This window comes from Camellia sinensis, chromosome 4 (genome assembly GCF_055761805.1).
Source record: "Camellia sinensis isolate YWXY chromosome 4, ASM5576180v1, whole genome shotgun sequence".
Lineage (NCBI taxonomy): Eukaryota > Viridiplantae > Streptophyta > Magnoliopsida > Ericales > Theaceae > Camellia > Camellia sinensis.
This window is the reverse complement of record NC_138964.1, coordinates 189,255,547-189,543,904: the sequence shown is the minus strand read 5'-3', so window position 1 is coordinate 189,543,904 and position 288,358 is coordinate 189,255,547. Positions and strand designations below refer to the sequence as shown.

Genomic DNA, 288,358 nt, shown 5'->3' with positions numbered 1-288,358 from the left:
TTCTTCTTCTTCACCGCCGTGGGAGGTGGCGGAGGCGGTGGAGGGAAGAGGTCGGCGTCGGAGCCTCCTGAAACCGACGAGTTGAAGATTTTCCGGCGAGGTGTGGCCTCGTCGTGGACTTTGGCGATGACGTGCCACTTGTCTTCTTTTTGCCACTTGAATTGGGGTGGTGATTCGGTGAGGTCGTCGTCGGAGGGGTACTGTGCGCCGGATTTGGAGAGGAAGCCACAACCGACGGATGTGAAGGCGGAGGACACGTGGCGCTTGAAGGAGGAGGAGCGGTGGGGTTTGGAAGGGGGTGGGGTCGCCGGAGGGAAGTCAACGTGGTGGAGGGTGGGGGACAGTCGGAGGAATGAAGGGACAGGATCTTCTGGGAGGGTGGAGGGGTCTTTGGAGCGGCAGGATTGGAAGGATGGGATTACTCGGGAGATCCTAAGCTTGAAACGTTTCGCCATCTTTTCTCTCTCTCTCTCAAAAAGTGTGAACTTTGTGTCTGAGAAAAGTCTGGTTCATATATAGACAGTGGGTCGTTTGAGAGGTGAGTTGGATTTTTGGCTCTTTAGTTTTTATTTTTATTATTTTAATTTAGAGTTAAAAAATTTGATTTGGGAAGAATTTTTGATTTTTTTGATTTTTTAATTTTTTTGTGAAAGAAAGAATATAAGGATTATGGGTTGGTTATGATATTTTATCTTATTGAACTAAAAAATCTATTTTATTTTTTGTTACTAAAATAGCCAAAAAAAGTCATAACTTTTGCTTCCCAAACGAAGCCGTGTAGCAAATTAAGGGAAATTACATTTTATTTTTAGTAGCGCTATATATACCAATTAGTGTTAGAGAAAAGTTAGGTATCATGAAAATTTTTTCATAAAAATGATCATGAATGATTTATGATTTTTGAATTACGTTGATTAGTGTGTGGTGCTTTATTTGTAAGTGTAATCAAAGAGTCACAAAGCTTTCATGAAAGATTTTTCATGATACCTAGCATTGCTGTTAATGTTATGATATTATTATTGACTATATTTATTGTACAAGTTAAAAATATCCAAAACTATATGAATGATGTAATATCATCTGTTAATACACTAATATATACATTAATTGATACATATAACATTATTCTTTTATTTTATCATCTTCGTTTATAATTTTTTTTTCGCTTTCATCCTTTATATTTTAAATTGCTCTAATTTATTTTGAAAGTCAATTTCTATTAAAAATTAGATAAAATTTTTTTTATTAATAGTCACGTGGCATAAAAATATTTTATTATATATAACTCACACCTTTGACACAAATTCAAACTTCAATATGGCAGTGTTTGGCAAGATTTGGTTTTGGGTTTTTTTTTTAAAATTTTTTCCATTAAAAGACAGTTCCAAACAAAATATCACATCTAACTCCATAATCATTTCATTTTTTCTCTCATAAACATCACATTCAACCACAAAAAAAAAACCCAACTATATCTTTCCAAACACCAAAAAAATTTTATCCAATAATATCTTACAACTGAAAAAACCTACATAAAAACCCACTTCCTAAACACCCACATAATATATTTTTAATTTTATATAACAATTATTTTGACATTTTTGTCTAATTTTGAAAAAAAAATTTAAGAGTAAATTGAATTAAAAAAAAAAACTTGAAATATGAATGGTTAAAGTTAAAAAATAAATTAAAGGCTAAAATAAGAAAGTGATTAAACATAAAGGAGACAAAATGTGACAAAATGTAATTTACCTCAAATTAAAATAATTTAAGGGCCAGCTACAATTACCATTTTAATGTTTCTAATAATTGTTGACATTCCTTGAAAATTTTAAAATTACACTAACCTCCCTAAATTATCCGACATTATGCAGATTCCCCCAAAACATTTTATCAACCCTTGTTTTACACTTTAGTCACAGGAATAATAGAAAATGGTACAAGTCCTAAATTTTTTATTAAATAAATAACTAAATATTAGTGAGATTCATAAAAACTTAAACTCTATATTTATATAAAATATTTAATTATTTATTTAATAGAAAAATTAATATCCCTAACCTTACCAAGAACAGTTGTGGAGCTTGTGTGGCTCCGTTTAGGAAGATGAATTTGGAGTTTTTTTTACTATTTTAATCACAAAAAACGAAAACATTACAATTAATTTATAATTATTACATTTTTTTTAAAAAAAATTAAAAAATCAAAAAAATTCTTCACAAATCGAACTTTTTAACTCAAACTGAAATAATCAAAAAAAAATTAAAAAATCAAAAAACTAACTCACTCCCCCAAAGAAGCCTCTAAGGGTGTGTTTGATTGGACGGACTGGAAAAGGGGGGATTAGAATCCATCGGACTTGAGTCCTGGGACTGTGAATCCCCCGGACTATTTGGTCGGATTGGATATGTATCCTGTGTTTGTTTTTTCATGGGATTAGATGTCTGGATAGGACTGTTTTCAGTGAATCCAACGTTTGGTTGGACGGACTGGATAGGATAAATAAACAAAAGACTATTTTACCCTTTTCAATTGTTTACTAAGTAATAGCAATATTAAACATATCTTTAATATTTTAATTATTTTTAATTAAATAAATTCGTTTTTTTTAAATTAAATAAATAAATAAATAAAATATCAATAAAATTTGTTTTAAATCATTACTGTATAACAAATCATTATTTTTTTTACATGCAAAACTTTACTGTGTTTGTTTATTTACACAATTAAACATTAAACATACTAATGGTTAAATTTTGTTTAAAGATATTTAAACATACTAATATTGATAAAAAAAATTTGACTGGTACAGATTATTTTTATTTTTAAATTAAACATACTAATGGTTAAATGTTTAAATTTTTATTTAAACAATTAAAATTGAAATTATTTTGATGTACAGATTATGTTTAAACAATTAACAATTAACAATTAAATAAATGTTGATGTACAGATTATGTTTAAACAATTAACAAATGTTGATGTAATTAACAATTAATAAATGTAGATGTAATCAAATGTTGACGTATTAAAACATAATTTAATAGATGTTAAATAAATATACATGTTGATGTACAGATGTTGAAATAATTTAATAAACATGTTGATGTACAAATGTTTAAATGTTTAAATAAAACATAATTTAAATAAATGAAATTATTTATTGTTGAAATTAAACATTTAATTGTTTAAATAAAACATCTATTAAAACATCTATTAAATTTAAATAATGAAATTAAATAAAACATAAACAAAATTTTAAAATAAAACATCAATAAAATATCTATAAAAAAATTATTTTAAAAAATTAAATAAATAAAACATTAATAAAAAGTTAAATAAAATTATTTTATTTTTAAATTGAGACATTTAAATTTTATTAAATTTTATTAAATATAATACATAATTAAATAGTAGAGGGTCAAAATTGTCATTTTCGCATCTAATCCAAACAGTGATTAGTCCCCCAAAACAATCCCACCCCCCCAGGATAGGATAGTCCCCCATATGGGGGACATGGAGTCCGGCCGGACATGGAATCCGCCGGACTAAAAAAAAATCAAACAACGGATAAGGAACACTATTTGGATTACAATCCAAATAGTGGATAGTCCACCCCTTATCCCGCGAATCAAACACGCCCTAAGTGCTGTAGGAGCGTCATCTGTGTTTCTCTCAAATGACTCTCTCTCTCTTCATTAATGAATTAGGATTATTTTATCATGGAAACCTGAATGACAGAAGGAGCCGCCTCCCAAGAGAATTTCTAAAAATAAGAGACACACACTAGACAAGACAATGTATCTCTCTCCCTCAGTATATTTATATGTATATAGTTGTATTCTTTGCCAGCCAGCCCTACCAAATATTTTTCGTAGATTTCCTTTTCATGGTTACCAAAATTATCCACTCCACCATTCATTCTTACATATGGAGCTTCCATTGTTTCTTACCAAAAAAAATATATGCATGTCATTGTTTGTATTATTTGCTGATTACCTAACAGGTCATAACTACAATCTTCGCATGGCTGTGAAGCAAAAATATTTCATATGCATTGAGTATATGACAGGTTGGATGACATTAGGACTTCTTGTCACAAGTAGTGCTCAAATTTACACTTTGTTATCAATTCATACACTATGAACTGTTAGAAAAAAAAGACTTTTATTATTTATAAGTGGACTATTTTGTGTAAGTAGTGTTGAGATTCGAATACAAAATTTATTGTTTACTTGGTGCTAATTTATTTAAAAATTTAAATTACTAGAGAAAGTGATATTTTATTATTTGTAATCTCAACAGCGAAGAACTCATTGGATTGATTCTAATTTATTCACTTGAATTAGTTGATTATCAACAACATTAGATCCTCTGCTTCATGTATTTACACATACTCGATTTGATTTTTAGCAAATTTTTTTAAAAAAAAATCAAAGAAAAAAAAAAACCAGACTGTGATTATGAGTGGTAAGATAGATGAATGAACATGTTCATCAACACATCACTCGAGGTATGCAGTTTCACCCTCTTTTCTAAATTTTGAAAAAAGATTTGTGCTATGACCTCTAGCCCAAATGAGATTGCTTTCAAGACTTTCACGAGAATGGTTGAAATGAAAGTTCAGGTGTGTAGATTGAGATTTGTAAAGCTGATAAGGTACTGAATGAAAGATCCCTTCTCCTTATATTAGGTTAGGTTGAATTAGAGATAATATTAATTACAATTTGTACTTCTAAAAAAAGGTACATTTTTAAGAACTAATTATTTCTTTTAACTCATGAATAGAAGTTAGAAAGGCTCAAGCTTACTTCAAAAAAAAAAAAAAAAATGAAAAAGAAAGAAAGCTCTTTCAATTCAAATTGAGAAAACTGTTGATTAACATTAAATTTTAGTGATACACTTGTTAAAAATTGTAAAATCACACAATTTTGTTAAAAAGACACTTCGCACATGTTGAAAAAGTAAAATTCCAAAGGATGATGTGTGTTCATTTCACAAAGCATGTATATATACACATATTGGTTAAAGGTAATGCCATTTTGCCGATCCCAAAGTTTATTTTATAATTTTGGAAATACTATAAAATTTACAGTCCCTTCTATTGGATAAATAGCTAGCTCCAGCTACCCCTGTGAGAAAGGACGCAATAAAATTGAACAATGGTAAATTACAGTAGCTTATTTTCACATTTTAAAAAAAAAAGATAGTAAATCTTATAAGTTTAACATAATTATATGATATTTTTTAAAATTTTAATTCACATAATATTAAAAATTTCTTTTTTATCAGTCATTTGAATCTAAAAATGATGTCATCTTTTATATATTTAAATGTATGTTGTACATTGTTCATTTTTGTTTTTTTACACTATTTGCATTAGTTTTAATCTCTTTAAACTTTTTTTTTCTTTTTTTATCATCAATTTTTTTTTTTTTATCGATGGAACTCAACACGATAACATATTCCTTAAGTACAGTCTCTTTAGACTTAAAGGGAGGTTTATGTCAAAATTGTAAAACTTGTTATATTTTTTCAAATCTCAATTTTATTTTTTATTTTTGATATATTAGGGGAGATAATTGAGTCAAATTTGTAATCTCCTATTGAAGTATACAACCTGAATACTTGACTAACCCCAATGGTTGAAATTTATAAATATTCTTTGGTATTTATTTTGTTCTAGATATTAATTATGAAACAAGTTGTACATAAATGTTTTCAAAAGCAGAAATAATATACAAATAGCATTTTTACAAATAACTAAAATGTAAAATGATGTGACCTTGATACTCCTTTCATTTCAAAACCAAGGAATAAGCTAAATATACACTCCAAATCACCCTATAAACCACACTATGTTATTTATTTATTTATTTATTTTTAGTTATTTATTTTTGGCTAAAGTTAGCTAGTTAGTTGTTAGGAAGTTGAAACTCACACTCATATATCTTCCTATGAGTGAAACCCAAGACCTCCTCTTAATAGAAACTTGGTGGCCAAAGGATTAGCCAACTAGGCTAGAATTCCATGGTTTAAACCACACTATGTTAAGATTTGAAATTCTTGTCGAAAGTAACCTGTTGAAGAGGTTAATTTTACTTGTGTTTGTAGCATTATTGCAAGCATAAATGTTTTTTTATTATGACTCTCAGTTTCAATACTATACTTGATGCTATCACATCATTTTGAATGATTTTTTTTATTTGTGTACCATTTTTCATTACTCATTCAATTATCTGTACCACTATAACCATTTTACATAGGTATGAAGATTCATAACCTTTTAGTTTTTGAGTTAGATCAAATTAGTCGGTAACATGTTTAAAATATTTTTATTTTTTTAATTTTATAAAAATTGGTATTTAATGTATAACTATGTAGTGCTTTGTTGGGCTTTAGTTTTTTTTATCTACCCACCAACAATTTGATACCTTCTCAAAGACATAGTGAAGATATGTTACAATTTGCTCTACTTGGGAGGTCAAAAAGAGAAGGAAAAAAACTTTTGCCTCCACCATGTTAGCATCATATCACATTGCAACACTTCCAAAGCATGCAATGAAAGGAGCCTATAGCTTTGCTTGGGGATACAACTTTTAGTGTCTATTGGAAAAAAAGAAATAAAGAACGAAAGGTCAGCCACCTTTTTAAAACACAAGGTGGGGATCCAAGGGAACAAAATCATATATGCATGCAATAAGCTCTCTTAATCTTCTCTCTCTTCTTTTAGGGGGCACTAAAGTTAAAGCTCCATTTTTTACACACAAATGTCCTAGTCAATTCCAGTCTCTGAGATTACTCATCCTCTATTCCATTATTATTATTGTTATTAAAATTAATATTATTTTCTTTTTGGTAGGAGGGGATGAGTTGAGTGTAGAAAATTTTTATACTTAATCTTAAGATGAGGAGTTGAGTTTTTATTACGATAAATTAAGATTTTAGAGATAAAATTATTTTTTATGAACAAAATATTTTAGTTATTAAAATTGTCAATGTTGTATTTTTGCGAAGAAATTAGACATATTTAATGATGAATTACTATCCTTCTGTGACCAAAATTTTTGTTTAAAAAATAAATCTTTTGAAACCAAATTATTTTTGTCTCTGAGCATGTATTTATATTAGTGATATTTTTAAAATTCTGTCACTAAAAGTTCTTATTTTGACTTTTCAAGATAATCTTTAAGCAACTATAATCGCGATGACACAAATTGGTCCCCTAATATTTTTGTAACAAAATTTTTAATTTTAAATATTAATAAATTTGATTTCTAAAACTCTTATATATTATAGTATTTGGGCTCCATTTAGTATGATATGTGAGAAAGTTAAATGATATGACTATGGTGTCGGGAGGTGGGGATATGTATCTTATTTATTTATTTATTTAGTTTGTAATTAAAGGATAATTTAGATACAAAATTTCTACAAAGTGCAGTTTTATTTTTCCCCAAAAGGCACCAGGGATAACTTCTTCTACTTTTCTTCATGTTTTTCTCACAATTTCTCTCATCTTTTTAATCATCCGAACAAATAGTAAGGAATCACTGTCTCATCTTTTTAATCACTGTCGCTACACCGGTAACCATTGCTCCATTCACATCATTTCACTTGAACTTTTTAATTTCAACTACTTCATATTTGAGAAAAATTAAAAAAGAATATCTATCAATCGCAATCATTTTCAGTGTGGTCCACATCACATCAATTTTAAATTTGGATCATATACCTCATTTTCAAGATAAATTTCTCGCAAAAATTTATGGTCGCTAGCATTTTTATTTTATTTTTTTATTTTTTTTGAAATTTGAACTACCTCTAGCTGGAAGCTATGTTTGGGAACTAGGCCCAATTGTCAAATCCAAAATGGGCTTGTTGTCGTCTATAGGCCCAATTGTAGGTTGACCCAGGTATTGGAGAACAGAATTACAGGCCGGCCCATCTTCACATAATTGCCCATAGGGGAGCAGGCCCAGTAGCCCGATGGTAGAGCCCAAGTAGTTATTATTATTATTTTTTTTTACAATCATTCAAAGGAGTAGGGAAAGAGAAAGTTGTAACATGTTAGGTTCGAATTAAAACATCAGATAATAAAACTGAAATACTTATAGATTAAAAATGGGGTTTAAAAAAAAAAGAAGTACAAATAATTTCGAAAATAGTTTACCAAATGAGTTTATTATGTTATTTTATTTTTTATGTTTTAGAATATAAATAAGTTATCAAAAATGAAAACAAATGTGGAGCCAAAAAAATAGAAACTAACCACACAAATTGAGATATAAATTTTTTCCTAAGGCAATTGTTTTGCTAGCATTTTAAGTTATCTTTTGTTTTAAAATGTAGATTTTTTGGATGGTTAGTCAAATTAATTTGTTCTACTTATTTTAATTTATTTATCAAATTAATAGTTGTAATTAAATTAGTTCTACCCGTCCAAATCTTTCAATCTGTCATTTTAAATTTGAACTTGTTTATGGGTTTTCAAATGCATCTCTTTTTTTTCTTTTCTTTTTTTTTAGATGGAATCAAATGCATATCTTACATTGTTAAAATCTAAGGACATGGTTTTTACATTTAGCACGAAATTAATTATGAGATGATATCACTAAGTTTTCATTGAATTTTCAAATTAAACAAAATTTTAATTAAATTTTGGATACTTAATTTTGAAAGAGCACCAAATAATTTTGAAAAAATTACCAATAAGGACAATTTTTTCTCTTCAAATTACCATAAAATCCTATTTTTATGATATCTTTCAAATGAATTCAAAACTCCAGACTTAGCATATATTGTTTCAATTTTACCCTTCTACAAAAACAAATTGCAACAAATAAAAATATATCATGGACACTCTTTAACAAAACACATGAGCACTCCCCAACATTTAAAATTTATTTTCGTTAAAATCAATATCTCATTATTGCTACCAATGTCGATATTTTTGTTGATGTTAAGGGTTGTTTGCAATTTAAATCGAAAGGTAAAACTAACTTTTCATTAAAATAATTTAGTGATGGCCAATAAAAATGTAACTGATACAATTTCTAAATGTCAAGAGTCTCTATGATAAAATGTTAGAGTTGCTTGTATATTTTTATTTAATTTATGGAGTGTTTGTGATTCTTACTATATATATATATATATATATAAATAAATAAAATCCAGAACCACTTATCAACACCTATCCATCATCCTTCATAGAACAATTGAAATTTGTACTCACTTTGAAGGCTAAAATTGAAATGTGTTAATTTCAATGTATAGAGAAATAGAATAATGTATAAAGAAAGAGAGAGAATGTAAATTGTGTATATATTGATGTATTGAATTTGTATATAGTGTTTTGGTAAGTTGGTAAAAAGTTAATTTTTTGACTTTTTTAACTTATTTTGTCTTTTTGTAGATAAGTTATGTTAGAGGTGATCTGACCTAAAATTGATAAAAAACTGAAATTGGTTTTTTACCAGCTTTCCAAAAGAGCACCAAATGTTCAGTTGAGCGCTCTCCTTTATAGAGAAGAGGGAGAACAAAAGGAACGTTACAAACCGAAAGTAGCCAAAAGGCTTCAGGAAAGAAACGTTATGATTAAAGGAATCACTATCCTATTACTATTATAATACTAACATATCATCAACTAACATATTATCTAACATCTATATAATAAGGGAGAAAGGTTTTTGAAAATATGTTAAAATGTACAAGAGATACATTTCATTTGAACGGTTGGGATGATTCCTAATCAATATCTAAGGGTCCAGATTAAATTTTTTCCCGCCCAAACACTCTCTACCCTCTCTCTCGCCCACGTCTGCCAAACACGTCTCTTGAACTCAATCTCTGCACGTTCTCTCTCACGTTGGTGGATCTCTCTCAATGTGTTGTAGTACAGAGAAAAAAAGAGATGAGTGTTGTTGTGTTCACACACACTCTCTTTCTCTCTCATCTCTCTCTAGGGTTCTTTCTCTCGATGTCGCCAAACCTGCCCTAATGTCGCCGTCGCACTACCGTTACCAGAACCACCGTCTCCTTCACAACCACATCAACCATGCCCCTCTTCTGCAGCAGCGTCATAGTCCGCATCTACCGCTCTCTTTCGTGTTCACCACTCGATGGTGCCATTGTTTCAGTGCCGTCGCTTCTAGATCTAGATCCACCACTCCTCTGTCGATGATTTCACCACAAACACTCTCAGCCGATGATTTCACCACTGCCGTCTCAGAGAATCTTCTGCCGAACAGACAATCTTCTGCAGGCTCTTCGCTACGTTGCTCCCTTCGCTACCGACGATGCTCTCGCAAGGTAAGATTGAGTCTTATCACTCGATTTCTGCCTCTCCCCTTCTCTCTCTATTTTTATTTTTTACTAATTTCCCATGCTACAATTTGGCTTGCTACAGTTCAAACCCCACTGTCGTCTTCAAGAACAGAGGTATTTTAACCTATTTTGTTGATTGGTGTGACGTGGGTTTGATCTCTTAATTGCTTTCTTAATTCCACTATTGTTACTGGGTTTATCATATTGCTTTCTTAATTTTTTTTCCCTTCTCTCTCTGTTCTTCTCCTTTATTTCATGAATACATACATTTTTTGGATTTTTATTTGTTATTTTTTTCCCTTCTCTTTCTGTTCTTCTTCTTCATTTCATTAATACATATGCAATTTGGGGTTTGATTTCCTGTTTTTATTAGAATTCGGTGGCCAATACAAACTTACAGGTTAACTCAGAGGATATCGCTGAAGATACTAATTCGGTGGCCATGATTGTTGTGTTGTTTACTTTCTTATTTTACCATTGGTAGCTTTATGTTAACATTTACACTTTACAGTTGATATTGCTGAAGCTACTAAACATATTGAAGAATAATTATTTTGTGAAGCTTCCAATCTTACCTTATACTGCATTTATCCTTAACTAAAAAACCAAGTAATCATAATTTAGCATTCACAAATGCAATGCAACCAAATTATTATTAAAGATAATCCAGTTTCCTAATCCTGGTATTCTTTTTGGATTGCTCAACAGAGCGGAGTTCACCATGCCCTTAACCCAGATCCATACAGAGGAGTCTTTGGCTCAGACGGGGAGAAGTATGCAAGAGATGTTAAAGATCTCATTCCTTTGGAACTTCAGGGCATGTAGCTAGTTTTATTTCTGAAGCCATACAAGTAAGCATCGTCTATGTAAATTTGTTTTTATTGTTTCTTTTTGTGTCTATATTGATTAGGGTAATGATGTACACACAAGGTTTAACACAAGAAAAATTATGCAAAATGATGTGTCGCATTTATATCCCTACATTGATAGTCAAATGTCCATCACTATGGTTCATAATTGCAAGAGTGTCATTGCCACATTATTTTTGTCTTAAATTCTCTACGTGCGAGAATATCATTTTCCTATTAATACAACATTTTCCGAGTTACTGTCTAATTTGAACTACTCTCTAAAATGGCAGGGAGTGGGTGGAATTATTGAATTGGCCCCAGGTTACTTCCCTGTTGTATACAGTAGTATTAAGAAAGCATGAGGGCTTTGTATTGCCGATGAGGTTCAATCTGGGTTTGTTCACACTAGGAGCCATTTTTAGGGATTTGAGACTCAAGGCGTTGTGCCTGACATAGTGACAATGGCAAAGGTAAATCTATATAATATGGCAGGATGATTAGGTTAAGATCAATCCTTTCAAATGTACCAAACACTTGATTCCCGCCCGAATACTCTTCTCTCTCTCTCTCTCTCTCTCTCTCTCTCTCTCTCTCCTTGATTTTAAACTTTCTTCCTCAGATTGTCACACAAACCTTCTCCATCTCTCTCTCTTTAGCTCCATTTTACTCCCAACTCTTTAGTTTCAGTTTTGGAGAGTTTTGATTTCTATTGAATATATTGTTTACAATTAAAAATTTACTGTTGATCTCCATCTTCGGAAAATGATGTTGTAACGCCGAGGCTGAAGAGCTCGCCAGAGTAGTGGCGGCGGAAGAGGAAGGAGATGGAGAAAGGAGAAAGGGAGGAACCCTCTATAAAACCGATAATGGAGATTTTTCTCTCTCCTCATATTAGTCCAGCACCACCTCCTAATAGCTCTTGAATCAATTTTTTTAAAAAAAATTTATTTTTATCTACAACATTCGAAAAACAACAAAAGCAAGGAAGGGTTAGTCTTCTTTGGTAGTGGAAAAGCTATAAAGAAAATAGGTTTTTGTTGCACATTGCTGTGTCATGATTCGAGAGAGAGAAAGGTGGAAATATGACTTGCCTTTTTAAGATCTCTCAATTTTTTTAATTTATTTTTTGAATTCGATTTCTCGGCCAAATATGGCTTTTCTTGGATTGTTCTTTTTGGGTGTAAAAGAATAGAGCACTGGAGGGTAGTAGGCAAGGCTTTTTTCTTATAATTGCATAACAATATTTCTCTTATATGTTTTTTATTTATTTATTTTTATTTGACTATTTTATTGGTGAAGTAAAATAGATGACTGTTTTTTTTTTTTTTTTTTGTGAATATTATAAATTTTATATGTTTATTTCTTAATTTGTATTAAGGATAGGCAGGGTTGTTATTTTTATTTGAGAGTTCAGTGTAGATATTCTCATTATAAACATACATTTTGTTTGGTGATACACACTATAAATATTTGTAATCCTTTCATAATTACAATATTAGGTAATTATGGATGAAACATAATTTAATCATTTGAGTTTAAAATGAATAAAATTTAATAATTTAATCAATTGAGTTTAATAACAATATTAGGTGATTACGGATGGAACATAATTTAATCAATTGAGATTAAAGTACATAATATTTTAGATGGACTTAAGATAATTCCCACCACTTATATAATTAAAAAGGACCACATAATTTAATAAGACTTACCTGCATAAATCTAAATTATAACGTTATAAGTTTTAATATCCAAAATTTAACATAAAAAATTTGCTATAAATTAAACCGAACCATTCGTAAGAATTCTTTATTTTGTTTTATTTTATTTTATTTTTTTGGCCTTTATAGATTTGGCCTCTTCTTCTTGGGGTAGCAAAGCGTGTTTTGAGGGGAGAGAGAGTGAGTAAGTATGTGTTTTAAAATTTGAAATTGAAAAAGTGAGGTTAGCGAGAAAGGATGGATGGATGGGTGGGGGTAAAGAGTTTTTTTTTTTGTTTTGTTTGGCCTGCTGTGGCTTTTGGGCACAAAGTGTGTTTTGTTGTTCATCACTACCACCGCCACTGCCACCGTCGCCTCACTTTCTTGGGAACAAATTATGTTTTTGTTTTTATTTTTGTTAGTATTTATTTTATACAAAATATAAAAAAAAAATTAAAATGTATTATTTACTATAATTTGAGTTCAAATACTCAAAATATATAAAAACACATAAATCATGCAAAATTATAAATTTTGAAGAATCCTTGACTGCTACTAAATGATTAATTGCTAATGAATAGAGTTTATTGATTCTAAGTGAACTAAAACCTTAATTTCACTTAATTTTGAAGAATCTTTGACTGCTACTAAATGTTTGATTGCTAATGAATAGACTTTATTGATTCTTATATTCTTATTTTTTGAATCCACAAGTGTCTCTCTCTATCTAAAACCAAAAATGACTTTGACTGGAAACTTCCATAACTTCTATAATAGATTGGGGTCAATAGTATAATGATTTCTTAATGGTGGTTATCACTTGGCTGGTGATATTTTTGAGTTTGTTTCATGGTTTCTCATGGTTGTTCTGATTCAAAAAATAGTATAATGATTCTGTTTTTGATAGATTGGGGTAAATAGTAATGTTTTGATTGGGGTAAATGATTGTTTTGATTCAAAAAGTGGTAATGTTTTTTTATTTTTTTGATTTTTTTTTATCCAGTTAAATTTTCAATCTTAGAGCATTCTTTGTTTTTTTAGAAAATTTGTGTTAGAATGTTTGGTGCCGCTTTTGCCAATAACTTATGAGATTTTGCTTAATTCTATTGTATGTGTATTTTTTAATTTTGTTTTGTTGGGAAAGAGTTGTTCGATGTTCTGATTGTTCTCTCACCTTCCCTGACGAGGTCGATCTCTCTCTGTCTCTCTGTCTCTGTCTCTCTTTCTCTCTCTCTCTCTCTCTCACATGCAACCAAACCTGAGGTTTCAAGGTTTGATTGTTTATCTGGGTTTAAACTAGGTTTATTGTACACAGATTGAGGAAGAAGATAGATTATAACATATACATTCATCCAAATTCCAACATATTTAACAACTTTTGTCATTAAAAATAAAGAGAAAAATTTGAGAGAAGTTAACCTTTGAGTTTTGGATGAGGCACAATCTCCAAATAATCATTAAAGAGAAAAAAATAAAATAAAAATAAATTTGGCCAACTAAGTGAAGGATGATGATTTAGAATGAGCATTTTTTGATAAACTATTTTGGTTCGAGAATGATTAAGTTGCTAAACTTCGATATAGTTTTTGGTCTTATAGGTGATGAGAACGCTAATGTTTTTGGATAGAAACATTTGAACAATAATAGATTATGGTGCTGCTGCTGTTTGAGGAAGCTGTTAAAGGAACTCATTGTTGTCGATATGTAAGCATTGAAGCCCTATTTTGTTCATAGTCTATTACTTTCATTCGATGTGTAAGCTAATAGTGGTGTTGCAATAATCATGACTTTGGTCTTGAAGAATAGCAATATGAATTTTTATGTGTACTATTTTGGGCTACTGAGGCACCAAATGTTGATCTGTGTCTCTTCTCTACAGAAACTCTTTCCAATATTTCTTCTTCTATTCAGTAAGGCACTAAATGTTGGCAATGGACCATATTTTCTTATTATTTTATTTTCTTAATCCATTAGAAATTATAGCAGTGTGCTTGCAGCTAGATATTGATAGTGGCATGCAACAAAGGGCACCGATTTATGCTATGAATTAAAGTACTTTTTATTGATTTTATTATTATTATTATTATTATTATTATTATTATTATTTCCATTTTAGGTTTGATGTTATGGTTATATCTTGAGAAGTACTTTATTATATAGATTTGGGCTGCCATTCTCTCTCTCTCTCAATCTGGGTTTATTTCCTATTCTTCAACTGGTTTTCCACTTGGGGTTTCAATATGTTTCTGCCTTTTCCCTTCTCTCTCTGTTTTTTTCAGCTCTAATGGTTGTGTTTGTTTCCCTAGCATTAAGCAATTGTGGTGCTGCCACTGTTGGGAAAATTGTAAAACACATGCTGCTGTTGGGAAAATTATGGTGTTGTTGCTGTTGGGAAAGAATCGAATTGTTTGAGGGATTTAACCCATGTTAACTAGGTAATTTGATTTCTCTTTCTCTCCCTTTCTCTCTATCTCTATTTCTTTTTGGCTCTCCTTTCTGGAATAGCTATGCTCACATTTTCTGCCAAAAAAAAAAAGAAAGAGTATGACGAGTAATTGAGTAAAAAAAGAAGAGTAATTGAGTAATTGTATGTGAAATCTGACTTCTTCCATGATTTTTTTTTTTCTTTTGAAGTGTTGGTGCTGTGAAATGTTCTATTTCGGGGTTGGAATTGGATTGTTTTACTATGAAGCTTTTGGGTGGGGCTGTTGGCAAAATTGAGGGTTTAGTTGAAGTGCTGGTAAATTAGTGTTGCTAAAGTGCTAAATTTGGAGTTTATTTGGGTTACTAATAAATTGGTGTTTCATTTGAGTTTCATAGAATTTTGTTTCTTCCTGTGAATTCACTCCCTACTCTTTCAAAGGAAAAATAAATTGTGCTGTGTTGTGTGACTCTTTTGGGTGTCTGTCCACTTCAGATTTCTTTTGCTGTGTTTCTTTACATGTTTGTACCAACTGTTTTTTTTTTCTTTTTTAATATTATAAAACTTACAGCTTTCTTGCTATTTTGAGGTTATAAAAATATATAAGCCTTTGGTTGGATTGCAAAGGGTGAGAAAAGAATGGAAATGACACAACACATCACATTGGTTTACTGCATGTAAAGACATTACTGTCATGGATATAAACTGTAAGCTATGAGATTGAGGCCCTTGATCACCCATTTTGATTTATTTTAATTCATTTTGAACCATAATGCATCTTGTAGGTAGTCTGCAGTTTATGGAAAATTTTACTTTCCTGTATGATCCAAAGGTTTAGTCATGAAATTCTTGGGGTTTGTTTAGAATTTCTTGGGTTGTGTCTGTTTGTTTTGCCTCTCCCCTTCTCTCTCTGTTTGATTGCTAACTATTAAACCTATTTTGCTATCAGTTTCTTTATTTTCATTTTGGTTGTTTTAGGATCCGTTTGAGAGTGGAATGAACAAGAGCCTAATTTCCTCATGCTACGAACAATTAATCAAGCTGTCATGTGTTTGAATGTTTTTGTTGTTTTATTTTATTTAAATTTTGTTCTTCACAAATTTCACAAATTTCAATTACATTTTGATCCTAACATTATTTACAATGTTGCTTCAGTTGCCTTCATTATTGCTTATAAAATGTTGTTGTCAGGTGTATTTTATTGCTTTAGAATTGCCAATTACATTATTGCTTTACTTGCCTTCTCACCCTCTGTTTCTTTCCAGTCCGACAAAGGCAATGGAAACTAAATCTATTCTAATTAGCTTCCTTTGCTATTTTTTGAATAGAACTCTCTGGTGATCGTTCTTGAATATATGTGTGAGTCTATAAAGTTGGATCAAATTGAGTTTTCTCAATTGTGTAGTTGTATAAATTATAATTATAATTTGATCCTAACATTATTTATACCGTGCCATCAGGCACTGGCATACGCTAGTATTATAATATGATACATATTATAATGTTATACATTTAACAAAATAAATACATATTGAGTTTTAAAAATTTTATTTTTCCATGTTTTGTTAATTTTAATGCTTTTTTTTTTTCTTCATATTTTAGTCATTTTAAAAAAAATTTAAATACTCATATAATATAAATAGGAAGAATTACATATTAGTGAAGTGATGGTTTGGAAAAATATTTACAAAAAAGTGATAAAACATTGTAAATATTAATAATTAAAGTTATAAATATTTTCACTTTTTGTAATAATTTTTCAAAATTACTAATTTCTCCATCTAAATATATTTAAAAATAAAATATTTATAAAAAATATTTTAAAAATTCAATAAATACACAAAAAACTGATGCGCTAATTTTTTTAAAATCTCAAAAGTAAAAAGTAATTAAAATATTAAAAATTTTAAAATACAAATTAAAATTTTGAAAACTATTTTAAAAAAGTTCAAAATCAAACAAAATGATTATTATGAAATTTTAAACTAATTTGAGTGAAGTTATAAAAAAATAAATTTACCACATCATACAGAGACATCATCAATACCATCAAAGAATTTTAGAAAATTTATACTCCAAAATTAAAATAAAATAAAACTCTAGCTAAAAAGTAACAGAAAATTCACTTTCCTTCCCCCCCAAACAGCAAAAGCTCTCTCTCCCTGTCACCATTAAGATCAAATTCATCATCCAAATCCGAGTTGCAGACACTGAAGACACCTTAAAGACAATTAAAAATTACCAGACGCATTTATATTTCTCTTTCTCTCTCTTTCTGTGCGTGTTTGATAATCGAGAAATGAAGGATGATGATGCCCTACCAATATCAACACCGACTGCACATACACATACACATACACACACGCATACACAGAAAGAGACCTCCGATTCGAGTCCATTCGGTAAAGGCCGGTACAAATTCTGGGCACTATCCGCCATCTTGCTTCTGGCTTTCTGGTCCATGCTCACCGGCACTGTCTCCCTCCGGTGGTCCGCCGGCAATCTCAACCGCTTCTCCGATGACTTCGACATTCCCATCCACGACGATCTCGACGTTCTCGTAATTCCTATTCTCTCTCTCTCTCTATATATATATATGTGTGTGTGTGTGTGTGTGAAACGCATGTAATTGAGAAATGAAGAAGATAGAATGGTTGAAATTTTGAGAATCTGAATCAAAATTTTCACATATAGGCAATTTTCAAAATGTCTTGTGCATTTTCGAAATAGCAGAATATGTGACATCTATGTCAAGTCTGGTTGGCTTTATAGATAGTATAGAAGTATAGATATGTGTACATAGAAGCTGCATTTGCAAACGCGATGATTGTGCAAATACATGTAATTGAGGAATGAAAAAGATGAGAATAGTTGAAATTTTGAGGATTTGAATCAGTTTTTTCACGTAGGCAATTTTCAAACTGTCATGAGCATTTTCAAAATAGCAATTTTTGTGACATATGCACTAAGTTTGGTGTTGGACTTATTTAATAGAACAGATAGTATAGATATGTGTATACAATGATGTAGTTGTGAGTGAAGTGGATCTTGTTTGAACGGTGTGAGACAGGAAATGGAGGAGAGAGAGAAGGTTGTTAAGCACATGTGGGATGTGTATACAAACAGCCGAAGGATCAGATTGCCTCGATTTTGGCAGGAAGCGTTCGAGGCTGCCTACGAGGACTTGATGAGCGATGCCCCTGGCGTTCGAGAGGCTGCGATCTCCGACATCGCTAAGATGTCTTTGCGGTCCATTGATTTTGAGCTATCTCTACTCCAATCATTGGTTGGTATCTCTAACTTGCTGCTTTACAGCAATTTTTTTTGAATTAGTTGTTATTTCACAACTTGTAGTTTAAATTTTGATTGATTTTAAATATCTACAATCTGCGTAGTTCTGTTCTCAGCTTTTGTAATGTGTATTAATATGAATTTGATAGGTTGAGAAATAATCAATTTTGGTAAGAAGTTGGAGCATGCAGATATGACGCACATCTAACTTGTAAGGAACATCAGTGAAAGCTATAAAATTAGGGCATATTATGGCCATGATAAAATAATTTAAAACAACTTAATGTTGAGGAAGTTCAAGAATGTTGTTGAAGCCGTAAATTAGGCTGCTAGCAGGTTGTGGCTGCTCATATAAGAATGTGAAATTCTGATGTGGAAAAATTAGGTTGTACAAGATTTCTACATACTTGAGAAATGATAACAAAGAAATGGATTGACTAGCCCAGTGGGGTGAAATATTGGGGAATAGAGTTGATGGGAAGAAGGCTTTTTATAGTCTGCAGCTTCAAAAGATCTTTGTTTGCTTTCCTGCCTAGGCTGTTTAGAGCCAAAATATGTATTCTTATCTAGCAAAAATATATGCACACACATTTGCAGCTAGTTTCACAAGCCTGATGGACTGTTCAAGACACTGATTAATAGGCTGATTGCAATCGGTTTAGACTTCTCTTTGATACTACTTTATTCACAATAGTAAACTTTAGTTGAGTTTTAAGACTTCAAAATTGTTTGAATGCCAATTCTATGTATTCAGATATGTATGCATGTCTTGTACTGGTATTTTCTTTTTTGATTTATTTTGATTTTTATCATTGTTCAATATGCTCTCATTTATCAAATTTGTTTTCAAATATTCTAAGACTATATTTGTTTGCAATATAGGATTAGAGGGGATAAGTAATGCTAATACCTTTTGATAATGGATCGAATTATATATAGCATGGGACTATTTTTTTTTTTTTTGATTGAATTACTTGTACCATGTTTGATTAGTTGGTTATGGCGATGATGGGTTAAGATGGAAACAATTTGAGTGTCTGAGTTTGGTCTGGATTATCATTTTTTCCTGCATCAAATGTGGCATAATGTGGGAGTGGGACCCCCAGGATTGATCCCTATTCCTACGGTCTATGAAGCACGGACACCTCTCTGAGGGCTCCATACCAGTGTCGGACACGCAGAGGACACACGTCTGACATGCAACAGAGAGTGTCCCTTTTTTTTTTTTAATTTTTTCACATCTGGACACGTTCCGGACACCTTATAGACACTTTCGGGACACGTCGGGGGTAATTTCACAATTTACAAAAAAATTTTGGGGTCGATTTGTAAATAAGTAAAAACATATCAGCCCTAATCTACTTCGATTAGAACAGAAACAGCATAGAAAGGGTGAGAAAGAGAGGACCTGATTGATTCGTCGTTCGTCTTCTCTTCTCGTCGGTCGTCGCTCCTCGTCGGTCGTCTCTCGCCCTTCGTCGTTAAGGTACACGCTGCTATTCTTCTTCGATTTTCATTCTTCATTCTTCATCTTCTTCGGTCTTCATTCTTCTTCGTCTCTCGTCGGTCGTCAGTCGCTATGGTGTTTCAGCCCTCTCTTTGACTGTCGATATATCTTCCGTTCTATTATATATTTTATACTAATAATATATATACATAAATATATATTTATATACTAATAATAATAGTGTATATATATTATATATTAGATATATATTTGAACAAAAATCTTTTTTTTTCTTCTTTTCCTTTTTTCTATTTTTTGGATATTATTATTTGTTTAAATAAATTATTTTTATTTGTAAGAAAATTTTAATTTGTGAATAATATTTGATATTAAAATAAATAAATAATATTTATATTTTTTAATTTTACATATAATAAAAAAATAAAATTATATATACTGAACGTGTCCCCAGCGTGTCGTGTCTCTTATTTTTTGAAAATTTGCGTATCCCCGTGTCTGTGTCGTGTCCTGTGACCGTGTCCGTGTCCGTGTCCGTGCATCATAGCCCACGGTCATTTTTCCAAACAAACAGGGCCTAAGGCTATGATTTAGGGTACTATTGGAAATTAAACTTATTTTCTCCAACTTTTGTTTTTTCCTTCTAGGGACCTTTTTGGATACTATTTTCAAGTTTAGAGATGCAGCTCACAAGGTAGTAGTTGTTTTATTTAGAAATGCCATGCTATCATTTTTCCCAATTTAAAGGAAAGCATGCTAACACTCACCATGGTTGCATCACTATTTTGCGGTGCTGAAGGGGGAAAAAATCTTATTTCTTATTAGAAACTGCCTTTTCATTGGTACAAACAGCTTTAAAAGTGTTGAAATTTTCTTACCCATTAATGATTAAACCATGGTACTTCACTTCACTTTCAAGACTTGGGTCAATTTAATTTGTTTGTATGCTTATTCTAATTCCTTCAGCCGTAGTAGCTCTGATGATGTGTTATGAGAAAATGCTGACATTTGTTTGTTTGATATGGCTTGTGTTAAAATCCACCTACTCTCCACCTACTTGACCCACTTAAACCTACTCCACTAAACCTAACCCACTACACCACTACCACCTCACCTACTCCACTAAACCTAACCCACTACACCACTACCACCTCCACTTCACCTACTCCTTACCTACTACACACTCACCCTCTTCTATATATAGGAATCATAAATCATTGTAATAGATATCAATATAAATCAATCAATAATACAATTCTCTATTTCTCTTTATACATTAAATTTCTACATGGTATCAGAGCAAGGTTAAGCACTTAGTATTTTTCGTTTCACCGGCGTGCGGCAACCTCGCCTTGGCCGCCCGCCGGACCTCAACCTATTCCGCTTATTTTCTACACATACCTTCCCATCACTGCCTAAATCCTCTCTCTTGAGGCCAATGTGAATTCCTCTTCTTCATAATCTGCACTAACTGTGGCATCTTTTCCTGGGGCAAACTCTGCAACCCAACACTCAATCTATGCTTCTCCTCCATGCTCATTTGCCTCTTGTTAGGATCTTTCGCCTTCGGCTTTGGTTTGGGCTTCGCCACAGCCTTGAGCTTCACTGCAGCTTTCAGCTTCACGGCAGCCTTCGGTTTCACAACAGCTTTTGGCTTCGCAGCTGGCTTGGCCTTTGCCGCTGGCTTGGGCTTCACAGCGGCTTTAGCTTTTGGCGCAGCAGCTTTTGTCTTAGCCGGAGCCTTCTTTTCCTTTTTCGCTTTTACAGCCTTCGGCTTTGCAGCAGCCTTCGGCTTTGCTTCCCTCTGGTGGCTCCCCAGGTTCCACCTGAGCTGCATGATTCATTTATAACTGCAATTGATAAGGGAAGTATTAGAACAATGCCCAATAGAAGTATGCCAGCTGCTCCTTACCCTACTCCTGGAGCACTATTAATAGGTGATGCTTTCAACATGCGTCATCCTTTAACTGGTGGAGGAATGACTGGAGCCCTGTATAAGGTGTTTTGTGCATCTCCTGATCAAGCAAGGAAGGAAATGCGTGAAGCATGTTTTGATTATTTGAGTCTTGGAGGTGTGTGTTCAACAGGACCAGTGGCTTTACTCTCTGGTCTAAATCCTAGCCCATTGAGCTTGATACTCCATTTCTTTGCTATAGCCATATATGGTGTTGGCCGTCTCTTGCTACCATTTCCTTCCCCTAAGCGCCTGTGGATAGCAGCTAGATTATTTTTGGGTGCATCGGCTATCATTTTTCCCCTCTTTCTCTCACATGGGCTTGTCCCCTCTCTCTCCTCCGTTTGATTTCAAAATCCATTATTTTCATTTATTTTCTCCAAACCACTTTCCTTATTTCCCCCATCTTTCATTTTGATTTCAAATATATTTTTATTATTTCTTTCTTTATTTTTCTTTCACATTATTTTTTAATCTTTTTCAAATTACATTCATACCATATAGCTTTGCACACCAAACCATCTTTTATTCATCTCAGGGATCAACCCCGATCACAATTTTAACAAAAAAAAAAAAAAAAAAAAAAAAAAAAAAAAAAAAAAAACAACCACAACAACACAAACCACAACACCACAAGATTTGTTTTCTTTTCTGCAGACGGCCACCCACCGACCTCACTTTTTCGCCTATTCCGCCGGTCTTTTCTTCTTGCCTCCGTCCTGGGCGGCCCTTGACGGTGTTGCCTCCGTGTTTCCCACTCCACTGGGCACGATCACTCCACCCTGCTCCTCCACTACAGCATATGGCGGACCTCCAAATCGGAACATAACGGTGGCCTTCCGCTTCAGCTCCTTATTTTCCGCCTTTAGCACACTTATCTCTGCTCGCGCATCCTTATACATGCGTTGGAGCAGAGCCAGTTGGGCGTTTAACTGCTGCACCTCATTTGTCCTACTCTGCAGCCGGTGCGACAAGTTTGTGACCGCAGTCATAGTTTCAACACAGGACTTCAATGTATACTGATTAGCTTCAATATCCGTTTGCACTGCCATTTTTTGCTCCACCGACCGCATCGGAAAGTTCAACGGAGCAAAACCAGAGGTGTTTGGTTGAGGTTCACAGGCCACCGCACCAGTTATCTCTCTCGTTGACTTGTTGAGGTCGGGAAAGAGAGTGAGCAGACCACGGGAAGAAGAGGCTATGTTCTGGGTAGCTGAACGGGAAGAAGAAGCCATGTTTTTGGGTTGCTGAGTGTTTCAGAGAAGGGTTGGTTACAGAATGTTACAGAGAACGAAGAGGTTTCAACTGGTTTGTTATGCTTCTAAGCCTCAGACTTCGTTTTGGTTTATAAAGACAGAGACGACGAGGCCGACACGCGCTCTGTCAATCACGTGCATCGCCGCGTGTCAGGCGCCCCTTTTGATGGCTCGACACTTTCTGTCGGGCACGTCTTTTGATGAAGTGGGTGCGCCTTTTGATGGCACGCCTTTTGATGGATTGGGCACGCCTTTTGATGGCACGCCTTTTGAAAGATTGGGCACACCTTTTGAGGGTGCGACTTTTTAAGGGTCCGACAAGACTCTGTAAACTGTCCCGACATTGATTCCAGTTAGTTTCTACAAGGGTCCGACAAGACTCTGTAAACTGTCCCGACATTGATTCCGGTTAGCTCCTTTATGGGTCCGACAAGACTCTGTAAACTGTCCCGACATTGATTCCGGTTAGTTTCTACAAGGGTCCAGCAAGACTCCGTAAACTGTCACCACAACTGTCACAACATTGTCTGCTACAACGGTCCGACATGACCCCATAAACTGTCTTCTACATCGGTCTGACACCGCCATCCAGTGTCCTCTACACCGTTATGACACCGCCATCCAGTGTCCTCTACACCGTTATGACACCACCATACAGTGTCCTCTACAACGTTATGACACCCCCATACAGTGTCCTCTACAACGTTATGGCACCACCATCCAGTGTCTTCACCAATGGTCTGACACGACCATACAGTGTCTCCTATCCTTTTTTATTTTTATGTATTTTCTTGTTTTGTTACTCTCTCCAAACTCAAGTTGGTTAGTTCCTATCCCCCTTGAGTTTGCGGGGGGCTGTTAAAATCTACCTACTCTCCACCTACTTCACCCACTTAAACCTACTCCACTAAACCTAACCCACTACACCACTACCACCTCACCTACTCCACTAAACCTAACCCACTACACCACTACCACCTCCACTTCACCTACTCCTTACCTACTACACACTCACCCTCTTCTATATATAGGAATCATAAATCATTGTAATAGATATCAATATAAATCAATCAATAATACAATTCTCTATTTCTCTTTATACATTAAATTTCTACAGCTTGTGTCAGTATAATTTGCTTAACTTTATGGATAGTTTTGGATCGCTAAATTCAAACATAACAAACTAAGATATAGAAAGAGTGGATTTTTTAAAAGAGAACAAATTTAAACAAACGGTTAATTACACAGATGTTCCTTAATGTTTCTGACAATTATAGGAACCTCTACTATAGTTTCTGAAATTACACTGCCCTCCCTTGTCAGAGTTGTCAGGTGATAGAGTTTAACAATAAATGCGCAATTACCTTTTTATCACTTTATGAAAACAAATTCTCATCCCTATGTTTATGACCGAACATACACAAACTAAATTCCATATTATTTTATTCTTATAACCAAACATACCAATTTCAATTTATTTTTTTAAAGTACATCCTTAAAGAAGTAAATCTAAGAAATTTTAATTAGGTGGTAATGTTTGCTTTTCTTGTGGGGAGGAGCCATGTCTTGGTCCTGAATAATTAATTGCTCCAGTGGTGATCAAAACTCTCCATTTTTGCAATCCAATCTTTTATTGAAAATTGTTCGCTGATTATGATATATTTGTAAACTCCAATGAAGAACTTAATAACTCTACCCAATTGGTATGGTTTTCTTTTCATCATTTTGTTTTGGATTTTTTTTTTTGTTTTCTGATTTTTCTTCCCCATACAAATGATGAAGATATTGGAAACACTCAACTCAACAAGCCTTTGTCTCGCAATTTTAGGGGTTGGCTGCACGAATCCATTTCATCCAATTGGTTTTATTCATTGTAAACACAGTTGTTATAAAATAATGGTAATTTTCTAAGTGGACTCAAAAGTTTTGAAGCTCAGAAAATATTTAAAAAATGTTGTACAGAAAATGAGTTTTTTGCAATAAATTTTAGCAAAAACATTTTCAGAAAAACTTCCACCTGTGTTATTTTAATTTTCTGTTCATGAGAATGGAAAACAGTTTCCCAAAATGATAACAAAGATTTTTGTAACATACCATCTAATTAATTTTTAGTTGTTTAATTGCATCCGGGGACCCATCAAGAGGGGGATGTTGTCCGAATGTATGCCTGAAGCCTGCAATGGCCTACTGGCTGGCATGCACTAGCAATTGTATTACGGTTAATGGGATCCAACCCTAGTGAAAGAACCAATCAGGGAGGTGGGTAAAAATACTCAGGATTGGCTGTGGGATAATACTATGTACTTCAGTATCTTCTAACTTAAAGTCTGCTTCATTGTGTGCTCAGTTTTCTGAACCTTCTTCTAGAACTTGATTGATGACATTATGGGACATGAAATATTATTCTGTGGGCTGTGGCCATCATAAATGAGACACTCATCTGCTTATTTGCAAAAAATGATCACTTATACTCAAATAGCTTGAAGGTCTGTACTGTACTCGTTAGCCGTAATTTGAAACTTTTGAAACGTATGCTTCCCATGATGCATGTTAGGCACTAGACTTCTCCAGGGTTAAACTATTGTCCCAAAAATGTGTTTTTTCCTTTTGAACGCTCCCAAAAATGTGTTTGTCTCTCACTTTTTGGCAGCAGTGGACAAATTGTAGCTTGTCCTTCACAGGGAACAGAAGGTTGGTTAGAATTGTCTCAGGGGTAGTTGGTAGCCTTCTCTCTTTGATTTTCCCTTAATTAGGAACATTTACTCTATCTAGCAGATTTTCCAGGGCAGCCTTACCCTTTGCATACGTGTTGCGAACATATAGTACATAGATTGCATTCATTCCTCTAGCAAGAAAGAAACTGTTTAGGCATTAATAGTCTCCATTATGCAAGAAGAAATTAGTTAAAATTAGAGAACTGGATGTTGTGTGGGGATGAATTCTGCAGTAATAGAATTGGAGCTCTGTGAGTGACCAAAGTGATCTAGGAACCGTGACCTGGAAGCCAGAGAACACCATAAGTGCTACCTGGGCGGAATTTGACTGGAGAAGCCCTTCTGATGCTAAAGCCATGAATCCAGGAAGAGGTATAGAGAGCAAAGCGATGCAGTGAATTAGGGTTCAGAGAGTTTCAACGTATCTTCCAAAGAAGACGAAGTTTACCTTTTATAGTGCTCCTCTATTGCTTTCCGAGATGCACATAGGATAACTGCCTCGTGTGTCCCCTGCTCAGGTCATCAACGTGCCTAGAGTAGAGGGACCACAATTCTGTTAGCTTCCATGATGGCAATCTGTTTTCCCATGAGACTCCAGATTCTTTCTGATCTAACCTCATCCAATATCTTAGAGCTTCTAGCGACATGTACTTCTCCATGGGTAAACCACCTCCAGTCTACGTGGGCACTCTGATTTATGCCTCCTGAATCCAACTATGCTTGCAAGTATTATCGCTCCTAAGGGAGCAAGGTCCAAGTTGGGTCACCCAAGCATGATCAACTCGGCACATGAATGGTTTAGCCAGTTGGAGATTGCCCTGGCCCTTGCTAGACCACGCAGCCCTGTTTCTGCTCGGCCTAGGTCCACTGAGAGATCTGACCCCCCAAACAGGTGCTTGACCCAATCTATCTTCGCATGGTCAGTTTGACCCTCCTTAGACATAGTGTTCTCTTCTGGTAGTTTTCAAGTTCCAAAAAAAAAATATGTAGTTTCGAAACTGCATCTTTAAAGATGGATACAGCTAAAAAAGAAAAGAATCTATATATTTTTTTTATAGAATCAGGAGGGGTTGTTAATGTGAGACGATGCAGTTCCTTATAACTACTGTATCTCTTTTTCCGGGATACACAATCAAATAACCTATTGAAAGGATCATCTAGCCTGGCATTTGGAAATTCTGGTCCTGTGACTTATTCTTGGTTATTTCTGCTTTCCATTTATATCTCTAGTTGCTATGTTTCTGGTTGGTGCGTTCTCTTGCATACAGCAAAATTAGTGTAAAATTTGCAGATTGCTCTTTTTATTTTTCATGGTTGATTTGTTTTGTGATGATTATATATACAGAAATTCCAAGTGAGATTTGTATGATTATCGGCTTGTGTTTTTTGTACCTTGTCAGCGCACACACGAACTAAGTTTGAAGCAAGGAGTGAGAGGCCACAAGGGGGCGCTTTCAGGTGGGAGTTGGCTATGACTCGGTGAAGTTAAGGATGCAAGCCTACAAGTTTCCATTTTTCCGTACTCGCTTCATCTCATCAAGTTGCTGACATGCGGCCCAAAGATGTACTTTTTGAGCAAAGAAATTTGTGTTTCATACAGGAACCAAGATGTATTTATTCGATTTTTTTTTTTTTTGGGGGGGGGGGGGGGAACCCTGCTAAGTGGGTGGGAAAGTGAAACAACCTTCTGAGTTAATGAATTCAAGTAAAAAAATTAAAATTTTAGATCAATTTTTAATTTTTTTTTACAAGAATGTCTTTCTACATGAATGTTGGGGGGATGTATAAAGGTCATTTGAACATTTATATTCCTTGCAGTAAAGCATATTTATTTTCTGTTTCTTTCTTAATTGAACTAATTAATTACGACAATGGTAAAGACATATGAGTAATGTTAGAGATTCCAAATGTTTTATCTAATATCTCACATGAATATGTGATTTATATAGAACTCACATGATATGAGTCTCACATCTATATAAGATATTTGATAAAACATTTAAGATTTCTAATATTTTTTATAGACACACTATGAGGTTGTTTGAGATGTCTTAAATAAGTGTACTTTTTGTCTTTTTGGATTAAAAAGTTGAGGAAAAAAATGAATATTTGGGTTAATTTTTTGACTTTTTATAAAAAAAAATGTGTATTAAAAAATTGTATAAATTAATATGAAGGAAAAGTTTTGACAATGTAGGCTGTACGGTGGCAGCAAGTTTGCCGAGTGGTGTGATAGGAAATTGTTGTCTCTTTTTTGGACAACCATTTGGATGGTGCTCTTTGGCCAGTAGAGGTCCACCACGGGTCCCGTTTTGCTAATCGGAACCGTTCAATGTGTGGGTCCCGTTTTGCTAATCGGAACCGTTCAATGTGTATAACTCGTCGAGTATTATACGTTTGTTAAAAATCACGTTGATCGGATATCTATAACTATCTGATCGGATTAGTTTTTTTATCAACTGTTAACTATAATGCCATTCATTTTTTACACAAAACTGATTTGATCATATAGTTACTGATATTCAATCAACATGATTTTTAACAAACATATAGTACTAGACGAGTTCTACATATTAATCGGTTCGGATTATCAAAATTAGACCTGTGGTGGGTTCCCATAGGCCCAACATTACCATTCAACTTAGTAAATATATATATGTAATTTTATTTTTTTTTGGGTTCCTTTCACAGTACAAATCAGCATCAATTCAGTACCTTTCACTTACAAGTTGGTTTGTATTAAAAGATTATGTATATTAATTTTTTTATATTTTTAATTTGTGAATAATAATGATTTTTTAATTTTTTAATTTTTTTTTGGGTAAGTTTTTGACTTTCTGAATTTTCCATAACAACCCAAACCAGGCCTATGAATCATCGTAAAGAATAGCAGGCTCACTGATGGGAGGGTTTAATGCACATCACAAGGTAGGTGTGGGACCGACCTCACTTGTGCAAGATAGTCATTTACGTGGTGAAAGTTGCGGTGTTATTAGCGTTTTACATGGTTACTTTGTGACCTCTGCCGAACAATTAAAACCTAACATTTGATAAATCTCCGTATGAAACATTTTTTAATAAATGATAATAATCACTATGAATAATACATATATTCTCAGAAAAATGCTAGAGGTTCCAAATTTTTTACCAAACAAATGACTAAATGTTACAAAATTGTGGACCCCACACCTATGTGAGACATTTGGTCATTTGTTTGGTAGAAAATTTGATGTCCCTAGCATTACTCATATTCTCAACATGTCAAACTTATTCAATTCAATAGTTTCTTATCTTATTACTTTTGCAATCAAATCATCCTTCTTGAATTTTGAAAAGAAAATTGAAACTCACAACTCTCCAAATACCGTGACCGATCTATCCACATAAATATCAAATTAAGTGTTACAAGTTTGCCTAAAATACGTGTCCTACTTGTGACTCACATGACTAGGTGTAATTTTTTTTTGATCTATATATAGTGCTATATCTCATCCTTTTCTTAGTGTATCTTTAACCATTGTTGTTATAATGTCTTAGAGCATCTTCAACCATTGTTGTTATAATGTCATTGTTATTACTATAATTTGACAATAAATAGCATTATTTTGTCAAATTATAACAATGGTACTCCGTTATTAGGCAACGCAAGTTCAATACAACTGAAATCACTTGTCGAAACACCTTCAACAACCCCAGTTTTTATATCGTCCACCTCCATTAACCTGAACATTAAAAATAAAAATACATCAAATTACAATTCTAAACAGTTTTAAAGTACATTTGACTCTTTAAAGTAATTTTGCATTCCTTTCCACTAACAGTAGCAGCCACTAAATATATGGCACCTTTTTGAATGCTTCCAACATTTCCCAACAGCGTATCTTTGTAGTCCGTCCAAACATCAACTGGGAAGAACCGGTCTACAACTTCTATCCCGTGACGAACGTACTCTTTGTCCTTGCCACCAACGAGCTTGAATCTCATTTTCTTTAGCATCCGAAAACGGTCAGACTGGTCAGGATCAACAATCCAGGTCTCAGGATTACCCTCGCCAACTCCAATAAATATCTTGTCAGGTGTAGGGACGGAGTCTGACGGACTATTATCACTGATGACAAAAAACAACACGTGGTGGACCACAGCTTCGTCCTTAGCATCCTGTCCTAATTGAACATTACCAATGAATTTGATACCCTTAACCACGATCTTGTCTGATTGACGGTCAGATCTCTTATTACCCAACTCAATACCATTAAGTAATCTCGCCACGCCTTTATTATCAAACTTAACGTCCCTTAATTGTTCATCGTATACCTGTAATTTCCTTACTCCCCTCTTAGTCTTCTTAATAAATCGGGGAATATTCTGAATGTACCATCTGCGAACATACTGGGTCTTAAAAGGTGCACGACTACGGTAACTACGCCTATATCCACTGGCCGCCGGTGTCCTTGACCTCCGGTACGCAAAGGGGGTCCGGTAATGGCTGCTTCCTATTCCTTCCATTTTTTATAAATAACTCCAAATCTTTTATACGAACACTTCTAAGGATTTGTTACCTCTGCTAACCCTTCTGTTCAGACACCTTAGCTTTGATATTTTTGCCCTCTGATCTTCGTACACCGGAACAAACTTCACCGGAGCTCTCTGCCGGCTCTCTTCCCACAGTCCTAGTTGCCACGTCAAAAAGCGATCTACACACATTTGAGTGAACTGCCCGTAATTCTCAGGATACTCTTCTAAGGAGTACAACATTGTATACCAAATAAATCGACAAAAATGGCAGAAAGAAAAGGAGGGACGAAACAAGGTACCAGAAAATCACCTCAGTGTAATAACTCTCCAACTGCAAAAGCATATCTCTCATATCTCTTTCTACCGACAAATATCTGAGGCTGGACCCAGATATATAGACAATTGTAAATACAGAGATTCGGAATTTAAAATTTGAATTCCCGCCCATTACTGTTCATTCACGCGGAATTCTGTGCACCTTTGCTTTATCTCCAAGCAAAACCACCACGATCGTGACACGTGGGTGGACAGGATCCGGCCACGTCTACTCACACCACTCACACCAAATAGTGATTACTATTTGGTGTGAGTACGGATTTAATCTCCACCTTACACGTCACCATCCGTACGTCCATCGACGGATGAAATTGCCTATCGGGTATAATTTCAACAGGGGGGCGCTTGTAATATTATATATAGCGCCCCCCCCAGCTGGTGTGACCTCCCCCTATATAAACCACCTCGACTAACAACATTCACACCGGTGTAAGTTAAGTGTTAATCACTAAATAAGCTAAATAATGCCTCGCCAAGTCTCTTTCCGTTTTTATGCCAAGAATGTCTTCCTCACCTACCCACAATGCCCATGCCCAAAAGAATAACTCTTAGAACTCCTCCAATCTCTCCTCTAACTAGCCTGTCAGCCATACTACATACTTGTCGCAAGGGAGCTCCATGAAGATGGAAACCCACACCTTCATGCCATGGTCCAATGCACGAAGAAGATCCAAACCTCCAACCCGAGATTTTTCGATCTCACTGGAACCAATGGGAGGATCTACCATCCAAATATAGAAAAACTCCACTCGCCAACAGCAAGTCGACAGTATATACAGAAAGGGGGCGACTTCGTCGAATGGGGAGAATTTTCATCTAAGGGGAGAAGTCCTTCGAAAAACAGAGACGAACTCTGGAAGGGAATACTTGGCGAAGCAGAAACGGAGGAACAATTTTTTGCTCTTTGTAAAGAAAGATGTCCCACCGATTACGTCACAAAATACCCCCAATTAAAAATATTTTCCAGGGATTATTACAAAAGAGAGAGGCCCCCCATATACTAGCCCTTTTAATTCATTTCATTTTTTAAATGAAAAAGTAAAAAAATGGGCAGAAAATAATATTTTGTTTGTAAGTCGAAATTGCGTTCAGTACGAGTTATGTCAAAATTGCTGTCTCTCCGTTTGGAGGGAAGACGATTTCCTTAGATTAGGGATACACAAAAATAATATAAACAATTTATATACTGACGAAGAACTCTCCTCCTCCTCTGATAACAGGAACCAGAGCAGAGGCCCATCCGCCCAATCTCCCTCTACCTCGAAGGACCCTCAAGAACAGGCAAAACCGCCTGGGCCAGAAGCCTTGGACGACACAATTACTTCTCCGGCAGAATAAGCTTCAAGGACTACGACCAAGACACCGTCTACAACGTCATAGACGACATCAAATACTCGACAGTCCCTACCGAATTAATGAAGAATTTAGTAGGCTGCCAGAGAGATTTCCATGTATTTGTTAAGTTCCAACCAGATCTCACTATTAGAGGAGGAATTCCTTGTATTTTATTAACAAATGGGGACAGTAGTTGGTTAGATGCAATGTCCCCATTAATGAGAGAATGGTTTGATGTTAATGTAACCACTGTTATGATTAATGAAAAATTTTATTAATTTTTTTATGAAACCACTCAAAGTTTTATTTACTTACTACATTTCCCTTATCATCCACTATTACATCTTGAGTCACATCACTATTTTTTACACTGACGATTACATTTCGTAAAACATTAGAAAATTCTGCTGCATCCATAACAATTGATCCTCTACGATCAACTTCCTCTTTGCTAACACCAACCTCTAAAATCGACGGACCAGGATCAACATCACTAGATTCATCACCACCTCTGCGTACATCAATCTCTGACAAACTCAGACGACCTCTGCAAATATAAAAAATGAAAAAAAAATTGAAAAATTAGAAAAAAAAATAAATATAATTCATCCCACCAAAAAATATATCACTACATATTTAATAAATTATATATTGCAAAAATAATATTACATTCTATTGTAAAAAAATACTGAAAAATAAAAAATAAAAATAAAATTTCATTACAAAATAAAAATAACCGTTTTTTTACTTCCAAATTAAAATAAAGTTGTTGGCTCATGTTACACATTCCCAAACAGTACCACCACCGTTGGATTATATACATCCAACGGTTGAGATGAAACTTGATCAACATATCTCTCATTCCAAGACACTACCATTAGTCCATCACTCTCTCTCTTCTCTCTCTATATTCCTCATTCTAATCATCAAATCATATCTCATTTCAAGACACTACCATCAAACCCTATCTCACTTCTCTCTATCTTCGAATTGGGGGTTGGTGTTTGGGGTTTCGGAGAGGCGATTAGGGATGAGAGAGGGACCGATTGAGGATCGATTGGAGATGAGAGAGGAGTCTGTATCGAAGTCCATGGTTATGCCAATGGAGAGAGAGAGAGAGAGATACCATCAGTCCATCACTCTCTCTCTTCTCTCTCTATATTCCTCATTCTGATCATCAACTATAGATCAATTCACAACTACAGTCCAGCAGTCCATTTATATTCCTCATTCCTCATTTTGATCATCAGGTACCTTTTCTTCACTTTTCTTGTTCAAGAGTGGTTTTGAAGATTCACAATTACAGATCAATTTATTGACTATTGTTGATTTTGTTGAGATTTATCGATTTGTTTGATAGTGATTTATTGATTGTTGTTGATTTTGTTGATTCTAAAAAATAAAAAAGAAGAAGCTAATTTTGGGTAAATTAAAAAAACATTATTGAACAATAATTTGGTGAATTCTGATAAAAAAAATGGTGAAACAATTTCTGAGAGGGAGGGAGGAAGAGAGGGAGACAATTGGTTTTGACTGAGTTAGTACAAATGGCAGTTGCAAAGTTTGACACAAGCTTTGACATTTTTCAAATTTGACAACTGCCATATTCAACTATTGGAATATCATTTTTCAACAAAACTGCTATATTATAGCAATGACAGCTCCAATGGCAAACATTGAAGATGCTCTTAATAGGTTTTGACATGTATAAGCTCATAAAGGCCATGAATCACCTATGGCCCATCACTTGAAGCCCAGTGCATAACCCAGCTGACGAGGTCTAGGACAGCTAGAGTCCAACATGGCATAAAGAGCCAATGACATTCAAACACACGGCAAGAGAAGAACGAACCACATCAGCAGACAAAGATCTGCAAAGTTATTGCCACTACACATCACCATTAATGCAGCCCATCACAGCATTTATTACGACAACACCTCTCTGCCGAAACAGGACCCCCTTACCCTGAGCAAGGTAAGCTACAGTATAGGCTTTCGGCAAGGAGAGCAGGTCGGAAGGGACAGCGAAATGATTGCCAAAGGATATAAGCGAACGTTGTAGACAAAAAAAAGGTTAAGCTTTTCTATCCCTAACCTCTCCCTCTACACATTACTTCTCTTCTTAACTTGCTCGTCGGAGAGTTCACTGGGGGACTACCCCGTTCCCCGTTGAACTTGCCTGCAGGTTATCCGGTGGGCTTGATCATTTGGACGCGGGCTTAAGGAGCTTGGACCTACCCGATCCATTCACTGAGACGAACAGCATTAACAGTTGGCGCCATCTATGGGAACGCTTTACTCCTCGCGCCAGTTGTGTTCACTGTCGCCGGAGGCCCCATTCCAACAACCTTTCTCTCCTACCCGTCAAAGTGCATGGTCACGACTAGATCCATGGCTTCTCACAATAATGCTGTCAACCATCAAGTCGACCCCCCCAATCCAAACAACCCACCACAGTACTTTATCGAGCTTACCAACAGCATCAACCGCATGGTCGAGCAAAACCAGGCCTTGATAAATGCTTTACTCCAAAGGAACCTTCCGATTCCTCCTCCATCACCTCCAGATATTCCCCCTAACCAAGAAAGAACCCCGAACCATACTGCTCCACAACTCCATCCACCCAACCTGGAAGGTTTGCAACCTCCTCACCCACACATAAATCCACCACCACCACCCCCACACCCGTCGGTCGTAGCACCAGCCCCTAAAGGGGAGGCCAGCAGCGTCCAACCTCTATTGACTGACCGTGGGGACCACGTTCCACTCTAGGACGCTGAGCTCCGAGCAATGATGCTCCAACTCCAAGGGGTCATGCAGAACATTCAGCATAAACCCTCTACCACGGCAAATTCACCATTTATTGCCTCCATCCGGGACAAACCTTTGCCCGCCAAGTTCAAGATGTCCACCATTGACTCCTTTGACAGTACGACAGACCCAGTTGACCATCTGGAGACCTACCGTACCCTCATGATCCTCCATGCCTTCCTTGACGAGATCATGTGTCGGGCTTTCCCCATGACACTGAAGAGGTCAGCCCGACTGTGGTTCAGTCAGTTACCAGCGGACTCTGTCCCCACTTTCCAGCATCTCAGCGACTCCTTCCTCAGCCATTTCATTGGAGCCCAGCGCCAACGCCGCCCTGCAACCCAACTCCTCAACATCCGTCAGACCAAGAGGGAGTCGCTACGTAGCTTCGTTACCCGCTTCAACACCGAAGCCCTACAAGTAGCGGAGAATGACGATAAGGTCATCCTTACAGCTTTCATGGCTGGGCTGCGATCGTCCGATTTCCTCTTCTCCCTCTCCAAAAACCCCCCGACCTCCATGGCAGCCCTATTATCCAAAGCCCATAAATATATGAATGCTGAAAATTCACTAGCCGCTCGCCAAGATCCAATATCCAAAAACCCGCCCCCTAGAGAAAAGAGAAAAGACTCGGAACCCAAAAACACCCAATATAACAGCCAAACGCCCCAATACCCCGACCGACCTCCTCGCACTGACCGGTCGGCACCGGCCCGACCTCCCGATCGGTTCGAGTGGTACACGCCCCTCAATTCTCCCATGGGACAAGTCCTCCACCAAATCTAACGGGATTACCCCCTCAAATGGCCCCTGCCTTCACGGACCCCTTCCAACCGGAAAGACCAGTCCAAATATTGTCGCTTCCACCAGGACCACAGCCACAACACTGATGACTACATCAACCTCAAGGATCAGGTCGAGACCCTCATTCGTCAAGGGCGTCTCAGTTGGTTCATGGACACCCGCCCACAACAGAGGCAAAGAACCGATCCCCTCAGGAACAACCGCCGACGTACCCCACCTCGGCAGCCAGCCCAACCTGACCAAGGCCATGACCGCCTCCCACAACAGCCTCGGTCCCCAAGTAATCCCCCTCCGCCAGTTGGTGAAATCCGAGTCATTTCTGGTGGCCTTGCTTGTGGCGGACCTTCCCGCTCCGCTCAGAAGGCAGAGCTTAGGAAAATAAGGCAAGGCTCGGACAAAGCAGTGGACACGATAGACCGACCTTCCAAGCAGCCCAAGCAGTGGACAGAGCCCATCACCTTCACGGACGCCGATTGTACAGGCATCCGTTATTCTCATGATGACCCCCTCGTCATTTCTGCTCTTCTCTCCAACTATAAGGTCAGACGGGTTCTCATCGACAATGGCAGTTCGTCAGACATCATATTCCTTAGTTGCTTCCGCCAACTCAAAATTGAGGAGGAAAGCCTGTTCCCTCTCCAAACCCCCTTCGTCGGTTTCACTGGTGACCGGGTGACCTCCATCGACTCCATCAACGTCCCCATCACTATTGGCGAATACCCACGGCAGACTACCAAGTTACTCACTTTCCTTGTGGTCGACTGTCCCTCTGCCTACAACATCATCCTCGGTCGCACCGCCCTCAACGCTTTCCAAGCTATCACTTCAACCTACCACCTCGCCATAAAGTTTCCCACCGACCAGGGGGTCGGGACAGTACGGGGAGAGCAGACCATCGCCAGGGAATGTTATGTCGCCTCACTCAAGGAAGTCAAGCTGAAGGAGGCCATGATCATTGAAGGACTTGATGCCCGAGATGAAGACGAGCTGGTCAGAGGCGAACTAGTGGAGGAGCTCGTTGAGATTCCCATCGATCCCACCAACCCAATGAAAACTGCTAAGATCGGCAGCCAGCTATCCCCCCAAGCTAAGGCCGACCTTACTGCCCTTCTGACTGAGCACAATGATGTATTTGCCTGGACTCATTCAGATATGCCAGGCATCAACCCTTCTTTCATAACTCATCGCCTCAGCATTGAACCTCATTTCCGACCTTACTGCCAGAAGCAGCGCATCTTTCATCCGAAGCGCAATATCCTTATAGCCACAGAGGTCGACAAACTCCTTGAGGCCCAATTCATCAAAAATGTCGACTACCCTAAATGGTTGTCAAACGTGGTCCTCGTCCGCAAGAACAATGGCAAATGGCAACTCTGTGTCGATTACTCTGACTGAACCGAGCTTGCCCCAAAGACAGCTATCCTCTGCCCCGCATAGATCTGTTGGTCGACGCCACGGCCGGTCATCAAATGCTCAGCTTCATGGATGCTTTCTCTGGCTACAACCAAATCCTGATGCACCCGTCCGATCGGGAACATACATCCTTCATCACCGACTGAGGTACCTACCATTACCGAGTAACGCCATTCGGATTGAAGAACGCTAGGGCCACCTACCAACGTTTGGTCAATGCCGTCTTCCATCACCAAATAGGTCGGAATATAAAAGTATACGTTGACAACATGCTAGTCAAGAGCAAACTCTCCACTGACCATCTGACCGACCTGCGGGAGACCTTCGCTACCCTACGCAAATACCGAATGAAGCTCAACCCAAAGAAGTGCACCTTCGACGTAGGATCTGGGAAGTTCCTGGGTTTTATGGTCAGTCAGCGGGGCATTGAAGCTAACCCTGAAAAGATCAAGGCCTTGGTTGAGATGCAGTCACCCAGGACGGTCAAGGAGGTTCAAAGGCTCACTGGCCGAGTTGCAGTCCTCAACCGTTTCATTTCCCGCGCAACAGATAAGTGCCTACCGTTCTTCAAAGTTCTTCGGCAAACTTTTGAATGGACAACTGAATCTGAAGAGGCTTTTCAGCAGTTAAAGCAGTGCATGGCCAATCCACCCCTCCTTTCACAAGCGATTACGGGCGAGTCCCTCTTCCTCTATTTAGTCGTCTCAAGCACCGCCGTCAGTGCAGCTCTTATCAGGGAAGACGACCCTGTCCAACGGCCGGTCTACTACATCAGCCGGGCTCTCAGGGGAGCTGAGCAGAATTACCCCCTGTTAGAAAAATTATCCTTGGCTTTGGTCACTGCCTCCAGACGACTTCGTCCTTACTTCCAAGCCCATTCCATAGTGGTCCTCACCGACCAACCCTTGAAGAAGGTCATGCAGCAACCAGAACTTTCCGGCAGACTTATGCAGTGGTCTGTGGAACTCAGCCAGTTGGACATCTCTTACCGGCCTCGAACAACAATTAAGGGACAGACTATCACCAACTTCATCTTGGAATTCACTAATCCTACCCCAACCACTGCCTCTCCACCCCTTCCAGCTCCCATCGAGCCAGAAGACCCTCACTCTTGGACTCTTAACGTCGACGGCTCATCCCGCAGGCAAGGTAGTGGGGCTGGCCTCATTCTCACTAGCCCTGAGGGTTGTTATTTCAAATGTGCGCTCCGTTTCTTATTTGAGGCCAGTAACAACGAGGCCGAATATAAGGCACTGATAGCAGGCCTTCGCCTAGCCAGGGACATTGGTGTCAGCCACATCCGAGTGCTCAGCGACTCTCAGCTCATAGTTGGACAGATCACGGGCGAATTCGACGCCAAAGAGGGCACAATGCGGACTTACAAGGATCTTGCACTTCCCCTAGTTCGCCTCTTCAACACCTTCCACATCAAGAACATTCCTCGGGCGGAGAACTCTAAGGCAGATGAGATGGCCCAGCTGGCTTCCGCAGACCAGTCCGCCCTAAGTAATGGTGTCCGCCTCGAATACCTATCCCACCCCGTCATTTCCCCCGACTAGTATGAAGTACAATTCCTCCAAAATGAGCCCATCCCTTGGGCGTCGGACATCTTTCGATTTCTGACAGCGGGGGAACTTCCAGATGACCACCAGCAAGCCGCCAAAGTCAGGGCACGATCGTCCAATTACATCCTTGTCGACGGCATCATGTACAAACGTGGTTTCTCACGCCCCTATCTGCGGTGCCTCAATCCGACTCAAGCAACTTATGTGATGCAAGAAATTCATGAGGGAATCTGCGGCAATCACTCGGGCGGCAAGTCTCTAGCCCACAAGATACTCCGTACTGGTTATTTCTGGTCCACTCTTAATCGCGATGCGACCGATTTCATGCTCAAATGTGATAAGTGTCAACATTTTGCCAACATCCCCTACAGAGTTGATCACACTTTGCAGCCCTTATCCGTTCACCAAATGGGGGATCGACTTGGTTGGTCCATTCCCTACTGGCCGAGGCCAGACCAAGTTCGCAATCGTCGCCATTGATTACTTCACCAAGTGGGTAGAGGCAGAACCCCTTGCCACCATCACCTAGCGGAACACAACCAAGTTCATCTGGCAGCCGATCGTTTACAGGTTTGGCATTTCTCAGGCCATCATCTCCGACAACAGTAAACAATTTGACAACGCCAAGTACAGGAAGTTCTGTGCCGACCTCCAGATTCAACCTTGTTTCTCATCCCCTGGCCATCCCCAGGCCAATGGCCAAGTTGAGGTCACCAACTGCTCTCTCCTGAAGATCATCAAAACTAAGCTAGAAGCTGCTAAGGGACTTTGGGCTGAGGAGCTACCGAATGTACTCTGGGCTTATCGAACTACAGTTCGGACTCCCACTGGGGAAACCCCTTTCCGCTTAACATACGGCGCTGAGGCGGTTATCCTAGTAGAAGTCGGTTTGCCTACTCCTAGGGTTTCACATCCGGATCCAGCACTAACCGAAGAACTCCGTCGGGCTGACCTCGACCTAATTGAAGAACTCAGAGAGACCACCGCTGTCCGCATGGCCTCATACCAACAGAAAATGAGAACACACTACAACCGCAAGGTCCGACCGAGGGAGTTCACTGTAGGGGATCTTGTCTTGAGAGAAGCAACTCTTGCTACCAAAAATCCGACTGAGGGTAAATTGGCAGCCAAGTGGGAGGGACCTTACATTGTGAAAGCTTGACCCCGACCAGGCACTTACCGACTACAGGACATGGAAGGTCGAGACCTCCTCCACCCATGGAACGCCGAACACCTTAAACGTTACTTTCAATAAGCTCCTATTTTTGTATTGCTCAGTTATAGTATTTTCTTTTCGGGAAATTCACACATTCTTGATATTCCCCCACGCAATGTAACTTCTTGATTATATATCTCAGTTATCTATATGTTGTCTCAGTAACATTCTTATTTGCAGCATTAAAAGCCTAAGCCAGACTGAGCACTAAAAGCCTCTGCCAGACAGAGCACTTAAAGCCTCAACCAGACTAAGCACTAAAAGCCTATGCCAGACTGAGCACTAAAAGCCTATGCCAGACAGAGCACTAAAAGCCTCAGCCAGACAGAGCACTTAAAGCCTCAGCCAAACTGAGAACTTAAAGCCTCATCCAGATTGAGCATGAGCCGCCTCGGGCAGTCCGACCGTTAACACCCTCTGCCGGACCGAGCGTTAAAAGCTCTATCTAGACTGAGCGTGAAGCACTCGTCCAGACCTAACATGTAGGGCTCGGTCAAAACCATCCATGCAAAACTTCATACTTGTGGAATTAACTAACACACTTAGTCACAATTCCAGGTCCAAGTCTTCACACCACTCTTTGCTTAGTCAAATTCCAAAGACGTTCTTATTATTTTATTACATTCAACTTTCTCAGGCCCATCATTTTATTACATTTCAAATTTCACTCTGCATTGTGGAGTTCTTAAATTTCACTATCATTTTATTACATTTAACTTTCTCAGGCCTATCATTTTATTACATTTTAAATTTCACTCTGCATTGTGGAATCCTTAACTTCACCTTGCATTGAGTCCTTATTACAAGCTTCAATTTCACTCTTATTAACAAGGAGTTCTACACACACTTCGCCCACGCCTCATTTATCTAAGATCCACAAGCATAAATAATCAAATAACAAACACAACTAAAATTTTATTCGTTCACAGCTTTGTACAAAAGTTCATTACAGCAATTCATGTACAAAAGTTCATTACAGCAATTCAAAAAACAAAACAAAAAAAAACAAAACAAAACAACAAAGTATCTTTTTCTCTTTCCTCCCCAGTTACTCCTCCTCACTAGAGAGGAGGTCTTTTTCTTCAATGCCCTCATCCAGGGGGGTTTGGGCCACATCGTCTTCGCCAATCGTTACACTACTAAGGTCTAAGTCTGGGAACAGCTCTTCAGCTCTACGTTTGAACATCTTCCAGCCACTGTCCCAGTACTCAGCCATTTCGTGCTTATAAAAGTCTGACTACTGGAAGCTCTCAATAACTTCTGCTTCAGTTCTGCCTCCAGCGGTTGTCCTCGATGGGCTAGCCCCCCCAGATTCTTGTCCAGCCAGGCTACTCGCAACCGCGGCATCAACCGCCGTCTGAAATTCGATAGACCCTTTGAACTGCTCCACTGCTGCGACGCACAGATCGGGATAAGCCACCCTTTCAGAGGCTGCCTTTGCCCTTTCTTCGTCCAGCTCTTTCTGCAGGGCCGCCCTTTCCGACGCCGCCTTTGCCTTCTCCGCCTCCAGTTCCTTCTTCGGGCTCTCCTTTTTCGCCGTCGCCTGAACTCTCTCTGCTTCTAACTCCCTCTGAAGCCTCCCTTTCTCCTCTACTGCCTTGGCGCGCTCGCCCTCCAGTTCCCTTTGGTGATCGCCCACTTTGCTATCAGCCTCATCTTTTTGCCTCACCAGCTCTTCATTACTACTCATAGCCTCTTCATGTCGCTCGACCGCGACGGTGCAGGCTCTTTGGGCCTCGTCCAACTTCTTCTGCTTGCCAGCAAGTTGGAACTCGAGCGACACAACCTGGCGGTGTGTGTCCTCCAGCTCCGCCTTAATCGCTGGCAGCTCAGTGTGGGCACTCTCCTAACTTGCACTCTTCTTCTTTAACTTTGCAAGCTGAGCCTTGGCCTCATCTGCCTTGAGTTTGGCAGCCCCCGCCTTCCTCAGCAAGGCCCCTGCTAAGGTGGTTACCTCCATTTGAACGGAGTATAACCCCCTTAGCAGTTCAGCCTCGTTGAATCTGGAGACCGAGCGCAGGACTGCCTCTTCTACAATCCCTATGAGACGGTCTGCCCCTGCCCTGGCTGGGCCTTCTTCTCCCTCCAGCCGCCCCACCACCGCACGAGCATGGTAGATCGCCGTGGTCGCACCGATTCCTCCTTCTTGAGGTACAGGCCCTCCCTAGGGCTGTTCCTCTCTCCTTGGCCCAGGGCCAGCAGCCTCGTCCTCCACTTGCCTTTCGGGGGCGGCCTTTGCGACCCCGACAGCAATCGCTGCCACCACTGGCACCACCTCCATGCCCTCTGAGGCAACATCCACCACTTCTGGGCCATCTACCTTTCTTGGGACCCCTTCCACTTCTCCCCCTTCAGACCCCTCGGCCGTACTGGTTTCCTTCACACTCGTCTCCCTCCTCATCTTCTGGGCAAGCACTTTCTCACTCCGACTCACTCTCTTTTTCTTCTTCTCCACGCCCAACGCCTCCATCTCCTTCAAGGACCTCTCCTTCAAAGGGTCTGTTAGGGCGGCCGCGGCACAAAATCGCCCCAGTTTTTCTGTCCCAAGGGTTTGGGGCGAGGTTGAATCCTCTCCTTCGCAACCGGTTTTGGTGGTCGGTCGGCCTGGGACTCTTTGAATTGTTGGGCTTTAGCAAGAATGGCCTGATCCTCCGCCTCCTGAACCCTTCTCCTCGCCTCCAACTCCGCTCGGTCGAGGTCCCCACTACTTGGCTTTGGCCCCAACCCCACCTCAAACAATGCCGACGGCTGAACGAGCTCGTCCCATTTGGCCTTTTCTCTCTCCCTTTACTCCTTCACCCTCTTCACCCTCCCCTCTGCAGCTGCCCCTAGTTTCAGCTCCACAGACCTGATGGTTACTTTTCAAATGATGCGCGCTCCAAGCCCCCCATTGGCAGATACGTAGAACCATCGCAGTCGCCACCCCTTGATCGACAACGGCAGACCCGCCACCAACCCCTTCCCCACTGCTGCCTGCAGAGTGACCCACGTCTCCTGCTGCCCCGAAGCCTTATAACACGTAAAGAATTCATCTACCGTCATGGCCTCCCCTCCATTTGCCTTCGGCCACGCACTTGCGCAGGCCAGCAGGATCTTCCATGCGTCGGGCATTAGTTGCCCCGGTGCTACCTCCAAACGGTTAAGCACATCCACCACCACTTGCAGCAGTGGTAACCTCAGTCCACCTTTCAGAGCTTCCTCATAAAGGGAAAACTCTCCTGGCCTGGCGTCAGACGGTCTTTCCGTTGATGTCGACAGAAATAACTCCACTTCCCCAGGGATCTGGTATTTTTCGCGGATAGCCTCCAACTCCGCCGCAGTAATCGTGGATTTGTCAGCCTTTGTGTGCCAATGATCTGGTTCAGCTTGGCTGATTGGCTTTGGAGCTGCTATAATGGTGGAACCGTGGGATCGTACCACCGACTCCCCCACCCTCTCTGTCCTATACTGCGCCGCTAGCTCCACAGCATCATCATCTCCAAGCGGGTCCACCCTGACAATCGCATTCCCTTCTTGGGCCATTTTTGTGGTTTGTTTGCGAATCACTTCAGCGGCTGGAACAAGGAAATCGAAAAAGTGTTGCAGAGGTGTATTGTGAGCAACAAAGGAATCCACACTTGGAATATTTTGATTTTTCGTAAACAGGTAGGTGAATCGAATAATGCCAAAAGCCCACGGTTTGCCCGTATTCCAAGGATCCCAATTAATTTCCGCCAGTTTGAAAACTTTTCAAAATCATCCGCCAAAACTGTCTCCTCAACACCCATAATGACTTACCGTTTCATTTCTGATCCAACGCCTAATCTCCCCCCTACGGGATGTTGCCACGTGTACGTTCACGATCCACTGTCCCCTCCCCTTACCCTGTCTTTTCCACTTCAACTCACCACGTGACCCGCCGCATCTCGAGCCCTATGCCCCTCCACCTCACCCTTCACGGTCGGCCCTCCTCGCGGTCGACCCTCCCACTTGGCCAACACCGCGGTCGGCCCTCCCCGTGATCAGCCCTCCCACTCGGCCAAATGCCGCGGTTGGCCCACATCGCGGTCGGCTCTCCCAGTCAGCCCACATCGCGGTCAGCCCTCCTCGTGGTCAGCCCTCCCGCTCGGCCAAACACCGCGGCCGCCCCTCCTCGTGGTCAGCCCTCCCACTCGGCCAACATCGCAGTCGGCCCGCTCGTGGTCAGCCCTCCCACTCGGCCAACACCGCGGTCAGCCCTTCTCGTGGTTAGCCCTCCCACTCGGCCAAACGCCGCGGTCGGCCCACATCGCGGTCGCCCCTTCCAGTCGGCCCACATCGCGGTCGCCCCTTCTCGTGGTCAGCCCTCCCGCTCGGCCAAACGCCGCGGTCGCCCCTCCTCGTGGTTAGCGCTCCCACTCGGCCAATATCGCGGTCGGCCCGCCTCGTGGTCAATCCTTCCACTTGGCCAACACCGCGGTCGGCCCTCCTCATGGTCAGCCCTCCCGCTCGGCCTAACGCCGCGGTCGTCCCTCCTCGTAGTCAGCCCTCCCACTCGACCAACACCGAGGTTGGCCCTCCCGCTCGCCCAACCACCGCGGTCGGTCCCCCCCCTCGATCACTCCTTCCGGTCGACCTCCATCCTGCCAATCCCTAACACACTCATCTATGTCACTAATATTCCCTTCGTTGGACTGAAGCTGCACTCGGGAATGGGGGACTACTGACATGTATAAGCCCATCACTTGAAGCCCAGTGCATAACTCAGCTGATGAGGTCCAGGACAGCTGGAGTCCAACATGGCATAAAGAGCCAATGACATTCAGACACACGGCAAGAGAAAGACGAACCGCATCAGTAGACAAAGATCTGCAAAGTTATTGCCACTGCACATCACCATTAATGCAGCCCATTACAACATTTATTACGACAACACCTCTCCGCCGGAACAGGACCCCCTTACCCTGAGCAAGGTAAGCTACAGCATAGGCTTCGACAAGGAGAGCAGGTCGGAAGGGACAACGAAATGATTGCCAAAGGATATAAGCGAACGTTGTAGACAAGAAAAAGGTTAAGCTTTTCTATCCCTAACCTCTCCCTCTACACATTACTTCTCTTCCTAACTTGCTCGTCGGAGAGTTCACTGGGGGACTACCCCGTTCCCCGTTGAACTTGCCTGCAGGTTATCCGGTGGGCTTGATCATTTGGACGCGGGCTTGAGGAGCTTGGACCTGCCCGATCCATTCACTGGGACGAACAGCATTAACAGGTTTCATCTCCTAAAATAATACCCACCCTTCTTTTCCCCACTTTAATGAAAGACCCTCGCCGCCTGAGTTGGGTTCTACAGCTAAATTGGATTGGCTTGGGTTCATATGAACGAAATGGCATAAGAAAGTAACCATTATATGCTATCATACTATAATTTATATTTCAAAAGATTTAATTGCTACTATTGGGATGGGCACTTATCTTTCGAGAAGAAATAGAAGTGGCCTTATAAAAGGTTGGGAATTGTTCGAAATTTATCAAATATACTTCTTTCTCTATTCAATTTACAGCCAATCTCGATACACTTTTTCATAATATACAGTAAAACTTAAGTCTAAACATCACAAGGTTATCAAATACTAAAGAAATACAATTGCTAAAATATTTGATCAAATTCAAAAAACTGACCTTAAATTAGTCAAAATGTGTCCCACAAATTTGTAACCTCCACACAGGGAGATAACAACAATCAAGAAATGGTTGATAAAGAACGGGAAATCTCAACTTTTGTCTCCATCAAAACAGTTGGAAATGCAAAATAAAGAGGCAAAGTGGCATATAAAAAGACGTTGCAATACTTTTAACAATAGAAAAACAAAGAGAGACGAAAGAAAGAAAAAAAGAAGAAGAAGAAGAGGAAGAAGAAGAAACTAAAATACATAAAAGTCTCGGAGGTAAAACATGTGGAGAGAAGTTGTAGAATTTTTTAATAAAAAGAAAGCCAAATTTTACAAAGGGTGAGGAAATGAAGATTCCAAAAACATTTATAATAATAATAAATAAATAAATAAAAAGTATGTCAATTGACAAGGATATCCAATAACCATTTAACCGCAATGAATAGTTATTTAAACAAGTGGGGTTTGGTGTAGTTTACTTATTTATTTTTTATAGGGTTTGTGTCAGACTTAAATTATTAAGTGTAACTTTGGTTTATAATTTATGAAACAAAAGTAACTTAAATAAATTAGAAAAAAAATGTTTTTTAGAAATTAGAGGAGAAATGTTTTTTGTTTCTGTTTACTGATTATTAATTTTCAACTTATAATAAGATGCATCAAACATATTGTTTAGTGAAACTTCTACTTATAACTTATTTGAGAGAAATAATTTAAATAAGTTAAAAAAAATTTAAATGTATAAAAATTGGGAGAGGAGTTTTGACTTCTATTTTGTAATTATCAATTTTTAGCTTCTAATAAATTGTCCCAAAGCATCATGCAAATTATAATATACATCATTTTAAAAATAGTGTACCATATGCGCTCCTAATTATATTAATTTTTTTTAATTATGATATTATTTTTTTTAATTATAACTCAAAAAATTAAAATAATATCAATTTTTTTTTTAGTTATGAAGCGAATGTGTACCATAGTGTTTCCCAAAAGGTCATAGATGAACTTCAAACATGCTTATAAGGAATTGTTATCCATTTACATATGAAAGCCCACACGAGTTGCTTGCAAGCGTGAACACCATGCACCATTGATTTGTTTGTCTGTTTTTCAAAAGAATATACATATATAGAATGTGTTTTGAAATACGGCTATGTTCTTAAAATTATTTTATAAAAAACTAAAATTTAATTTAGTTAAAAAATAGAAAATACTTCATTTTTATATAATTTTATCCTTCAGAAATCAAGCATAATTTTTAAAAAACTAAAAATTATTCTTTCGATATTTATTTTTATCAAATTTTATCCGTAAAATCTCACATAATTTCAGGATTTAATATGTTTAGAATTTTTTTTTTTTTTGACATTTTATAAAATTTCATACAAAAAGTAGAGTAAACCCCTTCAACCCTCAACTTTTAAAATTGTATCAAATTGAACTATCTATTTAGTCACTTTTTTGCCATGTTAGATGGCGATAGTGACTATGGACTAATGACCGAAAGAGATGGATAGTAGTGAGTTAGAGAAATGGAGGAGGGGTAACAGTGGACGGGAAAAAGAGATGGAGTCATAATAGTGGATTGGAGAGAAATGATGGTGATGGACGATAGTATAGGTGAGATGTGAATGCCAACAGTAATAAAAAAATTAAAATGTCTAATTTGCTATTTCTCCGATAACTATCAGATACAAACCAACAATTAAAATTGGAACTATTTTAAAAGGAATAATGTTAGAAATTTTAAATATTATGTAAAATATTTGATAATTTATTTAAGATTTTTAATATTTTTATTTAAAAAGTTTAAAATTTAAATTAAAATCACTTAAAAAGTTAGTATTGATTCAGGGTTAGAAAACCAAAGTATCCTTCGTATTTATAGTCATCCCACCATATGTTTGGTGATTTAAAACAAATATCAAAAGTACGAAATCTGACAGGATTCTACCCACTAAATCCCTTTCTTATCTAAGGATTGTTTCTGATAATCTAATTAAGTATATATTTTAATTTTTTTATAAAAAATTTGTAATAGCTAAGGAAGAAGAAGCAGAGGCATAAGGAAAAAGTGCAGAATCTGTGTATTATTTTCAGAATTTTACATACCCACCATATGGGAGTTCCTCAACTATTTATAACTATTTCTTCACCTCACACTTCTAACTGACTAACTAATTCACAACTGCTGTAACTGACTGACTAACTACTGACTAACTAATTCACAACTGCTGTAACTGACTGACTAACTAATCTCTTAACCACTACCTAACTAACTTCCCTCAATTGACCCACAATCCAGAACCTTCCAGAACCTTCTTGACATAACATTCCCTGCTGCTTAAAAATAGCCTTGACCTCAAGGCTGAAATTGAGGATATTTTGCTTCTATCTCAGAATGATCAACCCAGGTAGCATCCTCTGGAAAAGAATTCATCCATTGGACTAACCACTGAACCACAGCCTTATTACCCCGCTTAACCATCCTCCTATCCAAGACAGCCATAGGTTCTAGTTGCAAAGTTCCCTCAAGACCTACTGGGGGAAGAGTAGTGTGAGCTAACACATTAGTCCCGATTTTCTTTTTAAGCAGTGAGACATGAAAAACAGGGTGAATTTTAGTAGTTGTTGGTAACTCCAGCTTATAAGCTACTGTACCAACCCTTTCCAAGACCTGATATGGTCCATAAAACCTTGGAGATAGCTTCATATTTCTCTGCAAAGCCACTGTAGTCTGCTTATAAGGTTGTAACCTGAGGAACACCCAGTCCCCAATGTCAAATTCCCTTTCAGACCTGCCCTTATCAGCATAATGTTTCATCCTCTGCTGTGCCTGAGTTAAATGCTCCCTCAAGGTCTTGATAATAGCAGCCCTCTCTTTTACCCAATTATCCACAACTGCTACTGAAGAAGGTATGGAAAGGCAAAAAGTATGGTCAGGAGGTTCTTGTCCGTAGACTGCAAAGTAAGGAGTAGTTTTGGTGGCAGCATGATAGGTGGTATTATACCACCACTCAGCTAAAGAGAGCCACTTAGCCCACTGCCTAGGACAGTCTCCAGACATACACCTGAGATAGTTCTCCAAACATTTGTTCAAAATTTCAGTTTGACCATCCGTTTGAGGGTGATAAGCAGTGCTAAGGCACAGCTTACAGCCCTGTAAAGTGAAAAGTTCATGCCAGAAATGGCTAGTAAACACAGCATCTCTATCTGAAACAATGGTAGAAGGAAGACCATGCAACTTAAACACTTGATCAAAGAATACTTTGGCCACATCTGCAGCTGTGTAAGGATGTGATAAAGCCATGAAATGGCCATATTTTGACAACCTATCAACTACTACAAAGATCACAGTCTTGCCTTGAGAATTTGGTAAACCTTCAATGAAATCCATGGAAATATCAGACCATACTCTATGAGGAATGGGAAGGGGCTGCAATAGGCCCGGATACTTGACATTTTCACTTTTGTACCTCTGACATGTATCACATTCAGAAATGAACTGAGCCACATCCTGCTGTAGGCCCTTCCAATAAAAACTCCTATGCAGTCTTTTTGTGGTCTTGATTATTCCCGAGTGTCCTCCCAAAGGTGAAGAATGGAAGTCCTGGATAAGTTGCATCCTGAGGGCTGAGTTCCCAACTACCAACCTACCATGGTAGGTTAAAATATCATGGTCCCAAGCATAACCAGCATTAGCTTGACCTTGCTGCAGGTCCAATATCAACTGTTGAATGTCAGCATCTTCACTCCAACTGAGCTTAACTTCAGCCAACCAACTGGTAGAGATACAAGATAAAGCATGAATCATAGCTATTGAATCAGCAGTATTGACCAACTCTTCTTTCCTGGACAAAGCATCAGCAGCTTGGTTATCTTTCCCACATTTGTATGTGATAGTGTAGTCAAAACCCAATAGCTTGGTTACCCATTTTTGCTGGAAAGGAGTTCCCACTCTCTGCTCCAAAAGATATTTCAGGCTTTGGTGGTCAGTCCTAATATGGAAATGCCTACCTAGAAGGTAATGCCTCCATTTGAGGACTGCCAACACTACTGCCATTAATTCTTTTTCGTAGGTAGATAGAGCTTGGTCTCTTGCTGAAATGCCCTTACTCCAATAGGCAATGGGATGTCCATCTTGCATAAGGACAGCCCCAAGGCCTGTGCCAGAGGCATCTGACTCTAAAACAAAGGCCTTACTATAATCAGGTAAGGCAAGGACTGGTGTTGAAAGTAGGGCAGCTTTGAGTTGAAGAAAAGCTGTTGTAGCTGTAGAGGACCATACAAAGGAATCTTTCTTGAGCAAACAATGAAGTGGAGAGCAAATTCGACCATAATGCTGGATAAATCTTCTGTAATAACCAGTGAGACCCAGAAAACCCCTCAATTCCTTGATAGTAGAAGGGATTGGCCAAGATTTGATAGCTTGTAACTTTGTTGGTTCTGCAGAAACACCCTTGGCTGAAACTAAATGTCCCAAATACTCCACCTCATCCTTTCCAAAAACACATTTGGACATTTTTGCAAACAAATGATGTTGCCTAAGCAATTGCAAAGTGAGCTGCAAATGCTGCAAATGGTCTCCCCATGACCCACTATATACCAAGATATCATCAAAAAATACTAGAATAAATTTCCTTAAAAAAGGTCTAAAGACTTCATTCATGAGACTTTGAAAGGTAGAAGGGGCATTAGTGAGTCCAAAGGGCATCACTAAAAATTCATAGTGCCCATCATGGGTTCTAAAAGCCGTTTTGTCAATGTCAGAGGAATGAACCCTGATTTGGTGATAGCCCGACCTGAGATCCAGTTTAGAAAAATACTGTGCCCCACATAATTCATCCAAAAGTTCATCAATTACTGGGATAGGAAACTTATCTTTGACAGTAGCGTTATTAAGAGCCCTATAATCCACACACATTCTCCACGTGCCATCTTTCTTCTTAACCAATAGCACTGGTGAAGAATATGGACTGACACTAGGCCTTATTATACCAGAGGTAAGCATGTCTTTTACTTGTTTCTCAATCTCAGTTTTTTGAAAATAAGGGTACCTGTAAGGTCTCACATTGGCAGGTTCAGTCCCTGGTTTCAGAGGGATGCAATGGTCATGAGATCTAGGAGGAGGTAAGTCCTTTGGCTCTTGAAATATATCTGAAAAGTCAGACAGCAAAGCTGCCAAATCTGGTGGAGTTTCCTCTTCCCTTACAAGACAATCAGCTTGCAACAAATAGAGTTTGGCTATGGCTCCTTGTGGCTGTTTGTGCAGCAACTTCTGCATTTTTTCTGAGCTTAAAACCTTTAACTCATCACTCTTTCCCCCTCGTAAAACATGTTTTCTGCCATTGAGATGAAACTCCATGCTAAGATGCTTAAAATCCCATTTAACTGGACCTAGAGTTGCCAACCATTGGATACCCAAAACCATATCACAGCCCTTTAGTTGCAGGACCCTCATGTCAGCCTGAAAAATTGTGCCTTGCATTTCCCACTGAAAATCTTTGCACATGGCTGTACTCAACATTCTGGTCCCATCAGCAACTGATACTGGTAAGGAGTCAGTATTTTCAGTCTCGATATTAGCTCTTTTGGCCACTGCTGGACTCAGAAAATTATGTGTACTCCCTGAATCAATCAAGATGATAATGAGGTGTTTTTTAACATTACCTCTAACCCTCATTGTTCTATAAGAGATTGTACCAGTTAAAGCATTCAAAGAAATCTGCAGTTCCTCCCCAGATAACTGATCCTCGTCTTCTCGTTTATCTTCATCCAGAACTGGTAGTTGATCATCTTCCTCCCCGTCTTCTCCTCCTTCCATAACATACAATTGCTTTTTTTTACACACGTGCCCTTTAGTATACCTCTCATTGCACTTAAAACATAACCCTTTGGCCTTCTTTTCCTCCAATTCCTTAGGTAACTCTTTTCGAACATATCCCCCGTTACCCACTTGTGACCTGTTAACAGAAAAAGGAGGGATGCCTTCTGATTTGGTTCCCAACCGAGTCTTCTTGGTAATGGCTTCAATACTTGTTTCTTGAAGTTTTGCCAACCCAATAGCCTGAGTGATAGAGGTTGGTTTAAACATTAATACCCCTGGTTGAATTTCATCTTTAAGACCACTTATGAAACAACTAATAAAGAAAGTTTCAGGGAGGTTTTGAGTTTTGTTCGCCAAAACCTCAAACTGTTCTTGGTAAGCTCTCACAGTAGTGGTCTGCTTTAATTTGGTTAGGTTACCCATTGCATCTTCATATGAATTTGGGCCAAATCTTGATAGAAGTCCTTGTGTAAACAAATCCCAAGTAATATGGTGATGGCATCTTTCAAACCATTGAAACCACTGCAAGGACGAGTCCTCCAAATGAAGAGATGCCAATTTCACTTTATCAAGATTGTCAACAGTATTGTACTCAAAAAATCTTTCACATTTATAAAGCCAACCAGTTGGATTATCACCATAGAAGCGAGGAAATTCAATCTTCGCAAAGCGTTGATGAGATTGGTAGTCTATCCTGAATGGCAATTCCCCACGAGCTTGAAAATCCCCACAGGCTTGAACCCTTACTGGAGAAACCCCTGACTGTTCTTGGCGGAGCATTCTAGAATTGTCACTCCGATCTACATGCTGTTTCCCATAAATGTGGCCTGCCATTTGATCATACTTCATACTCATGGCAGCAATCAATTCCTTGATATCCCCCAATTCTTTGAGAGAACTCCTGATTTCCCCGATTTCCTTCGCATTTCTCTCATTACCCTCCTTTAATGAGCGTAATGTCTCCTCAATTTTTTTAGCTTCCTGAGCTGCTCTAGTTCCGTCGGCCATAGTGGCAGCAGAGGATTAACAGGCCAAGAACCTGGGTGCTCTGATACCAATGTAATAGCTAAGGAAGAAGAAGCAGAGGCATAAGGAAAAAGTGCAGAATCTGTGTATTATTTTCAGAATTTTACATACCCACCATATGGGAGTTCCTCAACTATTTATAACTACTTCTTCACCTCACACTTCTAACTGACTAACTAATTCACAACTGCTGTAACTGACTGACTAACTACTGACTAACTAATTCACAACTGCTGTAACTGACTGACTAACTAATCTCTTAACCACTACCTAACTAACTTCCCTCAATTGACCCACAATCCAGAACCTTCCAGAACCTTCTTGACATAACATTATTAAATAAAAAATAAAAAAATAATGTGATCTAAATAAATATATTTATTTAGTTTATGTCAAATAATATCTAACTACTTAAATAAATTTTAGTATGCTTTGTTTACGTAACTAGTATATATAATAGAAGAGTTTAAAAATAGATTTTGTTTGAGAAGTGAATTGGTTGTTTGGTTTTTGACTTTTTAGCTATTAACAAGGGGTTAAAAAGTTTATTTAGGTTGAGTTTTTTTTTATTGTTTTGACTTTTGTAGAGAAAAAGGGAAATCTTATTATATAAGGAAAATGGACTTTTTAGTGAGAAGCCTTCTAGAAATTTCAAATCCTCATTCTAATTTTTTTGATTTTCTTAATTTTAAATAATTATTTTTATTTGATTATTCCACATCGGAAAAAGAAAAAAAATGAGTTGTTTTACTCATATAAAGAGAATCCTATACTCTCATCCCATTTAGTGAGGAGCCTTGTGAGAGTTTTAATATCTCATACTAATTTTCTTGATTTTCTTAATTTTAAACAATTAAGAAAATCTTCATTAACTAACTTTTATTTGATAATCCCATATCGAGAAAAAATGGAAAAAGTGAATTGTTTAGGTTATGATATTTTAGGTTAGAAGCTTTTATCATAGTTTAGGTTGATGGTTCACCAAATTGTATGACGAAAACACGTCTCTTTAATAGGAGGCCAACTTATATAATTTAAAGGATTTTTTTATTAATTAATGTTATTATTATTATAATAAAACGGTTTCGAAATTTGGAGGCTGTCACCCATCTCTCCCAATTGGGTTTATCTTGCTTGCATGACTACAATTAATTTTATTTTTAAAACAATATTATGCTCCAAATGCAATGATGCAAGTTAATTCCACGATTATGACCACATGGATGACAATGTAACAAGGCACATGTCGAAGAGGATAAGAGGTCAGTTAATTGACTTTGATTTATTTTCAGTTTTTATTAGTAACATTTTGAACAAATTAAAGTTTGATTTATTTTGAGCGAGACTATCATTTATAATTACGTAGTTTTATTATATTTAATTTTTAAAAATAAACAATATATATAATTTTATAAATAGATCATATATTTTTATTAAAGATAAATAGATTGAAATCACATAAACATGACTTTAGAATGAATTTGATTTTTTTTTTTTATATGTGATGATACAACGTGTTCCAGATGGAACGGGTCGGATTGATCCACGCTTCCGTAACCAGTTCCCGAGGTACCAAGATCACCAAGGGGCCTGCACAAGAGTTCAACAGGGAACGAGGAGTCCCCCAGCGAACCCTCCGACGAGCAAGTTAGAAAAAGAGATGGATTGTAGAGATAGATTAGTGATAGAAAAGCTTAACTTTCTTCTTGTCTTCGACGTCTGCTTATATCCTCTGGTAATCATTTTGTTGTTCCTTCCGACCTGTCATCTTGGCCGAAAGTCTATGCTCTAACTTGCCTTGTTCATGGTGAGGCCGTTCTGTCTCGACGGGGAGGGATTATCACAATAAATGCTGTAAGGGATTTCATTAATGGCTAATGTGCAGTGCAATAACTTTGCCGGATCTTTGTCTGCTTATGTGGCTTGTCCTTCTCTTGCCACGTGTTTGGATGTCATTGGTTCTTAATGCCATGTTGAGCTCTAGTAACGTTGGGCTTTAATATTTGAATTATGTATTGGGCCCTAAGTGATGGGCTATATCCTTTATGGGCTTACCCGTGTCAGTAGTCCCCCATTCCCAAGTGCAGCTTTAGTCCAACGAAAAGAATAAAGAAGAAAACAGTAGTTGCGAGAGATCGACGGGGCGAAGACCGACCGGAAGGTGGGCGAAGACCGACTATGAGAAGGGCCGATCGCGAAGGGTGACCAAGGGGAGGGACCGACAGTGAGGAGGACCGACCGCGAAGGGTGACAAAGGGGACCAACCGACCGTAACGAGGGCCGACCGTGAAGGGTGAGTGGCGGTGCGCGGGGCTCGAGGGGCGACGGGGCACGTGGTGAAGTAAAGTGGAATGGACAGGGAAGGGGAAAGGGGCAGTGGATCGTGGTCGTACACATGACGGAATCCCGTAATGGGGAAGGTTAGGCATTGAGCAAGAAATGAAGCGATAGGTCAATATAGGGTGTATGAAAAGGCAATTTTGGCGAATTTTTGAAAATTTTCAAACTAGCGAAATTTAATTGTGACCTTTGGAATACAGGCAAACCTTGGGCTTTTGGTGTTATCCGCTTTACCTATCTTTTTGCAAAAAACCAAAGCGTTCCAGATGTAAACTCTTTTGTTTCCAGTGATACACCCCTGCAACATTTTGTGAACTTTCTTGTGCCCGCGTCCGAAGCCATTTGCAGACACACAAGAGAAATGGCCCAAGAGGAAGTAGCAAACGCAAGGCTTGATTCGTTAGGCGATGATGATGCGGTGGAGTTGGTTGAACAGTACCGTACGAAGCGAAGAGAGGGGGGTAGTTAGTGAGACGGTACGGGCTCGCCCTAGGACAATGATCGCAGCCGCAAGACCTATTAGTCAAGTGGAGCCGGACCACTGGCACACCAAGGCAGATAGGTCCATACTTACGGTAGAGGAGTTGGGGGGAATAAGAAGGAAGTACCAAATTCCCTCGAAAATAAGGCTGAGGCTGCCCATATCTAAGGAGAGGGCGTCAGATGTACGACCGGACGAATTCAGTCTCTACGAGGAAGCGCTGCGAGGAGGTTTGAGGCTACCTCTCCCTCAAGTAGTGGTGGACGTGCTGAACAAACTAGAAGTGGCGCCAAGACAGTTGATACCGAATGCCTGGAAAATACTGATGGCCTGTGCGAGTTCCTGGCAGCAAGCAATCGGAGGGGTGGCCATGACTGTGGAGGAATTTTTCTCTTGCTACAAGGCCTCCGGTTAACAGGAGACGTGGGTGACGTTGCAGGCAGTAGCAGGTCGATGTGTAGTGGTGGGGTTGCCATCTTCGGTGAAGGGATGGAGGCCAAGATGGTTTTTTGTGTCGATGAACGGTGGAATGGGGGTTCGGACAACATGGACGGTCCCCACTAAATCAGTCGAGCCCAGGTTGGATGGGCGACCGAAGACCGAGTGAAGAAGGTAAAGGGATGGAGAGAAGAGAAGGGAATGAGGTGGGACGAGCTGGTCATTCCTTTAACGTTGTTTGCGCTGAACTTGGGATCGCAACCGTTGGGGGAGGATCCAGCAAGGGAGGAGCTGTAGGTGCAGAGGAAGGCGGAGGAGGAGGAGGAGGAGGAGGAGGAGGAGAGGAGATTGTTCGCCAGAGTGGACAAATATAAAGAGGAAAAGTTGGGGCCTACTCCGAAATTGGTGATGAATGAGAGGATTCGACCTCGTCCTAAACCTCTGGGGGACAAGAACCTGACCGAGTTTGCCCCATTGCCACTACCCAAAGATCCACTGAAAGAGAGGGCAAACGAGAGGTAGAGGCTGGGCTGAAGAGGTCGAAGAAGAAAAAAGTCGACACTGAGGGGGCTAAGGATGCGCCAGGTTTGAAGAAGATGAGGGTTGGTAGTGAAGACACCCCCATGGCGGAGAAGGTAACTCCAGAAGGGGTGGTTGTCCCAGAGGCACAAGGGGACGAAGGTCAAAGGGCCCAAGTGGAAAAAGAACACATGAGTGCCATGGGCCCCAAGACATAAGTAGAAAGTGGGTCGGCTGGGCCTGAGCAACCGGCCAAGGGGGGCTCTGTGCCTAAAGGAGAAAGAGAGAGGGCCAGGTTGAAGACCGCCATTTATTACGCTCCAGCAGTGTCCGGGTGACTGGAAGGAGAATGAAGTGAAGCCAGGACTGCGGCAGATCGGCTGTTGGGAGTAGTGGAGGATGCGGCCGTGTGTTCGATAGCGAGTTTCACTGAAGCCGAACTGCTAAGGGGGCTGTGTTCTGCCCAGATGGAGGCGACTGCCTTAGCAGGAGCCCTACTGAACAAAGCGGCGCGCGTAAAAGGTAAAGTTAAGTCACTGGAGGCGAAGCTGGAGAAGGTGAAGACCCAGCTTAAAAATTTAAGGAGGGGGACCGGGGGCTGGAAGAAAGCCGCGCGGAGTGCGTGTGCTAGGGGGCTGGAGTATGCCTAAAACGCCAAGAAGATGGAGGTGTTGGCGATGGAGCAGAGCTATTCCGCCGACCACGCCAATGCTGAACTGCTCGCAACCAAGTTAGAGCTGGAGACGGAACGCCGCAAGGTGGTGTCGCTCGAGTTCCAGCTGACTAGCGAGCAGAAGAAGTTAGAAGAGGCCCAGAAAGCCTACACCGTCGCCAATGAAAGGTGGGATGAGGCCATGGTCTGCAATGGAGATTTGCACGCTTAGTCGGTCAAAGAAAAAAAAGAAACAGATCTGAAGATCGCTGAGTTGGAGAAGGCGTCGGCAGACGAGCGGGCCAAGTTAGTGGCTGAGAAGGTGGGGTTGGAGAAGGCCTTGGACAAGGGCCAAGTTGGCATCTGAGAGGGAGGTGTACCCGACCTATGTGTTGCAACGGTAGAGCAGTTTAAGGGGTCCCCTGACTTCCAGATGGCCATTGATGTCGCGATCGCCAGCAGCTTGGTGAGAGAAGGAGATATGGGGGCTGGCCCGTCGGGAGCGACCATTGGAAGCATGAGTGAAGAGGATGTGATCCAGAGCTTCCAGCGGTCGGACTTCTACAAGCATGAGATGGCTGAGTTCTGGGACAACGGCTGGAAGACTTTCAAGCGTAAAGCAGAAGAGCTGTTCCCAGACTTGGACTTCAGTAATGTAAGGATAGATGAAGACGAAGTTGCCCAGACCCCCCTAGACGAGGGTGTTGACGAAGAAGACCTTGCGTCGAGCGAGGACGAAGGATTGATGTGAATAAAATTTGTAAATAAAATTTTGGTTGTTATTGTTGTTGTTTTGTTGGTTTTTTTTTTTTTTTTTTTTTGTGTAATTTCTGTAGTGAACTTACGTGTAAGTTTGTGAATAAATAAAATTATAAGTTGTGTTTTTCATACTATTGTCTTTATGTCTGAAAAGAATGAGAATGGGTATTTAAATAAGGCTTGTGTATAAATCATAGTAAAAGTTGAGAAATAGGGAGCCAATCTAACTTGTGAGAAAATCACGACGTTTAAGATGTGAAGTTTTAAATCACGAGCCAATAGGGAGCCAGTCTAACTTGTAAAACATTAAAATGTAAAAGTCTTAAAATGTGAAGTTTTAAATCATGTTATAAGAGTGTTGAGAAATGAAAGTTAAAAAATGTAAAGAATGTTAAGAGGCATAGAAGCATGGGCCTGGAATTTGACTAAGTATGAAAACTATGCCACAATCATGAAGTTTCAAGAATGGCCTTGGCCGAGCTCTTCATTCGTGCTCAGTTCGGCTTGAGCCATAATTAACTCAGTCTGGCTGAGGCTTCAAGTAACTCAGTTTGGCTGAGCTCTTCATGCTCAGTCTGCTTAGGCTTTAAGTAACTCAGTCTGGCTGAGCTCTTCGTGCTCAGTCTGGCTGAGGCTTTAAGTAACTCAGTCTGGCTGAGCCCTTCATGCTCAGTTCGGTTGAGGCTTTAAGTAACTCAGTCTGTTTGAGGCTACAAGCAAGGTGTTATTGAAATACCACACAGATAACTGAGAGATAAGATTGTTGTCATTTAAAGTGTAGCCCATTGATCACAAATTTACACCATGTGAGAAAAGGACAAAAACATCCAAGTGTGTAGATTGTCAAAAAGAACATACAGCAATTGATCAATACAAAAATAAGGCTTTATTGAAAATAACGCTTCAAGTGCTCGGCGTTTCATGGATGGGGGAGATCTCGACTTTCCATGTCCTGAAGTCGGTAAGTGCCCGGACGAGGTCTGGCCTTAACCACGTAAGGTCCCTCCCACTTGGCTGCCAGCTTGCCCTCAGCCGAATTTTTGGTAGCAAGAGTTGCTTCGCGTAAAACAAGGTCCCCCATGGCGAACTCCCTCGGTCGGACTTTGCGGTTGTAGTGTGTTCTCATTTTTTGTTGATATGAGGCCTGCCTAACAACAGTGGTCTCTCAGAGTTCTTCAATTAGGTCTAAATCTGCCCGACGTAGTTCTTCAGTCAGTTCTGGATTCGAGTGCAGAACCCTCGGAGTAAGCAGATCGATTTTTACTGGGATGACCGCCTCAGCGCCGTATGTTAAGCGGAAGGGGGTTTCCCCAGTGGGGGTTCGGGCGGTAGTGTGATAGGCCCAGAGTACGTTTGGTAATTCCTCAGCCCAGAGTCCCTTAGCAGCTTCCAGCTTAGTTTTGATGATCTTCAGAAGAGAACGGTTGGTAACCTTAACTTGGCCATTGGCTTGGGGATGACCAGGGGAAGAGAAACATGGCTGGATTTGAAGTTCTGCACAGAATTTCCTGAACTTAGCATTGTCGAATTATTTGCCGTTGTCGGAGACGATGGCTTGAAGGATACCAAATTGGCACACGACCGACTGCCAGATGAATCTGGTTGTGTTCCACTCGATAATTGTGGCACGGGGTTCCGCCTCCACCCATTTAGTGAAGTAGTCAATGGCGACGATTGGGAATTTGGTTTGGCCTCGGCCAGTGGGCAATGGGCCAACTAAGTCGATCCCCCATTTGGCGAATGGGTACAGACTGCAAAGTGTGATCAGTTCTGTAGGAGGAGCATGAGGGATGTTGGCAAAGCGTTGGCACTTATCACATTTAAGCACGAATTCAGTGGCCTCTTGATTGAGGGTAGGCCAGAAGTAACTAGTGCGAAGTATTTTGTGGGCTAGTGACCTGGCGCCCAAATGATTACCACATACACCCTCGTGGACTTCCCTCATCATGTAGGTCGCTTGAGCAGGATTGAGTCATCTCAGGTATGGACGTGAAAAGCCATGTTTGTACAACAGGCCGTTGATAAGAATGTAGTTGGACGACCGAGCCCTGACCTTGGCGGTCCGGTGTTTGTCGGCAGGCAATTCCCCATTTGTCAAAAATAGCATGATATCTGCTACCCATGGAATAGGTTCATTTTGAAGGAAGTGGACTTGCTGCTGTTGTGGGGAAATGGCAGGGTGGGCCAGGTATTCAAAGCGGACGCCATAGCTGAGGTCTGACTGGTCGGCAGAAGCTAATTAAGCCATTTCATCAGCCTTAGAGTTTGCCGTCCTAGGGATGTGCTTGATGTGGAAAGTGTTGAAGAGGCGAGCAAGGGGGAGTGTAATATCCCTGTAAGCCCGCATTGTGTCTTCCTTGGCATTGAATTCCCCAGTGATTTGTCTGACAATGAGCTGGGAATTGCTGAACACCTGGATATGACTAACACCAATGTCTCTGGCTAAGCGGAGACCTGCTATCAATGCCTCATATTCTGCCTCATTATTGCTTGCGTCGAACAAGAAGCGGAGACCACACTTGAAATAACCACCCTCGGGGGCGATTAGGATGAGACTAGCCCTACTGCCTTCTTTGCGGGATGATCCATCGACGTTGAAGGTCCAAGAATGGGGATCTTCTACCTCAATATAGGATTGTGGGGGCGGTGAGCCCGTGGTTGGAGTGGGATTAGTGAATTCCAAGATGAAATTAGCAACAACTTGCCCTTTGATCACCGTTCAAGATCGGTAGGAGATGTCAAATTGGCTGAGCTCGACCGACCATTGCATAAGTCTGCCGGACAGCTCTGGTTGTTGCATTATCTTCTTCAAAGGTTGATCAGTGAGGACCACTATGGAGTGGGCTTGGAAGTAAGGACAGAGTCGTCTTGAGGCGGTGACCAAGGCCAAGAAAATTTTTTCTAGCAATGGGTAGCTCTATTCAATGCCTCTGAGAGCTCGGCTAATGTAATAAACCGGGCGTTGCACTGGACCGTCCTCCCTGATGAGGGCCGCACTGACTGCGGTGCTCGAGACGACTAAATAGAGAACAAGGAGCTCACTTGTGAGTGCCTGGAAGAGTAAAGGGGGGTTGGTCGTGCATTGCATCAACTGTTGGAAAGTTTCTTCGGATTCGGTCGTCCACTCGAAAGTCTGCCGAAGAACTTTGAAGAAGGGGAGGCACTTGTCCGTTGCACGGGAAATAAAACGGTTGAGGGCGGCGACTCTGCCAATAAGCCTCTGAACCTCCTTAACCGTTCTAGGTGACTGCATTTCTATTAAGGCCTTGATCTTTTCAGGATTAGCATCGATGCCCCGCTAACTGACCATGAAACCCAAGAACTTCCCAGATCCTACGCCGAAGGTGCATTTCTCCGGATTGAGCTTCATTTGATACTTTCGTAGGGTGCCGAAGGTCTCTCGCAGGTTGGCCAAATGGTCAATGGAGAGTTTGCTCTTGACTAGCATGTCATCAACGTATACTTCCATGTTCCTACCTATCTGATGATGAAAGACGGCGTTAACCAATCGTTGATAAGTGGCTCCGACATTTTTCAACCCAAATGGCATGACACGATAATGGTAGGTTCCCCGGTCAGTGATGAAGGAGGTGTGTTCCTGGTCAGACAGGTGCATCAGAATTTGGTTGTACCCAGAGAAGGCATCCATGAAGCTAAGCATTTGATGTCCGGCCGTGGCATCGACAAGTAGATCTATGCGAAGAAGAGGATAGCTATCTTTGGGGCAAGCTCGGTTGAGATCGGAGTAGTCGACGCAGAGTCGCCACTTACCATTGTTTTTACGGACTAGGACCACATTTGACAGCCATCTGGGGTAGTCCATGTTTTTGATGAACTGTGCCTCAAGGAGCTTATCTACTTTAGAAGTAATTAGGGTATTGCGTTCCGGGTGAAAGATGCGCTGCTTTTGGCGAAAGGGTCGGAAATGGGGCTCAATACTGAGACGATGAGTGATGAAGGAGGGATCAATACCTGGCATGTCGGTGTGGGTCCAGGCAAGCACATCATTGTGTTCAGTCAGGAGGGTTGTAAGATCGATCTTGGCTTGTAGGGATAGTTGGCTGCCGATCTTGTCTGTTTTTGTCGGGTTGATGGGATCGATGGGGACCTCGACAAGCTCTTCCACCGGTTTCCCTCTGACCAGCTCGTCTTCATCCCTGACATCGAGTCCTTTAATGATCATAGCCTCTTTTAGCTTGACCTCTTTAAGTGAAGCCACGTAACATTCTCTGGCCACGGTCTGCTCTCCCCTTACCGTGCCGACCCCAAGGTCGGTGAGGAATTTGACGACAAGATGGAAAGTGGATGTCACAGCTCGGAAGGCATTCAGGGCGGTGCGGCCGAGGATAATGTTGTAAGCAAAGGGACAGTCGACGATGAGGAAGGTGAGCAACTTTGTGGTCTGCCGCGGGTATTCACCGATTATGATGGGAAGATCGATGGAGCCTATGGAGGTCACCCGATCTCCAGTAAAGCCTACCAGTGGGGTTTGGAGAGGGGACAGACTTTCTTTCCCAACCTTAAGCTAGCGAAAGGCATTGAGGAAGATGATATCTGAAGAACTGCCATTGTCGACGAGAACCCGTCTGACTTTGTAATTGAAGAGGAGAGCAGAGATGATGAGGGGGTCGTCGTGAGGGTAACGAATGCCTGTGCAGTCGGCTTCCGTAAAGGTGATGGGCTCCATCCACTGCTTGGGCTGTTTGGAAAGGCGGTCCAATGTGACAACTTCTTTATCTAAGCCCTACCTTATTTTTCTGAGTTCTGCCCGTTGGGCCGAGCGGGATGGTCCTCCACAAGCGAGCCCGCCAGCAATAACTCTGATCTCTCCGACAGGAGGGACAGGATTGCCTTGTGCCCGGGGTTGCTGTGGAGGCCTATCATGACCTTGGTTAGGTTGGGCAGGTTGTCAAGGAGGGGTGCGCCGGCGGTTGTTTCTGATGGGTTCAGTCCTTTGCCTTTGCTGAGGACGGGCTGCTGTGAACCGACTGAGACATCCCTAACGTATTAAACCTTCGACTTGGTCTTTGAGGTTAACACACTCTTCCGTATTATGGTTGTGGTCTTGATGAAAGCGGCAGTATTTGGACTGGTCTCGCCGGTTGGAAGGAGACCGTGACGATTGGGGCCATTTTAGGGGATAGTCTCGTTGGATCTAGTTCAAGACTTGTTCCATGGGGGAATTGAGGGGTATGTATCATTCGAACCGGCCGGGCGGTTGGGCTGGTCAGTCGGTATACTGAGGTGTTTGGTGAGTGTACTGGGTGTTTCTGATTTCAGAGTCCTTTCTCTTCTCTCTAGGGGTCGGGTTTTTGGCTGTAGGATCTTGTCGGGCAACTAGGAAATCTTCGACGTTCATGTATTCATGGCCGGTCTACGATCATCTGACAAGGTCATCCTCACGACTTTCATGGCTCGTTCTTGGTTGGGTGGGATATCTGGAGGTAGTGGAAGAGGCATAGGAAGGTTTCTTTGGAGTAGAGCATTAATCAGGGCTTGGTTTTGCTCAGCCAGGTGGTTAATGATGTTTGGTGAGCTCGGTGAAATACTGCGGTGGGTTGTTTGGATTGGGAGGGTCGGCTTGGTGGTCAGCAACATTGTGGTGAGAAGCCATGGATCTAGTTGTGACCATCCACCTTAGTGGGTAGCAGGAAGGGGTTATTGGGAAAGGGTATCCGGCGGCAATGAGCACAACTGGCGCGCGGAGCAAAAAGATTCCCACAGACGGCGCCAACTGATGATACAGTGTGTTCCAGATGGAACAAGTCGGATTGATCAACGCTTCCTTAACCAGTGCCCGAGGTACTAAGATCACCGAGGGACCTGCACAAGAGTTCAACAGGGAACGGGGAGTCCCCCAGCGAACCCTCTGACGAGCAAGTTAGAAAAAGAGATGGATTGTAGAGATATATTAGTGATAGAAAAGCTTAGCATTCTTCTTGTCTTCGACGTCTGCTTACATCCTCTGGTAATCATTTCATTGTCCCTTCCGACCTGTTATCTTGGCTGAAAGTCTATGTTGTAGCTTGCCTTGTTCATGGTAAGGTCGTTCTGTCTCAACAGAGAGGGGTTAACTTAATAAATGCTGTAAGGGACTTCATTAATGGCTGATGTGCAGTGCAATAACTTTGCAGGATCTTTGTCTGCTTATGTGGCTTGTCCTTATCTTGCTACATGTTTAGATGTCATTGGTTCTTAATGCCATGTTGAGCTCCAGTAACGTTGGGCTTTAGTAGTTGAATTATGTATTGGGCCTTAAGTGATGAGCTATATCCTTTATGGGCTTACCCGTGTCAATATGCATATGAGTTTACAAAATGATCGAGATGATAAATTCACCAATCTAAATTATGCCTCTCTAATTCTCGTTGGCTAGTTTTTATTTACCTTTTATTTTACAATCCCACATCGAAAAAAGAAAGAAAAAGTGAATTGTTTCACTTACATAAAGTGAATCTTATGCTTCTATTTATATAAGCAAAAAGAGATTTTTAGTAAGAATTGTTACGACCCAAACCCGGTATCCAAAGGTTTGGTGTCACAACAAGTCAATAAAAATAAAATAATTCAAAAAAATTTGTAGTAGTAATAGCGCAAGCGAATAAGCTAAATAAATTAAAATAAAATAAATTAGTACCAAAAAGTTTATTAAAAAGGAAAATAGTCATTTGCGCTTTATTTTATCACAAGAGTTCGATCAGAATTACAGCTAGTAAAAATAAAAAAATACTACGATTTATTCCCAATCTTGATCCCGCTAAATCTCCTCACTTGAAAGGGGTAACGGCTATAAGCACACAACAGAGTAAGAAATATTATACAAAGAGTATAGGGGCCACAAAATAACCATGGATAGTTATTTAAACTAAAATATTTAAAATAACTTAATCTGAACAAATAATCGTTTAAGTAGCAAAACTGAGATTTTGTAAATAACTAGTCATAATCACGGTACAGAATAGAACAGAGGTCACTGGAGTGACAATTAGAACAGAGGTCAATGGATCAATGACAAACAGAGAGCCACAAAGTGGCCAAACAAAAGCCAATGGTTGTTTAAGTGCCCTCAAGGCATGGGACTCCCGTGGTAGTACTTACAAAACATAATTGTTTATAAAATTATTGTCAAATAATTTCTAAAATTTAAATAAATATATCCATGGGTTTCAATTTAAGCAAAATGTAATTGAAATATTAATATAATTTATAAAATATAAATTGCGTAAAATAAATTATGGTAACTCAAAACATACGTATAATATATTATGGTGAGTCAATTTATAATATAACTCACTTTAATGTTAATTCCAACTTTTAACCTTTCATTCACTATGACCTACTAAATACTCCAAACTAAACTCAAAGTTTTATATATAAAACAAAACACTAGAGAGAGAGAGAGAGAGAGAGAGAGTTAGAGAGTTAAAGAGTTTGGGAAAAAGATGACAAGGCTCAAACTGATTAGCACATCTATATATATAGTGAAGAAGGCGTGGGCGGCAAGACAGCTTGGGGGCACGCATCATGGTCATACAGAAAATGTTATGTTTCAGTGTATTTTGGTCTAGAAAAAATATAGAGAAAATATAATAAAAATACCATAATACTCAAAAAATAATATCAAATAATAATATAAAGTTAAAATTATTTTTTGAAATAATTATTTTTTTTTAGTATAAATATATAGACTATTAAATTTAAGATAATGTGAATAATTATTTAGAAAAATATACTATGATATATATATATATATATATATATATGTTTTTATACTCTAAACTTTAATACCATCTAACTCTTTAAATCACATACTTCCACAATTTTATATTAACGTGGTGTTAAATTAATTAAACATTTGGGGTGCTACATTTCTTCCCTCCTAAATAGAAGTTTATCCCCAAACTTGTCGTATCTTGGTTTTCGAAGAGGTGTGGGTATTAGGCCTGTATTTTGACTTTCAGTTTCCCACGTAACTTATTCGACTCGATGATTTCTCAACAAGACTTTTACAAGAGGTATAGTCTTGTTTTGAAGAACTTGATCACAACGATCGAGAATCTGCACTGGTTGTTCTTCATAAGAGAGATCTTCTTGAACTTCAGGTTCTCATAATCGACAACATGTTCCAGGTCTCGGAGATATTGACGAAGCATCAAAACGTGAAACACATTGTGGACATTAGACAGTTCGGGTAGAAGCACAAGGCGATATGCCACAAGACCAATCCTTTCTAGTTCCTTGAATGGCCCGATGTAACGTGGGTTTAATTTTCCTCGTTTTCCAAATCGGATAACCCCTTTTGTGTGTGAGATCTTTAGAAACACATGATCTCCTATTTGAAATTCTAAGTCTCGTCTTCGTGTGTCTGCATAGCTTTTCTGGTGGCTTTGGGCAGTGCGAATTCGCTATCGGATTAGTTGAATTTTATCACTTGTTATTTACACGATTTCAAGGCCTAATAGTTTTTTGTCTCCGACTTCCGTACAACATAGAGGTGACCGACATTTCCTTCCATACAGAGCTTCGTATGGTGCCATTCCAATGCTTGCTTGGTAGCTGTTGTTGTAGGCAAATTCCACCAAAGATAGGTGCTCATCCCAATTACCCTTGAGGTTTAATACACACACACGTAACATATCTTTCAAAGTCTGGATTGTTCTTTCAGATTGCCATCAGTTTGCGGGTGATAAGCAGTGCTAAAACTCAATGTAGTTCCAAAGGCCTCTGGCAATTTGTTCCAAAAGTGAGACACAAAGAGAGGGTCTTGGTTAGATACGATTGACATTGGGATACCGTGTAAACGAATAATTTCCTTAATGTATAGAGTGGCGAACTTGGTAAGGAAGTACGTGATTCTGATTGGTAGAAAATGCGCCGACTTCGTCAATCGATCTACTATAACCCATATTGCATCATTCTTCTAGATTGATTGTGGTAATTCGACCACGAAGTCCATCGTAATGTGCTCCCATTTCCATTCAGGAATAGTGAGTGGTTGCAGCGTTCTTACAGGTTTCTGATGTTCTGCCTTAACCCGTTGACAATGCAGGCATTTGGAGACATAGCTTGCAATGTCTCTTTTTATTCCTGTCCACCAGTAGTGTTCCTTCAAATCGTGATACATCTTCATATTGCCAAGGTGGACCACAAACCTTGAGCTATGAGCTTCTACCAATATCTTCTTCTTGAGTTCTAAAAGGTCGAGTACACAAATTTGATTTCAAAATTTTAGCATCCCATTACTTATCGTAAAGCCAGGATTGGGTGTGCTTCCTTGCTCCTCATACTTTTTCTTCAAAAGTTTATCTTCACATTGGCATGCTCTAATTTCTTTAATCAACGTGGGTTCCACAATTATATTGGCAAGCAGTCTATTGATCTTGCGGGGAACGAGGGTAGATGCCAAACGGTCATTTTCCGGCTTAGTGAATCTTCTACCACGTTAACTTTGCCTGGATGGTGATGGATCTTTACATTGTAGTCCTTCATAAATTCTAGCCATCGTCGTTGTCTCATATTCAGTTCCTTCTGTGTAAACAGATTTTTAAGACTCTTGTAATCAGTTTAAATATCATAGGTTGCACCGTAGAGATAGTGACGCCAAATTTTGAAAGCGAAGATTACTGTGGCTAATTCCAGATTATGGGTTGGGTAGTTCTTTTCGTAAGTTTTTAGTTGACGCGAGGCATACGTAATGACTTTTCCCTTTTGCATAAGAATGCAACCCAAACCATTGTGTGAGACATCACTATAAATTACGAATTCTTTCGTTCCTGTAGGGAGTGCTAGTATAGGAGCTGTCACAAGTCTGTTTTCAATTCTTGGAAGCAATGTTCTTGCTTGTTTGTCCATTCAAATGGTGTGTTCTTCTGGGTTAGCTGGGTCAAGGGTTATGCTATCTTCGAGAAATCTTGCACGAAGCGTCGATAATAGCTGGCTAGACCAAAGAAGCTTCGAATCTCGGACACATTAATAGGTCGTGGCCAATCCACGATTGCTACAACTTTTGGGGGGTCAACCAAGATGCCATCTTTGTTAATGACATGACAGAGGAAATGTACACTGGTGATCCAAAATTCGCATTTCTTCAACTTGGCATAAAATTTGTGATCACATAGTATTTGTAGAATCGTTCACAAGTGTTGCATATGGTCGACCGGTGACTTGGAGTATATAAGAATGTCGTTAATGAACTCATCAAGATAGGGTTTGAACACTCGATTCATAAGGTCTATGAAGGTCGTCGGAGCATTTGTGACACCAAATGGCATGACGAGAAACTCGTAGTATCCGTAACGTGTTCTGAAGGCAGTCTTTTCGATACTTTTCGTTTTGACTTTTAGTTGATGATAGTCGAAACACAAGTCGATTTTCGAGAATACTTGGGCGCCTTGTAGTTGATCAAACAAGTCATTAATTCGTGGTAGAGGGTATCGATTCTTGATGGTGACTTTGTTCAGTTCCCAGTAATCGATACCTAGCCTCATCATGCTATCTTTTTTCTTTACGAACAGTACTGGAACTCCCCATGGTGAGGAACTTGGTTGGATGAAGCCTTTGTCCAAGAGTTCCGGAAGTTAGGTTTTTAGTTCTTTCAATTCTGTCATTGACATATAATAAGGAACTTTGGATATTGGTTGTGTACCAAGTTGAGTTTCAATGGTGAATTCGATTTCTCGATCAACTAGGGTACCAGGTAGGTCTTCAGGAAATACATTCGGGAATTCTTGAACTACAAGGTTGTATCAAGTATGGGGGCCTCTTGTTGAGCATCGATCATGTAACAGATACAACTACAACAACCCTTTCTTAGAAGTTATTGGGCCATCATGAAGGATATAACACATAGAGGGGTGGACACTCCAGTCCTATTAAAGACAAGCGCGAGTTGGTTTAGTAATAAGAGAGAGACTTTTTTGGCTTTGCAATCAATAGAGGCATGGTTGGCAGCCAACCAATCCATTCCTAGGATTGCATCAAAGGTACTAATGCAGAGAGAAATCAAGTGTACGTGTAAGGTTTCACCTTTTAAAGATATAGTACAAGATTTGTACACATTTGTACCAATGATAGGATTACCAGAGGGAAAGACATAGATAGTAGATATCTTAAGGGTTCGGGTGTTGATGTTAACTTGGAGGCAAAGTATGGTGCAACAAAAGAATGAGTGGAACTAGAGTTAAAGAGAACACGAGCTAAGTGACCACAGATATAAAGTGTACCTAACACAACGTTTTCGATAATTTCTAGTTTTCCAAGTACCAGGACAAAGCTCTTCCTTGGCCTTTTTGGTCCTTCCTCACTCCTCCAGGTACCACGGGTTTTAGGATTGGTCCAGAGGGGCCAATTGTAGGGTTGGTAAGCTTTGGACAATCTCTCAGCAAGTGGCCAACTTGACCGCATTTAAAGCATGCTCTCGTGTCTCGATAACATCGTCCCCAATAAGTTCTTCCACAAGTAGGGCAATTTGGAATGGTGCCACCTCTGGGGTTAGTAAGACCTTGATTGCCTGCCGTATTTACCTTCTTTGGAGGTGTAACACTAAGGGGTTGTTTGGCGTGTCCTAAATAAGTGCACTTTTTATCTTTTTGGACTAAAAAGTTGAGAAAAAAAATATGGGGTATGTTTGGTTTGTGTTTGAGAGATGTGTTTTAGAGATAAAAAGTATGAAAAGTTGTTTGGTTTGGTTTCTTTCAAAAGATGTTTTGGAAAATTATTTTGAGAGAGAGTTTTAGAAAAAGTGATTGATTTGATGTGTGTGAAAGAGAGATTTGTTTGAAAAACTTGTTTGGTTTACAAGTTTTGAGAAATTTTTTTAAAAAAATTTGTTTGGTTTCATTACTTTTAAAAACTTATTTGTAGAGAAAATTTCTCAAAAATTTTCCCGAAATTCAAACCAAACGAACCCATGGTTTTTTGGGTTAACTTTTTGACTTTTTATGAAAAAATGTGTATTAAAAAATTATATAAATTAGTGTGTAGGGGAAAATTAGGATTGGGAGTTGTGCAGCCGTAATTTTTGACTTTTGGTGAATAGTGATAACTTTTTAACTTTTTGAGTAACTTTTTGGCAACTTCCCAAACTTGGCCTAAATCTTCTGTTGTCTTTTTCCCATAATCACTTCTTTTGGCAAGTTTTCTCGGAACGTGAGGCTTTAATATCTTTTTCCGCAATGTATGCTCGATCCACCACCTCCGCATAGGTTGGTAGTTTCAAAACCTCAAGCTTATCCTTGATTTCAGTATCCAATCCTGTTTCAAATTTCCTTGCTTTTCGAGCTTCGGTGGTGATGACATATGTAGCAAATCAAGCTAGTTGCGTGAACCTGCTCTCATATTTGGCCACCGTCATGGTTCCTTGCTTTAGATGTATGAATTTCGACGCCTTTTGTTCCCACAGTGAATCTGGAAAGTATTTTTCATAAAATACTTCCAAGAATCTTACCCAGGTCACGATTTCTTCTTTCTCCAGGGTAAGAAGCTTCCATTCATGTGCATCGTCTTTGAAGCTGAATGTGGTGAAGCTTACCTTCTGTCGTTCTATACAAGGTAATGAACGAAGAATCTTCTCCATGTCCTTAACCCAAGCTTCTACTACCAGTGGGTTTGGACTGCCGGTAAATGTGGTGGGTTTCAAATCCTGGAACTGTTTTATCGTAAGCAGCTCTTCTCACCGTTCAGGCATTCCATTATTCATGTTGGTTTACAGAGCCCGTAGAAAACTAGTAACTGCTATTTCCATGATTTGTTCCATTGGGTCGGCACCGCAAACCGATGATCCGATTCCATTTTCATCGTTGGCCATTACTACAAGGTGAAAACAATTAGTGGGCTAGTCCAAATTATTCTGTACTTTAGTCATCGCAATATGATATCTATGATGCACAAAAATACCATGACACCACATGTATAAAACATGTCTTACTTATACCGAAGGACACCTATCTTACTTATACATAAGGTGTTAGTACAACATACTTATATAGCAGTCAAGAGTTAGTGTCTAATCCTACTAATACAAAAACATAAGGATCAGACTAATCATGGTTAAGTCACAAAAATCTCCTGGTCCGATATCTAAAATGGATCATTAGGCTACCACGAGAACTGGCTCTGAAAAACTAAGCCATGGAACAACCTACAAACTCACTCTGCATGAGAGATTCAAACTCCCAGCCACTGTGCTTTATCTCAAAACAACGCCATACAAGCGGGACTCAGATTTACCATTCCCTACAACACATGATGACTTAGCCTAGAAATAAAATGGTTTAATCGTGTTCGACAAGCTAAAGTGTTTTTTTTTTTTTTAAATCAAAAACTATTGCTCTGATACCACATTTGTTACGACCCAAACCCGGTACCCAAAAGTTTAGCGTCACAACAAGTCAATAAAAATAAAATAATTCAAAAATTTTTATAGTAGTAGTAGCGCAAGCGGATAAACTAAATAAATTAAAATAAAATAAATGGGTACCAAAAAGTTTATGAAAAAATAAAATAGTCATTTGGGCTTTATTTTATTGCAAGAGTCTGATCATAATTACAGTCAGTAAAAATAAAAAACATTACGATTTATTTCCAATCTTGATCCCGCTAAATCTCCTCACCTGGAAGGGGTAACAGCTATAAGCACACAGCAAAGTGAGAAATATTATACCAAGAATGTAGGAGGCACAAAATAATCATGGATAGTTATTTAAACAAAAATATTTAAAATAACTTAATCTGAACAAATAATCATTTAAATAGCAAAACTGAGATTTTGTAAATAACTAACCATAACCACGGTACATAACAGAACAGAAGTCACTAGAGTGACAATCAGAACAGAGGTCAATGGATCCATGACAAACAGAGGGCCATAAAGTGGCCAAATAAAAGCCAATGGTTATTTAAGTCCCCCAAGGCATGAGACTCCCGTGGTAGTACTTACTAAACATAATTGTTTATAAAATTATTGTCAAATAATTTCTAAAATTTAAACAAACATATACATGAGTTTCAATTTAAGCAAAATGTAATAAAATATTAATATAATTTATAAAACACAAATTACATAAAATAAATTATAGAAACTCAAAACATACGTATAATATATTATGGTAACTCAAGGTATAATATAACTCACTTTAATATTAATTTTAACTTTTTACCTTTTGTTCATTGCAACCCACTAAATATTCCAAACTAAACTCAAAATTTTATATATAAAACAAAACAGACTGAGAGAGAGTTTGGGAAGAAGATGATGAGACTCAAACTAATTAGCACATCTATATATATAGTGAAGAAGACGTGGGCGGCAAGACAGCTTGGGGGCACGTATCATGGTCGTACAGAAAATATTATGTTTCAATGTATTTTGGTCCAGAAAAAATACAGAGAAAAATATAATAAAAATACTATAATACTCAGAAAATAATATCGAATAATAATATAAAGTTAAAATTATTTTTTAAAATAATTAATTTTTTTATTATAAATATACAAACTATTAGATTTAAAATAATGTGAATAATTATTTGGAAAAATATACTATGATATATATATATATATATATATATATATATGTTTTTATACTCTAAACTGTAATACCATCTAACTCTTTAAATCACGTGATTTCACAATTTTATATTGACGTGGTGTTAAATTAATTGAACATTTGGGGTGTCACAAGAATCCCTATGATCAATATCTCATATTCATTTTTTGATTTTCTTAATGTTAAACAAGTAAGAAAATCTCCATTAATTAGCTTTCATTTAAGTTTTATTTTACAATCCCACATAGTTTTGATTTTAAAAATAATTTTGTATGGGATTTTGAAACTCTCATAATATTTAACATTAAAATAATTACAATCCCACATCGAGAAAATAAAGAAAAAGTGAATTATTCCACTTATACAAAGTGTTACAATCCTACATCGGGAAACGAAAGAATAAGTGAGTTGTTTTACTTATATAAAATGAATCTTATAAATGAAGTTTTAAGGGAGAAGCCTTCGGTGCTGTTTGATGCAGCTTATTATAAGTTAAAAGCTGATATTTAGAAAGCAGAAACTAAAAGTATCATTTCCTCAACTTCTAAATAATCAACTTTTCTCAGCTTATTTAATTTATTTCTGTTTAAAATGCTATAAGTAGAAGCTGCACCAAACAGTCTGGCATAGATTCCCAAATTAAAATAAGTTATAATCACCCCCTATAATCTACACCAAACACCCCCTTCTAAAATATCCGAATACTCATTCTAAAATTGTAGAATTTTCTTAATTTTAGACAATTAAGAAAATTTTAAATTGAATTTTCTCATTCTAAACAATTATGAAAATTCTTATTGGCTAACTTTCATTTACCTTTTATTTTACAATCCCAAATTGGGGGGGGGGAAAGGAGGAACAAGTGAATTGTTTCATTTACATAAAGTGAATCTTATGCTCCAATTTATATAAATTATTGAAATTCCTTAATTTTAAATAATTAAGAAAATTCCCATTGGTTAGTTTCCATTTAACTTTTATTTAATAATCTCACATCGGAAAAGAAGGAAAAAGTGAATTGTTTCATTTATATAAAGTGAATCTTATACTCCTATTTATATAAGCAAAAGAAGATTTTTAGTGAGAAGCCTTATAATCAATACCAATTTTGTTTGTTTGTTTGTGTGTTTAAGAACATATGTACAATCCTCCTAGCATAGGGTAAATAACAATTTAACCCCTTGTAGTTTACTCAAAAAACACGGAACCCCCTTGTAATTTTATTTATAACACTTAAACCCCTAGACTTTATGGCATGTTGTAATTTTTGACGAACGTAACAGAAATGCACAAAACGACATCGTTTTGTACAATGCCTGATCAAAAACAAAAAAGGAAAAAAGAAAAAAGAAAAAAAGGGAAAAGAAAAGAGAGAAAGAGAAACATAAATATGAACATGTATATATATATATATATACAAAAAGAAGAAGCCTATGATTTTATTTTTCTTCAAAATCTAATAATCAAGAACCCTTTGGGTGGAGAAGTTATTTGGTGGTCTTGGATTTGGATATGGATTTAGGTGTGTATGTGTGTTTTATGATCTCTAATCATTCCATATATATGGAGAAATATATATAAACATGTATATATATATACAGGAAGGAGAAGTTTATGATTTCATTTTCTTTTATATCTAATATTCAAGAACCCTTTGGGTGGAGAAGTTATTTGGTGGTCTTGGATTTGGATTTGGATTTGGGTTTGGGTGTGTATGTGTGTTTTCTAATCTCTAATCATTCCATATACACATATAGTTGTATGAACATGTATATACATGCCCTCACTTCATATTTTTTTAACTCCATACTTGATAGTCCACCCTCCTACCTCATCTCACACTCCAACTTCATATTATTTAGAAGCCCATCTGAGCCAAAACCATAAATCTTCAACCATTTTTCTAGCTTAAGGACCTCTCTAAATAAAAAAGTGAAGTCAGTTTTCAGAAATTTCAATGAACATCAAACAATGGTAGGAAAAGGCAATGCATTTTTCAACAACAAAATCATAACTTTTTGTAAATAGTCCATAGTTGCAAACACCCACCAACCTCATCTCATCTCCTCCACTCAACCACCACCCACCACCTACCACCTTTCCCTCTCACAGCACCCATGGTGGTAGCCACTATTACAATTTGGGTCTTGGCTTAGTTAATTGGGTATACCTATGTATATAATGTATGTGTGTCTATAATGATAACGAGAAGATGAAGGATGATGGTGGTTGCCATGGTAGAGAATGATAGACATAGATTTAATTTATGGGTTTACTTATTTGAGTTGGGAGAATGATAGACATAAATTTTAGAAGAATAATGAAACAAAAATGAAAAAGAAAGATAGAAAAATAAGGGAGATAAGCTAGAGAGAGAGAAAAGCATTTTAGAGAGAGAAACAACGTCTTGGGTTTTCAAAAACTTGGAAGGAAGAAGAAGGTAAGGAATTATCCAGTGTGGTTAAGGGGGAAAAATTTTGGTTTTATGATCGTGCAACACACGCTTTGTTGAAGCAAACGGTTTCGTCCGGAATTGCACTTTGGTATGAAATTCAGGGATTTAAGTGTTATAAATGAAATTATAGGAGGGCTCCGTATTTTTTCGGTAAACTACAGGGAGTTAAATTATAATTTACCCCTTAGCATATCACCCGTGCTATGTGAAGGTGCAATGTGAAGGTGCTTTTGTAAACATAATTTTAATCTGCAATCTAATGTGCATATTCATTTAACTTTTATTTTAAAATCTCACATCGGGAAAAGAAGGAAAAAGTGAATTGTTTCACTTTATATAAAGTGAATCTTATACTTCCATTAGTATAATCAAAAGAAGATTTTTAGCGAAAAATCCTATAAACAATACCATTTTTTTTATTTTCTTAATTTTAAACAATTAAGAAAATCTCCTATTGGTTAGCTTTCATTTAACCTTTATTTTATAATCCCACATAGACGTTTTAATTTTAAAAATAATTTTGTATGAGATTTTGAAACTCTCATAATATTTAATTTAAAAATAATTACAATCCCATATCGAGAAAATAAATAAAAAGTGGGTTATTTCACTTATATAAAGTGAATCTTATACTCTCATTTAATATTATAGTGCTATGCATGTTTCAATTCAAGATGGTTTAAATTTTAAAATAAAATTTAAAAGTTTTAATTAATTAATTTTGTTGTAAATTTGTTGATCTTTTGACTTAGCCGATTAGGCTGAACATTTTCGGTTTGATTGATTCACTAGCTTAACCACGGTTTTAGCTGTTTTATCAAAATATATTACTTAGATTTGTTTGATTTGAAATAAACTAATATTGACCTTATTAAAAATTGAACGACTGAGATATCTTAATTAGAAATGAACTTCCCATCCAAACAACTGCTAACTTTTATTTTACAATCTCACATCAGGAAAAGAAAGAAACAATGAGTTGTTTCACTATATAAACCTTATACTCCTATTTAATAATGTAGTGTTGTTGTATGTTTCAGTTCAAGATAGTTTAAATTTTAAAATTAAAATAAAATTTAAAAGTTTTAATTAATTAATTTTTGTATAAGTTGGTTGGTTCTTTGACCTAGCTGATAGAGTGAACCATTTTCGATTTGACTGATTCGTTGGTTTAACTGCGATTTTAGCAGTTTTATCAAAATATATTGGTTAAATTGGTTTGATTTGAAATAAATTAAAGATTGACCTAATTAAAGATTAAACGGCTAAGATTGCTTGATTCGAAATAAACTTCCCGCCCCAACAATTGTTAACTTTTAAACAATTAAGAAAATCTCTATTGGTTAATTTTCATTTAACTTTGATTTTATAATCTCATATCGAGAAAATAAGGAAAAATTGAATTGTTTCACTTACACAAAATGAATCTTATACTCCAATTTATATAATCAAAATGAGATTTTTAGTGAGAAACCTTATGATCAATATTACATACTATTTTTTATTTTATTTTAAACAATTAAGAAAATCCTGATTGGCTAGCTTCTATTTAACTTTTATTTTACATAATATAAAAAAATTAAATATAACTATTATAGTATTTTATTAAATAATATATTATTTATCTCGTGCATAACACGGGTGATATGCTAATATCTATACTATATATTAAGCAAAAGGAGGTTTTTAACCCTAAGCCTTGTGCCAGTTCTAATCTCCCAATCTAAATTTCTTGATTTTTTGATTTACAAAAAAAAAAAATCTTAGCATTTATTAATTTCTCCCCAACTCTCAAGTCTTACCCTCATAACAACACTTTAATGCATTAAGAACAAGTATAAATTTTTTTTTTTGAAATCCAACACATATGAATTTCTTAAAAAGTCTTAACACATATGATTATTATCCCTCATAATAACACTTTAATGCATTAAGAACAAGCATAAAAAAAAATTTCTTGAAAAGTCCAACACATATGATTATTATCAAAATATTAAACTTTAATATAATATAATAAATAAATAAAAAGACATTTAATTCTTTGAAAAGTCTAACACATATGATTATTATCAAAATATTAAATTTTAATATAATATAAAAAAGGAAAAAAAGAAGACATTTAAAAATCACAATTCACATATATAGATAATTGTAAACATAATCTGTGCATAGCACGGGTGATATGCTAGTATATTATATAAGGGAAAATGGTCTTTTTAACCCACAAACTTTGTGGGAGCTCAATTATTTTAATCCTAATTTCTTAATTTTCACAAAAAATATTTTTGTATTACCGTAAACCCTATTAGCCATTATTACCCATTAAATTTCCGTATTACCCTAAAAATGGTCTTTTTAGCCCACAAACTTTGTGAGAGCTCAATTATTCCAATCATAATTTCTTAATTTTCTGATTAAAAAAAATATTTCCGTATATAATTCTCACAATTATTTCGAGTGTGGTATTTTATGATTATATAATATTAACTAATTACATATGACAATATAATTCTCATAATTTTATATATATATATATATATATATGATGTCTATCTAAGCTTATTATGAATCTTATATCACAAAAGTTGGTATCTTAGAATCGAAAAAATGGATTCTCAACTTCACAGCCATTGGTCATATCAAATGTCAAAAGAATTCGAATATGTGATTTTACATCTATGCCAAATGTAAGTGTGTGAGTGAATTTCTGACCATACTGCCTACTTAGTATTCAACTGGAGAGTACTGGCGGAATAGATGGCGCCTGAATGACCTGCAACAGAAAGAAGAGATTCCAGCGGTGGTTCGTCCACCCAGGGGCACTCTGATGATCAAGTCAGTTATCTCTCAAAGATAGATAAAGTACTTAACTCACTGTTTAGAATGTAAATTGCGTACCTTAGACCTATAGGGGTGCCTCTTTTTTATAGTCAACACAATCCTAGTCCCAATAGAAGCCTAGCTTCAATGGATTTAGGATTACTGCTAATCTTGGACTCCCAGTAGGATTGGGATAAACTCTCTAAGAGTCTTATCTTTATCCAAACTGAAGCCGTTTTCTATTTTAGGATTCTTGTTCCTTATCCGCTTATCCCGCATTCCGATATCTTCGGAGATAACCTCGACCTAGCCGAGATCACCTCGGCGTTATGACCAGGACACGTGTCACCTCGGCTGACACTTCGGCGTCACCTTGGCTACGTGTTTGGCACACAGAAAATATGTCCCCACAACTGCCCTCTAGGTTCTATTACCTCGGCATCCTGAAGTGATGGAATCTATATCGTTATATCGTATAGCATGCCGGCTATCTTCCTCTATCAACCATTTCCGAGGTTATAATACGTTGGCTTCACATGACTAGGTCCTGTAGTCAGCCGAGGTCATTGCTTCATTAAACCAAGAACTCCAAGAGTTTTATCACGCGTATGAGTTGTCACGCACAACATTTTAACTGTTTCTACCACGCGTCTCTCTCTCTTTAGGTCGTATCCGACACGCGCCACTAAATCAAATTGCTCTCGCATGCGCCGTCTGGCACATACGTCGTTTTAGGCACATTAATTGCCTTTTTGCCGCCGTTTTTGTTTTTTAGACAAAACTTCATTCCTCTCTCCATCTTTCCACTTTACACCATCGTTTCTGAAGCTTTTTCTCTCTCTAACTTCTTCTCCCAAATCTGCCATTGTCGCTCTTGCGAGGCTTTCTGCAACCGGCTTCGTTCTCCCCTTCCGGTCGAGGATTTTGCCGTACTTCTCTAGTTGCTGCCACCGTTTGATCTCAGCGTTCCTAATTTTCCTTTGTAAGTCACCGTTCCTTCGTTTCAATTTTTGTTTTTTCTCAAACTATTACATCTGTATACTGTAATTGCAACGTCATTCATATTTGTGTTTTGAATCCAACCATGTATTCTGAGCATATTTATCTTATGATTTTGCTTTTTGCCCAAACCGTCCTTTAATATACACCCAATACCCATATACTTGTTCATTCTACCATTGTTCTTAGTCTTGCACCCTTGCACACACTCTGTCACAGTGTTCTTGATAATTCACCACTATTCTTGATTCTGAATCATTGCTCTTGTTTGTGTTTTCTATATTTTCTCTAGATTCTTGCCTTCAATCTCCATTTGCTTAGACTTAGGTTTGAGATTTGCCATAGAACACAAAAATCTTCAGAAAAAACTGAAACAAACTTCACTTTATATCGCAAAAAATCTTTACCCCAGCACATGTTTAGGTTTGCCGAGGTCTTCTGAGCCTTTACAGAAAACTTTATTTCCAAATTATACACCTTTCCCTCAAGCCGACATCATGGGTATGTGGAAGCATAGGGTAGACATTCTGACCAAGTTAGAATACTTTAGGCGGGAGTTTTTCATTCCTGCTGACGTCCACCTCAGGTTGGAAGGGAAGGGGGATTCCATTATGCGCGACGTTAACCTCATGCATTTTCCAGTAGTGGCCTTTATCGAGTGTGGACTTAGGTTTCCACTAGACACCCTTTTCCGAGAAGTCCTCCACTACTAAAAATTGAACCCAATGCAACTTACCATTAACTCTTATTGAGTTATCAATGGTATAATTGTTTTAGCCAAGAAAGAAAATACTAGGGTTACCCTTGCCGACATTCAGTACTGCTACACCATGTACTGCCTAAAATCGAAAAAAGGCCACATCTATTACCTTAAGCCGAGGTCCATGGATTACAAGCTTATTGCCGGCCTCCCAAACTCAAATAAGGGTGTTGGAGACGATTACTTCATCGTCTCAGGCAACTGGGAGGTTCAAACAAACAATGACCTCCACCTTTATCCCCTAAGCTGAACAGTTTTCAGGGAAGGAGACGGTAAGAGCAAAGGGTCACCTTTCCTTGCTTTTTTTTTCCAAGTTTTCAATACTTTGTTCTAACGTCTGTGCTCTTCTTTTTGTAGTTCTTCCACAACCACCAAAAGGCTTTTGCAAAAACTTCTTCCCCAGCAAGGATTTGAAGAAGCTACTGGATCTGCCAGTTTACAAGCGGAGAGCCCCTTTGCTACTCAACTTCATTCCCACTTACAAGTCGGTTCTTCCTGACGTTCCAAAGAAAAAGAAGAAGAGTCAGCCTCCTCCGTCCGCCACTACTCCTCCAACAGCCTTATCACCTCGGCCAGATCAAGGATCGACCTCTGATCCAGCAGAGCAGCCGTCAACCTCGGCCAGATCAGAGAATTCCGAACAAATGTAATAAATTCTTATTTTTATTACTTTAATTTTGCAATGTCAGTATTTTGTTTTAAAATTATGTATATTTTATGCTAACAATTTAAAAATATATTTGACATAATCATAAATAGTTTTTTAAAATTCAATGCCGTGCATAGCACGGGTGATATGCTAGTTATTATAATTTTAATATGACATTTTATCTTATTAACTTCTTAATTTATTTTGTAGCTAATTTACCTAAAAAATTAAATTAACCTACATGCAAATCGAAGGTATAGTCAAGCACACGTAGTAGTTAAACTTTATACTTCCAGCTGTTATAGTAACATGGCTTCGTTTGACATTGGTTTTTTTAGACTAAGTAGGTGTTTGGCATGTAATAAAAAAGTATATTTTTTTTGTGTGTACATATACAATTATTTAGGTTACATTAATCAACATTTATCAGTATCTTCTCTTTACTTTTCTACTTATTTTATTTAATTTTATATATATTATTTTATATAAAAAGTTAAAAAATACACTTATTTAGAACATCACATTTAAATCATAATCATTTCATTTTGTCTCTCATAAAAGTCAAAAAAATTAATCCAAACAATTTTTTTAGTCAGAACTAAAATAGCTAAAAAACTAATAAAGAAGTAAAAACGGCAACATATTTTTAAAATTTTTATTGATAAGTGTTCTTAAGAAATTAAAAAAAAATAATTTGAAGAACACTTTGACATTTTTTACTTATCTGAAGCAGAATGTAATACCAACTAAAGTATATAAAAAAAATATTATTATTTCACCTAATTATTTTGTATATGTGCTCCAATATTATTCTTTATTTTACTTACTTATGTATCTAAACTGTTCGAAGAGTCTTAAAAGACTCTCCAAATTGGCTAACTTATAAATTTTTTGATAATATGGCTTGGGTGAATATGTTAATGTAATAGTTAATTTGTTGAAAAATGTAAAATAGAACAAGACCAGTTATAAATTATAATAGTTAACATTATTTTTTTAAAGAGTTCATTAAAGATGCTCCAAGAGCAACTCCAACCATGCTCTAGTTAAAATATAAAATACTATACTCTTTATTTTGTCTAATTATTTATTTATTTATTTACATCCTTTAACACTATTTTTTATTTTATTTATATATACACGCATTGGCTTATTTTGGGAAGTGAGTTAAAAGTCACTTCTTAACTTTTAACCTACTTCCTTTCTAAAAAAAAAAAAAATCAAAAAGTCAACTTTTAATCATATTTTTAAAACACCTTACTATTTAAACGAATTTTCAAAACTCTTTAAATATAATTAATTTTGAATTTTTTTATTAAAATAAATATTGTAATATAATGATTAAAATATAACTTACCAACTTTATTTAGGGATTGTTTGAGAAATACATAGGTTAGTATATTTTGTAAATTTTTATAAAAAAATGTAAAATATAAGTTAAATTTAAAATGATGTGATAAAAAGGTAATATAACTTAAATAAAATAATTATAATTTAAATAAGATAATATATTAAAATGGGATTTTTATTGATAAATCCCATATAGAAGTGTTATGTATAGTTTTATTCCATAAACTCTTTTTTCTTGATTTACACTATTTTCTTGGACACTTATGCCCTTATATTTAATTTTGATACCCTTATAAATTTTTTTTAACGGTTCGCAATTTTATGATGTGAACATTCATATTTTAAAATTCATATTGGTAGAAATGTAAAATTGACCCGTGGGCTGCCCGAAACCCGCCCACGAGCCGGGACAGACCCGACCCGTTAACAATGTGAATATTTACATTGACATGTTAATATTCACATTAATAGGAGTGTAAAATTAGCCTGCGTCTCGTGGTGACGCGAAACCCGTCGGCGGTCCATGAGCGGCCCGGGGTGGGTCTGGTCTGACCCGTTGACAATATGAATATTCATATTGACATGTTAACATTCACATTGATAAGAGCATAAAATTGGCCCGTGGCCCATGGGCGGCCAAAAGCCACCCCCATGGCCCGGGGCGGGCCTGGCTTGGCTTGGCCCGTTGACAATGTGAATATTCACATTGACATATTAACATTCACATTGATAGGAATGTAAAATTAGCCTGCGCCCCGTGGTTACCCAAAACCTGCCCACAGCCCGTGGGCGGCCCGGGGCGAGCCCGGCCCAACCTGTTAACAATGTGAATATCCACATTGATATGTTAACATTCACATTGATGAAAATATAAAATTTGCCAGCGGGCCCGACCTGACCCATTGACAATGTGAATATTCACATTGACATGTTAACATTCACATTGATAAGAGTGTAAAATTGACCCGCAGCCCGTAGGCGGCCCGAAGCCCGACCGTAGCATGACCCGTGACATTGTGAATATTCACATTGACATGTTAACATAAATATTGATAGGAGTGTAAAATTTGCTCGCTGCCCGAAGCTTGCCCGCGGCCCGGGGTAGGCTCGGGCCGGCCTAGCCCGTTGACAATGTGAATATTCTCATTGACATGTTAACATGCACATTGATAGGAATGTAGAATTGGCCTGCGGCCCGTGGGCTGCCCAAAGCCTGCCCACGGCCCGGGGCAGGCTCGTTTGGGTCCAGGCTGGAGCCGGTAGATCGAGCCTCGGGTCGGGCCGCTGGACTTGGGCCTAGCCTCAGGCTTGGGCGGGCCTGGCCATTTTTTTTTAATTCTTTTTAATTTTTTTTACCAAAATTTTATTATTTTCCACAAAAAAAGACACTAGGCCTCGGCGGGGGACCGGGCCGGGCTGGGCTTCAAAGTAATGGCCCAGGCCCTAGCCTAGGGTCTCAGACTAGGCTCGAGCCCGGGCTCAAACGAGCTTTTCCCGAGCTGCAGGCGAGCTTTGGACAGCCTACGTTCTTTTTGACTATTCCATTAAGTCCTATTTAAGGTAAGAAGACCAAAATATCATTTTCATCTACTTCTATTCTATTTAGTCCACATTATTTTCTTATGTTTCAATAAGTCCTATGAGAGACATAATTATCAAAATACCCATAATGTGAATGTTCACATCGTTAATGTGAATATTCATATCATCAATGCGTAGAGGCCCGGGCCGGCCCATATTGAGCCTCGCGGGTGTCCGAAAAAATCCGGCCCGGCTTGGCCCGGCACACAGGCCAAAAAATTAGGCCCATGCCCTAGCCCTAGCACAAGGGTATTCGAGCTTTGAACGGGCCGATGGATCAAGCCTCGGGTCGGGCCGGTGGACCTGGGCCTAGCCTCGAGCTTAGGTCGGGCTTGGGTGGGCCTGGCCATTTTTTTTTAATTCTTTTTAATTTTTTCTACCAAAATTTTATTATTTTCCACAAAAAAAGGCATTGCGCCTCGGGCGGGCTGGGCCTCAGACCGAGTCTTGAATAGGCCTTAAGCAGGCTGATAGGCCGGGCTAGGCTTTAAAGTGATGGCCTAGGCCCTAGCCTAGGGTCTCGGACATGCTCGGGCCCGAACCCAAACGAGCCTGTCTCGGGCCGTGGGCTGGCTTCGGGCAGCCCACGGGCCACCGGTCAATTCTACATTCCTATCAATGTGCATGTTAACATATCAATGTGAATATTCACATTATCAACGGGCCGGGCCGGGCCTACCCCGGGCCGCGGGCAAGCTTCGGGCAACAGGCAAATTTTACACTCCTATTAATGTTATTGTTAACATGTCAATGTGAATATTCATATTGTCACGGGTCGGGCCAAGCCCGCATCGGGCTGTGGTCAGGCTTCGGGCCGCCCACGGGTTGCGGACCAATTTTACACTCTTATCAATGTAAATGTTAACATGTCAATGTGAATATTCACATTATCAATGGGCCGGGTTGGGCCCGCCCTAGGCCGCTGGCTAATTTTATACTCTTATCAATGTGAATGTTAACATGTCAATGTGAATATTCACATTGTCAACAGGTAGGGTTGGGCCCGCCCCGGGCCGCCCACGGGCCGTGGGTGGGTTTCAGACAACTACGAGGCGCGGACTAATTTTACACTCTTATCAATGTGAATGTTAACATGTCATTGTGAATATTCACATTATCAACGGGTCGGGCCGGGCCCGCCCCGGGCCGCCCATGGGCCGTGCGCGGGTTTCACGCCGCCACGGGACGCGGGCCAATTTTACACTCCTATTAATTTGAATGTTAACATGTCAATGTGAATATTCACATTGTCAACGGGTCGGGCCCGCCCCGGCTCGACTCAAATTTTTTCCGGCACCCACGAGGATCGACATGGGCCGGGCCTCTACACATTGACGATATGAACATTCACATTAAGGGTATTTTGGTAATTATGTCACTTATAGGACTTATTGAAACATAAGAAAATAATGTGAACTGAATGGAACATAAGTAGATGAAAAGGATATTTTGATCTTTTTATTTCAAATAGAACCTAATAAAATAGTCAAAAAGAATATGAGTTGAATGAAATAAATTTCTTAAAAAGTGAATTTATCAAAAAAAAAAAAAAAAAAAACTCCCATTAAAATAAGATAAATTATTTATTTTAACACATGCGAAACAATTTGGTGAAGTGCGGATTGAAAATGTTTTTACACCTCCAAATCTTCTTTCTCATCACGTGTAGTGGCACTTCCGAAAATAATTTCAAATTTCAGTGGCATATTCCTAACCCCATCCGATATTTTACACAAGCACTGACGTGTCGGATTTGGCGAGCGCGAATCGGCACACCCAATCTCTGCCGTCCTTCTCCTAAACAAACACACCAATCTCAAATCTTCACCGTCCATATTCCTCCACGTCACCGATCCGAACTTCTCAAATCCAACGGCCACCAATAAGTCTCCAAATTAAACCAGACAACAAAACAAATCTTCAAACCAACCATGGTTGAGTTAACTTAACCCCCCAACCGCTAACCCAGCGGAGCCACGAGTCGTCTCGCATTTGGGCTCGTCCCGATTCCGGACTCACAAACTCCTACATCTATGTAGAGCGAGAGAGACACACGCACACACAACGACAAAGAGAAATCTAGAGAGAGAGAGAGAGAGATTGTTATTAGGGTTCTTCGCATTCTCTTCTAGCAGTTGGAAGCACCTGGAAATTAGGGTTTTAAGCCTTTGAAGAATAGATATACTGTTTCGTATCTATATTTTTTCAATTTGGGGCAAGGGTTAGGGTTTGGTTTATCGTATCTATATAAATAAATCTGTGCTTTGAATGGATTAGTTTTATATATGTGTTTGAGAGATACAAAATTTACAATTGATGGATGAGATCTGGGAGAGAGCGGTGGAGACAGCGCTTGATGGCCAAACAGACGTGGCTTCGGTTCGAATCCTAACCCTAGACGGCGCAGTGAAGTGCGTTCACGGTCGTCTTCCTCCGCCTTCCCTCTTCGACAAGTTCCAGAACCTTCAACATCTTTCTCTCGCAAACATTGGCCTCTCTTCTCTCGATCAGTTCCCTCGCCTCCACAATCTTCAAAGACTCATTTTGTCCGACAATCGCATCGCCGGCGGACTCGAACTCCTTGTTGAAGCCGGTCTCGATTCGCTTCGGGACCTTGATTTGTCGAATAATCGGATTCAGGGGATTAATGATCTCAAACCGCTTGCCGAGCTTAAGCTTGTTTCGCTTGATCTGTATGAGTGTCCGGTGACGAGGGTGAAGGATTACCGATCTAAGGTTTTTGGATTGATTAAGTCTTTAAAGTACTTGGATAAAATGGATGCTGATGAGAATGAAAGGCCGGAGTCGGAAGAGGATGAGGAGGAGGACGAAGAGGATGATCCGGGGAGTGGCGAAATCGACGGTGACGGTGACGGTGACGGTGACGGTGACGGTGACGGTGATGGTGAGGATCGGCAGTATAGGATGAATAATGGACACAGTGTGGGAGGTGATGGAATTGTTGATGTTGATGAGGATGAAGAGAGTGATGCCGATGAAGAGGAGACGGAGACTTCGAGAAGGGCAAGCGGATCGAATCAGGCGGGTTTGCCTCATCAATCGAATGGATTTGGGGTGGCGGAGGATGATGAGGAAGGTGAGGATGAGGAGGATAATGATTGGGTGGAAGAGATTGATGAAGAGGAGGGTGAGGATGAGGATGTTATTGAGGTTCACGAAATAGAGGACAGTGATGATGAGGAAGATGGGGTTGAAGATGATGGAGAAGATGACGACGAGGAGGAGGATGAGGAAGAAGAGGAGGTTGATAATGATGAAGGGGATCTTGGAGAACCCGAGAGTACTGGGCGATTGACGAGTACAGAAGGGGAGATAGATGGGCATGAGCAAGGGGAGGAAGATGGAGTGGAGGATGATAATGGTGAAACTGGGGAGGAAGAAGAACAAGGTGTTGAAGAAGATGGGGAGTTTGAGGATGATGAAGAAGCTGAGGATGAGGTAGTGATGATCCCCTTTCATTGCAAAAACTATATATTTCATCACTTGCTAGAAATTGCATTTGGCTTTACTAATTTCGTTTGCTATGTGCGTTTGATATTTATATGTATTTCTGTTGTTTGAATATATTGTCTGATCTTTTGTGCTTTAGTTTTGCTGAAGAGTAAACTTACTAAAACCTCCTAGGCCCAAACAATTTTTTTGGGGACAGACTTTAATTGGGCTGGATACTAGTTATAAAAATAAAAATAAAAATAAAAATAAAAATAAAAGAAAAAGAGAAGGGTAAACTGACTTGCCTAGATCCGTGGGCTGGATACTAGTTATAAAAATAAAAATAAAAAGAAAAGAAAAAGAGAAGGGTAAACTGACTTGCCTAGATCCGTGGAAACCTTTATGTAATACCGTAGCCCTGTTTCGGGAGTTTCTTAATCTGGTGAATTAGATAGTTGTAAGGTCATATTTGCTGTCATTTCTTAATTTTGCTGTCGTATATTGTTTTGCTAGTGTTTCATCTCTTGCAATTAGTGCAATTTTGCTACCAAGAATGGGATCATTTTAGGTCTTGGTACTGGAGCTGACCCTTGATGTGGATAGCATCTTCATTACAGTCAATTGAGTTGTGTATACTGCTTAGAGGGTTTTATTTTATTGGGTATAATGTCATGGATGTTGTTATGTTTTGGCTAGTGTTACCAATTACATTAATTTTAGTGGATTATTGTGTACTTCCATTCTCCCTTTTTTTATGAATTACCATGAACTCTAGCATTTTTAAATTTCAAATTATTTGTGGTGATTTGTGCTGAATTTTTTTATGACTGCTTTCTGTCACTTTTGTTCTGCTCAAGTTTGGATGATTGTAGGATCATTGTTGCTGCTCATAATTGTATATGGTTGGTTTTGGGATTAGGTGCTCATAATTTTGCATCCTCATTTCTCAGTGATTCCAAATTTATGTCTTCTAATTTAATTTAATCGGTTGCAGCAGCATTGGAATTCCTACAAAAATGTTTCAGACCTCCACTGGGGGTGACCCCCACAACCCCCAGTGGGATCTGATTGGCCAGAATTTTTTTTTTTTTTCCTTCTCCAATCACCAACCCCCACGTGTGTGTGGGGATGGGGGGAAAGTGGGGGTCTCAATCACGTTTGTTCCTCTAATTAGGCATAGTTCTATGGCTCTGTATGACTGGCAGAAGATATTATTTTATATCACTAAGCAAATATACGCTTTATTAGCTTGATGTAATACCCGGTCGATGAACATTTTGTAATGAATATTCTGTTGAATCTGTTACATTTGTGATTGAACTTTTTTGTGTTGGAAGGTGTGGCTGAGCATAATTAGTTTAGCCTTACATAATTTTGATGATTAGCAAATTGAAAACATCTTGTTAATATTTTCTAAGAGATTTTTATGTTTCATGTATTAGTTGTTGTTATTTTTCTTATGAAAAAATAAAAAAGAAAAATTTTGAACTGCTGTTATTTTGTTTTTTGTATTTTTTCAAGATGCTGGTGTGTTTCATTTAATAATATGTTTATTTGTTGATTAATTGATTCATTATATGTTTATGTATTTATTTCTTTATTTATTTATTTATTTATTTGGGGGGCTGGGGTACTTCAATGGCAGGAAGAAGATAATGATGCTGGTTACTTAATTCAACCGGTTGGGCAGGCTGAAGAAGATGGTGCAGGCAGTGACATGGATCCTGTCAATGAAGATGATGATCCTGAAATGGAGGAAGATGTTGAAGATGAAGATGATCAGGATGGTGAAGTTCAGGTGCTACCATCGTCGTCTTCACACAACAAAAGGAAGAGAGACGATGACGATGATGATGACGACGATGATGGTGATGGGGATGAGGAAGATGATGTTGTTGAGTACGCTGCGAAGTCACCGAGGAAGCACCATTAGCAGAGCAGCGTATGCTGGTTCCAATGGAAAACTGAAGATGGAATTTCAGGAGACAATTTGTGAGGGGCTTGCTTGCTGGTGGGTATTTTGGAGGGAATTGTGCTTTTTGGGATTTGGATGGTATATCTTTTTAAGTTTAAAAGTTCGGTAGTTTGCTCTTTCTTACAGAGCCGTTACTTGGAGGGGGGTTGGTTATTTAAATGGTAGTTAGGTTGTGGTGCAAGGGTCTCTCAGTTTACCGCTTTAGAATTCAGTTTTAAAATGGGGGTTGAATTGGAGGGAAAGAAAAGAAACTTGATGATATATCTTTTGTTTTTTTTGTTTTAATTTAAAATCTGGGATGGTTCAAAAACAGTTTTTTCAATTGGCTTGTAAAACGGTTGTAGATAACTTCGTGACCCATGTGTTCCATTTAATCAAGTGGTCTTTTTTATGTTTCATTTGGCTTGGCACGTGTGGAGTTATTATATATATAATTGGGAAATGCATGTGGTGTGGGAGAGCCAAACACAGGTATAAAGCAAAGAATACAGAATAATGCCTTTGTACAGTACTTGATGAGAGAGAATGTGTAATCATTCATGTGACTTTGGGGTTCGATGTATGGTTCGACAGGATTCGGAAAACGGCTGTTTGGGTTTCATTTTTTTTTTTGGATCAAGAGGTTTAATTTATTTTTATTTATATTATAAAGTTCTAATTAATTATTTCGTCATTTGACACGACATTTTGTATTGCCTCTACTTTGTTTGTGCTGCTGGTTGACTAGGTGTGGTACAGCTGTCAGTATATTATTGGAAATACTGTACTAGTGTGATCCAGCTCATGCTCACTCGGATCTTATTTCTGGTTCATTTACTTGTTTAAAATAATTAATAAGTTAACCTTTCATATTTAATTTATAATTATTATTTTTTATAATTATTAAATTAATTATTATTTCAAATATAATTTTTTTAATCAGATTAAAATAATTAAATAATAATATTATATATATCAATTAGTGTACATATTAGTATTATGATATTATTATTGATTATATTTGTAATATAAGTTGTAAATATTTAAAATTATATAAATAATGTTATCATTTATTAATACAACAATGATTTATCTCACTAAAAACATCACTACTAATAGCACTAATGTATTAAAAAAGTAAAAAAAAAATAAAAAAATACAACTCCAAAATCAAAACATCACATCATTAATGACGGGACTCACTCCCAAGCATTTTTCTTATTAATATATTAATATGTACATTTATTAATACATATAACATTATTTATAATTAAAGCATCAAATAATCAATTAAGATAACCAATTTCTAAACCGGCCAATATGTATCTGTGTTTAGCGAGTAATGTAATGGATGGAGCGTGCACTCCAGTTTTATTTTAGCTTGATGGTGTTTCAGCTTGGATTGGCGCGGCTGCGAAACAACCTTGGCTTGTTTATTGCTCATTGATGACTTGGGCTTCATGGCTTGGTTGTATACTTTCGACTATTCAATTTTCAAAATTAAATTTTGAGTCTTCAATTCATATTTTTATTAGTAAATGTTTTTTAATAATTTAATTTATATTTTAAATACATCTAATTTAGATATACCCAAAAAATGAAATATTTATGATTTAAAATAAATAATAAATATGAAAAAGTATTATTTTTTGAAACTTTTTTATATTTTGTGGTATTTATTAGATTTTTTTTAAAAATTTCTACCCAAATATTTTTTACTTTTTAAATATATTTAGATTAAATGTATTTAAAAAGTAAAAAAACTTAATCAAAATATCAAAAAATATAATATAAAACAAAATTCAAAATTTAATTTTAAACACTGAAGTAGTTTATGAGCTAATTTTAGCTACTTGTAAGATCATCTCCAATCATACTGTCTAAAATGTCTCGTCAAAGTATATAGAAAACTATCTTTTTTATTTTGCCTAACTGGTTTAGTTAGTGTACACTCCAATCATACTCTTTATTTTAGCTAACCAATCAAACTAACTTAACTAATTTTTAAAAGAAAACTATTATAAACATTAATAAATAAATAAATAATCTTTTTATGACATGCTGCATATATTGACGTGGCATTTGCAAATATTTATTTATTTAAAATATATAATTAAATTATTTATAAAAAAAAATATTTTCAAACAATCATATTATCTCAACGGTCATATTTTCAAACGGTAATATTCTCTCAACGGTCAGATTTTCAAATGGTATTATTCTCTAACGATAATATTCCTAACGATCATATATTTTTGTTTATAAAAAGGATTTGCTCTTTCATTTTTACCAATGTGAACTATATTTCTCAACTTCATTCATTTTTTAATTACCATGGCTCGCAATACCATGAAAATGATTCTTAACGACTTTGATGGTGATGACGAATTGCAGCTAATAACGATAGCTGCAATGGAAGAAGAGCGACTCAATAGAGAAAGATGTTCAAGAAGACATAGTGGTTCCATTGAAGGCCATGTAGTTATTTATCGTGATCAAGTTCAAGGCCATGAGAGACTTTATCGAGACTACTTCTCAGAAACAGCTATATATCCTGCCCATTTATTCAGGAGGAGATTCTGGATGAATCGATCTCTCTTTCTTCATATTCTATCTACGGTGGAAGCATACGATCCATATTTTGTCCAGAAAACAAATGTTGTTGGAATCATTGGTTTGTCTCCTCTTCAAAAAATGACAGTTGCTAGGAGGATGCTCGCTTATGGAGTAGCAGCAGATTCGGTGGATGATTATGTAAGAACTGGTGAAAGCATCGCCATAGAGAGTCTAAAACACTTTGTTAAGGTGGTGGTTGCAATGTTTTCTGAGAGGTACTTGAGGAGCCCTAACAACGATGATATTTCAAGATTATTAGCGATGGGAAGCAATCGCGGGTTTCCTGGAATATTAGGGAGCATTGATTGTATGCATTGGAAATGGAAAAAATGTCCTAATGTACGAAAAAGTATGTATTCTGGTCACATCTATGAACCAACTATTATTTTAGAGGCTGTGGCTTCTCAAGATTTATGAACATGGCATGCCTTTTTTGGGATGCCCAGATCTCATAACGATATCAATGCATTAGATCGTTCATCTGTATTTTCACTCCTTACTCAAGGTCGTGCTCCTCTAGTCAATTACTCAATCAATGGAAATGATTATACGATAGGATACTATCTTACCGATGGTATTTATTCGCAATGGGCAACACTTGTCAAAACAATCTCATCTCTATAAGGGAATAAGAAAATATATTTTGCAAAAGCTCAAGAATCGGCAATGAAGGATGTTGAGCGAACATTTAGTGTGCTCCAAGCACGTTCCGTGATTGTGCAAGGACTTGCACGTTTTTGGAAAATGAAAATAATGGAAGATATTATGATGGCATGCATAATAATGTATAACATGATTGTTGAAGATAAGAGGGATGCCAATGGAATAGACTTTAATTATGATACGATTAGTGAAAGTCTTCCACCAGTGTCTCATGAGCATACACCAGAACTTTTTGAATTCATTCAAAATCATTATCGCATCAGAGATAGAGGAACTCACTCCAAATTCAAACAAGACTTGGTCGAACACTTATGGACATTATATGGAGACTCCTTGTGAGAAGTACTAGTTGGTTCTTATTGATTTTTGTACTAGTTTATATGCTTTAGTGAGTGTGTTTTCAAAAATATTTGTACTATTTTATGTGCTTTCAATAATATATCACTAGTGATTTGTTTTTAATCTATGATCTTTAGTGATACTTAGAATAAATTTTTTCTGTCAATAAATCCCTAACTTATTTTGGAAAAAAAAATAATTATAATCATAATCATTGATATAAAAAAAATTGTGATCATTGATCATTGTTTTATTAGAAAATTCAGTATAGCGATTCCGGGTTTTACCCCTTGTTGTACAGTGATCCGGACTTGATTCCGTGGATGTTAGCAGTTGTTTATATCTTGTTTACATCCTTTCGTACTTTGTATTTGAGTTATAGGATGTGTTGGGCGTGTTCTGAACAGGTAGGTTGAGTTTTGGTCTCAAGTGTAGTTGCCCAGGTTTTTGGTGTTACGCTCGAGCGGATCATTCTGCACTCGAGCGGAGTTTGGTTTTTGGTTGTCCGCTCGAGCGGGCCTTCTTGCGCTCGAGCGGGATTTACACACTCCCAGTATCTCGTGTCCCTGCAAAACTTCTGCAGGTGTATTTTTCACGCTCGAGCGGGTTTCTTACACTCGAGCGGGTAGTGCTTTGTCTGTGAAAGTTCTGGGAGGGGGAAATCTATGCTCGAGCGGACTGGTTTTCGGGCTCGAGCGGATGTATTTTATTCTTGTGTCTTGGAGCTCGAGCGGGCCTTCTTGCGCTCAAGCGTGTCTAGATTTTTGTGTTTGACGCTCGAGCATTCTATTCTCCGCTCGAGCGGAAGTGTCGTATATCAGTGGGTAGCTGGGAATTTTTGAATCACTTTTTACATTCACACTCTCTCTCTTACTTTCTAAAAACACTTTTCAGAGCCTCTCTCTTTAGGATTTCGCTGCTCTCTAGGGTTTGATCTAGTTAGAGTGTTCTCCTATCCTTCGGCCTTTGTAAAAAGCGTGTTGATCATCGAGGGCTTCGTTTTGATCCGAAAAGTTTGGAGTTTGGAACACTTTGGTTTTGGTCTTTTTCTCCATTTGAGCTCTAACTTCGAGGTAGGGATATCCTACTCCTCCTTATGAGCTTTGTCTTTAAATTTTAACATTTTGATATGTTGGGGATTGTTGGGTAATTTTGAGAAAGTTTGGGTCTTTGTGTAATTTTACAAAAGATGGGGTTTTATTTATATAAGCCTATATGCATGTTTAGCATGGAGAAATGAGATAAATGTTGGGTTATTGATAGAAATGGAACCTTAGGGTTGTTTTGTTAATTATGGGAAATGCCCTAATCACATTGATGAATTAGTTTGTGAAATTAATTTTGAGAAATGAGAAGTTGGATTGAAAATGTTGAAATTGGGAACATATGGGATTAAAGGGTGTAGTTGGATCATTTATCACTCACCTAGTTGAAATGTTGATATTTTATCCATTTTGTGCATTTATTTTCTGTTTAGAAATAACTGCTTTGGGCTATCGGTGGAGGATAGTCATGATTGTTGTAGACAATGCATGATGATTAGGCAAACTAAAACTAATCGATTGAGTATGCTATCGAGTATAGCGGTTGAAATAATACATTAACTTTATGTATTGATTGATTGTGTATATGATCTATGTTTATATACATTGTGTGTGGGAGGAGATAGGGGATGTACTCCACGATTTAGGGAAAGATAGGTGATGGACCTCTAAACCGGATTTCGTGTGACATTGATACAGCACTACAATGTGTATCAAGTGTGGATTATGGAAGTGTTTGAATTGATTTGATATAGCACTAAAATATATATCGTTATCAATTGTGAAGTATAGAGGTGTTTCTATGTGTTATTGATACAGCACCAAAATGTGTATCCATCATGAATTTCGAAAGTATTTTAAAGATGAGTCTAAATCTCATTAAGTTATTTGGCTAGGTTCTAAGCCTTGTTTTCAAACTCAAAGTTGAATAAGAAATGGAAACTGAAGTGTGCCATGGGCATGATTGTCGTGAAACTGTAATACGACATACGTTGGAATACAAGTGTGGACCATCTATTGAATGCTATTATTTTAGTCATTGTTTATAGTTGGTTTAATATATTTCTACTGGGCTGTGGCTCACCCTTTATGGGACATCATTTTCAGGTACAGGTAGCATGCCACCTCCAAGGACATAGCTTGGGAGGCTAGAGACAGACATACTGTTTTTGTTGTTTTGTTTTCTTTTGATGTATTACATGTATATCAAGCCAAGGACTTTCTTTGTATAGAGTTAGTACTCTTTTTTTTGTAATCAAGTGTTGACTTGGAAAGTTGTAAGCCCATAGGGCATTTACTTTCGTTGTCAACATGTAATACATTTTGTAATGATTACTCTGATGGAATCTATTTATGCTTTATTTTCTTGTGTCTAACAATGCTATTGTTGGATGATTTATGGGTTTATTTTGAGGGCGTTACATTCAGAAACTAAAACAATAAAACAATATATCATTGCAGCTTGTATCATATTTACTCTAAATAAAACAATACAAAATGTGCTAGCAATAAGCCATATAAAAGTGATGTAATGAATTTAGCTATTTGACAAACCATCAGCAACAACAAGCAGCAACCCCAATTGAAACTATCCCAAAATATCACAAAATATCTCTATTTTCAGTAGCATGACAACTCAGCAAAACAACCCCAACTGATACAAGATGTGCCAGCAAACCCAAAAATAAAATATAGTCAAACTTAAATTAAATAAAAACATAGTTTCAAAGCTAAATAGAAACAATTAATTCCTTTTTTCAAGGATTTGCATCTGACGTTGACGGATATATTGTGCTTGTAATGGAGGCATGATACTTGTATCCATTGACATGATTCTCTCTTTCTCTCTCCCTTCCTCTAATGCAATCCTTCGTTCTTCTCTCATTTCCTCATTTTCAATCCTCCGTTCCTCTTGAAGATAAGATTTCTCAAATATCTATATTTTCTTCTCTTTTGTTATGTCGTTCTTTACCTTTATCTCTTCTAAGAGCTTCACAAAAGGCGACTCTGTAACATTATTTCCAAGATCTTTGGCTTTGTTTTTCTTTGCGGCCTTCCTTCCCGCTGGTCTTTCCACAACATCATAGTTATCATTGTCCTCTAAATTTATTGAATCTGGTGTACAAGGGGTAGACGTTGCCGGAGATGCATTTTTTTGTGCTTTTTTGCTTCTTCGTTGTTGTATCTTCCATCCATTTTGGTTGGGATCTCAATTCATTCTAACAATGCTCAAAGGGAAAGTTCGATTGATGCAAGTCTTTGTACAATTTTTTCGCATCTCGAATGTGAAAAATAGATTAAAGAATAGTCATTATCACGTAATGAATAATATATATTCATTATAGGTACAAAATTAAATTCTAGTAATACCTTGTCTTTTTTAGTCGAACCACTTCTATTCATCCGTTCAACTTGAGCAAAACATCCACAAAATTTATTTATGACAAGTTGAATAGTCGACCATCGATTCATTAGAGAAGTTTGAGTTCTTTCAGAATCGAAGGTTTTGTACTTGTTGAAGTTCTCCCACACTCTTAACCAATATTCCTTTGAATTTTGCTCATTTCCTTTAATTGGATCTAAGCTAATATTAAGCCATGAAGATATGAGCATCATGTCTTCCTCTACGGTGAAGTTCCCTTTGCGTTGTGATATCTTTGTGGTGTGAGTAATAATTTCAGGAGAGAATGATAAAAATTGACTCTCTTGTTGAGGAGATTCAGTGGTAAAGTCATGGTCATGGTCAAACTCGTTGTTCATTAGGTTGCTAAAATATGTATTTCCTTGATATTCCATCTAAAGCACAATTGTTCATACCACACAAAAAGAAAAAAAAAGAAAAAAGTATTAATTCATGGCCTAATTCCAAAAATAATGAATTTCAAAAGGGTGGACATAATACACTCAGAATGAGCCATACTTGCAGCTTATTAGATTTCAAAACCAATAATTCAAGTAAGATACAAGCAATTGCAAAGTAAAGCAATAGAATTTTTGCTACTTAATTTTTATGTTAATTCTCATTGATATTGTTGATCAAAACAAAATGTGTATTATATCAGTAATAGAATTTTAACTGGACTTCTACTATTGGTATACTAGAAAGAAAAACCAAAATTTTGCAAAGGCTATGAAATTGATCTCCATTAATGATCATTGCAAATTTTTATGTTTCAGTTTCTATAATCTGAAAATGTGTGTACCCATAAACAATTACAAATGCAACAAAGTTTAATGGAACAATTAAAACCAACAATTATACATATAACAATAACATCGTTTTCTTCCTTAGCAACAATCAAAACTAACAATTTGCAGCATGACCTAGCAGCCACTAGAACAATTTCAGTACACAAACCCAATTTTTGCAAATGGATTGCCCTAAATCATGTATTCCTTTCCACAAATTTAACATAGCAAGGTAGAAGAGGGTTTGGGATAAAGTTTCACATAAAGGGAAGAGTTTGGGAGGGGATTCACACATGGGGGGAGGGATTTGAGAGAGGGTTTTGTAGAAGGGAAATGGGTTTGAGAGAGGGTTTCGAAGTGCAAGAGGTGGTTCGGCATATGGAAAACGATTACAGATAGATGATGGGAAAGAACAAGGAAGTAGAGAAAGAGAAAGAGAAAGAGAAAGAGAAAGAGAGCCGTACCTGTGATCAGTGGACTGGAACAGAGATGGAACAAGTAGCAATGAAAGCCAACACAATGGCGGGAAGAGTGCTTTGCCTAGCAATGGATGCTGACTACCTGTGGAGAGCCAAAACGAAAATTGGCAAAATGCCTCCTCAGTAACAGAGTTAGAGCTTCGAAATCCAGTTTCAATAGGCAAAATGCCTAATTCTCCCATTTTGGCTCCTGGGTTGGAGATGATCTAAGCTGTTTTGACTGACTGAATGGAAGTCTGTTTACAGCTAGGAGCTGCGTGCCAAGCCAAGCTTTGAGCTAACCCCAAGTAGCGCAGTTCAATCAGTTGGTCCTGATACGATCATCTTTTTGAGCATAACTCATATAGGGGCTTCTTCTACCATACCACGTTTGTGACTTTTAAAACTATATAAAATGTCATAATTAAATGATATTTAGTCATAATTAAAAAAATTATAATGAATTATAATTAAATCACTTGAAATTTAGCGATAAATCTTTTTAATTATTATCAAAATAAAAATTATAAAATCATAATTAAGTTATAATTAATATTACAATGAGTCATAGCCAAATAGTATAAATATTATAATTGGGGCATATACTACACTTTTTTGAGGTTTATAGTATAAATTTTTTTTCTTATATAGATTCAAATATAACATATAGTTAGAGGTGGAAAACGAGTAATTTTTATATGGGTCAAAATGAGTTATGCATTTGGTTGGATTGAGTTGTGTAGAAGCTAAACAAATTAACCCAAATAACTTGTTTAATCGATGAAGGTGATCGTAGTGCAAGAGGTCGCGAAGATAGTAGTGATGGAAGTGGCAATGAAACAGGTTGTAATGGTGGTGAGATAGTTGAGATGGTGATAGTGTTGGTGGTGGGGATAGTAAGGAAATAATGATAGTATTGGTAGTGGAATGGTGGACAAGGGTGGTCGGGTTGTGGAGGAGGTGGTGATAGAGTTGGTGGTAGAGTGGTAATAGTGGAGATAAAGGAGGTAGTATAGTTTTAAATGGGCATTCAATGTTTAACTCATTTAAATTTAATTTTAACTAGATTCACAAGATGCAACTATTTAAATTTATTTAGAGCATCTCCAATCGTTCATCAAATATTTCATAAAATTTGAGTAAAAGTTTGATCTAATATGATGCACTCCAATCCTTTCATCAAATCTGGCTGATTGACGGCCGGTTATCCATTGAGAGAATTTTTTTATCAAATTCATCCAAAACTCGGTTGTTAAGGAGGATGTTCGGACAGACATCCAGCCTAACAGTCACTTACAAATTTGATGAAAGAATAAATGTTCCTTTCATTTGATGAAAAAAGTACAGCTTCCTTCATTTAATACCAAATTGCTGAAATAGTTGGAGCACCGTTTTCATCAGTTTTTTATCAAATTTAAATTTGATAAAAGATTGAAAATGATCTTAGAGTATCTCTAACGGTTCACCAAACATTTCATCAAATCTGAGTAAAAATATGACAAACTCCTTTATTTGATATCAGACACTCCAACAGTGACTATTGTAGCTTTCATCAAACCACACGACGTTCGAGGGGTCGACCAGCCAATCAACTGGCAAGAGCAGAATTAAATTTTTTTTTTTGCCGTCATTTCTGTTTCCTTAATTCAAACAAGAATTCTTTAGAATATCCACTGTGAGAATTCTCACTGGGGACAGAGCATAAATACCTAACAAACAATTTAAAATTTGTGCAAGAACAAATATGTCACAACCCAAACTTGCCCCTAAGGGTTTAGCATCGTAACTGGCCAGTAATTCGTGATTAGCAAAGTTCTACTTAACAGTAATAACAATTATACAATAAAAGGGCCGCAAAATCCTATAAATATTAAAACATAATGCACAAAGAGCTGTGAGAACTTAACTGAACAACACAAATTTCATATCCTTATATATGCACACAAACACTTAAGTCCATAAGACACTAATATACAAAACAAAACAGAAGTTAGGGAATTAAATCCCAAAGCCGAAACAAATCATAACAACAGTCACTTGACTTCATATAACGTTCACTTCAAATACCACTAAAAAATGGTGGATTTAGATCACCCAAAAAGCCTTGACATTAACAGTTCGGAATCTCGCGATGAGGCACAATAGGTTGGCTTGACAAAACGAATCAGGTTGGCACTGCTAACTTTGCTCCAGTGCCTGACCGCCTATACCACCTACATATATACAATAAACTGTGAGTTAACGCCCAGTGAATAATAAATGTGTAAAGGGGTTAAAAATGAATATTCCTCCAATAATTAAAACAGTCGATTGCATCCATAGGTCATTATTCAATCAATGTCTCATATTTCATGTCATATCAGTCATTTAGAAATTATAACAATCATATGTGGTACATCCAATAGCAGAACAACACAGTAGGTCTTAAAAGACCGAACAGTCAGTTGATGGCCATCAATACAGTAACAGTAGTTCCAAAGATTGAAACTGACAGAGATCTCTGTAACAGTAGAAGTAACAGTAATAGTAGCAGTAACAATAATAGTAACAATAATAGTCAGTTGCCATGGATGCCATGAGTACAGTTTATAAATTAGGACAAACATTCATTCAATAAACAATACTGTTTCCGAAAGCAGTACAGTTAATCATTCAGAAAATAATTATAATTGAACATAACTTTACAACATTATTACTCATAGTGGGCTCTTCAAAACACGTGCTATAATGCACTAACTGTGCGGCGTCTGACCTAAACAAACAAGATCAAGCACAACAACTCAATACACAATTCATTCATTCAACCGATTCGTTGTTTACGTAATCGGTTTCCATTATTTGTTCTACACTTTCTTCGTGTTCATGAAATGCAATACATATGAGAAACACATTTAAATCATGCAAACGGGGGCCCAGAAGGTGAAAAAGTAGAGCGAAAAACAAAATCGGGTCTGCTCAAAGGGCCATACGTGCGGGACCATCTCCACACGTGCCTCCCGCACCTGCATTTATTTCAGTATGCACCTCAAACCTACCCTGTTGTCCGCACGTGCGGCACTGGGTGAAAAACTGTCCAAAAATGCTCTTCTTTTTAGCAATGCATTCCTTTACAAAATCAACCCCATTTTCATGCAATTCACTCCTAAAAACTCACATAACTTACTAGAATTTGTGCCTTAAATACAAATCATGGCTTTCAAAGAAACTCAATTTTCTATTTAAACAAATGATGTTTTGAAATGATATGTAAAGTTAGAAAAGATGAAATCTTGAGCTTCAAATTCTCAATTCCTATGGAATTTCCCCTCAAGTTTAAACATTCATGCAAGACAACAATGTATAATCAAGAATTTCATGACAACTATGCCATGCATGATGAAATTAGGAGCCAACTAAGTCAATTTTTCCATACCAAGACATGGATGTAGTAAACTCTTAATAACAAGAGCAAACCTTCTAATTAATCATGAAATGCACCTTAGTTCAACTCCAAACCTAAAGGATCATGAGTATAGTCTCTCAATTTCATGAAACTTGGTGGAGAATTCTTACCTTAATTAGTTAATTTGTGAAGATTGACTCTTAGCTTTAATGTCCTTCTACCCCTTTCTTTTCTTCCTTGATGAATTCTTCCCTAGCACACTCTATCTTTTCTCAGAATTGCTCTCACTCTCCCTCTCTACGTGTCTATGAATCAAGGCCCAAGGAAGTCCATTATAACTCTCTTATTGTTTGAAGATGGACTTATAAAATACAATTATTCTCTAATTTAATAATACTTCTTTTCTTAGTTTAAATTGTATTCAATTTACTCATGTTAAATTAATCTCATCATCTTATAACTTTAATTACACTAAATTAAATGATACTAATGTAATTTAGGCTCTAATTCCTATCATATTATTTAATTCCAACTTGTTAAAAATTAATGAATCAGACAGGTTTAATTCACACCTATACGTATCTGTTCACAACAACACATGGCACAAATCAATACGATGCATATAATTCATGGCACAATAAGCACATAATCACATGATCAACATTAATCACATAATTCACTTAATTAATTTACTCAATTAAGGAGGCAATTGTTACAAAATATGAATACAATTAAGCAAACATAAAAACAAATCAGAGTAACTGAGAACCAAAAACCAAAAAATGGACTCTTTTGAAATAGATTGAACAACTATTAATCAAGAATACGTGTATATACATATGCAGTTAACAAGAACAAAAAATGGGAAGATTGAGGAATTAAAAACTAACTGTCATGCAAAGAAACAACACTTAGAGGATACCCATTTGAGGATTTGAGCTCAAAATGCTTTCTTGAGTGGATTCTTGAGTGAATCTGGAATACCCATTTGGAGGAATAGGTTCTTCACGAGACAATGATGAATTTTGTGCAGAGATGTGTCTTGTGCTTGAATGAAGAGGTTGAGAAAGTGGATGAAGAGGAAGAATATGAACTGAATTGTGTAGCCATGAAATTGAGTGATGATCAGAGAGAGAGAGAGAAAGAAACTTAATAGATCAGAAAGAAAGAGACTGAATGGTTAGTGTTTTGATAGAGTGATGCCGAGCAAGGAGGAGATGAAGCTATCATACTTTTTTGCTTGAGGTGGTCGACCGAGGGGTTAACCAGTTGGTTGACCAGGGGATCGACCTCTCAGTGTAAAATTTTCATAAAATTTTGTTTAAGGTGTTCATCTGGGAGGACGTATGGCCGGTCGTCTGGTGGGTCCACACTTAATGGCCATACACAGTAAATTACTGAAAAGTGCAAGTCATCTTCAGTTTGGTGAAATTTTTGCGGCGTTCTCAATTTGACACTGTTTTGGTGAAACCGTTAAAGCACAAAAGTACCTCTTTTTCACCAAATTTAAATTTGATGATGGATTTTAGTGAACGATTGGAGATGGTCTTATAAGTTTCAAATTGGTGAAATTAAGTAAATTCACAATATCTGAGTTGAGTTTCCTACCTCTCCATACAATGTGGTTGGAATATTAGGATAGAGGAGTTTCTCCAATGATATTGGTAAAAGGCTTGTAATGGCTCATCAAATTTTGAGAACTTTCTTAGATATTTTTTTTAGATATGTAATACTTTTAATTTGTATTTGCCAAAGAATAAAAGAGCACAAAAATTCACAAGAACTTTTTCCGTAGAAATTTTCATTGTCTTCTATTAATACATGAACCAGTTCTTTCAACATAGTATTAATATGATTCAGTGAAATTTTCATGAAAAACTTGATTATTTGGTATTTCCCTAAAGTCCATTTGATTAGCAAAAAAATCATAAAAAATACAAGAAAATTTTTTTTTTGGGTGTTTGTTTAATGATAGATTCTGAGAAGTGTTGTAAATTGAAAATTTTCTAACAATCTTCTTCAGTTTATAAATTTCAACTTTGTTTCTAACAAAATATATAGGAATCTTTTTCTTTCTTTTTTCTCCGTTGAAAATAGGAACAATTATCACACTTTTCATATTTGCCCATGATTTACCTTTTCAAAATGAATAAGGAGAATTAGGTAAAATACACTTAGAATTTTCGTACAATGTTCACACTATTCTAATTTAAAAAAATCAAAATTTTCAATCATATTTTTTCTGGAGAAAAAAATTCATCTTAATAAAATATATATATATATATATATAAATCTCCCCCTTTCACTTTATTTCTATCATTTTTACTTTTTATCAATCATTTTTTCCATAATCAAATGTGTACGGGGAGGAAATAATTCTCCTCGTATAATCCTGTTGACCAAGTCCACGCTCCTCCGTACGACGTCGCTTTGTCACCTGAAAACACAAACGTGAGCTAGCCGGCGGGTGTGTGCCGGAAACCTCTCCGATGCCTAAGTCAGAAAACTTGACAAATAGACAAAGCTCTAAGTTCTCAGAAAGATTGTGTTCAATTACCTCCTCCAAGGTGATGCTTGTGAGCTTTTATAAGTTTCATATGGCACAATCCTAGTAGGACTTGTATTTCTCCATACAGAGTCCTCCTAGGATTCAATCTCTTAAAGATAATGCTTATCCTTTTACACCCTCCCCCACTGCTTAAACCAAGTGGGATGGTTTTCTTTACGGCCGAACTTCCTTTTGACCGAAATAAACCTTGGCTATACCGAGCCACAGAGGGCCGAACTATCCTTAGCTCTGTCCTCTCCTCCAACTCTTTACTTCGGCTGCCCTGTTCAACCTTGATGCGCTTAGATCAAACTTCCAAGTAACAAGTTCTGACCGACCTAACCATTGTAAGTCACGACCGGACTAACTCTGAGATCGGCCTAACTATGAGTTGCCTCCAGACCGGAGTAGTTTTACATCCATGAGCCGAAGTAACATTTACTTCTCCCAGCCGGAGTAACATTGCTCTCTGGGCCGGAGTATCCTTTACGGCCTTCTTACTTAGTCCTTCGCGTTTTGGGCCTCAAAGCCCAACTTGCAGCTCGGCCCAATTTTTCCCAAAAATTACCCTCTCAATTGCCCCTTAATTCCATCTGCATAGCATGATTGGGATTACCAGTCCACTGGCCGAGCTAGTGTCGTTTTAAGCTTTTCCAGCCGAGCTAAAAAATACTTTAGCCTCTCCAGCCGAGCTAAAAACTCTCGAGTTTTAAGCCGAGCTAATTTTACTCCTGGCCATGTTTTGTCCGGTCAAAAACGTCTCTTCAATCTTAATGTCTGTAACGCTTCCCATTCTTATGACACGTGGCATGTTTTGGTTGGCTAAGGACGGCTGTCACGCCGTCTTTCGTACTTCGTGAAATTTGAACAGTCCCGCCCAAATTTTGGGCTTTCTAACAAGATCAATCCCTGAGGCTAGGGTCCCTTCACTTTTGCCATTTCTCCCTCTTCTCTCTCTGTGTTCTTGCTGCTCGTGCTCTTTCTTTACTGCGACAGTCTTCATCTTCAGTCCTTCCTTATTTAATTCTGGTAAGCAAATCCATTTTCCCTTCATGTTTTTGCTTTTACATTCGTTTTGTGCAACTGTATATCTAGTTTTCGTATGCTTTTTGCAAACATTTTCTCCATTTATCTGCTCTGCTTTTGTACTTTCTATGAAGAAACCAGTAGAACTTTGTATGTGTATGAACTATTTTGTAGGAATCTTAGATCCAAAATCACCTAGCAACCGGACTAGAAAACTGTTTGTGTTATGTATGTGGATAGATTCTGAACATAACCGAACTAGAACTCGTAGGAATATCAGCAGTTTCTTCTGACCCACTCTAGCCAAGATAAGATCACCGAACAAGCTTGCTCATACCGAACTCGGTACTTCGGTCTATAACCGAGCTAAGATTTTGGGGCCAAGCCGGCTTTCTTAGTTCTCAAACCGAACTCAGAAAGCCGCCCCTAAGAGCTCAACCGAAGTAATTATACTAAAACCGTTTTAGGCCTTGGGACTAAACCAGCTTTCTTAGTTTCTTAGACCGAACTCAGGAAAGCTGCCCCTAGACGTTAAACCGGTCTAAACTGCTCAAAACCGAGCTAAGAAACCTTCTGATGAGCCAAGGTAGAACCAGCCAACTAAGCCGAAGTAGGATTTGTATATCTTGCTTATAATTTGTAGCGCGGTCCAACGATCTGTGCTTAACCCCCTTGCTTTCTACTTTGCAGACTTAGGTTGCCCAGGCCCTCCTGCGTGTGCTCAACCGAGCTACTGAGCCAAATTTTTGTACCGAAATAACTTATCCGTAATTTATACAACAAATGGGTAAGTATAGATATTTAGTCGAAACCCCTGGTGGCATAGCCGAATTCAGGCAGGACTACCAGATTCCTGATGATGTTCAACTGGAGTTGGCCAAGAAAGATGCTACTCCCTGGGACAATGAAGGCTTCGTCCCTTTCACCCTTCAATCAATAATTGAAACCGGACTACGGTTTCCTGTCCAACCGCTAATCTGCGAATTCCTTAGGCAGACTAGGCTATGTCCCACCCAACTATCCACCAACACATATCGTATTATAATGGGGATAGCCGCATTAAACCACCAAACCGGACTGAATCTTGGTCTGGCCGAAATATTCCATCAGTATTCCATCGGTTCAAAGAATGCTGGGTGGGTATATTACCTTAGAATTCGCCGCCGCCGAGAGAAGATAATTAAGCATACTCCGGACAAAGATCTCAATGATGACGATTTCTTTTGGGTCTCTGGGAACTTTGAGGATTTTCAAGCTCAAATTCCTGGCCGACCTATAAATTGGAAAATGGGAGAGCCTGGTAATTTTACTTCGGTCTTCCGCTTTGTATGTTATCTCGGTTGTTTAATCTGCTAGCCGAACTAACACTTGTCTTTTTTTTGCAGATTTCGCCCATCTCCACTCCTTGTATAGCTATCCTAACCTCGGCGTTTTGCGAGCCGCATTTCGGGTTAAAGAAAGAGATTGGGCCAAGCTTCTAAATTTCGAACCGACCTACCGTTACAGCGGTCGACGGAAGGCAAAAGTAACCGATTTTCTTCTCGAGGAAGCACCGGAGCCGGACCCCACTTTGCCCGAGATAAGACTTGTTCCATTAACCGCTGAGGAAGAAATGGCAAAGAAGAGCAGAGTCAGGGCCCTTCTAACTTCAACAACTAGAGCCGAAGTAACACCAACTACTGAGGTGCAGCCTGCCGTCGTGGCCCTTCCTTCACAACGGCCCTCTTCGTCTCGCCCTTCAAAACGCGCCCGATCTACGTCAGCCGAACAACAACTTGTTGACGAAGTCGAAACCGTCCCCCAAAGTCCTCAACCTGCCTCCCAACCTGAACAAACTGACCGAGCCCGATCTCCGAAGTGGGCTCCGCCTTTGATCTTCAATGATCGAAACATCAAAGTCACTGATTCGGTCGTGGGTGAAAAAGACCACCAACTGGCCTTTAACCTGGCCAAAAGTGTGTGCCTCCCTAAGGACATGGAGCACCACTTGAAGCAACTGAATACCGAAATGAAATCAATTCGGTCTGTTTCCAAGTCCATGGTCTTGGTAAGTAGCTGTCTGCTTTTTCCTGTCTAAATTTTTCTAACTCTTACTTCGGTTCTAAAGGTATCTTTGCTTTGCCAGGCCTTGCAAAAAAACAATGTCACTTACCGGAAAGTCCAAGAGCTCCGCAAAACCACAAGGCAGGCGATGGCGGAAGCCGAAGCAAGGTCGGCCGAACTACAACAAGCCGAAAAGAGAATGGCCGAGCTGGAAGCGGAGAACGGCCGTCTTGCCGATCTAGTTAATTCGGCGGAAGCGGAGAAGCAGAAAGCTGCCATTGTTATGAAGGACAAGTATTTGCGGGAGTTGTTGAAGCTAGAGAAGAGAAAGGACGCCGAAATGAGCGAACTGAAAAAGAATATGGAGGCGGTCGACAAGGGGGGGTACAAGCGAGGTTTCAAGGAGGCCGAGGAGGCCTACGTCAAGCAATGCGATGCCGCCAAGGAGCTTTTCTTCAAGTGCGGCTGGAGGGCGGCTGTGGAGAAGCTCGGTCATGATCAACAGACCGAGGTCTTCAACCCTCCAGAGTACTTTATACCGAAGTCCCTTGCGGGGTACGCGGATGCCATGCAGCAGCAATTCCTTGAAGGTTCAGATACTGACGAAGATTCTGCTTCTGGGGGTACTCCAGTTGAAAACGTGGATCAGACAGATCGGCCGGAGTCCAGAGTGGAAGATCTGGCTATTGAACAGCCGAATGAAACTGTGGCTCCGGTCGATGCCACCGTTGTGACTGAAGGAGTGCTGCCGCCAGAGACCGGTCTTCCAGTAGATGCCGATGCGGTTTTCGATGCTGAAATTGATGAACTTTTCTCTTAGTTTTTTACTTTTTCTTCTTTGTAACCGAACTAAGCCCCCTTGTAATGACTTCTGTTTGAATAAAAATTTCACTTCTCTTATTCCGGTTATTGTGTGTATGCTTGGGTTTGTAATGTCTTCTATTACTCCAAGTGTTATTTCGGTTTTTGGTTGGTTAAACTATACTTACCAGCCAACCACTCCTTAGCCGATATAATTACTTCGGCTGAGGAGTACAGTGTTGGTTCATTTCAGCCAACCACTCTTCAGCCATACACTTACTTCGGCTGAAGGGCAACAGGTGTTGGTTTATTCCAGCCAACCACTCTTCAGCCTTGCACTTACTTCGGCTGAAGAGTAACAAGAGTTGGTTTGTTCCAGCTAACCACTCTTCAGCCTTGCACTTACTTCGGCTGAAGAGTTACAGGTGTTGGTTTATTCCAGTCAACCACTCTTCAGCCTTGCACTTACTTCGGCTGAAGAGTAACGAGGGTTGGTTTGTTCCAGCCAACCACTCTTCAGCCTAGCACTTACTTCGGCTGAAGAGTTACGGGTGTTGGTTTATTCCAGCCAACCACTCTTCAGCCTTGCACTTACTTCGGCTGAAGAGTTACAGGTGTTGGTTTATTCCAGCCAACCACTCTTCAGCCTTGCACTTACTTCGGCTGAAGAGTAACAAGAGTTGGTTTGTTCCAGCCAACCACTCTTCAGCCTAACACTTACTTCGGCTGAAGAGTTACGGGTGTTGGTTTATTCCAGCCAACCACTCTTCAGCCTTGCACTTACTTCGGCTGAAGAGTTACAGGTTGGTTTATTCCAGCCAACTATTTGAAGTTAGTTTTTCCAGCTAACTTATAGTATTTGGTTATTCCGACCAAATGTCCTGCAGCCTGGATCCTTATCCTGGGCTTAGGAAGGATGTTGGTTTAATCCAGCCAACCTCTGAGTTAGTTTTTCCAGCTAACTTGGAATAGAATGCTCGCAAAAAACTTAGTCTCTAAAGCTAACTTTTACAAAGAATAATTTGTGCTAAAAAGAATTGCTCATTTTATTGAAGGAAGAAAAAATTACACATGTTTGAAAAAGAAAAGCTAAAAGTAAAATAACTTGAGATTGGCCGTATTCCATGGCCTAGGGATTGCCTTGCCATCCTTGTCTTCTAGGTGGTATGCCCCTTTGCCGGCTAACCCAACCACCTTATAAGGACCTTCCCAATTTGGGCCTAACTTGCCGTCTCCTGGGACCAAGGTGTTTCCCATTACTTTGCGTAATACCCAATCGCCGATTTTGAATTGTCTTGGATGAACCTTTTTGCTGTATTTTTTGATTAATTCTCGTTGGTATGCGGCGATGTGGACCAACGCTCTTTCTCTTCTTTCTTCTGCAAGGTTGAGTTCTAAGGCTATGGCTTCTTCATTTAAGTCTGGATCAAAATTTTCGCTTCGAATTGTGGGGAGGCCAACTTCTAGTGGGATCACCGCTTCCATTCCATATGCTAAGGAGAATGGTGTTTCTCCTGTTGATCGTCGAGGTGTGGTGCGGTAGGCCCATAAAACATGAGGAAGTTCATCTGCCCACTTGCCTTTTGCCTTCTCTAGCCTTTTCTTAAGTCCATCCAAGACGACTTTATTTGATGCTTCTGCTTGCCCGTTTGCTTGGGGATATGCCGGTGTGGAATTGTAGAACTCTATCTTGTACTCTTCACAAAAGCTTCTAAAGATCCTGCCGTCGAACTGAGTTCCATTGTCTGAGATCAGTGCTTTTGGTATGCCAAACCGAGTGATAATATTCTGCCAAACAAACTTCTTCACATCCTTCTCTTTGATTGACGCCAGTGCTTCTGCTTCCACCCATTTTGTGAAGTAGTCTGTTGCTGCGAGAAAGAATTTTCTGCCTCCGGGTGCTGTTGGAAGTGGTCCTACTATGTCTAAGCCCCACATTGCGAAAGGCCATGGGCTAGTTAAAGGTAGGAGTTCTCTTGCTGGTTGATGTATTTGGTGTGCGAATTTCTGGCATTTTTCACACTTCTTCACATATTTTTCTGAGTCTGCTTGCATATACGGCCACCAATATCCTTGCGAAATAGCCCTGTAGGCGAGCGACCTTCCCCCTTGATGACTTCCACATACCCCTTCATGTATTTCGAATAGGAAGGCTTCTACTTTGCTGGGATGAACGCACTTGAGGTAAGGCCCAGAGAATGACTTCTTGTATAATGCCAAAGATGGAGATAGCCAAAATCGCTGCGACTTTGCCCTTATTTTGTTGGCTTCTTTTTTCTCTGCTGGTAGGATGCCGTCTTTTAGGAACAGGATGATGGGATCCATCCATGAAGGGCCTAATTCAGTGCAATATACTTCTTCTGCTTCGGGGTCTTCTATACTTGGTCTTGGTAAGAAGTCGATGAGTAATGGATGAGGGATCGATGTATCTGCCATTGAGGCCAGGCCTGCTAGCTCGTCCGCTCGGCTGTTTTCCTCCCTGCCAATTTGTTCTATCCTTACCACATCAAACTTCTTGATCTCTGTTCTGACTAACTCTTGGTACTTGGCCATTCTGTCGTCCTTTGCTTCGTATTCGCCCGAAATTTGGTTTACTACCAGCAGAGAGTCACTGTATACCATTAGTTCGGCTGCTTTCATGAAGTGTGCTGACTTGAGTCCTGCGATAAGCGCCTCATACTCTGCTTCATTGTTGGATGCTGGGAAGCCAAGGTTGATTGCTTGCTCTATAACCAGGCCGTCTGGAGAGATGAGGACTATGCCAAGCCCTGCACCATGTCGGTTGGATGCTCCATCCACAAAGAGCTTCCACATCTCTCCAACAAATAGTTTCCAGCATGTGGAAGGGTCAGACGATGCCGTGGGGTCAAGGATGGTGTTTTCTTCAAAGTCCCTATTGGCTGTCTGCCCTTCGTCCTCTGTTTGAACTGCTGGTGAGCCTTTGTTTGGCTCCTCCTTGTCGTCCTTAATGTGGTCTGCCTTTGTGCTTGATGGACTACTTTTCACTAGGGGTTGCGTTATTCCGGCGTCAACTCCCGTCCCTAGTTCGGTTGAGTTAGTCAGGTCGACTGGACAGATATGATGACTTCCAGGAGTAAACTCTGCGACGAAGTCTGCCAAAGATTGAGCTTTTATTGCGGTCTTTGGTTGGAACTTGATATCGAATTGTCCCAACTCTACTGCCCATTTCAAAATTCGCCCACTGAAGTTCGCCCTTTCAAACAGAGCTTTTAATGGAAAGGCCGTAAGGACGACTATGGTGTGGGCATGAAAGTAGTGCGCCAATTTCCTGGATGCCATCATTAATGCTAATGCTAGTTTCTCCAATGGTAAGTACCTTGTTTCGGCTCCCAACAATGTCTTGCTGACATAAAAGATGGGCAAGTGTTGTATTCCTTCTGCACGAACCAACACTGCGCTGACTGCGTGTTGAGAGACTGCTAGGTACAAAAAGAGTTCTTCACCAGGTACTGGAGTAACAAGTAGTGGTGGGGAAGACATGTATTCCTTTAAGCTTTCCAGAGCTCGGTCGCATTCTTCATCCCACTCAAACTTGGCCTTTAAAGCTTGGAAGAACGGTCGTAGCCTGTCCGACGATCTGCTTATGAACCGGTTGAGTGCAGCCGCCATACCAGTAAGATGCTGTACTTCTTTAACTGAGTTTGGTCTCTCCAACTCCTGGATCGCTTTGATCTGAGAGGGGTCGGCTTCTATACCTCGGTTGGTCACCAGGAAGCCCAAGAATTTGCCAGATCCAACTCCGAATGCGCATTTGGACGCATTGAGGCGTAGCTTGTGTTTCTTCAGGATCTGGAACATCTCGCCTAAGTCTTTCAGATGGTCATTCTCATCCTTGCTTTTGACCACCATGTCGTCGATGTACGCCTCCATTGTTCTGCCTAACAATGGTTCAAACATCTTGGTGACCATCCTTTGGAATGTCGCCCCCGCGTTCTTTAGGCCAAAGGGCATGACCTTGTAGCAATATAACCCCCTTGGTGTTGTGAAGGAAGTGACCTCCTGGTCTGGTTCATGCATGGCGATCTGGTGGTAGCCTCTGTATGCATCCAAAAAGCTAAGTCGGTTATGTCCTGCTGTTAAGTCCACCAGTTGATCTATCCTTGGTAGAGGGAAGCTATCTTTTGGGCATGCTTTGTTGACTGTTTTGTAGTCGACGCAGACACGCCATTTACCATTCTTTTTTGGCACTACGACGGTGTTGGAGATCCATTTTGGATAGTGCACCTCTCTTATCGCTCCTGCCTCCAGCAGGTTGCCTACCTCTTCTGCCACTATTTCGGCGTGGTGGAGTGCCGATCTGCGCGTGCGTTGAATGACTGGTCTGGCGGATGGGTGGACATTGAGTTGGTGACTGATGAAGTTTGGATCAATGCCTGGCATGTCGTAAGGTGTCCAGGCAAACACTTCGATATTAGAAGTCAAGAATTCCATGACCTCTAATCTCTCAGCGCTGGACAAAGATGAGCCAAGCAAGAAGAACTTATCCGGGTTCTTCTCATCTATTTTTACCTCCACCAGGTCTTCCACCGCTTTCTGATTAGCTTCTTTGCCGACGTCAGCGAATAGTTCATTACTCTCTGGTTCTTCCACCGAATGAACGTATCCTTTGGCGGCTCGGCTTCCATTTGCTGTGGCGAAGCACTGTTTTGACATGATCTGATCGCCATAGACTTCTTCAATTATACCGGCGTCACTGGGGAACCGCATTACCTGATGGTAAGACGACGCCACCGAACGCATGGCATGCAGCCATGTTCTGCCCAGGATGATGTTGTAGGTGGAGGGGACCTTCAATACCCAGAACTCCACCTGTTTTGATACACTTCCAGCTCTGACTGGAAGGATTATTTTGCCGACAGGCCACTCTGGCATGGAGTTGAATCCAATCAGGGGGGAAACTGCAGGTGCCAAGTCTTTGTCTTGCAACTTTAGTTGTTTGAATGTGTCGTAATACATGATCTCACATGAACTACCCTGGTCAATCAGAATCCGCTTGACGTCAAAATCCTTGACTCGGAGAGTGACAACCAGGGCATCATTATGGGGGCAGTAAATTCGTTCCAAGTCCTTATCCGAAAAGGACATGACGTTTGTTGCCTCTGTCCTCCCCTTCTTGATGGCGGGTTGGGAACTTAATACTTCCCTAAAGTGTTCAGCCTTCTTGATTGAACCTCTAAGCTCGCATACGCGCTCAGGTTCAAAAATTCCATGAATTACATTGATAATGCCTTGTGGTGGTGCGTCGTTTGGCATTCTGTTGGGTTGGTCATGATCTTGGGGGGCCGGTTGCGCTCCTCCTTCAATGTATTCGTCCAAGTGGCCTGCTGCCACCAATTCTTCTAAATGCTGTCTTAGGGGCGTGCAATTCTCAGTTCGGTGCCCCTTTTCTTTGTGGAAGGTGCACCGTGATCTGTCGTCGTAATTCTTCTGAGCTTCTCCAAGCTTGGCTGGCCACTTGACAAAAGGCTCATCCTTGATTTCGCTCAGAATCCGATATATTGGTTTTTTGAACACCGTGGTTATGGCAGTGCGAATTCTTAGCCATCTTTTGTCTGGGTCTTCTCCGTTATCTCGTCTGCCACGTCCTTTTTTGTTACTTCGGTCCACCGTATTAACCTTTGCTGAGGTTTTCTTTTCTGGTACCGTGGCCGCACTTGTTTTGGCTTTGGAACGTGCGCCATCTTCTTCTACCCTGATGTGCTGATGCACTCTCTCCATCAGGGCTTCCATGGTGAGGGGTGGCGTCATGGTAATTGAATCCCTTAGTCGGTTCCCTACTGGTAGGCCTCTTTTATATTGCGCAATGGCTAGATTGGTGGGGCAGTCTCCAATCTGGTTGAATGTCTCCCAGTAGCGACTGTTGTAAGATCTGAGAGTTTCTTTCTCACCCATGTCGATGGAGAGTAGCTGGTCTATCTCCACCGGTGTTTTAGTATTTGTCCGAAACCTTGTTACGAATGCTTCTGCCAATTGGGCCCAGGAGGCTATGCTACCTTCTGGGAGCTTTTCGAACCAAGTCAAGCCCAGGTCGCCCAGACTTGATGGGAAAAGTATGCACATTAAGGCCTCGTTTCGCCTGTACACGGCCATGACTTGGCGAAAGTGGCTCAAGTGTGAATACGGGTCCGTCTTCCCTTCATATGTATTGAACTTCGGCTGAAGGAAGCCTGATGGTAGGGGAGCGTTTTCGATCGCTGGGACAAACGGCGAAGTCTGTAGCCTTGCCAATGCTTTGTCCGCTGGTTCGTAGGCCGGTTGCGGTATTGGCATTCCAACCTCGACGCTTCCATGCGTTCGAGGAGCCAACCGTTGTAGGGCCGAAATTCGGTGTGGATCCCTTGCCCTGGCATCCTCCTTGCATCGTGCTTTTTCTTCTAGCACGGTTCGTAAGTCGGATGACCTGGGTAGCTCGGTTTGTCTGGATCTGGTTTGGTGTGAATGTGAAGGCCAATACGTACTTCCTTCAGTATATGATCTTTCGGATCTCGTCCTCTCAGACCTGGAGTGACGAGTTCTTGAAGATAAGGAGTGAGTGTCGCCTGTCCTGAGGCTTCTGCTCTCTCCTTGGGAGGGCGTAGTATTCCTACTACGATTCTCTGAGTGGCGAGGGGGCGTTTTATGCTTGCGCCCCTCTCCTGTCGCCACATCTTTGGTCTTTATCTGGCGTTTTAAAGTCTCCATGTCCGCCGCCATCCTTCGAATTAGTTCATCCTGTTCCTTTACGCGATCTTCCAGGGCTTGAGGATCAATCCTCCTCCTTTGCCTGTCGGGACTTTGAGAGTGACGAGGGCTGCCATTCCGCCTTCCCCTGCCACTCCTCCTGGAATTATGTTGTTGGGGCTCCAAGTCCGCCATGGGAGGGACAGCAGGTAATCCCTCACGCCTTGCGCCCCCTTCTGGAGTTAGTCCGTCGACGGCGGACTGCGGCAAGTCTTCAATGTGTGCCATTGAATGAGAAAAGGAGAAGCTTAGTCAAGAGGTTTTTGTTCTTGTCTGTTGTTCCCACAGACGGCGCCAATTGTACGGGGAGGAAATAATTCTCCTCGTATAATCTTGTTGACCAAGTCCACGCTCCTCCGTACGACGTCGCTTTGTCACCTGAAAACACAAACGTGAGCTAGCCGGCGGGTGTGTGCCGGAAACCTCTCCGATGCCTAAGTCAGAAAACTTGACAAATAGACAAAGCTCTAAGTTCTCAGAAAGATTGTGTTCAATTACCTCCTCCAAGGTGATGCTTGTGAGCTTTTATAAGTTTCATATGGCACAATCCTAGTAGGACTTGTATTTCTCCATACAGAGTCCTCCTAGGATTCAATCTCTTAAAGATAATGCTTATCCTTTTACACCCTCCCCCACTGCTTAAACCAAGTGGGATGGTTTTCTTTACGGCCGAACTTCCTTTTGACCGAAATAAACCTTGGCTATACCGAGCCACAGAGGGCCGAACTATCCTTAGCTCTGTCCTCTCCTCCAACTCTTTACTTCGGCTGCCCTGTTCAACCTTGATGCGCTTAGATCAAACTTCCAAGTAACAAGTTCTGACCGACCTAACCATTGTAAGTCACGACTGGACTAACTCTGAGATCGGCCTAACTATGAGTTGCCTCCAGACCGGAGTAGTTTTACATCCATGAGCCGAAGTAACATTTACTTCTCCCAGCCGGAGTAACATTGCTCTCTGGGCCGGAGTATCCTTTACGGCCTTCTTACTTAGTCCTTCGCGTTTTGGGCCTCAAAGCCCAACTTGCAGCTCGGCCCAATTTTTCCCAAAAATTACCCTCTCAAAATGGATTCTAAAAAAAACTAGGTAATTATATTTACACAGATTTTTGTTCACATTCACTAGTCTCATTTACAATTTTCACTTTTTGTCCAATTTTTCCCCTGATCAAATGAATTCTAAAAGAAACTATAAAAATAGAATTGATTCTATTTATACGAATTTCTGTTCACAATTACCAATCTCGTATATATATTGAGAATTGTACCCTTCAACATCAATGGTTATAAAGAAACCACAATATCATATATTTATTTTAAATTATAAATCAATTAAGAGAGATTTAAAATTTGATATCAATAAATAAATAATCCACAGTCCAGATGAGTTGGGAATGAATTGGGCTTAGAGATGGTGGATTGGTTAGCTTCCTTGGCGAGAACTTACAAACAAACCCTTGAGATTGGACACGGGGTCACTGCTGTGACCGTCACTGCTCTGTTTTCTATTGTGCCTAAAACGTTACAGTTTTAGTCTCCTTCTTTTTTCTTTATTTTTTTTAGTTTCTTTATTTATTTTTTTACATTCTTACTATGTTTTTTAGCATGATAAATTACACTTTGTCCTAAACCCTAAACCCTAAAATAAAAAAAATAAATTTTAAGAATTAAACCCTAAACCCTAAACCCTAGAATAAAAATAAATAAAATTTAAGAATTAAACTCTAAACCCTAAAATAAAAAATAAAAAATTTTAAGAATTAAATCCTAAATCCTAAACCCTAAAATAAAAAAAAAAGTGTAATTTATCATGCCAAAAAATATAGTGAGAACATGAAAAGAAAAAAAGAAAACAAGAGAGGCTAAAACTGTGTCGTTTTAGGCATAGCAGGGAACACACCCATTGTTGTGTTCCCTGCTGTGTCTACAGTACTACAAATACAGATAAAGATCACACTTTTTTTGTGTGATGTATGTGTTTTAATCATGCTTTTTAAGTTTTATTAAAGTGTGGTCTTTAGGAGTGTGATTAAAATGGGTCATTTTTAATCATACTTTTTAAGTGTGATTAAAAATGATTTCATCACATCTTTTAAGTGTGATTAAAAATGATTTCATCACATCTTTTAAGTGTAATTAAAAATATTTAGATCACATCTTTTAAGTGTGATTAAAAGCATTTAGATCACATCAAGTGTGATTAATAACATTTATATCACATCTTTTAAGTGTGATTAATAACTAATAAAACCTGTGATAAAAAAAAGAATTCGACATATTTGAAGAATAATCAATATTATTTTTGTACGTGCATTTGAAGAATGTAATACACACTATATACTATATTTTGAATCACAACTATATATTGAATGGAATAACGTCATATATTTTATAAATGAAAGTTAAATATTCAAAAGTATATACAAAGGAATTAATAAATGTTTAAATGTGATTACATATATTAAAAAACTATAAAAACTTGAAAAAACTAAGTTCTTCAATTCTTTGACCATATTTTGCATCTCTCCAGGAAATTTCTGACCTGAAAAATAAAACCACAAATTAATTCATAAACCGCTAGAAGCATATGAATAAACTTACTATTTTTGTATAGAAGTATAAGAAAAACAATTAATATACCAAGTTAAGATGGGTCAACTCCAAAAGAACAAACAAATGAACAATCCCCCACAGTTCCAGTATTTGAGTGTTGAGCAATTCTACCAAGATTTTAACAATTATGTGTTGGTGTATCTGTTTTCAGATAAGAAAAAATATAAATAGAGAGTGGATAGAAAGAGAAGAAAGAGATGAAATGATGAAAGAGAAAAAAAGAAGAAAAGAGCACAAAAGAGAACAAGTTTAAAGGAGGGAAAGCCTGGAATAGTTATGGGAAATTATAAATAAATTAGGGGGGAAAAGGGTTGAAAACAATTGCCAAAATATGAGATTTGCAACTCACTTTGTATTTTTGGTACAAATAATGACAAGTTAGTTTTTGTAATTATTATTACATTTTTCAGTTGATGTGCAATTGCCCTAGTTAAAATAAGAGAAAATCTCATAGCCAATCATCTAAGACAGACCAACCAACACAACAACCCAACTCAGCCATTCAGCCATCCAACCATTAGCTAGCACCTATGCATAAACACATGAATAGCAGCATGAACACAGTTCAGCAACATGAACACATTTCAGCAAATTTCCTTGAGACTAAACAACACAAATCCTCCAGCCAATACAAAAAAATAAAGATAGTGGTGTGACAACTTATAGTTGTTTTTGGGCTATTTTAGCCCATTGACAAATACTAAGTGTCTTGTAAAAAATTTCAAAACAAGCCCAAACCATGGAATTGCTAAATGTTACGTAGATGCAAAACAAGTTGTGAAGTTTTTGGTTGAATCTTGCTTAAAGCTCATTTGCAGTGTCATAGGAGACAAAGTAAGCTCCACAGCTAATACAAGCTGCAAAGAGTAATACTACACATGCCATCTTTTCTTACCTAAACTGTTCTAAGACAATGAGAGCATTTATTTTCTGAGTGATAAGCAAAGTAAAAGACATTGCAACAATTCTCCCCAGTTATCAGCTTCAACAAGACCTAAGATTTTGGGTTACCATAAACACGGCATTTCAAAGTTCAAATTGCCAACACTTTGTAATACAAGCAGAATAGGGACTAGAAAACTCCATCCAGTATAACAGGCTCTATTGCTGTAACAACCCCCATACTGTTTACCGATTAATGACTGCTTGATTACCGATAATCACCGATTACTGCTAAACGGAACTGATGATGACTGATACCTGACTGATAAATGAACTGATTAAAGTACTGAACTGACTGACTGAAATTGGAAACTGAATTGACTGAGTATATGTTAGTTAATTGCATTCTATCTGTTTGATTGTCTGATTATCTGTTCATGTTTATATGTTTAAACTGCTAATTGAAGGCCTTATCGGCGGCCGAATTAGAAACCGATTAGTGTTCTATGATCCTTAGAATTAATGTGATTTTATGGAATATTTATCTGAAAACTGATTAGGTATGATTAAATTAGATTAAAATAAGCTAATAAAAGAGTTGGACTTATTTACCGTTTTGCCACATGAGTGGCCCACTACTTGAGTCATCTTTGATTCTCATTATACTCACATAACACATTTTCATCAGTCCTTGTGTTGCCTCTAACCGACCTAAAAGAGAGTTAGAGAGAGAGAGAATTGTTCTTGTTGTTTTAGCTTGAGAATCTTGAAGAATTGAAGGAGTTTTTGTACATTTGAGCTTCCCTATCCTAAATACAAGACTAAAGGTAGCTCCATTGTCTTCTTGTTCATGTTTTGAGTTGATTCTTGCATGGCTCATGTTAATTTGTAGAGCTAAGTCCTGATTTGGTTCATTAATGGTGGATTGAAGCTCAATCTTTGCATGCATGTTAGTATTGTTGGATTTTGAGTTGAGTTCATGGCAAAATGTTACATGCATGTTCATGTCTTGAGTGTAGTCCATGATTTCATCATGTTTTGAAAAGAATTGGCTCTTTAGAGCATCAAATCGAAGCTTTGAAATGGTTTGAATTCATGCATGTTTGCATGTTCATCGTGTGCTTGGAAAAAATGGTTTAAATTGAGTTTGAATTAAACGCCCTTGGGCTTTGATTTCTTAAAATTGAGCTTTGAAACATGATATTCTATGTGTTTATAAATGTTTTCCAGAAAATGGGCCCAAGAGGATTGGTTTTGATGCTTTTGAGCTTGGTTTTGAACCTGGAGCTCGAATCTGAGATTTCCAGATTTCAGTAGTCCGCTCGAGCGGGGGAAGTGCCGCTCGAGCGGGAAAATCGAGCTTCCAGCATCTTGCACTATTTTACAGTCCGCTCGAGCGGAGGATTGGGCGCTCGAGCGGAGTCATGTCCCAAGCTCGAGCGGGCGTTGAGCGGGGATTTCACCCATCCAGTACTTTTACAGTACGCTCGAGCGGGAAAGTTTACGCTCGAGCGTGTACCTTTGTTTGCCTGTACGCTCGAGCGGGGGAAACCTGCGCTCGAGCGGGACTCTGTTTCTCTGAAAATCCTGAAAATGTTTTCTAAGTGTATTTTTGCATCCTCATCCCATCCTAGGCATTCTTAGGCCTAGTTTAAGACATTTAGATGAGGAAATCGTTGTAGAACACACCAAGGCAAATTAGGGATTAAGTTATGATATTTCCCAACTGTGTAGCTTAGTGTGTGTTCAATCTGTTAACTGTGTAGGGTTGGCGACTGGGGAGACACGCTCTAGCATACTGTAGCCCAGAACTCTGTGAGTAACGATTGTGTAAAGATATGTTCACAAATGATTATTTTCTGAACAACTGAACTGTACTGTTTTCTGAACTAATTACTGTTAACTGAATGAATGTATGTCCTTTATTTCTGAACTGTACTGTGGCATCCTTAGCACCTACTGTTTACTGTTACTGTTACTGTTACAGAGATCTCTGTCGGTTCCCTCGTGGAACCACTACTGCTTACTGACTGATGGCCATCATTACTGTTCGGTCTTTCAAGACCTACTGTTACTGTTATGCTAATGGATGTACCACATATGACTGTTTACTGTACTGAACGACTGAAATACTGATTGAATTGAACTGTTTTCATTACTGTAAGGACATTCATTCTAAACCCCTTTACGCTTTATGTTATTCACTGGGCTTTAGCTCACTGCTCATATATATATGTAGATGTACAGGCACCAGACCGGAGCTAGGAGCGCGGGTTAGACTCCAGTTTTGTCAAGCCAGCCTTTGTGCCTCACTGCGAGGCTCCGAGTTGCCATGCTATGGCTTGGGGGTGTTTTGTCTGTTTTCCCCCGCCTGTCTTCATACTGTCTAACTGTACTGTATAGACTGACTGTTTACCGTACTGCTATACAGGGATTAAGTCCCTGTACTGTGTGACTGTAAATTTTGTATAGACCGTACTGTTTTGTACAGACGGAATGTTTTCTGTACTGTTCTGTAGGGTTGAGTCCCTAGTTGAATAGATGTAAATCTTGTACATACTGTTCTGTACTGTTTATGTGTAAATGTATGAAAAAATCTTTTTGGCATACAGACTGTCACAGCTCATTGGACACTGTTTAATTACTGTATTGGCTTCCGCCAGGCCCTGTACTCTGTTTTACTGTATTTCTGTTAAGCAGGCCTTCGGTAATCTCGGATTACTGGCCGGTTACGGTGCTAAACCCATAGGGCCGGGTTTGGGTCGTGACAATTGCAAACTCATGTTGAAACTGTTTTAGATATTAAGGATTTTCTCAAAACGGTTTCTTCATAAAGCAATGAGACAAAACAAATTCAGTCATAAATATTGTATTCAATAAAGTACAAAGTGTACTGAAAACTATACAGTCATCCAGATTTTTTGTGTCCAACCAATACAAATATCTTTTTTTTTTTTTTTTGAATGTTAAAATCTAATGCAGACATTTGGTTCAATAACACTCTTTAAAACATCTACAATGTTAGGCACTTCATTAGTCTCGTTGACCTTGCTTAATAAGGTGAACAAGGAGCACAGTCATGTTGCTGACTATATCCCTAACAAAAACAAGAATCCTCTATGTAAATTTGCAAGATAAGTAAGCTCAAAATACTAGAACTACAATTCAATCTGCTCTAGCTTCTATGTTCTGCAAGCTAAGAAAGCAATAGATAGCCTTTGCACCAATCCAGAAGAATGGTTTTTTAATACGCTTTGTCCTCTAGGTTTTGGTAGACTCTACCCTTTCACAATAAAGAAAAAAGCAACTTGTTCGAAACGAATAATTTTACTGTTACTGAGTTGGGTTTCTATAAATAATGATGTGTGTGACAGCATATCTATCATGAATTATGCAGGTGGAGGTTGAAATGGAAGATGTTGATGACGATGATGACCCTGTTCAAGATATCGACAGCAGTGATATCAAAAATCCTCTTGCAGTTGTTGAGTACGTTGAAGACATATATTTCGAATTGGGTTCATTCTTATATTCATTGTATTGGGTATCATGCAATACAAGAGTGATGTATAAGACTAATCTAGTGTGAAACAAGCTCAAACTCTTGAGTGTAAGAGTGATATTTTGTGAAGTGTACGGGAAAGAAATAAACCTTCTCGTATAATCCTGTTGATCAAGTCTGCACTCCTCTGTACGTCGTCGCTTTATCACCTGAAAACACAAACGTGAGCTAGTCGGCGGGTGTGTGCCGGAAACCTCTCCGATGCCTAAGTCAGTAAGCTTGACCAATAGACAAAAGCTCTGTGTATTCAGAAAGCAAAGTTGTGTGTTACCTCTCCAAAGGTGATGTTTGCGAGCTTTTATAGGTTTCGTGTGGCACAATCCTAGTAGGACTTTTACTTCTCCAAGCAGAGTCCTCCTAGGATTCATACTCCTGAAGGACAATGCTTATCCTTCAACACCCCCCTCACTACTTAAACCAAGTGAGATGGTTTTTATCATGGCCGAACTCCAATATAACCGAAGTAATTATGATCACGCCGAGCCACAGAGTAGACCGAACCATCTTTAGTTCGGTTCTCCTTTCACTACTTCTTATCTCGGTTCCTCATGTACAAAGAATGGCGTGGTTAGACCGAACTACCGAGTAGCAAAGTTCTAACCGGTCTAACCACAATACGTCATGACCGGGCGAACTCCGAGACCGGTCTAACTTCAAAGCGTCTTCCAACCGGCCTAACTCCAAGTCGCTTCCGGACCGGAGTAACATTACATTTCTCTCGGGCCGGAGTAACTTTGTACCTCTCTCGGGCCGGAGAAACTTTACAGCCTTTTTACTCAGCCCTTCGTATTGTGGGCCATAATGATCATTTCCCAGCTCGGCCCAATTTTCACATAAATTACCCTCTCATGAAGGTTGTGAGTTTTCCTTGGATGTACTTGAGTTTACTATCTTCCATTGTACAAATGCTTTTGTATGTAGTAAAATTTACACATTTTATGAAATTTGTTATGTTCTTGAAGTGATTATATATTCCTTACCAACTAAAAAAATTATTTATTAGAAATTTAAAGAACGGAAGTTATATCATACTTACATGTTGGATTTCAACTCATATTCTTTAGTACGAAATTAATCCATTCAACTCGCATTTTATCAAGTTCGGTTTCCGTGTAAGTCTTTTTTCCATTGAACTGCAAAAGGTTATTTAGAAACAATTAGATAATGAAAAAGCTGTACAAGTATCATGAATAAAATAGTAATAAAAGTTTAAAATTTATCTCACATTTTGTTTTCTTAGGATGCTTTGATCTCTAATGAGGTCTTTCATATACCTCATTACATAAAACCCACATTCCACATTTATAGGTTGTTGCGGGGACTACATGAAAGCATTTTCATTATTATTAGAAACTACATATAGGCCATGTTTGTTTGGGCGGATTGGATTGGATTGGATTAGCATTCCTAGGACTATTAGTCCTAGGACTATGAATCCTTTGGATTGTGTATCCTATCCTATGTTTGGATTGAGTTAGGATTATAAGGAAGGATTAATAAAATATTATCCAATCCGATGTTTGTTTAAGGAGATTTGAATGGATAGGACATGACAAGATGTGGGACATCCAATATATTGACCATGATACCCCTATAAAATTTAACCCATTTTTTTAATAGAAAAAATAAAAAATAAAAAATAATTCAACTATAAAATTTATATATACATAAGCAACCATTTTAAAAAATACACTACTATTTTAATCATCTAATCATTCATTGTTCAAATTCAAAAAAGTATTTATTTGAACAAAATTTAAACCCCACTTATTTTTTAATAGAAAAAATCAAAAATCAGTCAACTATAAAATTCATATATACACAAGTAATCATTAAAAAATATGCCCTGTTATTTTAATCATTCAACCATTCACTGCCCAAATTCAAAAAGGCATTTATTTAAACAAAATTTAACTCTTTTTTTTCGAACAAAAAAATATCAAAAATCATGCAACTATGAAATTGTAGAAATATAAATCTACCATTCATCATTTCAAAATAAGCATTCCAAGTAGCATATTGCAACATGAAGTAGCAAAATATGAGTAGTTCAACAAAAAAAAGTAGCAAAAAGTCAAGTCCTTATTACATGCATTAGAGTAATAAAAAAAACTAAGTACGTAGAAGGACATAAAAGAGCCACGAGTCTATCATGGAGCACTCCTACGTAGCAACCTCATCACCCACCTTAGTTTGTCATCATGTGTCAAGCTGAAGAACATGTCGAGCTTTTGAGCACTTTGTGATATGATCTCACAAGCATCTAGCCTTTCATCAAGAGCAATTGGCAACTTAATGAGTTCATCATTCAAACTTGCCCGTTTAGATGCGAGATCATGTTCATAACCCATTCTTCGACCAATGAAATCCAACTTTTCATTGGTGGCAGAAAATACCTCACCCAACTTGTTAGCAATCATAGACAACCCTTCCACTACATCATCATTGCCTCTAGGCCTCTTCTTGTTGTCATTCTTTTTTGTAGAACTTTCAGGTGGTCGTTGACTTGATGAGCTGGAGCAATTTATTCCCTCGCCGATATGACTACTAATACCCATATGTTCAAGAAATGTGCCATCATCTGCAAGACTATTGAACAACAATTCTTCCTCAGCATTTATAGCATCAACTGCATCAGCAGGCCCTTCAGCAAACTCCCCCGTAGCTCGATCCTTACCAAATATGTGGATCCATGAGTCGAAATACGGAAAACTTTTGTTTCATAGATTTTTCGCATCGCTCTCTCTCTACAATAACTAATTTCAATTAATATCTCCAACTTAAGATTAAAGAAAAATGAATTAAAAAATTAATAACTTATACAAAGTAACTTAAAAGAAAGTATTTTACCCGAACATATGCTTCCCAGACACTATCACTCTCAACATCAATTCTTTTTTCGGTGTCATTCCATCCAAAACCACTAGTACCAAGCATTCCTGCTACACAGTTGTAGTGCTTCTTCCATATCTTTATCTTTGATTCGATGTGGGGAGTGCCGCGGAGGTTTGTCCCGGGTAGCATCTCCAACAATTTCTCTTCTAATTTCATAAGGTAGCCGGCCTTGAAGGCATTGTCCTGTTTCATTCCATTGTTGACAATGTGCATCAAGGCATTAATAAGGCATTGCTCTTCTCGTGGGCTCCACAATCGCCTTGGTTTTGACGGATCAACTTTCTCTTTTACTTTTTTACGAGAACTAGACACTTCACTATCCATGCCTAGCAAAGAAGAACAAAGAAAAGTGTGCATGTTAGTCTCCATTATATGATTATCAACCTGTTAATGTTCCAAAACAAGTCAATACATAAATGGATTTAATAATCAAAAAATTTCATACCCATACATGCATGTAACAAATCCATGAGACAAAAATATCGTCACTTAAAAAATATGCAATCACCAACAAAAACCATACAATTTTTGCAAAACATGGTTCAACATCCACAAGCTAATACAAGTTCCAAGTACAAATCAAATGAAACTACATCATACTTGTAATAAGTACTTTTACAAATATTGAAACTATCATTTTCATGCCTCCCTACTAGCCAACCAATTGTTATATAGTTGCATTGCAAGTGTATCCCGCCACCCAGTCCACTCATTAGATGTCTCAACGGTGTCAACAAAATCATCTCCCAATTGAGGTTGATCTTCTATGTCATTATTTAGCCTCTCTTCTATTGGGTCAACCGGCATCTCTCGACGAATGAGGTTGTGTAACAAACAACATGCTGTGATAATACGGTTTTGAGTTCTAATGGGGTAGTATGATGCACAACGAAGTATTGCCCATCTTATTTTCAACAAACCAAAACACCTTTCTATGACATTTCGAGCTGATGCATGTTTCATATTAAAAAATTCTTGATAACTAGTTGGAGTGGCCCCTGCTCGCCAAACAGACAAATGGTATCGTTGGCCTCGATAAGGTGCTAGGAATCCTTGTCCATTTGTATACCCGGCATCTACTAGGTAGTAGTACCCTGTATGAGATGTTATATATTAGAATCTATTATTAAATAAAACTTAGTAATTCCATCAAGCAAAGTTAATTATTTATTAATTACCAGTTGGAATTCGTAAGCCATTGGGTCGATTAATCGCATCCCTCAAAACCCTAGAGTCTGCAGCTGACCCTTCCCACCCCGGCAACACATATATGAAGTTCATGTCCTGAGAGCAAACTCCTAGAACATTGGTAGCAATCTCCCCCTTCCGCGTTCTATACCGTGCTTGGTAAACCACTGGTACACGGACTTTAATATAGGTTCCATCAAGTGCTCCAAGACAATTCTAATACATAGAAGACATTGTAATAATTATGAATTGTAAAAAAAAAAAATGTGTAATGTATTTTATTAAATGTTTTACAAACTACATTTACCTGGAAGCAATTCCACCTTGGATCAGCGCATGCTTGTGTTATAGGATTTGGTGTCCTAAGTAAGTGGCCTTGAAGGCGCAACACAGCTTTTAGGACATCATTGAAATGTCGACTTACAGTCTCTCCGGACCTAAAGAAATTGAACTTAAGTTTTCGTACTTTCAAGTCATGTGCCAAGAGATAGAGGAACAAGGCCATCTTCTCTTCTAAGGTAACATGCTTTGAATGCCCCAACCCGCCTATTGTACGAACCATATGGCATAACGTCATAAAACAACGCCTATCCATACGAAGTTGTTCAATGCATGTAATGTCGCTTTCTCTCACTAGCCGATTAATGTGGTCCATTTGTTCTTGCAATCGATTGGGCCCTCGAATAACGGTACGAGGATACTTATGAATGTACCTCTTCAAGACAATTTCAATGGCAATATATGCTACAACGCATAAGGTGTACAATTCTTGCATTACAACTTGCAACACTACGTATAGCTCAAGCTCCTCATTACTCTCATTTCCAAAACCATCGAAATTGTACTCCATCTATGCAAATAGTGATGCACATCAATATATTAGAGTACAAGAAAACTTCATAATTCCAAAAAAAAAAAATTAACAAAACAAAAAAAAATAATAATAATGTAGAACATATGAGCATAATAATCTCTATAAATATATTCTTAAATTGGGATTCATTAGTAACTCAATTCATTAGTAATATAATAAGCCTAGTTTTTCCCTTTTTGCAGGTATGTTTTACTCAATATCTTTTAAAATATAAACGATTTAAATTATCGAATTGGATCTTGAATTAAACCTAATAAGATGCGCAACAGTTACCTTGGAAATAAGACATGGCTATACGAACAGCTTCTAAGTCCAGACTGATTAATAAGACATGGCTATACGTCACTGGAAAAGTATATGTTGTTAAAAAAGAATTTTGATGAAATGTATATGTTGTTCCATGTTCTTTGACACATTGGAAAAGTGATGCATTTTTATAGCTGTGATATCCATATAGAAGCGAATTAAAAGTAGAAATGAAAATTTCTATTGCTCAGCAATAGTTGTCTTCAGCTAAAAGTGGGTCACTGTTGACTTTTTTGTTATATGCATTTTCCTTACAAAAAAAATTACCGTGTACCTATGCACAAGGCCTCTCATACTGTGGTTTAGTGTTTTACATACTGGTATCGTCCAATATAGAGGAAACATATTTTCTCTTTGAGCCCTGTAGCATGCCTGAGCTACGTGAATCCAAGAATAATGCAACTCCTAGATCTTTCCATATAGACATGCTTTCTTACAATTTCAGCCATATGTAAAAAATGTTACAATCAGGAATTACTAGTTTAAATTAGGACCCATCACCATCATGTCAAATTAGCAGACCATAATCTGTGTGACTAAATTGACCTGTTAGTGATGTTCTTCAGTTGGACTATGGAATGGGAGAATTTATTTTTAAACAAGGTTTTAACATGTTACTAATACTATGCTTCAAATGTAATAGTAGTGGTAGATTTCTGAAATTGTGTTTGATGCATAGTTTTTACAGTCTTTGTCTGGTTCAATTTCTTAATCTTGGACTTCAAACGTAAATTTACTGTGATATGATTAGTGATAAGTGTTGATTTAACCAGTGGTCTTTTTCTGGGACAGACTAAATGACTTATTCTTAAAATCCCAATGGAGTAGTATTGTGTTAATTATACTTTAGTCGTTTATGAAATGCAGACATAATATTTATTGAGATACAAAATAATAACCAAACTATTTTTGTTTTGGTTTCCTGAAAGCATAGGCTTCTTTGGCATGGGCACCAGGTCATGTATAATCAACTTGCTTCTTGGATGGTTTATGGGATTCTTAATGACCAGCATGGAGAATTTTTCATTAGCAGGTAACAGATAATAATGAATTTTTATGTGATTTCCTCCCGATTCCAAATGCAAACAGGCCTTCATGCTTTTCTTGTTTGTGGGTAACTTATATGAATAAAATCAATTTTTTTTTTTTTTTTTGGCTTTCTTGTTGGTGCTTTAGAATTTGAAGGAGAAGCACAAGATAAACGATATTTAAGTAGAAACAATAAAAGAAAATTGAGAATGAAAATGAGGAAGAAAGTGAAAAGTAGCAGGAAAAAAAGGATCAGCATCTAATGTTCTTAGTTCTTACTATATACAATTTGGAGAGGCATAATGTCATGGACCTTATGTTCTTTTGTCCTATTGTGCCTCTTGTGATGGCTATCTAAGTTCACATACATAGAGATGTAAGAAATTATGAACAAGGGAACTTTGAGAATTTACTCTACTTTTCTGTAGATAAAAGTTGACTCCTTTCCCTCACTTTGTTGTAGTGATTGACTAGTTGAACATTTTCCATTTAACTCTTTTTGTTTATCTTTATTATTGTATGTTTTTTGACTTATTGGTTTTGGGGAGTAGGATTGAAATTGGGTATGTGGTGTTTGTTTTTTCTCAAGGCAGGAAGACAGGGACACAGAACATGACTCATCTCATTCAGATATGCTTGAAAAGTTTGCACGCATGTCAACTAATGATGCATCTCTAATGGATTGGCACTTGGGATTTCACATTTCTTTGGTACATTAAAACATATTTCTTGCATTATTTACCTTAAGCAGATTGCTACCATTTTATTGATTTTCTTTGTTGTATATCTCAATTGGAACACAGATTGGTGATGATTTGGTTTTTCTCATCAACTTCCATAGGTCTTTATTTGGTTTTGTGTGTATGTGTGCATGAATTATTTTTTTTGGGTTATCTTGCTGGCTGTGTACTAATTTATGGACCATATTTGATGTTGCAAAGCTTATTAGGTTTAATTCAAGATCCAATTCGAACAGCTTCTAAGTCCAGACTGATTTTTACATCAATATATTTCTTTTTGCTAATTTAAAAAAAAATAAAATAAATCCAAGTCCAATTAATTTGTATCGATAAAAAGAAAACAGAAAAATAGAAGAAGCTAAGTCCAGTTTTAAATCCATTCAAATCAATAAAAATTCCTACCCTATCTATCAGCAATTTCCATGTATGAACACAGAGGATTTAACACAGAGGATCTATCATTTCACAGAGGATTCAACACAGAGGATCTAACACAGAGGATTTATGAACACAGAGGATTTAACACAGAGGATCTATCAGCAAATTCCTAACCTATCTATCAGCAATTTTCATGTCATGAAAATGAAAAGGCTATCAGCAATTTCCATGTATGAACACAGAGGATTTAACATTTCAAACCCCAAGAACACTCAGCACTGATGACAGTTACCAACGTATTATAGCATTCAACTTTGTCATCCAATAGCAAGCAACATAGTCCAAACTTTGCCTAATCTGAGATTTCAATATGAACTCACAATCAACAATATGAACTCACAATCAACAAATCTGAGATTTCAACAAATCTGAGATTTCAATATGAACTCACAATCAGCAAATCTGAGATTTCAATGTGAGTGAAAAACTCATAACCCTAGATATGGATCTATGAAGATGAAGAGAGAGAAAGAGCAATAATGTAAAACAAAGATTCATAGCAAATCAAACCATGTAATAGCACCTTAATTCAAACCGAACATCAATGGGAAAAAAAAAAAAAAAATTACTCACTGAAATTTGTTGAGATCAACGAATCAACAAATGGTGGATCCAAATCGATGAACAGTTGCTCTAGATTTGTAAATGGTGGCTCCAAATCGGTGATCAGTGGCTCAAGCTCGGCGATGAACTTTGAAGACTCTCATCCCATCACAGCAATGTCGAAGAAGTGAAGGTTGCGATGTCAAAGAAGTGAAGTTTGTAGAATAAAATAATCAACAAATATGATATATAGTGAGGGTTAATTTGGTCATTTGAAGAGTTAATCCAGACTTTGGCTAATCCCCCAATTTATATCCCACCCCTCTTTGTGGGATTGAATAATCCATCAAATGTGGGACATCATATCCGAAAGGATTGTTAATCCGTACTTTAAATTTTTAACCAAACATCGGATTAATAATTTTCTTGGATTCTTAATCCAATCCTAAGCCCATGTCCATCCAAACAAACATGACCATAAAGTGTTATTATCAAGTTGAACAACCATGAGCATAAATATAAGTATGATAAAATTAGAGAAAATGATACTGATTACCTGAACTACTTTCCAAACTGAATTGGTCTTCCTCCTCCTTTGGGTAGTTTCATAAATTTTCAAAGCACTTTACAAAAGACATTTTAGAAGTTAAAATATTTTTAGGGTAACTGAAATTGCTTAAAAATGTACGAACCAACCAAACTTACGTGCTTATTACAATTTCAAGGGTAGTGTTTATTTTAGAATGAATTGGGTCAAGCAAGTACACAATCATCAATGTTAGATCAATGATTAACAATATCCAGTGGTACCTAAAATTGAACAAGTCACAAATATAAGCTTACTAAGTTTAATATCCTTTGAACTTGTTCTAGAATAGCCTCTTCTAATCTTCTTGCATGCAACATTGATTTTGATTTCTCCCCAGCCATAGTTTTTCCACTAACGACACAAGGGTTAACAAATATAAATTGTTTCTTACAATTGAAAGCCTTCAACACCTGATGGAGATGACTAATAAAACAAACAAATGTTAATTAAATTCGTAATTCATAAAATCTATAGAAATAACTATTGATGTAGCAAATTCTCCTTGCCTTATGTACAACATGATACATGTAACAGATAATTCTTTTACATGACATATGTACTCCATGTCTACTATTTGAAGTTGGATATTGATCTCCTCCCCAAATATGTCTTTCTCTAGTGGAATGTCTATAGCTTCATCATACTTGATAAGCTCAACTAATGCAACAAAAGCTTGAATGGACTTTTGATATTTTCCACATTCAACATTAATTGAAGCTCTCTAAGTTAAAAAATTTCAAAATAAACAAATGTAAGTCAATTTTAATTTTAAGCAAGTGTAATAAAGTTTCTAAGTTTAAATATTTTACCTCATCACCGACCAATACAAGATTTTTGGGCCAAGCAACAAAAAATCTCATAGCTTCTCCAACAATAAACATCTCATCTGGGATAAGTATAGGAATAGGGGCATCTTTTTGAATAACAACTTGAATAGACACACGTACATTGGATTCTCCTAATGGCACTGTATGAATGGCTGCATTAGGTTCAATTCTCTCATACACCGTACCATGAGCAACAATATTTACAATGGAACCTACCGCAAGTTCACACGGTTTGCCCTATAACACACAAAATTAGCAATGGAACTTCTAAGAATATCACTAACGATATTAGAAATTATAACAACATCAATATATAAAAACTACACACCTTTCTGTTATTTTGTTTTGGATCTTGAGGTGAAATGTCGTTGTTGGCACATAAATTTTAAACCAAATACAGTCAATGACACACATAGAGCCTACAATAAGATTGTTGTAGGCAATCACTTCCCAAAATGATTAATTTGCTCCGTTGAGGTATATAAATAAAACGTCGTATCTTAACGACGTTATTCAAGATGCTCAAATGACACGTGGAGCCTACGAAAAAATGACACCTGTAGAGCCTACAGCAAAGACACCACACAGGATGAAACCCCAAAGATCAATTCGGTTAATCAGATATACGATTAATCAGATAGCGCTATTATTCAAAATTTAAATAGCGTTATCATTCAATTTGAAATTCAAATATCATTCAATTTGAAATTCAAAATTGAAGATGAAGCAATCCTATCACCTGATGGCCCTCCATAAATATGAGGACCATCACACAAGACGGGTGATTGGAAGATCAGAGGTGAAAAAGATCAGAGAGAGAGAGAAAGAAGTTGAGAGCTAAACAAATCGTTACAAGAAAGAAGAAGAGAAGGCTAGAGAATTCAAGAACCTACGCTAATGGCGATGAATAGGTAAAGGGTTCCAAACCCAAACTGTATTTTGTATTCGAGGGTTCAAAACCCATAATAATCGTAATAAAATATTTTCTTTTTTTAAAATTGTCTTTTGTTGTTTATTTTGTTCTTCATTAATCAGAGGTTTCATTTTGCATAAAATGTGTAATTAACGATCTGAAATACAGATCGGAAATAAGAACCTGCTATTCAAATAATCAACACTGTTTAGTCAAAAAGACTAAACAGTGGACATTTGTAACATAAAATTTTGAAATGTGTTGAAACACTTCATGTTTTAAAATTTGTGTCTACAAATTCTGGCACGCCCAGTGGGACTTATTTCTCCTCTCATCTTTTGAAGAACAAAATAATAATATATATATATATACAGTTGATACTTACTGACGTATTCTTTTGTTATAGGAATGCTGAAGCAACTGTTAGGAGACAAGCCTACACTCCAGTGGTTCTGAAATCACCAAGGTTGGAGATAGCACCCATCACCCAAGGGGCTCCGGAGCGAATGCTCTTGGCTGTCCCAAAGGTAGAGTCAACGAAATCCTGGAAAGATGCACTTCTTTCCCCTGCCACCCAAGGGGCTCCGGAGCGAAAGCTCTTGGCTGTCCCGAAGGTAACTGGTGTGACGAAAAAAGTCACACTTCTCCAGAAAGCTGAAAGTTTGAGAAAGATTACTGAAGATTATGTGAAAGCGTCAAAGCAGTACGCAATTGTGAGGGCCACAGCCCGAACGAAGAGCTTTTTAATTCAGGCAAAGGAGGCTAATCAGTTTGCAACTACGACTTTTGTTGCAGCTTCAACGGGGGCAACCAAAAATGTTGTGGCCCAACTACTCAAAAGGGTAGAAGACTCCATTAAAATGGTGGAGTTTGCCCAGAAGAAAGCTTCTGTTGAAAACATGGCCATCATTAGGGCCATTGGGAGGAGGGTAATGACCCAAACTTCTGTTGATGAAAAAAAGGCCCTTGTTGTTGAAAAAACAGTTGATGCCTATAAACCGATAGTTCTGTTCAGAGCACAAAATCGGTCAAACCAAATCTCAGTCAACTCTCAGGAGCCAAAAGAACACCCGTTGGCTCAACAGGGTTCAAATAAGGAACACCCGTTGGCCCAACAGAATAAGAAACACCCGTTGGCCCAACGGGATTTGAATCAACATCAATTGACCCACTCTAAAAATGTAGGGACTGTTTTGAAAATTCATGAGGAATTTGCAAAGGCACAAACAGTTCCTTCTATGCCCTTAGGGGCTCAACTTGATATGTCATTCGGTCCAGTTTCGAAAAGACAAAGGCGAAGAAGAAATAAAGCTTTAAAAAAACTAGAACTAAGAACAGTGGCAACAAATGTTATAGGAGCTATTGAAAGGGCTCTCTCGAAAGATGAACCCCAAAAACAAATTGAAAGTCCTATCTTTGTTGGAAAATCCAAGGTGGATGAGGGTAAGCAACCCTTGAGAAATATTTCTACTTTGGTTGAACTATCTATGGAGGGAATAAGAAAAGGGCCTGTGACAAGGTCCATAACCCGTCAGGCTCAAAACAAAGCATCGCAGTCAGATGCTTCAAATATGAGTAATGTTGTGGGGGTTGATAATCCTTTATACGAACAAGATGATTCTATCTCGTTTGTTTCAACAAATATTGGAAACAATGAATTGAAAGATATCAACAAAGTCGCGGTTATGATGACTGAGGTTGAGAAAGAAGGTGAAAGTTCGCAGGTCCAACAGGACCAAAGTCTCAAGGAAAAAGTGGTGGCCCTACAAGAACAACTCGAGAGAAAAGAACGGGAAATGGCTGCTATGTTGGAGCAAATGCAACAGCTGCAGGCCCAAATGACAGGACCAGGAAGTGCACCCAAACAAATGACACAACCTGTTGTAGGGACATCTGTAGGCATACAAAGTACACTAGCCCCAGGGGGCAATGGTCTTTGTTACTCTGATCTGACCAGTGGTGGTATGAATCCAATGCTCATGGCCATGATTGATGATATGGTGAGGAGACAAGTAAAGAAAGTCAAAGAAAAAGATGATGAGAATTTTTGAATAATTACAAAACCTTACCCAGCATGGGTAGATGCTGTTCCATTCCCTTCTGGTTTTTCCCAACCAGATTTCAAAATGTTTGATGGAACAGGAGATCCAAGACAACATGTGGCTCATTTCCTTTCAAGATGCGGGCCAATAGCCCAGAATGAGGCCCTGTGCCTGCAGCTATTTGTCCAATCGCTTGAAAGTTCTGCATTTACTTGGTATGCTAATCTTCCTGAGGGATCAATTCTAAATTGGGATTCCATGGTGAAGGAGTTCCTTAAACAGTTCTGCAACACACAAAGACGAGTTGGAGTACCAGAACTGATTGAGACCAAGCAACGTGACAATGAGTCTGTTACAGATTTCATTGCAAGATGGCGAGCTTTGACATTTGCTTGTCCTCAAAAGTTTACACAATTAGAGTTAATTCGGATGTGCCTTAACAACTTCCGACATGAGCTCTCTACGGCTCTTATGGCTCAAACTTTTGAAGGATTCAATGATCTATGCACTAAAGCTCATGATATGGAGCTGCATTTAGCTAAACGAAGGAGGTCTAGGGCCGTTGAAAGGGTTGAGTCCTCGACTGCAGCTACAATCAAAACCAGAAAGAAGGGTCCCGTTGTAGTAGGGGCTAAAAAGCCCAAGGAATTTAAAAAGGTGACTATGAAAGAGAGATTGGAGAAAAAATATTCTTTCATGGATGATCTGGTCGAAGACCTATTTGAAGATCTGTTGGAGCAAAAGTTGATTGCTCTCCCTGAGGTGAAAAGACCACATGAGGTAGGAAAGACCAATGATCCAAAGTATTGCCCCTACCATCGTTTGATTAGTCATCCGATAAAAGAGTGCTTTGTTCTGAAAGATAAAATTCAAGAACTTTTGGACTCTAAGATCATTGAGCTCCCTCCTCAAGAGAAAGCATCCGCTAACCCAATCACTATCGATAATGATAATGAAGGTGAATGGGTTGTTTATTAGTCAAAAAGCATGAAGAAAAAACAAAATGCCACAGTGAAAGTTAGAAGTGTGGTTGATTCAACAACACAAGGGCCAAAAGTTTCCAAAAAGAAAAAATCAAAAGTTTCTAGGAAACTAAAAAAAGCCAGAGTAAATAAGAGAAAAGGAAAAAAGAATCCAAAGAAGGAAAAGGGGGAGAAATTGGTCCCTGATGAGCAGTTAGAGCAAGATCCTCTTGTCCCAGTTACATTGGAGGAATTTCTACCTTCAAAATTTCAATCTGTGGAGTTGCAGACATACTTTGATAAAAGAAGGAAGGAAAAGTTTACTTTGGCCCCTTGCCTAACCATCATTGTTTTGAGTGATAGCGAGGAAGATGAGGGTGAAATTGGTTCAAAAGTTAGGGAAGGGGATTGCATTACATCTCCTATCTGTATACCTGACTCACCAGAGTATACACCAACTTCTCCAGAATACACACCGGCCTCTCCAGAATACACACCAGCCTCTCCAGAATATACACCAGCTTCTCCAGAGTATACACCAGAAGCCTTTTCTCCAGAGTATTCGCCAGTACCACCAATGTACTATCAAAGCACTCCAGAATATGTAAGGGGAACAGAACAAAGAGACACCGGGTGTAGGTCCGACTCTGAGCTTGTAAAAAAGGCGAAAAAACGACTACACTTCAAGGATGATGAGGTGAATGGCAGGTGTATGTCGGATGATGAAGTATGGAAGCATTCAAGTAAACAAGCAAAGTCATCTCAAGTTGAGGATCCTAATGAAGATTGGGAACTTAACTTTTCCCCTGATGATTCACCACACACATCCCCAGCTAGGACATACGATGGAGAAAGTGTATCAAGTGACCACTTTGACTTTCCTTGTAATGTCATCACTGTGGACGTAAATTTTGAAGAGCGAGAAATACATATCATTCGCAATCCAGGTGATGATGAGAAAGCAAAAATTGAAGCTAGAAGGGAAACAGAACATCAGGCAAAAGTAACGGTCTCTTTGAAAGATGAGGGTTTTGAAGCCCATCAAAATTTGAGTATTGAAAGAAATCAAATTTCTGGACACCCTTTCCCTAATTGGGTCGAATGGGTTCAGTTCCCACGAGGATATGCAGTACCTCGTTTTCCTTTATATAATGGGACAGGTTGTCCAAGGCGCCATTTGGTTCGTTTCCTTGCACAATGTGGAAATACAGTAAAAAGCCAGGCGTTACTTCTACGGCAGTTCGTTCTTTCTTTGGAAGGATGGGCAGCGGATTGGTACTTCAGCCTGCCACCTAATTCAATCCCAGATTGGGACACCATGGCTGATCGATTTTATAGGACATTTTATAAACCATGGCCAATAGAAATTGAGATGTCAGAACATTTGGATGACGAAGGTACATCTTCTCAAACATATGATTTCATAGAAGGGACAATTGAGGAGAAGATTGAAACTGCCCTTGACCTTCGAGAGATGGGCACTTATCGCCCAAGGGATTTGTTCCCTTTATGGGTAGAGCAAACACCATTTCCTGAAGGATACGAACTTCCAAATTTTGTCCTATATGAGGGTTATGGAGATCCTCAAAAACATATTAGGCGTTTTTTGAAACAGTGTGGGGAAACAGCTCAAAATGAAGCACTTTGCCTAAAACAATTCCCCCTTTCCTTAGAGGGGATCGCCTTTGACTGGTATTGCTCCCTCGATGGAGTCGTGGTGCCTAGTTGGGAGGCCATGAAGAATGGTTTTGAAGATTCTCAATGCTTTTATAGGCGTGACTCCCGGTACCTAAGAAATGGGAGAAGAATGCAGCTTCAGGAAGATGGAGAAGTGACTGATGATGATGATCACCCTGCAGCTGGACCAGTTAACATGGTCCAAATAAGTGAGGGAACAAAAGAAGTTGAGGTCAACGGAAAGGCGGTTGCTGAAGTATGCCAGATTTACTTGACCTACCGGAGGAAATTACGAAATCCTCAAGACCCTCAAACGTCAGAAGTTTCACAGGTCTTGCTGGAGGAGGAGCAAGTGAAATATGATGTGCTAGCTCATCTAAAGAAAATTCCAGCATTGTTGAGTGTATATGATGCACTGAAAATGTCTCCAGAGCTTCGAAAGTCTCTAATATATGCCCTGTCCAAGCCAGAGGATTTCCACAAAGAAATCGAGAGTAGAAATCAAGAGAAGGCAACTACATGCATGGCTATGGTAACCTTTGGTGACAAAGACATGTGTGCTGAAATGACAGACCATAATCGGCCTTTGTTTATCACTGGACTTATCCATGATGTGAAAATTTCTCGAATTCTCGTTGATGGAGGATCTGCGGTGAACCTTCTGCCTCGGAGGGCCTTAAATTTGTTAGGGGTTCGAATTTCACAACTTCGCCCAAGTCGTTTGGTCATTCAAGGATTTAATCAGAATGAGCAACGCCCAATGGGGAAGATTGAATTGCGAACCAAGTTTGGAGATATTGAAGAAAGTACTGAGTTCTTGGTCATTGATGTAGACACCTCCTACAATGCTTTGCTTGGGAGACCATGGATGCATAATCATCATGCAGTGCCATCAACTTATCACCAATGTATCAAGTACCCGTTCCTTTCACCCAAAAAAGAGGGGATAATTGTGGCTGACAATGATCCATTTGGTGAAGTAGAGGCCTATTATGCTGATGCTCGCTTCTATACAAAGACTTCACAAAGAAAGGAAAAAGATGTGAAAAAGTCTGAAGATACTCCGAATGTCAAAGACGTTCTAGAGTCTACTCCAGTTTCAACAAAAAGAACTTTTCGATATGTGCCAAAGTCCGAAAGGAAACTGGGGGCAAAGGCTCTAGCCCCAATAAATCCAATTTTGGATCTCAAGGGTGAGTTCACGTTGCCATTAAGGAGGACAGAATGTACCTATGTGGAGAAATATAATAAGATTGTGGTCCCTTCTAAGGGAAAAGGATCGAAACCCATCATATTTCACTCACTTGGAGATGTTGAACAGAAAGTGAAAGTTGAACAAGTGCCAGAAGAAAACATCTCGAGTTTTGAGAAGCCTAATTTCAGTGCAGAAATTACACAGATGTTGGTGAAAGTTGGTTTAGATCCTGAAAAAATACCCAAAACAATGACACCCTTTGACTTTGCATTAACGCCTTCGCAGAGGCAAGCTATACAGCAAGGCGGTATTATCACCGCTAGGACAGAAGGGTTAGGCTATCGGGGTGATGAGGAAAAATTTCCAGTAAACATGACTATCACTCGAGATGTGTCGGAAGATGTTGACCAAGATGAAGCTCAACCTGCACCAATAGAATTTGAAGCAGGAGGCCAAGCTACCGTGGATGACCTTTGTGAAATAAATCTGGGTGATGAAGGAGAAAACAAACCAACCTTCATTAGTGCAAATTTAAAGGAAGAAGAAGCTCGGCAATATATTTCCTTTTTAAGGGAGTATCATGATATATTTACATGGAACTATAGTGAGATGCCTGGTCTTAATCCAGAGATTGCAGTCCATAAGCTTGCAATTCACCCTGAGAAACAGCCAATTAAACAACCTCAGAGGCGAACTCGACCAGAGCTTACAGCCCAAATTGAAGCCGAAGTCGACAAGCTCATTAATGCAGGATTCATTAGGGAAGTCCAATATCCAACCTGGCTAGCAAACATAGTGCCGGTCAAGAAAAAGAATGGTCAAATAAGGGTCTGCATTGATTTCCGTGATCTCAATGAGGCTTGTCCTAAAGATGACTTTCCCTTGCCCATCACTGAGCTTCTTGTAGATGCAACTACTGGGTATGAAACCTTGTCTTTTATGGATGGATATTCAGGATACAATCAAATCCGAATGGCACCTGAAGATGAAGAAATGACTGCATTCAGGACTCCGAAAGGAGTCTTTTGCTATAAGGTAATGCCTTTTGGCCTGAAAAATGCTGGGCCACGTATCAAAGGGCGATGACTATAATTTTTGGTGATATGCTCCATGACACCATCGAATGCTATGTTGATGATCTCGTCGTCAAGACAAAGGAAAAGGAAAACCATGTGGAAGATTTGAGAAAAATCTTCGAACGTTTGAGGAGGTACAAACTCAAGATGAACCCACTAAAATGTGCATTTGGAGTTTCATCAGGAAAATTTCTTGGGTTTGTGGTTCGAAACAAAGGGATTGAAATTGACCCTACCAAGATTAAAGCTATTGCCGAAATGCCTCCTCCACGAAACTTAAGGGAATTGAAGGGGCTACAAGGGAGATTGGCCTATATCAGAAGATTTATTTCTAACTTGGCTGGTCGATGTTTGCCATTCTCAAGATTGATGAAAAAAGGTGTTCCATTTGAATGGGATCAGCAGTGCCAAAATGCTTTTAATAGTATTAAGGAGTATCTTTTGAAGCCTCCAGTACTCATGAGCCCAATAAAAGGGAAACCACTTTTGTTGTATATAACAGCCTTGGATGGTTCGTTAGGGGCACTGTTGGCACAACATAATGAGCATGGGAAAGAAAATGCCTTGTATTACTTGAGTCGTACTTTGGTTGGGGCAGAAGTCAATTACTCCCCTATCGAAAAGACATGTCTTGCCTTGGTGTTCGCCTTGCAAAAACTAAAGCACTATGTCTTGGAACACGAAGTTAAGTTGATATCAAGAGCAGACCCCTTGAAATATATACTTTCACGGCCCATACTTTCAGGGAAAATTGCAAAGTGGGCTGTAATTCTCCAACAATTCGCAATTGAATATGTTCCCCAAAGAGCTGTAAAGGGGCAGGCTCTAGCAGATTTTTTGGCAGCACATCCTATACCTGATAACTCACCTCTAGTAACTGATTTACCAGATGAAGAGGTTATGCAAGTAGAAATTCAGAAAGGATGGGAGATGTATTTTGATGGAGCTTCAAGGAGTCCAGATGGCAAGAAGCAAGAAAATCCTAAAAACAATAAAGCTGGAATTGGAATTGTGTTTGTGACTCCAGACAATGCTATAATCACCCATTCTTTCGCCTTAAGTGAAGGATGCTCCAATAATGAAGCAGAATATGAAGCTGTAATTGCTGGATTAGAATTGGCATTACAAATTCCTATTGAAGAACTCTCAATTTATGGAGATTCGGAACTGGTGGTAAAGCAACTCCGTGGAGAATACATTATTAAGAAAACAAGTCTCATCCCATATCATGAAAGGGCTGATCAATTGCTTTCGCAATTCAGGAAAACACACATTTTCCATGTGAAGAGAAGAACAAATGCTCGAGCTGATTCACTTGCAAGTTTGGCTGCATCACTCACCCTACCAGATAGCAAAACAATTACTATCACGGTAGGTGAAAGAAGGGTGTTACAACCTTTAAAGGAGGTTTCTGACTTGGTTCCAATCTTGGTCGTCACCACGAAAGGAGAAAACGAGGAGGATTGGCGAGAACCATTCGTGACTTACCTCCAACATGGTAGGCTACCTGAAGATAAAGTAAAAAGAATTGAAGTGAGACGCAGGGCTACCAAATTTGTCCTGTGGAAAGATGGAACGTTATACAAAAGGTCTTTGGATGGAATGTTCATGCGGTGTATAGCCAAGGAGCGTATTCAAGAGGTAATGGCAGAAATACATGCAGGTGTATGTGGGGCACACCAAAGTGGTCCTAAATTACATATGCAGCTAAAACGGTTGGGATACTATTGGCCGACTATGATTGCAGATTGCATAAATTATGCTCGAAGATGCTAAGTCTGCCAATTCCATGGGAACTTTCTCCACCAACCCCCAGAGCCTTTACATTTAACAACTTGTTCTTGGCCATTTGCAGCATGGGGTATGGACATTATTGGTCCTTTTGTACCTCCATCTTCAGCAGGATATCGATACATCCTAGCTGCAACTGACTATTTTTCAAAATGGGCAGAGGCTGTGGCTTTAAAGGATATAAAAAGCACAGTTGTCTCCGAGTTCATCCGAACCCATATCATTTACAGGTTTGGGATTCCAGAAAGTATCATCATGGATAATGGACAGCCATTCAGGAGTGATGCTTTGAACAAGTTATTTGCCAAGTACAAAATCAAAAACAACCATTCATCAAGATATCATGCACCTGCCAATGGTTTGGCAGAAGCTTTCAACAAGACATTGTGCAAAATTCTTAAGAAGATGGTGGATAAGAACAAAAAAGCTTGGCACGAAAAGTTACAAGAAGCTTTGTGGGCTTATCGAACTTCGCACAGAACTCCTACTCAAGCAACCCCTTATTCGTTGGTTTTTGGAGGAGAAGCAGTGTTACCACTTGAGGTTCAAATACCATCATTACGAGTGGCAATACAAGAATCCTTAACAGAAGATGAAAGTGCAAGAGTGAGGTTGGCTGAGCTGGAGACCCTGGATGAAAGAAGGTTGTATGCTCAACAGAACTTGGAAATCTACCAACAAAGGATGGCAAATGCATTCAATAAAAGAGTGAGGCTTCGTTCCTTTAAAAAGGGGGACTTGGTACTAATGGTTAGAACACCCATAGTAGTCTCACGAAGAACCAAAGGAAAGCTTGAGCCCAAATGGGAAGGACCTTATGTGATTGAGAAGGTTTATTCTAATGGGGCCTATTTGTTGATAACGATGGATGGTGACAGAATCATTCCCCCAACCAATGCAAGGTTCTTGAAGAGATATTACCCTTAAGAAAGCCTGCTAGGTTGAAAACCCGAAAGGGCGGCCTAGGCAAAAGTTAGGGCAAAAAAAAAAAAAAAAAAACCACCAACGGTATTGTATGTGGTTAAACTGCTAAAATACCTCACCGAAATCTAAGGTGGTAAAACATTGGATACTCCTGGCCCGCAAGAGTATAAACTGTGCACTGCCAAACAAAAGTCAAAAACCACCAACGGTATTGTATGTGGTTAAACTGCTAAAATACCTCACCGAAATCTAAGGTGGTAAAACATTGGATACTCCTGGCCCGCAAGAGTATAAACTGTGCACGGCCAAACAAAAGTCAAATACCACCAACGGTATTGTATGTGGTTAAACTGCTAAAATACCTCACCGAAATCTAAGGTGATAAAACATTGGATACTCCTGGCCCGCAAGAGTATAAACTGTGCACGGCCAAACAAAAGTTAAATACCACCAACGGTATTGTATGTGGTTAAACTGCTAAAATACCTCACCGAAATCTAAGGTGATAAAACATTGGATACTCCTGGCCCGCAAGAGTATAAACTGTGTACGGCCAAAATAAGACAAATAAATGTATTGTATTGAGAAATTTCATATAACAAGTAAATCTTTTGTGTACGGCTAAAATAAGACAAATCAATGTATTGTATTGAGAAATTTCGAATAACAAATAAATCCATCACTGAGCGAAATTTCATAAATACATTATGTTCGGATGAATAAAAAATAATAAAAGTGCATTCATTCATTAAGAGAAGCCTTAGCCCTTTCAAAAGCACGTTCCACAACACTATGTTGTCCATTCTTCTTCTTGTGTTGGCTCAAAACATTCAGAGCAGTTTGCACGTCTTCTTCTGATTTAGAAACACTCTCGGAAGCCTGTGCAAAATCACACATAAAGGATGCATGTTCCGCTTGGGTGGATGACAATTCCTCTTCAAGTTGTTTGAGTAACTCTTTGGTTTGAATAATCCTTTGATTAAGATCCGCAATCTGCTCATCCGACTTGATGATTGAAGCAGACAACTGTTCATGTTCGCCAGAAACTTTGTCAAAATGAAGCTTCTTCTCACAATATTGGGCCTCAAATTCTGCAGTAGACAAGTTTGAAGAGTCTGCAAGTTGGGTTTTCAAAGCAAAGCACCCAAGAAATATCTTCACCTTCTCATAAAAGGAGATGAAGTCTACACCCAAACTCTTTAAAATCATGAAAACGTTGTTTGCTACAGCAATCATGCCATTAACATCCGTCATTGATTGAAGAGAAATAGTAAGACCTTTCTGAATATGGGTGGCTGCTTCGTTAGAGGAAGTTCCCAAAAGAAGGCCAGATGAAGCAAAGGGTGCTTCAAGTTTGTCAAATAATTTGTTAACCCCATTTGCTTCAAGTAAGTCTGCAAGAATTTGGGCCTCTTCCGAGGTATCAGAAGTAATTTCGTCTGTCTCTTCCAATGTGTCAGAAGTATTTTCTGTGAAAAATAGAAGGAGATACTCAATGAAAACGCAGAAGGTAAACGCAATATATATATATAGATGAATGAAGTATACCTTGGTGTACGGCTTGAAGAGACTTAGGTGGATGAGACAAATTCTGATTCCCACAAGTGGACCATGGATTTTGCAATGTGGCATGATCTAAAGAGAAAAGAGTTCCTTGAGTATCTATACATGATGAAATAAAATGAGGTACAAGGAATGAATAAGAATACCCTTAAAGGTAGCCAATGGCATATGTGAGGCAGCTGGGGAAGTTTGAGGCACAGTGCCTAAGAAAATGAAAGGTATTAAAAAAATAAAATAAAAAAATAAAATAAAAATAAATAAAATAAAATTTATACCTTTCTCTAATAGCTTGGTTGACTCGTTCGAAGGAGAAGAAAAAGCTACATTTGCTGAAGGCGATTTACTCATCTTAGTCGGTGTGCCATCTAAAAGAGGGGTGTAGTCATAAAACTCATCTTCACTCTCGTTACTTCCATTGAGAGAACAATCAAAAGATTTGGTAGGAGAAGGAATTTCAACACTCTTAATGCGAATACGACCCAAGGCAGTTAATTCATACCCATCTCCCTCAAAGAGTTCTTGAATCATATTCTCATCTTTATCTTCAAGAAAAGAGTACAAGTATGTGCGAAATTGATCCATTGGGGTTTTGGTCGCTACAGTGGGTTGGGAAGTTCCTGTACAATCACTGATAGACATAGTCTCTGGAAAAAGCTTTGCGAGACTAGAAAATTGGGAACCAGAATCTGCTTGCTCAAAGCTAAATCTCATTTTAAATTGAGAATTACACATATCCTCGAAAAGATGAAGGAGATCTGAAGCCGAGTAACTAGATCGAGAGGGAGCAATAAGTGGTCGACTATTATCCATTCTCTGAAGGGATGATGCTTCCAGAGCAATAGGTGAAGATGATGACCTAGCTCTAGAGTAAGGAAGATTTTTCGTCTTTCGGTCTTTAATTGACATATCTAGTTTTCTCTTGCGTGAAGATTTCGACTGGGAATGAGTAACATATTGAAGCACGGTAAAGGAAGTTCCCAACCACCAATTGGCATAAGGCATGGTTACGTGAGAAGTAGATCGGGAGCCTGGTAACTCCAATGAGACTTTTGTACCGCAGCGTAGCATATGGCGCCAGTTGTAATAAAATTTAGCCCACTCAGAGGGTTGCCGACAAGATACATTAAGCGGTGTAGGGCACGCTTGAGCAAACCCAAATTGACGACCGAATCGGTTAGGGGAGTACGGTTCAGAAATGAAATTAAATCCCATTTTAAAAGTTAAAACCCCTTGCCTCAAAGATATAAGATAGCCAAGATGGAAAGATGATATCCTTTCAGAGTCGACCAGAATGCCTGAAGGTTCACTTTCATGGGTAAGAGCCCTAAACTGACACTCCGTACGATAAGTTAGGAGAGAGTCCACAAATGGAAATTTATCATTAAAAAACTGGGCTGCCGATTGGTTTCCAATAAACCCAAGATATGGCATGAAATGAATATCAGGAATTGGACAAATCAACTGAGGATCCCCATGAGAGTAAGTCTTGACAAAATATAGTGAAATCCATCCAAAAAAGTAATGTAAAGGACCTTGAATATTTTCCTTTCCAGGTGAAGATGATGATGCCATTTTACCAAGAGAATGATAGAGGTATGCAAGGACGGGGATGGCCAGGCTAAATAATGTTCCACCTGCCATTTTGGTGGCTACATGAAAGGTCGTCGGACGAATTTCCCCAGAAGAGTGAGGGAAAACAAATCCGCTAAGCCAGCTCGCCAAAAAACCGGAAAGATACACATCATCAGGAATTCTATCCTTTCGTTGAAACCCACTGATCGAAGTTGGGGATTCGTCAATGAATTTAAAAGTCCAGTGGTTAAACTTCTTGGATTGAACAGAGTTGGCATAAATGTTGAAAAGCCCACGGCACGCCTTGGATGTCTGGGACGAATATAAAATGTCATTGGATGGGGTAAACTCTTCATAAAACTCACCACAAATGGGGAGCCCGCTAATGCGATGAAGGTCCCATAAAGAGATCCCAAGTTCGCCATAAATGGTGTGGAAAGTGTTAGTATCGGGTGACCACCTCTCTAAGAATCCTTTGAGCAAGGAGACATTCCTAGCATATGCAAATTGGGATACATAGATTGCAGCATAAATCCCACATTTCTTCAAAATAGGGGCAAATGTGGAAAGAACGTCATTCAACCAAAAAATCCATATGGGGGATTGCAAATGGGTAGAAATGCCACGGACATTAAAGGAATTATCCCACTTCAGTTTTTCATGCTTCATTCTCTTGAGAAGAGTATTAAATTCAGAGCAGTCAAGGTCCTCAGAAAATGGACGAAGGATTGAGACAGGGAATGAACCAATTGATTTTGAGTGCCCTTTCTCGAGAATCTCACAGCAGTTTCGAATTCCTGTATAAACCAAGTCTTCGGAAGCCGTATGTAATGGGATGTAGGGGTCCAACTCGGTGGGTGACAATAAAGCAGTGATAGGTTTGTGCCGAATTATTTTCGGACCAGATTTATCCAGTACATCCCTCTCGTCACGTCGAAGATATTCAAGGGTCTTGTCCATGCTTCCTAAATAAAATATATATATATATATATATATATATAAAATAAAATAAAAAATGGTTAGTGAAGGCAAAATGTCATAATATAAAGAGATTAACAAAAGCCCCTTGGCCAAGGACTCAATTCATTGGGGTGACGGACATGTTCACTGCCAAGGACCCAATCCGTTGGGGTGACGGACACGTTCACTGCCAAGGACTCAATCCGTTGGGAGATTAACAAAAGCCCCTTGGCCAAGGACTCAATTCATTGGGGTGACGGACATGTTCACTGCCAAGGACCCAATCCGTTGGGGTGACGGACACGTTCACTGCCAAGGACTCAATCCGTTGGGGTGACGGACACGTTCACTGCCAAGGACCCAATCCGTTGGGGTGACGGACACGTTCACTGCCAAGGACCCAATCCGTTGGGGTGACGGACACGTTCACTGCCAAGGACTCAATCCGTTGGGGTGACGGACACGTTCACTGCCAAGGACCCAATCCGTTGGGGTGACGGACACGTTCACTGCCAAGGACCCAATCCGTTGGGGTGACGGACACGTTCACTGCCAAGGACTCAAGCCGTTGGGGTGACGGACACGTTCACTGCCAAGGACTCAAGCCGTTGGGGTGACGGACACATTCACTGCCAAGGACTCAAGCCGTTGGGGTGACGGACACAATCACTGCCAAGAACTCAAGCCGTTGGGGTGACGGACACAATCACTGCCAAGGTTTCAAGCCGTTGGGGTGACGGACACATTCACTGCCAATGATTCAAGCCGTTGGGGTGAAAGGACACGTTCACTGCCAAGGACTCAATCCGTTGGGGTGACGGACACGTTCACTGCCCAGGACTCAAGCCGTTGGGGTGACGGACAAAATCACTGCCAAGAACTCAAGCCGTTGGGGTGACGGACAAAATCACTGCCAAGAACTCAAGCCGTTGGGGTGACGGACACAATCACTGCCAAGGTTTCAAGCCGTTGGGGTGACGGACACATTCACTGCCAATGATTCAAGCCGTTGGGGTGAAAGGACACAATCACTGCCAAGAACTCAAGTCGTTGGGGTGACGGACACAATCACTGCCAAGGTTTCAAGCCGTTGGGGTGACGGACACATTCACTGCCAAGGATTTAAGCCGTTGGGGTGAAAGGACACAATCACTGCCAAGGATTCAAGCCATTGGGGTGAAAGGACACAATCACTGCCAAGGATTCAAGCCATTGGGGTGAAAGGACACAATCACTGCCAAGGATTCAAGCCACTCATTGCCATTAGGTTGGAAAGAGCAATGATACCTGCAAACAAAATCTGACGCCTTGCGTGTTGCCTGCAAAAGAGGGGAAAAGTGTAAAAAAAAATAAAAAAAAAAATCGTAATTCGTACAATTAAAATTCACTTGCACGAATCACGAGGGGGCAGGCTTTGATTAGATTAGATTTAAAAAGAAAAAAAAAAAAAAAAAAAAGAAGTCTGTTTATATTTTTATGACTTTAAAAAAAAATAAAAAATAAAAAAAAGAAAAAAAAGAGAGAAAAAACAAAGTGCCAGATTAGATTTAGATTAGATTCAAAAAAAAAAAAAAAAAAAAAAAAAAGTCTGTTTATATTTTTTATGGCTTTAATTAGATTAGATTTAGATTAGATTTAAAAAAAAAAAAAAAAAAAAAAAAGTCTGTTTATATTTTTATGGCTTTAATTAGATTAGATTTAGATTAGATTTTAAAAAAAAAAAAAAAAAAAAAAAAAAAACTGTTTATATTTTTCTAGCAAAAATCTGCTGTTACAAAAAGGGGTATAAGGAAAAGCCTTTGGGCTCATGGTCAGCACAAAAAAAAAAAAAAAAAAAAAAAAAAAAAAAAAGAAGAAACAAAAAAAACTCTGACGGGGTGGCCAGGCTAAATATTTTGGGCGTGCATGAACAATTGTCTGCCAAGGTTCAACTTTTTTGTTCATGGACATTCTTTGAGTTAAATTTGTCACCCTAACAAGTCTGTTTATATATTTTTTTTTAGGCTTTGATTAGATTAGATTTAAAAAAAAAAGAAACAAAAAAAAAAAGAAACAAACAAGTCTGTTTATATTTTTCTGGCTTTGATTAGATTAGATTTAAAAATATATATATATATATATGCTGTTTGTATTTGGGTTTAGCAAAATCTGCTAAATAAACAAATATTTGCTGCTAAAAAAAAAAAAAAAAAAAATGGTATCCATAAAGCTAGTGTGGGAATTAAAAAAGAGCAACTTGTATTGGTTTGTTCTTTCAAAAAAAAAAAAAAAAAAACAAACAAACATAGTTTGAAGCTTTGTTTGGCCTTATTAAATTCAAAATAGGGGAGGCAAAACTTTAAACCAAATTATGGTTTTATTCCCTCAAAGTTGTTTATAGTTTAAACAAAGTTGGCTGTTGCCGAAACATTGTTTCATCAAGACTTCAAACTGTTTGTGTTCATATTTGGGATATAATAAAAAAATAAAATAAAATAAAAAAAACATACCTAATATAAAAAAGATCCTTAAGGTACTCTTTTTGCTGGAAGGAGAGGAGAGACAATGGCTAGACAACTTTTGAAAGATGAAGACCTAATATGCACTACAAAATTTGCAAATAGGGGCTGTTGAAAATTGCTAAAAAAAAAAATTTTTGCTAGAAGAACAGCTTTTGTTGAAAAGAAGGAAAAAAAAAGGGGCTGGAAAGTTGCTGGAAATTTTCTGGAAGCAAAAAATCTGCTGAAAAAAAATCTGCAGGGAAAAAAAATATATGAATAGGTGTAATATAAAGGAAAAGTCTTACTTAAGAAAAGAGGTAGTGGTCTCCTAAAATACTTCAAATAAGCAAGAGTTTAGGTAGGATTTGAAATACTAAGTAAGAGTTTGTGTTGGATTAGAAGTCCTACCAATGCCAATCCATCCTATTCCATTTAGACAAACTCCTAAAATATATATAGATATATATATCTGCTGTAAAACAAATCCTAAAAATAATAAGTGGCTAGTTAGAGGCCCATAAAAGAAAAGGGCCCATTAAAAAAAATGGTGGCCTAGAAAAGGATAAGTCCATGATGGTCTAGAAAAATCCATGATGGCCTAAAAAAAAAAAAAAAAAAAAAAAAAACTGCTGTAAAAAAATATGGTGGCAAGTTGGAGGCCCACAAAAGAAAAGGCCCAATTTAAAAAATGGTGGTCTAAAAAATAAAAGGTCCATGATGGTTTAGAAAAATCCATGATGGCCTAGAAAACAATGTACTACAAAAAAAATAGTGGCAAGTTGGAGGCCCACAAAAGAAAAGGCCCAATTTAAAAAATGGTGGTCTAGAAAATAAAAGGTCCATGATGGTTTAGAAAAATCCATGATGGCCTAGAAAACAATGTACTACAAAAAAAATAGTGGCAAGTTGGAGGCCCACAAAAGAAAAGGGCCCATTAAAAATGATGGCCTAGAAAAGGAAAAGTCCATGATGGTCTAGAAAAATCCATGATGGCCTAAAAAAAAAAAAAAAAAAAAAATCTGCTGTAAAAAAAAAATGGTGACAAGTTGGAGGCCCACAAAACAAAAGGCCTAATTTAAAAAAAATTGTGGCCTAGAAAAGAAAAGGTCCATGATGGCCTAGAAAACAATTTACTGCAAAAAAAAAATAGTGGTAAGTTGGAGGCCCACAAAAGAAAAGGCCTAATTAAAATGGTGGCCTAGAAAAGAAAAGGCCCAATTAAAATGGTGGCCTAGAAAAGGAAAGGTCCATTATAGCCTTAAAAAAAAAAAAAAAATGGTGGCAAGTTGGAGGTCCACAAAAGGAAACGTCCAATTAAATCTTGGACCTTACTCATGACCCTTAAAAAAAAAAATTTAAAAAAAAATTAAAAAAAATAAATCAAGTCCACAAAAAGGACCCATGCAACAAAAGTAATTGGCCCATGGACTATAAAGGGCAATTAACCCTTTATTTAAAAAAAAAAAAAAAAAAAAAAAAAAAAAAAAAAAGAAGAAGAAGAAGAAGTAGAAGATCAAGTCCACAAAAAGGACCCATGCAACAAAAGTAAAAGGGCTCATGAAAAAGCCGTCAACCAAAAAAAAAAAAAAAAAAAAAAAAAAAAAAAGAAAAGGCTGGGGACGAAAGCAAAGAAATAATCCCATCCAAGACCTAAAGATCATCCACATAAAAGTGCCAAATTGTCGTGACTCGCACAGTTAAGAAAATTCACTTGTGCAAGTCACGAGGGGCATTTGTTGGCACATAAATTTTAAACCAAATACAGTCAATGACACACATAGAGCCTACAATAAGATTGTTGTAGGCAATCACTTCCCAAAATGATTAATTTGCTCCGTTGAGGTATATAAATAAAACGTCGTAGCTTAACGACGTTATTCAAGATGCTCAAATGACACGTGGAGCCTACGAAAAAATGACACCTGTAGAGCCTACAGCAAAGACACCACACAGGATGAAACCCCAAAGATCAATTCGGTTAATCAGATATACGATTAATCAGATAGCGCTATTATTCAAAATTTAAATAGCGTTATCATTCAATTTGAAATTCAAATATCATTCAATTTGAAATTCAAAATTGAAGATGAAGCAATCCTATCACCTGATGGCCCTCCATAAATATGAGGACCATCACACAAGACGGGTGATTGGAAGATCAGAGGTGAAAAAGATTAGAGAGAGAGAGAAAGAAGTTGAGAGCTAAACAAATCGTTACAAGAAAGAAGAAGAGAAGGCTAGAGAATTCAAGAACCTACGCTAATGGCGATGAATAGGTAAAGGGTTCCAAACCCAAACTGTATTTTGTATTCGAGGGTTCAAAACCCATAATAATCGTAATAAAATATTTTCTTTTTTTAAAATTGTCTTTTGTTGTTTATTTTGTTCTTCATTAATCAGAGGTTTCATTTTGCATAAAATGTGTAATTAACGATCTGAAATACAGATCGGAAATAAGAACCTGCTATTCAAATAATCAACACTGTTTAGTCAAAAAGACTAAACAGTGGACATTTGTAACATAAAATTTTGAAATGTGTTGAAACACTTCATGTTTTAAAATTTGTGTCTACAGTCGTCCTTAGTTCTCACCCTATTTTCTGCTAAGATAGAATCATGTTGAAAATTGCCTCTACCACCACTTTTCAACGTGTTTGAACATTTGCTCTATAACAAACACATAGATAACAACAAAAGCACTAATTTAATCACTAACAGTATTAGAAAATATAACAACTTTAGGTGTTCTAAATGGGTCACACCTTTATGATCTTTTGGGTAGGAGCTTGGGGTGGAATGGCATCTTTAGTTCTCACTCCGCTTTCTATTAAGAGAAAATCAGGCTGAAAATTTCCTTCATAACCACTTCTCAAGGTGTTTGAACTAACATGTTCAGATTATGGTGTATGTGGTGTTTGTTGTTCCACTGCATGAAGCCTAGCTTGCAATTGTACCACCACTGCCTCAAGATCATTATATTTCTTCTCCCAATGTGACTGATTCCCACGTCTAGGCAAGTGAAAGTAGGTGCTAGGTGTGACAGAATTTCCTACACCCCTTACTCGACCAGAAGTTTCAGGAGTGCTCAATACCATAGTAAGAATGTCATTGCATCCTTCAATCGTTAAACTCCCATCACTTTTTTGTTTAATCAACTCATCCTACAATAATACATTACTATATAAGAAAGATGAACAGTTGAGGTAATATAAAATAAATGCAATCAGTACACACAAATATCTTACAATTCTCGTAGCTTGTTCCATAATTGTCTTGTCATCATATTCTCCATTTTTATTTTGACGAGCCTTTTGGCATGGAACACTTCTATCCAAATCTTCAGTAGATTCGGTCATATGTTTCTATCAATCAAACATACATTAATTTTTAAAAATAATCACATGAAAATTGTTATTAAATTATAAAATTTATAACCACTTACATAGTCTTCTTGAAAGCGAGCATAGCCCTTTCGACTGATTCTATGGTTATACTTATTTTGACTTCGTCTCCATTTCTGAACCTGACTTAAAATCTTTAAAAATGCAACACACTAAGTTAATCCAAGTGTATAGCATTTAATATTGACATTTTAAATAACTAAAGTTTGATTATTTTTACCTCAAACTCTTCTGATAGTCGTCTTCCAAGAAATGAGTCCCAATGTCTTTGTTCAACGAATCCATAAATTGCTGGTGGTTTTGATATGATCTCAAGATTTGACTTGTTTTCACGTATGTACTTGCTAAGTTCTTTCTTGAATGTCCTCCATTTTGAACAAATATAACACTTTTTTCTTACTTCTTTCATCTACTTTGTAGGTTAACTGAGTAATAAAAAAATATAATGTTGAAAAATTCAAATTTTGAGTACACTTAAATACATATTTATTAGTCTTACTTACCTCCACACAACTCCATAATTTTTCTTTCAATTCAGCTGGCACCTCAAACCAGTCTTTATAGCATATTGGAATCATTATGCGAGCCAACACCCTATGATAGCTTGAACATTTGATTGAATTGTTTCCAATCGGTTGACTTTTCTCATTATATTCAATGGCTTTTCGTACTGCAGAACTCCTATCCTTTATTATGTCTGGTAATGTTGTCGAACCTTTACCTTTTTTTTTTATTAGGTTTTGGTTCTGTTGCTGGAAACCATGCATCCTCTCCATCAGTAGGCAACACATGAGAAATATCCATCTTGTGAATAAAATAAAATTAAAAAAAAAAGGTGAAATAGTTAGACAATTAAATATAAAGACATGAAGAAAATGAAAAATAAGTCAAACATTTTAGCATGAAAATACAACACTTAGACATACATTCTTACAAAGACATATTTTTTTTTTCATCATGGATTATCGAGCCAAGTTCCCTCACAATCTCTTCACATGTAAGATGACATATCATCAACCACATCTAATGATTCAACTCATGGCAAAACTTTTGTAAAGCCATGATGCTCTATACAAAAATCATTAAACTCATTATCATTTTCACAAGAATATTGTTTTTGAGAAGGTTCTAGCACAACTGACCATCTCAGATCAAGTTGATCTGGTACAAAAAAAACTTGCCTAGCTTGGGAAGCCAAAATGAAGAAATCGTCTTAAGCCTATCCTCCCTAGCTCAACTAATGTGAAACCCAACTCATCCACTCTAATTCCCTTTGTGTTGTCAACCCAATTACACTTAAATACCGGAATCTTGAACATATTGTAGTCAAGTTACCATATCTCAGTAATAACTCCTTAGTAACTCATATCCATAAATACTGGGTTCTTATCCTTGTAACCTGTCACTTGTATTGTTGTTGCCACTAAACTAACTCCACTATTTTGGCTGACTCGTGAGTTATCCCGATCTTTTGTGTGATAACGGCAACCATTGATGATATAGCCAAGAAATTTTATAACATCAAATTGAGGTCCTTGTGCTATCCACTTCAGGTTATTTGAGACATTATTTTGGCCACATAACTCCTTTGAGACTTGTATATGGTTAAATAGTTAGCTAATTTTTCCTTAATAATATTTGTTATTAGAAAAAGATAAATGTTGAATTACCCCAATACCTTTTCATGAAGCCAATACATAAATGTTTTGTTATGCTCAATTTGTAGCCATTTTTGACTTTGTGATTGGCGATTATATTTTAGCTTCAAACAAGCCATATGCTTCCTATCAAATCATGAATAAAGAAATATATTATGAGATAAATCTCTAACTTGTGAGAATGCAATTGTAAAAAATGTACATGAAATATTCTTACTCAATGTATGGTTGAATGTCACTTGTATTTTCTAAGACACAATGATGTGCTTTCTCTTATTCATTACGATTAACAGTAACAACATAACCACTTGATAAAGGCCTTCCAATTTCTATATCATCATCAACTGTTATGTTCCTATTAGAAAGAATCCCGATTGCATCCACTCCAGATAAGTACTTTGCGCAGAACTCAACAGCTTCTTCTACAATATAACTTTCAACAATGCAACCTTCAGGACAATTACAATTACGAACATAACCCCTTAAGATCTTCATGAACCTCTCAAATTGGTACATCCATCTAAAGTGAACTGGCCCACAAAGTCGAACTTCTCTAACAAGATGCACTGTCAAATGCACCATGATATCAAAGAATGAAGGTGGAAAGTACTTTTCAAGCAAACATAATGTGACAACAAGATCTTTTTAAATCTCATATAATTTTTCCACATCCAGCACTTTGCTACAAATAGCATTGAAAAAGAAACATAACCTGATAATGGCATGTCTCACATGCTTAGGTAACACAAATCGTATTGCCACAGGTAATAACTGTTGCATTAATACATGACAATCATGTGATTTTAGACCATAAAGTTTCAAATCTTGCATTGATACACGACTTCCCAAATTTGAAGAGTATCCTTTTGGAACATTCGGTTCCAATAATGTTGTACATTCTCTTCTTTTCTCCTTTTTAGACAATGTGTAACATGCTTGAGGCAAGTATGTTCGCTTCTTCCAATTTGTGGTGCCAATTCTTCACGCAAACCCATTTCTACAAGATCAATGCGGGAATTAAGGCCATCTTTGTTTTTCCTAGAATATTAAGTAATGTACCAATGAGGCTCTCACACACATACTTCTCAATATGCATAACATCCAAATTATATAAAAAATGTAAGTACTTCCAATATTCAAGATTAAAGAACAATGATTTCTTCTTCCAACATTTTGTACCACCAACATCTAATGCTTTTTTATTTCTCTTTCCCCATATGGTTACAAGCCCTTTAACCTTATTTAATATCTCCTCCCCACTTAATGGTATTGGAGCTAATCCAAACTCTTGCTCACCATTAAAAGCCTTTTTTTGCCTCCGATATGGATAGTACCGCAGAAGAAATTTTCTGTGGCCAGCATATGTGTTCTTCTTTCCATATTTTAATCTGTGAGAACATGTTCCTTCACTACAAATTGGACATGCATAATATCCCTTTACAGTACAACCACTTAAATTGCCTAATGCTGGAAAGTCATTAATTGTCTACAACAATATAGCCTTCAGCCTGAAGTGTTCTTCTTTATAAGCATCATAAGCTTTAACACCTACCTCTCATAACATCTTCAAATCATCAATTAGTGGCGCCAAGTAAACATCAATGTCATTACCAGGTTGTTATGGACTTGATATTAATAATGACGACATCATAAATTTCCTCTTCATACATAACCACGGTGGAAGATTATAGGTAATCATTATAACTGGCCAACAATTATACCTACTGCTAAGGGAACTGTGTGGATTTATTCCATCTACAGAAATAGCTAATCGAAGGTTTCTTGGCTCTGCGGTGAAATCTGGCCACTTGTGGTCTACTAACTTCCGTGATGGAGAATTCGCAGGGTAACACATTATTGCATCAGAATCTCTTTCGTGAGCATGCCATGTCAAATCCTTCGCTATTTTTTGCTGATTAGAACATCCTTTGAAACCTTGGGATAGGTGGAAAATACCATAAAACTTTTGCAGGCACATCTTTTCTAATTTCAGTGGAATTTTTCTTCAACTTCCATCTCGATGTACCACATGTAGGACATAAAGTTACATCTGTGTACTCCTTTCTATAGAGTATGCAATCAGATGGACATGCATGTATTTTCTTATATCCCATTCCCAATGCAGCAAACGTCTCCCCAGCCTCATACATGGATGATGGTATTTCATTGTTCATTGACAGCATATCACCCAACAACGTCAATAGATCTGAAAACCCAGTGGGAGATAGGCCATTTGTAGTCTTGAAGTTATACAGTTTAACAAATGCAGATAACTTGGTAAACTTTGTGCAACCTGGATATAATGGTTTTTCCGCATCTTCAAGTAATTTCTTAAACACTTCAGGATTAGCCATGCAACGATCGTATGCATCTTGTACCATTTCTATTGTTTCAGCTACATTGTCTATAGGAGACATGTCAAATTGTTGTTGGGAAATATCTTGTTCATTTAAACATGGTGATGCCCCACTGGTGACTGTTTCTCCATGCCACATCTATGTGGTATAACTTTGGTCAATACCATTGAAAAATAGATGATTTCTAATCACTTGAATAGGTTGGCTTCTCAAGTTTCCATAGACTCTACAAGGACAACGTATGGATTGAAAATCAATTGCATGGATCATAGCAAAATTAAGAAATTGTTCAACTCCATTCTCATAGTCTTTTGATCTTCTATCCTTGAACATCCAAGACTTGTCCATTTTAAATGTATTTTTGAATACCTATATCAACAAAGAAATTATAATATAAAATAATAAACTAGAGTCTACACAGTTGATAACCTCAAAGGAATGTCATTGAGAAGGCGTAATTTCTTTGATAGAACATTAAATGCCTCAATCAAACTTACAACAAAAAATAAATAATAAAAAAAAATACATGATCTTATAACAAATAATTTATCTGTTCTATGAATAATTGCAAATTCAAAAAAAGGAAAAAAAAAAATAATTCCACAAAGTCTAAACAATCTAGGAATTAATTATTCAACACTATCATTTATGTTGAACGTTTCACATCCAAGAGGAGCAGTAACTAAGTGCAGTAGCAACTAAGTGCTTAGTTGCATTTATGTTGAATGTTTCATATCCAAGAGAAGTAACAACTAAGTGTAGCAACAACAGTAACTAAGTGCAACAGCAGCAGCAAAAACATTAACAAAACGAAACAAGTCCTTAAGTGCATTACTATCCATTTATGTTTGAATTTAATATAATTTATCCTAATCTAAAACCGAAATGTATTAGCAAATGGGAACATCTACATAGTATTTGGACTATTTGTTGAATGTTGGACTATTATAGAATTGCTATATTTTGGGCTATTTACTTAATTAGGTGTGTTGAGTTGATGCAGTTTTTGGGATACATCATGATGCCTTGGGTCTATTGGCAGGTTGTGTCCCATGTTCACCCCTATTGTCACTTCTAAGAATTTCAAGATTAGTAGAAAATTGGTTCTCAACAAATACTTTGAATTCAAGAAATTTAGTAAACACTTCACTCTTGTAGTGAAGAGGAAACAACAAAGTGAACTTACTAATTTCATCAACAAAAATGACATGGTACTTGTAACATGTCATAGAAGGTGATAAAGGACCCCAAACATCTGTGTCAATGAGGGCAAGAGATTTATTGTAAGTAGAATTAGACAAGCTAAAGAGAGTCTGTGACTCACTCTTAGACATACAACAGCGAGTGCACATACTTTTACAATGTTTATTAAAAGAAAGTTTATTCATTCTTAGTAAGGTGGCGTTGCTTCTGAGATGAGGGATACCCCAATCTGTAGTGCCAATTTGAAGAAGAAGAATTGCTTTGAAACCATAAAGCAATTCATGGAATGAAGAAGCATATCTCTTGAATGAGTTCTATACAGAGTACATAACATACATACATATATTGCATAACCATCTAACTGAACTACAATTCTAATTACTCTATAACCAACTCAACCTAACTGTAGTTAATCCTAACTACATAACTGTGTCAGTTTGGGAGTGGAATGATGAGGTGTAGCCCAACTCACTTAGGTGGTTTGCCTCCCAAACAGGCAGCAACTTGTAGCAGTAGGAAAAACAACTCTGCAACAGCAGCAGCAAAACAACTCTGCACCATGCTTGCTGCTGCATACTGTTTGTAGGATGCTTGAAGGTTGGTAGGCTACTTGTTGTATTGTTGTTGTTGCATACTTGCTGATGCATACTGCTGGCTGCCTGCTGCTGGCAGCACATTGAGTGTAATGTTAGGTGATACAAGCCTTCCACTCAGCAACATAGCTGGCAGGCCTGCAAAAGAATAAGGTCTTTTTTGCAACCTTAAGCAACTTGAATTTTTTCGGTTGGACTGGAAAAACTATCATTTTAATGGGTAATTGTAGCAACACAAACTACTCTTATAATTTTGGAGAGGTTAGTCTCAATGTTTATGTATGTTTCTCAATGCTGTATTGGTAGGCCTAAGCTGTTTTAGCTGAAGTTTGTGCTTTTTGGTAGTCCTAGAGATCATGATTCTGTAATCTCCTTATTTGAAAGATGCTTGTATGTTAGTTTATCAGCCTTGAGAAGGAATGTAGTGCACTTGCAAATTATTTGCAGTGTATGCCAAATATCATTGGCTAGTCTATGAGGAACTTGTAGAGAAAAGAGCACCTTTATTTCTCTGCTACTTTTACAATATATACTTTTCACATATAGCAGGTGGCCAAGTGATAACGAAAAAGGTATCTTATTTGACTCGTTGGTGCACTTTATTCAGCTGTTTGGTTCTTTGAATTTTGGATATCACTTGTCATACTAAATATGTTAATCTGATTTGTGATGATTGGCTTTATACTAGTCTTTTCCTTACACGTACAGTTCCTTTGAACACATGAAATAAATAGTTTAAGAATAAAATTGATTATGATTTTGATCATTTGGAAAAATAAAATTGATCATTATCTTATAAATTATTTATAACAATTTATCCTACTTTGATGTTTCTTTTGAGCCTAAATTAGAGTTTAAATAGGTACTGAATCAAGCCCAAAACAGCAGCAGCAAAGCAGCAAGGCAGCAAAGTAAAACAGCCTAGTGGTCACTTGCAGAAAGGAAATTCGAACAACAATGTACCTTAATCGTGCAATCTGTAGAGCTAGTACAAAACCATGTATTACTTGGATCAAATGCAATAGATCTCACCCAACTCAAATGGCCACTAATCACCTACATAAGTTAATATTTTAGAATGTCATAGAACATATGGTATAGATAAGCAAGTTTACAAACATAAATTGAGATAAAAGGAAACAAAAGATAAGAAACCATATGAATTATGACTAGCAAATAAAGTTCATAGGAACAAAAAAGGACTGTAATCTCTTCCTTTCCAAGTCATACAACACACTTTTAAGTCGCTATTAGTAATATGATGAATTAAAGACTAGAGGAAGTTAATCTACATCTTAGAGGAAAGAGATCGAACTCTCTTTGGTTCTAATCCAATCTATTGTTATGACACTGTCCAAACAGGCTCAGATTGTTCATTCTACCATCTTGGTGACTACTAATTCTAAGACCAAAATGCTATCTCGAAAGAGTGCGTACATGTATCCTGCCAAATATCAAAGCCACTCCACTAAGCAGAGCAAGAAAGAGGCGTTGTACCGCGATTCAATTTAATATGTGTTTGAGCCTCTTGGAAACTTCAAAACATTTGTCTTTATTGTTTTATTCCTAGTCCAAGACATAATTTTCAGCTTCTTCAAAACCATGGCATTCCCAAAAGATACTTTACCAACTTCATTTACCTTACACCCTGTAAATCTGCTAAATTCTTGGGTCTGGAGGAAACTTTTGTCCTTAGGAGAGTCCTTGTTCCACTTAATTCAATGCAAGATTGGCAATGGTGAAGGGACCTTTTTTTATGGTATAACAACTGGCATCCTTTTGGGTCCTTATGGTCTAGGTATGGTAATAGTCTCTTGATTGACACTGCTTTATATAGGCAAGCCAAGGTGGTTTCTATTGGTGAGGGACCAACAAATACACAGCAGAGCTAACAGTACTGAGACAGATACACAGCAGAGCTAACAGTACTAAGACAAATACACAGTAGAGCTAACATGTCTAGCAGATAACAGCACAAAGGCTCAAAGTCAGATAGATACATACACAGTCAGCAGATAGATATACAGCCAGGACTGAAACAGGTGTTGCCCAAACCAATAAATCAAAAACCAAATAACAGCACAAATGCTCAAAGTCAGATAGATACATACATAGTCAGCAGATAGATATATAGCCAAGACTGAAACATGTATTGCCCAAACCAGTAAACCAACAAACTAGCAGACACCAAAATGCTAGGTAGATACAGCACTGAGATAGATAGATACACAGTCAGCAGATAGATATACAGCCAGGACTGAAATAGGTGTTGCCCAAACCAGTAAATCAAAAACCAACAGACACTAAAATGCCACCCAAAACACCAAAAACAGCAACTAGCAAATTACAGACCAGCTCATGGTAGTAGACTAGCACGTGTTGCCCCAACCAGCACAGCCAGAGGTGAAACAGATGTTCACCAAACCAGCAGACCAACAGAATCCAAAAAGCCCCGCAAAACACCCAAACAACAGCCAGCATATGACAGAACAAATCTCAGCTATAGTCCTTAATTTGTTCTAGATTGTTGATTAAGTCCATAACAGAGTACACGATCCCCTTTGATGAAGCTTTAACCCAAAGAGCAAATCTAACCTTAATAATTTCATATAAGTCAGACCCACTAGGCTGGACTCCATTAAATATACAATCATTTAGACACACAGCAGTGAGTGCACATACTTTTACAATGTTTATTAAAAGAAAGTTTCTTCATTCTTAGCAAGGTGATGTTGCTTTTAAGATGAGGAATACCCCAATCTGTTGTGCCAATTCAAAGAAGAAGAATTGCTTTGAAACCATTAAGAAATCCATAGAATGAAGAAGTATATCTCTTGAATGAGTTCTATATAGAGTATGTGAACATACATACATATATTGCATAACCATCTAACTGAACTACAATTCTAACTACTCTATAACCAACTCAACCTAATTGTAATTAATTCTAACTACATAACTGTGTCAGTTTGAGAGTGGAATGATGAGGTGTAGCCGAACTCACTTAGGTGGTTTGCCTCCCAAACAGGCAGCAGCTTGTAGCAGTAGGAAAAACAACTCTGCAGCAGCAACAGCAAAACAACTCTGCACCATGCTTGCTGATGCATACTGTTTGTAGGATACTTGAAGGTTGGCAGGCTACTTGTTGTGTTACTACTGCTGCATACTTGCCGATGCATACTGCTGGCAGCACATTGAGTATAATGTTAGGTGATACAAGCCTTCCACTTAGCAGCATAGCTGGCAGACCTGCAAAAGAATAAGGTCTTTTTTGCTACCTTAAGCTGCTTGAATTTTTTGGGTTGGGCTGGAAAAACTATCATTTTAAAGGGTAATTGTAGCAGCATAAACTGCTCTTATAATTTTGGAGAGGTTAGTCTCAATGTTTATGTATGCTTCTCAATGCTGTATTGGTAGGCCTAAGCTGTTTTAGCTGACGTTTGTGCTTTTTGGTAGTCCTAGAGATCATGATTCTATAACCTCCTTATTTGAAAGATGCTTGTATGTTGATTTATCAACCCTGAGAAAGAATGCAGTGCACTTGCATTGTTTGCAATTTATGCCAGAGATCATTGGCTTGTCTATGAGGAACTTGTAGAGAAGAGAGCACCTCTATTTCTCTACCATTTCTACAATATATACTTTTCACATATAGCAGGTGGCCAAGTGATAACGAGAAAGGTATCTTATTTGACTCGTTGGTGCCCTTCGTTCGGCTATTTGGTTCCTTGAACTTTGGTTAACATTTGTCATACTAAATATGTTAATCTGATTTGTGATGATTGGCTTTATAATAGTCTTTTCCTTACACGTACAGTTCCTTTGATCACATCAAATAAATAGTTTTAGAATAAAATTAATTATGATTTGGATCATTTGAAAGAATAAAATTGATCATTATCTTATAAATTATTTATAACAATTTATCCTACTTTGATGTTTCTTTTGAGCCCAAAGTAGAGATTAAATAGGTATTGAATCAATCCCAAAACAGCAACAACAAAGCAGCAAAGTAAAACAGCCTAGTGGTCACTTGCAAAAAGGAAATTCAAACAAGAAGGTACCTTGATCGTGCAATCTGTAGAGTTAGTACAGAACCATGTATTACTTGGATCAAATGCAATAGATCTCACTCATCCCAAATGGCCACTAATCACCTAGATAAGTAAATTTTTTAGAATGTCATAGAACACATGGTATAGATAAGCAAGATTACAAACAGAAATTGAGATAAAAGCAAACAAAAGATAAGAAACCATATGAATTATGACTAGCAAATAAAGTTCATAGGAACAAAAAAGGACTGCAATCACTTCCTTTCCAAGTCATACAACACATTTTTAAGTCGCTATTAGTAATATGATGAATTAAAGACTTGAGGAAGTTAATCTACATCCTAGAGGAAAGAGATTGAACTCTCTTTGGTTCTAATCCAATCTATTGTTATGACACTATCCAAACAGGCTCAGATTGTTCATTCTACCATCTTGGTGACTACCAATTCTAAGACCAAAATGTTATCTCGAAAGAGTGAGTACATGTTGTATCCTGCCAAATATCAAAGCCACTCCACTGAGCGGTGCAAGAAAGAGGGGCTGTAGCACAATTCAATTTAACATGTGCTTGAGCCTCTTGGAAACTTCAAAACATTTGTCTTTATTGTTTTATTCCTAGTCCAAGACATAATTTTCAGCTTCTTCAAAACCATGGCATTCCCCAAAAGATACCTTACCAACTTCATTTCCACCTTACACCCTGTAAATCTGCTAAATTCAATTGTCTCTAGGCAGAGTGACAGACATTGGGGCACTCTCACTGGTGGCCACCGCCACACATATGACTTGCAACATTTTAATTCCTAATAACAATCACAATCAAAAGCATCGAAGATACAAATTTAAAATAAAATAAAATAAATTGAAATGATCTCCAAATAACTGAGCTCACCTTGTTGAAAACTAAGGGTAGTATGAAGCCTCCTCAGATCAAGTTGTTAGTCTATTAGAACTATAGTTAACTGCAAGTAGTTGTGGTTAGGTTAGGAAGTTAGTGGTTATGGTTAAAGCATTGTATCACGTGTATATAATACATTAGAACCCTCTGTAATGATCATTGAATGAAATGAATCTCAATTTCTTTAGCTAGCTGCTGGAGTTCAAAGTGATTATTTGTCAAAAGTAACCTTGATTCTCAACAAGTACAATACAATTCTAGAAGTCAACAACCATGATTTAATGGTTATTTATATCCAAAAGGTAAAATGGCAAAGGCCACTAGTAAGTATACTATTAAAGTTCTAGTCTTAAAAAAAACTTAAGTATACTATTAAAGTTCTAGTATATGGGTCCTCTTTTCCCATATATTGTTCTGTCTGTGTCAAATACATATATTTACATATGTTTATATATATATATATATATATAGTCACTAGTGCAATGGAGTTGCATATTCTACAAAGCAACTGACACATACCCGTTGTTAGAATATATCATCACCTACCACCTCCACTCAACTCACCTACCACACACACTCACCTACTCCCCAATCCTCTCCTATATAATTAGTACCTCACCATCTGTAATTTACACATCAATACATCAATCAGATATCAATCAATAATACATATATTTTTACATGGTATCAGAGCAAGGTTAAGTTCTTGGTATTCTTCGCCTTCCGGCGGGCGGCAACTTTGCCTTGACCGCCCGCCGGACCTCAACCAATTTGTGACCTCTCTCATACTTTCTCTTTCTAGAACAAGCCATGGCTCGAAATCCTGCGTTCGCTTTTGCATTTCTGTTCTTCATAGTGTCCGGCGTCGGAGCTCAGTCTCCGGCTTCTTCTCCGACCAAAACTCCGGCGGCTGTGGCTGTTCCATCTTCCTCACCTCCAAATTTCCGGCGCTTTCGAAGCCTAAATCTCCAACCACTGCAATGTAATTTAGTTGACACTGCAACTACTGCTCCGAGTCAACCCCAAATGCTTCCTCCTACTTCCGTTATCACACCTCCGGCAGCTTATAAAGAGGTCATGGCACCTGAATTGACCACAAAAGTTTACCGGACAGTGGCGGGAGCAACCCCACTCGTTCAAGTACCATCTAATCAAAACCTTCAACCATTGATGGATCTTTCTGAGACACCTCATCCATCCCAATTTGTTGCCACTGCTGCAATAGCTACTGCTAATTACGATAACGAATATGAGGATGATCTTGCATACACTCCAATATACAAAACTCAACCTTCTCCGCCAGCCAAGACACTGGGAAGGATTCATCATCTGTCAAGGCATCTAGAGGCATGACCTCATCAAATGCTTGAACCTCCATCTGGGCAAGTGGAGAAGGCGGCCGAGGTGTCTCCAAGAATAATGGAGCTCCCATTGGATATGCATCATCAGGTGAAAATCCCTCCAAACAGATTCTTGACCGCTGTCTTCCTCCGACTCCACCACCGCGAACCACCACCTCTCGCCGCCGCTCTTCAACCAAGCGCCTCTCCAAGCAACGCCTTCAAGCCCTCATCGAGGGTGCTCGAGAAAGCTGGACATACGCCATCTTCTGGCAATCCTCCTCCGGCGGATCTTTGCTGGGTCGGTTGTCCTCATGGTTGACATTCATTGCAAGCATCCATGCACCAATCGTAACATCTTCATTGCTGAACATACGGAAACTCCACATCCCAGAAGCTTGACTCTGGAGCTGCAGTTATACAAAGACACGCCGAGAAGAATAGGCATGCCATCGACAAGAGCTTGAAGATGGTGTAAATCTCTCTCTCTCTCTCTCCACTCAAGGACACCCACTAACCTCACCCACTACTTGGTCACTTTTCCAACCTATCTTCTGTTACCTTTTGCACTCTCCTGACCGATTCCCTCATTCGTCCGCCATATGCCCATAACATAATAATAATTCTCAATTGCCCACATGGGCATGTCTCTCCCCACCTTTTTTTTTATTTTATATAAATATATATATATATATATATATATATATATATTTATATTCTATTACTCCACCAGCGTTGTTCTAATTTTTTTTTATTCTCTCAGTGCTTAGTCCACCAACTCACTTCCCTCTTTTCTTTATTTCTTTTAAACACTTTTCCACGAACAGTGAGCCAGCCATTTTCAAATAATTTTTCATTACTTTTTTTTTTCTTAAAAAAAAAAAAATTTACAGATTTGCCCAACACTTTGTTTTATTTATATTCGGGATCAACCCCGATCACAATTTTACACCACAAAAAAAAAAAACAAAAAAAATACAAACAAACACACCCACACCTACAGTGGGATTTTTCTTCTCTACTCTGCTGCAGGTCTCTTCTTTTTGCCTCCGTCCTGGATAGTCCTTGACGGTGTTGCCTCCGGATTTCCCACGCCACCGAGCACATTTACTCCCTGCTCCTCCACTACAGCATATGGTGGACCTCCAAATCGGAACATCACGGTGGCCTTCCGCTTCAGCTCCTTGTTTTCTGCCCTTAGCACGCTTATCTCTGCTCGCGCATCCTTATACATGCGCTGGAGCAGAGCCAGTTGGGCATTTAAATGCTGCACCTCATTTGTCCTGCTCTGCAGCCGGTTCGACAAATTTGTGACCGCCGTCATGCTTTCCACACATGCCTTCAAAGTATACTGATTGGCCTCCACATCCGACTGCACTGCCATTTTTTGCTCCACCGACTGCATCGGAAAATTCAACGGAGCAAACCCAGTGTTGTTTGGTTGAGGTTCACTGGCCACCGCACCAGTTCTCTCTCTTGTTGACTCATTGAGGTCGGGAAAGAGAGTAAGCAGACCACGGGAAGAAGAGGCAGACGAGGCCATTTTCTCAGACAACAGAGTGTTACAGAATACCTCTCTCAGAAATCTCTCTCAGAAACTCTCAGAATATCTCTCGCAAGTTTTTTGTCTCCGCCTCAGCCTCAGCCTCAGCCTTCGTCTTATAGCCGAGGCAGCCACGCGCATCGCGCGCCTCTTACCACCAGCCGACAAACGGGCGCGCCAACCAAGGCACTCACGTGCCTCGCCATGATGAATCCGGCACACCTTTTGATGAATTGGGCTCGCCTTTTGATGGCACGCCTTTTGAAAAATTGGGCACACCTTTTGAGGGTGCAACTTTTACAACGGTCCGACATGACCCCATAAACTGTCCCGACATTTGATTCCGGTTAGCATCTCCAACGGTCCGACATGACCCTATAAACTGTCCCGACATTTGATTACGGTTAGCATTTTCAACGGTCCGACATGACCCCATAAACTGTCCCGACATTTGATTTCGGTTAGCTTTTTCAACGGTCCGACATGACCCCATAAACTGTCCCGACATTGATTCCGGTTAGCCTTTTTCAACGGTCCGACATGACCCTATAAACTGTCCCGACATTGATTCCGGTTAGCCTTTTACAACGGTCCGACATGACCCTATAAACTGTCCCGACATTGATTCCGGTTAGCATACAGTGTCCTCTACACCGTTATGACACCCCCTTCAGTGTCCTCTACACCGTTATGGCACCACCATCAGTGTCCTCTACAACGTTATGACACCACCATCCAGTGTCCTCTACCACGTTATGACACCACCTTTCAGAGTCTTCACCAACGGTCTGACACGACCATACAGTGTCCCCTATCTTTTTTTTTTATTTTTATGTATTTTCTTTTTTTTATTTTTATGTATTTTCTTGTTTTGTTACTCTCTCCAAACTCAAGTTGGTTAGTTTCTATATATCATCACCTACCACCTCCACTCAACTCACCTACCACACACACTCACCTACTCCCCAATCCTCTCCTATATAATTAGTACCTCACCATCTGTAATTTACACATCAATACATCAATCAGATATCAATCAATAATACATATATTTTTACATAAATCCCACCAACCATCAACAAAAACCTTAACAAAAACAACTCTGATTTACAGAACATGTATCATTATCACCCAAGACCTTCATTCACAATGAAAACCTATATCTATAAAATTTCACTAATAATAATCATAATCATAAATATATACACACAAAAGGGGCATCAAAAATAAAGAACTCACTAGAAATTTTAAGAGATTTTTTATTTCAAAAGACAAACTTCAATGGTGGTTCAGAGCTGTGATAAAGAAAATGAATTAGGGCTTTGTTTTAGAAACAGAAGGTAAGGATAAGAGACCTATACTACTTAGGAAATCTAATCTTGATGGGAAAGGAAAGAGTCCTGCTCTGTAATCGTGGGTAGGAATAGGGCGCAAATTTGGGAATATGATTTTATATAAAAATCAAACTGAAATATTTTATACACTATTTAGGATTAAAATATATATATATATATATATATATATATATATAATTACACTTATTAAGTGTGATTAAAAATAAATGTAAGTAGTGTATATATAATCACACATTAATTAGAATGTGTGATTAAAATATATATATATATATATATATAATAACATTTAATTGAAAAGTGACATAAAAAATAAATATAATCACAAGTTATTAAAATATATATATATAATGTAAATTACAAATATACCCCTTCAGATTTGCTTAAAATACGAATTGCCCCCTGTGGTTTGAAAAATTACAAATACCTCACTGTCAGAATTTTTTATTTAACAGAATTAATTGAAAAAGTAAAATTTCTAACTGTTCACCTATACAATAATAAAATTATTTGAATTATTAATTGAAATAAAATTTTAATATTATTAAAAACTATTAATTAATTTCATGATTTATTAATAAAATGACCTATTTGTTATGAAATTAGAAACCTTAGGTGGCATAACGTAAATTCTAAAATCACATGGGGTAATTTGTAATTAAAGTAAATCTCTGAGACTGTGTTTGTAATTTACCCAAAAAAGAATATATATAATCACACTTAATTAAAAAGTGACATAAACAATAAATATTATCACACTCAATCAAATCAAGTGTAATTAAAATATCAATCTAATTATTTTTATCACATTTCCAATAAAAGTGAGATATTTCATTTGTCAAAGTGTGATCTTTAGTAGTAGTGATATATAATCACATTTAAAATGTGTGATTAAAACAAGGGTGGTGATTCATCCCCCGAAAATGGGGGAGCCGAATCCCCCTAATTTCCATTTCAGGTAAAAAAAAAAAAAAAAAAAGGAAAAAAGAAAGAAAAAAAGAAAACAGTTTCCAAAATTGGAAATTAGGGGGATTAGGGGGCAACTTTTTAGGGATACAAATCATTTCCCTTAAAACAAATATTATCTCACTCATTAAATTAAGTGTGATTAAAAAATCATTTAAATTTTTTTAATCACACTTCTAATAAAAGTGAGATATTTTTAATTTTTCTTATGTGATTTTTAATCACATGTTAATAAAAAGATGTGATTAAAAAAAAATATAAATAATCACACTTAATTGAAAATTAACATAAAAAATAAATATTATTATATTTAATCAAATCAAGTGTGATTAAAATATCAATCTAATTTTTTTTATCACACTTTTAATAAAAGTGAGATATTTTCTTTTTTCAAAAAGCGATTTTTATCTATTTTTATAGTACTGCTAAAATGGCACAATTTCAGCAATGGGGTTCACAGCAGTGACCCTGCTTCCCCCAAGATTACGTCGGTTGGTTCCTTCCCAAGGAGATTTGGGGATACTGTGAATATGAGGTGTGAATTTTTTAGTCTTTTTTGGCAATTTGTACTGCTTATATAGTAAGATTGATTAAGTATATCATTCACATAAAAAATTAAATTAATAAAAAATTCATAATTCCATGATCAGCTACAAATTATTTTATAAAAATTATTAAAATTATATTAATCGTTTATTTTTTAAAAAACAAATGTGCTTTTGTTATAGAGTTATAAATTTTTAATCAATTTGATTTTTACATAAATGATCTATTTAACGAACCATATAATATGAATGATTCAAATTATCAAAAAAAAAGAAGACGCAAATTTTTTTTTTCCTAAAACACCACAGACCACTATTATAACTGTACAGCAATATCCCTCGGTCCTTTGCAAGAACCCTTTGATGATCAAGTTAAGATTACACCCGTGTAATCAGATACACATAATTTTTTATAACTTGTCTACTTTTTTATAATTTTTTATAACCCTCTAATTTTTTATAACTTAGTTACGTTGGTTGGTTCCTTCCCCAGAACCCTTTTATAACTTGTCTCGCATGATTATGCTCCACATAATTTTTTTTAATAAAAATTTTTGCGAGCTTCAAATTAAAAAAATCATAAAAAAATTATTAATCAACGCACAATTATATTTTTGAAAGACTGTCGTGTTTAGTTTGATTTTTTAAAATTATTTTAAATTTTTTTTTCAAAAAAAATCAATTAATTTGACGAAAGTAAAAATTAAAATATATGTTTTGAAATTTTTAAAACTTCTTTTTACACTTGCCAGCGATAAAATTATATAAATAATATATATATATATATATATATGATGATACAATTCGTTTCAGGTGGAACGAGTCGGACTGATCCACGCTCTTTGAGCCTATGTCCGAATGATCAAGTCCACCAGAAGACCTGCACAAGAGTTCAACGGGGAACGGGGAGTCTCCCAGTGAACCCTCCGACGAGCAAGTTAAAAAGAGAGAAGTGGAATATGTAGATAGATTAGAGATACAAAAACTTAACCTTCTTCTTGTCTTCGACGTTTACTTATATCCTTTGGTAATCATTACATTGTCCCTTCCGACCTGTCACCTTGGCCAAAAGTCTATGCTCTAGCTTACCTAGTTCAGGGTGAAGGCGTTCTGTCCCGACGGAGAGGGGTTATCGTAATAAATGCTGTAAGGGGCCTCATTAATGGCGATGTGCCGTGGCAATAACTTTACAGATTTTTGTCTGCTGATGTGGCTTGCCCCTCTTTGGCTGTGTGTCTTGATGTCATTGGTTCTTATTGCTACATGGGGCTTCAGCAGTGCTAGGTTTTAGCATTTGAGTTATGTATTGGGCCCTAAATGGGGGGCTATAATCTTTATGGGATTACCCATGTCAATATATATATATATAAATTTACTACACTATTTTTTTAAAATAAAAAAATAGGTTTTAAAAACTAAACCAATAGAGTGAAGGGAAGCCTCTAGGAATGGCAACGAGCCGGGGCGGGGATCACACTCCCCGTCCCCAATCCCCGATGGCCAAAACCCCCCGTCCTCGGCCCCGATCCCCGATGGGGAAGTTATTACGGTCCCCATCCCCGTCCCCTAACGGGGATCGGGTTTCCCCGACCCCGATACTTCCCCGGCCAAAAAATAAAAACAAAAACAAAAACAACATCAACATAGATCATCATCAACAAAATCATCAAACATCAACAGATCTAAGATCTCAGCTAACAAAATCATCAACAATAGATCTCAAATCTGTGTCACATAGAGAGAGAGAGAGGGGACGACAGATCTCAGATCTGGTTTGGTGACTGACGAATGAAGAAGGAGATCGGCGGCGATGATGGACGATGGAGGAGGTGGAGCGGCGATGCGAGGTGGACAGAGGTGTCGGTGATGGACGATGGATGAGGTAAACGTGGATCGACGGTGTGACGTGGACAGAGGTGGAAGAGAGACGTGAGAGTGAAGCGGCTGTGCGAGCTATACGGCGACTCCAACGTCTTGGACAGTGGCGGTGGCGCCGCTAAAGAGGAGGAGATGTGCGAGAGTGTGAGAGAGTAGAGGGGAGAGAGAGAGAGAGAGAGAGAGAGAGAGAGAAAGAGAGAAAGACAGAGGAGGGTCATTCTAAGAGAGAGATATATATATATAAGGGTATATATGTGAATGAAGGATAAAAGGGATAAAATAGTAATTTTACTTCGGAGGGAACCGGGGCTGGGGCTGGGGACGGGCCGGGGCTGAAAAATGTATCCCCGTCCCCGGCCCAAAAATCACCGCGGATTTTTTTTTTAATACCATCCCCAGTCCGTCGGTGGTATTTTTCGGGGAAAAACCGCTCTAATTGGAGTCGAGGGAGCGGGTCCCCGTCGGGCCGGTTTTAAATTACCATCCCTAGAAGCCTCTACTCCTAAATAGGTAAATTTCACTTTACTTCTTTAAAATTTCACTCATTTCTTATTTTGACCCTTTAAGTTTAATTTTTCTTATTTTGACCTTTTATGTTTATAATTCTTCCTACTTTGGCCCTTTAAGTTTAATTTTTCTTACTTTGACCCTTCATGTTTGCAATCCATCCCACTTTGGCCCTTCATATTTGTAATCCTTCCCACTTTATTCCTAAACTAACTTCCAACTAAAAAACTAACAGAGGGGTATTTTGAGAAGATGGTTAAAAGATGATTTTTTAATTTTTTTGACTTTTTTATGTGAGAGGTGATGTGACCCAAAATGAGTTAAAAGCCTGCTTTTGACTTTTCATTCATGTTCCCAAATGGCCCTAGAATCTGTCACATCACTAACATATCAGTTCCATGTGTGATGTAAAAAATTCACTAAAGATGCAAAAAATAAAAAATTGAAATTTTTTCTTAGTCTTTAGTGAATTTTTTTTTTCAAATTTATTCATAAACGTTATTATATTATAGATGCATCTAGATTAGATGCAGCTAAAAAAATAAAAACAAATTTAACTAAAAAAAAAAAGTTTACTAAAGTAGAAAAAAATTGAAAATATACTGACTCAAACACTCCTATTGTCAATTCTGAAATGAAAAATTTGCAATCATTTTTTTTTGCCTTTAGTATTTTTTTAGTTAATTTTTTAAAATTTTTTTTAGCTGTATCTAAGCTAGATGCATCTATAATGTAATAATGTTTATGAATAAATTTTTTTAAAAAAGTTCACTAAGATTAAAAAAAAATCAATTTTCAATTTTTTATTTTTTTCATCTTTAGTGAATTTTTTACATCACATATGGAGCTGATGTGTTAATGATGCGATACATTCTGTTACTTTTTTAGATGGATGTTAGTGTAGGAGTAAAGTAAGAAGAATTGTAAACATGAAAGGCCAAAGTGGGAAGGATTACAAACATGAAGGACCAAAGTAGAAAAAATCAAACTTAAAGGGCTAAAGTAGAAAAATTACAAACATGAAATATTATAAACATAAAAGTCCAAAGTAAAAAAAATAAAACTTAAAAGACCAAAGTGAAAAATAGGTGAAACTTTAGTGGCATGTTTGATTGGGTGGATTAAAATATGGGATTAGGATTATTAATCCGTGGACCCAATTATCCTATGTTTGTTTTAACATTTTGATTTAGGATTATAAATCCAATGGATAATTAATCCAACAAATTTGTAAGATTATTAGTAGGAAAAGTCTACAATGTGCACCTTATAAAAAGGCATATGATATGCACTTATTGTATGGCCCATATCGTGCCACATCATAAACAATGACCTGCTAAACCGGTCATGTAACAGGTTACAGAAAGAATCATAACATTCATTGTAATATCATAACAATATTATAATGAATCATAACAATGTCATAATATTCACCAAAGTGTCATAACAAAGACACTATAAATCATAACAATATGATAACAACTCATAACAAATATAGTTATTTGTAATTAATTATCATAACATTTGAATCGTAACATTTTTTATTATGATTCACCATGGCAAATCATAACTTTTGGTGGTACAAATCATAACTTTTAGTGACGATTCATAACATAACACATTGAGTATAACTTTTTTTTCCACAATCATAACGACATTAACAAACTATCATAACTTTTATCAATGAATCATAACATGGCATGTTGATTATAATTTTGTCCCAAAAATCGTAACAACATCAACAAAACATCATAACTTTTAAATTTTCAAACACAATTGATTGTGTAATCAATTGGTATAGCATATTGGAGTGAATGGAAAATCATAATTGATTGCAAAATCGATTGGATTGAAAGACCACAATTGATTATACAATCGATTAGTGGCTAGAGTTTTGAACTTTCACAATTGATTGTACAATCCATTAGAATATAAGGGAGATTGAAATATGACAATTGATTGGACAATTGATTGTACAATTGATTGTAGGGATCCTTGATATAATAAACCTAATTGATTCAATAATCAATTAGTTTTCATAAACCACACTAAACCAATTAATTCCCAACTTATTCATAGTTCCCAATGAATTAGTAAAAAGCCTAATCATTAATATCAATTTAGTTAATATTCGAATAGTAATTGATCGGTTTATCGGTTGCCATTTATATGTAATTTTGTTGTTGTGTTTTCATTACCTCAAACATTATCACTAACAAAAACGCATGACACTCCAACTACGTTTCTCGTTTTTAATTCTCTCTCTCTCACTCTCACTCTTTCTTTCGTTGTCATTATTAGTGAATTAAACAGCAATGTTATTGTTACCAACTTCAATTAATCATGCCCTTTGATCCACTGAAACACAACCATCATCATCGACTTAGCCCATTATAATCGCATTGTTGCCACTACTAGTGTCATGTTGTCATTATGTCCAAATGATGACGTCAGGTATAAATGACTTTGACACACACTACAAGAATTTTCACTTTTGGCGACTAAATTTTTAGTCGCCAAAAGTCAATTTTTGTATACAAAAAATAAATAACTTTAACTGTCAAAGTACACACAAACCAACTATTGTCCAAATTAAAATAATAATTTCATACAAAATATAGAATCATACAAAAAGTAAAGCCTTCCATATACAAAAAATATATTTAGTACCATGTGAAATGACTATTTGGCATGGTACAAATTACAACGTAATCTGTACCACGACAAAAGGTGATGTATGTACCAAGACAAAAGTACATCTATGTACCACGACAAAAAATCATATATATGTACGATGACAAAAGGTGATCCATGTACCATGCCTGTAATTATCTGTTGGCTGCCAAAAGTTTTTTGTATCAGTAATAGTGAACTGCACAAACGCCGGGGATAACAAAAGTATTACATTAGTTCTATACAAAAGTGAAATTTCTTCTCCATACACCAAAATATTACTCTGAAAGTCCACGCAACAAAGTCATCTACAACAAACAAAAAAAACAAAAAAATGTTAGAATTGGACCCAAAAATGCCCAACTTCATGAATGAATTTGGGAACAAGTTACAAATAACATATCAAAGAAGCAACCTTCCATGATGAATCAATTATCAGTCTTTCTAAAGTCTTTTGTTATAAGGAACATTGTTAAATGCAGAACAATCATTACTAAATCTGTCATTACTAACATAAAGCTAATGTAACAATCTTTTATTTGTATGCAACATGTATCCAAATTCTATGGCTAAACCAATATCAAAGCCCGATGTGAATAGAAACTATTCTTTTTACCAACTTCCTCATTAATTGTTTGCAAAAAACACTTGAATTATTAGATTGGATATAAAACTATCCCTACTTATGAATGTCTGTCAGTGCCATTTCATTGAAGATATTAGAACATGTGAGAAAAATAATAACCAAAATAAAGTTCAATCACAAAAGGAAATATGTAGAAATGTATGTTCAATCACAAAAGCAACCTTCCATGATGAATCAATTATCAATTTTGGGCATATTCGGCTCTAACTCCCAACCAACGGATCCGAATTACATTCCGTTAGTTGTCACAAGTCCTATTTGTCATGAGGAAGCTGCCCATGAGAGTCACACGGTGGTTCGGGGGCTGTTTTGAATTTTTGCCCCCAAAATGCCATTTTTCGAGTAAGTTTTGGGCGTATTCGGCTCTAACTCCCAACCTACGGGTCCGGATTATATTCTGTCAGTTGTCACAAGTCCTATTTGTCATGGGAAAGCTGCCCGTGAGAGTCACATGGTAGTTCGGGGGCTGTTTTGATTTTTCGCCTCCGAAACGCCCTTTTTCGAGTAAGTTTTGGTCGTATTCGGCTCTAACTCCCAACCTACGAATCCGAATTACATTCTGTCAATTATCACAAGTCCTATTTATCATGGGGAAGCTGCCCGTGAGAGCCACATGGCGGTTCGGGGGCTAAAAGCTTGAAAAACGCCGTAAAAAGTTATAGCGACGTTTAAAATTTTCGTCGTTGATACAGCCACCGCAATAGGTTTGCAGCGTATAATAAATGTCGCTAAAACTATTAGACGATGTTTTTAAAAACGCCACAAAATGTTGACGTCCGCTTCTATTACCGTCACAAACTAACGTGTGACGTGAGCATGACGTCATTTAGTGGCGTTTTTCAAAAACGCCACTTTTTTTCTTTTTTTTATTTAAATTATTTATTTATTTATTTATTTATTTATTATTATGTCCAAAGCATACCATTTTAGAAAATATGCATTATAATGAATCTGAAAAAACAAATCTTCCACTAGACTAAGCCAAATACATTATAATGAAATCCAAAAAAACAAAATTCAAATTCACACTCCAGATACTTCAAATACCACATGAAATTAGACAACAATCTACACAAATCATCCAATTTCAAAGCCATATTACTCATCTATGATATGTACACACTTATAACTTGGTAATTATATATGCATACCAATAGTTAATAGAACTGTATCTTAACAACCAATACATCAAACAGTACATAGAGAAGCAGAAGACAGATCATTAAATGTCAGAAAGTCTTGGTAATTGTATTGAAATATCAACTCTAAAATCACAAGTTTTCATTTCAATTTTGACTAAATCTGATCACGTCTTCTTGGGTCAACAGAATTCACAGCCGTTATGAGCTGTGGGAGATTCTTGCAATTTTCTTCTTGAATTGGACTTTATTGGTACCACAAGATTCTGAGCACCTTGGAGGATGAGATCAATGGCTTCCAACAAGCTGCAAAACAACAATGAAACATAGATAATGCTTAATTTTGATTTGTATAATATATACATTCAAATGCTTATTTCTTGTACCATTTCTTTAATTAGAGATTTTATTGAAAGTATAAATAACAAAATCAATATTTCCATCACATGTGTAGCAAAATCAAAACAGAGAAGAGCTCAGAATGCAAATAGAATTGAAAACAAGCTAGCTTACTCCTAACAGTCAACAAGGCAATACATACCTACCTCATCTATGAGAATATGGGATGTCAGATCATTGTTGTCCCACATATTACACCAAAGTAATAGACACAATGAAAAGAAGAAAAAGAGGAAATGTTTCTTCTATCTGGATGGGTGGGGGTGAGGGTGGTGTTGTGTGTGTCCACTGTATAATTTAGTCTAGAATAATGTAAAATTGTATCATTTTTTTTTATTTGAAATAATTTAATTTTCTTATGTTATTAGTTTTGATTTAATATCTTATTTCATCAATTTTTTGATTCTCCCATATGATGCCAGAACAAGCCTCGTAATCTTTTATGACCTATATAGAACCTTTTAAACTCTTTTCTCTCCGTAATATGGATCCTTAGTTAATACCATCTTTCCTTGGTCACTAACTACTATTCTGGCAAGTTCTTAGTTCATTTCTTTCTCTAATAATAATCATCATAAGTAAACCAAAAGACCAAAGCACACACAAATGAGTTTTTAGACATGCTTTGGACCAAAAGACCAAAGCAGACAAACAGATCCATATATAGATTAACAATCCCTGAAAACAAACTATCCCCGAAACCAACTCATTCTCTTTATGTGATATTGTTTTGTGATATTGTTTTTTTTTTTGTTTGTTTTCGGGAAGGCAAGTGGCTATTGGTTCAAAGGTTAAAACTCAGCTTATTAACCTGATAGATTGTGGGTTCAAACCCGAGGACACCCACTTTCGTGCAAAGAGTGCAAAAGGTCAAGTCTATGCCCAATCTACTTCCTCACAGACCCCAATCCAATGGAGACTAAAGTACTATTTTTTACCACCACCACAACTAGTCCTAACACTATTATTTGAATGGTATTTGTTCTAAAACTAAAAAGCATAAATTTTTTGTTTGTTTTCGGGAAGGCAAGTTGCTTTCTTCAATTGGTATGGTTGAATGTTGTGTTTGCATAAATCCTATATATTATAGACCTAGACAAGTATCATAAATATCTGTATGGGTGCATTTATATTTGGAGAGAGAGAGAGAGAGAGAGAGAGAGAATTCCAGAAGTACTTAATCCATGCAAATCAAATTCCTCACCAATCACCAAGATTTAATACTTTTGAGTCGAATGAAAACCACAAAATAGCCTTTTTCCTCCACGAAAACTTCACAACTACTTAATTCCATGCAGACATTTCAGTATATTCATATACAAGTGTTTAATGTTGATAAAAGAAACCAAAATCCAATGTAAGAAACAATAGCACAAGTACAAGAAATGACTCAAATATGTCCCCATAAACAAGGTGATTGAAAAAACAAAATAAGTCATAATTCAAGTCGACTATGCATGAGATGGTATAGGAATTTCCGCACCTGGTCTTGGAAAACCTGGAGGATACTCATTGATACCCAAGAATCCATCTCCAAATTCATATGCTAGATCACAAGGCTGCTCTGTTGACATCACTTCATTATGTTGTCTCACCGCAAAATACAGTGGATAACGGGAACTTGCAAATTCAGCAATAACTGATCTACCTGACATGTTTCAAGTGTTTGTTACAAAAACCAATGATTACCCATAAATTAAGTCATAAGCAAATAAAGTGTAAAATGCAGAAGAAAAATCATTTAGCATAAGAACAATCAAAAGGAGTAAAAAAAGACATGACAATGAGTACATGCGCACGACAGCATTTTTTTTTTCTCGATTAAAATATGTATGTACTGGGGCAAAAGTTGAAAAATCATAAAACAACAACTTGGAACAAATTGTTTAACCAGTACCATCAGCTAGCATTTATGCTCTACATGATCTATTCAGCTACTACAACATTACAAAAATGGAACTCCACTAAGGGAAAATGAAAGCTAGAAGAAAGTATGCCCATTTTATGTATGAGTGAATGAAAGTCTGATTGAAAGTGCTAGAAGACCTATTTAGCTGCCATGGACATCACTATTTGATCCACATCATGGATCAATCCAATAATATCAACACTAAAAAAGCAGCTAAATTCTAGCAGTTTAGTATAGACTGTTGTAAAGATTTTTTGAGTCTTGGGCAGTAGAGCAAAATATATATTTGAAGTAAAAAAAAATACCAATGAGTCGTCCATATGTCATCCCATCCTTGACATGAAATATAGCTTGACATATACGAGAATAAAAAGAAACAATGACCCTAAGTTCGTTGCTCAATGATTAGAAAGAAGAGAAGAAGAAAAAAAAAGAAAAAGAAAACTCAAATGAATGAAAAGATAGTAACTATGGCTCAAAAAAGGTCCTTATGAGAGAGAGAGAGAGACAGAGAGAGAGAGAGTTCACCTTCTTGAAGAAATTTATCCAAGCAATAGGAATTGGCCCTAGTTTACAAATATTCAAATGTCACAAAATTTCAAGAAGTTCTAAGATGTTAATCATAACAAAGATATTAAAGAAAGAACTACAAAATACTTCTAGTAATCTCAAATTTAAATCAGTCAATCCATCAATCAATGTATAGGTGAATGGGAACTACTAAGATACAGGATATGAATCAGATGATGCATACAACGTAAAGAAAGTGATCAACAACATGAAGTATGCATATCAAACACTAATTTGAGATAAGAATAAGTAATTCTTATTTGAGGGCAATAACATAGTATAGGTCAACCCATGCCTTAATTTTATTCTTTGTTCCATCCACTTATCAAAGATTTTTGTATCATATCCTTTGGAGTTTACAAATCTGCTTTTATTACATTAACAAATTGGGGTATGCCCTTTGTTCAGTGTGGGTGAGTTCAAATGGAAGGTGGTAAAACTTGTGAAATGGCATGCAGGAGTTTTAGGGCAGGCTAAGTGAGAGACAAGGTAGCCTAAGAGAAAGAGAGGCATGGAATGATTTAGAGCTCTGTTCTTGTTTGTGATGGGGGAGCAAGGACGTGCTATTTATAATAGGTAGGGAGTGACATGTGATGGCGTCTACACAATCTTAAGAGATCATTAGGATCCAATGTGCTCCCCTTGGTGAAAACATGCCTTGCAACCCAAATGATCAAAATTTCAAGAATAAGATGGATAAATCTCCCCCTTGCTTATGAAAGCTGCAAGGGGGTGAAGTACCTCACAGAACCTAGCTCTAGCCACAAAGGACTATCCCAGTGTTACTTAGTACTTGACTCTCAAAGGACAATCAAGAAGTGCCTCATCAGGAGGACTCTCATTAGGTGATTTTGACCCACACAAACACCAAGTGCATTTGGTCTCGATCTTAGTGTTGTAGTGCTGTTGTCCTAAAAGGGGTATTGAGATGTCTTTTAGCTCGGGTGTCCATGTGCCTCATATCGTGTGCCAGCTATCTCCCAAGCTCGTGATATAAGCCTGCATCAATGAAGAAAAAGTAAATAAATGAATAATTGGCAATGCTAACACCACTCTTCAGTATCAAACCACAGATGCTCATGTTGGAGACAAGTCCAAGAACTTTAAACCCATTTACCGAACATTTGCATTAAACAAACGTATCACAGAACAATTCCCTACTTCACTAGAAGTTCCACAGATCAGTTCCTATTCTTTCTTATTTTGGCCATGTACCATGTTACATTGATATTATAAAAGAAGCTGATTTTGCATTTCCTAAAAGCGCAGTTCATAGATTCAAATCACTAAAACTTAGAAGTAAAATAAGAAAATGACAGTTTCAAATCACTAAAACTTAGAAGTAAATGAATAATTGGCAATGCTACAACTCCCAAACGAGAAGCCAAGGGTGTATACCCGTCAATCACTTGGTTCAACTCATTAGGCACAATATGTAAAATGCCACCACTTGGGTTCCAATCAATACCATGCATGAGTGTTGGGCTTCTCGAACTATGACCTACTCATCCAAATATCAATATCAAGTTAGAAGATACTAGAAAGAATGATAAAAATTGATAAGATACTTGGGTTCCAGTCACAAAATTGCCAAAGAAATTAATGTAATTGTCAACAAAACATCACATCATCGATAAATTATTCATTGTCGTCGCGAGAGGGTGACATTCAAGTGGCTCTGTCCATGTCAGTAAAGGTGTATTGGAGGTCTTAAATTAGAGTTTTTCATCATAATTATTCACAAAGCAGAACTTCATGTTCTTTAGAGAGCCATAATAACCTTCAATAAATTTTTCTAGGAAACTAATACAAGAATAGAGGGATCAAGAGCAAGGCAATAAAATCACAAATGTGTTCTACAACTATTTCATAACAAAAATTGGGCAGTCAATGAAGGAAACATTTACATACAATGATCATCCATAGCAATATTGATCTCCTAATGTGTTCTATATACTGCTCTGCTCAACATTCACTGCTATATTTAATCACTCTGTTTTTGTTCTGTTTTCCTTTTTTTGTTTTCTGTTTTCACTCTGCTTTGATCAAGTGTCCCAAATCAGTCCCAAATCATTGCAACAGCAATCACCCCAATGCCCAACATGACAGTTTCAAGCATCATAGATTTTTGTATCATCTGCCGGCAGTGTAAATGACAGTTTCAAGCATTTGACTGGTTCTGAAGCATCTGACTTAGAATCAACTGCAACTTCTACCATCAAGAGGGCCTAGAATTGAGGTATAGTTTCTTGTTTGATATTTTCTTTAGTAACAATTGAGTTCTTTTCCTAGCCAATGACATCCATAGAAAAACTGTGCTGAACCCATCAGCAAATCAGTTTGGCATATTCTTTATATGTTTCACCCTGATAAGTAGCATACTCTTCATCATGACCACATGATTAAGCATACGTAAAACTTTTCACCAGGGGTTACAGTTTTAGGATCAGCAGTCATTTAGAAATTTTACCATCCAGTAATGGTCCTTTTGCTTTAATACACCTATGGGCAAAATTATAGGGCCGAAGGTGAATGCTTAGACTGTAACTTGACTTCACAACACCATAAAAACTAAAAAGCAATGGGATACATAGTCAGGTTAAAGAATAACAATGATCCAAATCTGTATTTCTTGGTGATTTGGGACAGCAACACCAAAAGCTCAAAAATGCAATACCATTAAAACTTGAATAATAAAAGTTTTCACACTACTATAGGATACTCAGAGACAGCTAGCTAGGTTAGATTCTAGTTAAAGAGGAAGAAGAAGAAATAGAAAAAGAGAAGACAGCTTGTAGAGATGCATAAGATATTAACTTAATTATAGTACCTAGAGTTGAACACGATGTAAAAAACAAAGTGGGAAAGACAGCTAGAGAACACAACTTTTTTTTTTTTTTGATAAATTAGAGAACACAACTATTTGCTCATCTACGCCGTCTAGATCTCCATATAATGGCAACAAAATATCTTCTAATGCATAAACAAATTATAAAAGGCTGAATAAATCAACTAATAGACTTCTGGATTTGGAAGTAATGCACTTCAACAGGCATCAGCAGGTCACAAGTGGAAAGTTTCCCCCAAAACAACAACTTTTTCCTTTGCAAATAAACAAGCAGTTAAACTAGATAAAAACAAGAATTTACTTTTCATGTGTTTTGGTTTTGTTATTTCACTAGACTTGCATGAAAGATATAGTTTTGAGGAGCAATTATCTTTGGCTTCCACCTCCTCCTTGGAAAGCTATTGCAAGGATTCACTATTTATTGAAGTGAAAATTTAGATTAATTTGTTACCAAAGCAGTTAGTTTAGCTAGGGACACTTGGGGTGGGCAGCTATGAACCAAGATTTTGGATACTCCTACTTCAGACTGGATGATGAATAAGTTGTACTTTATATGAAAAATATGGGTCCTGTTTAATTTGCATATTAAAGCTTTCCTTAATATTTGGGAACAAAACTAGTTAATCAACTTCATTATTTCAAAAAGACAGATTTCTTTGTCAATTAATACTGCTGAACAAATTATACACAAAAAATGCTGAGGAATTTGTACCTGGGTCACAATTGTCCACTACAAATCCGGCAGAAGTTGGACAAAATCATTGAATTTGGTCCCGATTAGTATAGGAATTGCCGTCTGCAAACAAAAATTAAAGCAAAAAAATTAAAAATTTTATATGAAAATATGTTCATACTCTTTTAAGAATGAATAGTATCCAAATAATGAAATTCTGCAACTTCATTCTTTTCAATACAAAAATAGAGATTGCTGTCGATATCATCCATAACACACTTATTAATGATCAAATTATTGACATAAATCTTTTTCTCTCCCACAATTGCATTAAACAAGTACTTTTTCTATTGTAATTTTTTTTATTTTTTATTTTCTTTTGAGGAATATATGATTGGATAATTAATAATCTTAAATGTTTGGCACTTCACTAGTAAAGACCCCCATCAACAAAATGAAGTTCTACCCACTTTCATAATGTGTTCGTTGCCATTATATTTATCCATTCACTACTGCTATAGGAGAAAAAATATTACAGAAAAATGCATAGAATAATCTAAACCACACATTCCAATTGATGCAAATTTAGAAGATAGATTTAGTACTTGATTCCACTTTCTTGCTTGATTATACCATCCAATAACACTGTAATAATCCAGAAAACACAAAATTATATCAAATTAGTGGTTCTTTAAACTTAAAACTGTGTATGTATCACTATTAAAAGGAGTATTGATTTAATGATGAAATAATTAACATACATATTTAGAGTACACCGGCTAGTAAGATCAAACATAAACAAAATTGCTACTGCATCTTTGCAAGCAATAGGAATTTGATTAAGCGACCTATTGTCTCCTACATCCAAATTAAAATTACAAACAAACAAACATTTTAAGTAACTAGAATCCACTGAACGAAAAAATTACAGAGAAAGTAGAACAGATCAGCAGATTTGACAATGAGAAAGTAGAGAATGAAAAATATACCTGATATAAGAGCAAGAGAGATCAGCTAGAACAGATCGATTTTGGATTTTGGATCTGCGATTTGATGAAGAACAGAACAGATCGATTTGATAAAGAACAGATCGAGTTCGAGTTCAATGAAGAACAACTCGAGCGACAGAGATCGATGAAGAATAGCTAGAGAGTTCGATTGCGAGCGACATAGATCGATGAAACGCAAACCATCGAGCGTTTTGGATCTGCAATCGAGCAAATCGAGGGTTGAGAATGAGAAATTGAGCGAGCGAGCGAGAGAGTGTGTGTTTGAAACTGAGCGAGAGAGAGGGAGAGCTTCAAATCGAGGGTTTTGGAAGAGAGGGAAACTGAGTTGTGGTAGAGACTGAGAAAGAGAGACTGAGTTCAAAGAGACGGAGGTTTTGACGGTCAATACATTGACCCAATACGGCGCCGTTCACTGAGATCAGACACAACGTGTTTCGAAAACGTTGTGTTTCGTTAATTTATAGTGGCGTTTCCCTAAACGCCACAAAAAAACGTTGCTGTAGACCATTTTTCCTGTAGTGAAAGGTCACCGGTTGAAGAGGTTGTCAATATTCCTAATCAAATTATTCAGTGGCTGAGATTAATTTATAAAAATCTAATGGTTTAAAATAGATGTGTATATGATGTGCACATCTTATTGAGGTGCACATCTTAACAGCTCCCTTATTAGTAATGGAATAGGGGTGAGATTATTAATCTAATAGATATTAATCTAATTAGATAGTGAATACCACACTAATAGAATTATTAATATCTCACTATTAATTTTGTGAATCAACATGAACTAGGGATTCGAAGTGTAATTTGCCCCCTCCGAAATTGAAGGATACCCTAATAGTCAATCCGGAGTCATTTCCGGGTCCCAATTTAGGGTCCGACCATATCTGAACACACCCCCCCCCCCCCCCCCCTCTCTTTCTCTCTCTATCTCTCCCTCCTCTTGCTTTTGTTACTCTTCAAGATCACAAGCTCTTTGCCGATTCCAGATCAGTTTTTCCAAAGGTATATCTCTCTCTCTCTAACTCAATTCCTCACTATTTTCTCACTTCGAATTTGAAAATCGTAGCTTTATCTTCTGTAATAATAGTTACTTTAAATATCTTTTTAGTGATTTGCTCAATTCGATTTTTGATCATGTTAACTTTGATCTCTACTTGTTTTGAATTTCTCTATTTACTGTATATGCAATTCGGTTGTTGTTATTATGGGGGTGATGCGAAGTTGGGTTTAAGTTTAGGTTTTTGTGTCTTCTTGATTTGATGTAAGTCCATTTCTGGTTTGACCTAAAAGAGTGAGAAGGAAAAAGGAGATTTTGATTTTGAAACACTGGGTATGCTAGTTGTCTGTCCAACATGCTTCATGAGTGTTGAATATGCTCTATACAATGTCAATAGGATTCGTTTTCAGTAATGCCATGTTTGGATTTTGGATTTGTTTAGGGAAAATATTAAAGGAAAGTGTTAATGACTGCCCAAAGGGTTGTCATTAACCTTGGCGGGCATGTGAAAAGTGTATAGAGATATGTTAAAATATGCTTTGGGATGTTAAAAAAAAGGGTGGTGTTGCATTTTTTCCACTACTGTATTGTACATATGCACTTGTTTTTTTTTTTTTTTGGTCTAGGGTTTTGATTATGTTAAAATTACAATAAAATCCTTGCAATAGTGTAATCGAGTAGTTATTAGTTAGGCTTTGATCTGGACATTCCGGTGTCAATCAAAAAAAAAAAAACATAGTAATTGAGTATTCTAAAACAAAAAGATTTATTGTATGTACAATATAATAAAGACGAAAAAATGGTATAATAAAGACGAAATAGCTCCATCTTTTAAAATACACTCAGATTCCAAAGAAAAAAATTTAGCTTATTTTCACTTCTTTTTTTCTTTTTTCATTCCTCCTCAAATTCAAGATCCAAATATAGCAAAAATGTATGGCTTGTTTAGATCTTCATTTGGAGTAATTGAGCAAATAAACACTGTAGTACCTATTGTCTATTGATTATAGTTGCGTTTGGATTTATTTATGTTGATCGTTTATAATATTGACTACTTGGATGTGATGAAGTTATCTGTTCTGATAGAAAGGAAATCTATGGTATTGGAGATGCATTGCTCAATGAAGACCATTATTAATAATGTGACTAATCAATCCAATAGGCATTTAATTTTAATTATATGTCGATAATCTGGTCTGAATTAGAATAAGTGCCCAAATGCAAAATGACATCATTGTGTAAATTCATTAGAATCTCTTGCGTACACTCTATTCACTAATGAAGGTTATGCAAAGGAATACTACAGCCTGGTTGAAATCTTGCTGCATCTATTAACAAAGGATCTTATCTTGATTGTCGTGCTATTTTAAAGGTTTTAGGTACGGAATTTGTTTATTTGAAATGTTTTATGGATGTAATGGAAGTAAGCTTTCACGTTATTAAGTACCTTGTATTTGTAGAAGTGCAGCAAGAATCTATTTAAAAACTTATGGCGGTTTAGCAAGGATGAGAATTTTTTTTTCTTTCATTGTGTATCACATTAAAGTGAAATACAGTGAAACAGATGATTGAACTAAAACTTAGTTGATGTCCTTGACCAAATTTGTTCCTCTATATAGAACTCCCAACATTTGATACTCTTAGCAACTGCCAGGATAAACCAGGATCATTTCTCTCCTTTTTAGCTATTGTTATTATTGTTTCTTCTCATGTATATATTTTGCTAGTCCAAAAGACACTGAAATGTTATTGCTGTTCAAGTAGTGGAGTAAATATCGAGTGAAAGTCAATGGATCGAGGAAAGAGGCCAAATAAGCTCGTGGGCAGCAGGAACAGTAAGATTTACATGGACCTTAGGGATATAATAAGGGAGCACACTCTTCCTTTCCTTCCTGCAAAATCACTTTTCAGGTTCCAAGGTGTTTGTAGGGACTGGAAGCTCCAGATTTCAACTCCTTTCTTTGCCCACAACCAGTCACTTACCTTCCAGGCTATCTCAGGCCTCTTCTGCCAGTCCTCTGGGGGAGACCCACCATCATTTATCTCCATCGACCCTCAATCTTGTGGTGTTCCGGATCCGTCTCTGAAATTTTTGCCCGAGCCCATTGACATTAGGGCGTCTTCCAATGGACTAATTTGCTGCCAAGGTCAGACTGGGGATAAACCCTACTACATCTGCAATCCTGTTACCAGGCAGTTGAAGAAACTTCCTAAAACAAATGCTGATCATGGGCTCGATCCTGCTGTTGTACTTGTCTTTGAACCATCATTGCTCAACTTTGTGGCTGATTACAAGCTGGTGTGTGCTTTCCCATCTGTCGACTTTGATAATGCTACTGAATTTGAGATCTATTCATCCACTGATGGATCTTGGAAAATTTCTGGAGAGATTTGCTTTGCCAGCAAGAAGCTTGTGCCTAGATCAGGCATTTACGTGGATGGTGTTGTTTATTGGCAGGCGAAGCATCATGGGATTGTTGCATTTGATCTCACGAAAGACAGGTCACAACTCATCCAAGGGTATCATGGCATCAACGCAACTTTGGGGACGATGAATGGAAAGCTTTGTTCAGCTTATGCGAATGGCCGCTCAGTATTGGTGAATGTGTTGTCTAACGTGTACTCAAACACGATGCAAATGCACAGCAACACGAGGACGTGGGAAGAGAAAACCCGTTTCTATTTAGACAATTCTGCGCTTGGTGGAATTGCTAATGAGCAGGGAATGGTCCTCTTTGCAGGCTGCAATGTGATATTGGTTCAGTTCGGGAGGTCAATCCTTTGTTACGACATGAAGAGTAAAGAAACTAAAGTCCTATGCAATGTGCCTGAATACGATATCAGGTGCATATCTTATGTGAATAGCCTCGTCTACATCTAAATATATGCTTCTGTTTGTTCATCACTTGTTTCAGAAGTTCATCTAATCTCCATGATGGCCCTTTAAATTCTCAAGCTGGTGAGGGGTTTAATGGCCACTAGGAAATTTGAGATGTGCTTTAATTTATGAAGAACATGTATTGTGGAACCTTAATTTATTAGATTCATACAATTGCACGTGTTAATATTATATTTAATACCGTTGTTTTTCAGTTATTTTATTTTGTTTTATTTATAGGCCTTTTAATGTCATATAAAAAAATTGTTAAATCCACGGATTGCTTATAAGAAATCATGCATTTTATCATTACTTTGGTTTGCCTTTTGTCTGATTCTACATTCTTATTGACTAGATTGTGCGTAATCTCCAACCCGTTTTTCACATTCAAAAACCTAGGATTTTGTATTCACCCAAACAAAAGAAAAGAAAGGGAGGAGTAGAAGCAGCTGCTAGGACTTTTTTTTTTTTTTTGGTTAATTATTTTAGCGATATTGATTGAACTATGCCTCTTAGCTTGTCTCTCTCATCAATTCTTGTATGGGTTACTCATATTGCGGGTCGGCCCATCTATAAGCCCTTTCTGTTCGACTTCCTAACGAGTAAGAGTCCCTATGTCAAGAATTCTCACTAACTACCCTCCTAGCTTTTATTCAGGTAAAAAAAAAAAGAAGGGGGGAGAGTTTTTTCTTTGATTCTTTAATAGTTTAGTTCCAAAATTCAATTGGGTGTGCTTTTGTTAGCTTGTTTTGTCCCATTTTTCTCTTTTTCTTTTGTCCACTAACTCAATGACTTGTTAAATCTATGCTGAACTTCAATATTTGTTGCTTTGGAATCACTTAAACATCTGTCTATTTGGATGGAGTGATATGGTGTGAAATGATAAGAAAAGAAAAAAAAAGAGATTTTTTTTTTTTTTTTTTTCTTCTATATTGGGTTTATATGTTATTTGAGAAATGATTTGGTGAAAATGTTAAGAAAAGAAGAGAAAGAGAGCTCTTTTTTTATATTTGATTTGTAAATCAGGTGATAAACGATTAATTATCTTAATTTATTTGTTTTATTTCTCACAACAGTGTAAGATTTGGTGAAAAACTAAAAATATCGGTTATGTATTTTTTCAAAACATTGAAATTGCCAATCCTACCACCACCAGCGATTTGTTTGATTTGTATCTAATTCAATTCAACTCACTGAAACTCATTTATTAAATGAATTTAAATTGAATTGTTTTGATACATAACTTGTTTGACTCGCCTAAACTCAACGACAAACATTCATAGGTAAGTAAGGCTATATTGAATCCACCATTATTGAATAAACTCTAGATAATCTTTATTGTTTCCAAATTATTTATAAATTATGTGTACCAATTAAGATTAGGCATAACATTAAAAGGAAGAGCTATGATGGAGACCCCTCAAAACTCCCACCCCTACCACCCCCCACGCACACGTGGGGGTTGGGGATTAGGAGAGAAGAAAAAAAACAGAAAAAAAAAAAATAGACCAATCAAAAGCAAAGGGGGTCAAAAGGTGTGGGGGGAAAGAGGGTCTTAAACATTTTTGTAAAAAGAATTAGACTGAAAACATTTGAGTTTATGATGATAGAAAATAGTAGTTTACAGCGTTTGGTCATTCCTGTTTGGGATAAATTAAAAAAATTAATTGTTTTGACCAAATAAGCTAAAAGTAAATTTTCATTTGGTAAGAGTTAAAAAAGTAATTAAAAAAGTTGATAAAATTAACTTTTCTATTAATGAAGAGGTAACCTTTTTAATAATTTCTAAATACATCAATTTAAAAATAAAAAATAATAAGGTCAAAAAGTGCTCCCCCCTCCCCCAAAAAAAAAAAAAATGTTAAACCTCCAAATAAATTAAAAATAGGATCCACATGTCTTTCAACACATTATAATGTGTTGACGCCTATAAGTTAACAACAAATAATTGTTTGCTCAAAATTATTAAAAAAAGAATTGGGAAATCGACTCTCAAATCACCATTTGATGTATTAGTTGAAAGATGGTAACTAAATTTTATCCCATAATAATTTTATAAAAAAATCATAGAACTTGGGATTGGGCCCTAATGGTTTCCTAAATTTTTATGAAAAAGAGAGGAGCTAGATATACAAACCATTAACATATAATTTGTTTGTCACATAGCACAAAAGATATCTTTTTTCCAACATAGGATTCCTCTCAAGTAAAGCACTTCACCACTAATTTGATTTTTGAAATATGCAAATTGTAAAGTAGGTTTTGAGGGGTGAAATGGTCTTCAACCTTCATGTCTTTAGGGTACATCGATTGCCTTTTCTTGACCAACCTGGTGACTCTATGGTGGGAGTCCTTTTCACTTGTTAACCAAGGCTTCGTTTTGCTATTTCAATTGGGATTAAAAAAGTATAAAAAAAATAAAATAAGTTAAATAAGTTCATAAGATAAAATGTCACATCTAAATCGTAAGCATTTCACTTTTTCTCTTACAAAAGTCAAAAAAAAAAAGTTTTTGCCAAATAAGTTTTTTAATTCCAAGCTAAAAAGGTGCTAACTCTAAAAAGGTAATTAATTTTTCTTTTGCCAAACAGTGACTAAAATTTTAGTGGGCTTGAGTACGAGTTTATAAAACGGCGGTTGAAAATAAATTTTTTGTATTTATAATCTTGGAATTATTAGTAACATAAGGAATTCACAAATACTCCTAATTTCATTTTAAGAGAATGTTTGTGAATTCTTGGCCCTACATTGTTGGGCTTGTCTAGATCCCTCTTGTCCAACTTTTCAACAGATAAGACAAAAATTTTTATCAAATGTCTCACATGGATATAAGACTAATGCTACAAATTCTAAAAATTCTTTCAAAATTTCTATCAAATGTCTAACATAAGTGCGAGACCCACATGAATCCCACACATTTGATAGAAATTCTAATAAAACTTTTAAAATCTCTAACATTTTTGTTTTATCTCACAACAATTCTCACGCACTGGTTACAATTTCTACTCCAGCTTAAAACTATCAAAGTCTACGCTCTAGGCAACCGATTATGAAAGGCCCCATACTCAACTCTCTGCACAAGGTGTAAAAAAAATGAATTCCTATATAATTTCAAAATTTTCAAAGTAAAAAAGGTTTTTGTCTAGAGATTCAAGCGAAAAATATTTAATTTCAAAAAACAAAAGCTAAAAGTACTCTTTCAGTTATCCAAAGGTCTTTAAACAACAAAGACCCATCTACGAAATTCTTATTTGACTAAAGGGCTGATAGTAAAGATTTATAAATAAATTTCTAAAAATTTTATTTACTAATAAAAAACTGAATTTTACATGCAAAAATAAAATAAAAAAGCTAATAAATATTATTTCAATATAAAAGGAGCAGCCAATGATCTTTTATTCTCAAATTCTTCTATTGATATGTCCCAATGTATTTTTAACCATTAAATCATATAAAAATATTAAAACACGTGAATCTTGATATATGATCAAATGAATGAGAGTGTATTATGATAGGAGAATAAAAATTTTGAAGTCAAAAAATCTCATATTCATAAATAATAATAAAAAAATTGTATTGAAATTTTACTTTAAACCTCATTAAGATTTGGAATCCATTTACTTAAGATCAGTTTGAGAAATGACTTTTTGATTTTTTGTTAAAATATGAAGTGAAAAAAATCAATATAGTTAGGAATAACTTTTAATTTTTTACAAAAACCTGCAAAAAGTTGTGTGAATTGGACGAAATTTTTGACCTTGTAGAGTGAATAAAAGGATCTTTGATTTTTTTCATTTGAGTTGAAATTTTTTGCCTTCTAACTTTTTTATGGTTATTACGGGAATTGATTTTTTGAGTAATTTTTAATTTTTTACGAAAAGAGCTATAAAATAGTAAAAAAAAAAAGAAGGATATTTTTGAAATAATTTTTTAACTTTTTAATTAAAATTTTGAGTTGTCATGGCTTACGTGTCATTTTAAAGCTAAATTAATTATAAAAAGACAAAATATATTAAAAAGTTAATAAAATAAAAATCACATTTAAATTATAATCATTTTACTTTTCTTTCACAAAAGTAAAAAAAAATCAATCCAAACAAATATTTCAACTCTAAATTAAAATAATCAAAAAAATCAACCAACCCACTTCCCAAACTTTTTTAGAAAATAGCCATTTTTTACCTTGGAAAAATATTTTTTCCACCCATTCTTTCATAGAGTTTAGTGTCCTCTGTCTGAGGAGATGCACATACCCTTCCACAAGATTGGATTTTAAAAAGTCATCATTCACAAAGAGAGGTTATTTGGTAATTTTGGAATAATGTTTTAACTTGTGAGGTGTGTTTTGCTATTTCTTAAAAGAATAAAGTTATACAAATAAATTGATATATCAATTATTGTATTAATAAATAATGTGATATAATTTTATTAATTTTAAATTTTTATAATTTGTATAATAAATGATCCATAATTTTAAAGTCACAATCTTATAACATGTGTTAAAAACTAATAATATAAAAGTGATGGCCTCCACAATTTTAATATTTGTCCTAAAACCATTAAATGATTAACAAAAAATTTACAATTTCTTAAAACAAATTCTCTAATTTTACAATGTCACAACATATTGTGGCCCTGTTTGGTAAGAGCATCTCCAACGGTAGTAGGCATTTTACCTATTTAAATATTACTATAAAGTATACATTTTATTTTGCCTATCAACTGTTTTATGTTTTTACTCCAACCATGCTCTTTATTTTAGCTATTTATCCAAATACTATTAATTTTATAGAATGCCACGTCAACAACAAAGATGGAGGGAAATGATCATAATGATTGAATACATTTTGCCTAGCGTTGAAGGCTAGCTACATGTAGCTAGTGAATATGAGTTGAGCCAAAATGCCTAATCATATGCCTAGTGCATTGGAATTGAAAAAAGTGAATCACACTAGGCATTTTAACTAACAAGTATTATATGCCTAATGCATTGGAGATGCTCTAAGTATCTGCAAGGAAGTGTTGCCGCAATATATTTACAATCTATATATTGAAGATGATATTTTAATCATAGAAGTAAAAGTTAATTGTCTTAAATATATAATTTTTTTAATAAATATTTAATAATTGTTTTGGCAATAATCAACCCCAAAATCTTCATTTGGGATTGATTAGGGTTTAAGGTTTGTGCTAAAAATACTATTTTATTTACAAAGATAAAATCCAACTCTCTTAAAAATACAAGTTTGTGTCTAATTATATTGCCCAATATAAATTAAAACCGAAAAAACATATAAATAAATTTAATTGTGTGAATAGTTAGATTTAGTGCTCGTTTGGTAATCATCTTTGGGTAAAAAATTACAAAAGGACAAAAAAAATCAAAAAAATCACAAGAGGACAAAAATCACAAAAGGACAAAAAAAATTTGTCATTCCAAAGTCAAAAAACTAAAAAATCTAAACAAGAAAACCAAACAACCAAAAAAGTCTCAAGCTAAAATAATCAAAAAACTAACTAAAAAAGTTATTGCCAATGGATCTCTTAACTAGTGGTTCAAGCAATGAGATTAAAAATGGGACTCGTTGATTGTCCATCATTTGTTGTTTATCATCCATTAACCATTCGTCTTTCATTATTGTCTATTGGTCATTTCTTCGTCTAATATTTTTATCGTCAGTCACTATAGTCCATTGAGTTATATTAGAAATCTTAAATAAATTATTAACTTTTTTATCAAATTTTTTATATGAATGTGAAACTCACACACACCCATATAAAAAATTTAATAATTTATTTAAAATCTATAGAATTTTCCTAGTCCAAAACTAAGCTTCATGTTTCTTTTGATCCATTACTTGTTTGTTTGTCTTTCATATGTTGTCAGTTGTCCATTGTCCATTGTCCGGTCTCCTGTATCATTATTGTCTACAGCCAAGCTTTCAGCTTTATTCCTCAGTATTAACTTATTTTTCTATTTGAATGGCAGAAATGTAATTTAAGGGTGTCAAAAAAATTGAATAATGTTTTTAGATTAAAATTGAAGTCAGATAAATATCAAAGAAATGTGTTGAAGTTGTGCGCGCGCGCCGGGGGTGGGTGGGGGGTGGTTGATCTTCGGCTTCATAGTGAAATGATTTTTTGACTTTTTAATTATTCAAGCATGGGTAAAAAGTTTCGTTTGTGTTGGATTTTTTTTATTTTTTTTATTTTTGTGAGAGAAAAAGTAAAATAATTATAATTTGAATGTGACAATTTGTCGTATTAACTTTTTAGATAATTTTATCTTTTTATAATTATTTTAACCTTAGCCTCCCTACCCAACATGCCAAACGAGCCTACCAACCTCACATGCTAAACGAGGGCTTTAACAGCCAACCAGTATAAGGGCAAGATAAATAAAAGAGAATGACGTATAAAGGAAAAGTGAAAGAAAAGGCATAATTAATTGTATAGAAGATACTGAAATGTAATTTATTTTTTTGGGTGAATAATGTAAATTATTACTCGTGTCCTTAATCTTTTTATTTATTTATTATGTTTTTTGAATTCAAATCACCGAGTGAGCATTTTTTGTGCTTCAAGAAGTTGCTCATATTTAATTATTTTTAACCTCTAAGAGACTTGTGGACTTTGTTTCGTGCCATTTGTCATTTGTACTCTCAAAGCTTAGTGTTTGGTTTGAGTTTTTTGAATTAAGTTTTTTGAAAATTGAATTTTTTGATTTTCGTATTTTTTTGTTTTTAGTGAATATTTTTGAAATTTTAAATATTTTTTTACTTTTTTAAATGCACCTTACTTAGATGTATCTAAAAAATAAAAAAATTTTGAAAAAATATTTTTAAAAATTAATAAATACATAAAATATAAAAAATATACTGAATTCTTGTATTTTTTTGTATTTTTGGCATTTAGTGAATTTTTAAAAGGTTTTTTTCAATTTTTTTTTACTTTTTAAGTATATTTATGTTAGGTATGTTTAAAAATTAAAAAAAAAATTGCTCAAAATATTTAAAAAAATCAATAAAAATAAAAAAAAAATACGAAAAATAATTTTTTTTTTAAATTTTTAAATTTTTTTTTTTTTAAAATGATAACCAATCATTTTAATTATGAGTGACCACCATGCACTTGTTATCAAGCATTGGCTAATCCATTTGATATTCACAAATGAATTAAATGCATTTTTAATGTGCATGATTGCATTGCCAAACATATTTGGCTTGCCTATATATGTTCAATCAGGAATGGGTCCCAATTGTCATATGCCATCTAATAATTATTAATTGGCTCATTTAAAGTCTCAAAACAGTTACGTTGTTGTCATCTATTATCTTTTGTGTTCTTCAAAAATATTAAAATTGTCTAGCAAAAATCTTTAATACCTTAACAAATAGAATAATACCATATGCATTAATTAGTATACTAATTAGTGTAATTGATATAGTATAATTTAAAAGATTTTTAATATTTATAATTTGTATAAGAATAATACTAGAGATTACGAAAAAAATATTATGAAATGTTTTATGAAGATTTTTTGTCCTTTGATTAATGTGTGGGATTTTATTGTATATGTAATCTAATGGTGGAGAATCTTTCATAATTATTTTCATATATATATTTTTTATGATCTCTAGCATTTCTTGTAATACTACCGTAACAAATATGAGTTGTCTTCAATGATATTTTCTTTAAAAAGTTTGTATTTGAATTAATTTAGTTATACACATTACAAGGGAATAAAAATGACTCAGGCTTTTTTTTAATGTGGCTTTTTGTTTAAAATTTTTTATTTATTATAAAAAAATATACAAAAAATAAATAAATAGAGGTGATATAATCTGAATAAGTATAAGTTGCTTATTTTCCTTCTTTTCATTCATTTATTTATTTTTAAATACAAACTTTGACTAGAAATGACAAACAAAATGTTAGTTCATAAATGACTTTAATTATCAATATTTTTGTGTCGGGAAAATGCAAGAGATCCCAAATAAATTACTAAATATTTTATCAAACCTCTCATATGGGTGTGGAACCCACACTCATGTGATTTGTGTGGATCCACACCCATATAAAAGATTTGATAACACATTTGATAATTTATTTGGGATCCCTAACATAACTCTTTTGTGTCGACGAGCAAGAAGTACATCTCAAGAACCCTATGGGCACTTGGCCCGATTTCATGACTTTGAAATTGTTTCGTGCAATTTATTGTAAGTTTAAAATTATAAGAATCAAAAATCAAAACATTTGAATTTTAATTTTTAAATAATGAATTTTTTAATTTTTTAAAATTATTTTTACTTAATAAACTGTGAATAAAGATTGTACCAAATAATATGAACCCCAAACCCCCCCCCCCCCCCCCCCAAAAAAAAAAAAAAATACAAACGGCTATAGACTACACCAAACTCATAAGGAACTTTGATTAATGTTCCACCCAAAAAGCAAAAGGAAAAATATCAATAAATCTTATTTTCATATCTTATTAACTAATAAGTCCTCCAAATAATTTAATGAATTTAACAATCTCATCTGTGTTGAAATATCCATATTTTAAAACTGTACATTTATTCAAAATTTACTAAAAGATTTTTATACTCATTTTTAGAGATTTCCATATTAGGTTTCCACATTTTGAATTCATTATTGTTACATTTTATTTTTGGAAAATCAAGTGATTGTGTATATATTCCTATGTGAATAATGTGACTTTGTGATACTATCAGTGTGTTTGATTTCAGTTTTTTGAATTCAATTTTCTGAAAATTGAGTTTTTTTTTTATATTTTTTTTTATTTTTAATAAATATTTTTAAAATTTTAATCAATTTTTTTACTTTTTTAGATGCACCTTACTTAGATGTATCTAAATAGTAAAATATTTGTGAAAAATATTTTTAAAAATTAATAAATACACAAAAATATGAAAAATGTACTGTATTTTCGTATTATTTTTATATTTTTTGGTATTTAGTGTATTTTTTAAATATTTTTTTCACAAATATTATACTTTTTAAATATATTTATGTTAGGTGTGTCTAAAAATTAAAAAAAAATGCTGAAAATATTTAAAAAATTCATTAAAAACATTAAATTATGAAAAATAAAAATATGTAATATAACGGTGGAAAATTTTTCATAATTATTTTCATATATTTTTTTTTATGATCTCTAACATTACTTGTAGCACTACCGTAACAAATATGAGTTGTCTTCAATGATATTTTCTTTAAAAAGTTTGTATTAGAATTAATTTAGTTATACACATTACAAGGGAATAAAAATGACTCAGGCTTTTTTTAGTGTGGCTTTTTAAATTTTTTTTTTTATTTATTATAAAAAAAGATACAAAAAAAATAGAGGTGATATAACCTGAATAAGTATAAGTTGCTTATTTTCCTTCTTTTCATTCATTTATTTATTTTTAAATACAAACTTTGACTAGAAATGACAAACAAAATGTTAGTTCATAAATGACTTTAATTATCAATATTTTTGTGTCGGGAAAATGCTTGAGACCCCAAATAAATTACTAAATATTTTACCAAATCTCTTACATGGGTGTGGAACCCATACTCATGTGATTTGTGTGGATCTACACCCATATAAAAGATTTGTGTTGGCTTATTTTTACTACGAAGAAAAATATCATAAATGCGAGCGTGCCAGTAAGGATCAATCAGTCCTTATAGATTAAATTCAAGCCAATTATCAAGCGATTATGTTGACGGTTCTTTTGCCTCAACGAAGAGGATTTCAAAATTGTCAAGTGTAGAGAAAAGAAAAAATAAAAAAAGAAAGAGGAACGGAGAAAGACGATTGAGTGAACAATCAAAGTAATAATTACTTACCTCTACTCCTATGCTTCGAAAAGGAAGTGCATAAAATGCTTCGAAATGGAAATGCTGAAAATAAATACTTCGAAGTATAAATCTATGTTAAACTACTCCTAAGATAAGGAAAATGACAAGAAATATTGAAATCAATTGTCTTTGATTATGAATTGTGGATCCTTTTACAATGTAGCCATTAATGGCTATTTATAGAGGAAAAAATACAGCAATAACTACTTAGTAACTACCCATTTCTTCTATCTTTATTCTTGTCTTGCCATGTGTCCTTCCACTCATCCACTTTGTCCTTCATATTCTCCATCGTCTCTATAATTTCTTTTAACTTCCAAATGAATAAGAGGATGCCACGTGTCCTGCAAAAAGTTACAGATTTATGGTGCCAACATTACCCCCCGCGGCCCTTAAAAATGATGTTTACTTTGAATTTTTGAAGGGCCGAACCAAGCACATGACTAAGCTAAGCAATAAAGTTCTTTGAATAATATCAACAAAATGCTTCGAATGATATAATAGCACCAATAAAGTGTTTCGAATGAGCATGAAATTATGACTAGATGACCAATAACAAGCTTCGAAGGTGGTATAAAAGACCAAATTCATCGTTCGAAGGTCTTGTGGCACAAATTTGAAGGAACAACATCACCCTTCGAAGGTTGAAAGCATTGATATAGGATGATGACACTTACAATGAAGTTTCAAGGTTAGGCTTGATGCTTCAAATGTATCTTCGAAACTTTATACAGTTTCGAAGGTGAAGTAATTAACATTCGAAACAACTCTTGATGCTTCGAATGTATCTTCAAAGTTTTATACAGTTTCGAAGGTGAAGTAATCAATCTTTGAAACAACTCTTGATGCTTCGAATGTATCTTCAAAGCTTTATACAACTTCGAAGGCGAAATAATCAACCTTCGAAACAACTCTTGATGCTTCGAATGTACCTTCGATGCTTTGATTGTGTACAACTGGCCATCAATTTGAAAAGATAAGCCATTCTCAACCATTTATTTAAATGCATAGGCTTTTTCTAGCCAAGTTCATGCATTTTATATGATCATCCCTTGTTCTAGCCAAGTTCATGCTTCGAACTCATAAGAACAATTTGTTAATTTTATTAGCCACATCATCAGAATTATATTTTGATGTGAACCACAAATCCAAAAAGGATTTTGAACACCAAAAGTCATGGTATAGTGTGACCATGAAAATTCATACTTTTTGATATTTTAAAAAATGTCAAAAATTTTGAGTTCATGAACAGTGGCTTGTTCATTATTCTTGACCATGTTTGATTTAAAAACATGACTTTCGTCGAATTGATTTTCATAATTCTTTGGCAAAGTGGATTGTTTTTCCATGTTAGCCATTAATGGCTTATGAAAATCCCCCATAAGAATGTTATTTTCATGACTTGACTCTCTAAAAATTGGTTTTTGGACCCCCCGAGCCATGTATGAAACATCATTCTTAACCAAATTTGGCTAAAAAACATGCTCTTTCGTTATGTTAATTTCATAATTTGGCTCTTTAAAAACGGACTCTTGAACCCCCCGAGCCATTGATGAAATCAACTCTTTACTTTTGTTATTTTCAACCATGGAAAAATTCTGAAAAAATTCACTAATTTCGGCCATTAAAGCCTCAGTTAAAAACTTGGTAGTGAGAGTTGATAACTCATCATTCCATTGGCGAATTTTCATATCAAGTTGATGAATTTCTCCAATTAAATGGTGTTTTTTTTCTTCCACCAGATAATATTGTAATGGATGAAAGTTTATTTCATCAAGAAAATGGATCTCTTTTTGAAGATCCAAAATTTTTCTTTCACGCCAATATATTTCAAATTGACAAGTTCGAATGGCGAAATCCAAATCGTTTGTCATTTCTTACACTTGGCAGTCCCACTGAGCATGCAAAAAATTGTTGGCTTATTTTTCTTACGAAGGAAAATATCATAAATGCGAGCATGCCAGCAAGGATCAATCAGTCCTTACAGATTAAATTCAAGCCAATTATCAAGCGATTGTGTTGATGGTTCTTTTGCCTCATCGAAGAGGATTTCAAAATTGTCAAATGTAGAGAAAAGAAAAAGTAAAAAAAGAAAGAGGAACGGAGAAAGACGATTGAGTGAACAATCAAAGTAATAATTACTTACCTCTACTCCTATGCTTCGAAAAGGAAATGCATAAAATGCTTCGAAATGAAAATGCTGAAAATAAATACTTCGAAGTATAAATCTATGTTAAACTACTCCTAAGATAAGGAAAATGACAAGAAATATTGAAATCAATTGTCTTTGATTATGAATTCTAGATCCTTTTACAATGTACCCATTAATGGCTATTTGTAGAGAAAAAAATACAGCAATAACTACTTAGTAACTACCCATTTCTTCCATTTTTATTCTTGTCTTGCCATGTGTCCTTCCACTCATCCACTTTGTCCTTCATATTCTCTATCATCTCTATAACTTCTTTTAATTTTCAAATGAATAAGAGAATGTCACGTGTCCTGCAAAAAATTATAAATTTATAGTGCCAACATTTTGATAGAACATTTGATAATTTACTTGAGATCCCTAACATAACTCTTTTGTGTCAACGAGCAAGAAGTGCATCTCAAGAACCCTATGGGCACTTGGCCCGATTTCATGACTTTGAAATTGAGCAATGAAAAGATGCTTTCGTGCAATTTATTGTAAGTTTAAAATTAAGAATAAAAAATCAAAACTTTTCAATTTTAATTGTTAAATAATGAATTTTTTAATTTTTTAAAATTATTTTTACTTAATAAACTGTGAATAAAGATTGTACCAAATAATATGAACCCCCAAAAAAAAAAATTAAAAAAAAAAAAAAATACAAACTGCTATAGACTACACCAAACTCATAAGGAACTTTGATTAATGTTCCACCCAAAAAGCAAAAGGGAAAAATACCAATAAATCTTATTTTCATATCCTATTAACTAATAAGTCCTCCAAATAATTTAATGAATTTAACAATCTCATCTGTGTTGAAATATTCATATTTTAAAACTGTACATTTATTCAAAATTTACTAAAAGATTTTTATACTCATTTTTAGAGATTTCCATATTAGGTTTCCACATTTTGAATTCATTATTGTTACATTTTATTTTTGGAAAATCAAGTGATTGTGTATATATTCCTATGTGAATAATGTGACTTTGTGATACTATCAGTGTGTTCGATTTCAGTTTTTTGAATTCAATTTCTGAAAATTGAGTTTTTTATTTTTTATATTTTTTTATTTTTAATAAATATTTTTAAAATTTTAATCAATTTTTTTACTTGTTTAGATGTACCTTACTTAGGCCAAGTTTGACTATCCTAAATAAGTACATACTTTTTATCTTTTTATCTTTTTTTCATTACATCATCTCTCTACTTTTCTGCACATCTTTTTGTAAAAAGATAAAAAGTACACTTATTTAGGTCATCCCAAACAATCCCTTAGATGTATCTAAATAGTAAAATATTTGTGAAAAATATTTTTAAAAATTAATAAATACACAAAAATATGAAAAATGTACTGAATTTTCGTATTATTTTTATATTTTTTGGTATTTAGTGTATTTTTTAAATATTTTTTTCACAAATATTATACTTTTTAAATGTATTTATGTTAGGTGTGTCTAAAAATTAAAAAAAAAAATTGCTGAAAATATTAAAAAAATTCATTAAAAACATTAAGTTATGAAAAATAAAAAAAGTAAATTTTTCTGAAAACTGTTTTCTGAAACCAGAACCAGACAAATTGGGTAGTTGTTAACGTGGGGGTATTTGAGAAGATTATTTTTTATTAAAAAAATAAGCTAATAATTAAATAAGATAAAATGTCACATTTAAATCATAATCATTTTATTTTTTTTCTCATAACCATCAAATCAACTATAAAAAAAAAAGGTTAATTATCATCCTAAACATAACTTTTTTAACTAGACTAAAATAGTCAAAAAATTAACTAAAATAGCCAAATTTCCAAATCAATCCATCTGTTATATTTATAAGGAAAATGTTTGATGACCTGAATTTTTGTGACTCGAATGGCTCGAAATGTGTCAAAACGACGTCGTTTTAAATATTTTGAGTCATGATTTTTCGGGTCACCTAATATTGTTGTATTTATAATTGATTTGGTTATTCTAATTGTGGAGATGTAGAATTTTATTTTATTTTATTATTTTTTTTTGATGGGAGAGATTTATAGAATTTGGAATGTAGTACTTTGGTTTTGTGCGACACGAGTGTTCTCTGGGTATTGGGATGTGAGTATTTAAATGTGGTATTTTAGTATATTGTTTTTCTTGTCTACTGTAAACTTAACGGATGTGAAGGATATATCAGGTTTTCGTTTTGATTGTTAACGTTATATACGTTATTTTTGTAATTGATGTGATTTTTTTAATTGATATTCCCATAAATTCACACTGTCACATTGGTTTTCCCCCCTCCTTAATGTTTATATTCACATTCAACACCTAAATTAGGAATCCACCCAAAAAATATTACTTTGCGTTTACAAATTTCCGTCCTTAACAGCAAAATTAATTCAAATTTATACGGAACAAGACTAAAAACGTAAAATTTCACGTGAATTTAGCATGGGTAATTTTACTTGTACCACTAATTTATAGGAAATTCTATTTCTACATATCATTTTATCTTTGTACATATCATATCTCAGTTCATACAGTTAATAAATTTGAAAAAAAAATATTTTACTCAGTACACAATCCTTTATACCAGAAATACCATCTTCTTTATCCTTCCACTACTAACCCTAATCACTAACCCTAACTAAGCACTGTCGCCATTTCCACTATAGCCACCGCCGTAGCCCATCCCAAAATACTACAACGCACTATTTCCAAACTTTCTATTACCTATACAACTAGAGAGTTCACACTTGTATTGCACCCTAATTAATATAATTTATTCTGAAAGACCAAACCGCTACATGCAATTGAAAAGAAAAACTACAAATTCGACATGCCTAACTCCATCTCTCTAGATAAAGCTTTTTAAATTGTTTCTAACCATTGATTGCACTTATTCATTTTCTGTATTAAAGTGGCTCACCTCTCTATATCTATATGGGGACATGATATTATCAACAATGCTTAATCTGCTACCACGCGGATGGAGTTGTTACTGTAAGATTTAATAATACATGTAACCATAATAATAATACAGAATTAAACTTAACAGGATCTTAAATTCAATGCAACTCAAGAATAAAACAAACATACCTTTGTCAGCCATTGAATTAGAGAAGTTAAGAAAATACCCCTAATAGTTAAACCTTGAATTCTTGGCTCACCTTCTTCTCTCTGTCTCTCTCAATTAGGATGACTATAAAACTTAAAGTGATGGAAATACTTATCATATGAAAGGGGAGTCACCCATCCTTATATAGAGGAGAGAAGAAGGCCAGATAAACTCTATCAGAATAATTCCTAATCCATCAAGGTTTCCTTCTTATCTTAGAAGAATAATTGTATTAAAATTCTAATTACTGAACTTGATCTCAAATATTGGCTTTATCTAAATGTGGAGTCCAAAAAAAATAAAACATGTAAAAATATATAGGCTATCGGGCCATACTAGAAAATAAATCCAACATTCTCCCACTTGGCCCATTAAGCTGATTATGATGCAATTATGAGTTTTTCCAAAAATATGCAACTTACAAAAAAATTTGACTTATTGGATTCCACACTAAAAACTTTGACACGTAATCACGAATTTTAAAAAATAGCCAATAAGTTCAAATATATTAGAAACTATAATACTGTGATTACTTCAGATCACCAATGTGAGTCATAGCAGTTATATAACATTTATGTCATATTTCCTTCTATGCACTACGCCATTAATAACCTTCACCAACCCAGTCTTTTATCGGGATATATAATTATTTTCCTGAAAGGCTCCTGTAATTTGTCTTTGTGACAACCCTCACCTCTGATTAGTGCTAATCTATGATTGAGCATGATAAGTAACTGATAAGAACGATATTCTGAATCGATTGTATGAGTGTATTGTTTTGAATGCATTTCTATCTGTTTGATTTCTGAATGAATCTGTTCATGTTTTAACTTTGAACTACGAATTGAAGGTCTTATCGGCGACCGAACCAGAAATCGATTAGTGTTATATGTTAATTAGGATTTATGTGATTTTACGGTAGGTTTAATTAAAATTTGATTTGGAATAATTAAATAAGATTAAATGATGCTAAATCACATTGGTTTGAGTAAATTACACTTTTGCCACTTAGTGGCCTAATTCACCAACACTCCTTACACCTTACATTTCTTGATGCACCACTTTTATTCATCTTCTTGGCCCCAAAACCGTGAGCAAGAGAGGGAGAGTAGGAGAAGTTTGGTTTCAACAAGAATTAGCTTGGAATATTAGAAGACTTGAAGAGTAATTGCAAAATTAGACTTCCATACTTGGAGTTCAAGACCTAAGGTAGGGAATTCACCCTCTTGATTATGAATTTAAGTTGTTTCTTGCATGGTTCATGGTAAAATTTGGAGTTAAAGTCAAGAATTAATTTAAAGAGTTGAATTGAGAATTAATTCATGCATGCATGTACATATTCTTGAGTTTTGAGGTTGGTTTCATGAAAATTCTAACATGCATGTTCATATTTTGGTTGTAGTCCATAAATTCACCTTGATTTTGAGCTCAATCTTATATTTGATCATGATTTGGAGCATTGGAGTCCACTAGAACTCATGCATGTTATGTTCTTGCTTGGTTCATGAAAGTTTCTTTGAATTGTGTTCAATTGGCTTACCTTTGGGCTTGATTTTACAAAATTGATCTACAAAATATGTTGTAGTATGAGTTTTCAATTGTTTTCCAAAAAATGGGCCCAAAAGGTTGAGTTTTGAAGTGTTGAATGCTTGGTTTGAGCTTGGGAGGCAAATCTGGAAATTCCAGATTTTGGCTTCCACGCTCGAGCGACCATCTTTTGTTCAGAGCTCCGCTCAAGCGAAAGAAGGTTGGCTCGAGCATAGATTGCAAGCTCTCAGGTTTTCTACGTGTGCAAACGCACGCTCGAGCGAAGGAACCTACGCTCGAGCGAGGATTGTATCTCACGCTCAAGCGAGCATTGAGCGAGCGTCGAGCGGAGATTTTCAACATCCAGCACTTTTTGCATTTTTTACAGACCGCTCGAGCGAGGAAGTCCACGCTCGAGCGACCCGTCTGTTTTGGCATGCTCGCTCGAGCGTAGAAAGCCACGTTCGAGCGAGACCCCTGTTTCAACAAAAATTTGAAAAGTGCTTTAAAGTGCATTTTGGCATTCTCATTCCATCCTAGGCATTCTTAGGCCAAGTTTAAGGCATTTTAATGAAGATAATGTTATAGAACCACACCATGTAAAGTTAGGGGCTAAGTTATTGATCCCGAGTGTGTGTTACTTCTGTTACTCTGTAAGGTTGGCATCCGAGGACGCTCGTTAGCTTGTCTATAGCCCAATGCTCTATGAGTAACAATGTTGTAAAGATATGTTCAATTATGACTATTTTCTGAATGATCAACTGTACTGCTTACTGAAATGTTAGTGTTCAATGAATGAATGTTTGTCCTATTTGTAAATTGTACTTGTGGCATCCATAGCAACCTACTGTTACTGTTACTGCTACTGTTACAGAGATCTCTGTCGGCCCCAATGTTTGGACCACTCCTGTTCACTGTTTGATGGCCATCAGCTGACTGTTCGGTCTGTTAAGACCTACTGTACTGCTTTCATATTGGATGTACCACATATGACTTTATGTTTCCTAAATGACTGTTTTGGCATGAAATATGAGCCACTGATTGAATAACTGATATAATTGACTATTTTAATTACTGAAAGGACATTCATTCTTAACCCCTTTACACATATGTTATTCACTGGGCTTTAACTCACTGTTTATATTTATATGTAGGTATCCAGGCACCAGACCGATGCTAGGAGCGTCGGGTTAAGGTCCCGTTTTGTCAAGCCAACCGTTGTGCCTCATCTTGAGGTTCCTAGTCCATTCAAGCCAAGGCTGTTTTAGGGTGTTCAGGACCACCATTTTGTCTCTATTTTGTAATAAATGAATGAGTTTTGACTGTACGATTATGTTAAAGGGACTTGGTCCCTGACCTGGATGTTATGTATATGTCTGATATGTATATATGTTTTGTTTATCAACGTGACTTGTGCATAAAGTCTTTTTGGCATTCAGATTGTCACAGCTCATTAGACATCTTTTATTTACTGTTTTGGCTTCCGCCAGCCCCTTTACTCTGTATTACTGTCATTACTGTTAAGCAGGCCTTCGGTAATCACGGATTACTGGCCGGTTACGGTGCTAAACCCATAGGGGCAGGTTTGGGTCGTGACAGTCTTGTTAAGACATTCCCTGTTTATCAATATTCAAATTAACGTGTACACACACTTTTAAAAACAGGAAAAACAGAAACAAAATTATTATTGCGCAAATAGTGTCAAATAAAAAATAAGCACTCGCGATTAATCATACACATCAAGGGTTGTTTAAAAGACTTATCCTGATAACATGCTCTTTGTATGTCTTTGGTGGCAATCCCTTTGTGAATGGGTCAACAATCATAATAGAGGTGCTTAAGTTTTCAATTAACACTTGTTGTTTCTGGACTCTTTCTCTAACTACTAAGTACTTTACTTCCATGTGTTTGGAACCACTAAAGTACTTTCCATTCTTAGAGAAAAAACTGTTGCTGTATTGTCACAATATATCTTCAACAGCTTGGCAATTGAGTCAACAACACCAAGTCCTGAGATGAAATTCCGCAACCATAAAGCATGATTTGTAGCCTCAAAGCATATGGAATGTCCTTCATTTGTTTTGTTTCCAAGTCATTCCTTGGACACTATTTTTCACTTAATTTATCACCCTTCATGATGGGTGCATCACCGGCTGAACAAAACTGCATATTGAATCTCTCTAAAACATGATCAATATATCCTTTTTGAGATAGTCCTAGCAATCCTCGAGATCGATCCCTAAAGACCTCTATGTCAATAACATAGTTTGTCTCACCCATATCAACCACTTTAAAGTTCTTAAAGAGATATTCCTTGGTTTCATGCAATAAGCCAAGGTCATTACTAGCTAACAAAACGTCATCCACATATAGCACCAAAATAATGAACTTTCTCCCACTAACCTTCAGATATATGCACTAATCAACTGCATTTTTCTTAAATCTGAAGGAGGTAATGGTATCATTAAAACTTAAATACCATTGTCTGGAAGCTTGTTTAGGGCCATAAATGGATTTCTTTAATTTGCAAGCTAAATGTTCTTTACCTTTTCTTTGCAAATCCTTCTGGCTGCTCCATATAAATTTCTTCATCCAAATTCCCATTTAGAAAAGCAGTTTTCACATCCATTTGATGCAACTCTAAGTCATAATGAGCTACCAATGCTAGGATGATTCTAAGCGAGTCCTTCTTAGATACTGGAGAGAAGGTCTATGTATAATCTATGCCTTCTTTTTGAGTAAAACCCTTGGCAACAAGTCTGACTTTAAATTGTTCGATATTGCCTTTTGTGTCACGCTTAGTCTTGAAGACCCATTTACACCCGACCTTTTTGCAGTTATTAGGCTATTCGACGAGATCCCAAACACTATTCTGTCCATGGATTTTAACTCTTTGTTTATAGCATTGACCCATTTAGTAAAATCATCACTATTCATAGCTTGTGAAAATAAGACTGGATCTTTGTAAATCCCAATATCAAAATCAGATTTCTGTAAATACACCATGTAATCATCTGGAATGTCAGGCTTTCTTTCCCTCTGAGATCTTCTCAGAACTACCAGTTGTGGTGGTTCTACAATATTTTCAATGTTGGTATCTTCATGAAGTGGTGAAACATGAGGTGGTGAAGGATTTTCATTATGTTGTTCGTTTCCCTCAGCCTGTGGAAAAGTTTGAGGTACAACAATTTTTTGATAAGGGTCAAATGTTGGGACATCCACCTTAATTTCCTCGAAATTCACCACTCGTGTTTTCTCGCTCCCACTAATTTCACCATTCTCTAGGAATCTAGCATTACCAGTCTCCACTATCCTCGTACTGTGATTAGGACAATAGAAATTGTACCCTTTAGACTTGTCTGGATAACCAATGAAATATCCAGATATTGTTCTTGAGTCTAACTTTTTCTTTTGTGGGTTAAAGATTCTTGCCTCTACTGGACAACCCCAAATATGTAAGTGTCTCAAACTAGGTTTCCTACCAATTCACAACTCAAAAGGAGTTGTTGGGATCGCCTTACTACGAACCCTATTTAAGATATACATTGCAATCTTTAAAGTTTCACCCCACAGGGAAATAGGTACAATTGAGTAACTTAACATACTCCTAACTATATCTTTAAGTGTACGATTACGCTTTTCAGCAACTCTATTTTGCTGTGGCGTACCAAGCATTGTATATTGAGCACAAATGCCTTTCTTTTCTAAGAATTTGGTAAATGAGCCAGGATTTTGGCCTGACTCGTCATATTTACCATAATATCCACCACCCCTATTTGATCTCACTATTTTAACCTTTCTATCTAATTGTCTCTTGACTTCAGTAATGTACACCTCAAAGATGTCAACAGCCTGAGACTTTTCATGAATTAGATACACATATCCATAACGTGAGAAGTCATCTATAAATGTGACAAACTATTTTTCACCACTAAGACATGGGATATTGAGTAGCCCGCAAATATCTATATGAATTATCTCAAGAAGCTCATTACTTCTTGTGGCACTTTTCTTGGGGTGTTTGATTTGCTTTCCTTTAATGCAATCCACACATATCTCAAAATCAGTGAAGTCTAGGTTTTTTCCAAAATCCCATTCTTCCCCAATTTTTCAATTCTATTTCTAGAGATATGCTCCAACCGTCTATGCCACAAGATTGAGGATTTTTCATTAATTAGACCACATTTTAAACCAATATTCGAATGCAGAGTTACTAATGATTGTGCAAACTCATGATTTAAGGTAATTTTATACAAACCATCACATAAATTACCAGAACCAATCATTGTTGAATTAAACATTAAATTGAGTTTTTCACAACTAAATAAAACTGAATATCCAACACGATCTAATTTGGATAACGAAACTAAATTCCTAGAAATTGAAGGAACATAAAAAGTGTCTTTTAGATCCATTTGATGACCCATCTCTAAGATCAGTTGATAGGTTCCTACAACTATGACTTTAGCTTTGAGACTGTTCCCCATATAGACAAATCTTTCACTTTCCTTTGGTTTCCTGGTTAAGAGGTATCCCTGCATGTCATTTGTAATGTGGATCGTGGCCCCAGAGTCAATCCACCAAGTATTAGAAAGTAATTCAGCAAAATTTGATTCATAACAAACAAAAGAAAATGTCTTACCTTTCTTTTCAAACCAAGCCTTTCGCTTGCTGCAGTTTTTCTTCACATGTCCCTTCTTGCCACAAAAGTAGCACTTGATGGTGAAACCATTCTGAGCCTGATTTTCTCCCCCAGGTTCATTCTTTTTCTTTGGTGGATTTTTATTTGATTTTACAACTTACCCTTCTTGTTCTTTTATAGCTCCATGAGTTACAGCCAATGCAATTTGACGTCCTTCCTCCCTCAACCTCACTTCCTCCTGAACACACATATTAGTCAGCTCATTCAAACTCCACTTATCTTTATTGGTGTTATAGTGGATTTTGAATGCGCCGAATTGTGATGGAAGTGAGTTGAGAATAAACTGCATGAGGAAAGTTTCATCAACTTGCATCCCTAAAGTTTTAAGTTTTGCAACTTTGTCGCCATATTGAGAATGTGATCCTAAACTCCTCAGTGGCCATTATATTTCATTTGTTGTCAATTCAGGTATAATAGTTTATGATAAAGTTTTAAGTTTTGCAGCTCTGTCGCCATATTGAGAATGTGATCCTAAACTCCTCGGTGGCCATTATATTTCATTTGTTGTCAATTCAGCCATAATAGTGCCAGCAAGTGGCTTGTCGATCTTCAATAGCCTTTAACCAAATATTACTTTAAGCATTAGGGTAACGTCACTAAAGAGTCCTTTGGTCAATAACCAAGTAAGATCTCAGGAAGGTCGGAGAAGTCAATATAGCCTCGCTTCTAAGTCCAACCACCTTAGATATCAAGCTATCTTTTTGACAGATCTTAAGAGGTATTAAGGCTAGATCTCATAAGTAACGCGGAAAAATGCATAAACAATATACATATTAAAGCTTTGAGAATTATGATGAACTATTGATATCACATAAGTCTTTCCTTTGAGCAAAACTTAGGTATATCTATTGTCCACTCGTCAAGAATCACTTATGTAGGTCTAAAGTAATTTATGCAATTTTTCAGCTAGACATGTTACCTTTGGGTATTCAATTCTAATCTGTCAAATTACATAAGTCATATTATCTTACCCAGTTCATAATTATTTGAAAGTGACTCTCCTTTGGGCTAGTCTTAATCTCCTAATTATAACTGCAATTGAGAATATTATCAACCTTAATGTTACCCTTTTAACAATTCTTTTATGTAGTTCTATATTCATAAGTTTTACAAATCTATGCCACTTTGGCAGTTACTAATTTAGTAAACCCTATGAATACGAAACTAACCAACAATATTCTCTATTCATTAATTTGAGTTATTTAATTATTATTAATTCAATCACTATTTTAATGAAATCTCTATTTTATGATTTCTAAAATTTCTTTTATGTGATTGCAATTACCAAAATAATAATAACAATAACTCTGGACGAACATGAATATTTATATATCAAATTATGTAGTATAACAATCATGAATATCTCATTTAATGGTCAATAAGAATTACACCTAATATGAATTAATCACTCAAATATTTAATATTCAATGTCATAAAATTATATCAAGATATCAAATTTAAATCATGAAAATATATAAATATCAACAATAATAGACTATAAGTGCATATAATCAGATGAGGTAAAATCATAACTCTTTAATAGATTGAATGATTCAACAAATTATAAAATTGCTTTTAATCTATGCACTTTATCATAATGGCAAGCAATACACGCAATTTAATATCATATTATGATGATTATAAAAATTATTATCACTAAAATTGATAATAAATCAAAACATACATATGAACAGCATATAGAATTACATAAAAGTCTGCACCTAACATATCACAAAACAAAGTAAGTGGGCTGTGCTCTTATTTAGGTTAGGACCTAACAGATCATGTTGTCTTGTGAGTGAAGAAGTCTATGATGTGCACGCTTAGTGGAGTGCACGTCACATGCCGACAGAGTTCAAACCTTATAAACAAAAGTATGTTTTTATGAATAATAATAATTATAATATAATAACAATATTCATAAATATATTATTATTCCAAGGTGTATTGATTCACAAACTAAAGCTCTGATACCACATGTAAGATTTAATAATACATGTAACCATAATAATAATACAGAATTAAACTTAACAGGATCTTGAATTCAATACAACTCAAGAATAAAGCGAACATACCTTTGTCAGCCATTGAATTAGAGAGGTTAAGAAAATACCCCTAATAGTTGAACCTTGAATTCTTGGCTTACCTTCTTCTCTTTGTCTCTCTCAATTAGGATTACTATAAAACTTAGAGTGATGGAAATACTTATCATATGAAAAGCGAGTCACCCATCCTTATATAGAGGAAAGAAGAGGGCCAGACAAACTCTATCAGAAGAATTCCTAATCCATCAAGGTTTCTTTCTTATATCTTAGAAGAGTAATTATATTAAAATTCTAATTACTGAACTTGATCTCAAATATTGGCTTTATCTAATTGTGGAGTCCAAATAAAATAAAACATGTAAAAATATGTAGGCTATTAGGCCACACTAGAAAATAAATCCAACAGTTACTTGTAACCCAATCTTGAATTCATATCCCTACTGAGGCGGTCAAGGGAGGAGGTCGGCGGTGGTGCAGCTACTAGTTAGGGTTAGAAATTTTTGAGTGGCTTGGAAATTAGGGTTTTGGATGTAGAAGATAAAAGGATATTTTGGTATTTTTATTTTAAGATAAAAATGTAATTAATTGTTTTTTTTTTTTCATTAAGTGTATGGAGTGAGAGAACTTTGTGTATGAAAATAGAATTTTTCTAATTTATCTCTTTACACTTTCCATATGAGGTTTTTTTTTTTCAATTTTATCCATGTATGAAATTACTTTTAAAGACAAAAAACTAAAATTAAATATATTTTATTATCTCTTTATAGATATTACTTTTCAATCTCTACTGCTCTTCTTCTCTTTGCAATTTTTCTTCTTTGCTACATATCTCAATTCAAAAAGTGAGAATCATAATATTTTGATCATAGAAGAAAATAATAGATGAAGAAATAATGGTGAAAAACCATCAAAAAAGTAAGATGGTGAGTTTTTTTATTTGTTTGGTAAGTTTTTGTTTCGCTTTTTGAGAGAGTTCTTCGACTTTTGTTCGTCATGTCAAAATTAAACAAAATAAAATAGTCTGGAATTACATTACCGAACAAAAATATATGTTCGGTAACCCACTGCCGATTAAAAGATACATTTCCAATAACCCAAGGCCGAACGTTTTTAATTTGTTTCATTACTCATTACCGTGTGTTTCTAGTTTCATTTTGTTTTATATTTTATATTTTATTGTTTGGAATGATTATGCTTCTATATATTGCGACAATACAAGTACAATCATCTAGTTTCTGAACATCTTGAATGACACTCATTTGCTAATAGATTATTTGAGAAGGAAACATCCTTATTAGTTGACATGTCAGACAGTATGATGCGACCAAAAGAAATATTGATTGCATTGAAACGAATAGATGCCTTTAATGCGATAACAATAAAGACAATTTACAACGCACGTAAAGCGATAGGTGGCTGGACAAATTTATTTTAGTTTGGCAACATGACACTGGAGTAATCTAATTTGTATAACAATACATCACCAACTAGACACTTTATAAATGGGCTCCAACTAATTTTCTATTAAAATAAAGTAAAATCATCTAATTAAACGGTAACAAATGATTGAAAAAAAATAATTTGTCTAGTAACACGGTCCTGGAGTAATTCAAATTCTTTAGCATTGTATTACTAAACAAAAATACTAGAGATTCTAAAAATTCTACCAGATGTCTCACATAGGTGTAGGATCACATAGAACCTACATTATGTGGATTCCACACCCATGTGAGATATTTGGTAAAATTTTAGAATCTTTAGCATTACTCATTACTAAAGCTATCGGTGTAAAGAGACTACATTAAAAGATTTTTGAAAAGTTTTTAGTTTTGGATTAGTTTTAATATTATAACGAGTGTAATGAGAATCACATTTTTTTTAATGAGATAATAAGATAAAGAATATAAAAAAGATAAATTGGTGATGTAAATAAAATCACTCTATATTAAATTCACTTGATCAAAATCAATGAAATTAATCAATTCATAAGAAATCTCATAAGATTGCATAGAGTACAATTCCTCATGAAATTTGTGGTGCTTTGAAAAGTTGATACAAAATTAATTTTTTAATTTTTTAAACTTTTTTAATGACTTTTTTGACAAAAAAAAACTGAGTTATTTTGAGTAAAAAAAACTAATTTTTTGACTAAAAAAATTAAAAAGCAAAAAAATTGATTTTTTTTTTTGGCAACTTCTCAAAATCCCTTAATGGGTAAAGTTTTCAAAGCAGGACAAAATAAGTATTTCAATAAAAATTGTAATAATTATTTGGACTTTTCTTAAGTGTGCAACTTACACTTTACACTTACGTCTTTCTATTTATTGTCCTGTTTTATGTTTATACCTTCTACTTATATCTTTTGTGTTGGTTGCATATAATGTGCAACCTTAAGGAGTTGCACACCATAACAACACCCTAATTATTTTGGTAATAACTAATTCCAAAAATCTTTTCTTGATTTCTTAACCTCAAAGACTATAAAAGTCTTCTCTAAACAAAATAAAAAAATAAAAAATGACTAGCAAGTCACACAAATCAACATTAAACACGTGTCCACCCGAAGCACACGAAACAAACATTATGAAGAATTAAAAAAAAAGGGCAAATTACATATACACTCCTCGAGGTTTGGTTAAATTACAGATACCCCTGAGGTTTCAGAAATTACATCTCGCCCCCTGAGGTTTGTATTTTCATAACAATTTATCCCCTGAGGTTTATATTTCATAACAAATTACCCCCTAATTTCTTATACAAATATAACATTCAGGGAGGAATTTGTAATTTCTCAAACCTCAGGAGTATTTATAATTTAGCCAAACTTCGAGGGGTGTATATGTAATTTGCCCAAAAAAAAATTCAAAATGTGAAGAATTTTCATAATTTGTTTTAAAATATTTCTTTTATGGTACATAAATACAGGCACGACGTTACCAATTCCTCTTCAAACGTTGCAATCTAAGCACACAACAATCACAAGCCCTCTCTCTCTCTACATGGATCGTTTCTGATCATTGGTGTTTCAAAGTATTTAGCAGAGTTGATAGTGATAGATACCATCACTTCACTGGTGAGTTTTTGATCGTCTTTATGTCTATGATCGTCTCTTGTTTCATTTTAATCTAGGGTGTTTTGTGGGTACAATCTAGGATTTTTCTCTGTCCATTTGCAATTTTTTCATATGGGTTTCTTCTGTTATTTCGCCGTTGAAGCTGTAGGATTACCATTACAGATTCATGGAAAAGTTTTCGTGGCTTCTTCGAAGATCAATTTCGACTTTTGAAGGTTTCTGAGTTTTAGGATTTTTTATTTTTATCTTTATTAAAATATATTTTCTTGGGTCTTCTCAGCAAGTTACTTCATTTTCTTGGATTCATATGTATTAATATATCTTTTTTTTTTTTTTTTTTTTTTTTTTTTTTCTTCTAAAGTTCTTTGTACGAGTCGTTTTCTTCTTATTGGTGAGTTTATTAAAATTAATGACAATTAGTGGTTGCTTACTTCGTAAGCTACTCTGTATAGGAATATATGCCAAAATTATCATATAGTAATCATACACTGTACACACTATCTTTTCGGTAATAATTAAGAAGAGTTGGGCTTTACAACTATGTGTTGACTTTGAAGTCTTGAGTCTTCCCCTTCTGTTGTGTTAAGTTATTCTTGTTGATGGGTAGATAAGAAAATCAAGCTTGTAATATAGGGTTGGAAATGGCCTGTTAATGTTTGAATCTCTCCTTCAATAATAGGATCTGGTGTTCTGTCAGAGAATTGGAGGTGTCTTGGAGTTTCCCTTCTTTAAAATGTTCATATGTTTGATTGATGTAGTCTTGTTCATATAAAGTGATGAAATTGTGGGAGGGATTGTTGATATTTTACTTTTAATTTGCTATTTTTTATCTGTGCTTGTCTATTAGAATAATCATATTGTTCTATTTTTGCTGTCTTTTTTTTGAATTTGATCTTCTTGATACTACTTGTAAAATCTTCAAAGTTTATAATTAAAAAATTTCTTTTTGTGAAAAAATTATTAGGTTTAATCATGACATGGGTTTAAAGATACCAAGCCATTTTGTAAGAAACCCATGAAACTTACTGTTTCATGTTCTGTTTTGTATCATCCCTTCAGGGACATCCAATATTATCTTTTGTATGGGAAAGAAGTGTGTATGCAGAGTATGGCCGTATGGCAATTAAAATTTGGGACAAATTAAGCAGGTTTCTTCGATAATGTTTTTGTAAATTACATGAAAGTCATATTCAACTAAAGCTTTATGCAGTTAATAAATCAAACTATAATTTTATTTGACTAACCAATGTTAGTTCTGATCGTAGCATAATGGCACAGTTTGAGGACAACAAAATGGAATACGCCGATGATGATGACTCCTATGACATGGTTAGTTGGAAAGAGTTCTTCATCATCCCGACTGATTCTGATAAAGAAGACTCGTCTGATGAAATTAAATCTCAGAAGAATGAAAGCTGGAAAGAGTTCTGCTTGAGCTCTATTGATTCTGATAAAGAAGACTCGTCTGCAGAAAGCAAATCTCAGAAGAATGAATTAGAGTCTGAAGCCTCCTCGAGTGATGATGAGACTGACATGGTATTCTTTCTAAACTTTTTTACTTTTATTTTTAAATTGAGATATATATAATTTCCAAAGTTTAATTAGATGTGGGTGACAATTTTATGGAGTCAATGTTAGCCTTCTGCATCTCAGAATAAGTGGAAATAAAATGATCATGTTTTGGTCCTTGTGGAAGCAAGATTGTGAAAGGACATTTGGAATGATACACATGTCCTGGTCGTTTGGAATATAGAAGAATAAATATCATCCCACTTAATAATTAAGCAAACAGAACCTAAAATAAGTTTAAAACAATTAATCCCACAGCTGAAATTGTGAGCGCTTCTCTTTCTCCTGTTTGTAATCTCTGATATTAGATGTAATTGTGCTATTCATCACCTATTATAATTGAAGTGATTGTGTGGTGGGGGTTTATTGTCCTGCTTGCTAGGACAACGACATTGAAATGGGTGGGGATACAGCTTAATATGAGATAAAGAACTTCAGTCACTAATTTATATTAGACGATTCTATTACCATTTAATTAAGTATTCTTTCCTTCTTGTGTCTACCACTATTTTAAGTGCTTGTTTAAATTGTGAAATGCCTGACCTTTTGGGAGCTTGTTTATTTCGTTCAAGTAATTTTTTTAATGTAGATTTCTTCGCCTCTTGTGTCTGGAGATCATACGCCTGACATTGTAAATTGATGCATCGTATTGTGCCATCTGATTTGTTTCTCTTTCCTGTGAGATCAACCTTTGGATTTTACCTTCATGGGCATGGATTTCTCTGTAATACCCACCCCTTAAGCGAGATATGTCGAGTTAATCTGCTTATATTGTTGTTGTTGTTATTCATGATGGCACCATTTTGTATTTAGCATAGATTGTGTCATATCTGTGTGTATTACACAAGTTATTAGTTATTAGTACCTGTCCCTTTGTTGCCTCTTAGCTGAACGAAGATCTCTCATGTAGATTATGTTTCAACCAAGTGGTTTTTTCTGTGTGTCTATGGAAATTAACTTTTAATCTTGCATACTGACAAGTCAGCATCTTCTTGTTATCTCACAATTATAGGGATATAAGTTTACATTGAAGGGAAGGAAACTCATTTGTCAGAATTGGCACCATTACTCTGTTTTTTAATCTGTTTTTGAAGCAACAAAATATTTGATTAAATAGTTGAAGACATGTCCACACACCATTTTTACTAAATTAATTACTTTCAATTGTTCATGTTTCTGTTGCTTTGTAGCTTGGTTTTTTCTAAAAGCTTCTCTTATGATTGTGTTAGAAAGCTGTACGAGTGGACAATAAATTTGTGATCATGTGGGGTAGTTTTAAAAAAAAATTATGATATTATGCCAGATTGAATTGCAGTTTGACAGAGTTCTTGCTTATGGGAAAGTAAATCCCACCCTGTTTGAATTTCCTGCACACGTCAAGCGCAAGGACACAGAGATTAAAGATGTTGTGAAGAACCATGTCCTTCCTTTTCTTCCTGCCAAATCGCTCATCAGGTTCAGAACCATTTCCAAGGACTGGGATAAATGGATCAGTAGTCCCTTTCTAGCCCATGCGCAAAGTTATTCTTTCCAGAAAGTATCTGGATTCTTCTGTCAGCCTGGCGACTGCACTCCCACTTTCATAACACTCGATCAACATGCTTACGGGATTCCTAGCACCTCCCTCGAGTTCTTGCCAGAACCCACTGTAATTCGAAGCTCCTGCAATGGATTGCTTCTATGCCAAGGCCATGATGGAGAAAATGTTTACTACATTTGCAACCCAGTGAACAAGGAATGGAGGGTACTTCCCAGGCCAAATTACTACCATCAGTCTGAACCGGCCATTGTACTAGCCTTTGAACCCTGGGAGCTCAACATTGCAGCTCATTTCGAGCTCATTTGTGCCTTCCCTTTAATTGACGTCCCAATAGTTTATTTTGAAATTTACTCTTCAGAGAAAAGGTCTTGGAGATGCTCTACTGCGAGCTGCATTGAACTGGGTGAATTGACCACGCTGAAAGGTGGGTTTTACATGAAGGGAATGGTATATTGGGAAACTTCATCAGGTAATGTACTTGCCTTTGATATGAAAAATGAAATTTGTGGAATTTTGCCGCTCCCTTGTGTCAGCGGAGAGGGTGGAGTTTTGGCTCAAAGGCAGGGGGAGTTGTGTTACGTTCAGGCACGTTATCAGAAAGGGAATGACTATGCAATAGCCATATATGCGGGTATGGAGATGAGCCTGAAGCATAATATTGCTGTGAAAATCGAACGTGACCAGGGAGGATTAACTCATCATCAGTGTCGAGCTTTGGCTTGTGTCAACGACGATGTTGTGATGATTTTAGTTGGGATGGTGGTGTATTCTTATCATCTTAGAGAACAGAAAGTTGAAGTCATTAGCAGGAGACAGGATTTCGGGGGGAGGTACTTGCCATATGTGAATAGCCTCGTGTTGTTGGCACCTGAGTACTAGTACGTCTCACACTTTCTTATTGAGTCTTGGAATGTAGGACTTATTGAGTCTTTCACGATGTTAAGTCTTTTGCTATGTAATTGAATGGGATGATCTGAATCCTTTTGCTTTTGCTTGCTTAGCAAAATATATATAATTTGAATAGGAGATGGTGTTCTGTTTTTGATGTTTTTGTTTTAAAAATGTTCAAGTTAGCAATCATTTCATGAGTGCACTGTGCTAATGAAATTAATCAAGGATTTTTTTTTGCCTAGTGTCGGAAGAAATTTAATAAAAATATTCTAGCTATATACGTGTTAGAAAGAAATTTATTCATTAATAAATTATACTAGTCAAACCTCTAACATTCATAAATATTTCACTTTATCCCCTCATTTTTCAATCACAACAATGTTAATTACAACAATGTTAAGTTCACTTTTTTTTATCAAATTTAAGTGTTACTCTGAATCTTTACGTGCAATGTGATTTGTGAAAGGAAAGGAAAGGCAAGGAAGGGAAAGGAAAAATAGTTTGGTGAGTTTGGCGTGTTTGGTGTTCTCTCGTCCAAAGTAGATCATGTAAGGAAAGTGTATTTATTTTTTTATCCAGTAATTCATTCGATCATATTTTAGGGGTTTGAAGATATTTTTTATTTTTTTTATGGCTCTACATTCCTCATTTCGGAGATGAGTTGGTGCTTACACAAAAAGTTAACATGAATGAATTGCAAAAGAGATAAAGATAGGTACACTTACAAAAAGGGGCAGAAAATATAAAGTAATGGATTAATTTTTTATTTTTATTTTTTTTGTTGATTAATGCCGTGCCGCGTCGAATGAGATAAAACAGAAAATAATTAAGATTGTTTCAAGGCATGTTACAATATTATTATTTTTTTTAAGATGAAATTTATTCTCATCAATTCTATCAAATATGGTGTGCATCGAGTTATTCGCTAATCTGTCTCTAGAATACAATGATCTAAGACTGATGTCTGATTGTATTATGCACGAATCAAATCAAATGCAAAATATCTTTGAATTTTTTTAACACACCAAGTAGAACAAGAAAAATACAAATATGAAGTCTTAGAGAAAATTCATGGAAATTCTATCTCCAAATGCCAAACATTTTCACCTTTATATAGATATAGGTTTGTGTCCTTTGAATTAAGAGTTGTGTCATTTACATTTAAAAGTGACACCCTTTGCTTAAATCCAATAGTCACACCCTGTGGTTTAAATTCAAAAGTCATATCTCTCTTTTAATTCATATAACTAAATTATATATATTTAAATATATAAATATATTATAAAATGTTTTAATAAGACCACCTAAAATTTAACTCTGATGTCATGTTAAATAATTAACTCAAAACTAATTTGGCAATGAGTGAAGTGACTTTTTGGAGAGTTGATATAAGATAAGTTTTTGTTTGTTTATTTTTTATGGGCAGAAAAAAATTTAAATAAAAAAAAAAAATTACAACAGGATAATAACAAGAAAAGAGGAAGAAATATCATTGAATAAGACATCCAACTCAACCTAAAGCAGGATAAGTCTACCAATTAATGTGTAAAAATCAAAATGAATAAGACATCATAAGACATCCCAATAATATAGGACAAGCCTAACGATCAATGAGTAAAAAAAGGAAAATGCATGAGACCCTTACTGGGTCCCTTTTGATTGGTCCAAAACAGTGTTTTTTTTTTTTTTTTTTTTTTGTTAGCATCCATTGGCAGTCTTCTCCTGCTGGGTCCCAGTAGCACCAAAGATCCTCTAGAGTGAAATTTCCTTAAAGTTTCCTAAAGTGTTACATTGTGTGGTTGAGATTTACTGGCAAGTCATATCAGAAAAATTGATGTGACTTGTCAGTAAATCTCAACCACACAATATAACACTTTAAGAAACTTTAGAAAAAAATCACTCTAGAGGATCCTTGCTCCCCAGCAGGACTAGTAAAAAAATTGTGTCCAAAAATTTTATAAATTGTGGAGAAAGTAAAAGGACAGCCAAGCAGGAACTGGTAAGAGAGGAGGAATAACCAACTCAGCCAAAAGTAGAGGTGGCCAAGGCCAGAGAATGAGAGAGAAATAGAGGCCCTGCATTGTAGGAGGCAACTGGTGGAAAGGTGGGTTCACCTTTCAAAGGATAGAAAAATCAGAATATGCAACAAGTTTTTTTTCTCTCTCTGTCTCTCTCTCTTCATCCATAACCCTATTCTTCTTCCACCAACCAGGTATCTCTCTGAAACCTTTTCTTCATTCTCAAATTCATTTAAACAACATATAATCATGATCAAACCTAGATTTATGACATTTCATGAACATTAATGTTGGATTGGATTGTTAATCTTCTTTATTATTTGTTCTAAATAGGGATGTAAATTAACAATGAAAGACAAACATAATTTCTGTATACAATTCAGATATAGAATATTATGATCATTTTATCTCAAAATAAAACATTCATATTATGTTTATGATCATTTTATCTCAAAATAAAACATTTGTTGTTGTTATGGCTTATAATTTTAAGAATATTGTTGTCACTTTATTCTGGTTGAATTTTTATATACAAATTATGTTCAATGATGTTGGATTAGGTTGTTAATTTTCTTTATTCTATGTTCTAAATAGAGATGCAAATTAGCAATGAAGTACAAACGGAGTTTATGTATAGAATTCACCTACGGAATGATTTGCGATTTTATGATTATTTCATCTCAAGCTAAAACATATATTGTTATGATTTATAATCGATAATGTTGGATTAGATTGTTGATTTTTTTTATTCTTTGTTCAAAATAGAGATGCAAATTAAAAATGAGATGCAAAAACAGAATTTCTTTACAAAATTCGCCTACAAAATGATGTCCCATTTTATGATACTTTCATCTCAAACTAAAACATCTATTGTTATGACTTGTAGTTTCAAAAATATTAGTATCAAATCAATCTTGTTGAATTTTTATATAAAAATTATGTTTGTAAATCAACAACGTAGGATTAAATTGTTAATTTTCTTTATTCTTTGTTCTAAATAGAGGTGCAAATTAACAATGAAATACAGCAAAATTCATGTATAGAATGATATATCTCAAACTAAAACATTCATTATTATGACTTATAATTTTAAAATTATCATTATCACATTATTCTAATTGAGTTTTAACATAAAAATTTTGTTTATAGATCAATGTTGTTGGATTAGATTGTTAATTTTCTTTATAAATATGTAAATTAACAACGGAATATAAACAAAATTTCTATACATAATTCACATACAGAATAATTTGTCTTTTACAATCCCTTAACTTATAATTTCATGAAGAAGAAAATAAGTATATAATCCCAAAAACGGTGACCAAAAATTTACGAAAAATTTCAAATCAATGGTGGATATTTAACTCTCTTCTTGTTTAACATACCATGAATAAATATTGATCATTGATTGCGAATTCTAGTTAGTTTGAATAATACTATGGATCATAAAAAAAATATCATGAAATATTTTATGAAGATTTTTTATCCTTTGATTAGTGTGTGATATTTTCTTGTATGTATAATCTAACGATTGAGAACCTTTCGTGATCATTTTCATAGCAATAATGCTAGGGATCATGAAAAATATATCATGAAATTCATCATTTTTCATCCCTTGATTAGTGTGTGATTAGTGTGTGGTGTTTTATTATATGGGTAATCTAAAGATAGAAAATCTTTCATAATATTTTCTTCATAATCCCTAATATTACTCTTTTCATAATATTATTTTCATGATACCTAACATACTCGGTTAGTTTTCTAGACTGTTACATATTGTTTGAAGAAGAATACTCCTACACCATTGTGATGGAGTTTTTTTTTTTTTTTGTACGTAAATCTATTTTCATGGCGTTTGTGGGTTCTATTCAGGGTCCTGAATTGTTGCGGCGAGCAGTTACGGCGGAGGTGGAGTTTCCGGCTTGTGTTGTGACGTAAATCTTCGCCGGAAAAAAAACAACAAAAAAGAAAAAGAAAAAGAAAGTTGCTATATTGAGACATGGAGGACACCGTGACTGCTCCGCCACCAGATTCAAACCCAAGTTCAGAGAGCACAAATTCATCATCATCTTCTTCTTCTTCAACTCCATCCTCATCACCACCATCACAATCATCATCACCACCACCACCACCAACAGCCATCACCACCCCTCCCCCGCTATCTTCTCCTTCCCCACCACCACCAACAACACCGGCATCATCATCAGCCAAATCCCCACCCCCAAAGTCATCTCCATCACCACCACCACCACATACTTCATCATCACCGCCACCACCAGCATCATCCTCCTCCATTCCTTCTCAAGGGTCTTCGCCACCACCACCACATGGCTCTTCTTCCACCGTGTCTTCTCCACCTCCGCCTCCAACATCACGAAAATCGCCGCCTTCTTCAAATACATCTTCAAGCTCTAGTGGGTCATCGTCATCGTCTTCATCATCTTCCTCAGATAGTACAGGACTTGTTGTAGTAGTGGCTGTGATTGGGGTTCTGATTATTGCTATGCTGATCGCTTCTTGTATATGTTGCTTAGTAAGGAAGAAGAAGAGAAAGGAGTACTATATGGATCCTCCTCCACTTGGACCTAAAGGTACTACTAATCCACGAGCTTTATGCAAAATAATTTGATTGTTGTTTTAAATTTTTAAAAACAGAGTGGTCATTAAAATGATATTTAATTATAGAAATGTTATTTCTATATTTGATGAATAATTTTGTAGTATAATTGGGTCAATGATCTTCTGATTCCATTTCATGTAGATTTGAAATGAAGGAATTTGAAGTCCAATTTTAAAAGAAAATTAATAATAAAAAATTTAAAAATTTAATACTTATCATCTAAGTAAGTCTTATATGTTTAGAATTATATTTAGTCATAGATTCCATTTTTGAATCTATTTATATATTTTTTTAAAAAAACTAGACATAAAATAAATATTCTAAAAAAATATTTCTTCATTACTATTTCATTCCAATACATTAAACATTACATAACTTGTAACAACTGTGATAATAGGTGATTACTACAACGGTCCAACAAAATGGAACAGTCCCTCACCCAAAGACCACGTCATGAAGCTTCCTCCGCCACCAGGCGGCGGCAGCGGTTGGGCTGTGCCTCCAACTCCACCACCAGGCCCCACAAACACAAGCAGTGAATTCAGCTCCAGCCACCATACACCGCTCCCACCTCAATCACCAAACATGGGTCTGGGAGTAAACCAGAGCAGTTTCTCCTACGACGAGCTAGCAGCAGCCACGGGCGGGTTTTCGCAGGCGAATTTGCTGGGACAAGGCGGGTTCGGGTACGTGCACAAAGGCGTGTTGTCGAATGGGAAGGAGGTGGCGGTGAAGAGCCTAAAGGTGGGAAGTGGGCAAGGAGAGAGGGAGTTTCAGGCGGAGGTTGAAATCATCAGTAGAGTTCATCACCGGCATCTGGTGTCGCTGGTTGGGTACTGTATTGCTGGTGGACAGAGGATGTTGGTGTATGAGTTTGTTCCCAATAACACCTTGGAGCATCATCTTCATGGTTACTTCTCTGCACTCTCTCTCACACTGCTTTATGTTATGGAATTGTGTTTTAATGGTTTATATTAAAAATAAGAGAAAAGTTAGGGATTATGAAAAAAAAATTATGAAAATGATCATGAAAGAATTATGATCCGTAGATTATCTTGATTAGTGTGTAGTGTATTATTCTAAATGTAATTCAAATGTCACAAAGCTTTCATGATTATTTTCATAAAAAAAAAATTTATGATACCTAACATTGCTGTAAAAATAAATTAAAAGATGAAGAGTCTTGCATGTACATGGTTATTGATTGGATCCACATAGAAAGAAAATGAAAAAAATGATAACATTCAAAAAGTGATAAATATTATTTTTCAAACATAATACAAAGTAATGTTATAGAAACTGAATTTTTGTAGAGAATTATCATAAAAACAATGTTACATCTTCTAGTCAATTTATTAAAACTAAAAAACACATTATGGCAACTCATAATTTGAAATATGTCTCTCTATTTTTTTTTATATAAATATCAATCTATCCAACTTATTTTTTCAATAAATTTGGGATTTACAAAAAATTAAACCTATAATGGAGGACAGAACATTCAAGGATCCTAAAGCATTATTTGGAAGAACAATATAGAATTAACGTTGTAATATAAATTGTCGAAACTTAGCAAATTTTTTGCTGCAGGGCAAGGTCTGCCAACAATGGACTGGGCAACTAGGATGCGTATTGCACTGGGATCAGCCAAAGGCCTTGCTTACCTTCATGAAGACTGTATGATTTCTCTCTCTCTCTCTCTCTGGGGGGATAATATTGCCCAATTAGCATGACCCCAATATGCTAATGTCTAATTTTCTCAAAATATTCCAATAATATTTACATGGACATTTTTGCCTTAAATTTAGTTTTTTTTTTTTTTTCAGCTTCTCTCAACTTTTGATTTTTTCAAATTCATTTCAGTTTTTGAATTTTAAATTCAATCATATAGTTCACAATCTTATTCTTAAACAAAATAATTATATGTACACGCATTACGTGTGCCACAACTTCTAATGTTATTATAAACTAGCACTGTTGTTGGTATTTATGTCATAGAATTTTTTTTTTCCAAAATGCAAATAAGAGGAGTTACAATAACAATTATGCCATTTTTTTTTCTAAAAAATTTAAAAAGAAAAAAAAAATTTCTCAATTGTCTCCAATTGAGAGATTTTTTTTCAGCTGCACACTATAGTTAATATATAAAGCAAACATTGGATTTGGTGTAGATGTTACAGTTTTTACTTTTTAAAAATATCATTCTCTAACCATCACTGTAACTGCTAAATTCAATTATATCTATACATTTATAATCTTTAATTTTCAATACACTCATATAGGTGTGCACACCCTTTATTATATTTATACTATTATGTAAATTATACTATTTACTTTTAGTGTAAATAATTTGTGACGCAATTTTAAATCTTAAAAAAATCACAATATTATATTTCTCCCAAATTTTAACTTATCTACCCATTACTATAAGGATCAAAAAGAAAATTACTAAATTAATAATTGCTATCTGCTATACACAACTCTCTCTTCACTCCTACTCACAATTTTTTGTACACATTAGTGCATGTACACTTCTAGTTCTATTACAAAGTGTATAACATAGTTTATGTGAACTCTTTTTTTCTTGATTAGCAAAATAAAAGATATATTGATGAATAAAAAAAATTTAACCAGACAATCAAATTACATTAAGAAGAATAGTTCAAGACAAAAGCACCAACAAAACTGGCATACACAAGCAGCCAATCAAAAATAAATTCCAAGCCAAGATGGCAAGACCCAAAGACGACAAACCACCTACATGAAGACAAAGGCAAAACACCAAACTAAGGGATTATTTGGGATGTTCTAAATAAGTGTATTTTTTGACTTTTTATTAAATATGGGTTGAGTTTGAAGTAATGTGGTAGAGAGGTGATGCGACTTAAATAAAATGATGTGACTTAAATAGGATAATGACTTTTTAACTTTTTGACTTTTTTTTAAAGATGCCAAACTAAACTTAAATAAAAGATACAGTGTCAACAATTACCAACTATAGAAACTAACTAAAGAAACCAACACCCACAAAAACTCAAAGGATATCCTCAACCACCCCAAAACAGAGCATCAACCAACAAAAACTCAAAGGATATCCTCAAACAGCCAAAAAGAATGAGCATCACCCAACACCAAAAATACACGAGATGCAGCAAGGGAAGAACATCAAGCCCCCAAACTAATCATAAAGTTAGCAATCAACAAAACAAGACAAAAGCCTTTACATTGTGTTTAGTTAGAGAATTTGAGATGAGATTTAGAAAAGAAAATAAAAAAAATAGGTGAAATATAGATATTATTTATTTACACTTCATATACCTTTTCTCGTATCCTTTAGAAATCTTTTTCCGAATCCCCAAACACAGCATTAAAAACTAGCCCATCACATCGAGAATGGAGCAGCAACCAAACAATTCGTATCAATGACAGAGGAGCCGAAAATGGTTTGCAATTTCGAAACAGATTGCACCCAATGAAAGAACCTTTCTCCTGATCAGAAAATCTCATTACGCATAGAAATAGCTTTATCCCTTTTGCCAACTGTTCTTCTTAAACCTTGTTTTATTTTTCTACTCAAGTCTCAAGTTCAACAATATCCCTCAAGAAAACTTCTTTGTTTCCATTAATATCAATGCCCAAGGCCTTTTCGGTTCTAAGAGCATGATCTAATTGCTCCAGCAGCAGAACTTGAGAATCGTGCTCTGGCTCTCTCTCTCTCTCGAGCCCAAATATTGTAATTATGGATTGCATGGGAGGAGATAGAAGATTGAGAATCCAGGATAATTGAAGCCTCAATGTTCGAAAAGATTTTCTCCTTTTGCCTTTCCTTCCTTTCACAAATTTGAGAGGAAAGGCCCAACTCCATTAGGGATTTTTTTTTTTTTTCTTATTGTTGTCACGCTTTTTTTCATTCCCAAGTTGCCCCAACTATCTCAGATTTTGATTTCAAATTTCAATAACTTTTCAGATTTATTTTTCCTCGATTATCTTATAGCACGTCTATCAGGTGTACACACCATCTTATATATATATTTGACTTGTTGAATGCATGCAGGCCACCCTCGGATTATCCATCGTGACATCAAAACTGCTAACATTCTTATTGACAATAACTTTGAAGCCATGGTAATTTATATTTTACATTCATAGTTATAGAGTCATTAAACTTCAGGTTGTTATAATTCAAAAACGATAATACATATCCTGTTACTTGATTATGCCACAATACTTTCTATTCAGGTAGCAGATTTTGGATTAGCAAAACTCTCTTCTGACAATTTCACTCATGTCTCTACACGTGTGATGGGAACTTTTGGGTAAGTCATTATTGTATCTTCATTTTGATTATGGTTTGAGCACATAAAATTTGTTAAAGATCAAGTAAAATTGAACTGAAAAAAATCAAACAAGAAGACGTTTTGGAGATTTATGTTGAGGATCGGGGGCACACCAGGGAACTCAAACAAGCAATAACACACAAGTTTTAACGTGGTTCGGCAAGTCGCCTACGTCCACGGGCAGCGGATTCACTATATTGAACAAAATGGTGAATTACAACACTCTCTGTAATTCTCTCTCTCTTTGCTCTCAACTCACACCTCTCAGCTCCACATCTGATATCTATATCCTCTCCCTCCCGTCTCTATTTATACACAAAGGAGTAGGTGGGAGAGCCCTCATTCTTTGACTTTTGACATGGTTGGTGGCCTTCCATTGTTGACATGAGGTTGGTGGCCTTCCATTGTTGACATGAGGATCACCCCTTTCACATGGGGTGTCCTCCAGAATCTGTAGCCAATTCAACAAATCTCCACCTTGGCGAGGATTCTCTTATCCAACATAGTGATCGATCAACACTGCCATGCACCCGAAGGTGCTCAGTTCCGAGAGATGTTGACCAAGTCCAAACAATGTTGGAACTTGATCCCAGAAACTACCTTTGTGAGCATATCGGCCGGATTATCTGCAGTACCAATCTTTTGAAGCAGAATATCCCCTTCATTCACTATTTCTCGGATGAAATGGAAACGGACATCAATGTGCTTGGTGCGGGCATGATGAACCTGGTTCTTTGCCAAACAAATGGCACTCTGACTGTCACAAAACACCTCAACGTGCTTCTGAACAATTCCCAAGTCTTCAATCAATCCATGTAGCCAAATAGCTTCCTTAAAGGCTTCCGTTACTGCCATGTACTCTGCCTCTGTAGTAGACAAAGCCACCGTTGACTGAAGCGTTGACCTCCAACTTACCGGCCCTTTAGCAAGCGTAAATAAATACCCTGTTGTTGACCGGCGTTTGTCTAAGTCACCAGCATAATCTGAGTCCACATATCCTTCCAAATTCTGCCCGAGTCGGTTATCTCTCTCGAACTTCAATCCCAGATTGACCGTGCCATGTATGTACCTTAGGATCCATTTCACTGCCTGCCAGTGATCTTTTCCTGGATCATGCATATACCTGCTTACCATACTCACAGCATGCGAGATGTCAGGCCGTGTACAAACCATAGCATACATTAATGCACCAACTGCATTTGCATATGGAACCTGTGCCATATGCTTCCGTTCTTCTTCTGTGCGTGGAGACAACGAGGCACTAAGCTTGAAATGAGAGGCCAATGGTGTACTTACAGCTTTGGTTTTCCCATTGATGCCAAATCTGTCTAACACCTTTTTCAGATACTGGGTTTGTGTCAGACAAACCGTGCCCTTCTTCCTATCTCTCTTGATCTCCATGCCAAGAACTTTCTTTGCTTCTCCCAAATCCTTCATTTCAAACTCCCTTGCTAACTGTGCCTTGAGTTTGTCAATCTCCACCTTGCTCGTAGATGCAATCAGCATATCATCTACATATAAGAGCAAATAGATGAAGGAACCGTCGGGAAGCTTACGGAAATATACACAATGATCAAATTGACTTCTTGTGTATTCTGTCTCTATCATGAACCGATCAAATCGCTTGTACCACTGTCTCGGGGATTGCTTCAATCCGTACAACGATTTGTTCAGCTTACAGGCCCAATTCTCTTTTCCAGCAATTTTGAAACCATCTGGCTGGGACATGTATATCTCCTCTTCAAGATCTCCATGTAAGAAGGCAGTTTTGACGTCGAGTTGGGCGAGCTCGAGATCAAACTGTGCAACCAAAGCTAACAAGATGCGAATAGACGTGTGCTTCACAACAGGTGAGAATACCTCATTGTAGTCTATTCCTTCCTTCTGAGCATAGCCTTTAGCTACCAATCTAGCTTTGAATCTGATGTTGTCTCTGCCTGGAATGCCTTCCTTCTTGGTGTAAACCCACTTACACCCAATTGCTTTCTTGCCTTTTGGAAGTTGCACCAACTCCCAAGTCTGGTTCTTGTGAAGTGACCCGATCTCTTCATCCATAGCCTCCTTCCATTTGACACTTTCTACATTATGCACGGCTTCTTTGAAAGTGCAAGGAATATTGTCTTCAATGATTGGAAGTGCATAGGCTACCATATCGGTCATCCAACTGGGTTTCTTAGTCACCCTTTTCCCTTTCCTGATTGCAATGGGTTCTGATTGATGCGGAGCCTCTGGATCTTCATTTTCATCTGAACTCTCTTCAGAGCTATCCTCTGAGACTTCTTCAGGATGGTTGATTGGCTGACTAGTCTTTGTTGGAGTCTCAAACTCCACCTGCACTGACTTCTTCAATGCTTCCTTATTCTGTTGAGGATCTGATTGCTTCAGCATTGCAGACTCATCAAAGGTAACGTCTCTTCTGATGAGAACTTTCTTTGATTCAGGGCACCACAGTCTGTATCCCTTGACACCGTCACCGAAGCCCAATAAGATGGCTTTCTTGGCTCTTGGATCCAACTTAGATTCTGTAACATGAAAATATGCTGGACATCCAAAGATACGTAACTGATCATAATCAGTAACTGGGACTCCTGACCATACCTCCATGGGAGTCTTCCCATCTAATACTGTAGTAGGTAGTCTGTTGACAAGATGACGAGCATAGTTCAATGCCTCGCCCCAAAATGCCTTGCTCAATCCAGACTGTGACAGCATACACCGGACTTTCTCCACCAAAGTGCGGTTCATGCGTTCTGCAACTCCATTCTGCTGCGGTGTTCCAGGAACTGTGAAATGTCTCACTATCCCTGCATTCTGGCAAACCTCAAAGAAGGGATCTGATGTATATTCTCCACCATTGTCAGATCTGAGCTTCTTGATCCGTCTGCCTGTCTGGGTCTCAATCATCTTCTTCCACGTAAGAAAGATGTCTAAGACTTCATCTTTGTGTTTCATTGTATAAATCCAAACTCTTCTAGAGAAATCATCAATGAACGACACAAAGTAGTGTTTACCTCCCAACGAAGCAGTCTTGGAAGGACCCCATACGTCGGTGTGGACGTAGTCTAGAATCCCTTTGGTACGGTGAATTGCAGTACCAAACTTGATTCTTGTTTGCTTGCCCAATACACAATGCTCGCAGAACTCAAGCTTCCCCGTCTTGGCGCCTTTCAACAGGCCTTGCTTTACCAATCCTTGTAAAGCCTTCTCACCGACATGCCCTAGGCGCATGTGCCAAAGTTTGGAAGTGTCTGATGCATCATCTTCTGAGCTGGAACTGGTGGAGACAGCCACTCTCCCTGTGACTGTAGAGCCATCTAGGAAATATAAATTTCCCTGTCGAGTACCCTTCATTACAACCAATGCTCCTCGAACAACTTTAAGGACTCCACCTTCCATGGTTATTCTGTAACCTTTGGAGTCTAAAACTCCCACTGAGATGAGATTCTTGGTTAGATCTGGTACATACCGTACATCTTCAAGAATTCTGATTGTTCCATCATGGCTCTTCAGTTTAATTGTTCCAATCCCCTTTGTCTGGCAAGCTTGGTCGTTGCCCATCAGCACAACTCCTCCATCGAACTCTCGTAAGCTCGAGAACCACTGCTTGTTAGGACACATATGGAATGAACATCCGGAATCTATTATCCATTCATCCGACTGGCCATATGATGAAACTGTGAAGGCTCCTCCTTCATCATTATCTCCATCTCGTGCAATATTCACCTTCTCTTCTGTCTTGTCTTTATTTGGACAATCTTTTGCCCAATGCCCCTTCTGGCGACAAGCTGCACACTCGTCTTTTGCAAGACGTCTTTTGTCTGAAGGTTTCCCCCTGGATTTTGAGCGAGACTTTCCTCGCCCTGTATTTCTTCTGTTATTTGTTCTGCCTCTGACTGTTAATGCCTCGGATGTTGAGTCCCTGTTTGCAGACTTATCTTTCCTTCTGAACTCATTGTTCACCAAGGCGTTTGCAACATCAATATACTTGATCTTCTCTTTACCGTACAGTAAAGTAGTAGTGAGATGATCATACGAGTCAGGCAAGGAATTTAACAATAACAGTGCTTTATCTTCATCACCAACATGATCATCCAAATTCTTCAAATCCGTAATAATTTTGTTGAAGTTATTTAGGTGTTCGTTCATCGAAATACCTTTAACGTAGTCGAAACGAAACAACCTCTTCCTCAAGTAGAGCCGGTTCTCAATGCTCTTTGTCATGAACTTATCTTCCAGCGCCTTCCAAAGCTTCTTCGCAATATCATATTCTGTAAAGGCATACTTCTCCTCTTTTGCAAGGCAAAGTCGGATGGAACTACAGGCCAGGAGATTCACCCTCTCCCATTCTATCTCGTCCATGTCATCTGGTTTGTCTCCCAGAGTGAAGTGCAGGTTCATTTGGACAAGCATATCCTTAACTTCGCATCTCCACATGCCGAAGTTGCTGCTTCCATCGAACTTCTCTACCTCGAACTTGGCATGGGACACCGGGGTCCAATGCCTAGAAGTGCTTGTACTGGCTGGATTACTTACGGACTCGGATGCTCTAGATTCTGCCATTTTTTAGAAACTTCAATTCAAAAAAACTGACCGTACAGATGTGTCCGGAATACTCCAAATAGTTGGGAAGCACTATTGGATCGTCAAAAACGGACTCCGAATGGCTCCGATCTGGAAAAAATACTTTGGACGGGTCAGATCTGCAGAATCTGGTGCGCTGAGATGCACCGGATAATTTCTCCCGTCAACGGCTGGTCAACGGCTCGGTCAACGGCGCAGGCGGCGCGGTCAACGGAGGATCGGCGGCGCGGTCAACGGCTTGACGGCTGGTCAACGCGGCTGGTCAGCGGCTCAGGCTGACTGGGCTGCCACGTGGCTGACACGTGGCTGACACGTGGCTGACACGTGGCCTGACTGTCGGACGCGTGGCGGATGACGTGGCGGATGACGCGGCACTGACGTGGCGCCACGTGGCTCGTCTTCTCCCTGGAGACGCGCGTGTGGCGCGTGGATGAGACTGGGATCACGCGCCGGTTGCCTGAACGGCGCGTGGTGGCGCGTGGTGCGACTGGGGCTGACGCGCTTTGTTCAGAGAGCGCGTGAGGGCGCGTGTGAAGGCTTCTGGGCTCTGTTTTTGCTGTTTTGGACTCCTCTCGGGGAGTTCTTCCTCCTGGTATGGTCAAAAGTGGATTTTGAGCACTTCGAAATCTGGGCACTTTCGGGAAAAATTCGATTTTTCGCAACCCGAGCTCTGATACCAATTGTTGAGGATCGGGGGCACACCAGGGAACTCAAACAAGCAATAACACACAAGTTTTAACGTGGTTCGGCAAGTCGCCTACGTCCACGGGCAGCGGATTCACTATATTGAACAAAATGGTGAATTACAACACTCTCTGTAATTCTCTCTCTCTTTGCTCTCAACTCACACCTCTCAGCTCCACATCTGATATCTATATCCTCTCCCTCCCGTCTCTATTTATACACAAAGGAGTAGGTGGGAGAGCCCTCATTCTTTGACTTTTGACATGGTTGGTGGCCTTCCATTGTTGACATGAGGTTGGTGGCCTTCCATTGTTGACATGAGGATCACCCCTTTCACATGGGGTGTCCTCCAGAATCTGTAGCCAATTCAACAATTTAGATGATGATATTGAAGTCACATTTCTTGTTAATGTAATGCTCTATACCACATCGCAAAGATTCCACATGCTTCTTATAGTCCTTGACAAGTTTGATACAATTTTTTAGATTTTTAGCCTATTCGCATTTTCAATTCAAAAAATGGATTTTAATTTTTTTTTAGCTGGAAATAAATTTTGTCATTCCTAGAACTTTTGTCCTCATAAATAAACATTTAAACCTTGCCCTGATGATCACATTAGTGCCTTAGACACCATCTTCTTTACATGTCAAAAGAATTGAAATTGATGATAAGCTAAATGATTCCAAAATTTTCTATTTCGAATACAGATACTTGGCTCCAGAGTATGCATCAAGCGGCAAGCTAACCGAGAAATCTGATGTTTTCTCCTTTGGAGTAATGCTTTTGGAAATCATAACTGCTCGACGACCAGTGGATCCTAACAGTAGATACATGGAGGACAGTTTAGTGGACTGGGTATGTTTAAAAAACAAATGTTGTCAAGAACAAGAAGGATTGTTGTTTTGTTTTGCATTTTCTTCACGATCTTCCTCTATTTGATTTTTGTATGGGCATGCATTTGAAAAACAGGCTAGGCCACGTATGGAACAAGCATTGGAAGATGGAATCTATGACGAGCTAGTGGATCCGAGCCTGGAAAATAACTTCGTCCCTCAAGAAATGGCACGCATGGTGGCCTGTGCTTCTGCTAGCATCCGTCATTCTGCTAGAAGGCGACCGAAGATGAGCCAGGTTTAAAATTCTTACATTGTGTTTAGTTTAGGAATTTAGGATGAGATTTGAAAAAAGAAAGGACAAAGATAAATAAGGTATAACTAAAATATATTTACATTTTATCTAATTTCAAACACATTTTTTCATTTCTTTTCCAAATCTCCTTATTAAAGTTATACCATAGCAAGTAGCTAGATAAAAATGGTAGCGTCCAACTTCCAAAGGTCGTCGGTTGTACTGATTGGGGGTGTGGGGCCACAAACTTATAACCAATTACAACCCAACGTCTTTGTGGATTTGGGCCATGGAATCGGCCTAAATAGTACTACGCAGTGAAATATTTTTTGCATTTCTATAAAGTTTCCAAATGCACCCGATAATTAAAATAGAGCTGTTTGTTTGTTTGTTTTTTTTTTTTTTTTTTTCTTGAACATGTAAAAAAAGAGCTCTGTGGTGTCATCATGGCTCCGTTGGGCCCCAACCCCGGGATAGCCGGTTGCCAGCTAGAAATTAATCCCCACCAAGTGAGGGACCCACAACCGAAGCACCAATGGAGGGCAACCACACGCTGCAGCAGAGAACAGGGTTCGAGGGGAGTATGAGCGTGTTCTCAAGAGAGATTTCAAACGTCCCTCCCAAGAATCGACCCTGGCTCTCGGCTAAAGAATGTGCCACATCCTCCACCAGGCCACCAACCCTGGTGGTTAAAATAGGGCTTTTTGTGAATTTGAAAATTGATTTGTTTTAGTGATTTTTTTTTTTTGGGTTAAAATATGAAGTGAGAAAAACTAATCAACATGTTTGGTTTCTATTTTTAGGATTCATTTTTAGAAAATTAAAATTTTTTATTTTTTGTATTTTTTTCGTTTTCACTAATTTTTTTTAATATTCTAAGCAATTTTTTTTTTAATTTTTAGATGCACCTAACATAAATACACTTAAAAAGTATAATATTTATGAAAAAAATCTTTAGAAAATTCACTAAATACCAAAAATATAAATAAAAAAATACGAGAATTCAATACATTTTTCCTATTGTTGTGTATTTATTGATTTTTGCAAATATTTTTTTACAAATATTCTACTTTTTGGATATATCTAAATAAGGTACATCTAAAAAAATATAAAAAATTGCTTAAAATTTTAAAAATATTCACTAAAAAAAACACGAAAAACAAAAATACTCATTTTTTAGAAAATTGAATCCAGGAAATTAAAATCGAACACACTTAATATATTTGGAAACGACTTTTAGACTTTTTAAGGAAAAAATGTGCAAAAAAAAATAGAATAAATGAGAATGAATATTTGATTTTTTTTGTGTAAACTTTTTTTTAAAATAATTTTTTAACTTTTTAACTAAAATATTGAATTGCCAAACAACCCTATGAATAACCACTAGCACTTCTTGAGTGGTGAGAGCATTGCAATTCACAAATTTTCTAGTCCTACCAATTGCAAACCACTATTAGGATGTTGTCTTCCCAATTTGTTGAAATATATGATGAACATTATAAGATTTTGAATGATATGGTGGGTGTTTAGGAAGTTATTATTTTAGTAGGTTATTTTAGTTTTTGGCTATTTTAGTAAGCTAAAATTTTTGTGTTTGGAAAAATAGTTGAATTTTTTTTGTAGTTGACTGTGAAATTTGTAAGAGAAAAAGTGAAATGATTATGAGTTTGATGTGACATTTTATTTTATTGACTATTTTAGCCTATTTTGTCTTTATGTGAATTTTAGCCCAAAAAGCCCCACATAAACCCTTCCCAAACACCCCCTGGTGAGTTCACTATTTGGATTAAAATTAGAGACACATATAACTTAGTTGCATAAAATGGTACACAGCACTCACATTAGGTGAATTCCACACTTCTATGAAGGTTCTATGTCATTTTATGTAACTTATTTCTGTATATTCCTAGCATTGTTGTATTATTTATTTCTACCATCACTTTGATTCCTTTTATTTTCCTATTGAGATCAGATCGTACGCACATTAGAAGGAAATTCGTCGCTGGATGACTTAAACAATGCTACTGCAAAACCGAGCAACCAAAACTCCGCCTACAACTCATCTAATGAGATCTTCAACCCCGGATTAGCCACCAAAGGATACGACACAGCTGCATACAACGCCGACATAGTGAAATTCAAACAAATGGTGATGTCGAAGCAAGAGTATGCAAACAGCAGTGATTTCGGAGTAACGAGCGAGTATGGGCTCAACCCATCCTCTTCAAGCGACAACTCACGAGAGTTCGGCCTTTCGGGGAATCAGAGACACAAACTATAAACCAGCAACCTGGCTGGAAAAATATGATCAAAAAAAAAAAAACCTAGCTGGAAAAACACACAAACATTAACATTTGTAATGTTTATTCTTAACTAGGTTTGTTTAGAATATTCAATAAGTCTACTGACATGAAAATAATTTGGTCATATATATCAAATTGATATTGGGACACAACATAAAAAGAAAGAAATAGTTTCGTCTAAATTATTTGACCTATGTTTCATATGATTAAGTCTGTTGTAGATTTATTATAGAATATTTTGGTTGGATGGATATCTACGTGGTGCAAATCAATATAGACCCGGGTTGCTTAATTAAATATATCTCCTCTTTTTTAGATGGGGAATTAATGCTGTGTTTGGTTGGGGGATTTGGGGAGGGATTTGGAAAGAGAAAAGGAAAAGGTGTGTGAAACTATGTGAAATATAGACATGATTTATTCACATTTCACCTACTTTTTCCATTTTCCTTTCCAAAACCCTTCCCAAATCTCCCAACCAAACACAGCATAAATGTCTCCTTTTATTTTTTTATTTTATTTATTTTTTTGCTAAGCTTTTGGAAAGAATGTTGTTGTATTTAAGTTCAACCACTCTAAAATCAAGTTCAAAATTGTTGTATTCAAATTCATATTTTTCCCATTAAAAATAGACTCAAATTGAAGGTTCAAATTTAATTAATCTCACTCACTGTTCAATACAATTTATATGACAATGGCCTGTTTCAATTTGAGGAATAGTTTTGGTTTGGTTTCACTACAAGAATTAACACTTTTTGCAACAAAAAAATTGGTCGCTAAAAGTCCATTTTTGGTCGGCAAAAGTTATCCGCGACCAATTTTTTTGGTCGCCACTTTGGTCGCCAATTGAGGGTCGGCAAAAGTAATTCGCGACCAAAATTTTAGTTGGTCGGCAAAAGTTGGATTTGCCGACTAAATTTTTGGTCGCTAAATATTTAATTACCGCGACTAATTCATTTTGTCGCTAAAACACTTTAGTCGCGAAAAGTGATATTTTCCCGACCAAATATCTTAGTCGCCAATTGACACATTTCGCGACCAAAAAGTTTGGTCGCCAATTATTACATTCAACGACCAAAAAGTTTGGTCGCCAATTGTGACATTCCACGACCAAAAAATTTGGTCGCCATTTGTTACTTTTCGCGACCAAAACTTTTGGTCGGCAAAAGTGAGTTTCCACGACCAAGAGCTGTTTTGGTCGGCAATAGATGTATTTTTTGCGACCAAAACTCTTGGTCGGCAATTGTCATTTTTTGCGAAAAAAAATTATTTTGGATGCCACGACTAATAAATTGGTCGCCAAAGCAGGAAAACAATACACCTGTAATTCCTAATAATTCATTCAATCCATAATAAACCTATAAGTTTAAAGCATCATTCAAATTAACTGAATCATTAACATTCGACACAATACATAATTCATTAACATTCGACACAATACAACTATTCTAAGTTTTCATTCACAAGTCACATCCATCTAGTATAACAATTTGAAACATAACTATTTGTTATCCATGCGCAGCTATCAACAAATAAAACTACTAATATTTGTTATCCATACATATCCATCCAAAAATATTTAATCCTCCCAAAAATGCTCATACTGCCAAGTAGTCTTGTACAATTTAGTTTCGTGACCTTGTTAAGAAAAACGCTAGAACTTTCTGCCTCCCAAACTCTCCTTCCAAGATTCAGATTGTCTGACCACATTCAGTTGCTTCACATGCAGAAGAGCAGCATCTTGATTCAGCCTTCCCAAAACTGGAAACTTGTCATCCTGATATGAAGCCTGATGGCATAGTTTCTAAAGTAGATGATGCCCCTCCAATGCCCGAGGAGAGAGCAATTAGCTCAACTCCGACAGTGGACAATCTAGAGGCTACTAGCTTTACAAAGCATCAGTTCTCAGGAATATCAGAAAATATTTCCCCACATGAACTTGATTCAGCAGAAGTGGGTTTTTCATATTCTAGAGAGAAAAATCTTGATGTGGCTTCCAATGCAGCAGATTGTGAAGAATCGGGTGGATTCTCCACTGACATGGATATCATTGGAAAGGATGATAGCAGCCTTAAATTTTCACTTGATTTTCAAAGATCTCCAAATCCTCCACCAGTTCCCGATGTGCATTTAGATGATGTAGTAACTGAAACTGTTCATTCGGAAGTTGTGATTGTGGCTACTGCTGTTGTTGGCTCGCATTGTGATGATAATGAAGGTGACAGCAAATCTTTTTCTACCAGTCCCACAAAATTGCAAGAAGAATCTATTACTATTCTCGAGGATTTACATCAAAATGGTATGGAAATCAATGAGGCATGTTCCCCAGAGCATTTTCAAGAATCTTGCACAGAAAAGGAGGTGGATCAACAGGCAGTTGCTCCATCAAATTTGGACTCTGTTTTGTGCAATACAGTTTCTTGTGATGATTCTAATTCAGAATTCCTCAACAGTGTGATTGACTCTTCTACGGTTGCAACATCCAGAAACAGTCTGCATATTGCTGATGCTACCACAGTCCCATTGTCTTCAGATCAACATGACCAAGATTCAAAGTCAAAATCTGCCCAGAAGATTAATGCTATTGAGATTGCAAAAGATACTGTATCTTCACCTACCCATCATAATGCAGAGCTAAAAATGCATATTGCTGATGCTACCACAGTCCCATTGTCTTCAGATCAACATGACCAAGATTCAGAGTCAAAATCTGCCCAGAAGATTAATGATATTGAGATTGCAGAAGACACTGTATCTTCACCTATCCATCATAATGTAGAACTAAGAACTCCATTGGAACAAAAGGTTGAGTTACAAGATGATCAATTTGATGTGGAATCATGGGGTGAGCAAGATTCAAAATCAAAATCTGCCCTTCAGATTAATGTTATTGAGAAAGCAATCTCAAATATTCTATGGTTTGCTTGATAAAATCAGAGGCATCCATAGCTGTGCAAATAGGCTTTACAAGCTCATTATTGCGCCGCTTTTTACTGAAGCGTTCCCTCCTCAAGTTTAAGCTTGGAGTATTAAAGGCGTTGCCAGTCTGCAAAAATTAGACAAGTAGTTAAGTAAATACCATGTGAAGAAACTTGTGTATGCTCTGGTTCAAGGAAGGAGAAAAAATAAAAAAGCATAAGATATCGAAATCTAATCACTTGCAAAGAATACAGAAAATAGGATGAATAAGTACTCAACACATAACTCAAGTATTTAAAGTTGAAACTATATATTCTCAGGCTACAAAACTTGACTGACAACAGCTACATATGAATAGCATTATTTATAATCTTCAACCAAATAACTATCTCCTAATATTTATTAAAATACAAATACAAGCAAGTCCATGATGAATTATAAGAGCATAAGCCCTGATTGGATTACTCACCCATCAGATTAAAAGCTAAACAGCCATCAGTCAAATAAGTATGTACTTCAATTAACTTGCTTCTAAGTAAACTCAACCAAAATATAGTCCAATAACAAACACTAGAAACCTGTATGCTATAGACTATTATTGATAAATGACATCACTGTACCTATCAAACAATCAACAAAAATTTAATTCGAATATGTTCAGATAGTTTAAATGAATAATAAGCAAAAGAGAAACCGACCTTTACCAGGTCATCACTACCTTCACCCTGCTGTGAGAAGTAGTTATTTAGTACATCCAGGCGATGCGAAAATTGAACAAAACCCTGCCTTAAGCAACATAGTTCTTGTTGTAGTATATTATTACGATATATTTCAAACTCAGCAACTTTTTTTGCATGTTTTACTTGCTTCTTTTTAAACTTCAGTTTTTTTCTCTGCAGCTTCATTATAGCAGTTTCAGAATTCATATTTTTATCGGGCAGAACAGCAGGAGCCTCAACCAATGTTCTAGAGGACACAAGTTCCAATATCTCTTTCTGTAGTTCCTCTATTCTTCGCTTATTATCCTCTAATTGCTGAGCTAACTGATTCGCACGATGTCTTTCTTCCATGGCCACATTCTTATTTGTTTCTGCAACCTTTCTCTGCTCTTCTGCTTTCCTTGTCTCTGAATCTGCATGCTTTTTTTCTCTGATCACCTATTGTTTTTCTTCCTTGAGCCCTTTGTTTACCTGTTCAGACTTTAAGTACTCCAAAACCAACTTCGACTCATCAGCTTCTCTCTCTAATATCTCCGTTCGAAGCCCACCTTTCACTTCTGCAGCTTCAGCATTCATGCATTTATCAGGAGCCTCAACGAACTTTCTCAAGGGTACGAGTTCATCTGTATCCCTTTGTAATCTCTCAATCCTTTGTCTATGCTCTTCCACCTGCTGAGACAAATAATCTGCATGACACTTTTCATCCATGACCTTCTTCTGATTAATTTCTGCAAACTTCCTTAGCTCTTCTGCTTTGGCCATCTTTGAATCTGCGCGTTTTTTCTCTGTAATCACCTTTTTCTTTTTTGCCTCAATCTTTTTGTTTGCCTCTTCAGACTTGAATGTCTCCAAAACCAATTTTGATCTTGCGTCATCGGCTTCTCTCTTTAACTTCTCCAACTGAATAAGATTTTCCTCAACCTTTTTTCGTTCAATATCAGCAAGTCTCCTTTCTTCAGCAGCACTGCTTTTTCTTGCCGGAAACCCACCTTTCACTTTTGCAGTTACATCATTCATACATTTATCAGACAGGTCATCAGGAGCCTCAACCAACTTTCTCAAGGATACAAGTTCATCTATCTCCTTTCGTAATCTCTCAATCCCTTGTCTATGCTCTTCAACCTACTGAGACAGATTATCAGCACGACATTTTTCATCCATGGCCTTCCACATCAATCTCTCAATCCCTTGTCTATGCTCTTCAACCTGCTAAGAAGAGAATAATTTTTCAAAGATCCCCACTTTACCATGGATTGGACAATTAGAAGAGTAATAAGATAAATGAAGTGACTAGAGTCACTAGAAGAAACATGTATAAATGGATGCACACATGCATATATACATGTATATAAGCATCACATTATGCTTCTTTTTATCAGGCCTTTTCTTTCTGGTATATATATCTACCAATTCACAAAAATCCTTCTCATAAGAAGATGGGGATGATGTTCTACTATGCTTTACCTGTGCATATCAAAAAATGAATAGGAAAGATTACTGCAGGAATGAATAGATGGATGCACACATGCCCACACATGAGTCACCTTAGTTTCAGAAAATTTATAGATATTTATGTATAGAAATTCTGGAATTGAAATACCCAAGGTCTAGAGTCAAAATGCAGAAAAAATCATTAAGTGCTACTTTAAACTTCTTATTAATGCATAAAAATGCAATAAAAGAATAAAAACATACCACTATTCCAGAATCTGCCCATGACAAGAGACTTTCCACTATTCCAGACTTGGACACTGCAGGAGAAATACAGACATGAAAAAAAATCACTAGAGTTTTGGTGAAAATAAAACAGGGTTTGGAAAGTTGATTAATAGGACTCACATGAAGATGATTTGTGAATAAATATAGCTTGGTTTCTGGTCTTATTATGAGTTTATTTCCTTAATGTTGCTGCTTTTCATGTTTATAAGAGATTTTAACTTAAAAATTCATAAGTGATTTATTGGCCACCACGTTTTCCAAAAAATTCTACCGAGAGTTAATCTACAATTGTGTGAGAGGTCTTGATTGTCTTGAATTTGACTGAGGTGGCTTTACGTACTATAGATTACAAAAACCTGATCCATATACCCACAATAGTATGTTGGGATTGAAGCTTATTGAGTTGATTCCTTGACATTAAATATGCATGCCTATCTTATATTTTAACCTGCAATTCCAGAGTTTGCTCATCAAGAGAGGACTTCAAGGTCTGAACATGAGCCCATTTAATATGCATGCCTATCTTAGTACATATATATAGCATTTAGAATGTGGCCTCATTGGAGTATGAGCGAAAATATCATTAACTGAATTTATTGCTTATTCTTGGTCTCTAGAATACACTCCCATGCTCAACAGTTGCTGAGCATTATTCATTTAAATGCACATTTTGATTGTGGAGAAGCCATTGAAGCCAGAATTTTTAAAATCACTAAATTAAAAAGATGTTAGCTCCATGAAACATATGCAATTGGAAGGCTGGATGAAAATCACTAAAATCACTAAAATATCATTTGGAAGGCTAGAAAATTACCTCATGAAATCTGACGACTTGTTCGAGTCTTGGGTGAATTAGAAAAAGAAATCATGGATGAGGGTGAGCGGTCACTGAAAGTAGATACGTGACACGTCGGTTTTACTTTCACATTATCCACATTCTTATGCAGAGAACCCTGAGAAAGTGGACTTTTTTTTGCAAGGGTTGGACATCCTTGGAGATCCAACACTCGTTTCAAGAGCCCTTCTTTTCGTAATAGAGTCAAATTCTAAATTGCCCGCTGGTCTCTTAGCACAGATGCGTGAAATTAAACCAACTTTGTCTCGTCTACTTTTCTCAACATCTGAGCCTTTAGCGTCCAATTCCACACGAGTTCTAATATTGGTATTTAGATTTCCAGCATTTTGGAGGTTTTTATTTGAGGATGGACCTTGCGGAGTCCTAACTACTTTTTCAAATTTATTTTGCTTCTGTTTCTCAATTTCTTCCTAAAGCAAGCAATCTTCACACATCCAATTGCCTTCAGGAACTTTTTCCATCCTAACACCCATGCAGTAACTGATTGATTGAAAATAAAACAAAATGTGAATGTTCACATTTCAAAGAAACGAATAAGAGAAGATACCAAATGAACTACAGTAAAACTAGTAATGTCTAAGTGACAAATCATAAATGACTTACGTGTGCTCTGCCCCATCACTGCACTTGCTACAAGTTGCAAGAAAATCCTCCCGACCAGCATCACCACAGATATCAGTCTTTTACCTGTTTCACCATGGGCACCAACTAAGCAATGTTATTCTAGCGAGTCAATCACAATAAGAAAGAATAGATATTACTCAAAGCAATATAAGTACAAAGCAAGTAAAGGCTAATAGACGTAAGAAAAAAATGAAAGAAATGAAGATAGCATGCCTTCACCAACATGAAAAATGTAATATATACATTGTTTATTGACCTTGCATTAGTAGAATCTTATTACCATAAGACGTATTATTTGTGGTTATAGTAGAGACATTTCCCAAAAATCTTTCTGGATACCCGTTCGACAGAGGACCAGGTAGAAAGAAGAATCCAGCCTTGCCCAGTAAACAATGTCTTCAACCGACGATCGAGAGTGCAAAAATCACGGTACCGTATGCATACGTATGCTTTTGGCGAATACCCAGCAACAACCACAGCAGCGAATACCCAGCAATCGCTCCCTTTGTGTGAGAGAAAGCCAGAGGGCGATGGCGATGTGCGACGGATGTGAGCAACGGTGGTGAGGGACTTCGGTGAGCTAGAGAGAGTGGGCACCGATTGAGAGAAAGAACACAGAGAGGGAGAGGGCGGACCGAGACACAGAGCGAGATAGAGACAATGGAGTTTAGGGCTTATGACCAAATCAAAATTTCTGCTTATGACCATAGGAAATATTTTGTATAAGCGGACAATCCATCATACATGTTACCACTGCATCACTTTGCAGAATGCAGAATGCATGAAAGACAAATCAACATGTTCTTAATTTAGTAACCATTTAACATGAGGCTAGCTTGAGTTAGGCTTTTGCAGATCATATTAAAAGAGTTCATGAGGAAGTGAGGGAATCAATCACTATTAGTATTGAATCCTATGCAACAACCAATCACATTTGTCGTCACTAGGTCGAGGCAAGCTACGGCCACCGCAAGGTGAAGGCAACCAAGGCCAAAGCCAAAGGAAAGACAATGAGAAAAGGGTATCAATAGCTATTATTATGTTTTGAATGATATTTTATGATATCCACACACAAAGGGTCAGAATCTGTCCAAGTTTAGTAAAAAGGGAATTTCTCCCTTGATGTTATGTCAGAAATGGCACGCCTTATTTCAAAATAAAGATAACACATGAGATGATTTTGCTCAACTATTTTAAAGTTGATCTTGCTTCTAATGTCCATTATCAAACCAAAAACTATCTTAAATATTTTGTTGAGTAAACATATTTTCAAGAAAATTTTAATAAATGTTTTCTAGAATGGTGCATCAAAATTGGCTATCATGTCATTTGTTTTCCACTGTTTCACACAATAAAAATAATTCCAAATTATGTTACTTTATTTTTTATGCAATCCCAACCACCAAATAGATTTCATTGTCATCTTTCTTTCCTTAATTATGTATAACTTCAATTTAAACACACTATTAACCAAAGAAACATAAATTCTGACAGAGGGATGGAGAATGAATTTGCAAAAATTTGACACAGAAGATATATACTTTTGTTTAAAAAGAAACATGCATGAAAAATATTCATGTAGTTCAATCATATTCTCTCTTTTTTGCTGTAATAATGGTTACCTCATCCTCACATAAACACATGTGAAAGTTAAAGGGAACCTTGGAAGCTTGAGGAGTTGTTAAACAGATGGAGAAACCATAAATATTCATAAGAGTTCAAATCCAATGAAGGAAAGACAAGGTAAAACCACCTAAAATTTCATTAAAAAAGTAAATTGAATTATCTTCTATCTACTTATCTTCCTAACATGTTTTGAGGTTGGTTGGAATCCTCCTCTTTCTAGTTCTTTGCTAACTTGTTCTTTTCAAGGCCCAATACATACACATATACAACTATAATTATAGAATTGGTTCAATTAGCAATTTAGATAAACTAAATACAAACAAATAATCTTCTTTATATGGACCAGTCAGCTGGAGTTGAGCTTGAACACAACTGGACAAACTTCAGAGTTCCAAAACAGGACCTAGAATAGGAATATCAATGTAAAATGTAAAGTTAACACACGTTCATAGTGCAACGAACAATCACTAATTCATGTGAAAGGTTGACAATCACTAATTCATGTAAAGTTAACACACATGAAAGGTTCGATCAATTCAATATGAAAACTAGTTTTTCATGAAAGGTTGACAATATGAAGACTAATTCATGTGAAAGGTTGACAATATGAATTGATCCAAAGTCTTCAATTGATCCATAGTTTTCTTTCAGACATCCAGTCTTCAACATTGAATTAGTCTTCAACATTGAATTAGATGTATACATTTCAATCTTAAAAATTATAAGAAAATGCAAATGGTAGGAAAACAACTACGTTGCAAAGTCCCATTATTTGATTTCACACACACACAAAACACACACAAAAAAAAAAACACACACACACACACACAGAGAAAATTACGACAAAAACAATAAAAAAAAAACCATAAAGGCTCTAAGCTTCTTGTTTAATCTGAACTAGAGAAAATGGGGCAAAAAACAGAAACGAAGCATATCCTCTTACTCAAACTAGGTTTAACCAATCCCATGTAGATTTCAAAAGCGTTACTTGTAACTGTGTTTCCAAGCATATCCTCTTACTTAAGCATACACTTACTACTGACTGGGAAAGTCGACATCATTCATGTTAACAGTTCATTTTCATCAGTTTCTACCTACTCACCTGATCCCTTCTAGGTCTTTGTAACAAGTTTCTAGTTCAACCGATCAATATGGACAGAAACATAGCCAACGTGTTTTAGTTTAAGAAAATGTTTGAGCCCTAAGATAATTAACCACTAAGGAAGAACATACAGGCCAAATAAGAGTATTATACCTTCAAAGATAGCAGAAGAGTAATTGTTTCCAAGCTGTGCTGGCCCCGATCAACATAGTCTCCTAAGAAGAGATAATCGATATATCTGATAGTCATACATGAAATTAGCATCATGATAAAAGGGTGGGAAAAAAATTGCTAGTAATTGCATAATCTCACTGAAGGACCTAGAACATGCTTTAAAAAGGCCAAACAGAAGTAATCACTTTCATTAAAGAAAAAAACATAATACGCAGACAGTAGACCTGTAAGAGCAATAGAAAAATGTAGTTCCATGGGAATGCCCATGGAAACATGACAATAAACAACAATTATTTCTAGCATTTTATGCATAATAAAAAGGCCCTGCATCTAGCCAAAATCATATGTTGCCTCATATTATTGCACCTTGGACTCAATTCACAGTACCCAGTACAAAACAGGGTCTGAAAAGTATCATAGATTTTCAAAATTCAAATCAAGCTTCACAAGAAGTAATATTCAAATCAAAGAAACCACCATCAGGCCACCTGATCAAGCTCCTCGATGAAGAAATATTCGAATCAAAGAAGCCACCATCAGTCCACCACCCTCAGGTGGTTCCGGTCTATACTTTTGACTATTGCTTTGTTTCAATGAATGCTTTTTACATATTCAATCCTATTTAACTTTTGATTGTTTGCCTCACATCTCAAGTCTAACCAAACACCAGGCCGTGGCAATGCCATACTGATTCTTACACCAATAACTTAAAAAATGTATCCACGCAATATGTGATCAAGGCACAGATTTGTCAAAATTTCAATATAAAAACAAAAACACATAAAACAAGTTACAGAGGCTAATGTTTGCCTCTGAAACATTAGAAGAAGTTAGGGCCAATGATGAACTCTTTGTTAAAGGATGGAAACAATATTGGAATAAAATGTCAAAAAATGAAACATAATCTACGAACAAAAACACTTACGCTATGTCCCCAGCAGTTGAAGGTGAGCCATACTCATCAAATAGTCGCATAAGATCCCCAAATTGCACATGCAAATCACCAAATATCTTGATAGGAGCCCTAAGTTGTAGAACACGAATCGAGTGAGTAAAGCTTCTTTCCCTCAGCCAGATCCCACAACAAAATAACCCCATCTTTCCCACCACTCGCACACAGCGACCCATCGGGCGACACGGCCACCGTATTCACATACCCAGAATGCCCAGCAAGCGAAGCCCTAATCTTACAATTGGTCAAATTCCAAATCTTCACAGTCCGATCCTAAGACGAAGACACAATCCTAGGCTGAAGATTATTAGGGCTAAATCGAACACAACTAACCCAATCGAGTTTCAATCACCATCCTAAATCGTGTACTTACACTCACCCAAAGTGTTCCACAGCTTGATCGAGCGGTCTCAGGAAGCAGAGACGATTTGGCGATTATCGAAGGAGAAAGCGACGGAGAGGACATCTTTGGAGTGGCAGACGAAGCGGCGAGCAGTGATGCCAGTGGAGAGGTCCCAGAGGCGGAGAGTGGGCACCGATTGAGAGGAAGAACACAGAGGGAGAGGGCAGACCGAGAAACAAAGAGAAAGGGCATCGATTTGATTTGATTTTTTTATTTTTTTTCTGATTTCATGGTACAAAACCACGTCGTTTTAAAATTAGCGACCAAATTTATTTGTCGCCAAACAATTTCAATTCCCGCCCCACTAAAAATAAAATTTCCCTCTCAAACTTTTGGCGACCAAAAGACCAAATTAGTCGCAATAAAAGTACCTTCGCCGACAAACTTTTTTAGTCGCCAAATCTCAATCAACGGCGACTAAAATATTGGTCGCTAAAAATACAAATTTGGCGACTAATTTTTTTTGGTTGCTGAAAATAAATTTTTGGCGACCAAAAATTTGGTCGCCAAAAAATATGTGATCTTCCGCGACCAAATTTGTAGTTAGTCGGGAAAAGTATACCACTTTCTGCGACCAACTCATTTTTTGGTCGCCAAAATATAACCTTCTGCGACCAATAATATTTGGTCGCCAAAAACAATGATCATTCGCGACTAATTAATATTTGGTCGCCAAATGTCATTTTTTTGCGACTAAAATTTTTTTGGTCGGCAAAAGTGGTCGCCAAATGTGTAAATTCTTGTAGTGTTTTGGTATCCAATTCTCTTTAAATATGCATCGAACGGAATCACTAACGCTCCTAATTAATGGAGGTTAAAAAATATTTAAAAAATAATAATATATGTATTAATTAATATACTTTTTAATATATTAACAGATATATTTTAAATATTTATAATTTGTATAATAAGTAAGGTCAATAACAATAACATAATATTAATTGATATACTAGTGTGTATATTAATTATTGCTTGTAGCACCACCAATATTTAAAATATCTTACTAAACTTTAAAGTAAAGCCTAACTTACTTCCTTTTTAAGACAATTGGGATCTTATTAAATATGGCTGTCCACATAGCATTTTTTTTTTTTTTTTGGTCCAAAATTAGATAGGAATTAGTTTTAAAAGTACATTTAGAAAAACAACCGATGTTAGTGGTCAAAGTGGAAAAAAGAAATACTTTAATGATCAAAGTAAAAAATTCATGAAAGTTAAGGGGGTAAATTATAATTTATTCAAGTATTTTAATATAGGGTAAATTACATTCACCTCCCTTATCATTTAGAGAAAATATAGTTAATCCTACACTTTTGACATGATTACTGATTAAATTGATTGAAATTAATGTTAATGATAGATAGACAATGAAATAAACAACAATAAATATATATTTAATAGAAAAGAGATGATAATCTCACATTTTTATTCATACAACTTACAAAATACTAATAAAAAATGACATCAATTTTTAATAAATAAGTCACTATAAATTATCAAATCATTCTCTTTTTTTTTACACATATTTTCATAAAAAAAATATTAAAAAAAGTCAATTCTTAAATGAGTCTGAGAGCTATATACACTTCTTTTTTCAATATTTTTGTTTTTAGTAACTTTTTTTTTTTTTCTAAAATTATGCCAAAATATTTTTACTTTTCCAAACCGTCTTGTGTATAAATGAATTTAAAATGTAAAAAAAAATTTGAAAAATCCTAAAAAAGAATTTTAAAAAACCAAAATAAGCCAAAAAAATCTTTTCTACACTTTTTTTTTTCGAAATTTTGATTTTGATTTTTTTTTTAATTTGTCTCATCAAGCTGAATGTTAAAAAAAAATAATAAAATTTTTTCTAAAAAAAATAAAAATAAAAAACCAAATTAGCAAAAACCAACAAAATGAGCCGAACCGTTGGTGTCTGTACAAACTCGGAGACCGAGTTACAACCGAGTCAATCATGCTCTAGTCTTGCCTCTATTGCTCCGTCTATAAAAGGACCGAGCATAAACCCTTTCACGTTTTTTTCGCTGCCGCCGGTCTCTTCTCTCATCAAGATCTCCCAACGACGGTCCGATTCATGCGATCTCCGCCGTCTGATCGCCATATCTAGGTCTCGATTGCCTTGCCTGAGAAAAACCCTAGGCTGTTGCTGTTCCTCACTCTGCGAAGATGGGAGACTTCAACGATGCCTTCATGCGCAACAGCGCCAGCAACAACGCCGCCGCCGTGCAGGCCCGCACCAAGGCGCAAAACCGCGCGAATGTCATGCAACTGAAGCTGGTAATTTTCCTAATCCAAATTCTTGTTTTTTCTGCGATTCTAGGGTTTCGATTTGAGTTGTGTGTGATCTGTGTGTTGATCGTACCGATTTGTTTGAGTTGATTTTGGATTTGGTTCAGGTGGTTAAGGATTGAAAATTTGATGGTTGATAATAAGCATTTCAGCGATTTCTTTGGTGTGTTTTGTGATGTTGTTGACTGTAGTTTCTCTGCTACTCTGCCGATTAAAAGATATAGTAATGTTTAATCTGTTTTTGTTTTTTTAGCTTCCACGCTGAGCGTGAAACTGCTTTTTGCTTGATTAGGGCATCTCCAGTCCTGGACTCTAACCTATATCAAACTTATACTTGGATAAAAATCACTCAAATATAAAAAAAGTAAGTTACAGGAACGACTGGATTACGCCAATATTTATTTATTTATTTATTCTTAATTTATAGCTAAATCTTTAACATGCAAATCAAAGTCCAATACCATAAACATACTACTACAACTAAGGTAAAAAAACAAAAAACAAAAAATAAATCATTGGTCAACGATACAAATATTAAAGTTAGAGTCCACGAGCTATTTTAATAAAGCTAAACAAAAATAAAAGATAATAAACCATTTCCTAGGTAGGAAACTTAAAACATCAACTTTCACTAACACAATAACACATCTTCCATTAACACAATAATTTGTCTTAGATTTTAAGATTTTTATTTTTATTTTATATAATTCTAATTGTCTACTACCACAATAAAGCAAAAAATGTTAAAACAAAAAAACATATCACAAAAGAAGAATCATCGAAGGAGAAACGAAGAAAAAAGAGAATCAAAGAAAGGAGATCAAATACAATAAGAGGAACAACAATCTGAAGGAAAAAAAAATTCGAAGAAGAAGAGGAAGAATCGAAGGAGAAGATGAGAATAATTGAAAGAGAAGAGGAAGAAGCGAAGAAGATGAACTCACCGGAACATTCGAGCTCCGTTGCCGACATGCGCCGTTGTCGTCGATTGAGAGTTGAGTTGCCAACGCCTTTCTTCCAATGAGAGTCAAGATCAAGAACCGCCATGATCATACGACGAAGAAAAGGAACAAATACAAAGATATTTGTAAACCTAATTTGTTTGTCTTCTTTATTATTACAAAACACCCTAAAATTGTTAAGTTTTTCAAAATGTACAAAAAATAATTGCTTCGGTGCCCTTGAAATTTTTTAAAAATTTTGCTTTGCCCCGCTATACCCAACCCCGTGCCCATGGAGTACCCACCGCGTACCCATGGCATACCCAACTTCTCTAGACTGTATAAAATGTAACCAGTACGTATTTGGCATACCTGGTACGCATGCAACCGTACCAATATGCGTACCGGTACCCGGTAAGTATCCGGTACTTGTACGGCAATATTTTTGGAGTACCCATGCTTCATAGGTTTTATCCAATTTTATCCGAATCAAGAGAGAGTCAAATGTTTACTCAAAGTTTTCAAGACCAATTTATAGCTTAAAAACATAAAATAAAATAAAATAAAAAAATACAATTCTGCAAGCTTTTACTCAAATTTATGCTTTAATTTGAGTTTGTCAATTGGATCATGTCATATCAAATGAATCTTTCGATTGAAAATTTGAGTAAATGATGGAGATGACCATTAAAGCTTTATGTCTGTTCTTCTATCTTTCTCTACTTGGAAATTGCCTGTAAAGTCATGTCGTGTGATTGATTATAGAACTAGAGTAGTTATTTAGACTATATTATGTTCAATCATTATTTGTTTATTTATTTGGTCAACTTATTGCTGTATTAAATTAAAGTTATTTCTTTTGGATGCAGATTGGGCAAAGTCATCCCACTGGTTTAACAAACAATCTTTTGAAGCTTTTTGAGCCCCGACCTCCTCTGGAATTTAAACCACCTCCTGAAAAGAGAAAATGCCCACAGTATACAGGTCTTTGGGAACCTTCAGGATTGAATATTATCCACTTGACATTATTTATTCATTCTGGCTGTTACACTGTGTTAATTCCCATTTTTCATGTCAAAGGAATGGCGCATTTTGTGACTAATTTTGCTGAGAAAGGTGATCCTGAATATGAACCACCTGTCCAGAAGGGTGAAACTCCTGTAAGATGCCCTTCACTGCATGAATTCTACTTCTTTTAAGTGCTTTATATAAGTATTAATTAGGTTGTGTTTTGATTGAATATACACTTGACTCATGGTTGGTTTAACATCTATTAATGCTAGTAGAGGGAATTTTCTCTTTTGCTATTTTTAAAAATGGTATATTTTTCATCTAAGAAGCACGGATACGGACATGCGACACGACGCGAATACGATACGGACACGACGCGAATACGATACGGACACGTCGACACATCAATTTTCAAAAAAATACAAGACACGACACGTGCTGGACACATGAAGTATATAATTTTATATATTTATTATATGCTATATACATGAATATATCATTCAAAGATAATAAAAAATGCAATATGACACTAATTCCTATAAATTTATATGGTTTTTGTTTTAGTATTGTATCTTAAGTTATTTTGTTCAAACTTATAATTAGTTTCACCTGTGTTTAATCAATAGACACGTGTGTTTAAGCGACAGACACGTGTGTCCTCCAAGTGTCCAAAGAGTGTCCAGGTTTTTTAAAAAAAATTAAAAATAGGACACTTTTTGAAGAGTGTCGGACACGTGTTGGGGAAATGTCCAAAGAGTATCGGTGTTTGACACGGACACGACACGGATACGTCACCTTCTTAGAAGTGTCCGTGCTTCTTAGTTTTTCATTTTTAACTTGGCTGACCCAAATTTGGTACATAAGGAGGGAGTTTAATGTTATTTTTAGAGTTGGTTACGAACAAATTATTTTTATATCTTGTATTGGTCCTTTGGACCCTCTCAAGTGATACAAGTCAATCTTCTATTCATGTTTTTACAATTTCATCATGCCACTGACATCATTAGATGTAATTTGTTTACAATCAAGAAAGTTTTGGTTCCTTTGTTTGAAGCATGTATTTGAAAGCTGTGGAGCATTGCTTATTATGTTAATGAAGTCCACAAGCAAAATATTTATTTGTTTTTAGTATAACTGCATAAAAGGTGGATACAATTTGCCTAGAGAAGGATAATAGGTCAAAGGTGGAGGACACATTTTTTGTCTAGATAGGGATAATAGGTCAAACTCCCTGTTCGAATCACTGAGTAAATTATTTAAATTTATACAATTTACCAATAACAATATCTCAATGATGCATAAATTTTTCATACAATATTGTAGTCTTAAAATAAGAGAGCATGTTAATAGACAACGATATTCATGATTAACTGTTTAAATTGTTTAGAAGTTGTAGATTTTGGAATTTCAGACTATCATGTAGTATGCATCCCCAAAAAAATGGAAATTATATTGGTTCATCATTTGCAAGGCCTTGCAATGGATCTCATAAGTATCTTCTTTGTTTGTTTCTTTGTAACACAACTTTGATGTAACATCATAGCAAGCCTATGTATCTCTATTGATTCCTTTGGTGTTTTTAGGCACAAAGAAGGGCTAGAATCCACACATTACGGCTGGAGGAGGGTGCAAAAAAGGCTGCAGAAGAGCTTGAGAAATGTGATAAGGCCACTGTCTATTTTCAATGATTTTAAGCTAGACAAAGTCAATATCCATAGTTTGTGGTTCAGTTATCTTTGTTTCTAAAAAGAATTTTTCGAAGAAAAAACTTCATTTCTAAATAATCTTCCTTGCAGATGATCCAACTAATGACCCAAATATTTCTGGAGACCCATACAAGACACTCTTTGTTGCTAGGCTTGTGAGTAACAGTGCCTCATTGTTTTTCAATTTTCAATTATTGCCTAATATTTAACTTAGTAACTTGTATGATGTCTTCCTTCTTTCAGAATTATGAAACATCGGAGAGCAAAATCAAAAGGGAGTTTGAGGCTTATGGGCCCATCAAGCGGGTAGGTATTAAAGAGCACCTCTTAGTGGTGCTCGGGTTATATTGCCTTTTGGTTCGGTAAGAAGTTCATTTTTTAATTACATTTTTTTTTTCCACAAGAGAAGTATATTTATATTCTCAAATTTCAAAGTTTTGATTTGAAACCAAAAATTTAGCTGGTGAAAGAATTTCTTCACAAGTCATTTTTGGTTTATAAATTGTATTCTATTTTCCAGACATAATTTTTCAGGTTCTTATTATTTGCTCTAAGAAGTATAAATACTGCATCTATAACCGATTTTTTTTAATTACGAATATGGTTTGTCTATGGGCATTTGAAACTTCCTTTGTCATACCTCCTACAAGTTGGTGTTATAGAGAGTTAGAGGTTTGAAAATTTTAACATCTATTTTTGCCTAATTTGATTGCAATATGCATATCATAATTTCAAGTTCAGCATTTCTATGGTAAGCACAGTTAGAGATGTATATTGCATGGTCTATGCCGTGGTAATGTCAAGTTTGAAAGGGAGAATGAATGAGCATCACTTTGCTGTTAATTATAATTGTTGGAGGGTCAATCAACTTTGGAAATATTGCACAGGTATATTTGCCAATAACATGTAAATTTATTTTCTTTATCCTTCGGAATATCCTTGGGAGTTGGGTGCTTGGTTAGTTTCTAGGTACTGTTCTAGTAATAAGGTTCATCATACAAGCAATATCCTTGGTAAGGGGGCAATTACATTGTTCCACAAATGGTATTTCTGGTTCCTTAATTCCTACCATTGTAACCCATTCAAGTCCAAAGGTGGTGCTTCATCCTGCATGGCAAAGCTGAAAATTTTAAGTTGAGCAAAGCAGTGATGCATTGTGCCTTTTGGCCTATATTTGGAGCAACATAAGGAGATTGACAACTTTTTCCTGCACTGGGTAAAACACATAGGGAGTATTAGCATCTCTTCTCTTTATTTAAGTTTTACATGTATTTCCTGCTACTAAAAATTTACCTTGGCTTCAAAGGCTTTCAAAAACTTATCAGCAGTTGGGGAGATATCCTGGTATTTCATATATTATTTTATAATCATTCTGTTACTTTATATTCATATATAATATCCCTGGTAAGGGGAGGTTATTATGTTCAACAACTGGTAAATTGGCAACATACATCGGTTTTTCTGCAACTCTAGCAGTGGTGGTGACTTCTTGCCTGGTGGAGCTATATGATTTAAGGTGAGCACGGCTTATGAGGCATTGTGCCTGTCTGCCGTGCCGTTTAGGATTTTACTGTTTCTAGCCTTGTTTAATAGAACTGTCACTTGGTAAAATTGAAAGAGCATCTCAATCCGATCCTGTTTATTTGTTGTGAGTCTGATACATCTGTTTAATTGTGGCTCATTTGTTTTATCCTCTGAGTTGCAGGTTCGACTGGTTACAGATAAAGAGACAAATAAACCTAGAGGCTATGCGTTCATTGAGTATATTCATACGCGGGATATGAAAGGTTCGCAATAGTCTGATTTGTATATTGATTTTCTACAGATATGTCCTATGTTGTCTCTGACTGTTTCATGTATGTCATGTAGCTGCATATAAACAAGCCGATGGGAAGAAGCTTGATAACAGAAGGGTGCTTGTGGATGTTGAACGTGGTAGAACTGTTCCAAACTGGCGGCCTCGTAGACTTGGTGGTGGACTTGGTACAACTAGGGTTGGAGGGGAAGATGTCAATCAAAAGCATTCTGGGAGGTAATTTGCTTCGTTTTTTTCCTTGCTGCATGTATGTTATTTAATGTCAATTGGGGTACTTGGTAGGCTTGTAGTTGTAGCTAGTTGGCTGTATGTGTATAGACCGTTCTGTTGACAATTGAAGCGAATTCATTTAGTAACTTGCTATATTACTGGGTTCACTTTCTGAGAAGCCTACATTGCCTAAGTTGTCGTCGGTGTGTTTTTTGAAGCTTCATTCTGTACACAAGAAGTGAAATATCTATCGATTACTTCTTTTGAGGTTAATCAGATTGACTGTTGAATTCGATAACCCATGTTATTTTTACTTGTTTCCAGTAAGTTGTGTTCGCTATATGGGTCTTTGATATGTTACAGAATTTGAGACGCCATTGTTTTTTAATGAAATGTAATACTACGCTTCCATTCTTTGAATGCTCAGAGAGCTGCAGCCATCTGGAGGACCACCATCACGGTCTGAGGAGCCAAGAGTACGAGATGATCGGCATGTTGACCGGTAAAATATGAGATGATTAACCATCTTCAAATTTCTGTCTGCATATTATATGAGATGATTACTGATCAATAAAATATGATTCAGGGAAAGGGAAAAATCCCGTGAAAGAGGAAGAGACAGAGAGAGAGAACAGGAGAGGTCTCGTGAGCGATCTCATGACAGACCAAGGGAACGTGATCATAGGGAGGATAGACATCACAGAGATCGCGAAAGGACCAGAGACAGGGATAGGGAAAAAGATAAGGGACGTGACCGTGAGCGAGGGCGTGACCGTGATCGGGGCCGAGATCGTGGTAGAGACTATGAGCGTGACCGAGACAAGGATCGTGACCGCCCTCGAGAGAGGGATAGGGAAAGGGATAGGGATTATGACGTTGGGGATACTGAACATGATCGTGACCGTGATAGAGAGTATGACTATGACCACGTGGGATCAAAACATGAGCGAGGCCGACATGGGGAAAGGGAACGGGACTTTGATCATGTTGACCCAGAGGATGATCCTGAATTGCTGGAACAGCGTGATCGTGGGAATAGACGTTCAGAAGCTGAACATGACCGTGGACACTACGATTATTATGAACAACATCAAGTTCGGGGGCAATATGATAATCTAGATGTCCAGGGTGATCATGACCGTTATGATCATCCTGATCATGATCGTGATCGATATAATCAAATGGAAGATGACAGGGAAACCTCCGTGCCACGTGAAAAGGAGAGAGCTCGAGATTTGGACCGTGACTATGTGCGCTCGGACAGGTCACTTTCTCGCGAGTATGAATACTAGGCTCTTCGATTTTTCCTCTGTTGCTTATGCCTTCACCAGTAAGGTCACAAAAAAATTGTTTGTGCTTGTTCCTTTCTTTGGTGATAAAAAGAACTTACTGAGATTTGAAAATTCTGCCTTACTTTTGGTTCCTTTTTTTTTCTTTATTATTTCTCCCTTCTAAACCTATATTGCGTGGTTAAAATACTCTGATGGGGATGTGTAAGAATTTTTGCCTGTGTTTTAGTGTTTCTGTTATGATTGAAATGTAAGCAAATGAATATTGATGCTGTTATTCTGTAATTTCACTGCCATAAATTAAAACTCTTTTGAATCCGGGGTTGGTCAAGCGATAAAAACTTGTGGTCTCGAGTTTGAATCGCCCCAAAGGATTTCTAGAGGTTTGTCCAATCGTGAACTTTAAGTCTTGAGATTAGTTGCGGTGTGCGTAAGTTAATTTTGCTCTTGAGATTAGTTGCGACTTTGGTGGAAGTAATTTTCTATCTTGATTGTTCCTTATACATTCATTGTGTTGGCATCCCAATTCTCAAATGTGTGGACTCTTGCAGTAGGCTTATTTGGTTTCTGGTATGTTACTTTCACTAGAGAGTTTTTATGCCAACACAGTTTTTTTTAGGTGATTTATTCTTGTTTGTTGAGTAATGTATTGGTGGAATTCTTAATTAATATTTGTAAATTCTCTCTGATTGATTAACAAAAAATATATATATAATAATTGATTAAAAGTGAAATTTCAACCTCATTATGTAGTAAATTAGAATGATTGATCATTGTTCTGGAAGGCTTTCCGTTTGGCTGCATGGTACCAATATTTCATAAGGTTAATTAAATTATGATTAAATATTACCTTATCCTTTTCAATTTTAGTATGGTGATCAAAAGTGCTTCACTTTCACAGTTTGGAAGGGTAAGGTGATATTTATTGACAGTTATAAAAATAAAAATAAAAGTAACTAATTTTATTTCACATAATTGAAAATTGGATTATTCAATCCACTATTGTTCTTATAATGGATTCCATTTTTCTTTTGTCGTAGAGATATTCGGTCGTGTCCAGTTGGACCCGTGGATCTTATGAGGAGTCTTACCTTAATAATCCAAGTTCTTCACTTTGTAGGCGTTGTAAATTATTTATTAATTATAACTACATTTTACTAGATTTAGCTTCCGGAAAAATAGACAAGTATTGTTTTAAAAATAGTTGTCAATTTTTTGAAGATAAATATGATAGAGTCATAAAATTACAATTATCGAATTAATTTAATTTTTTTCATGAATAATTTATACATAAGAGTTTATAAAATAAATAACTCACATCATAAAAATGAATGTGATAGAATTCATAGCTTTGTATGGAATGTTTTGAATGATATTTTTTTTTTCACTTTTATGCTTAATGCTTTTGTTTTTTTGTCTTCTTTTTTTTTTTAAATTTTATTATCGGTGTTTTTTCTCTCTATTATCACACATCACTATCAATTGTTGTTCACTGTTGCTGCCACCAGTCACTAGCAGCGGACAAACATGTGCACACCTGGACATTTCGGTAAGGATAATATATTTTCCAAATTGTGATCTTTTATATTTAAAAAAAAAATAAAGTTTGGAACAATTGCCCTAAAAATTTCATAAAGAGCATGTGATGTAATGGTAGGGGTAGATTCGATCAGGTTGGGAGATTATTCAAATTCAACTCAAGTTGTGTTAAGACCTCTTCAAGCCTGCCTAGGCCTAAATTGTAACCCGAAATTGCATGTCCAAACCCGACCCGGGTTAAACTCGAATTGCCCGAATTGTCTGAATTGTAAATAAATTTTAGTTTTTTTTTTTTTTCAGTTACATTATTAAATTATTAAAATTTGACTCCATGTATATATTTTTTCCATAGAAAATTATTAATACCATCAAAACAAATAATTTATATAATGTAAGAGAAATGTCACTATAATGGTCTTTACAATTTATGATTGAAAAATTAAAAAAAAAAAGTAAGATTTCATGTTATTTGTATATATAATATATATTCAATATGATTTAATAATTTAAATTACTTTAATATCGTGTAACAGTTAATAATTTGTATGTATATTTAATATTTTTATATATTTATATATGTATAATTCGAGTTTCGAGTTGCTCAAGTTGTTTGACATCTTTGCCCAAGCCTGCCCAAATTTAATTCACTGCCCAAACCTGACCCCAATTAAACCCAAATTGCCCAAATTGTCTAAATTGTAAATAAATTTCAGTTTTTTTTTTTTTTTTTTTTTTTTTTTTTTTTTTTTTTTTGCAGCTACATTATTAAATTATTAAAATTTGACTCTATGTACATTTTTTTACATAAAAAATCATTAATACCATCAAAACAAATAATTTATATAATGTAAGAGAGATGCCACTATAATAGTCTTTACAATTTATAATTGAAAAATAAAAAATAAAAAAAAAAGATTTTATGTTATTTGTATATATAATATATATTCAATATGTTTAATAATTTAAATTATTTTAATATCATGTAATAGTTAATAATTTATATGTATATTTAATATTTTTATATATTTATATATGTATAATTCGGATTTCCGGTTACTCAAGTTGTTTGACGTCTTTGCCCAAACCCGTTCAAATTTAATTCATGTTTTTCAATTTTTACCCAAATCCGTACTGAATTTGAAAATATCTTATCTAAATTTTAAAAAAATTTAGACTAAATTCGAATTGCTTTGGTTGAGCTCACCCAAATTATATCCCTATATAATGGTGAAGAGGAAGAAGCCAAGAGTAATTGAAGCAACGATGAAGCTTCATACATTTTCATACAAATACAAGAAGAATAGGCTAGTGTAGGCCTAATATTTGGACTTCATCTTAACTACAAAGAGGTGGCCAACTGTGAAATCTATGACTGGTTAGAAAATTAGTAGCAGAACAGTACCCATTATATGCTTTGATTTGGGACCATTTTACAAGTTTTAGTTACCAATTTCCAGGAAGTTTCTCAAGGGCACTGTTTAACTATTATTGTCGCAGGAGTTACATCCTGTATCACCTATATCTATATCTATATCTATATCTATATCTATTTACATATATATATATATATATATATATACATTTGGCAATACTATTTATTAACTTATTTAAATCATATCATTTTTTTATTTTTTTACACATCTTTTTGTAATAAACAAAAAATCAATTTATACGTCATATCTAAAACAATCCATATATACAAAAGTTAGAATTGATGTTGGCGTCTCAATTTTTTTTAATTTTTTCAAAATATTAGAGCATATTCAATGACAAATATTATAACAACATTGCCATCACTTTTAATTATTGTATAAAATCAACACTCAAGTTAATCTAACCATACAATTACACAATCATGAACCTATGAATCTTGTAACCATACTTCCGTGGTTATGCACACCTTCTAATATATATAGATATGACTTGACTTCTGTACGGTTCTGTTAAGTTTTTTATAAATGATATATGACTTGAGTTGTTTATTTTGTAGGCTCTTAGGGGTAAATTATCCCTAGAAAAATCAAATTGATACGACAATTATAGTAACATAATTTTATCAAATTTATCTTTAAAAAAATATACAAGTATAATTTTGAAAATAATATAATAAAACAAATCTAATAAAATTAATTTAACTTTTTTACAAATCAACCATTCAAATCATTAAAGTAAAAGTGAGACACAAATTTATTTCTCAACCCAACTAAAGAAAAGCTGAATATATATATATATATATATATATATTATAACATTTTTAAAAAATTATAAATAAATAAAAAAAAGTAGAAAAAAAAAGAAGCAAATTTTGGATGCATCAATAAAGACAGTGCAAGGAACCTGCCTAGTGATTTATGACCAGTAGGCAGTACTCACAGATTTAGAATTATGATAATCCAGGATGTCCTCTCTAACCATAACACTATTTTTCTTTCTTAATATCCAAGGCTAAGTTTGATAAATTAAAAAATAATAATATTTTTTTCTGTACAACACGTATTAGTATGGTAATTAATTTTGTAACTTTCATGCAGAAAAACACCAAAAATAAAAATATAGATAATTAAATTGGTCTATATACAAGGGTTACTTACAATTAAATTTTCAAAATTCTCTTATTTTCTAGCAAAGTTTCATTCTAATCAAACGCTTGCAAAATACATATATATATATATATATATTCTTTATCAATTCTTATCATTCACTTCACTTACTATTTTTTTTTTTTTTTTCTCTAATCAAACAAAGCCTAAAAGGGAAAACAAAATTGCAGAGCTGTGCAAGAAGATTTTCACACAACAAACACAAATAAATAGGATTAGATTTATACACAACGGACCACCTGACCTATCTCTTTGTATCTGTTTCGTAATCCGTTCTCTGTAACCTAAACTTCTAATAATAATAAACAGATCCAAGGTCAGTTCACTATAAAACTCGAGGCTTCTTTACCAAGTTTACTCCATTAAAAATCAAATAAAAAATAAATTGTATCCTCTCTCTCCACTTGCATGCTAGTGAAAGAAGGATATAAAAGAGGAAGGACACGAAACCTACATATACTGAAAGAGAAAACATACACACACATAAAAGTAGAGCTCTCACTATCTAAAAGTCATCAAGAAATACATACATGTATATGGCTTCAACAAAGGTGAACCAGAGAGCCAAGGCTGTGGCAGCAACAGTGGCAGCATGGGTGGTTTGTTGGTGCCTCTTCACAGTGAGTGACGTAGGTAATGCGGAGAGACTCCTCAAATCATCAACGGATCATCGGCCTCAGCATTTCTCTGAGGAAGAAATGAGAAGCAGATTTGGGCTCAGGCTGATTCATTTCTTCTGGCAGAATGCAAAATCTTCTTATGAACATGTTTGGCCGGTTAGCTATATACTCTTTATCCCCCTGTCTACTCTACTAGATTTTCATTCTAATCAATGAAAACAGCTCTAAATAATTGCACTTTCATGGAGGTGAAATTGTAAGTTGTGGCATGAGACAACTCTCATTTGCTCCGAAATGCATTTCCATGAAAGTGAAATTACTTTGAGTCGTTCGCACTTACTTTGATTATGTATATATAATATAGTGTTGGTATGATATTTTAGTATATGAATTCTTTTTGTTGAGCAGGAGATGGAGTTTGGCTGGAGACTAGTGGTAGGATCGGTGGTTGGATTCTTAGGTGCAGCTTTGGGGAGTGTTGGTGGCGTTGGAGGTGGTGGAATTTTTGTTCCAATGCTTTCTTTGATCATTGGCTTTGACCCCAAGTCTTCCACAGCCATTTCGAAATGTCTGTAACTGCTAAATTTGGTTGAAAATCTAGAAAGAATGCTAAACCACAAAATAAATTACTAAAAAATATATAATTGCACGACTTGAACATCCCTATACATTTTGAACTACTTTGTGAGTTTTTCAACTACTTTTTAACTCAGCTATATATATACACACACATGTATGCACACATGTATTATTCACATTTTCTGTAAATAAGGGTTAGCATGAATAAAAATACATTCATCTATATATGGTGTCTGTTAAAAAAAAATGTAGCCCAATCAGTCTGGTTGGTTTCGTTTGTAAAACTAGTTTGGTTAAATTAAAAAAATAATGAAAATTTCAATAACACTCGTCATTTTCATGTTGTTTTCTTTCAGTGCAAAAACAGTTTTCAAAAATTCAAAAACATCTTTTTGGTGTTTATTTTCACCAAACTAGTCAGTATTTTTCATAAAACATTTTCTGAAAACGAAATTACACAGAGCTGGATTACTTCTTCTGGCTCTGTAGCACTGTATTTCATAAAGCTAGGATGAAGTCCAATATAGAATATATTAACTTTTATTTTTGTGGAGGCATTTAATTTTATGACACGTGATTCCTAAAATTCAATCTAAACAGTTCATGAATACTTTTGGATCACAGGTATGATCATGGGTGCAGCAGGATCAACAGTGTACTACAATCTGAGACTTAGACACCCAACACTAGACATGCCCCTCATAGATTATGACCTAGCAATGCTCTTTCAACCCATGCTCATGCTGGGTATCAGCATTGGAGTTGCCTTCAATGTTATATTTGCTGATTGGATGGTCACTGTTCTGCTCATCATCCTTTTCATAGGTACAAATTACTATATTATATCAAACTGTCAACCTCTTTACATGTTTGTCCAATGATTAATGAAACTATATGAAAGTAAGATCACCATGTTTATGCACTTTCTATCTCTAAATGTGTCATTCTTCTCCTTCAAACTCAAAGGGAGAGAGACGTCATTTATTGGGCAACCTTGTGTTTTCAGATTCCATAAACATAAATGATTTTTCAGAAATCTTCGGTCCTATTTGATTGTGTTTTCATTTTCTATTCTTATATTTACAGGAAAAAAAAAAAAAAAATTTGTTTGGAAAACCCTTTCGTAAACTGTTTTCAGAGAGAAAAAAGAAAGACAACAAACCATTTTTAGGAAAAACCAAAAAAAAAGTATGCAAATTTGTCACACAAAAATGAAAAAGACCTATTTTTTTCAAATTTGTTTATCGTTTTTGTTTCTGAAAACATCAAAAACAAAACTATACCCCACCACTTACTTGAACAGTGCGAGTGACTGGGAAATGGGTCGAGTATTAGGGGGTTTGTTTTTATTTTATGAGTGTTGAACTCACTTTTTTAATGGCAATAGTCCAACCAGCCTATACAACGATACAAAGAACCTCCCTTTCTAGATACAAGCAAAAAATATTGCTAGTAATCAAACAACTTCCAAGTAATGGGTTAGTCTAACATTTTATTTTGTTTTTTTGAATCTCTTTGCAATATTCTATTTATCCTGATATCTTAACAAAGATTCAAAACCACTTCCAACTTACAATGTCATTAGAATTTCTTTCAATCAGAGTAGCTAATGAACTGAAATCTAATTGTGGTAGGTACATCAACTAAAGCATTATTCAAAGGCATAGAGACATGGAACAAAGAGACAATGAACAAGGTAAGGTTTTGACTTACTTGTTTGCGAACCCTCAACAATTTTATTTCCTTCATCACATTTTCATGAATAGGGAGTTTGAGATTGAACTTCACTTTCAGGAAGCAGCCAAGCAGTTGGAATCGGAATCCAAACAAGTTGGTGAGTATTTGATGGCCCCCTCCTTGATAATCATGTCAACATTAAAATTAAGTTCATACGCATATACCAGTGACAATGGACTTGGAAGAACTAATTGCAAATAATAGAATTTCCAAGGATATGACAAAGGTGTTGTGTTTATGTTACCATTTAAAATTTCTTAATGACATAAAGCTTACAGTACAAATGCTCAATTAAATAATTTAACCTTCTCATAACCTTGAGGGGGAGAAGAAGAAGAATCATAAACAAAATCCTATCCAAGATCCAAAAATATATTAGGATTTGTGTGTTCCCAGTTTGATAAACAAAGCACGACCAAGGATCCTATGTCCTAAATTACACACTGAAACATAGGATCATGTGTGAATCTCGAGGTGTGATCTTATGATTGGGAGTTCATTGGGATAATGAGACAGGAATTTGGGAATAGAGGATCCCGTGCCACAATGCACATTGGAACCTGCTCACTCACAAACTTCCACCAGACAATGAAATCCAACAACTAGGCAACTTAAGCAACCCAGTCCAGAAATAAGTTTCAATTGTATAAATGTTTCAGCTCTCAACATATGAAATTTACTTACCTCTACTACCCCTATACTTCTGTTTGTTGTTTCATGTGAAGTAAGGAAATTAGTTGGAGTAAAATAATCAATTCATCAGTAGTATGGGGCTACAGGTGTTCCATTACAAGACCAACAATCTTGCAACAGAACAGATATTGCAGCAAGGCAATATACCCAAAGAAACATTCCATTCCTAAAAAGAATTTGATGATCAAAAAAGGATTATGCTAACCTCTTGAATTGCAGATGACTCTGGAGAGGAATACAAACCACTACCCAGTGGTCCAGCTGCTTCAGCAGATGAGGCAAGTCCATGAATGTTTTAACAGTTTTTGCAGTTATTCTCTTTCAAGAATCATTCATTACAATTTTTCCCGTCTTCTTGTTTGAATCATCATAATCTCCATTCAGGTTTCCCTGCTATACAACATTCAATGGAAAGAGTTAGGACTACTAGTGTTCGTTTGGGTAGCTTTCCTCGCAGTTCAGATCATGAAGGTAAGCAAAGAAGCTCCGTAGCATTGAGTAGCACAAGAAAGTCTACCTTTTTTAAAATTGAAGTCATCATGATTTTTACTTTTTTAATTTTTTTTCTTCGTTTCTTTTGGTAGGCTTTGTTATCTATAGTAGCTTGATCTCTTAACTAAACACAATATTTATCTGAATCTCTTTGCAGACATATACAGTAACCTGCTCTGTCAAATACTGGATCATGAACGCCTCACAGGTAAACTCTCCTATGTGAATCAGTCACATTTCTTTCAGGATATCAACAGCACGCATGCACATGTGTGTGCACACTTGCTCGTACAGACACACATATACAGAGTTGGGAGTTGGGAGTTTGGAGTCAGATATTTTCTATCTCAAATAAATTGGCACATAAAGAGCCTATTACCAATCAAAAGACTACCTATAATACAAGAAAAACACTGCTAGGTACCCAGAAAAAATACCCAGAATTTGAAACAGTAGAAATACAGAGGTAACTTAATGTGAGCACCCAATTTCCCACTTCTGACACTTTGGGAGCAGTGAGCAGAAAATTAGCATCATGACATCAATAAAATATCTTTGATCATCTTTCACTTGAAAAGCCATCTTCAAGTTCTGAAGACATTCTAAATACAGACTGAGCAAGCTTTAAAGATCATATATCAAATCATCTAAATGTTCAAATCTGTACAAACTAATAGTTCCATACTTTATAGGTACCAATTGCTGTCTCTGTTACGCTTTATGAAGCCATAAGCTTATACAAAGGCACCAGGGTAATTGCATCCAAGGGAAAGGAAATCACAAATTGGAAGGCACACATGCTTTTTCTTTACAGTTGCGTCGGAATTATAGCTGGCATGGTGGGTGGATTGCTTGGGCTTGGAGGAGGCTTCATCTTGGGGCCTCTTTTCCTAGAATTGGGAATTCCTCCTCAGGTATGTCTTATTACTCACTCATCCATATGATACAATAAAGCATTGGGATGCAAGAGAAATTGTTAAATGCAGATCCTCCAAACCTAAGTTACATGGACTCAGGTACGGGCATGTGTCCAAGGGTCAGACTTTCATAAACCTTAGGATATTGGGATATGTATACAAAAGTTGGGTACGGGAATGTCTCATGGACACATATAATACATATTGTATAACATTTTTTTAGATAAGATGCAAATTAATTGTACTAGAATTTAGTGAAAATATAGAATTTTTATCTCTCATCCATGTGAAGGTAGAAATGATTCTTCATTACCAAATGTGAGTTTCTTTTTCTTCAGACATCGTAAAAGTTTAGAGGATCCATGTGTCTAAATCGGGTACGGGTGTTGGACACATATCCCACACTCTTACCCTTGTCATCTCCAAATTCCAAACATTAGACAAGACATAGTTGTAAATGAAAAGTTAGTAATCAGTCTCCCTTGTTCGTCAGAGTTTCTCACCAAGGAAATTCTCCAATGTTAAACTCCATTACCCAGACCAATCAAACTATTTTTGTAAACATTGGTAGATTCCTATGTCATAAATTGAAGATTAAAATAGGTTGAGTTTGGGTCAACAACCTGAATTCCCAGTTTGCAGAGTAAGTGTCCACTCAAAAATGACGCTATGCAGAAAAAAGCAAATTAGATCATCCATACCTTGCCAATGACCAGGATTGTTGGATCAGCCGCCAGTGCTCAACCTGGCATCACATTAATCACTGATACTTAACTAACTGCAACTCAAATCAGTAGCCAAACAGAATTAAAATGCCCAGTCACGTGATTGAAAATTTGACACCATTAGTATCAGTAGTAATCAGGCAATCAATCTACCAACCCTGAATATATTCTCAACATATGTAGTTAACAAATAATGTAAATTTTATTTTGACAAAGTTGTTCCCTTTTACCAGGTAGCAAGTGCAACATCAACATTTGCGATGGTTTTCTCGTCTTCCATGTCAGTTGTACAATATTACCTTCTGAAACGTTTCCCAGTCCCATATGGTAAGTGGAAACAACAGATAAGATTAAACAATAATATTGAAAATCAGTCCTTACTTTACTGATACCAGGGGTTTTGGAATTAGAGCCATTACCAATTTTAGCTGTTGCACAACTCAATGTGATGATCGATTCCAATAACTACCTCAAGATAACCTCATAGTTTCTAATTTTCTATATTACAATCTGTGGCAGCTGCTTATTTTGTTTTAGTTGCTACAATTTCCGCCTTTGTTGGTCAGCATGTAGTGAGGAGGGTTATAGCAATACTTGGAAGGGCATCCATAATCATCTTCATACTGGCTCTGACAATCTTTGTGAGCGCGATCAGTTTAGGTACAGGGCTTTCTTGATTTATGTTAATTAAATGCAAGGTCTTATAAGCAAGGTGCTCAATATTTTCAAATGCAAGTAGGTGCTCACTTTTTAATTCTGAATTTCAGGTGGGGTGGGAATAGCAAATATGATAGAGAAACTGGAGAATCATGAATATATGGGGTTCGAAAATCTCTGTAACCATTCTTAACTATGCTTGGCACTACCATGACTGGAAGTTCTCGGTTGAGAATAACTATATATCTACACTGCATTTCTTTTTACATAGTCAAGTATTTGCCCATTTGTTTAAGCAAAGATTGCAATTTTTTAATGTTTATGGTTGTCCAATTCATTGTACCCGTGTCTGCTAAAACATCCATAGCAGCGCTCCATTATATTTTGGTGAATCTCATTGGTTACGAGAGAAATTTGGCAATGAGTTTTGTTTTAAAGGTTATGTACCAAAAAGATTTGGTGCCATATTAGCATAGAATTCCAAGGCTTCACATTTCTTTTATATAGTTCTTCTTCAATACTTACACCATATCATCACAAAGCACATAAGGCCACTGGGCACTAGCCATGTGACGGCCGAAAATAATGTACTCAGTGCCTTAGCCTCAAGCCAAGGCAATCTTCAAGAATCCTCCTACATGTGTTCGGCCTCCTCCTCACAATCAAGCAAACTCACACTCGCACCAATATATTCGGACATCCCTCAGCGCTCGATCATTTCGATGGTACTCTGATGATTTACACTTGGTTATCCAATAGCACCCCAATGCTCTCATGCCATTCTAGGTCAAAATCAAAGCTAGGGACCCTCAGAGTAGGTGTTGCAGTCATGGGAGACCCAACTAACCATGACCCTCACACGAAATCTAGAGGCCATGTAGCTTGGTGGCTATAATTGAGGGTTCATTTAGGTGATTGTTTTATGGTCACATGAGAAGACTTACACCTTGACCGGTCTGTGAGAGAGAGATCCCCACAATCCAAACAATAGCAAAGACATCCATACTCTATGCCTCAGTAGATATCAACGCCACTACCTCGTACAGCCACTATACTAATGTGATGTCAGAACCAACAACTTGTCCGTTGTACCCATGCTTGTTGAAGGCTCATGTTTTTCTGGAGTGTTCTTAAAGTTGCTGTAAGAAATAATGTATAGAGAAAGAGAGAGAGAATAAATTGTATGTATTATTATTGATTGATATATTTGTAATTGTTTGTGTATTTAGTACAAATGTGAGAGGCTCCTTATATAGGAGATATAGGTGTAGTAGGTGAAGTGGAGGTGGTAGTGGTGTAGGTGAAGTGGAGGTGGTAGTGGTGTAGTGGGTTAGGTTTAGTGGAGTAGGTGAGGTGGTAGTGGTGTAGGTGAAGATAAATTCTAACAGCCCCCCGCAAACTCAAGGAGGATAGAAACTAACCAACTTGAGTTTGAAGAGAGGAACAAAACAAGAAAATACATAAAAAAAAAAAGGGATAGGAGACACTATATGGTCGTGTCAGACCGTTGGTGAAGACACTGTATGGTGGTGTCAGACCGTTGGTGAAGACACTGTATGGTGGTGTCATAACGTTGTAGAGGACACTGTATGGTGGTGTCATAACGTTGTAGAGGACAGTTTATGGGGTCATGTCGGACCGTTGTAGCAGACAATGTTGTGACAGTTTACGGAGTCTTGCTGGACCCTTGTAGAAACTAACCGGAATCAATGTCGGGACAGTTTACAGAGTCTTGTCGGACCCATAAAGGAGCTAACCGAAATTAATGTCGGGACAGTTTACAGAGTCTTGTCGGACCCATAAAGGAGCTAACCGGAATCAATGTCGGGACAGTTTACAAAGTCTTGTCGGACCCTTAAAAAGTCGCACCCTCAAAAGGTGTGCCCAATTTTTCAAAAGGCGTGCCCAATCCATAAAAAGGCGTGCCATCAAAAGGCGTGCCCAATTCATCAAAAGGTGTGCCGGACATGATGGCGAGGCACGTGGGCGCCTTGGCTTGCGTGCCCGTTTGTCGGCTGGTGGCAAGAAGCGCGCGATGCGCGTGGCTGCCTTGGCTATTTAACCAAGGTTGATGCCGAGGCTGAGGCAGAGAAAAGCTGCGAAAAACCTCTGAAAACAACTCTTCCTTTGCTGAGAAAGAAACTCTGTAATACTCTGTAACCAACCCGTCTCTGAAACACTCAGCAACATGGCCTCTTCTTCCCGTCCAGCTACCCAGAACATGGCCTCCTCTTCCCGTGGTCTGCTCACGCTCTTTCCAGAACTGAACGAGTCCACAAGAGAAATAACTGGTGCGGTGGCCAGTGAACCTCAACCAAACACCTCTGGTTTTGCTCCGTTGAACTTTCCGATGCGGTCGGTGGAGCAAAAAATGGCGGTGCAGTCGGATGTGGAGGCCAATCAGTATACCTTGAAGTCATGTGTGGAAACCATGACTGCAGTTACAAATTTGTCGAACCGGCTGCAGAGTAGGACAAATGAGGTGCAGCAGTTAAACGCCCAACTGGCTCTGCTCCAACGCATGTATAAGGATGCGCGAGCAGAGATAAGTGTGCTAAAGGCGGAAAACAAGGAGCTGAAGCGGAAGGCCAGTTTTATGTTCCGATTTGGAGGGCCGCCATATGCTGCAGTGGAGGAGCAGGGAGTAGTGATCATGCCCAGTGGAGTGGGAAACACGGAGGCAACACTGGCAAGGGCCGCCCAAGACGGTGGCAAGAAGAAAAGACCGGCGGAATAGGCGAGAAGAAAAAATCCCACTGTTCCGATTTGTGTTTTGTTTTGTTTTGTGTTTTTTTATTTTTATTTATTTTTATTTTTATTTTTATTTTTTATGGTGTAAAATGCTGATCGGGGTTGATCCCCGGCATGAAGAAATGACAAGTTTGTAAAATGTTGTTTTTTTTTTTTTTTTTTTTTTGTTTTTGTTTTTGTTTTTTTTTTTGTTTTTGTTTTGGGAGTGTTTTGTTGAAAAAATAAAAATAAAATGAAAGAAAACAAGGGAGAAAGAAAATAGATAAAAAATATTTATAGATGGATTATATGAAAAACATCAGTGCGATTGTTTCAAAATAAAGTGGGGTATTTAAAAAAGAGGAAAAGTGACTTGGAAAAAATAAATAAAAATAAGTGATTTTTGAAATCAAATGGAGGAGAGAGAGGGACAAACCCATGTGATAAAGTGGAGAGAGAGTCGGTGAGTGGGGTGCAAAAGGTGAAGGAGAAATGATGGATTGAAAATGGTTTGGGTCAAAAGTGGACACTGTTAGTGGGGAACATGAGTGCATTGATTATTTGATATAATAATAATAATAATAAAAATAAAAAGTTAGAACAGTTGGAGAGAATGAGTGGAGTATGGTAAGGGTTTCATCCAAAGCCAAAATTCCTGCAGCGAATCACTTCGCAAATCCTAGCATGAGCTTTTTCTCTTTCCAGGCTTATTCATGAATTTCCTGGTGATTTCAAGAGCCTCTGGTGGCATTGTGGCAGAGAACACCCCAACCTGGATTTTGGGTGGCAGCAACTGAGAACACCCCAACCTGGATTTTGGGTGGCAGCAACTGGAAAATATCATAGATCTGATTTTTAAAAACCTCGTGACAGCATTTCATCAGCTTCATCCAAGACAAACATTTTGATGTAAACAGGCCGAAGTGATTGTCTCCGCAACATGTCAAACACACGACCAGGAGTACCAACAACAACATGAACCCCACTAGAGAGAATGCGCTGATCTTCGCGCACACTAGTCCCTCCAACACAAGCATGAACCTTCACACTTTGCTGGGCAAGTTCAAGAGTGGGTGGAAGAACCAAAGCTTGGCACTCAACCAAGCTATAATCTAGCTGCTGCAGAATTCCAGAGCAGAATGTTGCAGTGTTTCCAGTTCCAGACTGTCTCGTCATATGAGGTGAAGAATTCTTCTCCATCAGCCTCACACATGACTACAGTTGCACAAATCTTTGTTGATTTTATCAGCGGAATAGGTTGAGGTCCGGCGGGCGGCTAAGGTGAGGTTGCCGCCCGCCGGGGAAGCGAAAATACTAGGTTTTAAACCAGCTCTGATACCATGTAAGAAATAATGTATAGAGAAAGAGAGAGAGAATAAATTGTATGTATTATTATTGATTGATATATTTGTAATTGTTTGTGTATTTAGTACAAATGTGAGAGGCTCCTTATATAGGAGATATAGGTGTAGTAGGTGAAGTGGAGGTGGTAGTGGTGTAGGTGAAGTGGAGGTGGTAGTGGTGTAGTGGGTTAGGTTTAGTGGAGTAGGTGAGGTGGTAGTGGTGTAGGTGAAGATAAATTCTAACAGTTGCTTAGAGAATAAATGACCTTTAACATTTGATATGATTTCATCATAATAACCCTTTTAGGTCTTTATTTATTTCCAAATTGTCTACAGTTTATCTCCTTCTTGGTAGCATACAGGGTAGAGGTGAAAGCGAGTTTCCTAATCAACACAGCAAGAGACTGTCCCCTTAAATGTTTTTAACAGGAAAGTAACAAACTAACTCCAACTCATGTGTGACCACTGAAAACTGCACATTTGCCAAATAGCTCCCCAAACTCTACTCGAAAAGTTAGTACCATTGGTCACTGAGGTTTGATTGCACACATCCTTCGTAATTACCCTACATACCTTGAAGGGTTAGCCAGCCAGCACATCTGAGGTAGAGGAGTTACGAGGGGATGCAACTCCCCATGAACATGGACCAAAGTCATTACTGTATATCAAGAAAGGCATTTTTGGCACATCAATTCATTTTTTGTCTTATTTTTTTGGGGCGAAATCTTTGCTACCCATTGGTTAGAGAAATATCCCTTTTTTATTCTCCGACAGATTTGGAAACAAGTTTGCAAACCACAAAACTTGCTTTGGTTGGGTCTCTTCATGACTTATTTTCTTGCTACGGTTAAATTTAGGGACTTGCTCTCTTTCCTGGTATCTGGTAACAAACAAATGAAAATTTGAGAAACAGCAAGGCAGCTTTCCCAATTAAAGAGACAAATGATATGAGTCATATAGATTATGAATCTTGATACAAGAAACACTCAAAATAATGTGGAATATTAGAAGGGCAGGGCTAGGAAAACTGCAACAAAGGGCACAGGATACTCCACCATCAAAAGTCACTTAGCCACCAAGATTTCTCCAACCAATCCATTTTGGTTATCCTTCCTTAGTGTTAAAATTGATGTATTATTGATTGATGTATGTTGTTTATTACAAATGGTGAGGGACTCCTCATATAGGAGATGTAGTGGAGTAGGTGGTAGTAGGTGGTAGTGGTAGGTGTGTAGTAGGTGGTAGTAGGTGTAGTAGGTGGAGTAGGTGATGGAGATGTATGTGGAGTAGGTGGTAGTGGTAGGTGTGTAGTAGGTGGTAGTAGGTGGTGGTAGGTGGAGTAGGTGATGGTAGGTTTTAACAGCCCCCGCAAACTCAAGGGGGATAGGAACTAACCAACTTGAGTTTGGAGAAAGTAACAAAATAAGAAAATAATCTGAAAAATAAAAAATGGATAGGAGACACTGTATGGTCGTGTCAGACCGTTGTAGAAGACTGTATGGTTATGGCAGACCGATGTAGAAGACACTGGCTCGTGTTGGACCGATGTAGAAGACAGTTTATGGGGTCATGTCAGACCGTTGTAGCAGACAATGTTGTGACAGTTGTTGTGACAGTTTACGGAGTCTTGCTGGACCCTTGTAGAAACTAACCGGAATCAATGTCGGGATAGTTTACAGAGTCTTGTCGGACCCATGAAGGAGCTAACCGGAATCAATGTCGGGACAGTTTACAGAGTCTTGTCGGACCCATGAAGGAGCTAACCGGAATCAATGTCGGGACAGTTTACAGAGTCTTGTCGGACCCCTAAAAAGTCGCACCCTCAAAAGGCGTGCCCAATCTTTCAAAAGGCGTGCCCAATCCATAAAAAGGCACGCCCATGTTGTCGTCGAGCGCCGAGCGACGCATGATGAGCGTGTCTGCCTTGGCTATTTAACCAAGGTTGAGGCGGAGGCTGTGCAAACCAGTCTGAAACCGCCGAACATTTGCATTCTGAAATACTCTGTAAACACTCTGTAACCAATCCTTCTCTGAAAGTACCAGTCGGAAATCGCTGCTTCGCTGAAACACTCAGCAACCCAAAAACATGGCCTCTTCTTCCCGTCCAGCTACCCAGAACATGACCTCCTCTTCCTGTGGTCTGCTCACCCTCTTTCCAGACCTGAACGAGTCCACAAGAGAAATAACTGGTGCGGTGGCCAGTGAACCTCAACCAAACACCTCTGGTTTTGCTCCGTTGAACTTTCCGATGCGGTCTGTGGAGCAAAAAATGGCGGTGCAAACAGATATTGAGGCCAATCAGTATACTTTGAAGTCATGTGTGGAGACCATGACGGCGGTCACAAACTTGTCGCACCGGCTGCAGAGTAGGACAAATGAGGTGCAGCAGTTAAACGCCCAACTGGCTCTGCTCTAACGCATGTATAAGGATGCGCGAGCAGAGATAAGTGTGCTAAAGGCGAAAAATAAGGAGCTGAAGCGGAAGGCCACCGTTATGTTCCGATTTGGAGGTCCGCCATATGCTGCAGTGGAGGAGTAGGGAGTAGTGATCGTGCCCAGTGGAGTGGGAAACACGGAGGCAGCACCGGCAAGGGCCGTCCAGGACGGAGGCAAGAAGAAAAGACAGGCGGCAGAGTAGAGAAGGAAAAATCCCACTGTGGGTGTGGTTGTTTTGTTTTGGTTTGTTTGTTTGTTTATTTGAATTTTATTTTTATTTTATTTTTATTTTTATTTTTTTTGTTTTTTTGGTGTAGAATGGTGAGCGGGGTGAATCCCTGATATGAATAAAGTAAGTGTGTTTGGCAAACTCGAATGGTAGGTGTGGTAATGCAGAAAAATCAACTGGAATGAATGTAATTTTGTGTTTTTTTTTTTTTTTTTTTAAATAATAATAATAATAATAATAAATAAAATGAAGTGGTGGAAGCCAGTGGAATCCATGAAGGCTAGTATAATATTTTGTAGTGGGGAAAAAAAATGATGGGTATGTTGAGTAGATAATAAAATAAAAATGGGTTTAAAGAAAGTGAGGGATGTGGGCGGTGGATGAACAAACAAACAAATAAATAAAGGAATGAAAAGAAATAAATAAATAAAGAAAGAAAAAGAGAAATAAATAAAGAAATAAATAAATAAATAAATAAAGCAAGTGTTGTGATATGTTTGTATTTTATTTTATTTTGTTCACCGCCTCTGCTGTGTGTGTCTCCTCCATGTGCTGTGTCTCCTCCTTTCATCATACTACCCACTCCCCCTAGTGTCTCAGCGGAGATCGATTCCAAGATTTTATTCAAACTGGAAGCCTCCAAACGAAAGAAGAGAGAAAGATCTGGATGACTCTGGTACCCATACTGTGCTGCTACGGAGAGAGTATTGGGAAGGAGTCGATCTCAAGCTCGGACATTGCTGTCAAACTTTAAGACACGGTTTCACTGGTTCCATAACACATCTTTCATGGCACTATCAACATGATAAAATATTTACAATAGCCCAACCAAGAAGGTCCAGGAGACCAAATCAAGGGTTTGGTCTAACACCTAGTTATTTGTTGTTGCAGCATTTGAGAAGCATTTGACTGTGAATCCAACTGAGCTGAACTCGGGGAAGGTCTTATCAGGTGGTTGGTGCCAACTGGGTTGATGAGCCCCTGTCTAGCTACCTCCTTACCATTGTTCACATTTGTTTCCGATTGTGAGAATGAGCACCAACATGTGGTTGCTGCAGAGCATGTAATCGAAGCACCACGATAGCGAGATCGTCAGAGGCCACGAAGATGAAGAAGGTGAAGAAGCACTCTGAGTTCATTAGCTACCCAATCTACCTCTGGACAGAGAAGACCACAGAGAAAGAAATTAGTGACGATGAAGATGAGGAAACAAAGAAAGAAGAGTTTCTGGTATGTGTTTGTGGTATGTGTTGAAAATAAGCGGAATAGATTGAGGTCCGGCGGACGGCTAAGGTGAGGTTGCCGCCCGCCGGTGAAGCGAAAATATTAGGTTCTAAACCTGCTCTGATACCATGTTAAAATTGATGTATTATTGATTGATGTATGTTGTTTATTACAAATGGTGAGGGGCTCCTTATATAGGAGATGTAGTGGAGTAGGTGGTAGTGGTAGGTGTGTAGTAGGTGGTAGTAGGTGGTGGTAGGTGTAGTAGGTGGAGTAGGTGATGGTAGGTTTTAACACTTAGGATGTTTTTGGATTATGGATTTAGGTAAGAATTTGAAAAGCAAAAAGGAAAGGGAAAGGAAAAGGAAAAAGGTATATGAAATATAAGTTAAATTTTTTCTCCATTTTCCTTTCAATTTCCAAATCCATGATCCAGACACAACACTAGTGAATCTGTCCCATCACCTATGATGTTAACTGGGAATGGAACTCATGCTTATAGGCTCACTCTGACAGTGCTCAAACTATCCCAACCCAACCCCACTCAGGTAATCCAAGTTATTTGATCAACAAAATGCATGGAAACACCCTCCTTCCCCACATTCCTTGAGGCTGTGTTTGCATCATAGATTTGGATAAAAATTTGAAAAGGAAAAGTAAAACATGCGTGAAATGTCACATTTCATCATTTTTTTCCAACACTTTTCAAATCGCTACCTAAATCCATAAACCAAACCCACATCTTAAAACACATGATTTATACAAATAAAATAAATTTAAAAAAAAAAATTAAAAACTGAACTTTAAAAAGAATTTTGCTGCTTGCTCTACCATTGAATAGAAAAAGAATAATTGGAGGCCCATAGTTTTATGTTGCCTTTATTCAATTCACACACACACACATTCACAGCGGCCACAATTTTTTCCCAATCACATCAAAATCTATTCACTATTTGTGTATATATAGCACAACTGAGCACACAAAGCGATCCAATCTAAACAAAATTTCATATCCGAAATTTCACTTACGTTTTACGTGATCGTGACCATTCGATACTCGACATCGATTGATCGAACTTTCGAAGACGAGTAGTTTCGATTTGAGCTTGACAAAGCCTCGAAATGCAGTAAAAATTGAAGCTTGGTTTGGTTAGTGAGCAGCTTTGATGTCTAGGGTTTTATATGATCGGGATTCAGGTGCGATCTCTTGCTTGGTTAGGTTCGGGGTGTATGGTGTAAATGTAATGATGAGATTGTAAAGAATGACAGCTAAGTGTTTTAGTTGGGGATTGCAAGCAATTTTCCTATTACTGTAGTCGCGCCTCCATGATCATCATGTGATGTCTAGGCCTCTAAGCCGTTCGATACAAATGGATTTGCTCCTCAATTTTTATTTGTCTGATCATCGAGGCCATCCATCGGTGGTGTTTGGTGTAGCTGTTAAAACAGATTATAGATTATAGCTTAACAGATTATAGATTATGACTTTAATCAGAAGCGGTTAATCTGTTTGGTATAGCTGTTGGATTATAGATTTAAGTTGCTGAGTAGTGTTTGTTAAATAAGCTGTGAAGTAGCTTTTTCAATTAATTTTTATTTTTTATTATTCACTATTTGTCTACATTTTTCATAAAAAATAATAATAATATTTAATAGTCCATTTGAGTCTTTTTCTATTTTTAAAAAAATAAAAAATAAAAAAATCTAAGAGTATAACCGTGAATTAACATGTCCACAGCAGAAGCTGATAATCAGAAGCAAGGGGTGAGCAGCTTCTCAGAATCAGCTTTTTTGACTTAAAATAAGTTGTTAGAATCAGAAGCTGTTTGAAATAAGTTTAACCAAACAGTCCAGAATAACTTTTTAAAAGCCAGAAGCCATAAGTTGGCTTAAAAAAGCTGCACCAAACACCCCCATCATCCCTCAACCCTCCATTTGCTTGGAGTACAATTTTAGGCCCCATTTGGAAGGGACGGTTGTTTTGATAACTTGTTTGGGGAATCTAAATATATTCTTAAATTTTTTATAAAGTTGTACGGGGAGGGAATATTCGATACCATTCATACTCTTTGCGTTCAAGCTGCGCCTTCTTCCGATCATCCTGCGAACACAACGAAGATGAGCTACCCGGTGGTGTGTTATCGGAAAACCCCTCCGACAATTAAGTTAGCATACACTCAGAGAGAGAGAGAAGAGAAGACAATATACAAGTGTTTCTCTCACCAGCAGATGTTTCATCCTCAACATGTAGACGCAGTCATGCTTATATACCTTCTGCGCGTACGTCTGCATCTATTCGCCTTCTGACACGTAGGCCTGCTCTCCCACGTGTCAACGCAAATTCAGCAAAACATCACCTAATCAAATCGCCAAATGGCGTTGGCGTGAACGGACAGCCTGACGGTGCTACCCCAGCCTTCTACGACTGTATTACTTTCCGAGACACACAGTGCTCCTAGCTAAGCTCCCTTATGATCGAGCTTAGTAGCCCTCCCTTATGACCGAGCTCCTGCTAGGATGGGTCGGTTCGCGGAGAATCTTACTCACCGACCTAAATAAGCAAACAATATGAGCCGGTCTGGCAGAAAATCATCTCAGTCAAATCGAGTCTGGACTTCAGCCGACAAACTTCCCCTGGAACGGCCAGCCCAGCTCGGCCCAAACATGCTCGGACCAATCTCTGCTCGGCCACTACCACAGCCCAAAGCCATATTATGAACTCTCCCTCTCAAAAATGATATAGAAAAATAGAAAGTTGATATGATTAAAATGCCAAATAGTGTATTTTAGTTGATTTTTTTGGACTAATAGAGAGAGTAGTTGACTAGTGACTTTTGAATTGTTTTAATTAAAATTCAAACTTGAAAGTCAAAATATAAAATAAAATTTAAAAAAAAAAAATTATGTCTTTCCATAAGACATAAATAATAAATAAAATAAAAACACTGAAAAATCAATTTTCAAACACTCCTTTAAGATTCGTTTAGAGATTAGTGATTATTTATTTTTTGTTAAAATATAAAGTGGAAAAAATTGAAATATTTAAAAATAATTTTTTATTTTTTATGAAAAAATGTGTAAAAAAATAAAAATGAATCTTTAAAATTTTTGTATGACTTTTTCTTCTTTTTTTTTAAAACTTTTTTGTTGTCTATTTTTTTTTTACTAATTAACTTATTATCAAATTATCCCTCAATTGAAATAAAAAGATGACATTAAAGTCTCGTTTGTCAATTATATATTTTAGTCAAAAAATTAAAAAGTTATTATAAGTTGTCATATCATTTTCTCTATTTTTTTACATATTTTTTTGTAAAATATAAAAAAATTACTAAAATAACATATTGTCAAACAAGACTTAAATAGGTGAATAAAATAATATTAATTTAATTGACCCAAAATATATGGCCTTTCTCTATTGTTTTTCTTTTCTTTTTAAGCCTTTTTTTGATCAGCTTTTCTTTTTAAGCCTTGACCAAACAGTTGATTTAAAACTACTTTTGGTACCTCATGAACAAAATTAATCTTAAAAGGTTTCGTTTGGAAAGTTTTACATTTTTTTAGTCTAAGCTAAAAAATTTCGTTTGAATTTGACTTTTTAACTTTTTAAAAAAAGAAAATAAAATGATTAAAGTTTAGATATGACATCTTATTTTATTAAGTTTTTAGCTTATTTTGTCTTTTTTGTGACTATTTTAGCCTTTTAACCTCACGCCAAATGAAGGCAAAGTAAGATATTTTAATTGAAGAGATTTAAAAATCATTTATCTATTAAAAATAAATAAATCTAACAAAAAATTAATGATTTAGATCTCCTAATTTTAAATATATATATATTTGTTTGCTTGATTAGAATTCCGAAATTTGAGTCTCTATGATTTTTTTTTTTTCAGTTATACATGCTAAATATATAACCAAAATAAATAAAATGGAAAATTGAAATTTCTATAAATGCAGCAAAGAAAAACTAAACGATGAAATTGTTTGGCTTGAGTTTTAGAGATGAGTTTTAGAAAAAAATTTCAAAAAATTGTTTGGTTTGAGATTTTTCTCAAAATTTTTTTAAAATCACTTCTCTCTCTTACACATTAATCAATCACTTTTTCTCTCTCCACTCTCTTTCTCAATCACTTTTTCTCTCACACACATCTACTCAATTCTTCCAAAATATCAAATCATCTCAGACTCCTACAAAAAAAATTTCTCTCAAAATATACAACCAAACAAACCCAAAAAATTTATAAAACAACTCTCTCAAATTTTTTTCAAAAATAACTCTCCCAAAAATAAACCAAACAAGCCCAAAATGTTTTAAGGCAATATTATAGACCGTCAACATGGATAGTCATGTTCGTTTTGGGAAGTGTGAAGAAAAAAAAATAGTGTATTGGTTTTTTAAAATGTATAAGAGAGTATTGAGGTGATATAATCTAAATAAATTAATAAATTAATTTTTTTTTTTTTTTAGAAAAGTAGTGTTGTTAAGCAGCGAGGCAAGGGACCCTCAATAAAGTAATTTGAGAGCTTGATAAAAAGTTAATTTTTAGACTTTTTACTAAATTTTTTTTAAAAAGTCAAAAAATTAAAAAGTCGACTTTTTATCAACTTCTTAAAACAACAACTTCCTAAGTAATAAATTGTACAAACAAAGCCTCAAATAAGAAAAAAAAAATATTGTGTAAGATTAAAAGGCCTCTGGAAATAAATAAATAAATAAATAAAATACAAACGTGGAAGAAATAATTCTCCTCGTATAATCCTGTTGACCAAGTCCACGCTCCTCCGTATGACGTCGCTTTATCACCTGAAAACACAAACGTGAGCTAGCCGGCGGGTGAGTGCCGGAAACCTCTCCGATGTCTAAGTCAGTAAGCTTGACAAATAGACAAAGTTTTATGTTCTCAGGAAGAATTGTGTTCAATTACCTCCTCCAAGGTGATACTTGTGAGCTTTTATAGGTTTCGAGTGGCACAATCCTAGTAGGACTTTTATTTCTCCATGCAGAGTCCTCCTAGGATTCATACTCCTAAAGGATAATGCTTATCCTTTTACACCCCCCCATTGCTTAAACCAAGTGGGATGGTTTTCTCCATGGCCGAACTACCATTTGACCGAAGTAAAACTAGCTATGCTGAGCCACAAAGTAAGCCGAACTATCCTTAGTTCAGCCCTTCCCTTTACTCTTCCTTATATCGGTTTCTCATCTGTTCAACCCATGGTGTGTTTTGACCGAACCAACGACTCTCGACCGGTATAACTCCCTGACCGGTACACCTCTAAGGCCGACATAACTTCAAGGCCGGTCTAACTCCAAGTTGCTCCCGGACCCGAAGTACATTTACAATCCTTTAACCAAAGTAACTTTATAATTCCTGAGCCGAAGTAATTTTACCTCCCTGGGCCAGAGTAACTTTGTTTCTCCTAGGCCGGAGTAACCTTGCTCTCCTGGGCCGGAGTAACCATTACGGCCTTTTTACTTAGTCCTTCGCACTTTGGGCCTCAAAGCCCAACTCGCAGTTCGGCCCAATTTTTCCCAAAAATTACCCTCTCAATTGCCCCTTAATTCCATCTGCGCAACATGATTGGGATTACCAGTCTACTGGCCGAGCTAGAGTTTATTAAGCCTTTCCAGCCGAGCTAAAAACCCTTTAGCCTCTCCAGCCGAGCGAAAAACCCTCGGGCTCTCCAACCGAGCTACTTTTACTTCGGGCTTCACTTTGTCCGGTCAAAACGTCTCTTCAATCACGACTGTAACGCTTCCCTTTCCGTATACACGTGGCTGTAAACACCCCATTTTTGACCGACCTTAAGACTCAGACGTCACCGATTGAGCGCTTGGTGATATTGCATAATGTGCTTGTTCAGAAGTTTCAGAGTCGCGGCCGTGAGCCCTACCTCCGAACTTTCGAACCCTCTTCCGTGCCTTGTCTCGGTTTGCGAACCAGGCTCGGTTTTCTTTGTTTCTTTTCCTAAGGGGAGGGAGAGGTCTAGTAGACCATCTCTCAATGTCCGTAGGCTACACTTGGTGGCCGTAGGCCATTTTTCCCATTTCGGAGTCCGGTTCCTGGTTTTCGGGACCGTTGACCGTGTGCCTCGGTTCGGGACCGCTTAACCATCTCCTATTGCTCTAATTTTTGGCATACTTCCTATTTGCTCCCTTTTGAGGGACACTGGGGGCTGAGAAGCCCACTTCGTGGCCGAATGCCACTTTCGGTGCTTAACAGCCCATTTTCGGGACCCCGAACTGCGCGTTTTGGTCCCTGAGCATTCGTTTTGCAACGATTTTCGTTCATTTTTGGCAGGTACCTTTGTTTTATCACCAGGGAGGTCACTGAAGGGTGGGAGGCCAGCAATTGTTGCAGCAGCCAGTTATACATCCTCCGACGCCCTCCGGCGCCCGTTTTTCGCACTTCCGGGCTAATGTTGAACACCTTGGGCCCATTTTCTCGAACTTTGAACCACATATTTGTGATGTACACACATGAGAGGACCCTAAAAGTTCATGGCCAGCCATTAATTCAACTTGACCCTTTTGACCCCCTCCTTCCGGGCTAATGTTGAACCCCTTGGACCCTTTTTCTTGAACTTTGAACCACATATTTGTGATGTACACACATGAGAGGACCCTAAAAGTTCATGGCCGGCCATTAATTCAACTTGACCCTTTTGACCCCCTCCTTCCGGGCTAATGTTGAACCCCTTGGACCTACTTTCTTGGACTTTTAACCACATGGTTGTGTTGTACACACATAGGAGAACACCATCAGTTGGTGGCCGGCCAGAAAATCTCATTGAACCTTTTGACCCCTAGCCGGCCGGCTAGGAGGTGTGGCCGGCCGGCCACCTGCAACAAAAGTACCAGGCCGGCCGTATTCCTTGCACTGTTCCCTTTACAGCTGTGAGGCTTTATCCCCCAGAAAAGATCTTTATCTGGGGGATATTTCGTGGGGGAATATTACTCTCCTTTTCCCCCACCTTTACACCCCCTTGTTGGCCTATATAGCAAGCAAGCCTTGTAGTATTTTGGGGTTAGAAAAACTCTCCTTCAAGCCTCCATACACAACTCCATCTCCATACCTCTTAATTCTTTGAAAAACCTTAAGTCCTTAAGCATCATTCCTTCTACACCACCAAGCTCTACCACCACCACCTCATTTCCAGCAACAAGGAAGGTTTCTCAAAGGCCAAAGAAGCTGCAAATTGATCCAAGAAGCAATAAAAGTTTGAGTCTTCAAGGGTGAGTAACCTTTTCTTCACTTTGACCCTTTTTCTTGATTCATTTGTAAGACTCACTTGCTTTTTGTTTCAAGCTCCGGCCCTAACTGAAAAGGGCCCTCTTTTGAGCTCATCTTCACTTTTCATTAAGGGCTCAACCCTGTTTGAGCCCTCCATGACACACTTGCTTCATTGATCCTCTTATATGTAACAATCTTGCATGCTATTTTTGGCCCATGAGCAATTTATTTTCGAGTATGTTATAAACTGATATTAGGCTTATTTTGAGCCCCTCTTCAACATTGAAGAAGGGCTCAACACCATTTGGGGTTTCCATGTTGTACCTACCTTTATACTCCTCTTTTATTCCCTATTCTTGCATGCAATGGAAGCCTACCATGCTTTTGTTTTTGGCCATTTTACAGTTCTGAAAAAGTTCTTATTTTGGTCCGTACTTCATGTTTCATTTAGTTCCTTTCATGGTTTGGGGACTCCATAGGTCACTTCATGTTATATCTCTCTTTTATTCCCCATTCTTGCATGTTTAGTTAGCCTACCATGCTTTTGTTTTTGGCCATTTTACAGTTCTGGAAAAGTGCTTATTTTGGTCCATTCTACATGTTTTGTTAAGGGTCTTTGGCTGTTTGGTGATTATTTTGCATACCTCATGTTATAGCCATTTTTGAGCCTTATTTTGCATCACATTTATATCATGTTTGTATACTGATTTTGAGGCTGCCATATACTGTAAATATTCATATTTTTGGTCCCTCTTCAATGTTGTAGAAGGAAATTTTTCAGTTTGGGTTTTTCTTATATCACTTGCTTCATTATCCCTCTTTTGGCCCCTATTCTTGCATGCTAGTTTTACCATACCTATGCTTGCTGTTTGGCCATGTTTATAACTGTGAAAGTGCATTTTTTGGGACTGTCTAGCTTCTGTCTTTGCATTGCATGTCCATATTGTGCATGTTTGGCATAGCTATAGGCCATTTCGGGTGCCTAAATTCACATTTCGGGACAATTCCATGCATTTCATGTCATTTCGCCTCATTTCGGGACTGTTTTCCCCCATATTTTAGTGCTGAAATTCCATTAGAATGATTGTCATCCATTCCATGTCGTTTCATCATATTTTGTCATTGCCTCGGTTTGCGTGCCCGTGGGCACGCATTTCGAGGCACTTCATTTTTATCCGCCGGCATCCTATGTGAGTGTGGCTGAGGCTCACTCATGTTGGTATAAGCCCATATCATGTTTCCATGTCATTTCATCATATTTTGTCATTGCCTCGGTTTGCGTGCCCGTGGGCACGCATTTCGAGGCACCTCTTTTTTATCCGACGGCATCCTATGTGAGTGTGGCTGAGGCTCACTCATGTTGGTATAAGCCCATGTCATGTTTTCATGTCATTTCATCACATTCTATCATTGCCTCGGTTTGCGTGCCCTTGTGCACGCATTTCGAGGCACTCCTTTTTTATCCGACGGCATCCTATGTGAGTGTGGCTGAAGCTCACTCATGTTGGTATAAGCCCATATCATGTTTTCATGTCATTTCATCACATTCTATCATTGCCTCGGTTTGCGTGCCCGTGTACACGCATTTCGAGGCACTCTATTTTCATAGCATTTCGCCATTGCCTCGGTTTGCGTGCCCGTGTGCACGTATTTCGAGACATTTTATTTTCATTGCATTGTGTATGCCATCGCCTCGGTTTGCGTGCCCATGTGCACGCATTTCAAGGCGTCTCATTTTCATTGCATTCATGTATTTTCTCGGTTTGCGCGCCCGTGCGCACGCATTTCAAGGCATCCCATTTTCAGAGCATTGTGCATACTAGGTTGTATCTTAGATAGCATTCTGTCATTTTCTCGGTTTCCGTGCCCGTGTGCACGCATTTCGAGGCATCTCATTTCCATAGCATTGTATATGTTAGGATTGTATCTTAGTTGCATTTCATGCATATCATGCATATCGCATCGTATCCGGGATAGGAGTTAGCCCGGGCACGGGAAACGAGGTACATTTCGTACTCCGAGTGACGGAATGTGTCTCAATTCCCCAGTCACCGACACTCCGGATTATCCATGATGGAGTTAGGTTTTAGCTGTAGTTTCATGTGCATTCATTCTATATTGAGTTGTGCATTTCGGCTCCAAGGCCATCATGCCTCGGTATGCGTGATTGGTGGCACGAGGATCGAGACATGCATATATCTGTGCAAATACATTGCTATGCCCCTTTCCTGCTCTCTGTTGCAGCAAAATGAAGAATCAGCAACCTTTTGGGGCTTGGCACGCATTTCAAGAACAGGTGTAAACAGAGGCTGATTGGGGCATTCCGGTGGATTTCCGCGCAAGACAATCCGGACATGCATCATCCGTCAGAAGCAAGGCAGTCCCTTGCTTGCACGCCAGTTTTATTTGCTTTCTTAGTTAATTCATTAATTAATTAGGATTTTCTGTAATATTTCGGACTGTAATATTCTTTTATTCGGGACTGTAATATTTGGACTGTATTATTTATTCGGACCCTCTCTGCGAGGGCATAATTGTAATAAGTGTGCGTGAGTGTGATGTATGTCTTCCAACCCCACGTCTTTCTCCCTTTTATTTATCCGCTTACGATGGTTAGATTAGGGCATATTTAAATTAGCATACAGTATGACAGCATGTTTGCATTCATTCATCTGTATTGCATGCACCGGGCTCGGCGCATCATACTAACTGCATTGTACTTTCAATTCCAAATTGAATAAATGATAGCTGTAGCATTTCATATACCATCTTAGAATAGCCGAGCCTGCTATAATTGCATTTTGTATGTGTTGCATTAGGCAGTTCTGTATAATTAGGATCATGCATGATTTCTAATGAGTTTCTATTTTGGCTTGGAGTACTCGGTAAGCTTTATGCTTTAGCATCCTTGCATGCGTGTGAGTGCTGCCATGAATAGCATGCTTACCATGAGGCTATGTGCTTATCTGATATACCTGCCTGAATGCCTGTGGGTGAAGGTTGGGTTACTTAAATTGGAATAAATCATCAAATGTTTTAAAGCCTACCTGTGGGTAGCAAACCATTTTCAAAAAACAAACATGAAATGTTTCGTTCCAATTCAGGCGACCCGGTCTATATTTGTATGCTGTGAGCATCACATAGTAACCTAGGCTAATAACCGGAATAAGAACATACAATATTTTCAAAAATTGATATCATGGTTAGTAGAGGCCGGTCTATGACCGGGCGAGCGGGGGTGCTCACGAAGTGACCTTCCCCAATCGTACCCAAGTTCCCGAGCCGAGGCAACTTTGGTGATGACGGACACATGGCCTTTTGGCACCGAGTCAGGGTTTCCTAAATTTCCCAAAATAAAAATATTTAGGTGGCGACTCTGTATCTGGCAAAGCAGTCCATGTTTGGCACTACTTTTTCAAAAAAATCAGTTTCTCAAAACGATTTGCCGGATTTGGACTCTTTGGTTCAGATTAGGAACCGTGACATTTAAGAGTCCGAGCTGTAGTGACCCCAAATGAACAGAACGGGACTTAACCCTCCCGGGGCGTTCGGGGACGTCTACAGTGGCACGCCCCCATTCGTAGAAGGCGGCTGTCAACGCCGTCTTCGTGTTTCGTAATTTTTGAACAGTTCCTGCTTCTTCCCTTTTCTTTTCCCTCTCTCTCATTTCACAAAACACTTTTTTCATACTTGAACCATTCACCTTTGGATTAACCACTCTATCATTTCCTTTCTTCTCTCTCTACCTTGTGTTCTTGCTGCTCTTTCGTTGCTTCTGAAGACTGATCTTGCTGCCATCATCACATCTTCAGTTCCCTCTTCTTCAATCTTGGTAAGTAAACTCATTTTCCTTCCTTCGTTTTGCTTTCGTATTTGTTCTATGTATTTGGTTTAATGTGTTTTTGCAAAACATGTTCTTCGCTTTCTGTTTTGCTTCTGAACTCTCAGTAGAACTCATGTATGTGTATGAACTATTCTGTAGAAAATTAGTTTCTGATCCAAAATCTTGCCCCAACCGAACTAGGATACTGTTTTTGTGCTACAGCGGTAGATCATCTTAGACAACTAACCGAACTAGAACTTGTAAGATGACAGTAGCTTTGAAAAATAAATTTCCGATTCAATTTAGCCGAAATAAGATCACCGAACGAAGTATGAACTCAATAAACCAAGAACCTCAGTCATTAACCGAGCTAAGCCTTTGGGGCTAAGCCAGCTTTCTCGGTTTCTATATCAGACTCCGAAAGCTGCCCCTAAAGGCTCAACTGAAGTAACAAAACACATAGGTCAACCGATTTAGGCCCTGGGGCTAAGCCAGCTCTCTTAGTTTTTAGACCGAACTAAGAAAGCCGCCCCTAGATGGCGAACCGGTCTAATAAGCAACTTACTCAAACCGAGCTTACCAAACCTTTTGCCAAACCGAGATATCACCTGCCCTTAAAGCCGAAATAGGGCATTTTTACCTTGTTTTTAATTTGTAGCACGGTCCTATGATCTGTGCTTAACCCCTTTGTTTTCTACTTTGCAGACTTAGGTTGCCCAGGCATTCCTTCTTGTGCTCAACCGAGCTACTTGAGTCCAATCTTCCGACCGAGATAACTTATTAATAATTTATACCACAAATGGGTAAGTATAGGTATCTGGTAGATACCCCAGGTGGCATGGCCGAATTCCGAAGGGATTATGGCATTCCAGATGATGTACACCTTACCCTAGCCAAAAAGGAAACCATTCCGTGGAACAACCAAGGCTTTGTCCCCTTTACTGTTTTATCTATTATAGAAACCGGACTAAGGTTCCCGGTCCAGCCTTTAATTTGCGAATTTCTTAGGCAAACCAGACTATGCCCAACCCAGCTATCCACCAATACATACCGGATAATAATGGGTATTGCCGAGCTAAACCGCCAAGCAGGCTTGAACCTCGGTTTAGCCGAAATCTTCCACCAGTACTCAATAGGTTCCAAAGATGATGGTTGGGTTTATTACCTTAGGATACGCCGACGTAGAGAAAAGATAATAAAAGATACCCCGAATAAGGATGTTAATGACGACGACTTCTTCTGGGTATCGGGCAATTTTGAGGATCACCAAGCCCAAATCCCAGGCCGAAGTATTAACTGGAAGAAAGGAGAACCTGGTAAAGTTACTTCGGTTTTATGCATGTCTTTCTTTTACTTCGGTTTCAGGCGTCATGACCGATCTAACAGTCGTATATTTTTTGCAGACTTGGCCCATCTTGCTTCCTACTATAGTTACCCACATCTGAACACACTCCGAGCCGCACTACGGATTAAAGAAAGAAGTTGGGCCAAACTTCTAAGCTTTGAACGACCTACCGATATAGCGGTCGTCGAAAGGCCCGAGTGACCGATTTCCTTCTTGAGGAAGCACCAGAATCGGACCCAAACTTGCCCGAAATACGACTTGTCCCATTAACTGCTGAAGAAGAGATGGCAAAGAAAAGCAGAGTTGGGGCCCTTCTGACTGCAACAACCAGGGCCGAAGTATCACCAACTATTGAAACGCAGCCTGCCGTTGTGGCCCTCCCTTCACAACGGCCTTCTTCCTCTCGCCCTTCCAAACGCGCCCGATCTACATCAACCGAACAGCAACTTATCGATGAGGTTGAATCCATCCCCCAGAGTCCTCCACCTATCCTTCAGCCGGAGCAAACCGACCGAGCTGAACCTTCCAATTGGTCTCCGAAGCTAACCTTCAACGACCGAGATATCAAAGTTTCCGATTCGGTTGTTGCTAAAAAAGATCATTTGTTGGCATTCAACTTGGCCAAGAGTGTGTGCCTCCCAAAAGATATGGAGCACCACTTAAAGCAGCTAAACACTGAAATGAAGTCGATCCGGTCCGCATCGAAGTCCATGATTTTGGTAAGTAGCTCTGTCAGTTTTTTTCTGTCTGATTTCTAACTTTTACTTCGGCTTAAGAGAAGTCTTCGTTTTGTCAGGCCTTACAGAAGAACAACATCACTTACAAGAAAGTCCAAGAGCTTAGAAAAACCACAAGGCAGGCAATGGCGGAAGCCGAGGCAAAGGTGGCCGAGCTAGAAGAAGCTGAAAAGAAAATGGCCGAGATGCAAGCAGAGAACGGCCGACTTGCCGATCTGGTTAATTCGGCTGAAGCGGAGAAGCAGAAAGCTGCCATCGCTATGAAGGACAAGTATCTGTGGGAGTTGGTGAAGCTTGAGAAGAGAAAAGACACCGAAATAACTCAACTAAAAAAGAGCGCGGAGGAAGCCGAAAAGGAGGGGTACAAGCAAGGTTACAAGAAGGCAGAAGATGCCTATGTTAAACAATGCGACGCTGCCAAGGAGCTGTTTTTCAAGTGCGGCTGGAGGGCGGCTGTTGAGAAGCTCGGTCATGATCAGCAAACCGAGGTCTTCGACCCTCCAGCTTACTTTATACCGGAGTCCCTGGCGGAGTATGCGGATGCCTTGCAACAAGAGTTTCTAGAAGACTCCGATTCTGATGACTCCTCTGCTCCCAAAGACATTCCGGTTGTTAGTGCAGACCCATCACTTCGGTTGGAGCCCATGGTAGAGGACCTACCTATCGAACAACCAAATGAAACCATGGTTCCAACCGAAAGCATCCTGGCAACCGAGAGTGAACTTCCTCTTGAAACCGGTCTTCACGTCGCTGGTGACGCGGCTTTTGACGCCAAGATTGAAGAACTTTTTTCCTGATTTTTTTCCTTTTTTGTTACCTTTTTTTTTCTAACCGGGCTATGTCCTCTTGTACTTGCTTTTTAATGAATGAAAATTTTTTTGGACTCTTATTCCGGTTTCTGATTCATATGCTTGCACTTGTAATGTCTTTTATTTACTCCAACTGTTATTTCGGTTTTGGCTGGTTAAACTATGCTTACTAGCCGACCACTCCTTAGCCGATATAATCACTTCGGCTGAGGAGTACAAAGTGTTTAATCCAGCCAATCCAGTTTCAGCCATACCCTTACTTTGGCTGAAGAGTAACAAGAGTTGGTTTATTCCAGCCAACCACTCTTCAGCCATGCACTTACTTCGGCTGAAGAGTAACAAGTGTTGGTTTATTCCAGCTAACCACTCTTCAGCCATGTACTTACTTCGGCTGAAGAGTAACAAGTGTTGGTTTATTCCAGCCAACCACTCTTCAGCCTTGCACTTACTTCGGCTGAAGAGTAACAAGAGTTGGTTTATTCTAGCCAACCACTCTTCAGCCTTGCACTTACTTCGGCTGAAGAGTAACAAGTGTTGGTTTATTCCAGCCAACCACTCTTCAGCCATGCACTTACTTCGGCTGAAGAGTAACAAGTGTTGGTTTATTCCAGCCAACCACTCTTCAGCCATGCACTTACTTCGGCTGAAGAGTAACAAGTGTTGATTTATTCCAGCCAACCACTCTTCAGCCATGCACTTACTTCGGCTGAAGAGTAACAAGAGTTGGTTTATTCCAGCCAACCACTCTTCAGCCTTGCACTTACTTCGGCTGAAGAGTAACAAGAGTTGGTTTATTCCAGCCAACCTCTAAGTTAGTTTTTTCCAGCTAACTTAGAACAATGCTTGCAATATACCTAATCTTTACTAAGGCTAACTTTTACAAAGAACATCTTGTGCTGAAAAGAATTGCTTGTTTTATTGAAGGAAGAAAAAATTACATATGTTTGAAAAAAGAAAAGCTAAAAGTAAAATAACTTGAGATTGGCCGTGTTCCATGGCCTAGGGATTGCTTTGCCATCCTTGTCTTCTAGGTGGTATGCCCCTTTGCCTGCTAACCCAACCACCTTATAAGGACCTTCCCAGTTTGGGCCTAACTTGTCATCTTCTGGGTTTGAGATGTTTCCCATTACTTTGCGCAGTACCCAATCTCCAATCTTGAATTGTCTTGGATGGACCTTTTTGCTGTATTTTCTGATTAACTCTCGTTGGTATGAGGCGATGTGGACTAGTGCTCTTTCTCTTCTTTCTTCTGCAAGGTCGAGTTCTAAGGCTATGGCTTCTCCATTTAAGTTTGGATCAAAATTTTCGCTTTGAATTGTGGGGAGGCCAACTTCTAGTGGGATTACTGCCTCCATTCCATAGGCTAAGGAGAATGGTGTTTCTCCTGTCGATCGTCGAGGTGTGGTGCGGTAAGCCCATAAAACGTGAGGAAGTTCATCTGCCCACTTGCCTTTTGCCTTTTCTAGCCTTTTCTTTAGTCCATCCAGGACGACTTTATTTGATGCTTCTGCTTGTCCATTTGCTTGAGGATATGCCGGTGTAGAATTGTAGAACTCTATCTTGTACTCTTCACAAAAGTTTCTAAAGATTCTGCCGTCGAACTGAGTACCATTGTCTGAGATCAGTGCTTTTGGTATGCCAAACCGAGTGATAATATTTTGCCAAACAAACTTCTTCACGTCTTTTTCTTTGATTGATGCCAATGCTTCTGCTTCCACCCACTTTGTGAAGTAGTCTGTTGCTGCGAGAAAGAATTTTCTGCCACCGGGCGCTGTTGGAAGTGGTCCTACTATGTCCAAGCCCCACATTGTGAAAGGCCAAGGGCTAGTTAATGGTAGGAGTTCTCTTGCTGGTTGATGTATTTGGTGCGCGAATTTTTGGCATTTCTCACACTTCTTCACATATTTCTCTGAGTCTGCTTGCATATATGGCCACCAATATCCTTGCGAAATAGCCCTGTAAGCGAGCGACTTCCCTCTTGATGACTTCCACACACCCCTTCGTGTATTTCGAACAAGAATGCTTCTACTTTGCTGGGATGAACGCACTTGAGGTAAGGCCCAGAGAATGATTTCTTGTATAATGCCAAAGATGGAGATAGCCAAAATCGCTGCGATTTTGCCCTTATTCTGTTGGCTTCTTTTTTCTCTTCTGGTAGGATGCCGTCTTTTAGGAACAGGATGATGGGATCCATCCATGAAGGGCCTAATTCTGTGCAGCATACTTCTTCTGCTTCGGGGTCTTCTATGCTTGGTCTTGGTAAGAAGTTGATGAGTAATGGATGAGGGATTGATGTATCTGCCATTGAGGCGAGGCCTGCTAGTTCGTCCGCTCGGCTGTTTTCCTCCCTGCCAATTTGTTCTATCCTTACTACGTCAAACTTCTTGATCTCTGTTCTGACTAACTCTTAGTATTTGGCCATTCTGTCATCCTTTGCTTCGTATTCGCCAGAAATTTGGTTTACCACCAGCAGAGAGTCACTGTATACCATTAGTTCGGTGGCCTTCATGTAGTATGCTAACTTGAGTCCTGCGAGAAGCGCCTCATACTCCGCTTCATTGTTGGATGCTGGGAAGCCAAGGTTGATTGCTTGCTCTACAACCAGGCCGTCTGGAGAGA

The 288,358-nt window shown here is 37.0% G+C and overlaps 16 protein-coding genes and 2 long non-coding RNA genes across 67 annotated transcripts in view; 9 read left to right on the top strand and 9 right to left on the bottom strand.

Annotated features, from left to right (window-relative positions):
* The window catches only part of LOC114256058 (transcription repressor OFP7), a 1,858-nt gene extending 1,362 nt beyond the window's left edge, over positions 1 to 496 (bottom strand). Inside the window, exon 1 of the mRNA XM_028195646.2 lies at positions 1 to 496. This exon is cut by the window's left edge and continues 264 nt beyond it. Within this exon, the coding sequence (XP_028051447.2) occupies positions 1 to 455 (455 nt within the window). The 5' untranslated portion in view covers positions 456 to 496.
* A 16,910-nt stretch (positions 497 to 17,406) lies between these two features.
* Positions 17,407 to 27,821, top strand: LOC114256034 (uncharacterized). Its single transcript, XM_028195601.2, has 3 exons — positions 17,407 to 17,859; positions 18,370 to 18,585; positions 27,380 to 27,821. The coding sequence occupies exons 1-3, from the start codon at positions 17,599 to 17,601 to the stop codon at positions 27,452 to 27,454; spliced, it is 552 nt and encodes a 183-aa protein (XP_028051402.1). The 5' UTR covers positions 17,407 to 17,598; the 3' UTR covers positions 27,455 to 27,821.
* Positions 27,822 to 38,110: 10,289 nt separating this feature from the next.
* On the top strand, positions 38,111 to 38,752 carry LOC145824309 (uncharacterized). Its single transcript, XM_082923945.1, has one exon. The coding sequence runs from the start codon at positions 38,111 to 38,113 to the stop codon at positions 38,750 to 38,752; it is 642 nt and encodes a 213-aa protein (XP_082780071.1).
* A 45,730-nt stretch (positions 38,753 to 84,482) lies between these two features.
* LOC114256033 (uncharacterized) lies at positions 84,483 to 88,628 on the top strand. The gene is made up of 2 exons (XM_028195600.2): positions 84,483 to 86,261; positions 87,901 to 88,628. Exons 1-2 carry the CDS (start codon positions 85,119 to 85,121, stop codon positions 88,186 to 88,188), a joined length of 1,431 nt encoding a protein of 476 aa, XP_028051401.2. The 5' UTR covers positions 84,483 to 85,118; the 3' UTR covers positions 88,189 to 88,628.
* Positions 88,629 to 90,543: 1,915 nt separating this feature from the next.
* LOC114256073 (uncharacterized) lies at positions 90,544 to 91,242 on the top strand. The gene has a single exon (XM_028195658.2). The coding sequence runs from the start codon at positions 90,544 to 90,546 to the stop codon at positions 91,240 to 91,242; it is 699 nt and encodes a 232-aa protein (XP_028051459.2).
* Positions 91,243 to 115,423: 24,181 nt separating this feature from the next.
* On the bottom strand, positions 115,424 to 129,919 carry LOC145823196 (uncharacterized). 12 transcript variants are annotated; one of them, XR_014365443.1, is made up of 7 exons: positions 129,873 to 129,919; positions 129,761 to 129,781; positions 128,685 to 129,684; positions 121,341 to 121,436; positions 120,206 to 121,248; positions 115,699 to 115,812; positions 115,424 to 115,600 (listed from the first exon to the last, which is right to left on the bottom strand). XR_014365443.1 is itself a non-coding variant. In XM_082922639.1 (7 exons), the coding sequence occupies exons 1-4, from the start codon at positions 128,899 to 128,901 to the stop codon at positions 121,162 to 121,164; spliced, it is 318 nt and encodes a 105-aa protein (XP_082778765.1). In that variant the 5' UTR covers positions 128,902 to 129,866; the 3' UTR covers positions 115,424 to 115,600; positions 115,699 to 115,812; positions 120,206 to 120,264; positions 121,152 to 121,161. The 12 variants fall into 12 exon arrangements, 7 of the variants coding, with proteins under 7 accessions (XP_082778765.1, XP_082778762.1, XP_082778767.1 ...); XM_082922639.1 differs by lacking the exon at positions 129,873 to 129,919 and having other exon boundaries at positions 120,206 to 120,264; positions 121,152 to 121,248; positions 128,685 to 128,751; positions 128,834 to 129,866; XR_014365444.1 differs by lacking the exon at positions 129,761 to 129,781 and having other exon boundaries at positions 129,873 to 129,913.
* Positions 122,078 to 128,515, bottom strand: LOC145823197 (uncharacterized). Its single transcript, XR_014365447.1, has 3 exons — positions 128,159 to 128,515; positions 122,966 to 123,336; positions 122,078 to 122,862 (listed from the first exon to the last, which is right to left on the bottom strand). It is a non-coding gene; the product is annotated as an uncharacterized LOC145823197 (long non-coding RNA).
* A 10,946-nt stretch (positions 129,920 to 140,865) lies between the features above and the next one.
* On the bottom strand, positions 140,866 to 145,537 carry LOC145824308 (uncharacterized). The gene is made up of 4 exons (XM_082923944.1): positions 141,963 to 145,537; positions 141,834 to 141,890; positions 141,673 to 141,759; positions 140,866 to 141,593 (listed from the first exon to the last, which is right to left on the bottom strand). Exons 1-4 carry the CDS (start codon positions 144,217 to 144,219, stop codon positions 140,866 to 140,868), a joined length of 3,129 nt encoding a protein of 1,042 aa, XP_082780070.1. The 5' UTR covers positions 144,220 to 145,537.
* Positions 145,538 to 149,273: 3,736 nt separating this feature from the next.
* LOC145823192 (uncharacterized) lies at positions 149,274 to 165,180 on the bottom strand. Of its 23 annotated transcripts, none has more exons than XM_082922613.1 (12): positions 164,987 to 165,180; positions 160,859 to 160,928; positions 159,976 to 160,068; positions 158,916 to 159,160; positions 156,875 to 156,967; positions 155,791 to 156,049; positions 150,604 to 150,904; positions 150,321 to 150,509; positions 150,142 to 150,234; positions 149,945 to 150,061; positions 149,462 to 149,860; positions 149,274 to 149,366 (listed from the first exon to the last, which is right to left on the bottom strand). In XM_082922613.1, exons 6-11 carry the CDS (start codon positions 155,877 to 155,879, stop codon positions 149,597 to 149,599), a joined length of 1,053 nt encoding a protein of 350 aa, XP_082778739.1. In that variant the 5' UTR covers positions 155,880 to 156,049; positions 156,875 to 156,967; positions 158,916 to 159,160; positions 159,976 to 160,068; positions 160,859 to 160,928; positions 164,987 to 165,180; the 3' UTR covers positions 149,274 to 149,366; positions 149,462 to 149,596. The 23 variants fall into 23 exon arrangements, with proteins under 23 accessions (XP_082778739.1, XP_082778741.1, XP_082778738.1 ...); XM_082922615.1 differs by having other exon boundaries at positions 165,103 to 165,148; XM_082922612.1 differs by having other exon boundaries at positions 159,976 to 160,928.
* An 8,203-nt stretch (positions 165,181 to 173,383) lies between these two features.
* Positions 173,384 to 176,267, bottom strand: LOC114322313 (uncharacterized). Its single transcript, XM_082867207.1, has 3 exons — positions 176,067 to 176,267; positions 175,336 to 175,500; positions 173,384 to 173,759 (listed from the first exon to the last, which is right to left on the bottom strand). Exons 1-3 carry the CDS (start codon positions 176,086 to 176,088, stop codon positions 173,701 to 173,703), a joined length of 246 nt encoding a protein of 81 aa, XP_082723333.1. The 5' UTR covers positions 176,089 to 176,267; the 3' UTR covers positions 173,384 to 173,700.
* Positions 176,268 to 181,641: 5,374 nt separating this feature from the next.
* Positions 181,642 to 184,955, top strand: LOC114256031 (F-box protein At5g07610). Of its 2 annotated transcripts, none has more exons than XM_028195596.2 (2): positions 181,642 to 181,864; positions 183,624 to 184,955. In XM_028195596.2, the coding sequence occupies exon 2, from the start codon at positions 183,649 to 183,651 to the stop codon at positions 184,738 to 184,740; it is 1,092 nt and encodes a 363-aa protein (XP_028051397.2). In that variant the 5' UTR covers positions 181,642 to 181,864; positions 183,624 to 183,648; the 3' UTR covers positions 184,741 to 184,955. The 2 variants fall into 2 exon arrangements, with proteins under 2 accessions (XP_028051397.2, XP_028051398.2); XM_028195597.2 differs by having other exon boundaries at positions 181,693 to 181,864; positions 183,621 to 184,955.
* Positions 184,956 to 210,999: 26,044 nt separating this feature from the next.
* On the top strand, positions 211,000 to 215,373 carry LOC114256028 (F-box protein At5g07610). 10 transcript variants are annotated; one of them, XM_082922604.1, is made up of 4 exons: positions 211,050 to 211,241; positions 212,301 to 212,389; positions 212,507 to 212,777; positions 214,126 to 215,373. In XM_082922604.1, exons 2-4 carry the CDS (start codon positions 212,358 to 212,360, stop codon positions 215,227 to 215,229), a joined length of 1,407 nt encoding a protein of 468 aa, XP_082778730.1. In that variant the 5' UTR covers positions 211,050 to 211,241; positions 212,301 to 212,357; the 3' UTR covers positions 215,230 to 215,373. The 10 variants fall into 10 exon arrangements, with proteins under 10 accessions (XP_028051393.2, XP_082778733.1, XP_082778730.1 ...); XM_028195587.2 differs by having other exon boundaries at positions 214,114 to 215,373; XM_082922603.1 differs by lacking the exon at positions 211,050 to 211,241 and adding an exon at positions 211,690 to 211,948 and having other exon boundaries at positions 214,114 to 215,373.
* Positions 215,374 to 217,228: 1,855 nt separating this feature from the next.
* LOC114256027 (proline-rich receptor-like protein kinase PERK15) lies at positions 217,229 to 233,095 on the top strand. Its single transcript, XM_028195585.2, has 9 exons — positions 217,229 to 217,453; positions 219,132 to 219,850; positions 220,277 to 220,789; positions 221,470 to 221,556; positions 223,934 to 224,004; positions 224,119 to 224,195; positions 230,190 to 230,337; positions 230,452 to 230,613; positions 232,583 to 233,095. The coding sequence occupies exons 2-9, from the start codon at positions 219,259 to 219,261 to the stop codon at positions 232,889 to 232,891; spliced, it is 1,959 nt and encodes a 652-aa protein (XP_028051386.2). The 5' UTR covers positions 217,229 to 217,453; positions 219,132 to 219,258; the 3' UTR covers positions 232,892 to 233,095.
* A 1,176-nt stretch (positions 233,096 to 234,271) lies between these two features.
* LOC145823194 (uncharacterized) lies at positions 234,272 to 239,603 on the bottom strand. 2 transcript variants are annotated; one of them, XM_082922634.1, is made up of 3 exons: positions 239,082 to 239,603; positions 238,244 to 238,299; positions 234,272 to 237,754 (listed from the first exon to the last, which is right to left on the bottom strand). In XM_082922634.1, the coding sequence occupies exon 3, from the start codon at positions 237,563 to 237,565 to the stop codon at positions 236,987 to 236,989; it is 579 nt and encodes a 192-aa protein (XP_082778760.1). In that variant the 5' UTR covers positions 237,566 to 237,754; positions 238,244 to 238,299; positions 239,082 to 239,603; the 3' UTR covers positions 234,272 to 236,986. The 2 variants fall into 2 exon arrangements, with proteins under 2 accessions (XP_082778760.1, XP_082778759.1); XM_082922633.1 differs by having other exon boundaries at positions 234,272 to 237,757; positions 239,082 to 239,471.
* A 1,794-nt stretch (positions 239,604 to 241,397) lies between these two features.
* LOC145823195 (serine/threonine-protein phosphatase BSL1-like) lies at positions 241,398 to 244,266 on the bottom strand. Its single transcript, XM_082922635.1, has 3 exons — positions 243,575 to 244,266; positions 242,629 to 242,713; positions 241,398 to 241,776 (listed from the first exon to the last, which is right to left on the bottom strand). The coding sequence occupies exons 1-3, from the start codon at positions 243,775 to 243,777 to the stop codon at positions 241,720 to 241,722; spliced, it is 345 nt and encodes a 114-aa protein (XP_082778761.1). The 5' UTR covers positions 243,778 to 244,266; the 3' UTR covers positions 241,398 to 241,719.
* A 1,651-nt stretch (positions 244,267 to 245,917) lies between these two features.
* On the top strand, positions 245,918 to 253,662 carry LOC114256026 (U1 small nuclear ribonucleoprotein 70 kDa). The gene is made up of 10 exons (XM_082922600.1): positions 245,918 to 246,284; positions 248,107 to 248,221; positions 248,318 to 248,397; positions 249,832 to 249,907; positions 250,045 to 250,109; positions 250,198 to 250,260; positions 251,660 to 251,741; positions 251,824 to 251,986; positions 252,408 to 252,482; positions 252,567 to 253,662. The coding sequence occupies exons 1-10, from the start codon at positions 246,174 to 246,176 to the stop codon at positions 253,270 to 253,272; spliced, it is 1,536 nt and encodes a 511-aa protein (XP_082778726.1). The 5' UTR covers positions 245,918 to 246,173; the 3' UTR covers positions 253,273 to 253,662.
* A 3,931-nt stretch (positions 253,663 to 257,593) lies between these two features.
* LOC114256025 (uncharacterized) lies at positions 257,594 to 273,200 on the bottom strand. 3 transcript variants are annotated; one of them, XR_003627042.2, is made up of 5 exons: positions 272,820 to 273,200; positions 263,148 to 271,723; positions 261,243 to 261,430; positions 260,321 to 260,463; positions 257,594 to 258,095 (listed from the first exon to the last, which is right to left on the bottom strand). It is a non-coding gene; the product is annotated as an uncharacterized LOC114256025 (long non-coding RNA). The 3 variants fall into 3 exon arrangements; XR_014365446.1 differs by having other exon boundaries at positions 261,243 to 261,427; positions 272,820 to 273,199; XR_003627041.2 differs by having other exon boundaries at positions 261,243 to 261,427; positions 263,148 to 263,191; positions 272,820 to 273,185.
* On the top strand, positions 257,939 to 264,249 carry LOC114256024 (sulfite exporter TauE/SafE family protein 3). 4 transcript variants are annotated; one of them, XM_082922602.1, is made up of 12 exons: positions 257,939 to 258,184; positions 258,437 to 258,521; positions 259,232 to 259,432; positions 260,242 to 260,303; positions 260,402 to 260,441; positions 261,257 to 261,315; positions 261,422 to 261,508; positions 261,687 to 261,737; positions 262,344 to 262,443; positions 263,405 to 263,498; positions 263,691 to 263,831; positions 263,939 to 264,249. In XM_082922602.1, exons 1-12 carry the CDS (start codon positions 257,939 to 257,941, stop codon positions 263,982 to 263,984), a joined length of 1,212 nt encoding a protein of 403 aa, XP_082778728.1. In that variant the 3' UTR covers positions 263,985 to 264,249. The 4 variants fall into 4 exon arrangements, with proteins under 4 accessions (XP_082778728.1, XP_028051383.2, XP_028051384.2 ...); XM_028195582.2 differs by having other exon boundaries at positions 262,222 to 262,443; XM_028195583.2 differs by having other exon boundaries at positions 258,437 to 258,596.
* Positions 273,201 to 288,358: the final 15,158 nt, after the last annotated feature.

What these genes read in the sequence shown, in the direction of transcription:
- LOC145823195 (XM_082922635.1), bottom strand. Translation starts at nt 243,777, where the DNA reads ATGGGTCGCTGTGTGCGAGTGGTGGGAAAGATGGGGTTATTTTGTTGT. An exon ending in TCAACTGCTGGGGACATAGC is followed by an intron (nt 242,714 to 243,574) that starts GTAAGTGTTTTT and finishes TATGACTATCAG; the next exon opens with ATATATCGATTATCTCTTCT. An exon ending in CTCTTCTGCTATCTTTGAAG is followed by an intron (nt 241,777 to 242,628) that starts GTATAATACTCT and finishes TTCCTATTCTAG; the next exon opens with GTCCTGTTTTGGAACTCTGA.
- LOC114256024 (XM_028195580.2), top strand. Translation starts at nt 257,939, where the DNA reads ATGTATATGGCTTCAACAAAGGTGAACCAGAGAGCCAAGGCTGTGGCA. An exon ending in ACAAAGAGACAATGAACAAG is followed by an intron (nt 260,304 to 260,401) that starts GTAAGGTTTTGA and finishes CTTCACTTTCAG; the next exon opens with GAAGCAGCCAAGCAGTTGGA. An exon ending in GGATCATGAACGCCTCACAG is followed by an intron (nt 261,738 to 262,221) that starts GTAAACTCTCCT and finishes CATACTTTATAG; the next exon opens with GTACCAATTGCTGTCTCTGT.
- LOC114256033 (XM_028195600.2), top strand. Translation starts at nt 85,119, where the DNA reads ATGGATGAGATCTGGGAGAGAGCGGTGGAGACAGCGCTTGATGGCCAA. An exon ending in ATGAAGAAGCTGAGGATGAG is followed by an intron (nt 86,262 to 87,900) that starts GTAGTGATGATC and finishes CTTCAATGGCAG; the next exon opens with GAAGAAGATAATGATGCTGG.
- LOC114322313 (XM_082867207.1), bottom strand. Translation starts at nt 176,088, where the DNA reads ATGACATATGGACGACTCATTG. An exon ending in GACATATGGACGACTCATTG is followed by an intron (nt 175,501 to 176,066) that starts GTATTTTTTTTT and finishes GAAACATGTCAG; the next exon opens with GTAGATCAGTTATTGCTGAA. An exon ending in TCCAGGTTTTCCAAGACCAG is followed by an intron (nt 173,760 to 175,335) that starts GTGCGGAAATTC and finishes GTTGTTTTGCAG; the next exon opens with CTTGTTGGAAGCCATTGATC.
- LOC114256073 (XM_028195658.2), top strand. Translation starts at nt 90,544, where the DNA reads ATGGCTCGCAATACCATGAAAATGATTCTTAACGACTTTGATGGTGAT.
- LOC145824309 (XM_082923945.1), top strand. Translation starts at nt 38,111, where the DNA reads ATGCAGCAACCAGAACTTTCCGGCAGACTTATGCAGTGGTCTGTGGAA.
- LOC114256034 (XM_028195601.2), top strand. Translation starts at nt 17,599, where the DNA reads ATGAAGGATGATGATGCCCTACCAATATCAACACCGACTGCACATACA. An exon ending in ACGACGATCTCGACGTTCTC is followed by an intron (nt 17,860 to 18,369) that starts GTAATTCCTATT and finishes GGTGTGAGACAG; the next exon opens with GAAATGGAGGAGAGAGAGAA. An exon ending in TATCTCTACTCCAATCATTG is followed by an intron (nt 18,586 to 27,379) that starts GTTGGTATCTCT and finishes GTACCTTGTCAG; the next exon opens with CGCACACACGAACTAAGTTT.
- LOC114256031 (XM_028195596.2), top strand. Translation starts at nt 183,649, where the DNA reads ATGGATCGAGGAAAGAGGCCAAATAAGCTCGTGGGCAGCAGGAACAGT.
- LOC145823194 (XM_082922634.1), bottom strand. Translation starts at nt 237,565, where the DNA reads ATGAATGATGTAACTGCAAAAGTGAAAGGTGGGTTTCCGGCAAGAAAA.
- LOC114256026 (XM_082922600.1), top strand. Translation starts at nt 246,174, where the DNA reads ATGGGAGACTTCAACGATGCCTTCATGCGCAACAGCGCCAGCAACAAC. An exon ending in TGCAGAAGAGCTTGAGAAAT is followed by an intron (nt 249,908 to 250,044) that starts GTGATAAGGCCA and finishes TCTTCCTTGCAG; the next exon opens with ATGATCCAACTAATGACCCA. An exon ending in CTTATGGGCCCATCAAGCGG is followed by an intron (nt 250,261 to 251,659) that starts GTAGGTATTAAA and finishes TCTGAGTTGCAG; the next exon opens with GTTCGACTGGTTACAGATAA.
- LOC145823196 (XM_082922636.1), bottom strand. Translation starts at nt 128,901, where the DNA reads ATGATTGTGTACTTGCTTGACCCAATTCATTCTAAAATAAACACTACC. An exon ending in CAGTTTGGAAAGTAGTTCAG is followed by an intron (nt 121,437 to 128,684) that starts GTAATCAGTATC and finishes GCTTTCATGTAG; the next exon opens with TCCCCGCAACAACCTATAAA. An exon ending in GCATCCTAAGAAAACAAAAT is followed by an intron (nt 121,249 to 121,340) that starts GTGAGATAAATT and finishes AACCTTTTGCAG; the next exon opens with TTCAATGGAAAAAAGACTTA.
- LOC145823192 (XM_082922612.1), bottom strand. Translation starts at nt 155,879, where the DNA reads ATGGTGCAGAGTTGTTTTGCTGCTGCTGTTGCAGAGTTGTTTTTCCTA. An exon ending in GACTATCAGAAGAGTTTGAG is followed by an intron (nt 150,235 to 150,320) that starts GTAAAAATAATC and finishes GCATTTTTAAAG; the next exon opens with ATTTTAAGTCAGGTTCAGAA. An exon ending in CTCGCTTTCAAGAAGACTAT is followed by an intron (nt 150,062 to 150,141) that starts GTAAGTGGTTAT and finishes TTTGATTGATAG; the next exon opens with AAACATATGACCGAATCTAC.
- LOC114256027 (XM_028195585.2), top strand. Translation starts at nt 219,259, where the DNA reads ATGGAGGACACCGTGACTGCTCCGCCACCAGATTCAAACCCAAGTTCA. An exon ending in ACAATAACTTTGAAGCCATG is followed by an intron (nt 224,005 to 224,118) that starts GTAATTTATATT and finishes CTTTCTATTCAG; the next exon opens with GTAGCAGATTTTGGATTAGC. An exon ending in CGTGTGATGGGAACTTTTGG is followed by an intron (nt 224,196 to 230,189) that starts GTAAGTCATTAT and finishes TTTCGAATACAG; the next exon opens with ATACTTGGCTCCAGAGTATG.
- LOC114256028 (XM_028195587.2), top strand. Translation starts at nt 212,358, where the DNA reads ATGGCAATTAAAATTTGGGACAAATTAAGCAG. An exon ending in ATTTGGGACAAATTAAGCAG is followed by an intron (nt 212,390 to 212,506) that starts GTTTCTTCGATA and finishes TTCTGATCGTAG; the next exon opens with CATAATGGCACAGTTTGAGG. An exon ending in GTGATGATGAGACTGACATG is followed by an intron (nt 212,778 to 214,113) that starts GTATTCTTTCTA and finishes ATATTATGCCAG; the next exon opens with ATTGAATTGCAGTTTGACAG.
- LOC145824308 (XM_082923944.1), bottom strand. Translation starts at nt 144,219, where the DNA reads ATGGACAAGACCCTTGAATATCTTCGACGTGACGAGAGGGATGTACTG. An exon ending in AACCAAGCTATTAGAGAAAG is followed by an intron (nt 141,891 to 141,962) that starts GTATAAATTTTA and finishes TCATTTTCTTAG; the next exon opens with GCACTGTGCCTCAAACTTCC. An exon ending in TCTTCAAGCCGTACACCAAG is followed by an intron (nt 141,594 to 141,672) that starts GTATACTTCATT and finishes TATTTTTCACAG; the next exon opens with AAAATACTTCTGACACATTG.